This window comes from Mastacembelus armatus, chromosome 5 (genome assembly GCF_900324485.2).
Source record: "Mastacembelus armatus chromosome 5, fMasArm1.2, whole genome shotgun sequence".
Taxonomy (NCBI): Eukaryota; Metazoa; Chordata; class Actinopteri; order Synbranchiformes; family Mastacembelidae; genus Mastacembelus; species Mastacembelus armatus.
The window spans coordinates 4,370,809-4,649,063 of record NC_046637.1 but is presented as its reverse complement, the minus strand read 5'-3'; the positions used below and the strand labels follow the sequence as shown (position 1 = coordinate 4,649,063).

Genomic DNA, 278,255 nt, shown 5'->3' with positions numbered 1-278,255 from the left:
CCTAATCAAATTTAGCTGTAGGAGCAGGATTTGATTTTGGTGTATTCCATCTATGGCATGAAATCAGTTTTATTTATTTATAAACTGTAGTTTGTTTGTTTTTTACATATTTCGGTTTCATCTGTGCTGCATAACTGCATTTCTGCAGTGTCACAGCAGTAGAGACTTGTGCCAATTTGTTGATGAAGTCATTGCTTTCCTACCGACTCCTCCACAAGCCAAATACTCACAATTAAGTCGATCCTTTTGTAAAGCTCTTTGTGTCATTGTGAGCAGGTCTAAATGACTCAGGCATCCTTTGGACCTCTTTTAACCTTCTTTTAAAACTCTACCACAAAGAAAGAGGATGCAATACACATACACATTAGAAGAGTGTTTCATTTTAACCAACAAAAGAGACATGAAAAATGAGAAACTGTAAACATTGCTTGAGTACAAAACAAAAATAATGTTTCAGTAGAGGAAAAAGGGTTTCACCAACCAGAAACCAAATCCAAAACTGAACCAGCACTGAAGTAGTCTGTGCTTAAACCCTTTTTGAGTTGTAGATATTGTAAAGAAAAGTTGCAGTATTTTCCAACCTGCGTGTTTGTTGGTGACCCAGCAGGTGGCTCAGGAAGAAGCTCCCTGTGCAGTCAGCTACAATAGCTAATTCAGGATATTAACTTTCCATTAGATCCAGACAACAAGCAGCAGGGGTTTGTCCTAACTTGGCCAGTTCGGAGCTACTTTAAGTCTAAAGATGTTTCGTGAGCAGGGGCCTCTGATCCGTAATCTAAACCATCTACAACATTTATTTAGAAGCTGGAGGTGTTCCAGAGCCTGGAGGAAGGGTGTCCGGAGAGATTCAGGGCAAAAGAAATCCCTTATCTGTCTGTCCGTGGCTGGAGGAGATTACTATCTCTCTCTGTTTCGCTTTCTATTTCATTTTCTATCTCTTTCTTGCTCACACACGTTGGTCTCAATATATTCTCGACATTTTGACAGTCCAAAAAGCTGGAGCCAGTGTTCTTGCTAAGACAAAACACTGAGAGCATATGGCCTCTCATCACTGGCTGCAGCTGCAATTTAGAACCAGATATAAAATTGTAGGTATTATCTGTAAGGCCCTTGAGTATATATTTGAGTTGTTGTGTCCATACAGAAACCTGCAGTCTGCCAGGTCAGCTAACTGGTGCTTTCTGGAAGTTCCCATAGACTTGACTTAAAATGAAAGAGGAATATGCATTTGCTGTTCAAACACCTAACCTTTGGGAAGATTTGCCTTTCACTATTAGAATCATCCAACTTTAGGAAAAGACTAATGTTTCACAATACATTTACAGTGTAGTGTTTGTTTTGTGTCTTTTTGTTCTAATATTCTGTGTGTGTCAGAGGGAGCTATGGGAAGGTGGTGCTTTTTGTGTGTTTCGTTATGTTTTGTCACGCTGTTGCTTTGTACAGTTTGTAAGGTGCCATATAAATAAATATGTCCTTGTTGTTAGAAAACGTATTGACAAAAAGAATTCCTTAAACCCTTACCTCACATTAACCATCACAGCTAAATGTATAATGTCAGCCCTAACCCTAACCCTTACACCTAATTCCAACCTTACACCGTAAAACCAAGGGTTGGCCCCCAAACAGGGTCAAGTCCTGAGAAACAAAATCTGCTTAGAACCATAGAAAGTCATGCACAGACAAAGGAGTGTGGTAAATTTCCTAAAATGTCTTTCTAACAGCCAAAGCAGCCTTAACATCTCTGACTGTCAGGTTCAATATCAAATATATGTGTTCTAATCAACTGCAATGAAAACAGAGCCAGTAATGCATCTTCTGGTTCACCTAGTGCAGCTCATCAGTCCCACCAGTCTCATAAAAGTGACTGAGCTTGCTTCAATAAACCTATTCAGCTTTTCTCAGTTTACATTTGTTGCTGTCAGTGCCTTCCTTCAGTGCAAACGTACCTTTAACTTGACAAGTCGAGGGTCCAAGCACAGAGGGTGACATGTGCTGTACAGATTGTGAAGCCGCTTGAAAGAAATTGCAGAAATAAAATTTAGGTTAACTTGAACTCATTCTCCAAAATCGGCAGCATTAATACCAGGATACCATTGGACATGTATGAATAGTGTGATTAATGAAATTAGCAGTAGAAATCATTATATGCAAACAACAAAAAAAAAGCTTAGAGCAGCTGAAACTGAAGCAGGTTGCTGACTGATCTTGTTGTCTGCAGTGTAATAGCATCATATATCAGTGAGATGTGTTATTGGCGCTTCTGCCCTGCAGTTTCACAGATACGAAAGACTGATTCCACCTGCAGCTCAGAGTTATTGCAGCACTGAGCAGCTGTGGCTGAATTTCATGGAAACATGACTTTATATTTTTGGTTTTATTTTTAACTGTGTGTCTCTGAACAGTCTGGTTCTGAGTTAAAATGCAATGATAACTGTTAAAGAATTGGTATAAGATATTCTGGGTGCATGTGCATTGTTGGGCCAACAGTCCGTATTCAACTTGTCCATTAGATTTTCTAGACTGACTTCTAGCCTCAGCTGTCACCCACAGTACCACGGTGGGTTAAAGAGGCACCAAGAGGCAGCAGTGCCTTGTGTAATACCCTGTTAGTATTATATGTTAAAGCCTAGAGACAGACCTAGCCCCCCTTTGGTCAGACATCAGCTCCTCCTTCCTCAGTGACTATACTGTCTTTCTCTTCTCTGTGGCTGCTGGTTTTGATTGTGTTCAGTGAGTGGGAGAAAGCAGCAGCACATTCAGCTGACAGCAGCCAAGACCACTACTGTATATCACGTTTGTTTTTGTATTTGAGAAACTCATTGGCCCTAATCTACATGCACACTGGGAGGTGTTGCTGGCATCCACTGATTGGTAGGCCTTTATTTGTGGTTCTGTTTGTCTGTGGGAATGTTGCCTGGTGTAGATGTGAGGACTAACATGTCCTGTACAACTTTCATTAAGACATTGCTGAGCTGAGAAAATGTCAAAACTGAACTGAACAAATCAAATGAATATCATTATTTGTAATTTTAATCTCTGGCAGCTTCAGATGTACTTCAATTAACATATTGTAGGTTGTCTGTGTCATCACTCCCTGTCTACCCCCAGTTTACTTTGAATGTCTGACATCCAAGTAACGTGTGCACCACACAGTGCTATCAAAAATTCCCTCAACGGGAAAAAGTGCTGTCCCTGGTCTGTCCCTGATGATGAGTTATGAGGTTTTCTGCTCACTTGTTGTTGTGTAGGTGAGTGAGTGAATGCTGGGGTAATTTCAGACACAGCTGGGTAAATGTTTTCACGAATGATAAAAATAAAAGGACAAAACTTTACAAAATGTTGAGAAAGAAAAAAAAACAGAACTTTCTTTTGATATGTCCAACTTTCATGTTCACACATGATCTGGAGGCTTTTACAAGGTCTAATATGAGAGCAAGTGTCGGAACCAACCCAAGTCACTGATTTAATCATGAAATCATTGATAATATAGGAATGAGGAGAAGTTTTCCAGTGTTAATGTTAATTATGAAATGGAGGCTGTGATTCAAATCCATCACGCTTATGTAACGCTGTGACTTCCTGGGGTCAGGATCCACCTACACTGCAGCTATCTGACAACACACAGCATTTAGACAACTACTTGAGGTGGAAACATAAATCTCGCAATATATGCACTGACAAGGGTGACTGGATGTTGTATCCATGGCTACCTTCTCACATAATCTGTATTATTTTTGTCACAAAGGCTTTTCTGTTTTTTCTCCCAAGCCTCCTGCTAACATGATAGTGATGTAAACAGATTCAGTTCTATATATGAAGGAGCCAAAACCGAACAGGCTGAATAGCTCACAGAGAGGGTTTAATTATCAGTTTAAGTGAGTTTAACTGATGTGAATGTCAGCGATGAGGAGGAACAGAATAGGCGCTGGTACAGCTACAGATCTTTTCCACATAACGTAACTTCTGTTTACACTGTTGTTATTCCGCATTGGGGACTTGTCTTGGGACCAAGCTGCACAGGAGGTGATGCTGAATGCAAGTTCCAGGTATTTTAAGGGGGTGAGTTGCTGTTGATGGTGATTGGTCAGTCACTTTTTACTACTGCATCTATGGAACAGGACTGAAAGTCTCTGCAGCGGTGCTGACTGGTCTGTGAGGCTGTACCCTGGCACAGCAGGGTTTTGATGCTAACACGCTCAAAGTGACAATGCAAACCACATGATGGTGTTAAAAGTCAGCAAATCACTAAAGTCATTTAGGATTCAGCTCACTGGGAGCTATATATATATATATATATACGTACCAAATATCATGCCATCAATAGCTGTCAAGACATTTCACTAAAAGCCATAAATGTCAAACTTCTGGTGGTGCTGTTGGAAAAGTCAGAGGTTCACCAAAGTCAAGGGGATTCATCCTTCTTGGATCATGCATGTTTGTACAAAATGTCATGATAATCCATTGAATATTTGACATGGCCATCCACAGTTTCATACTGCTATTATCAGTTTTTGTTGAAAGAGTGAAAGTCAGTGGTTAGAAAGATTACACAGCAATACACCAAACATTTAATCAAAGCAGGAGAAATTAAAAACAAAATACAAGAAGGTTAGAGAAGAGCACAGAGCTGCAGCTGAGCAGGACAATAATAGGTTTAGTGATGTATGTTTGTGTTTCCACACTTGTCAAAGAAAAAATACAATCTTCAACGGTCAAGGTCAAAGGTCAGGGAAAAATCCATATGAGGCAATATTTTTCCAGATTGAACATCAATTCCTGTCACCTGCCTCCCATCATCCTGTCAGCTGATGGACACCCAGGCAGAGGAGTCCCCACCCTGACTCCCCCCTGGCCTGAAGCTCAGCTCGTGGCCCTTGAAATGGAGTCCAACCCTGTCATTAGTGCTGCCTGGGGGGTTGAAGCTGCTCAACGATAACATTAACTTTTCATCAGCAGCTCCAGCTTTCAACTCAGAGGAGATGATCAGTAGTGTATATTTTTATATATATATATATATATATAATATATAATCTATATATATATATATTAACAGTATATATATATATATATATATATAAATAAAGAGAGAGAGAGAATATAAATATATAGCCCTGTCATCGCAGTTTCATTCATTATTTGTAAAATGATTTTTCCTAACAAAACCCTGTTAAGTAATGTAAGCAGTCATGTATGCTGCCCCATCCAGAGCTAATAAAGCATTTAGTGGTTTTACCTGCTGGTGTAATTGAGCTCAGCCTGACACTACTGTAACCACCTAGTTCAGCAACTAGATGACTACTTGCATTGAATTGGGTGGAGAAATCATTGATGGGAGGTTGCACCAACTTCTGTGCTGTATTTTAGTGTCTGGACAGAAACAGATTATACAGCACATACTGATCGGCCTTATTGCAGCCAGCTCACACCCAGTTTTAGCTCCAATGCATGTAAACATAAAAACCTTAACAGTGACACTACAGGGGTAAAATACAGTCAATTTACTTTGTGTAGAAATTAATGTAATGTGCTTTTTGTGGCTACCGACATGATGTGTCTATGTGATGTTGGAAACTGTTGGTCAGTTTTTGTGCAGTTGTTCTTTGTAGAATTAGAGTGTGTCTGTCTGCACGCAGTAAAACTGATATGACAAAGACATAAACATGTCAGTTTATTAGGTACGCCTTAAACTAAAGCAGCCTCACGACACAAAAGTCCTGCTGTAAATCCTCCTTCATGAGCGCGACAATGTGTTGAGTTGGTGTTCAGACTGTTTCAGAGAAAACACAATTCAGCAGCACAAACCGCAGCTCTGAAACAACCAACTCCTCTCTCAAAGTCACTTTAAGTGTGACACATTGAGCACTAGTCTCATTTTTTGACACAGACTGAAGGAGGATTTGTTGCATGACTTTTTAGACTACATTAGTTTTAGTTGGTGGCTGGTGTCCTTAATGATCTGCCAAGTGAGTGTATGTACTGATCAGTCACACAGACTCAGGCATGGCGCACTACAAAACATCAAGGTACTTCTCCAGTTTAGCTCTGTAAAATGAACTACACAAGCTCAACACACTGCTCAGTGGAAAGAAGAAAATCACAGTGCCAGTACACTCATGCACAACTGCTGATAAACATTTACCTGCAACTTGCTTGTTCTTTATGAGCACTGAACAACTTATTTCAGGCATTTATCAGGTAAACTCACAAAATTACACAGCTGCCACAGAAGGTGCTCATTAGGGTTGCGCACCTCCAGTACTAAATATACAGTTTGGCAAGTGGAATCTCATACCACACTAACATCATACACACTTACATACACTGCTAGGATCACCTAGCTCAAATAATCATTCAACAGCCCTGTCCTTATGAAGGTTAGTGTTCACTCAGCAACACCTCAGCAAAAACAGAAGAACTTCATAGCAGGTTAGTTGTATTAGACTGCATTTGTTTCATCCAGCTCTACCTAATATGGTACTAACCAAGTGTGTACAGTATATAAAAGCCTTCTACACCTTCTAAAAATCAAGTGGTTTAATGCCTCACCTCACTACAGTAATGTACAGGTGGCTGTGGTCACAGGTGTAAAAACAACATACACCAATGAAATCCCAGGAGGGAGGTCTGCAGCAGTGACCTCAGGGGAGGCCATGTTTTCTGTGCATTGTCACCAATGCAGAACTCACGGTCGTGGCTGTTGTCTTCTTCTCTGGGCAGAGGTGGAAGTGGAGGACCTGCCCTGAGATTTACTGGTGCAATTGTTTTTCTGTTGATTGATGACCACATGATGTGTCATCTGTACAGAGAGAGTTCCCTGCTAAGATACGGGCTCTGTGGAAGGTTTCATGCTGAAATACATTGGCTATTCATCTTATTGATTATAAATAAACAAATCTGAAATGTTAATATATGAGGTAATCTGTTTAACAACAGAGTCCCTTTTTCCTGACTGTGTTCTTTAGAATATGAGTAATAATCTAATAATTTAATAAAATATATGTCTGTAAGATGAAGTCATGGGGCTGAGCCAACAACATGACTTTCTCATCATTTCTCCACTCCATTAAATCCAATTTAATGAATGATCTGAGTCATCAGCACAGGCTGAGGTCAACATAACAACAAACGCCTTCAGATGAAGGTGGATATACATATACAACAAAGATTTTGTGTCCCTGTAAACAAATAAAAACATTATGATCCCATCTGAGACACACTCCCACACTGCCGCTGCTCAAATGCTCCATCCTCTTATACAAGAAGCAAAATATCATCATCGCTGCTGCGGCTCGGACCTCAGCGCTGAGCTGAAATGAGAGAAGAAAACGAGACAGGACTTGAAGAAGTGCACTGTTGAGTCTTGAACTCTGTGCGCACTCTGTTCATGTGTTACATTTTCACACGGTATCCTTATTCATAGTTTAGCAGTACTTTAAACACACCCACAAACGGTTTTGAGCAATTCATGTCTGTGCTCACACTGACGAATACAGCTGCCTTTCCACCGAGGAATCACACGTGTTTTATGGAAAATTAAAGCAGAAGCACAAACTAATAATGAGAATAACATTTACTCACACTTGGGCTTCCTGTCTTCATCTCTTAAGCTAGACTGCCAGGCTTAATAGATTAAATTTTATTATGCTATGGTATTAATACGTATTCTAGTATTAATATGTTATGTCTTGAAATTGAACAGTGCTGTTGTTATTATTCTTATGAATAATATGCTGTTCTGTTGTTGCTTGCCTGGGGTGCCCGGGAGAAAAGTCTGTAGCTGAACTTGATTCAACCGAGACAGAAACACAGCAGAAACTTCATTTTCTGCTCCGCCGCAGACCCTCAGCATTGGGCCACGGCTGCTGGCAGTTTTGCTTCATTTAGTGTTGATGTGTTTGTGCATTTGATCGTCCTGATGCTCTGGAATGAGGCAGCAACACATCCAGTCTGTTCTCCACCAGGAGAAGTGTGAAATGGCAGGTTGTGTGTGTGTGTGTGTGTGCGTGTGTGGGCGGGCTCTGGCCTTTTCCCCTCCTCTCCCACGTCCTCCAGCTCTGCCGCAGCATTAGCATGCAAACAGCAGCTGCAGCGCTGCACCCCATCGCTCACTTCAAACACCAGCACAAGCTCAGCTCCCACACACACACACACACACATACACACACGCACACACACTGCGTCACACTATGACCATGTAGTAACGTTCATATATCACAACAACAGAAACTACACTTTATACATGTCAATGAGATGTATTCATTTGACATTCAACCCACGCAGTAAGTCACACATACATACACACACATTCAACAACCCACACAGTATGAACACTGCATCCACACACACACACACACACCTGAACACACAGAGACTCTGCTAACACACACTGAGTCTGTTTCTCTACAGAAGCAGTTCATCTGTTCAGGGTGTTTTCTTGCTCCTTCCTTCCAAAGTAGAAATTCAAACAGCTTCTGTCTGAGCCGGATTTATACGTGTGCACTAGGAGCTACAGAGCCCAGGAGCTTCTGAAGTTAGACCACAGCCTCTACCATTTTTCAAAAACATCACGACATGTTGAGACTATAGGGACTGGGGGAGCGATCTTTGGTATATTTAGGATCTGTACACATTATTTCCAGAAAATAGCCATGGCCTTGTAATTTCAATGTATCCTGGCTAGAAGCAGAACAGTTCTCTGTGGGTCTCACTTACTGTTTTCCACAACTCACTGTCATGTAGTCTGGAGTTCCCATGGTGTGAAATTTGAGGAACCCGTGAGGTTTTGATTCTATTCTGCTTGAATCACTTTCACATGCTATTTGATAGACAAGGGCTGTGCTATTGTGGGATAGAGAGCAATGGAAAAAATGCTACTAATATATAGTTCGTAGACTTTCTTTCATGTTACAGTGGCTTTTAAATGTCAGTGGGATTAAATTATAAGAACGGGCTGCACCTGCAGCAGGAGGTCAGCTGAGCGGTGAGGACACACACGCATTCTGCCGTTCTGCCCCATTACTATGTGAAAAAAACCACTGGAACATTACATGACGTTGGAAATAGTTAAAATAGCTGAATGTTACTGGAAAATATAGTTAAACAAATGTTGCACTCCCCTGTACTGAACACCATCTACTGTTCCCACAAACAAATAAATAACAAGGCGGCAAAACAAGACACTTTGGGCATTCTGAATCAGACTATCACCTGCATGGTGCTAAGCTAAACATGAGCTGCTTTAGTAATTGTTAAAAAAAACTGTTCCTTCACGGAGAGTTCCGTCTCCATGAGGGTACCTGGAAATTGACTTAGCATCACCTCCTGAGCAGCACCCAAAGGTGATATAGTACAATGGAAACAAAAGCAGAAAGCCCTGACAATGACTACACGCAAAGTTATGGGTCATTACGTTCCCGTGTGGAAAAAACACTAATAGTCTGTGAATACTATTCCTGTCAACTTTGGACAGACGCATTGCAAAATGCCAACAGTGTGTAAGCTCTACTGAAGCGTTCAGCCATTCAATCCAAGTTGACTCTGACCTCTTATTGTTGTCACGTCCAGCTGTCAGAGAGGACAGCACAAGGACAAAGTAAACACAAGCGGCCACCAGTGACCACAGGGGTCACCAGACCAACTGGGACACTGTCAAAACATTGTCATCTCTATAACAACATAATACCCACAACTAGCGATGTTAGCTGAGAGTAAACATGCTAGTTTGGCTACCTGCCGTCCATCATCTTGCATGTCATAGTAGTCCACTCCCAAGCTAATGGGACAGGACAGATAATAAGGGCACCAGGGTGGGAGCCATTCCAACACAGTCTGCAGTTTGTTGATTATCATGTAAAAGCCATGTATTGATGTGCAGGTGACCTCGAGACTGATCTTTGTTTCAGCACAGATGGTAGTTTCTAATTACACAGTCCCCACATATGTGAGGTTGGTGGGAACAGAGTGCATTAATTAGCAGACGTGTTTAGATCGAAGCTGCTCTTTTAAAGGAATAAGGTCCAGAGCTGGAGTTAAGGCAGGCTGCAGTAAACTGAGTGTTGAGTCTTACTGTGGTAACTCTGTTGTGCCTTTATGTTTCACTGTGTGTTACCAGTGTGCTTTCATATATTGCATAATAACCACATCAGCTCAGCAATGATATTTCAGCTGACTTCCCTCGCTGGTGTCAAAGAAACAATGATTTGGTCTTTTGTTCTTCCTGGTGTGTCTGCAGACAAAAGGATTCAAACCAGGAGGTGATTTTCTGCTGAAGCTGAAATTAGATGATGTTTGACTTGGTGACTGTAGCAGCAGAGTACAGACAGTGGATTTAGAGACAATGCTTCACCAGAAAAGACAAGAAAATTGTAGGTGCTTCACTGCTTCATTTTACAGCTGCTTTCACTGTTTATCATGATATATTGCTGAGACAAGATGAGGCTCTGTGAGGCCAGGACAGGGTCTGTATACTGTGTCAGATCTAGCTTCAGAGACGCCTTCGCTGACACCTCTCTGACATTTGACTGTAACTTTCCAAAATCGATGACCCTGCATTTTACACCCACTTAACACCACAATTGGCCAGGTGTGCCGAGGTAAGAGAGGAGCTAAGGTCTGAACTTCTTTCTCTACAGTGTTTTTAAATTCTGACAGCTAAACTATTTCTATCACTCTTCATGTGAAGAGGGTGTAATCAGTGAATGAATAATGTCTAAAACATTTCCTACATATTAAACCAAGTGTAACCGAGCTCATACATGCTAATAAGCTAATGAAACTGTAATGCATTTTGGTTTTAGTCTCATATTTATCATGAAAGTATGTCAACAAATATTTGCTTTAAAGAATTAACACTGTGCAACTAAACATTCCTCAGTTGCTCCAATGAACATCTGGGGGGTGGACACTGATGCTGGTCATAAAACCATTTAACAGGTGTGTGGACAAAACATGTGCTGTCTATGTTTTGCATCAATCCGTCATTATAATGGCATAAACTTAAAGAAACAAAACAGATCACCATGTGTTATATGTAACATGATCGACTTTTGACGATTAATCGTGTTGAACAAATCCAATTTAATTTGAGATGATCGTTTGGAAACGTGGTGTGGAGGATAATATGTTGTTGTTGTGAACAACTGGCAGGAGGTGAACCTGGACTTAAACTGTTTCCATAGCAACCCAATGCAATAAACCAGCATATCAGCATCTGCTTTTATGTGTGTCTGTCCTTTTGATAAAACACAACAGCTGTCCCTTCTTAAACGACCCCAGCACAACAACAACCTACAACATCAGTTCCTACTGCTGCACAAATGGATTCATTTTACATCCCGCCTGCTCACTAAGGCAGCAGATAAACATTTAAATTTCTATTCACTATTCAGCACACATTATAAGGCAACAATGAAAAAGTAGATCAATTCTTAAAATAGACAGAACGGGATAAAAACTGTAACAATAAAAAAGACAGAAATGTTTCCTCTTTTTCATGTGTGTATGTGGGCTTGTTTTCTATACTTACAGGGACCCAAAACCATGAGATAACACTAACACCTTGGGCACTCACCTTCCTCGTGCGGACAAGTAAACCATTAAGCTTTAGTGTGATGACTGCTTAAGGAAAGGGGTTAAGGGGGTTAGGGGTTAGTCAAGTAGTAGTTATGGTTAAGTTTTGGATAAGTCTCCAGAAAACGAATATAAGTCAGTGCAAATATCCCATGAGGAATGAAAACAAAGTTGTTTTTGTGCGTGGTTCAGTTGAGACTGTGCCACCTAAACCATGTAGGTGCCGCAGCACAGTGTCAGACAGCGATGCCATGGCAACAACACAAAGCCATGTGGTTAAATTAAGACGATCACAGTTTCAGAGTGAGAAGATAAATTGATCAAAACCAGGTGGAGGCTCACCTGAGGAGCTGCCACCCTCAGCTGATCTACACTGATCTGATGTGACCTTGTATTTTCAGCACATCAGATCACAACAACAGCTTAAATGGACCCACAAAAGGAACTGAGACTCAATACAGCCAGATGTTGAAAGACATACATCATCTTTGCAAGATGCATTTGTGACTGTGTATCAACATTAGATTGTAACATGTGGTAGTAGCCTCTGCATCAGGAGCCACCAACTCTGTAATCATCTTTTTGAGCTCCAAATTGTTTCCAAGTGACTTCACTTATATGGTAAAATATTGATTGTCCTGCTGCTTCCAACATCTGCTGTGTTACTGCTAATTTAAAGCAACCTCTTCCTGCTGTCACTGTTTCACATTAAAAGATTTGCATAGCTTTTCATTTTGAAACAATTACTATATTGTATTGTATGCAGGGCCTGCGTGTACAGCAGTTAACAGAAACTACTATTTTTCTGTTTCTGTTGTACACACAATGCACAAGGAGCAATCATACAAGCTGTAACAGCCACAGTGAACAGGTCTGCGAACTCCTAGAGAACCAGCACATCTTAAAGGCTTCATTTAGCCCTGTGTGAAAAAGTGCAGCTGCTTTATTCATTTGAATATTTCCCGTCTAGCGACACAGTTGGAGTGCCAAAAATATTGAACACACATTTGCTTTGGCAAGGTGCTACTGTATAAATTCAAACTAGAATTCTTCATAACAAGACCAAGATATTTCAATTTCAACGATGTGATCATCACAATAAAAGCTCAAATAATTGTCTCTGTGATACATTTCCACAGCTGTAAAATCCTGTGTCAGAGCATTAGAAACAGCAGCTCAGGGTTTTCATATCTGCTAAGCCTTAAAACTGTCAATGAAACTGGACTTTCTGAACTGTACCTTTACCTGAAACACTTCTCCTTCAACACAGTCCTTTTCAGGACCATTTCTGGTCTGAGCGCTCGCTAACACATCACCGAGGTAAACTTAACACCATCGTGCTGGATGGAGAACCACTTATTCCGTGCATGGATCACAGAATCTCACTGCAGAACAGAATATGATTAGCATATTACACAGGAAGGTTTAGAAATATCCAAGCAGAGAAAAAAGCTTGTGACAAATCAAAAGAGGATTTCTTCCTGCTTATATGCATATATTAAATGCATAGGGACTGATCATTGCTCAGCTGGTTTTTGTTTTTTGGTCAAAATGTCCCTCAATCACCCAAATTCCTTTCTATGTTTAGAACAGCACTGTTTGTCAGCCTCTCCTTCACAGATTAAATTTGGCCCTTTAGTGTAATGAGCCATACACATAAACAGTGATGGATTTAATCACTGCTGAAAATTTAATTAAATGTTAGGAAACAGCCAAAAATCTGACCCAGCGTGTAGAGTTTCTGGGCTGCGACCCAGGCAAAAACAACACACGCCTGGATTTTCCCCTGTAAATATCGACCTCTTCAACTGATTACTTAATCTATTAAATATCCAAATATCCAAATAACCAATATCCATTTTTGGATTCTACAACCATTTAAACTTTAAACCAAAAGTCAAGTACAAGCTCGTTATCAACTCAACTAAAGTAAATATTTTTTAAAAGAATAATGTATCAAATGTTAATGAGAAAATTATTCATAGTGATGAGCCTACAGGAATTCATGGAATTTGTAGCTCCCCTCAGTTTTACAGTCACAGCTCACTGTTTATCTGCCTGGCTGCAAATTTACTGTTGTTGTTCACACTCACTGTTTTCACAGCATCATTTTTGGCCGCAGCAGACGCAGTTGTTGTTTTATTTTATTATTTATTAAAGAGCCTCCAACTGAAATGGTCACTACCTGCTCAGCACCAACAGCCAAGGCTGGTGATTAACTGGTGAACATAGTGGAGCATTTAGCAGCTGAAGAGCCAGATATTTCCCTCAGGAGTGGGTAGAGACCAAAAGCAGAGCTAAAAGAGCATAAATACTGGACTCACATCCATCAAATGAATAATGCTGATTTGCAATCCACTGTCTGCCAATAATTTTGCTACATAAACTTAAATGTCAAGTCAAACTGATGTTAAAACTGATTTTGGCTCTCTATGTTCACTCTGGTTTTTGTTTCGACTATTTGCTCACGATTATAATTAACAGAGAAGAAGTTTCACGCCGCATCAGCACATCTGGAGACATGAAGAAGATACAGGTACCATTATTAGCTCCTGTTATTCCATAATACAAGAATGAACACAACACTGAGTGTTCTGTACCACTATTCCACACAAACTGTTTACAGGATATACTACGGATATTCTGGGTTAATCACAAGGATCGATCATGGATCAAGGATCAAGGAGCCCCTCAGCTACGTGCAACATCTGCACCACTTCACAGGGTGGAAAATATCAAGGTGACTCTGAACACAACCAATATAATATGAAATAATATGAAATTTGTTTATCACCTTGTTTACCCCAGATGGAGATATTTACTTTTACGAAGACACACATGCTTGGCTCGATCATGTCTATCTTAAATGTACATGTGAACATAAGCAAAAGGTTAATTAATAAATCAGAGTTGGCCCTGTGATGGACTGGTGACCTGTCCAGGCTCCAACAGATCCCCGTGACCCTAAATAGGACTAAGTGGGTATAGATAATGGATGGATAAATCAAAGTTTACTGCTGACACACATTTTTAGGAGTAAAACATGATGCTGAAAAAGGAGGGTCATTACATAGTTTGTGTGTCTTTATTGTGGTTTTGAGCTGACCTGCTGTATTTCCTCTTTTAAGAACAATAAGTCTTTATATTTAGTATTTTGCCATGTGTCAAGAGCGATCCACTTCTACTTTGTGTTTGAATCCTGTTTTTCCTCCAACTCACCTGCTTCCAAGAAAACACTCATGAATAGGGAGCTGGCCTGATTATGCTGTTTGCTTGTTTACGAACAACATTTTGCCTGGCAGTCTCTGCAGCCACTCACTTTTTACCATCTCCAGAGTCTGCAGCCTTCCGGATGATGCTGCTTCTTCATCCCCTGAAGGTGAAACAAAATGCGTCAGATTCGCTGCTGAAGGAGAATTTATCAAAGCTCTGCTCCAAAAATATATAAATAAAATGAAAAAAAAACATTCATTGTTTTGCCACTGGGATTTAGCTCCAGCTGTATAATAGAAGAGCATATGAAGAAACTGTCTTCCAATCTAAACATGCATGTGTTTTACCTTACAACCCGTCCTTTTTAACCGTAACAGCAGAGAAAAGGAAACTGTCAATGCTTTGAGACTATTCATGAGGTTTTGGTAAAGAGCTGAAGCCAACACAAGTCAGCTGAAAGTCAACTCTAAGGTTTACTCCAAACTAAAACCAGCCACTTCAGGCTCAGGAGGTCTGTAGGTTTTTATCATGACATAGACCTGCACTGTCATGGCTACAGTAATAAACATGTACATCATTAGGCACAAAGACAACATAGGTTAAAAAAGAACATTGTGGTTCCTCATAGTGTGAACTTTATCCCTCATTTGCTTCTGTCATAATTACTGCAGGCACCAGCGAGGTCACCCACTGTACTTATCATAGCGGCCAAATAACCAAACACAGGAGGCGTCTCATTCAACCATATTTGTGACAATAACTGATAAAAGCCATTCAATGCTGTGATAAGAGTTGAATCAACTGTCTAAAACACCCAGTCCACAGTTTCATAATCAGCTCTAAAAAGCAAGTTATTTAAGTTTTTGTAGTAAGGCCACGTCCAAGTCAAAGCATTTACAACATGTATGAGACAAAGTACCAACATGAGTGAAGCACATACAAATCAGAAACTAAATGCCCCTGAGACCAAAATCAACCCTAATGAAAACACCTATGAGGCCAGTAGAAACAAGTCTATGTCAAGTCAAAATACCAAAGTATCTGAGTCCAAGTCCAGGTCAACAAGAGACGGAGATGAGTCAAAAAAAGAAAACTGCCAAGGCTGCGACAAGTCGACTCAAAACACCCTGAAGCTTTACACAGGTCTGAGTCAAATCACCCACAAGACCAAAATGGAAACTTGGGGCCATAAAGGAGCATTTTACTTACATTTTTCATATTGAGATTAAAGATGAAATACAATTTTGAGAACAAAGTCAAACTCATTTGCTTCATCAAATCAAATCAGCAGAGCGACTGACAGCAGCTTCCTGCCAGTGTGTGGTCTATGGATCCTCACAGTGTGAAGCAGGGCTGGAGAGTCTGGAGAATATTACTTCTACCTCTTTGACTCCTGCCATACTATTCTCTGTTTAAGAAACTCCTAAGCCTCTTAAAAGTCCTCCTGCCTCTTAACAGTTTATCACCTCAGGAGGTCTCTTAAGGGCTAAGATACTTTGTGAATCATCATTTTTACGAGGATTAGGGAAATGTTTTGGAATACGTCAGAATCTGAAGAATTTTTTTAGAATTTCATTACTAGGACAAAGTCTTTGGACTAGGACGCTCTGGAGTCTTGTTAGCCTGTGTCAGCTATAGCGACACCTTCCAGCAGCTGATACTAGCTTCAAGCTAGCTAGTAGCTAGAGAATCAGCTGATTAAGTAGCTAGCCAGAATCACAGTCACACAGTAAGTGAAAGCTGTGAGCTCTCACCCTTGACTTTGGACTTAAGGAGTTCGCACTACAGCTGCCTGGGTCACAAAAACCCAGGCAGCATCACTTCACAATAACATGTTTTGGGGCATGTTTCAAGTAAAACCTATTAGACAAAAAGCTAAATTGTGTAGTTTTGATCTATAAATACTGTGTGACTGTGATGCTCCTGACAGTCCAGCAGAAGATTTTAGAACTTGAACGTAAACTGACCAGTGGAAACAGTGAGAGAAAAGAGGTGAAATCAATAAAAAGAGAATCTATTCAGGGTTCACAGCTGATACCGTGACCTTTCCTGACCTTTGGTGCACATGTTGCTGAATGTGGGTGATGACACTGCTCCGATCAATAACGCCCACCAGACACATCTCCAGCCTGAGGACCTGACAGCAGAGTGAAGCTTAGAGAAAGCATCTCTGCACTTGGCAGCAACAAGGAAGTTTGTCAAGACTCTGAGAGAATCTGCGTGTGTGTTTGTGTGAGTGAGCAATCTTTCTAGGCTGAACAGCATTCACTTTTCAAATTTTCATTCACACAAACATCTCCTCTAGGCTGTGAGTCAGGTGAAGCAACAACACTATCAGTCTGAAGTCCTACTAGTGTCTCCTAGAGGCAGCAGTGTTCATTGCAGCCACATTATGAAAGTTAAAACAGACTGAGCCTCTGTACTCTAAGTATTTAGTATTATTAAGACTGGTGCTCAAACATCAGCGCTATAAATAATGGGGTGCCACAGGGGTCAATACTTGGTCTGTTACTATTCACATTATACATACACAATGTTGTTACTCATAATTCATCATAATGTCATAATACATAATTTTTTCTGACAATGACACAATTATAAGTCACAGGTTCAACATTGATGCTCTAACTCCAACCTTGTCTTAGTGCAGTAGTACTTATGACTATCCTGTGTCTTTAAATGTTTGTCTGTTTGTTTTTATATATATTACCTATTTTATTTGTTTTAATGTTTAATTGTTTTAATCATTTGTATGCTGTTTAATCACCATTTTTAATGTTGCATTTCTGTGCATATTTAAGGCCCTTTCCTTTGCCTCTGCAGACAAGGCTGCTTCCCTTGACCAACTCTTACAGAGGACAAATACAGAGGTAGCCAGAGGTGCCATGATTAATGTAAATGATACCATGACAGCTAAGAAACCAGGCACTGTACAGCAAAGTTGATGGTAACAAAAGCTTCATGAAAGAACTAAAGTATCATATAATCAAGTGAAATAATAATGGTGATGGGCTGAGTATCTGTTGGAGTCACAGGTTGCAAAAGCCTCCACATCATCTAAACTGAGGACATGACCTCAGTAACAGCCACAGCCTGTTAGCAAACATTGTGTTAATAAGCAGCCAACCCTTTCTTCAAGGGCTGTGTGACATCAGGCCAAGTAAGAATTCAGCTTTGTCTTTGTCTTGTTGGAGGTGAACAGCCAAACAAAAGAAGGTTACAAACCCCAGTAATGATTTGTAGTTGCTTCCACAACAGCAAATCCTTGACTTCTAGTGGTCTAAATTGATTTTATACCACTAGATATTTGGAAGAACACCAGCAGCTATGTGACGGAGCTGTGAGTCGCTTCATCACACTTACTGAAATATGACAAAAGTGTTGACAGGTTGTATGTCAGACAGCCTTCGACCTCTATCAGGCTCTACATGCCCGAGCTACATACTGAAACACTAACAGGAGCCGACTCAGCATCTCTTTACATTCAGTATCTTAAAACAGCAGCACGTCATATGCAGTGAAGGATGACCCCGAGTCCATCCCTTCCTGCTTAGGGCTCTGAGGGGCAGCCGATCCACATCCTGCCACATCTGCCTGGTAACACACCTGTTAAATCTCGGTGCCACAACTAATCACACTCATGTCACTGCTGTCTTCAACTCAGAACTGTGTATTCCTGCTCTAAATCTTATCACGTTCAGCATGAATGTGCTGATTCCCTTTCAGGTTTGAGAGAGAAATACATATTAAACTGAATTATTAATTGAATCTAAACAAAGAACAGAAACCAAACCACAATGGAAACAAACATAAGACAATGAGGAAAAGGGCAGAACCTGCAGAAACAGCAGCAGGACTCTCTTTATTCAAATCACTAATGAATTTTAATTCTACAGCTGCTGCAGCTCTTTGAACATGCACAGCTACATGACTGCTGGCCTTTATAATGATGTAGGAAAAAAAGCACGGAACAGAAGAATATGACTTATATGAAATTACTGAGGGTTTCCTCTGCAAGGGAAACACTTTACTACTGAAGACTGCAGCCTTCAGACTACTGTTAGACTCTAATCTAATTTGTTAATAGCTAAATATAAAACATAAAAAACAGGTCACAGAGAAATCAGACCTTACTATGAAACCCATGTTCACTCACACTTTTCCTGTGTCAAGCCTTGTTTTGTAACTGTGGAAATAAACTTATTTAGAGAGCATGTAGAAAAAAATGCTCATCAGCATGATTTGAGGTCAGGCACAGATGTCAAATGCCAAAAAAATCTGGTTAAACATTTGCATGAAGAAGAAATGTACACATCAACTCATCAACACAGGAAAATGAAAGCTAGAAGTCCCCAAATTCATTCAACCTGCAAACCTCAAATTTCCTCCACCTTAAAAATGAATCTGAAAATGTGAGAGTGCTTTTATTAAATCATTTTTCACTCCTAAAGTGGCTTTTTAGAATATTCATAAATGTAATTAATTAGCAGTCTGATAAATCAGACACAGGTTTCCAGTTTAAATCACATAGTGACATTAAAACAATGACAATTAATGAAGTTCAGCTAAAACACACTAAATCATAATTCACACATTTATCATATTAAATGTCGAACTGGGACTTGACAATGAACAACTCTGCATTTTTTGTGTGTGTGTGTGTGTGTTGTCAGTAGGCCTAACAACACACTCAGAGTGGTACATTTTGTACTCTGGCACGCTCTGGTGCTACCCCCCTCCAACTCCCCATAACAGGGTCGACAGTCCCATTGGAAATCCATACAGCTGAAGCCTCTTCCCCCATGGCTGCCTGCTCATTGATTAGCTGTCAGAGAGAGAGGGGGGCGAGAGAGCAACCCTTGACAGGAGACAGAAAGAGAGAGAGAGCTGATGGGTGAAGCAGGAAGCAGAATGAAAATGAAGAAGAAGAGGAAGAGTTCTGCAAAGACCAAAAGCCAAACTGGGAGACGATGAGACTGAAGCCATGAGAGTAAGAAGCTGACAGTAAACATGAAGCTCAATAAGTCAAGTTTCCATCTAAGAACATATTTTAATTTTTCAGTTTCAATTTTGAATCAACATAAAGAAAAAGACATTGTGGATTAATGAATGTTTCCAGCCATTACTGTTGCAAGAACAGTAGAAGTTGGAGCTATTGGATAAACAGGTGGTGGTAATTCTCCATTCAGAGGCCATTAAACCTCAGCAGAAGAAGAGAACGAGAGCAGACATCATAATTAAAAGAACCAGTCAAACCTAGAAGTGTGTTAACTAAGATTTATCACATTATCACATGGTCTGAAGTAAAAATGGGACAGGGTGCGGTGTCTCTGCTGTGCAACCCCCCCCCCCAGCTAACTACAGTCCTTCTGTTGTTAGTCCAGCTCCTCCACCCTGTGTTGGCAAAGTGTGCTCTGGAAATTACTTTATAAGATGTGTTCACAACACAAAGAGTCATGTCTGACAGCAGCCATGGAGGAGCTCTCTGCAGCTACGAGTCACTTCATTTGAGTTTGAGTAACTTTTACTTAACTAACTGACACTAACTAGCTGGGACTAGTTAATCAGCTGACACTAATTTTGGACTGCAGGTTGTGTGTTGTATAGTTTAGCAACAAGGCATCCGTAGTTCATGTCTGAGGTCCAGGATAGAGGACAGGAGACAAAAATGCAGATTAAAAAAAAATTCACAGAGATGGAACATTGGTATTAAGATGCAACTATAACTGTGTAACACTGTGTAAGACAGAAATATGCTCATGCTTTCTTTCCACCACATATACAGTATGTGCATAAACCTGATTCTGGTTCATAAATCTCACTCATGGTGGAAGTGGAGCCTCATTTCCCACAGTTCACCATAAATGGATGCAGAAATTAGCTTAAATGTCTGTTTGCATATTGATACTTGTGCCTGCACCACATTTTAATTACACCAGTACAGTTGTAGTGATGTTATTGCACTGGTCAGGTTCTACTGCAGCACCAAACACCTAGAATTTATCAGTAAACCATCAGAGCTGTGATGTCCCAGTTAGCATAACTGTGATTCATTTATGCCATTCACACTGAAACAGTAGAATATTTCACAGCTGTGGACAAAATGAAAGCAGAGAAATTGTGGCTGAAATGTGAATAAAAAGAATATTAAAGTTTATATTTCTGAAAGAGATATTTAAAATGAAGCCTATGAATGAGCCTTAATCAGAATTTCACAAACTGCTATATCGAATTTAAAAATAACACTGTCAGAAAAACACCCACAACTATGAGGTTCATTTTTACTGAGGTTCATTTCTCACACAGCTCTAGAAAACTGTCTGTATTCTTTTATAAAAAACAGTTTATGAGTAACAGACTCTCTTATCTGTGACTCCACATCTCTTTATTTCATATTTCTACTATTTCTATATTCCAGTTTTAGCTGCATCAAACACGTTTGAAATGAAATTACAGCACTGCCAAATAAAGATGAATAGGTAAGTGGGTAAATGGGTAGATGGGCAGATAAATGGATAAATGCATTGATAGATTAATGATGCAATGAACTGATGCATAATGTGATGGATAGATGGACAGTTTAAGAATATCTTACCTTATGTAAATGTGTGTAATGAAATGTGAGTGTTAGGAAACGATGTACAGAATACTCTTGAATCCTGCATTTTGTAAAATAATCTAAAAATTTTATGGACTAATATACTTTATTCTCTACTGACCATTAAAATGAGCACAACATCCCTTTCATCATCTGGATGAAATTGAATGCAGTTAAAGGGATGATGCAGATAGAGAGCTGCCAGTGCTGGAGGATGAAAAAGGAATGTAAATATCAAATGTTAATGAGATTAGAAAAGGCAGAGGATGAGTTGAAAAGAGGAGGTGAAACAGCCCAACGTGGGGGTACAGCTTCCGTCTGATGTGTCCCAACTATCATATCTGAGCTTTAATGATTCTCTCTGGGTGAAGGAAAGAGACACTAAGGAGAGATCAAGGGAGCTGAGAGGCTGTGGAGGTAGTGAGGAGTGGAGGGTGACAGAACGAAAAAGCAGTAAGAAATGACACGTGTGCCCCTCCAGGCTCACTTAATATATGTATGTACAACATACATATATATATATATATATATGTGTGTGTGTGTATATATATATATATATATATATACACACACACTCTCATTTCTCTTCTGGCTGCAGATTCATTAAAGCTTAAATTTTTATGTAAATCTCCTCAGATTTTATTTCACATCATCCTGAATCATGAGGTTGCATCAGTGATGAGAATTTCATGGCCGCTAATGAACCCCAAAGTACAATTTTACTTATATATGTGAGGTTACATTAGACTCTCAGCCAAATTGAAACAGTTACTCTTTTCTTCATAAATACAGTAAAATCCTATTGACAGTACCTCAACCACAGAGAGAGCAAGGCCTTTATGTCTAATTCCCTGGCTTGATGAGAATATTTCATCATATTTTAGTGAGAAGTTTCCCTCTTTTGCCAAACTTTTGCTCTAAGCTCTTCCACACTTCAACTCTGCATAGCCTGATGTTAGCCTGATGGTGCTACGTGCTAACACTGTGGTGTGGCTTACTGGTGTGTTTTTAATGGTTTTTTTGCCAGTTGCTCCATCTGTCAATGGGGTTGAAACAAAAATATTAAGGGATTATTTGTTATTTATATTTGTGTCATTTAGAAATTTTAAACAGTGACTGTTTCAAACAAATAATCAGATTTTAGCTATTTTTGTTTTGCTGCAGCAGTAAGGACCCTGGACTCATCCCCCTGGACTCATCCCCCTAACACAATGTAAAAAACATAATACATGTTAACCCCTATTTTTCTTTTTGTTTTCACAATATAAAAATAATTCCCTCTCTCGCTCTGGATGGGTGGGCCCACGGTTTGACTGGCAGGAAAATGATGTTAACCAGTGGGGATATGCTGTGGGAGGGGGGATCATTAGCACTCTCAAAGGGACACAGTCATTTATAATTAAATGCTGAGGCTGTTCAATAATAGATCACCAACAATAAATGTTTTCGAGAGACAGAGGCAAAATATGAAGCGAAAGAGAAGCAGAGGGAAGAGCAGAGGACAGAAGCTGTGGCAGAACATACACAACCTTGAAACCACATATGAAATGTGCAGTTTTATCTCTGAGAAATCTATAAAGGTGAGTTAATGGCCATTAAGTCTGCTCAGTATCCCAACTAAATGTGTATATATTGACATAATGTGCTGACTGTTGTTGATGTTTACCCTAAAATAATAACACACTGAGAAGACCTTGTTGACATAATTCCTTCCCATTAGATGACACTACATAATAAGTTTTTGTAACCCTAACTCTATAATACACTCTCTTACCAGCACTTTCTCACCAAACAAGGAGATTTAGCTTCACCAGAAATTAAAACTCCCCTGCTCTTGTTCTTCATCGTCTTCCTCCTGCAGCTCTGGTGTCACAACTGATACAGAAAAATGTGTTTTGTTAGGTTGAACTCCATCATATAGGTCTCCATAAAACAGATCATTCAGCTGTGACAGCTGTAAATATCCCTGCTGCATAAAAAGTTATGCTGAAAACATATAGAGTAGTTCAACTAGACACCTCATACAATATAGCATTCATACTGGCATACATGCACAATATTATTATTAGCATAACATACCTAAAGTACCAGAAACTAAACTGTGCATTAAGTCTACATCACTTTATGTTGCAGCTGATGAATGTTGAGTATCTGTGAATTTTCCCCCTGGGGGAAATATTTATTTTAACCTATAAATAATATGGTGTTGATTATGTTTTGCATGATTAATCTGAATCTGCAAAACAACTAATTGGCTACTAGTACAGTCATATAAAAGTAATAAAAACTACTACTGTGCTTTCTAAAACTGTGGTAAATCATAAAAACATGATTGTCGTTTATGCAAACTGCTTTCTGATCTTACATTGTTATGATTAGTATTTAGTTAAGTTTAAACTACAAAAATCACATCAGGGTTAGAAAATCAGGGTTTGAGTTTAATGATGACTTTCAGGCCTGTCTGTCTCAAACTGTGAGGATCTCTCTGCTTTTCCTTCAGTGTCTTAGACATTATTAGTCTGCCGTAGTGAACAATAGTTCAGCGACATGGCTGGTGCAGCAGCGGTGACTTTTGTTGTCCCATTTGCAAAGTATCTGACAGTTGAGCAGTTGGTGGCATCAAACAAAACATGGAGAGAACTGGTGGCCAACATTGCACCAACAGGACAGGCAGAAGAAGAGAAAAGCTGCTGCAAAAATAGCTGCATGTATTGAAGCAGCTGCTGCTGGTGATGACGAGGGGAGCAGCAAAGAGGCAGGATCAACAGAGGAAGTAACACCTGCAGAGATCTGTGCACACTGATGGGGAATAAGACCTCAGAAAATGCAGTCTACCATCCTACACATTAGCCTAACACAAACTGTCCACAAATTAGCCGCTTCTGTTATGTTATTTAAGGATTCGTTGATCGATAAACTTGTTGTGACAGTTTAAATTTGACGTGTGAAGCTGAGGCCACTTGACAGCAAATTCCCAGGCTGCTTTTTGTTGCCAGCCCGCCTCTAACCACAGCCATGGCTAACAGAAACAGCATCGCCCGTTGGATGGACTCAGGGAACAAATGTCTGTCTCCTATGTCATAGTCAGACATTGTCCATCCATCAAACCTGACATCATCCCCCTGTGGACGCTGTGGCTGTAACGTAACGTTACTCTGCTCTTTCTTTTCTCCTAATACACAACAGTCAAAATCCAGTCTCTGGAGGCCTTCATCACGCGTACGGACTACACGTTGTTTTTTGGCAGTTGTTGAAACACCTGACACTCTTGTTTTTCTTGGCAGGACAGTTTCAAGATTTAGCATCAACCCAAAACACTAAGAAACTACCTGAGGTTTCCAGTTGACCAATCAAACTTTTTACCGCCATAAAACCAGCACAAACGCCTCATTAAAACAACAACCATTTTACAACTCAGAAGATTTTCTAAGATGTATTTCCTTGTCAGGTTATACCCTGGTTATCTTACGCCACAAACACCCTTTACATGTTTCCTCACTGATGATGCTGTTTAATATTTATCCCAGGAAAGTGATTAACACAGAGCTTAGCAGAAACAAACACAAAGAGGCTTCATATCTGAGCACAAAGTGGAGAAGAGGTCATTGCCTTCGTGTCTAATCCGACCACAGTGAGATGAATGAGCTGAATGAGCTTCTTTTACAACAGCCAGGGGAGGAATAATAAGGAACAGATGCAAGGTCAATGGCTAAAATGGTAACGCGCCGGTAGCTGTGATGATATTGGTACTGTCAGAAAGCTCAGGGGAGGCATAACGCAAACAAAGTATAATTCTGCAGAAACATTTCCACAGATTGTTGATGAAAAGACGATGCTCTGTGAAAATATTCTGCAGGAGGAATTCAGCTCCACGAGAGATACTTTCTTGTGAGTGTGAGTACAGTACACAGATGGGTTTTTCCCTCTGTGGCTGCAGCCTGCAATGAAATGCTGACTGGCGGCCGTAACTCTTCAGCAGCAGGACACATTTTATTCATCCCTCCTCCCCCATGTCATATCTCTCTGGTCCTATTCATCTCTCTCTCTCCACCACCCTCCTCCCTCCTTTTATCTTCCCATTCCTCTCTCTCTTCTCTCATATCTGCGTGTGTGGAAACATTGGGGGTTTGTTGTGGATGTTGAGAAGCAGGTGGTGGTGTTTCACATTAGTTTGCTGCTCCTTCTACTACAAACTACTGCTGGGTAATTGAGACGGCGAAACCACACAGGGCACGCTCCACCCTCTACAGGGGGCTCAGGGCAAAATCAGCTTAAAGCCCAAATTTAGTTTGTGATAATTTGATTGTAATTAAAGAGCAGTTTAGCACACTGTTTTAGCTTCAGCACAAAAGCTCAAAAATAAAAAACTGCATTCAAACCCAGACCCAGCTGTTTTAGAGCAGCTATTTTGGTAATGCATTAACTTTCAGGTCTGGAAAATCTAATTATCTCCAAATAATCTCCTAAAACGTTTCCTGGAAGACCCATATCACTTGGAGCTAATTACAGTTAAAACAGTGTCATCAGTTTCCAAATGTTGATCTGAGAGCTTTGTTCAGAGGAGTGCAGGTGATCTAAGTATGAAAAATATTAAATATGTCTTCAAACCAACATTCAATCCTCTATGTGGAGAACAACATTTCTGGTAAGAAATATTAAATTCAGTTTAAGACAGAAATTTAGAAAAGACACTTTTTGCTGATTAAAAAAGTAAGTTCAGCTCATTTACTGGCCAATAAAAATCCTATTATGCTTTCTGCAGCTACATAAGCAGTTAATGGTCACGTCCTTCCCCCCTTTACAGATCATTTGTTGCTGCCTCCTTTGTTTGTCTCAATGAACTTTCAGTTTGTGAGAATAAAAGCGTCAGCTGAAATCTGATGACTGCTGTTACATTAGATGCATGAGGGCAGAGCTTTCCCAGGGTTTCCTCTGTGTGTATGTATGAATGTGTGTGTGTGTGTGTGTGTGTGTGTGTGTGTGTGTTCATTAAGTCCATGCATAGGAATGTTTACAATATTGCCCCAAGGATCATTTCTCTGTTATCCATCACACCTGCAGTGAGCAGCAGCACAATGTGACCCTGACAGGACATGAGAGGACATGTTTGAGGAAGGTGAATGGATTAACATGGTAGATCATCTCTATGATCTCTAGCAATATGAAGAACGCATGTAAGCTGTATTCTGTCTGCTGTACGTTCTGGCAGGAATGACACACATTGAAAAATTGCAGGTTTTTTAATGGAATCTGGAGAGTGGGTCTGTGTGCGCTGGCTCTGCTCCACAGGATTGACACATCACTCTGCTGTTACATTTTATTCTCCTCTTCCAAAAGCAGTAAGAACATTTAATAGTTTCTGTCATTATTTTACGGAAGGAACACACCACCATGTTCTTTTTCCCCGCCCCTTCTCTCCTGACAGACGAAATCATGACTACGTGCAAATTAATGGTGCACACAAACGTATTAATTAGTGGGATTTAAAGGTGTTGGAAGGTTTCTGTCTCGCCTTGGACAGGGCCCTATAGGACAGGGTCCTATCAGACTAACTAGGTTAACCAAGTCTGAGCCCAAATACATATTTAAATGATATCTTCCCATCTCGCTGTAAAACAGGAAGAATCAACTAACAATTTACAGATAAAATCTGAACATAGATCAACGTAAGAACTAATTTAGACAAATATTGTGAACGAATGTTTTTTGTTTGAAAATGAGAAATGTTTCTATTTTATCAGTATTTGAGAGCGGAAATATGAAATTAACAGCATGTAAGAACCAACTTTTGTACTGCAGCAGCAGTAAAAGTCACTGTGACTGATGTCCTGTCAAACTAGGCTTTTATTGTTCTCTTCATAAACACAAAACTAGTTTGTCTTCCCATCACTGGTATGTTAGTGTTGAAAAATATAACTACAAAAGATATTGTTTTTTATTTATTTGTGAAATTCAGAGCACTGCATGTTCTGAGTATTGTTTCTTTGTTTTTTCTTTTGTTTTTCAGCTAAAGAACATGGATGTTAAAGCCTGTAACTTATGTTGTCTTTTGTTTTCGGTCAGGGAACTTTAGGATTTAATGTTTTTTATTTTTTAACTCCAGTTTGTACTGTCTGCATCTTGAAACCACTTGTTACTATGAAGTTCACAACTAATGTACGTATTTACCCTCAGCTGCTTCAGCATAGAGTGTGTTAAACCTATCCACTACAAAGTCCACAAAATACCCACAAATCAATTCACCATGTTTTACAAACATGCACTTTACTGACTCTGCAACTGTCAGTGAAAAGATGATGATTGATAAGTTTCTGAAATCTCAATTTACTGTGAACCACATGTTCAACCACCGTCTATTAGAAAAAGAGCAGTGAGTGAATAAATTAGAAAAGATTTCAGATAAAGCCAATGTTCCTCTAGGTTAGGCACATAATTTCCTGTGGTCCAGTCAGTAATCCAGACCAGTGTTACCCTCCTTATTAATGAATATGGAAATAATGAGAAGCGTTCTGGATGTAATGCCATCAGTCGTCATTGCTAATTTTTCCAAGGAACAAAACCACTTTTTTAATGAAAAACACACACACACACACACACACACACACAGTTTTGTGCTGTTCTGTCTGCAGTGTTTTTGGTTTTCAGCCCTGACTTTTCATTTTCCTCAGCACGTGTTGTTGAGTGTTGGTTTCCTTGTCTTCAGGTCAGTAAACTTTAGGAGCTCTCTCAGATGTACCAGAAAAGATACTTACAGTGCAGTAATACACTCTATAATTATACTTTAATTTTTTTTAAATCCTCCAGAAGCCTGACAAAAACTGGCAACCCTGCAGTCCCCTATGGTCCCGTGCACTGTGATATTGTGCATGTAGTGGAGCTGCTTTATGTATTCCAGGGATTATGTGTAGTGGCTGCATTATCATATAATTATTCGCTGCTGTGTGAGCTGTGGATTAAAGCCTGGTGAGACACGACACCTGTGAACGGTACAATGAAAAACACAGCCAAAAGTGGAAAAATGTGTGTATACAGGTATGAAATAGCATTACTGTGAAAACTAATCTGCAGTCACCTGTTAGCTAGCCACTCTGTGACTGAACGGAAATGAACAGTGGAAAACATCCACCGACAAAACACACAGAGCAGGTTGGATGTTCACAGACTGTACAGTCTTCACATCAGCAGCATGTAACACAGAGACCCCACATATCCGACCATCTCTTCATTCAACCGGCCCAGCTGTAGAGAACATATTGAACAGAGGGGATTCCTGCCTCTGTGTGTGTGTGTGTGTGTGTGTGTGTGTGTGTGTGTGTTACAAGCAGAATGGTGCAGTGCTTATTTATGTGTCCATTGCAGCATCTAGCTTCAGGAAAGTGCTGCAGTCACTTTTTTGCCCACCCTCCCCCAAACACACACGCCTGTTTTTCAGCTATCTTTGTGAGGACATTCATTGATATAGTGCATTTTCTCGCCGCTTCCCCTGAACATCATGACTAAACACATGCCACCAACTTAAACCTAATTCTAACGTTAACCATAAAACCAGGTCCTAATCGTCAAACAGCCCTGAAATGGTGGAAACCTCAAATTGGTCTTCACACACACACATACACACACACGGCGGCCCCTTGTTAGAGCACGCAGTCATGTGACCATCACTTCATGCAGCTGCATGTGTCAACACTCAGCTCCTCTAATCCACATTGATTCATGACGTGGAGAGGAACGAGCTCCCAGGACTGAAAGAGTCAGAGCCGTAGCATCTATGATCTCCTGTTTGGGCTTTAGCAATAAAGCAATAAAAGAAAAAACATTTTGTGATGGGAGGAGTTCAGTTTGGCTGAATGAATGATGTATGAATGGATGTATGAAGACATGGAGGAATCAGGGAAGAAGGGGAGATCTAAATGGATGGACAAATGGACCCATGCTAAAGGAATGGATGATGGATGGAGAGATTAATAAATAAGTGGGTGGGTGTTAAATGGATACATAAATGAATAGATACATTTAATGGGTGAATTAATGTATAAGTGAATGGGTGACTGGACAGAAGGACGGATGAATGAATGGAGGGACAGGATCCTGATAGAAGGATCAGGTTAGGTAAGTGGATGTATGGATGATTCAACATGGATGGAGATGTAAAAAACAAAATGTGCAGAAGGTTAAATGAGTAGATGGTGGATGAACATCTCTCCACATCTAGAGGAGCCAGCTGAGGTGGCTCGGGCATCTGTACCGGATGCCTCCTGGGCACCTCCCTGGGGAGGTGTTCCAAGCATGTCCCACCAGGAGCAGGCCCCGGGGAAGACCCAGGATACGCTGGAGGGACTATGTCACTTGGCTGGCCTGGGAACGCCTCGGTGTACACCTGGATGAGCTGGAGGAAGTGTCCAGGGAGAGGGAAGTCTGGGCGTCCCTGCTTAGGCTACTGCCCCCGCGACCCAGCCCCGGATAAGCGGAAAAAGATGGATGGATGTATGGTTGGATGGACAGAAAAATTAATCGGTGCATAGAAAAGCCAATGCATAGGTGAATGGAGAGAGATGTATGCATGATTTGCTGGTTGGTTGGATGAATAAATAAGTCGAGGGAGGGATGGATGAATATTTGATTAAATGGATGGAGGCTTGACAGGAAGCCCTGAGTGAAAAAAAGATAAAAACAGAAAGAAACAGATCTTTTCTTTCTTTTTCCAACACATGCTGTTGAAAATCAAGCTGAGCAGAGATTCTAAAGGCTGCTGTAAATATTCAACTAGCTCCTGACAGAGGAGAGTGGAGGAGGCTGTAAATCTGGACTTTATGGTCTGTCCATGGACCAGTAAAACACATCGAGCCGTAATATCAGTCAGCAGGCCAGAGAGAGAGAGCGAGGGAGAGGGAAGCAGGTCATCGGGGAGAGCCGGGGGACAAGAAAGATAGAGATGAAAGAGGTGAAGGAGGTCAACCAGATGAAGAAAAGGTGAGGAGGAGCTCTGGGGTAATATCCCTGTCTAATACCGTTTCTTTCAACTCCTCCTGTGTGGGAATCTCTTGTATAGAGCAGCTTCAGAGTGTGTTCAGATCCCTTCACCCTTTACACACCGTGTTGGAGATTTCATTTTAAATCAATAAAACCCCAATGGTTGCTCAGTAATTCTATACTCAATAACTAATCATGACATAAAAATATTTAAAAACTAAATCATTCATTTACAACAACATTCAAACCCTGTGTTTGCTTTTATTATCACTGAGATGTGTCTAGAACCTGACCTGGTGAAGGGAATCGACATAGATTAGAAAGACACACACCGGGATATAAATTTAAACTGCACGTCAGGATAAAAAAGGTGTTTAAAAAATCACCGCGAAGATCAATCTAAGTTTTACATTTTGGGAGTCATAATGTTTTTGCAAATGGCAGACGTTCCTCAAACTGGAGACCACTCTTCAGGCTGCTCAGGTGAACATGTTGACTGTAATAATCTATGCTCTTAGTGAAAAGGACGCATCTCTTATGAGTCTGTGAGCCCTTAAAAAAAAGAAACAAGCTCAGGATAAAGTCCACTGCCCAGTCCAGTTTTCTATTGTATGATGTGATTCAGGCACTGTACCCAGTTCTCGCTTGAGTCCATCCATCATCTACTGCCTATCCTGGAATCTAGGGTCACAGGGGCTGGATCCTATCCCAGCTGGCACTGGGTGAGAGGACAGATCACCAGCCTGTCACATAGAGGCAGAAACACTCATACTCATACATACATTCACACCAGGCAACATAACCTGCCTGTCTTTGGACTGTGGGAGGAAGCTGGAGCACCCAGAGAAAACCCACACCAATACACAGAGAACATGCAAACTCCATACAGAAAGAACGGGATTCAAACCTGGAACCTTTTTGGGACAATGCTATTCACTGTTCCACCGTGCCATCCATGATAGCAGGACTGAGGAAGGTCTTTTAAGAAGGTTGGATTTTCAGTAACTGCCAGAAGGTTACTGATAAAACTATGACATTCACCAACAGATCAGAGCAGTATATCCTTCACATAATGTTAAAATAAGTTAGAGACAGTATTCAGGTCTGTTACTTCTATTAGGAACAAGGTGACAATAACATGGATCACTACCCTCAGCTTTACATTCCTTTATAGTCACGCTAAATGCTCAGTGTTGGTGTCCGGCCACAACTTTATCGTTTTGCTTCACACTCACTACTCCCATAACCTTGTTTTCTGCCGCAGCAGGAAGCAGCTGTTTTCTGAGAAAGAGCTCAGAAATCCACAGTCCACAACCTGCTCAGCACCGACCACCAGGCAGACACAGTCAGAGACCAACTGGTGAGGACTGTGCAGCATTTAGCAGCTAAAGAGCCACATTTCTTTGTAAAGTTAGCAGGTGTCCAGAAACACAATGTCAGTTGGTCCTAACTGCTGGATGTTTACTATGAATATCATCACATCAGTGTAAAAGGTGATGATACAGTTTGTCATTCTGCTGTTTCCAATTCTTCAAAAATGATTTATGACTGAAGATTGTAGTAAAAGTACAACAAAAGCTACTGCAAAACAAGTAAAATCAAAGTAAAATGAAATGTAAGGAGTACAAGTACACATATCGCAGAATTCTACATGAATACAGCACGTTACATACCACCAGTGATTACATAGACTATTCGACAGTAATTGTTGGCTATGCTGTGCTGCAAAACATCTTTATCACATTAGCCAAGTTCTTCCATTTTGACCTCCCCTAGAAAAGCACTGGCTGCCCTCAGTGTTCCTCAGGATATGAAGACATTGTTTAGCTGTACTTTGTTTTCCACTGGACCTTTCAGCCTGCTGTCAGTTTGTGTAAAGTAAAAATGAAAACATGAAAGAAAAAGTAAAGAGCAAAAGCAGGTCTGTGCATCTTGGAAGAAGATGTGGATCTTTCTGCTGCTGTTCACAGTGAAGACAGGCTGCAGTTTGACACAGAGAGAGGACGGACATCTTCTCCGACATGTCTCCATATGAATATTGGATCAGTCATATAAGGTTTTGCTCTTATGGTTATACACATTTGAGCAAACCTGCTGTTTCAACACGCAGCATGAATGTTTATAGGAAGCTACTACCTCAACCCTTACAACACGTCTGATTGTTACTGTCATCAAATCCCATTAATAGGCTCAAACCAGCAATAAATGTGTCGCACTAACAAATATTTGTATGTGTACCTCTCATTCCTCTGTGCCACAGTGTCGTTGTCGAAAAATATTACAAACTCATCAGTGAGCCACTGCAGCACTGGGTGACATGTTCCTTCATTTCCATGAACACACACTGCTGGAAATACACACTACAGCACTAAATCTAATCTGCTTCTGACAATAGTCTCTACCAAAAGTACAATTTCCTCCAGATTGAGTAACTTAGCTAACTCTACACTGACCAGCTATTTTAGGAAATGACTGAGCCTTAAAAACACTATATCTTTTAAAGATGTAAAGCCACAGACATCAAGACACTGAGTCACATCATTATTTGGGGTTTTTGTCTCTGGATTTAGTCCTGGAGGTGCCCTGTGGAGCTTTCCTGTAAACAGAGATGGTGATCACATTCAGCATTACTCACCAAACTGCAGACATGTTGAAGGCCTGTTCCTTCCCCATAAAATATTGTTGGTAATTATAAAACCTACATCCATGTTAACTAGCAAACAGTTTTCTTCTTCCCTGCCCTTTGTTACTACCCACCTGTGTCTCCTGCTGCAGTGTTGCCACCTGTAGGTCAGTGGAATAACATGTGGATGCGGTTTATAAGATGTAGTCAAGGTACGACATGTTCAGTACAGGATGTGACAGTTTAGCCATCACAGTGGACTTGAGTCTGGAGGAACCACCTGACAGCTGCTTTGTACACAGAACAGACCGTCAACCTGTTTCTGCAGAAAAACTGTCTGTGGATTATTCTGAGTAACTGGGACATGCTTCCTAGAGAGATATTTCCATTCAAGCTCTTAAATGAAAATTTTCAACGCTTTGTGCTGAGATCAGTTTCCAACAGGCAGTACAGTATGGATGTGACTTGCATCCAGCCGGGCTGCTGCAGCAGAGGGATCCCCTGTTATAATGCTGCCTGTAATTATTGGATTATTGAATAGTGGTGTTGCTGATGGTCGACCTGAGGCCTTCACACTCATGATCACAATCGCAAGCATCAATACCCTCCTCCTTCCACGCTGCCATCCATTCTGCAGCCCCACCCCCCCTCCTCAGACTGCTGAGTGGAGGAGGCCGGGCTGCTGGGAATCCCACAGTCATTCATTATATAACCAGCTCTGTGCTGCAGCCATGGTGCTCAAGCTGTGACACTGATTAACTGGTGGCTGTTCTTCTAAACCTAGCAGATCAACCTCCACTTGGAAAAATGAATTATTCTTTTCAATCTACTTAAATGTACACTCTGATTTTGTTAACGCACCCAAATTTGCTAAAATAGAGAAATACATCAATCAATATTTGTAATTTTACTGAAAAAGACAATCCCACAGCCAAACACACTCGTAGCAGCAGGTACAGGTACTGTATGACAGCAGGCAGGTTTCATGTGCCTGTGCACAGCCAAGTGCAGCACCATACCAGTCTGAACATGTGCACTGTGTGTGGGATTGTTTAGGTTGTTCTACTCTGTGCTGTATGATGTCGGGGAGGACAGAAACGCTTTGGCTCGAGATGTGGCTGGATGTCATCTCATATGAGCCATGTCGCATCCTCAACGTGGACTCGGCCAGTGGTTCTCATACTTTTTCTCTTATGCTCCCCTGTGGAAGTTTAAAAATGTTGTCACCACTTAATGGCTTAGTATTACGTATTCATTTGCTTGAGTCTACATATACAAACATTTGTTGTGTTTGTAGTTAGAGACAGAGAGAGAGAGAAGAGGGGAGAAGATGGCATGTTCTGTGTTTTCATCCTGATTTACATATTTTTCTGTTTTGGTATGAGACAAGAAACTTAATTGGCTCTGATTCACTAAACTGTAACAGTTTTTATCATCTGACAAACATCTTTGGTTCTCAAGAAGGAACAGAAACACAATTTGGTAACTAGGCGGAAAAACAGCATTTCCCTACTGCTCATGTGGCTGAATAATGAAGAAGAACATTTGTTTAATTAAATCATGTGGTATCTCTACACAGCACTACTTACAGCCATCTGCAGAATCACTAATAGAACGTGTAAAAGAGCTACTCAAAGGCCAAGTTTTACTATAAAATCATCATCTGAGCAGATTGAGATGTCAACAGTCTAATGAAAGGCAGATGTTCCAGCTGTTGGGTAACTTCAGTTAGACAGATGATGTCACAGGAATGAGCTGTTTGTTAACCTGAACATTAACAAATCAACACCAGTGCTATTTCATTTATAAGGTCAGTGTTCATGTGAAACGCTGAAAAACACAACAAGTCCTCAGACCTAAACAACCACATCAGTGGTTTGTCCCTCGGACAGACCCACAGAAATGTTCCTGAAGTAACGCATAGACTAATACACTCTGTCTTCATTGTTGTGATTAAACTAACAAGCATGGTTAAGGTTATAAAATGATCATTGTGTTTAGAAGAAGCCTGACCCATCCATCCACACTGACTTTCTCCCACGTCACATGTTGTTATGGGGCATTTGTTGAAAAACACAACTTAACTATAGGTTTTAATTAGCTGCTGCCACAAACAGCCTATGGCGTGATTCTATATGATGGACAGTCTCAAGAAGCAACACTGAACGTGTTCTCTTCTTCGTCTGGAGCAGACGGACAGAACTACAGGTGTAAAAGAGACCTTGAAAGTGTAAATTTGGACAAAGCCAGGCTGTTTTCTCCTCAAGTCAACAACATTAAACACTCATTCTCGTTTTAACCAGGTACAGACTTTACAGTGCATAGTGAAACCTGGGGAACTACACAAGACTACACATATCTAATATTTCCTACATATTTCTAGGACTGAAGAGTTAATGCTAAGCTAAGTGACGCACACAGGCACAAGAAATGTATATCCATCTTCCCATCTCACCCTAGGACAGAAAATAAAAGTGTTTTTCCTCAGAAGCTACTGAGGAGAGAGATCAGCCCCGGTGCAGTCATAATTTTCAACCCTTTGCCACCGTTCCAGCTTGATCACCACCTTCAGTCATGATACCAACTATAGCACTGGCGAGCATCTAACAGCAGACAGGACAGAAACAGCATGAAAGCGTTAATGTATACGAGGATGAGTGGCGTGGGAGTGAGGTCACAGCTATAATCAATGTAAAACAGTTGGAGAAAGTTAGAAAGTAGAGACAGAGAGACATGGAGGGGGCAGGTAAAGAGGGGGTGGGAGACAGTAAAGCACAACTGATTTGAATTCTATTCATAATAGTCAGCTGGGAGGCTGGTTAGCTGAAGGCGGCGGATGATGAGAGATGGAATGAAAAAGAGGGAGAAGGTGTAGGAGGAAGAGAGAGAAACAAAAGGAAGGACAGGATGGGATGGAGTGTTGAGTCTCTGAGGGGGAGGGAGACTGGGAATTAAACAGAGCTCGGCTTCAAAAAGAAAGGTAGAGAGACAGACGGGATGAATGAACAACAGACAGAGAGAGAGAGTCTCAGCCGTGTGGAGGTTTTGGACACTGATTTACAGCAGCTGCTCAGTTTGATTCCTGCAAATCAAAAAACATGAACATGAATCATTATCCTCCACATACGCACACAAAGACACACGTACTTCTAACCTTAGCTGTGGGCAGCAGTGCATTTAAGTAATGTGATTACTGTTGTCAGCAACAAGTAGTGTAAGTAGTGTCAGTCGTGGCAGCTGCAGCACACACCACATGTCTCATGCAGACAGAAGTAGGAGTCAGGGTGCAGTAGTTTGGACTGGTGTTGATCCAGGGAGATCAGTGGTGCCGGGATCACTGCTTTTCAAACATACTTCGAGGCAGGCATGAATGTTTTTAACATCCATCCATCCATCACCTATACCTGTTTATTCATATTTAGGGTCACAGGGATCAGCTGGAGCCTATCCCAGCTCTCTTTGGGTGAAAGGCAGGGGTCCACCCTGGACAGGTCACCAGTCCATCACAGGGCCACATAGAGACAAACAACCTCACACACTCACACTCACTCCTATGGGCAATTTAGAGTCACCAATCAACCTGACATACATGTTTTTGGACTGTGGGAGGAAACCAGAGTACCTGGAGAAAACCCACACAAGCACAGGGAGAACATGCAAACTCCACACAGAAAGGTCAGTGCTGGGTTTCAAACCAGAAACCATCTTGCTGTGATGCAACAGTGCTAACCACTAACCACCATGCTTCCTGTTTTTAACGTATCCATTTTTATCTTACCCCACAGATGTGTTGATTTCACATTAATGTGCATTATATCCATGCAGAGTTTGTATCTGTAAGTGTTTCTCTCTTTGGTACTGGACATTTGCTGCAGGTAGTATTTGTCTTAGTTTTTTTGCATCTTCGTGCTACATCAGTTGTTGACCTAATAATTTTAGGAAAAGACAAATATACTGTATTTGTAAACCACTTTTCTCTCAAACTCATTGTGTTTAAAGAGAGACATCAAATTAGGAAATGCACTAACACATATACAAACACAAACACACTGTAGTTTCTTTGTGTTCAGTAGTGGAAATATGCTGCGTGTGTTTTGGGATATGCAGTTAGTTGTTAAAGTTACTTGTTTATAACTTACTTGTTTAGTAGTTTGTGACTGTGCTCTGTGGCAGAAGCCAGATTTGACTCTAGAGTAAACCTTGTTGAAGTGTATGCCATACTATCTCCTGTTTTTCTCTAATGGTGTTAGTACCAGTACAAAACCAGAGGTCTCCAGACTGCGAGGTATGCTTCCCCAAGGGAACATTGGAGTGTTGAAAGGGGGGCATGGAGGAAGGGATGTGTGGCAAAGACTCTGTGTGTTCTGAAAGGGACAGGTGCATGCTGCTGTTCGTAAAGTTAGTCATTGTAGTTTGACCCAGTGATTTGGCCTTTGCATATTATCATGGTCAGCAGATGAAGCAGCAGCAGTGGCTGTCACTCACAGCTCATAGAGGATATAAAGATCAAAGCCTTCAGTGCTAATTGTTGCAATTTCTGTCAAAATTCATACATGCTCACTTAGATTTCTCCTGACTTCATCATCATTATTTCAGATGTCCATCACAAGTAAAATCTGCTTTAATCATAGAAAAACTTTAGAGAACCAACATCCTTTTTTTCAGTGTTGAAGTAATCTGTGAGGACAGTCTCTACAGGCATGTGGACACTGCAAACAGCATTTGCTAGTAGCTAATTCTGCACATTTTAATGGTGCCAATTTGCCAAAATGCAAATATATACAGAATAAGAAGGGAGAAACTTTTAGTTCACAGTTAACTATGTATACATTATACTTTGTGATTGCCACCCCCTAACGCCACAAATCATGGGATCTCACCCCAAAGTCCCAAAATGTAGCAGATCATTATATCTATGATCCATTATCTATAGTGCTTATTCCTGCTATCCAAGGTTATGGGTGGGGGGCTGGAGCCAGGGCCAGCTGACTCTGGATGAGAGGCAGGGTCCACCATGGACAGATCATGGGGCTGACACACAGAAACAGACAGACACTCACACTCACACTCACATTAACACCTTACAGTCACCAATTAACCCTAAGTCGCATGTCTTTGGACTGTGGAAGAAGAAAACCCACACAGGCACAGGGAGAACATGCAGACTCCACTTAGAAAGGTCAGACAGGATTCAAGCCTGTTAACCTCTTGCTGTGTTAACTGCAGTCCACCATGCCACTCATAGTAGGAGTTATAAAAACTGTTACGGTCTTTCAACTAACACTGACATGTCTGTGTGTCAATGTTCACTGCCCTCATGAAATTTCCATTTTTCTTTTGCTTTATGTGCAATTCCACCACTAAAATTTGATGTGTATTCTGCACAAATAAAACCTTGTGCCACTTGTCAGGTCATTGTTTGAACCTACAGCTTATCACTGGAGACTTTACCAAAGCTGAACCTAAAACCTAAACTAAGAAACAGTTCACCTGCTTAGTCCCCAGAGTGAGGCTGCGTCAGTACATACACCCACGCCTACACACCCACCATATGCGGGTATGAAATACTGGGCTGTGTCTTGTGTCTCGCTGCCATAAACAAGTCAAGCTCCTGGACCTGCTAACAGTCTAAATATGGATGTTGCGAGCTGGTCTTTGTTAGGAAGCTGCAGGCCTCCTGTATAAACATCCAGCCTTCAGACCCAACACACACACAGCACACAGAGGAAAACTGCACAGTGTTTAGCACTGCCTGATGGAAAATCAGCCGTAATGTTGTGTAGCACAAACGTATTCTTGCCTCAGAACAAGAACCAGACAGACAGCATACTGCAGATGTTTTACAGTTTGTTGCTATGACAGAGTAGAGGAAGTCACAATAAAACATCTTTCAAATGGTTTGAATTAAAAGCTAAGACACGTTAATGTGCAACAGTGAAAAACACAGCGACGCCTCTGAGAGGAGGAACAGTCAGTCATTCTGGGGAAGAAGTTAATGATCGTTTTGAAGGATGCAGTTTGTGCTGCTGTTGTTTAGCTTAGCCTCCTTGATATAAATGAATGGATAGAAACACCAGTCAGTTCATCACAACAGTTCAACAGCAGCACAAACTACAGCCTCCAAAACAATCACACAGTTGAACTAGTACCTCTTTAAAACTGTTTCAGCATAAACTGAACTTTATCACCTCCAGGAGGGAGGATTTATTGCAGGACTGTTGAATCAGCCTGACTTAGTTTCAGCACAGTGCACTTAATAACCTGATATTTCACCAGAGGCTTCTCCATCTTTATTCATCTTGTCTGTCTTCAAATCCCATTTTCTTACAGCAGAAAGATGGATAAATAGATAAGATTAACAAGACAAAATAAGGAAGATCACTGTACAGAGTTTCTTTTTATTGGAAACATTATTGGAAAATGTATATATATATGATTGTTGGAAATATACACATATACTTTGCAAAACTTTTCATTGGAAAGTATATGTGTCTGCTTTATAAAGCAAAGCAACAACTGTGTACTTGTGAACCATATATGACCATCATCAATCCCACACACCCCGTCTGCTGCCAACAGTCACCAAAGGTCATCTGACGTAAAGCAACACTGTCCTCATGTGGCCAAGGAATGATATACAACACTTACATAGATGTTGACCGTGAACGTCTCATCATCACATCAAAATACGTCAGGATTCCTCAGGATCTCTGATATTTCACATGGTTCATATTAAACATTCACAGAAATAAAGTGGTAGTAAGTGTGAATATTTCTCCCCACATATTTACATAACATCTGTATCAAACCCTATATAACTTATTCTAATTTTGAACTGAGGTGGGCGGATCGATACCTTGACTATTGATGCTTCTGATAGTAATTACTGGCTTGTCATTTGTTGGGTTCAGTTTCAGTTTAATGATTCTAAACCTGCTTTTCAAAAACAAACCATGTTGTTTTAAGTATCAATGGATTTATTAGAAACATCTTCTGACCCTGCTGTATTTGCTATCAGATCAAAATTCTCTGATATTGTTCACTCCCATTTTAAACACACATACAAACACTCAATAAAAAAACAATCTGGATTAAACTGCCAAGTTAAAGTTAAAGTGAAAGCCTTGTTTGCTCAGAACTGAAAGGAACCCCGAGAGTTTATTTGTAGACTTCACTGATGTTTCCCATGTCCTCTCAGTGAAGAAGTGGCCCGGGTAGTCCACTCCCAGGCTGCTACTGGGGCTCCAGTCATCTTCCGCCACCTGCTGCCTCACATTGTCATGACCACAGAGCAAACTGGGCCACTGCTGTATTCAGGCGACAGAGGACATTGAAACATCCGGAGCCACTGGTCCTGATGGGAAACTTAGAGCCCAACAGTCTCTGCAGGACTCTGGCATCAAGCTCGCTGGACCAAGACTTCTGTGGCCCCTTTCAGATTGTTATTTCTCATACTATTTAATTATTTATATTAATGCATTAACATCACAGGCAGCATTTTAATGTTGTAGTTGGTTGAGGTGTAGTTCATTTTAAATACCTAATATACAGTTTAATCTACTATGCATCATATTTTATTTGGTCATAATATGTTTTGTATGTAGATGTATGAATCTGCAAAGCAACCAAACTGTGAAGTAAATGGAAGGAAGCAAAATGCACAATATTTTACCTGAAATGTAGTGAAGTAGACAGTTACAGCATCATTACACTAGAGTAAATTACTCTAAACATTTTGGACACAGAAGCTTTGGGCGACTTGTGGAACAGGCAGATAAGAGTCAAAAAGATGTTTACTTAGGTCAGGCAGGGTCTGGACCAGACAGGCGAGGAACAGGTAGACAGAAACAGGTACTGGCAGATGGCAGGTGACTTCAGGGCAAAGTGTGGAGTGGCAGGGCCTGCAATGACAAGAGACGGTAATGAAAAGCAACAACAGCAAGAAGAAGGTGAGGAAACAGCAAAATCATTTTTCATCTCATCATGATTTATTGAGATATATCCAACTTGAAACCAGAACCAAAATTAACCAAGCTCCTGGAATCAGGCCTAGTGTTCCCAAACCAAACTGTCATAAGATTTGGGTGCTAATAAATAGCACAATAAACACAGGCATATTTGAGGATTTAATGCCTCCGATATTAACAAAAAGGAGCCTCCTCGGTGTCTTAGGCAACCCCTCAGTTTGCTGATGCCTCGTGTTGGCGGCGCATTTAGACAACAGAGCGTTTCATTTGTGGACAGGACACTGTTAGCATTGCTGATTAGCACTGGGCTGTTGTCTGGGTAATGGTTGCTGGAAACAGATATTGTGCTGTGTATTTCCTGAGCCTGCTGAGACTGAACACACAGCGAGACAAGTGTCATAAAACACAGAGCCAAGCCTGGACACACAGAGGCCCAAACACATGAAAACCAGTACTTTTATTTTGAAATGCTGCATTTCATTTTACATTACGACTATTGAATGTTTCATCATTCAAAATTAGCTTTTTATATTTTTAACCTGTTGTTTATTATTGAATGTGCCATTAAAAGGTAAATAAATCAAAAACATTTTGACTTGATCATTTGTTATGTGAATGTCACATATAAAATGTGATGCATTGTGGGATTGTTAGGAGAAAATAGGTTCATGAATTATGACCATGGCGCTATAGAGGTTGGATATGAAACCACAGATGGTTTGCTCAGTAGGGCAGCATGGTGGATGAGTGGTTAGCACTGTTGCCTCACAGCAAGAAGGTTGTGGGTTTGCAACCCAGCCTTTCTGTGTGGCGTCTGCATGTTCTCCCTGTGCTTGTGTGGGTTTTCTCCAGGTACTCTGGTTTCCTCCCACAGTCCAAAAACATGTATGTCAGGTTGATTGGTGACTCTAAATTGCCCATAGGAGTGAGTGTGAGTGTGTGAGGTTGTTTGTCTCTATGTGGCCCTGTGATGGACTGGTGACCTGTCCAGGGTGGACCCCTGCCTTTCACCCAAAGAGAGCTGGGATAGGCTCCAGCAGATCCCTGGGACCCTAAATATGAAATATGAAAAATCTTTTTTAAAAGCTCTCATGTTTTTCACTTGATTTTTGACTTTTATGGATTTCTAAAAAACACTATTTCCGATAAGCCTTAAACCACGATTGATTAAATATCACAGCTTGCTAGTAGAAACTAATCCAGTGACAAGTTTAACAGTTTAAACACATTTTTAGATTTTTAGCAGAGATTACAGCAAAAACCTGCAGCCATGACTTTTTTATGTTGACACATCATCAACGCTTGAAGGAGCTGCTTGTTTAGGTTATGGACTAATATATGGACTGTAGACCCCAGGACCGAGCTGAATGAGAAATCTTACTGTGTTAATGAAGCTGGAACAGAGGTTTGGTGTTCAGACATCAGCAACGTATTCACAACGTTCATGTTCAGAAAATCATATATGAGAGACACAGGGTGATTCTAATTATGACACTGAGCAGTTTATTTTAACAGCCTTCCAAAGACTTCACTCTGGGCTGGATGAAACTGGTGGGAGACTTGAGGAGCCCACATAAACACAGCAGGAAAATGCAAAGTTCACATACAGGCCCCATTTAGGTTCAAGTCCAGGACCTTGTTGGTTTTAGACCATATTGGTAACGTGAGGCCTCTATGCCGCTTGTTGTCAAGGCAACCAAGAAGAGAGGAGAGTTTGGGCTTTGGCTTATCTGGGTGGACCACAGCAGTTTCTCCTCCTCTGCGTCTCAGCCCTCTTTCTTCTCTCTCCTCAGCGACTGGGGCAGCTGGTGGGAGGTGGTGGGTGTCATGTAGCTTAGCAACTCCCTTGGTAGATGGCGATTGATATGCAGCTTTGTTCAAGTGTCTCTCTCTCTCTCTCTGAGCCAGAGAGGGGGACGCCTGAACAAAGCAGGCCTTATTGAAGCTTCCCCTCCTCCTTCTCTTTGCCCAGGCACAGCGACGTGGGAGGACAAATATTTCAGCTCAAAGGAGATGAGGCTCCACTTACAGCAGCGGCCCTGAAAGTGCAACTCGGGGGCCACCGACATCTGTGAAGAGACTCCAGGTGTCCCCAGAGGAATAAATGCATTGTGCCCCAAATTTCTTTCTGATCCACTTGAAATAATCACCCGAGTGAAATCAACAGCTAGGCCTAGGACTTTGTGTCTTTTGAGCCTTTGTGTCTTTAAGTCTAATAGGAACATTTGGCGTCTGCGATACTGAAATAATTGATAGAACCTCCATCCCTTATCCATCTTCCTGCAGGGTTGTGTTACTGTGGTGATTCTTATTTGAGATGCAGCTTTTAAAGAATGAACTCTTTATGGAGCAAAACAATTAAAGAAACACCCAACACACAGTCAATAAGTCTTTTTCTTGTAAAGGCATAAAGGCATATTTAGTGCAATTTTTTTTTTCTGTCTTCTCCACGATGAGAGGAGGGTTGTCAGTTTAATCTCTGTGTTGTCAGTACAGAGGAGTTGTTTGCACTATGTTGGACAAATGTATTGAATCAAGTTCATTTTTGGAGCAAGAATAGCACATAAAATTGTGCTCCACACAAGTATGGATACAATATGCACAAGGCAATATATTGATGCAAGTCATAAACACACAAACTAATATAAGATATGAACCTTATGGGTTGATCCATAGCTTGATTCAAGTATTATCCTGTGTGCAGCATATTATTTTGTATAGAGAGTACATCATATGCATCCAGAAATGATTCTTGCAATAAAAGACATAGATGATATTAAATGGATAAAGCTTTGGGTCTTGATTTTATCTTTTAGGGCTGTTTTTTTTAGGTTCCATAGTACATTTTGTGTGATATATGTTCTGTATATATCTGTGTATCTTAGTTTTTTCATTTCTAAACATATATAAAGTGTCCCTCAATAGACTATATTGTATTCCCAAAGTTCATTCCCTGCTAGAAGATGAAATACAAGTCAAATTTAAAACGATATATTAAAAAGAAACAAGCTGTGAAAGATCTACTCAGCTGGAAAAAACTTAGGGACGCAATGAATTCCTGCCTGCTCCCCAGCAACTGGTCACAGAGTGACTGTGTCCATTATGTCTTCAGAAACTCAAAGGCCAACTGTTATTGTGATGCTGTGACCTTCAATAATTGAATAATTACAAAAAGGAGTGTCATAGTCAGGCATGAGCAGCTTTCTCCTTCCGTGGGTGTTGGAAGCACTGCTGCATGACATTCTTTCAGTGGAGTTCAGTTTACATGCGCCAGCTCCCTCTCCAAATTAAACAAGTTCTCATGAGGATCTCTGAAGGTGTTCATACGTTCTCTAAATAAATGATGGTTTAAGATCAAATTCAACTCACCATAAAGTTCCTCCTTGTCCTCTTCTGTCAGTTTTTCTTCTTCGTTTGAAAAAAACGAACATATTTTTGACCACCCACCCATTTGTCATTTTTTTAACCTATTGTTGACTCTTCGTGTTATATTTCATTCTGATCTTGATTAGTTCGGCTTTAATTATAATCCCTTAAAGTTTTAAGTTGAAATGCAGATACATTTTCGGTGCTGACAGTGAGCAAGAACTCATTACTTTCTGAGTTTTGTAACAACATGCATCAAATCTTCTTCTTCTTCTAACACTTTTCTTATTGTGAACAAATCCTGTGTGCAGACCAGTTTGTGAGCCTGATTCTTTCTGTGTGTTTCAGCCACTGGTCCCTCACAAAGACTGTGGTTTCAAATGTCTCTGCAATCTACTAATACTAGACACTGTCAAAGCAAACACTGGTGCAGTTGTTGGGGATACGATTCAGCAGACTTTGGCCACACAGATAATACTTGTTTGTAAAATCAGTTCATTTATGTTTTGATGTTTCCATGGTTTTTGCTGAAATATGCAAAATACGACCAAACATATCTTCAAATTTATGGTTCTGTGGCTAAAATACAACAACAACCATATAAACTCTTACAGCCATATTTTAAATGATCTGCTAAATGCAGCCAATTTCTGTTGCAGTTATGAGAATAAAAAGCAAAGACAGCAGAGTATCCATCAAACGTTCCAGGACTGAAGGATATACCAGACACTGAAAAACACAGTGACAAGGAATTACTCACAGGTGATGCAAAAGTTTTTTTGAACAAAATCTAAACTTTACTAAACCAAAACTTTAAAAAAGCCAGACTTTATACTGAAATGTTTACTGTACAAAATGTTTTCTAACATACAGGAATGTGTTTCAGCTGCATGTGTGTTTCACATGTGTAACGGCAACGTACTATTTACATCACACATTTAGAAAAACATGAGCAGAAAGAGCAAAATCACAGAAAAAAAACAGCAGTCTGCCAGTCTTCTGACAAGAGTCAGTATGTTTCCATTTTTAGTTTAACTGTTCCAAAATCCTCCAAACTCAAAGTTCCCAGTGTCTGTGTCTTATACAGTACTTACAGTAGGTAACACTATAATCCAAAAACATCAGGAAACTATTAACACGTGACATATAAAAAAAAACAAACTGAAAAACTGTTGAGTCCTACAATAACAGGATTAAATCCATCACAGGTGGACAACACTAAAATATTTACTGTGTACAAGTATCTAATTCTAGTCAAACAGGTTTCTGCTACAGTGACGCTACACTGTCAGACTGAGATTATAGGATCATTTATTACAACTTGGGTCTTATCAGCACATGTTTATCCACTATTTCAAACAGTAATAATAACTTTGTGTCCACTAAAGTAATTTTCACTTAATTAGTTGCAAAACATCCACCACAGACTCCAGGTTACTGCCTTACCTCCTACTTCAACTTTGATCCATTGTACTTACTGCTGTTGCAGTTTAAACTGCAATAATATGGTTTAGATACTCTACATGTCTAAAAGCATGTGAATGCCTTAACACTACCCCCATATGCTGCACGTAATAGCTGACCATGTCAATCCAATATCACTGGCTCAGTCATCTTCAGTTCATCATAAAGATGTTGGGTGAGGTTGAGGTCAGGGGCAGGCCAGCCAAGTTCTTCCACACCAAAATGGAAACAAAGGGTCAGCTGTCCTGGTGAGACAAGAAGGCATCCTCACCAAACTGGAAGTACATTGTACGCTGCAGCATAAATGTTTTCTCTTTATGTCTACAGAGCTGTCCACATACTTTTGGCCATCTAGTGCAATCTTAATAAATTGGTTTGCTTCTCAGGTATTAACTTGGTGAGCAAAATGTTTCTAATAGTAATAGAAATAATAGATAAAACTCTGAAGGTAAAACCCAAGTTGTAACAAACCTAAAGGATCCTTTTTAAAGTTACATGTGTGTCACTCAGCAGGGTGTCCCGATAGCTGCTGAAGAGTCTTTCGCCCTGTTGTAGACTGCTGCTTCTGTCGGTAACACGTTCTTCATTGTCTCCTCTTTGCTGGAAGGAGCCAGGGAGGATGGAGAGGGTGATGTGGGTGAGGAGAGGGTGGAGGTGGCAGCAGTCGAAGCAGACGAGGAAGATGAGGAGTTGCCATCAGGCAGACACTCTTCACAGCAGCAGCAGCAGCAGTCCATGAAGGCCTGGCCCAGGGTGCGACACAGGCACAGCAGCAGCACTGGGGTCGCAGAGCATCGCACAAACAACAGGAACTGTCCAATCAGACCCAGCACTGGCAGAGCCAGAGCCGGGAGCGCCGCAGGGACAGAGATGTATGCCAGGGTGATGTTACAAATGCTCTCTGGCAGGTTGCATGTGATGTATAAGATCGTGAGACCCAGAACAGTGGAGCGCAGCCTCTGTTCCCTCACATGCTGCTTTTTCTTTGTCGAGGAGGAAGACGAAGAGGAAGAAGAGCATCTGCTGGTTACCTTGGTATCCCCAGGTGTCTGTGGAAGACGATGGGCTAACACTTGCCTCGTCACCAAGTCGCAGGCTAGAGTGAAGAGCAGTGGCAAACAGATGTAGCACCCAAAGAACCACCACATGCGAGCCTCATGGTAAGTCAGCACCAGAGCATAGATGCTCTCTGGAAGCGCCACAGACGGCTCCCGGATACACATATCCACCTTAAAGGTCTCTGATCCGGCTCTTAAGGCAGCCATCAGTGAGCCTCCTGGGTGGCTCTGCTGCAGGTCACTGGAGAGCGTCGGAAGACTGACTGTTTCCTGCAGGAGCTGCCACAGAAGCAGCTCGGGGGTGGCCAGCACCATGGAGCCCAACCAGATGACGGAGAGCTTGGACAGGATGGACTGGCATGGCTCCACCTTTGGTGTCTGAAGGGTCCTGGGACCAGTGGCTGCATGGAAACGATCAATACTCAGAGCACAGAGACTGAACGTGGCTATACCCAGAGAGGTCACCTGGAAGCAATGACAGAGATGTGGATTTGAAAGTTAAGGACACGAGTTTCATGGTGTAGAAAATGACTTTGCACATCAGATACAAGCCTCTACAAGCCCCCTTGACTCCAGCTCCATTACCAACACACTGACAGGAGGTTGGTATCCAGCTTCTCCTCTGACTCTCAGAAAGAGTTATTGTTACACAGAGATGATAGAACAGTGATATATGTTTGTTATGGCCAAAAGTGTTAGAAATTTCAACTTCTTCAGTTTCTGAAAAATTGTATGATTTTTCACTAGTTTGGTGTGACGGATGGCTCTAAATACTACAGTACCCATCAGCCATCATTGCAATGGAGCGTGTTACTTTCCTGCTGCTGCTCAGATTCCAGTCAGATGTGACCTGTTTGGTTTAGACAAAACTAGACTCCATGCAGACGGTCTGAATCAAGCACAGGAGGGAGTTTTGCTGCTCAAAGACCAAGGTTGGGGCTTTCTCCTGCCTTGTTATGCTCAGCTACAGTCAGATTAGCCAAAACTACAGTAATAAGGCAAAGGTTGAAAAAAAAAAATAGGCTTCTGTTTAATCTTTAGAAACAGGAAATCAACAGGAGTCAGGGGGAATAGAGAGCTATTATGGTGTAACAACTCTTAGCCTACAGACTGGGAACAGTTATCGGTGCCTCGTGCACATTAAAGCCCGTGGTTTTGGCCAAAAACACAGACTATCATTACGGAGACTTGTCCTCCCTCTGTGAGTGCTTAATGACCTCAAACAGTTAAGACACAACTCCAGATAATTAACACAGGGCTCTAATTAGCATGAAAATAGTTGAACTAACAGAGCAGAGGGGCAGCTGGCAGCCTGACCTGCTTTAGACACTGCTCCATACAACTCTCAGGGTACAAACTGCTAAAGCGCATCTTGGAATATGTTAATTAACTAGCGAGAAATGAATTCATTAATTAGCATTAGAATAGGTAAAGCAACTAAGAATAGAAGGGTCGGCAGCCTGACCTTGTTGAAGACTGCTTCATACAAGCTGTTATTACAAATTAGTAAAACTCCACTTCAGCGATCTAAAGCTCTGAAGGCATTTGGAGCTGGTTTAGAGCCAAAAACAGGGACCTCACAGGCCAGCGATCCAACAGAAGCAACTAAGAGACTGTGAAGGCTTATTACCTTATTACTCTGTGGGCAACACCCCCTCTAAAATAAGACTCTAATTGGCTGAATATCTTTAACATAGTCATCTGGACTGTAAAACTGGATTATAAAAAAAATAAATAAATAAAAATCAAGATATAAAAAAATGTTCTGCTTTTCTCTTTTTTATATTATTGTGAGTTTATTGTTTGGGGCTTTTGAATGTTGGTTAGACAAAACTGAACATTTGAAATTGTCATGTTATGAGGATGAATATTTTTTCTCTCATTTATTGAATAAATTAATCAAAAAATAAACAACTGTTAAACATATATTGTTTTCACTATGACATTTGATTAGAGCTGAAACAATTAATTAGTTTCTGATGTTCACAGAATTTAGTAGGGGATACTAATACTATTATGATTTGATCTTCCCCAGACATATTGGACAGCAGGTGGTCAAAGCTAAAGAGTTTATGAAACTTGTGCTCATTTTCCATATAAATAGCATTGGATTACATTGTTCTACCCAGGAAATGCATGGACTCATTAATCACCATGAAGAGGTTAGATGATTGATGAAACAATTAGTTTTGTGAAAAAAGGCCAGTGTGGGTTTTTAAATGTGAAGGTGAGCCGTTTTTTTGTTTCTAACCACTGTAAACTGAACATGTTTGGGTTATGAGCCCAACTGATGAGTGGATTCAGTGAAAAAATAACTGGCAGATTAAGCAATAAAAAGATCAAAACTTCTATTAATTATTAAGTATGCTGCCAGGGGTTTACTATGAAAGTAGAAACACTGAGTCTCAAAAGAACCAAAAAGTGTAGAGTCTTCATCTCCAGGGCAAAAGTTCTTCCATGTCCAGCTGCTGAGCTGATGTTCTGTTCTAATAAACTACTTTGCTCTCTCTGCCTGTATCTCATCTGTCACTGGGGGGTGGTTCCATTATATAGTCTCATTAGAGGCATCAATAATGTTATTTATCTCATTATTAGGACTCACTGTTGGATTTCTGTACTGTGAACATGCAAATAAACAACTCAGTTCACTATAACTATGTCTCTGTGTTGATGTGTGAGCTGGAGAGAAGAGTCGATTCATGTGGGGCCCCCACTGAGGAGGCCAAACAACCCACAACAGCACGTTTATTGAAAGTAAAGACTGAAACTGAGGAGCAGCAAGACACAAACGGGCCTTTTATCACAGACCTGGACGTCTCTTCATTAAACTGTGAGACATTTAGTCCAACATCAGGGTGAAAAAGCAGCACCAACATCCACAAAAGCCGCGGATTAAAATTAGCTGTCATCACGTAAAGTTGATGACATATATCAACCACTGTCTTGTTACAGATTAGTATCAAGATGGCTGCTTTGAACTGAAACGCTCGAGTCTGCTGTTTGTTAGATATTTTACTTTTCTAGGTAATTAATCACCTGACTGTAAAACTTTTACTTGTTTACCTCAAAAACTTTTTTTATTATAGTTTTATTTGCTATAACTTTATCATCATCATCACCATCATCACATGTAGTAATAGTAACAGTAGTAATAATTGTAAGGGTTTTGTTATTTCTAATCTCTATGTGTTGTGAGTATTTTGTAGTACTTCAGAGTCTCTTTGTGGTTTTGCGTCTGTTTGCATTATGTTTTAAGGGTTTGTGGTCATTTCTAATACGTTTGTAACTCACTGTAGTTGTTTTGAGCTTTTTAAGGTCGTTTTGAGTTTTTGTAATTGATTTGTAAACATGTTGCATCTTTTTTTACATCTAACTAAATTAACATTCACCCAGTGGGTCCAGCTGTTCTGTCTCGTCCACCTGAGACAGTCAACACCTGACCCGCACGCTCATCTTCTCACCTCTAGGTAGGGCACGAGCCGACAGGACAGGTCTCCTAGCAACCTCTTCAAGGTGAGCTCGTGGAAGATGACCACGGGCAGACAGAAGAACAGCACGAGGAAATCCCAGAACGCCAGTCCCGCCAGGATGCAGTTCCACGCGCTCTTCAGGAAGAAATTGTGCCACACGATGCACATGAGCGCGAGGTTCCCCACGATGCCCGCGGCGAACAGCACGAGCGCCAGCAGCATGACGGCGTACGCCCAGTAGGACCCGTCGGTGACCGGGAACAGCGGGTTGAGGAGCCCCGACCCCCGGGGGAGCGACGAGTTCCCCGGGGGACCGGGGGTGTGCCGGTCGGCCCGTGGTGTGGTGAAGTAGCCGCTCGGGTCATCGTACTGACGCGGATGCGCGTAGCCGCTCGGAGAGTGCGGGTCCCTTTTCCTCCCATCCCTGGCTCCTCGGACGACTCGCTTCAGGTCCGGATCTCTGGAACCTTCAACCCGGTCTACAGAAGTCCTTTCAGGCGAGAAGGTCTCCTCTGTGTCCGTAGCCAGCGTGCCAGCATCCTCCGCCCGCTGGAGCTCCAAGTAAAAGTCCGGCTCTGTGGGGACATGACGGAGCTCCGCGGTCCGCAGAAAGAGAATCACAAGTAAGAAAACCGGGCTCATTTTACAGCTGAACTAACTGATTCGTGTTGTTTCTTTCACAGACATGTGCTGCAACAAATACTTGACTCCAGGAATAAAACTTTTCCATAAAGCGGTCTGACGGTCCCACCTCGCCCTGGTCCTGATGGAGAAGTTTTTGAGTCTGCGGCTCATTTCAACTCTTGTTATTCACCAGGGGTCAAGACAGGATGAGTCCAACACACAGCTTCCGGCTACAACTTTCACAATAAGGAAAAATTGAGCATGACATATAGTCAAGTTATGTCCCCGTGAACCTGCAGTTGCGAAATATGTATTTTGACCCGTCCACTGAGGCAGAAAAACAATCCATCAGTTTTAAATTTGTGTATCTATTCAGCCAGTGGATGATCACCAACAGGGCAAAACAAGCTCCATGTCCATTGTGCTCTAGTTTATTTATAGTAACTTATATGCAACAAGAACTCAAATATATAATACAATTTAAAGAGTTGCAATTTTACAGAAATTTCTATTCTCATCATGACAAAGTTTAAAGTTATTCAGTTCAGTTGACATAAAGTCCAGTATATGTGACAAAATGAACCCAAAGCCAAATAATTAAAAAACATATAACAGTGAGAGTAGGATTTGTTACATTACAAGTGTAACGTAAAAACACGTAAAAAAAAGTCTCTATTTTGTGACACTGAAATGATAGACATTTGACTGTTGGTCCATTTTTACTACCAAGATTCAGGTCCTGTCCCTGACTGTGATTCGCTGCTGCTGATTCTCCCAAAGTTCATTTCCAGCTTTCTAACGAGAGAGCCAGATGCATCAGCTTTGGACAGAAAATATCTCTGAGTATTTACAAAAATAGAAATCTTATTCTTATAAACACAGACTTCTTGAACTTTCACACAATGACTGTTTTTCAGCCACTTGGTCTCTCTCCTGCTGACTGCGTAAAATCTGGGATGCAAAACGGCACCAGAAGGGAGAAATAATTCAATTCATTTTTCTCCTGATATTGAAATCCAGAGCATGGAGTACAAACTGAAACACAAAGACTTCATGTCCCATAATCCTCAGGTCTTCTGGGAGGACTTCAGCTTCCTTCTTGCATCCCTATGTTTCTTGCGATACTCCTGTGCAAACACACAGGAAAGTATAAGCATTAAAACTTTCCAGTTTCAGTTGGTTAATATTAAGTTCAGTCCACAATAATGTCTATAAAGCTGCTGTTTTATAGAAGCATAGCCCTAAATAACTAATAACTAATGTGCAAAGAGAGTTAAGAAAGTTTATCAATCCTAAGACGTGTGTCGTAGTGATGCTCAGTTCTTCCTCATATACACCTCTAGCTCCGTCTTTGATTGTTTGATTGACTGTGTGCTACACCCTATTCTATTCGATTCAATTCAATTTATTGACTTTTACAGTCAAACCACAATAAAAATCTCAAAGCACTTTACAAGAGACAGGAGAGTGACTGGACATGGCTATAAATCTGCCTTGGCAACATCATAATTGCTATTTTCTGTAAAAACTGGCAAATATAACGTACTCAAAAACCTTTTACAACAAATTTTAATATTGCATGGAGATTTTCATCCAGTTTAGTTTAGACAACGTAAACATGGCAAGACTGTTTCTGACCATGTCGTGTGAAAAATGAATGTAAACCTGTCTGAGCGCGCTCCTCGTTTCCTCCCACTGATCCCTCTGCTCCTCCAGCTGGGACGGGCGACAGAACAACCTGGGACCCTCTGAAGGGACAAAGAAAACCCTGATATCACACACAACTTTAACAAAAAAATACAAGAATTCAAGGAATCCTCGTTCACTGTAACGGTGGTTTCACCACAGGTTAAAGGTGGGATCATAAAAATACATTTTTAACCTGCTGCTAATAATAAATGAGAAAATAAACTTTCCTTACCTGACAATCTGCTATCTTCAGGGTGGAAGAAGAAAAACTCAAACATCTTTGAAATCGTCTCCTCTCTGTGAACACAAACACACATACAGATCACAGTGGATTTGAGTTAACACGGATTGGAGAATAACTCAACACAGGGCTTTCTGTGTGGGGTTTGCATGTTCTCCTAGTGCCTGTGTGGGTTCCCTCAGTGTGCTCCAGCTTCCACCCACAGTCCAAACACAGGCAGGATGGGGTCAGGCTGATTGGTGCCTCTAAATTTCCCATAGGTGTGAATGTGAGTGTGAGGTTTGTCTGTCTCTATGTGCAGGATTTAATTTTCTCACTCAGTAGTTTTAGGGGCAGCACTGCTTGGCTCCACATCTTCCTCCTCCACCTCCTCATCATCATCTTCATCATCATCCTCATCTTCCTCTGAGCTGCTGTCATGGAAACGTGGGTCTTGTTGCCATGACACCTTTGGTGCCTGGATGCTCTCCACCTTGTACTCTGCTGGCAGAGAGGAACGTCAATGTGTGTGAAAAGAAATCAAACCCTCTGAGTCAGACTGAGATAAATATGTGGCATACATAACCCACCTGTCTCTCTACTTTCTGTCTCTGTCTCATCTCCAAAAAAGGAGAATTTAAATCCAGTTGATGCCTCTTTCTCTGCACTAGGATCAGCAGAGAAGATAGATGACAGCAGGGTCGGCTCTTCATCCTTCGTTTCACTCTCATCTTCCTCCTCTTGGTCCCAATTCGTCTTCTCTTTTTCTTTAGCAACGTCAACCTTCGTTGGACCAAATACTGCCTTCAGGTCACCAGACACGTCATAATAAATCTCTTTAGAAACCTCTGGAAGCTTCTGAGCCTCTTCCCTCTTCTTCTTCCTAGCAGACTTGCTGTGAAGACAAGAGGTCACAGTTGCTAACATAGACATGAGCAGTTTCTGTACATTTTCTTTGGATCTGTACTTGAGTGGTTTTTGTTTTTCGTTTTTTTTCTAACATAAAACAGAATTCTCAAATTGACATATGTATTCAAACTGTACTTTAGTTATTGAAGACTGTACTCCTCTAACACTGCTGGACCCATAGCACACATGAAGATTAATCCACCCCTAGAGATAGCCCCCAACAGATTCATCATTTCTTTCTGTTTTCCTTCTTTATGTGAAAAGACTTAGAACTTGAGTGGGGAGTGGGATTGGAGCTGAGTGCCACAAGCACAGAATATCACCTTGCTTTATGTGAACTGTCAAACCTGGTTGATATCATAGCTGGTTAATAAAATCAGTGTTGGTGCCGACAGGATCCAATAGATCTTATATTTTCTATATTCATACCTCTCTCTCTTGGTTTCCTCCGTTTTGGTCTCGAATGCAGCATGGTCCTCTTTGCTGGGGTCATAGTGCAGTGCTGAGATGTCTCTGCAAATACACATATATTTCATTTATTGATTTCCTTTTGAATATTACATGTTGAAATACAAAGTTCCACCTCAGAGGCAGCTATGGTCTGGGTGGCTGACCTGAATGTCTTGGCTTTGCCGGCCGTCTTGCTGCTGCAGGTCTGCTGGCTGCTGCCGAGGACACTCTGCAGAATGGACAGGTTCTTCTTCCTCTCCTCCTCCAGAGACTCATCTTCCTCTGTCACACTCCTCTTCCTCTCTACATCAACAACAGATGTTTGATTCATTAAGCTCATGCTTCAGTGCAAGAACGTACAAACACACAGCAGGACAAAAAGTGCAGAGCAAAAAGAGCATCCCACAGTAACTGGCAGAAGACTGCAGCAAATAAAATTAGATATAAGTTGGTATATTTCTCAGCAATAACCTAATATATACATCAAAAATATATATATTCACAAATGTTTGATAACTTTTTTTGTGGGCAATGACAACCTGATATGTTAAAAGATAATGACAAGTCAATCAGCAGCATCTCACATTTCAGGAACAGAAGTCTCTGTCAGTGATATTTACTGATGTCACTTTTCACAGAAGGGAAAAACTGATTTAAAGGGATTTATCAGCTAAATTTATCAACAATGTGGACCAGATTTCTGCACCATTGCCAAGGAAAACTCATCCTTTCTCCATTGTCTTAAAACACTTTTCAAAGACCATAACCAGAGTGAACCTCCACGCTCACCTGACTCCTCCTCCTTGTCCTCATCCTCCTCCAGGAAGCGGGAGTCCATCCGGAAACGCTCGTCTGTGCCAAAGCGTGACTGCAGCTCCATCAGCTGGACAACACAAATAAACAACCTTTGAGCCTGGGGTCCGACTTTAGTGCTGAGCTCCTCCATCAAGATACATTAATGCAGTGGTTGGAATTCCTTAAAATTGGTTTCAGGCAGCAAATTAAAGGATGAACCCTGATGATTCTGGTGATCCTCTGACTCCTCACCTCTTCTCTGAAGCTATTTCAGTTCTACAATCACAGGTGCATTAGCCCACTGTCTGTCCTCTTGACAGTGTGTCCAGATTACAAAGAGCAGACAGGTAAGAACATGGAGCAGCAATGTGTAAACTTGTTTTCTCACCTTCTGCCCTGCTCGACCTTCAAACTGAGGCCTGATGTCAAACCTGCCATCTTCCTCTTCATCATCCTCCTCATCCTCACTGCTGCCAAACAGCTGAGGGCCCGATGGTTTCAGATGCCCCTGAAGAAACAAAAACAATTATTTCACAAATGATTATTCAGTGAGAAAAAGAAATCTGTAGGTTTTGTTCATGATTTCTGTTATGTTGGTGAATCATAACGAATAAATATATATTGTGCTTATAAATTCACCTTGTTCTTTTTTGTGCTGTCCTGACTGGCTATGGCCTCCTCCTCTGATTGGCTGTCCTGGAGCAAGGTCTTCTTAGACATTGTGACCTCAGAGGTTATTAGCTGCTCATCTTCATCACTTCCATCATCATCATCATCATCAGAGCCAAAGATGATGTGTTTCCCTGCTCCTGCAGTGGGGGTGTCCTAATGGAGATTAACACTGTGTTTATCATGCATCATTTCAATGCAAAACTAATGACTCTGATTCAGCACAGTCAAAGTCAGTAATCAACAACAACTCTAAATGATTCTTCATCTTTAACCTAAACCTGACTCTAACTTGAAGCCCATTACACTAAATCTGAACCAGCTCAGTGAGACAGGACTACACCAGTGTGTTTCAGTCCTGGTCCTGGAGCCACATGTCCAACATGGTCTCTTTCTGTCTCAGCACACCTGCAGCAAATCAGTGCAACTCCTTATATTCCTAATGCACCTGGTTTAGTAAAGCTGGAGGGCATTAGCAGGTGGACTAGGACAGGGTGAGAGGGGAAATATATTATGTGGCTTCAAGACTAGACAAAATGCCCTCATGTTTTCTGACTTTCCAAAGCCCCAGGTCTAATGTGGTCTTCATTAAGCCTGGACACACACACACTGCACCCACCAGGTTGGCTAGAGCTCCCTGGATCAGCCTCTTGTGTTCTTCAGCCTCTTTCTGTCTCTGCTGGACGGCAGCAAGCCTCCTCAAGTTCGCTTTCCTCTGCCGTTCCTCTTCCTCCTCAGCTCCTAAAGGCACCCGAGGAGGAGCCTGTTCTTCTTCTTCTTCTTCATCATCACTGCTAGAGGAGGAACTGGTTTCAGACTTCTCAGGGCTTACAGGAACTTTATTTGGAACTGTTTTTAAAACCTTTGTAGCAGTCATGTTATACACAGCCTCTTCATTTTTCTCCTCTTCCTCATCATCACTGCTAGAGGACGAACTGATCTCAGATTTCTCCTCCTCCTCAGTGTTTTCTTCCTCCTCGATTTCTTCACCTTTAAGTGCACTCCTTCTCGTTTTGATGTGTGTTGCTCGATGGCTCAGCTGAGGAGCTTCAGAGTCCATACATCCTGTTCCCTCCTCCTCCGTTTGTCTCTTCAGACTCTCATTTGCTTCCGATCCCTTGTTCAAGGCTCTCGTGCCCTGGAAGGCAGGCAGCGGTGCTGATATAACACCTTTTCTTTTCTTCTTTTTCTTCTTTCTGTCGTCTTCACTGCTGTCCTCCTCCATGATGGCAGCAAGGATCTCTTCAGGTAAGGTGCCTTTCTTGGGAGCAGGTTGCTCTGTAGGGCTGGACTTAAGGTTAGTTTCTTGTTTGACCTTGGTGCTAATGATGCTGGGAGCTGTAGTTTGAGAGGTCAACTGAGATTCTTCAGCTAACCTCTGTAAATCAGACAGAGAGATCTCCAGATGAGTCACGTTAGAAAACATGGCTTCATAATCAGAATCTGAATAGGAGTCATCAGATTCCAATACCTCATCATCTTCATCATCCTCATCACTACCTGATTCTGGGAGTTTTACAACAGGGAGGGCTGACATATTACTTAGATTTTTAGAGGTGCTGCCTTGTTTTTGAGACCTTTGTTTTACAGAATCTGCTGAATCCTCCTCCTCCTCCTGCTCCATAGCTTTACTTTTGTTCTTTGTCTTTCTCCTCCTGTCCGTGTTCTTCCCTGAGAGTTGCCTTGCAGTGAATGGAGTCAGTCTGTCCTGCAGTGGAGGAGGTTTCCTGGATGACAAGAGCTCATCTGTGTCAGCTGAGTCATAATCATCCTGATCTTTGTCACCTGTTCTACCTGGAATCACAGACAAACTTGTTATTGTCATATCTTAAAGACTGTGACTGTGAGTTTCAGGCACAACACTCACAAACCTTCTCTGAACTGTGAAGTGATTCATTCTATAAGAAAAGTTATAGAAAGAAACTGGCTGATCAGCTGTGGGTGGAACAGCAAAGGCGGACAATAAATGGTGTCCAAGCACATAATTCTAACGTGAAACGTACTAGTACTCAAAATAAGTTAATTTAAAAAATAAAAAAAAATCCTCTGTCACCTTTCTGTTGCTGATGGGAACATCCCAAGAAGTCCAACCCGACGACTTCTAGGTTATCATCCTCCAGTTCCTGCTGCAGTGCACCATGAGAGATTGGCTGAGCTGCCACCAGCCTGCGGATTTCCTCATCTGAATCAACATCACAGTCAGCGAAATATGCCCCCCTCCTCTGAGTCAGTCTCTGGTTGGGGGGCTGTTTAAATCCGTTTGAGAACTGATGAGCCTTAGTGTGATTGACAGAGTGAACAGTCTGCTCCGATCTGAGAGAGAACAACAAGGAGGAGACAGAAGAAGAAGCTGGGTCAAGTCACCCGAATCTCATGTGTTTACAACTTAAACATACTTTGGGATGAGGCATCAAAAAAGCAAAGATCAGCAGGTTTGAGGAACGCAGAAAATCGTTAACTTACGACAACTGGAAAATTTGGAACTTGGATTGTAAATTTTGAATCCCTGAAACATGCAGAGATCACACAGGAGTGGAGAAACCAGCAAAAACTACAGAAATAATATCTTCCAAGAAAGAATTTACTGAATTTAACAGACCAGGTCGGGACTTTTAGAAGCCCAAAAACCACAGCAATGTTATGGGAATTCCATAATTAAATAGGATCTTAAAAATCTAGGAAACTGGTTAAAGGATATCTTTGTGACGTCTAGAGATTTTAAGAATCTTAGGACCCTGCAGGCATTCCTAAGAAATGTAGTTATCACTGGGAACATCTAAAAAATCTCAGACAATTGTAACAATCTTAGAGAATCCCAGAAAAAAAATAGGATCCATAAACTCTCAGACTCCCAAACAGACAAACCAACAGGAAGAAAAAGGAAGCAGGAAGCGTTTGGTATCACACAAACAAAATGTATCTTTTGGGACCTTCAGGAGTATAAAACATCACACACTTGCCTGCTTTTGCCTGCAGCATTATGGGAGATGACGGTTTCTGTCCGACTCTTCTTGGGTCTGGACAGCTCATATGGAGGGAACTCTCCTCGCCTCTTCCTACTGATGTCATCATCCCCTCCCTGTAACTCCCAGGTGAGCTGGCAGATGGGTGTGGCCTGCTCTGAGGTGGTCTGGGCCAGCTTGCGGATGTTGTGGCTGTATTTGGACGGGTTATACTTGAGGATCCGAGCTCTGTTGCCTTTCTGACACCTGAGCTGCAGGACGGGGAGGACTCGTCCGAATTTACTGACCACCCAGTCCTAAAATCAGAGAATCAAGGAGGCAGTCACCACCAACAACACATCACACGTGATGCTGAGCATCATATTCAGTGTACAGTTAATTATGCTCAACATTGACAGACCACTCTGTGCCTTACTGTACAGCCTTTTGCAAAATCTGTTTGGCTTACATTAATATACAGTGTATATCTAGTAGAGATTAGAGTTAATGTTATACTCCTATCTTCTCTCTGTGTATCTATCTGTGTCATACACTCATAAAATCACACACAGATGTCCTGGTAGAAATGGGAAGCATTCAATGACCTGACCTTGTGTCCTGGTACTTCGGTCCCAGGCACCGCAGCCTTCATGGTGAAGTTTTCCACACCGGCTTTGCTCAGGGAGTCCAGCAGCTTCTGCCTTTTGTTTTCAGCTGCAGTCAACTGGAGTTGCTGCTCTGCTGCCACCTGTCGCTCCTCAGCCAGTCTACAACACACACAGAACAAACTCACTACAAACTAAGATCAGGAAGATTCATATAGACATTAACAATGTGTAGTTCAGTGAAGTGGACACTATTCTCTGTCAGTTACTATGATAAACTAATTGAGAAATCTGTTGCAAAACAAATTCATATAAAACTGATTGCTTACTAATCACTAGCTTCACTTCAGGCAATATTCCACTTTCCAAAGACTATCCTGGTTAGGTAAGCATGTCTCTACCTGTGCAGGAAACTTTCCTTAGCTGTTTCAATCTGCAGAGTTCCTCCTTTCCATTTGGATTTGTTCAGCACCGTAAAACCTGCAGAGCAAACACTGATCTCAAACTGATGATACAACATCCACTCTGATGTCAGATTACAATAACATCAGGTAAACCAAACACACAAAGTTGCTGAGTTAATGCAGCAGCTCAGTTTGCTTACATTTCTTCAGGTCTGCATCTGAAATGTTGATGTTAATGTAGCCAAAGGTTTTGTAAGGAACACCTGCAGGAGAACAGCGATAGTCAGAACACATGCAGGAACCTCTGAACAACAAAAATATAAACAATACAATATAATTTACACATGATGGAACCACAACAGCTGATAATGCAAAAAGGTCTAAAAAGATTTCTGTTATACATATAAGCACAGTGATCAAATAAACATTTTCCTACTTTTACATCAGGTTTAGATTTTGATTAATTTTGTAAACTGTTCACTTGTATTGCTCACCATCCTCATCCCTCCTGGTCCGTATCTCCACGTCTTGCACATCTCCAAACTTTCCGAACCGATCTTTCAGATCCTTCTTGGTGATTGAATGGCTCAATCCGCCGACATACAGCCGCCTCATGGCTCGGTTCACAGGAAAACGCTGTCACTGCCTGGACAACAAACACAGTGTCAGCCATCCACTCATCCATCCATCAACAGACCATGGATGGTTTACTTTGATCAACCACAAGGTTTCAGTGTGAGTATGTGCACCTTAGCAGCACCAGATAGGACTGATTCAGTTCATTAAGACCTGTGGGTTGGCCTCTACTCAACATTTACTCAACATTTTATGTGTTGATCGAAGTTTGAACGTTACAGTTAGTGCTGCTGTTAAACGATACTGAAAAGTAAAGCACTGAGCAATATATCGAGCAATAGCATTATAACAACAACAACAACCCCAAATATACAACCAGGCATAATAAACCATCTTTAGAGATGAACATGGAATCCTGCAATACAGAATAAAACGGCGACACAAACAGCGTCTAAATAAAATGCTTTATCTGATAAAATTGACTCACCCGGCAGCACCTGACAGAGATATCTTGATCAAACAATCAATTTAATTTCTATCAACAGAAAATATAGCAAATATTTACCTCACATGTACATATATGGTGTTACAGTTAACTCTGTCCGTGGCTGCAGTCCCTCCGAATTTCTCTCCCACACTTGTTTCCGCAGAGCTGAAACGTTCTGATGTAGTTTAATTATAATCACCTACAAAAGAAGCATAATAAAAAAAAAACCACAAATAAAACCAAAATTGATACTAGTGAAAATAATTACTCGTGTCTGTTAATCAGTGAAGAAAAGGTTATTTTTTAACTTGCTTAGCTAAAACGGCCTTAGTGGTTTAGCCACATCTATAGGGATTTACAATACAAAGGAGGCTTTCAAAATTTCCACGTCGAGCCGCTTTTTATTGCGTACATATTAGCAATAATAAAACAATAACATGTTCTTTTACAGCACATTTGTATAACTTTCAGGGTATTTGTGTCAACATGGAGGTACACTATCTGATTATTGGTCAGAGAAACTGTGGGGTTCCCCCCTCCGGCTCGTTAAATGTGGTAGAGTCCAGAGGGCGCGAGGCTCCAAACTGTTTTGGCTGTCGAGGCTGAAGAAACTTGAACAGGTGAGTTAAAGTGTCCAATTCTTAGTAAAACGCAGTGTAACTGTTCAATATCTGTGGGTTTCATACTTTAAAGTCATTTTTGTTTAAATACGTCCACGGTGTAACCGAGACAGCCTGTCTAATGTCACCCAGTGTAAATAACACGTCGTCGTTTTAGCTAGGTAACAAACATTAGCTAACTGTGTTTAGTAACTTACTGCTGTGAGACCAGTGTACGTAGTTAAACACAGGTTTCTCGTTTTGTTCGCGTATTTGCTTTTCGTTTTGGACTTCTAGAGCCGCTTCGGGGGTGGGAAGGGCAGTTATGCTTTAGCACCATTGACAGATGATAGTAGACAGTCTTCAGTAGTTGACGTGAACGTTAGTTCAGGTTTAATATGAGGCTCAACCCCTTGAGATGCAGCATGTTTTCAAAGGGCCTCAGAAAAACAAAAAAATTAAAGTACATTTAAACAAAAATAGGAAACATGCTTTAATAAACCGTACAATCAAGGAAAACGTACAAGGGTCCATCTGTATAAAACTAACAAGACAGAAAATAAAGCATTATAGCCAAAAAGGTGAACTTTGAAAAATCAGTAATATTCTCTCCCCTCCCACACATATCATAAGCTTTGTGACAGTTGTCTTTTTAGCCTGTATATATTGTTTGTCTTCTCTTTATTGGTGTGACTGTATTTTTGTGCTGCCTTCTTCACATACAGAAACTTCAAAATATTTCTGGGTTTTCCTTCAGAAGATGAGCCAGGAGAACACTGAGGAGGTGAAAATGCTGGAGGCTCAGATCGAGTGTCTCCAGGCTGAAGTTGAAGCATTGCAGCGCAAACAGAAAGATCACCACAAGGACTTGGCATTTCACTTCAAAGGACAAATGCATGATGCCCTGTGAGTTTCATTGTAGTTGTGAATGTAGTTTTTACCTTAAATTTGCTTTTAATTACACAGGGTGGTGCAGTAAAATGTGGGTAACGGCAAATACGTATGCTGAGTTGTTTTGACAATAGTCTGTTACTCATTTCCACAGGTTGTATTTGTGTGGACAGAGACAAGGAGAAGGGACAAAGGTGCTATCCAAGCTGAAGGAGGAGGTGGAGAAGCTGGAGGAGGATCTGAAGCGGCAGACGGAGCTCAATCACATCAGTCTGGACTGCTGCACAAGAAAGACTCTGCAAAGCAGTATGAAGACCCATCTGTCTGAATAGAATAGATAGTGTTCACTGTTTTGTGATATTTTATAAATTAGCTATATTACATTATGTGCAGGTTAACAGACCAAAATTATATGGATATTCGTTTGTTGCAGCTCTAACTTTTCAGATGTATAGTGTATAGGAAATACGTTTTGTGATGCCAAATCGGCCTGTAGTGGTGTGATAATGTATTTATTATTGTCTGTGTTTCTGTACTAGGTGGCAGAAAGTTGGTCCAGCAGCTCTGTATGTCAGGTCACTGCTCTAAACTGTTCTTCCAAGTTGAGTTCCAGCTCTCTGAGGTCAGGGTGAGTCATTTTATTGTTCATCTGACAGAGGGTCACTCAACATTACAGGCACTATTGTTGGATTTAGACCTCTGTACATAAAGGCAAGGCAAATTTATTTGTATAGCACCATTCATACACTACGCAATTCAAAGTGCTTTAAAGTCATTAAAACAATCACACATTTGTTTTATTTTTGCAAAAGATTTTGTCTATGCTTTTCTTCAAACAAATGTTGATGGTGCAACTTAGATTAATTTACACTGTTGAAGATGGTTATAGTATATAACTGTATATATAACTGTTATCACAGTGCTGCCAGCAGAGGGTGACAGAGGGCCACACTCAGTGGTTCCCAGATGACGATTACACAGAATTTTGTAGCTGATCAGACCTCATCATCATCTGTCAGACACACTAAACACTACAAATAAAAATCAATCTCAGGTTTTAAGTGTCATCAAATCAGATCTAAGACCAAGCTGCCTCAGAGGAAACAATGACAATTGGTATTAAGCTAATTCATGCTGCTGGCAGCAATAACCTTTTTGCACAAATGTCATCATTTAAAAGTTTAAATGTGTTTTGTATTTTCTGATCAGTCTCATTAAGGGACAGCAGTTCATAGAGTGAGTTGTTGCCAGTTTTCATTTTTCATGCACAAGAAATATATCCACAACTCTTCTTCAGGAAGAGCTAGGGATTCTTGGATTTTTTTTTTTTTTTTTTATTCTAGTGCTGATGTGACGCTTGAATGTCAGTAATAATACTAAAATGATTGACCATCATCAATCCATAGCTTACTTCAAGAAATATATAAAAGTTTTATACAAACCCTGTATAAAACCCCTGTACTTAACCAGAAAATATTGAAGTTCAGTATACATGATTGTTCCACAAGGGTGGTGCTTTGACATCAGCCAACAATGTAAATGTAAAGTCAGCAGTGGTTGTAATTCTACTATAGAGAGGCTCTGCTTTATTGTAATCTGTAAACCTGCTTGATCCATCTGTTTTCTGGTTTTAATTCTAACTGGACTGATAACCAGACCAGAGGTTTCATTGAATCACTGCCCAGGCTGGCTCATGGAGTACAATTAAAAGCATAGTTTTTCTTCTGATGTTTTAGCTTGTATTGAAAAAGTCATTAAATATTTGGCTGAGTAATTTGGAACCAGGGACATTTTGTAAACACACACATCTAACACTTCAATAGGATTTGATCAACATTTAAATTTTGCATTGCAACATAATTTTGGCTAGTACACTACCTGCTAAAGGTTTGTATACACTTGACCATTGAATTGAATGTGTCCAAACCTTTGAGTGGTAGTGTATGTCTTACAAAAACCTTAAAAGCTTTAGTGTTAGTGTCAAAATCAATTGCAGATATGATTTTTGGTTCCCTAAATATGAATCACTTTTCTCTTTAACATGGAGATAGATGCTTATAAGATATCTATTAATATTCTGGGGAAACTTGTGTGTTTTATTTCTTCTTGAGAATACAATTTCAAAATGATATGAACATCAACTGTGTGTTAGCTTTGAATTAAGACATTAAAAAGGGGAGACCTGGTTCTGTGCACAGTTTAAATAATACATCTGTCAACCTTTCTTTGTAATGTGCATCTCTTTTGTATAATATGTAAACTAACAGAAAAGTAAAACCCACAGTTTGTTGCTTTAGTTGCAATTATGGTATGTCTTGGAAAAATTTCTTGTTGAACAGAAGTTGATGCAGCAGTTGTGTGCAGCTTCCTGAAATGTACTCATTCCTGATATTACCATGTTTGGTACTATTGTGCCTGTGCAGTGACTAAAACTAGAACCTGTACTGTATGTGGAGATGCTGCACCGACATGCTGGAACATGAAACAAGGTTGATATCGGACGTAAGACTGATACAGATGTTCTAGTTACTGAGCAGCTGTTTGAAGCTTGTCTCTTCCTGCTCAGTCACACTCTGTGGCCTTCTTTTCTCATTGGCAGATCATGCAGATAATCAGGGCTTGTTTTAAAGAAATGTAATTCAATAGAACCTTATTTTTAATCACAGCCCTCCTCCTCATTTATCATTTGGCTTTTCCCTATGTTTTAATCAAACTACAGAAAGCTGTTGAGTTTCTTTCTTTTTGTCTCATACACTATGTATGAGTGTACATACTGAACTAGTGCACCCCAGTAAATAATTGATGGCATAGATTTGTGATAAATAAAGAAATCCTGCTTGTTTTCATTTAGTCAAGTCAGCATGTGACTGGTTATGTTTGTTGGTATCATTAAAGTTTTGTGATGGCCATCACCTGTCATATAAGGCAGTGGTAAAATCTGACACCTCATTCATGACTGAAGTGACCTTTCTAACTGCTAAAGAGAAATTACAGAGCGACACAGAATTAAATTAAATTAATATCGTCACTGTAGATGAATCTGGATAACTGTAAAGTACCCTGAGTGACACAATGTTTTCTTACTAATTGATGGTGTGTTTGTCCTGCAGGAGGGTGACAGATCTGAGAGAAGCATCACTGATCTTAATGTGGTGCTGGATGCCACTGATCTGCAGAGGTTCAGCAGCTTCCTGTCAGGGTAAGAAGTAACATTGCAGATTTATGTTTAACTGACCTGAAAAAAAAATCGGTCTCCTTTGTAAACGTTGGAGTTGTCATGTATATCTAGAATGAAAGGAAACCTTTTCTGAGTAATCCAAACTTTAAAATGCAGATTTTGTTTGCTCAGGCTTAGAAAATGCTTTGATATACATTAATCAGTCAAATGACTGGTGTAAAAATGTATCTGTCAATCAAGAGTTGATCAGTGATGATGGTGGACTTCAAACAGGAAATGCATGTTTGCAATTGTCAGTTGTGATCTGTGGAAGCAACCACATTGAAATGAAAAGTAGTTTAGAGCTGGCGACATTATGTGTCTCAGGGAGATGCTGTGATGTGGTATTGTTTACATATGGAGAGAACGCTCCATGCTTTAGGGCTGTCTCCTGTGGCATTCATTTTGTTGTACAGCTCTAAAGACATGGAACACATGAAAAAAAGTAGAAACTCTTTATCATTTATTTATTATTACTCTTTATTCTCTCACCTCCACACCCATGGCCAATCACTGTGGTCCACCTGTCCTATATTTACACTGCTTAGTCCAACTCTAAACTTAAATATGAAATATTATTCCTGTCAGGATGAAGTGATCTGTTTAGTTTAACCCAAGTGTTTATTGAAGCAGTAGCACAGCTGAACCTCCTCACACATTGACTTTTCTTACTCTGTCCACTCACAAACAACGGGTCTTTCTCATAGCAGACTGTCAAATACTGGCGTAATTCATTACATTCATAGCTGTATTCCACTTAGGTGTGCTGCTCCATTGGCACACCTACCTGTGAATGGAGTGTTGCCATTAATATTAGTTACACCTGTTTTCCTGCTCTGAGTGTGGATGTGTGTGCGTCTGGTCTGTTGAGGTTTACTCTGACATCGGGAGCTTAGTTACTAATATTTTCTTACCAGGTGCTTATTACACTGCAGGACAAAATGTTAATTTTTGTAAGTTAGCCAGTAGCAGGTGATCTTTCATCAGAAAATTTAATTTCTGTTTAATCTAACAAAACATCAGACATCAAATCTTTTCACACCACACCCGCACAGTTCTGATCGAGAATTTACGCCTGGATTCCCTGACTGTTGCTGTTTTGTCTGGAATGTTCAGTCTTATGGAGAAATACTTACAATTAAATTTTGGCAAGACAGAACACTTTATATCTACGAAGTGCTAGGCTTTCCCACACCACTGCCACCTTCATCAGTTTAGGTTATTATTTTCAATCTTGAGGCAGTTGCCCTGAGCATTACAGCACTTGCTGCTACAAGATCTAAGTGATGCTTTCTCTCGGTTGTGGGATATAGTCTAAATGTGTTGTTTGTGTTTATGTTATTGCCTGTCCTTACAGTATAACTATAGTTTACCAGAAAGCATGTGCTCTGACTGTGAATCAGCACCACAGAACACAAGTCTGATTTGCTCTATATCTGTGGCCAGACCACATCTGGATTGTATGGTCCAGTCTACAGAATCTGGCAAACAACAGATGGAAAAATACTGGAGATAATGATTCTGACACACTGCTGCCTTCTCAGTCTGTGTATGTAAGAGAGATAGTTTTACAATTCAAATCAGACTGATAAAATTTGTTAAATCAAGCTAGTCTGTACTGGTAAATGCAGACGGTGGGTATTTTGTTGTTTATATTTAGCCAAGACATCGTTCCCACGTCTGTCCTCCTGTTTCACTGAAGAGGTTTTTTAAATTTCTCAGGCTGTGCAATGACAGCAGCATGTTAGTTTAGATTCAGTCCTCTGTCAGTGTCACAGCAGTTGTAATCAGTCACAGTTCTATGTGGACAGAGGATCTGGGTTCACAGTCAGCAAGAATCACTGTAGTTACAAGTCACGCCTGAAGAAGAAAAAAAAAAAAACCTAGAAGATTCTTCATATCTAAGTGATGTGCTTAATCTGTGAGCTGCTGCAAGACGTGTAGACAGCTAATGCAAACCAGTTTAATGGTGTACGTTTTCATGCTAAATTAACTCTTGGAGCCCAAAAGTCAGCAAGTGACTGTGATGTGGAAATACTGCTGAAGCAGTGCATTGTAGGGTGGACAAAGGAGTCTGGATGATGTCAAACTGTCCTTTTGAAATTTTGCCATGAAAACAGTGCTGCTCTTGTCATATGTGGATTCAAGCCAGCTGACCCATGAACCATTTTTACTCCCTTTCTGGAGTTGAACTAACACTGATCACACACACTGGGGGGGTTTCTAAAGTGCAGTTTGTGTTTCCAGATCCACACCAGACTGATAGTGTGAAACCGAAACTGCTTAAGTCAGGACAGCAGTGGGGAGATATGAGCAAAGCCTAAGACTTTCAAGGAGCCTTACTTTCAAGACAGCCATATACCCAGTATACAGCCTGTATTTTCTAATCCAGTTTTTTTTTTTTTTTGGGGTGAGAAAAAGAATGAGGTGGGGATCTTTCTGTGCCTGGGTAAGAAAGGTTGCAACAGAAAAATCACCACAAAAATGGTGAAAGGTATGGATGTGTTGGACACAGCTGTATAGATTTAGTCGACAAAGATAACCCTTAAACTTATTTATTCAATAAACATGACAGATGTTAAATTCTGTCAGCATGTACCACCACAGTTTCAGTGTTGACTAAAATGTTATTGCAACTATTTGATCCATAACCATCTGTCAGAATTCAAAAGACAAAGTTTGTGCATTGGACTGCAGCTGGGGTATTCCCAGAATGCACTGCTACTTTGATCTGTTTCTGCCTGTTATTACCATGAAGTTGAAGAAACTAGCAGGCTGAGATAAACAGGTAATCATGGTTCTAAACCAAAGGCAGTTAGGAACTGGGCATTTCAGTGGAACAGGATGTTTCGTGAATGAAATGATGGTTGTGTTCAGTGATATGTTTGTTCGAAAGGATTTTTTTTTTTTAATAAACAGGCATAATGTCTCTAGCACTTTGTTATAGATTGAATTTTATATTAATTTTTTACAGCCTACACTCAATAACTCAGAATGAAATGTTTGAAATTGTTTAAAAATATAAACGGTGTTTGTTTATATTTTGATCTTCTTTCCACTTTTTCCTGCAAACAGATTTTACAGTTTAATACACAATTATGTAATCAGGGATCAGTCTCTCTTTTTCTGTCTTCTTGGTAGCACTCCATTATATGGGAGGGTGCTGCCATGTTTCCATTAGCTGTGTGTGGAATAACAGTCATCTGGAAACTTCACCCAGCTGCCGTCTAGCCCTGGGCCCCCATGGAAAACTGTGGAAAGCCTTTAAGAGACTGTCCCAGCCTCACTTAGAGTGAACCAGACCAAAACAAAGACTTTGGGTGTTTTTTTGTTTTTGTTTTTTTTTGTTTGTTTTGGGGGTTTTTTTGCTATTTCCCTTGTGATATACAGCATTCCATGGATGTACCTTTTTGTAACCTATTCCATCCTTTCCTCTTGTGCCACCAGCTGGTTGTAAATTTGTCCAGTTTGCTAATGACTGAAACCATGTAAAACCAATGGCATTTGCATCTACTTCAGGTGTAGCTTGTTTTTATTGAAAATTAGGGAATGATGGCATGCTATAACACTAAACTATGAGCACCAGTCTGTTGCAACAACATTATACTTGCTAAATACCAGCGTCTTAGCATGTTCACAATGACGGTGTCAACATGCTGGTGTTTTTGTTTACCACAAGGTATAGCAGTATACCTTCTCAGACCCAGTTAGTGAAGTAGACTCTATTCACTCTGTACATTTATCAAAATTTTCTGGCCACAGCTGACACCTCTGGCTATTCATAGTGCTGATGCATTACATTTAATAGCACCCTCTGGTATTTCAGTCTTTTAAATCATCAACTTTGACAGGGCAGAACTAATAAATTGCCTGTTGTCATATCTTTACTTTTGACTTTAATTGGACAGCAGACAGTGAAGAGGTGATAGGGAAACGAGGAGAGAGACTGGGGTGTGACATCACAGATACTTGACTTGCACTGTAGCCATCCATCCATCTTCTTCTGCTTAATTCGGCTAATTTTAAAGATGTGTGCAATGCTATTTCAGAGTGGAGGAGAGCAGGGATCTTCTTCTGTTCTTCAGGACTCTAAGGACTTTCTCAGACAGATGTAATGACCGATGCAGAACCTTCCAACACTTTCAGGTAGGTGAAGACACAACCATACCAAAACAGACTTCAAAACCAAAACACCACCTGCTTTCCATGGTGTTTAACTGTTTGTGCTTATTGACACATGACGGATAACTAACTAGGTTCCAGTAAAAATGACTGACTGGATTTGGTGGGGTTTGACCTTTCCACCTACACAATGTAATGCCACTGTCACATTTTTCCCTTGGTTAATGTTTTGCCAAAATTACTATTGGCAAAACCTGATGCAAGATTGTATTTTCGCCTAAACAGATTTCCAGTTTCTGTTTATTGTTTGTAAGTCCAAACATGATCTATCCGAAATTCCTTCAGTGTGAGCTCAGACAGGCATAAAATAGCAGCTTCATGTTGTAATCAGTCTTTAACCTCGTGTTGAACCCTGCTGGGTTTCACCCTGATCCACCCATGAAGGAGCCTTGTTGTCTTGTCCAGCTGACGATCAGAAAGTCAGATCTGGAGGTCTGGGTTTGTCTTTGAAGCCCATGGAGGCTTCAGATTTTGCAACAGGTAAGATGTATGTACCCTCTGTACTGTATACTTCAGTTAGATTGATACATATGATCCAATAGCTAGCTTAGATAGGTGGGTGCCGATAGATATATAGATTAATCAATATGATAGATACAGATACTCTAGATATGTGTCATGGCAAAAAAAAAAAAATCAAACAAGTCCAGACATTGAGTCACATTGGAGGTGTGTGTTAGAAACCCTTGTAACACACTCATTTTATTTGCTATTTACTAGAAGCATCTGCCTGTTTAGTTAAAAGATGGTTGTCTCTTCTGTGTTGGCTATGAAGATTAAAAGATTCCTCCAAAATAAGGCCAATTTGAACACATAGCTAAGTTGATAAACTACATAGGTTCACAAGCAGTAAATTGTCAAATAGTAAAGCATGCTCCAGAAACAGTATGGAACCTATTCTCCCGTTTGCTTTGAGAATGTAAAGTTTTGCCAAGTTGGCTGTGCTCAAAGGGCATTAACCCACAGTTTCCATACTGATCTATGTGCTCTAAACTCTTATTTTGCTTTACTTGTGTTTTCTTCAGTGATATTGTGGAAAAATGTAATTCCCATTGTAACTGTTCTGCTGCAGAGTTGGCTGTGCCTGGTATACTGACATCCATGCTATAGTATAAAGACACAGGCATGAACATGTACTTAAAAGTAAACAAATGAAAACACAAAACAAAGAGTAGGCATACAGAATCTTAACATTTTTGTTCCTGGTCGATCATGACATTAGCCAGCCAGTTACTCTGGGACTTGGCTGTCTAACACTTACAAACCGCAGACATTTACTAGCATGTGCCCAATCACTGATTGGTGTTTCTTCATTCTGGACATATTAATGTTAACTCTCTAACTGTGCATACACACACACAAACTCTGCAGTGCGCCAAGGGGAGTGGTGTAATGCAATTGTTGTTGTTCAGGCAGTGTGGCTAGAGGATATAAATTAAACAAAGGTAAATTGGTAAATCCACACTTTGTGAAGACCAACATTTTAACTATATTAGCTAGAGCTTTGATCAGACACAGTTTCTGAATTACTCTATATGTTTGACATTTCTTAGTATTTGTTGGTTGATATACAGTGTACACTGATGTCAGCACTTGGGGTTGTGCCAGATTGCAGTGGTAATTAATGGACTTAATAGATTGTCTTAATCATCCTCTGCCATTATTAGTATCTTGTACTGTTTCTTTCAGTTGAAGTCTGTGGGGTGTTTAAGTTGTATGTGTGTGGGCTTGACTCTGATGACAGAAGTAACTGTCTGTTTGCGGTTGTGAACTACACTCAAAGGTGTAGTTCAGTGTTATCTGTGGTGGATATATTTGTAGGTGCCACTGTTACCTTGTCCATCAAAAATGTAATTAAACATGAGGGTTCCAGGGTTACCATGTAGATTGTCTGGCATGGGCTGTTGGTGTTTTCTCTTTTGGTGGAGTTTGTTTAATCAAAGATAAAATTGAGAAAGCTGAAAAAACAAATCTTCTGCTTCTCATAAACTGCAGATGCACACTGAACTACAATCACCCCTCTCCCTCAGTGAATGAAAGAATGTAAACACAGTTGCTACAAGGCAGTAGTCTTTTCTTCAGTACTGGGCCATGACAAACCTCCTTCTGTTATTGTTCATATCAGAAAATGAATAAATATAACCCCTGTGCAAAGTATATTGCTAGGGCCTGATCTGGTCTATCACTGTTCAGTCTCCCCTTGCCCCTTGGAGCAGGAACATTCTGTTAAAGCAAAGAATTTAATATGCGTTTTAATTAAAAAAAGGTTTAACTTTATTACAATATCTTATAAACATAGCCATGTTACATACACACCTTCCTGTACACCCCTATCCTATTCACATCAGTAATAATTTTTAAAGTAAGTTTTTGTTACTGGAAGGGAAGCTTCAGATACACAAGCAAGACATTTTAAAGGCAGACAGAGGATTGAGGGGTACTTTTCACATTACTATAGTTCATAGATACATTGTTCCCCAGGTCACTTCCACTGGAACATATAAATTAAAAAACAAAGTGAAGTGAAGTCACAAAACACTTAAGAAATCCTGCAGCTGGACAGGTCTGCATGGCCATTGTCCTTTATAGCGTGGCATTAGTAACAGAAAAACTAAAATTGAAATTAATTCACAAAATGGTTGAACAACAGTGTTGTGTTCATTATGAATATTTTTTTCTAGAAATAACAGTGAGAAAAGTATTTATAGACTATTATTTTAAGACAACCGTTTATCAGATGTCTGAGTCAGCTAGGATAATAGTCTGACTAGCAAGAAATCTCAAAACGTGATTAAACATCAACATGCAGGTATCAAGTATTTCTTTCGTATGACTGAGATAACTTCAATCCTGTTTGGAAGATACTGTAGCATCTTCCTGCCTTCTGTGAGCATTCAGTTATAATAGTATGTCAGACAAAACTTCAGTTGTAATTGTAAGAATTTTTGCAATGTTTTTGTTTCAGAGCTAGCCTAAAAACTCACGTTTTTTTTACACCATTAGCCTGAAAATTTGATTCTGCAACGCCATTAATGCACATGTAGACAGCACTTTTCACATGTTCTTCGAGCAATGACTATCCAGATAATGCCAGTTGACCCCCAGTGAGCAAGGTGAAAGACTAGAAAAATCATGTGCGTCCATTATAAGTTTCTTTTGGGCATTTGTGTATATTTTACTTGTGGTATTATGAAACATTTTGTTGTTAATGTAAAATCTTGTCATTATAGGTTTTACTGTCCAAGATACATGTTTAGGTCAGAAAAAGCAGCTGTCTATAAGGTTGCAGTAATACCTTAATTTAAAATCTTAACAAAAGGCTTCTGTTTTAAAATAAATTCCACAAAGTGTGATAACATTGACCTGTTTTAAACTAATAGTTACAGATAATTACTGGTAATTACTTTGCTTCAGATATCTGTTGGTCCAGTGTCACCAGCAGTTTGTGAAGTTTCTTTAATCTGGGCAATACAGCATCAGGTCAAAATGAAACAATAGATTGGACTGTCATTATAGAGGTGTTGATGCCTCTCTACTCATTCAAGGGATTACATCAGTTCTATGTCAAGTGTGGAAAAGACATTCGGAAAGCATCTCACCTATAGTATCTTTGGTTCAAGTCATGGTCAGAGAGACTAGTTTGTCTGAAGCATATTTAGCACTGCATACACATTCTTTAGTGGTTTTGCACCAATGCATGTGACGGACTCTCAGCAACTCTTACAAGCACCTTCCTATAAATGTTGGTACTCCATCAGACAGTAGAGCTGATGAAGGCCAGAGTAGAGAAACTTCAATTCTACACCTTCAGTACAGTGCATAGTTTATTTTGACCTGACAGTGACACAAGCTGTTTGTAGGTTTGCTGAAATAAAAACATTGACCCCTCACCCCCACTATGGGACCAGTGCCCCCAAGATCCAGATCATCATGGTAATCCCCCCAGGACTGTGTTGTGTGAAAACTGCTCCGTCAGCAACAAAGGGGCTACAGTAAATCTTCTGCCTCTTCAGCGGTACTTTCCAACAGGCAGTATCTTCATACAGGTGAAGATATCAGGGTACTTGGACAACACCACAGGGTTTCCATCCATCCGGACCTCACTAAGGTTTAGTCGTAGGTAGTAGGTGTCATTGGACCTGCAGAAGGTGTCTTTGTTGACCTCAGTGATGTTGTTGTTCTGCAGAAAATGCAAATAATTCAAGATTATAAAGAGTGAACAGAATTTTAGTTGTGTAGCAGTAGAAGATACAGACCTGTAGATGTAAGATCCGAACACTCTCTGGGATGTGTGGAATGGCTTCAAGCTCATTGTCGGCCAGGAATAAGTTGACCAGCTTGGTCAGTTTCTGTTGGGGGAAATGAATTCACATCATAGAGACTGGGAATAGCAAATAAGTTATCAGTTATGTGAATTGTATTAGAAATTATGCTTTTTGTGATTTCTTTCTGAGAGCAAAATGACAATACAACAACCTGAAGTGCTGCCATAGTATACTGTTATAGATAGTTCTGGTCATTTTAATAAATGCTTTGAATCTTTAGATCAATACAATATAAATGTTTAGGAATGGCAATGATGTGTACCTTGAAGGCATTTGCTTTGATGCCCTTAGTTTTGAGGAGGTTGTGGTTGGCATTGAAGGATGTGAGTTTGGCAGGAAGCATAGGAAGTTTGACCAGTCTGTTATCAGCCAGAGACAATTCTTCCAGCAAGGTTAACTTAGAGAATGCCCCATCTTCAATCTCTGAGATCAGGTTCCCTGTGAGGTCAATCCTCTTCAGAGTCACTGTTGACAGAGAGAAAAAAATTATCAAAGTTTTGGATGTCTGTTTCTTTTGTTTTGCCACGTTACTAATGTTGCACCATAAATTTCGCCTTCTTTTGTCCCTCGAATATTACTGTCCTTCTGCAGATAAATGCAGTCCACTACAATTATTTCCTTCAATATGCTGGTTGTTAAATGCCAAACATAGACCAGAAATTCAGCTAAACTGAGCTGAATCAGACAAATGACTTGGACAGCGTGGCCAACGACAAACATGCGATCAACAGGTTGTAATAATAAAAGCTTTCTGACTTACCAATGTCAGAAAAGTCTTTGGTACTGATCTTTTTAATTTTGTTGAAGCGTGCATAAAGGTAGGCTGTCTCTTTAGGCAGCGTGGGAACCATGGTCATGTCTGGACTGACCTCCTCACAGTACACTGAGCCAGTCAGACACACGCACAGTAGACAGGTGGGCAGGTCTGCAACACAGTCCCCATGCAAAAATAAGACTTTATTGCAACAGATTTTATGAACCACGTAACAGTTGTATGGCTTAAGTCCATGCCCCAAGTCCACCGCTACCCTGATTGACTTGTTTTTTAACAATTAGAGTTTGTCTTTCAGTGTCTTTCCCACACTTACAAACCATGAACATAACATAAGTACCAGTGTGGCCAATGGTTTTAAACCTTCAGATAGATTTTCTTGTGTATGTGGCCAGGTGCTGATGAGGTAACCTCATGCTTCTCTTACCAGTGGCATCTCCTTCCACTGGGATTGGACTGTCATCAGGTTCATCAGCAGGAGGCAGCGCCCTCTGCAGGAGAAAACACGGCCTGTTCATATACCGGCCAGCTCATTGGTTAGAGTGAAACATTGACATGGCCAGGGTTAGGTCAATTTTGGAAAAAATTTTACACGTTGTACTGTACATTCTTAGTAGAAATAACGATGTATAAATATCTTAACTGCACTGTGCCCAACTCGGACAGCAGGCTTGTTAGCACGTAAGTGGTAAATACAAAGTTAACTGCTCTTCAGCCACTATATTTAGACAAATAGCTTAACTTTTTTTGCTGCATTGCTTTGGCCACAACCTTTGCATATTTTTCCTCATGATGCCAACACAGTGGTCAGCCTGAAATAAATAAGGGCACTGCAATTTGTGACACAGTTTTGTTGTCTGTTTGAAAAGAGACTTTGTTTAGCACCTTTATTATCAACCATCTGACATAGATTTCTAAGATACACTGTCTGTAATAAATTCTGTACTTGACTACTTGCCTCAACCTTAACTGGGACAGTGTGTACAATTTTAATTACTTGTCAGCTGGAGTTTTGGAAATAAAGCTGTAGTGCTGTCATAAAATTTTTGTGTAGCTATGGATTATTTTAGTCTTTCATAAGTTTTAGTTATTGCATATTCTATCTATTCTATCATTCCTTCGCTTAATCAAGTAATTGAATAAGAAATTATTTTTCTTTATTGAAGAGCAATAAATATACTAAAGTAAAAAGGGGCCAGATATCCACAGCAACTTTCTTCCTATCCACAACTGTCTTATCAGCATCATCCTTGCCAAACTTGTGTACTGGGCTTTCAGTTTCAGATATCCAACATGTCTGCCATCCAATAATATTTATTTTCTAATAACTTTATTTTACTCCTTTACTTTTATTGTTTATGCATATACTCACTGCACATTTGTAGAAATCACATCATTAAGGATATCTGAATTTTTGTCTTTGACTATGAATTCTTTGACTACCATTGTAATATGAATGAAGCTCATGGTTTCACAAATTGACTGCAGTATTTTGATTTCTGTAATTATATTGTTTATATAATTTATATAATAAGTTATAAGTTTATATAATTATAGTTTATATAAATATTGTTTATATTCCAATTTTGTTTAAAAGAATTTGCATCACCAATTTTTACTTTGAGTTTCTTGAGGAATCAAATACAGCCCAAGTTTTGTGCATTCTCATTTCCTGACCACAGACGCCTGTAGACTTTCAGAGGTTGTCGTAAATTTCATCCTTCAGTCTGAACAGAGTCTGTGTTTGCCTCCTGGCAAGTCCAGATCTTTAAACTGTGGTGCCTAGGTGAGTTCGATCTTCTGTAATCCATTAGACTCCGATACTCATAAATCTGACATTAGTGTGCAGGCTTAGCACTGCAAAGCATCTTTGCAAACATTCAACCAGAGAGAATGAGACTGTTTTACCAGCAAACTACCTGCTGGTGAAAACTGGATGTCTGAGGAGTGTATTTACACCTGTGGCTTGTTTACTTTGTTCCAAATCAGGGTGCTAAAAAGATCCATTGTTGCATTTTTATTTTGGGTTGTTTGTGTTTACAGGGTAACAGTCCCACGCGGCCCAAAGTTGTAAACAAATATCATGCACGAACAAACTGTTCCCATATTGGTCAGAAATTTTATTCAAAAGATGGCGGTAATGCACCACACGTTGTTTGCCAAGCGCCATATAAAGAATAAGAAGTTGTTTACCTGGGAAAAACTAACTTGTAGCATCAGGAGTGTGTCTGGCTAGTTTGTTTGGTTGTTTCCCTGGCTAATGTACCAGTGTTCACTAAATGAACAAAGCAAAAAAAAAAAAAAACAACTTTCTTCTATTTCTTCTTCTTTTGTTTTGGTTGATGATTGGCAATCTGGAATCCATTACTGCCCCCTCTGTTGGAGTGTGAACCACAGTTATAAGTCTGTTGTCCTAGTTGCTGTGTTGATTATGGTCACACTGCAAATAAACTGCTACAGGGCTTGAATGGAAGCATGCCGAGACCACCCTTTCTTGGCGATCTTGGCCCGCTTGTTTTATTCTGAATCCAAGCACAATTGCTGTGTTCACATATGCCCAAACGAACCGATCTTTGGGGTTAAACGCTCCCTGTTTCGGAACAACTGCCCAGGTGTGAATACATCCTGAATCACCAGTGGTCTGATGCTTGTTTAGTTTATCCTTCATCTCTGAAGTCTGGATTAAGTTCCCTCCAGTGGCTGTAACCAATCAAAGTATCCCTGAGTAAAATCCAAACTCAACCCACTCTAACTGAATGGACCTCAAACCAATTCCACATTGTGAATTATCAAAAAGTCATCATTATTGACCTGGCATAAATGGCTTATGTTAATAGCAGGAGGGCATTAGGGCTGTCTCTGTAGGCTTTTACACAGGAGGATGAAAAACAGCTGCTCCCAAATTAGGTTTTTACCCATTAAACTGAAGTAAATTTTATAGCCATATTCTCTCTCATGTCTTTCTTCCCCTCTCATTTTCTGAGATGTTTGTGGGTTTTTCACATCCTGTAAGTGTTTCCCAAAGGATGAACCAAACCAGAATTCGGTTTTGGGTTGGTTTTCAAAATATTTCATAAAGGGTTTAATGTGGTTAGTTGAGGGTTACGTGGTCAATTCATGGTTTGGTTTGTCTAGAGTGTGAACAGGTTAGACACAGCAAAGTGTTTGTGCATGTGTGTGTTTACATTTTATATATATATATATATATATATATATATATATATTATATGGCAGTGAGGACATTAAGTGAAAGTGAGGACAGACATCAAAGTGCTGTGTGGGGGGGTTAAGACTTGGTTTAAGGATTAAGATTCAAACTAGTCTTAGGTTAGCTCAGGGTAAAGGTTGGAGCTGGGCATTGTCATGGTTAATGGTTATGGTCTAGGGAATAGATTAAGTCATTGATTGTCCTCACAGCCATAGCTGTAGACATGTTTGTGTTAAACTGAACTAAATTAATTATCTTACAGAAATGCAGTTAAAAAATAAAACAAATTTAACTGAATAAACCATGAAGTAGATTAAGTTTTAAAATACTGTGGCTGCTTTATTGCTCAAATATTGCCAACAACGAAGCACGACCTCAGTCTTCCTTTGGGAATAGTAAAGTGTTGTCTTACCTCATATAATATTTTCTCAGCCACCCTGTTGGCATAAATATCTTATAAGAGAACATCTGTCACATTTGTTTCGATTTACTGTAATACAAAGACCACATTGTCTTTTTCAACCCAATTTAAAGTTCAGGGTTGCATATCTGACCACCTCAATAAATGACTTTGAGTTACAGTGATAATTACTTAATCTGACAATTGACATAAATCTGTCTTCTGAAGCCCGGCTGCAGGTGAACTGCATTAACAAATTACTGATCAGAAATATTTACTTACTGACATTGGACTGCTTGTAGGAAAAAAAATGATTTAAGCTTAAACAAACTTTAATTATTAATTTTACTGCACTTAGTATATTTTAAATAAATATCAATTATTGAAGAAAACATTTTTGGCAGACATGCATGATGTAAATAAAGTTCTTACCCTAGCCCTTCTTAATTTCAAATGGTCACTGAAGTATCCGTTCAGCTGTTTGCCAGGTACAGATCCCGGTATCAGATGTGACCCCTGGTCAAACCTCCAGGCTGATGCTGCCATCAGCCACGGCACCAGCACGCAGGTGAATAACAGAGCCTTCATGCCTCTCCAAAGCAGTGTAATGGTGACACACTAACTTGCCTTAAAGCCTGAGTTTGGGTCAGCAGCTGCTCTCAGCTACAAGCCCCTGTTGGGTTGTGTCAGATGACTGTATTTAAAGGCTGAACCAGTAGCTTCCAGCAGACTCTTAAAGCAGAATTTATAGAGTAGAGCACTTAACTCTTCCCTGACCACCCACCACACATCTGCTCTGAGAGGAAAAGACAGACACAGACAGAATGTACAGATACAAAAAAGTCACATATGGAAAAAGACTAAAATGTTTTTTTCTGTTAAATGCCCCTTAAATGTGTGCAGAAAAAAATATGCACAGCAAAACTGCAGAGAAAGCAGAAAACTGAATGTTGACAACCACAGTATGAGTGTTTTTTTGTCAGAAGGGAACATATGTGGTCTCTGCCTGACCACTCAGTAATGACTGTTAATAACCAACCTTTCTTTCATTAGGCTCAGTGAGTGTTTTTTGTTCTACACTGGCTCTGTTTTTCTCTCATCCATTGGTCAGACAACACATTTAGCAGCACTGGACTGATTATAGGCTGCACTTTCTGTAATTACTTTGGACTGACCAGTAGTTAAATCTGTTCTGTACGACTCCCCCTTAGAGTGACTGGTGATTCAGGTAAGGGTTGATGTTGCTCACTGCCTCCATTTCTTGTAAAATATCAACCAGTGAAGCTTGTTTGGGGAAAAAAATGAGGAAAAAATGAGGACAGTGCATCTGAATTTAACATCCATTCATACAGATATAGATAAAACAAAAATACAGAGACTGTGTGTTACTGGACAAGTTTTATGCCAGTAATCTAATTTGCATGGGTCCCATGGGTCTGCATAAAGTCTGGAGCAACGTGTTGGGCAATACTAACCATATATATAATTAATATGCTAGAATATTTTGTGATGCCTGGATTTTTTAAATACATAAACACCATATCATGAATTGAATCACCTCAAAAAAAAGAAGCATCGTTCAGTCCCTAGTGGACACCTTTCTAATGGGTCCAACATGCAATGTACAGCAATCCTATTCTGAGGTCTGCTTGCCTTTATAGTATTTGTCACCCTTCTGTCAGCAGTCAACAGTTCTTTACTGTGGTTGTGAAGTAATATGAACAGGTACTATATATCTTGTAGTTTTCTTGACTAGATGTTTTTCAGTGACTGGCCATTAGAAGCTTTCAGGATTGCCTGTGTGGACTGACTCATGTTTTTATTATTCATAAAGCTTTGTTTGTATGGTTGAATGAATGTGAGTTTCTGCCATGAGATGATCTAAACCAACACAGGACTCTTTGTGAGTTGTGACACTGGAGACAGGACAGTGCCCCGAGCAGGAGTTTCTGGTTTCCTTACAACCTCCTTCCTGAGGTTGAGGTGTCTTGAATGAGAATGTTGTTCAGAAAATCACATGCTTCTTATCTTTGTGCTTTTCAAAATCCTATTTTCTCTTCTGCTTTGTGATATGTCAGATTGATTAAGTTGTCTTGTAGTACAACTTCACAGGTAGAGCAACACACCTGCAGTGTCAAGATTTGACTATGCAGTCTTCTACCATGCCAGGTACAGAATGACACAATCTGTGTAGAGATTTGTCATTTGCAGTGTTTTAGCGCCATTTATGTCACATACACTTGGGCCTTTAGTTCTTGTAAACAGCCATGTACAAAGACTGATGTTTCATCAACTTAACTTCCCGAGAGTTTAAAATTTCCATGGCTGGACACTGCATATTTGCTCAATAATAAGGCGAATTCTCATCCATGTCAATAGGATGCCGGTAGGCAGGAATTGTCGGTGGGGTGGGTGAATAGCCAGCGCTCTCCACCTTCAATACCACGACTGAGGTGAGACCCTTGAGCAAGGTACCGAACCCCCAACTGCTCCCCGGGCGCCGCAGCAATGACTGCCCACTGCTCCGTGTGTGGGTTAAATGCAGAGCACAAATTCCGAGTATGGGTCACCATACTTGGCCACAAAGTCGCTTTCACTTCACTTCACTTCACTTCACTTCGGTTTCTTGATTTCTTGTAGGTTTTTTCTCACAGTACTTTTTATAGCCATTAATTGTATTTTAATATGAGCATTTTATATGAAACTCATACAAATTTGCCTGAAAATATGGCTGGGCAATATGGAAAAAAAAAAATCTAATCACAATGTTTTTCAATCAATATCGATATATATCACAATATAAGCCAAAGCACTATTTCAGTCAAGCTTTTAAAAATTGAAAATGGCAAACATAGTACATTGTACAACTATATTTCTGTATTCTTTGGTCCCTTCCAAATAAATGAATTAGTGCAGCAGTTGTCACATATTTTAAGGGACCATCAACATTTTGCTCAAGGCCTGGAAATGCAAAATCTTGCATTTTAATATGCTCCAGAGGATGGCACTGCTTTAGGTGGTAAAAAAGGTTAGTATTACCTGTTTTTAGTGGAACATTTGTATATTCTTGTCAAATATCTGTGTTTTGCAGTGCATTCTGTGCTTCTTGTTGGACTAAATATCTAAATTACCTCTAGGCTACCGGACTGTGTCTGTTTGGGTGTTTTCATTGTTAACGCTGATACTTGAGTTGTCGTAAACATTTTCTATTCTTTTCAACTTCTCTTTAATCTGGCTCCCACTCCTGACATATTTGCTTACGCAGCGACAGCAGCCCAAACATTTGCATATGAGCTTGCTGCTGGCTGCTCCTCCACGCTCTATGCTATGTGCATCAACCCAACTGACAGCAACGTTACTGACATGTTCTAACTCACTTCCAGCCATATCACAACAACAATGTCACAATGGCGGAATGAGTTGTTAGATCAAAGTTATTTCAAGTCTGTGATAACTAAAGTCTGTCTTATAGTCCTGCTGCATGATTGACTGGAAGACCTCTCCATTTCGAATAAAATATGGCCGACTCTTATCATCGAGATTGACCTTAATCTTGCCGCGATGCAACATGAAATTCGATATTTGGCACAGCCCTACCTGAAAATGGCTAAATATTATGGGGATGCGAAGTCTGATGGGACCTTCTTTGAAACATTTACCAGTGATGGTAAAGATTCATAACAACTATTCATTTATTTTAAAGCAACTCAAATGGTACTTCCACACCTTTCCACCGTCAGGATGGTCATGTTCTTTGTCTAACCATATCTGTACCCATGCTGTGATTGGTCTCCTTCAGAGAGAGACCAATCGCAAGTTTTTCAAGATTGAGAGTGGGCTACACTATTACTGCCTTTCAGGAGAGACTGTCTGTCCCCTCTCACTTTCACTGTGCTGTGTAACAGGTGTAAACACTTTGGATTTCCAACATGATCAAACAGCAGAATGTATAAACTTGTCTTCGAGTATAAGCAAACAAAATGGTGGCCCCAGATGTCATATCTTTTAGGGTTTCATGGGGCATTGCGAGTGTGTTAGTGTGTGAAAAATGCTTCTCTCATCTTGGCTCTGATGATGAGTGCTGCTATTAAACAGTGAATTGGCCTCCTTCAGGTTAAGAGTAAGTTGCTGATCCAAGTCTAGGAATTCAAGTGACTATATAAGTCATCTTAAATATATAGTAATTAACTTCATTAGAAAATACTCCCAATGATTGTAGAAAAGGTGAACAGGTTCTCAGAGGTCTCAGTGAACTCTAACAAGAACAATGATCCCTGCAAGATGTTGAGAACAATTTTGGACAAGCCATATGTCATCTGTTTATCGATTTAATCACTGCATGTTTATGGTTTAATTTGTATCAGACATTGGTTGTTGGAAGAGTTATGAAGTGCTGTGCAAACAATAAGTAATCAATAAATAACTGCTAATATGATAAACGCACAATTACTGGAAAATGGCAAAAAAAAAAAAAAAACAACCAAAAAAACAAAACAAAACAAAGAAAGTATGGCAAAAGTTTCCAAAGCAGAAAGGTCAAGAGATTCTCAGTAATAAAATAAAATACACTCAGTATTTAGCAGCTGTTGAGGACCAGCTGTTCTTGGCTTGATTTCAGCATTGGTTGTCAAGTCAGAAAGATGTTGGTCTTCCCCAGAGCACTTCTTAAGAATTGCTTTTTTTTTTTGAAGGGGGAAGTTGTCCCTAGACGTGGTGAAAAACGACAGTACTTTTCTATAACCAAGCAGAGAAAGAGCAGAGACTGAAGTTTAACAGCAAAACAGCTAAATAGAAAACATGTGACTATTTCAGCCTTCAAGTGGAGAGGCAAAAAGGGGGCCCAGATATAAACATTCAAGGAACATGAGCCCACACTGTTACAGGTGTGTTAGCAATTATGTACACCTTTAAACTTTTATGACTCTGGGAAGAGAGCCAGCAACTGGAGAATGTTTTTACTGTCCCTAATTTCCTATACCGGAGTTTGGGCTATCATGGTGGTTTTCACTGTATTCCATATATGGGAAAAGCCACCCACAACACCACACTAAACACACATTACTCCTGTCATGTTGACTCACCTGACTCACCTTTTTGAAGGTTGGCACTTGAGAACCCTCCTCGTTTGTAATCTGTATCTTAATACAGTTCTGACACAGTACTAACATGAACAGAAAACACTATGGCCAATATCAGTGATAAAATTACTCTTGATACCAGGATGTAAATACACCAAGCGAGAGCTGTTAAAATAACCATAAACGATATCAAAAATGAATCTAATTTCATGAAATCTTAAGGATTATAATGTAATTTTTTTCAAGTACTTGAAGGTCCACTGAGACTTAAAACTATAACTGTAAAATTAAATTGCTCCTCACCAGCCTTTGCTGCTCACAAACCATTTTGTTACTGATTCCTAGTAGTGACAAACCTCCAATCACGTTAAGTAAATTTGGCAATCCAGTGATGCTCTGCTTACTGCTACACAAAGCTCAGATTCCTACGAAATTAAAATCATAGTAATGCAATACAAAGATAAAATCATAATGTCACAAAAACACATTCTTCCTTCTGGATTTTGCCCCATTTTCTGTGTCCTACTCTCTGCTAAAGCCCACTGTCTATTCAGTCTGGCAGCTGCTGTTCTGGACTTTCAGCTGCCGAGATGTCCCCTATGGATGGGTGGCTGAAATCAATACAAGTGGTTTGAAAAATGCTTCTTTTAGCTCTGACTTGGTGGCAAAAATCATTCAAATATGTGGGATAACCAACTCACAAGTATCCACATTGCACTGTGAAGAGCAGCGAGATTCACTGCATATAATTTTCAGACTTTACTCACATAACAGTTTTCAATATATCAGATGTGTGAGTACTGTATAATTCACATTAGTTTCAACAACCAGTGACATCTAGCATGACATACCACAAACCACTCAGCCCACAGTCCAGTCCAGAAATCCAGACTCTAAGTGCTCACACTGTAATTAACTGACATTTTTCTCTTGGATCACTTTATTATGCACTACATATGCATTCTTGTAGTAGAAAGTAAGAGATTAGGAAAGCGTGTGTGCAACATTAACTGCTGGATTATATCAGTGTTTGTGTTTCATTTAGACACTTTTCTGCTTTAGCCAATTTTTATTTACAAGTATATGTTAGAGGGCTTTGCAGTTTGTATATAAATACAGTATACTCTCAATAACTTCCACACAAAAATCATGCCATAAAAAATATTTTTGTGTAGGTCTGAAGGTTTCGGTGCTAAAAGGCTATTTTTCAGCAAACTAGCAAAACAATTTAACTTGTTCCAGACTGCTGTAATTCTTGAGGTTGCCTGCTCCAAACCTACTACACATTCAAACACAGTCATTAAAATGGTAAACTATTTTCTGACTTATTTTTAGTGACAGCTGGTGTTTTCAGTGACAGGTGTACGCAAGTGATATGTAAGGGCAGACTGAAGCCAGCCTAGACCAAACAACATACATCAATGAGTTTACTCCACACCCAGACCATCCATCTGACTGCCAGTTTTGACACAGTGGACCACCTGGCTAAGCACTAAACTGACTTGGTCTGCATGGGTCTGGCTGCCAACTGACATGATGTATTAACCCACCACTGAGAATGTGTGTTTTGGTCGTGACATAGCAACTTGCCAGGCCTAGGCTGCTGCCAGGAGCTGCAGACCTGACAGTGAGGGTTTTATTTTTGCTCAGCGACTTATGTAATGAGAGTTGCATGTTTTTCGAATTAAACTATTGCTTGTATTAGGCTTCATATAAAACTAAAATAAGAATTAGATCTACAGCAAATAATCAACCAACTCTTTCTTTCCTAACCTCTTATAGCTTTACAAAACTACATGGGTTTCCAACCATGGTTTTTAATTATTCTCACTTTAAATTTGTGCATACAAGCCTGAGTGAAAAAGGAAGATCTTAAAATACAGAGAACATACAAATCTTAACATAAATTGTCACATAATATCATATTTGATGTTATGTAGCAGAATTCACCTCATTTGTTAATCCAACCTCAAACACATAACCTGACTGACAACAGAGGTATAACAATATGATGCATGTAGGGCTGTGTGGGGCAATTTTTGCACCAATTTTTTTAGTTTTCTCTTGTTGACAAAATCGACACTGGCAACACTATGACTTTCACCCAGAAACAGATGTGGGTCTTTGACATCTGTTTTCAGTACAATGTCTAAGCCCCAATTTCTACCAATATACAGACAACTAACTTTGCATTATGTTATCTGAACCTCCCACCTGTTCGCCTCCTATTTCTGCTCTGCACTGGCCATCAAACTAAATCACACACATGCAAAGTGAATTTTAATGTCAGGAAAATGACAAATTGTTGTAGAGCTAAATAACATGTCCATATGATGTTTGTGGCAGCAAATTATTATGGCCAACAATTACATGTATGGGACCATAGTAATTATGACAAGAGCAAAGGAAGACTCGTCATATATCACATAGAATGACAAAAGTTAATTTTAGGAGAAAGTTTGGGTGGGCCAGAAAACACAAAGCATTAAGAAGAAGAAACCAATGCTTAATTTCTGTTTTATTCATTGTCTGTTCAACAATTTAACATGTTTATTATTGTAATAATTATAATGAAAGTGAATTTAACCCAAATCCGTCTTTCTAAAACTAACCAAGTAGTTTTACCTCCTAAACCTAACTGACGTGTTGCATTTATGGTTGTTTGCGTGATGAAGTCTGCTATAGTGAGTGGTTGTATGCAGTGTATGATCATAAAGGTCTGGTAAGCATGCCAGTGGAAGGGTCATATAGGTCTGTTTTAAGGTTAGGTATAAGGACGAAAGATGTACAATATTTTGCCATTTAGTTTGCAGGATGTAGACCTTTTAAGCTTTGAGCCAATGACCCAATGTCTCAGAACAGGATTTGGCTGGAGATCATTGAAAACTGTGCTGGACATATCTGTGACTTCCAGAAGTGAGTCTAGACAGATTGATGTGGAATATATGTACTCTGTACATTCAGCATGTGCTGGCTGGATATAAACCTCCGTGCAGGCTAACTATTCTGTCTTTTTATTTACTGTAGAAGCAAGCCTTTTTCCTTATGCCAAACCTTGGTCAAAATACTGGCATTGGGCCTTGGAATTTAGTCCCAGGGGAACTGAGGATAACCTGATAGTTAAAACAGAACATCTGCAGCCTCCACAGGGAGACCACCACTTTGGATTTGGAAACAACAGGTTAGTTTTAATTTCTGTAACTTTGTCATTTTTTCCTAGAGCTCAGGAGTTAAAGGGGAGACTTTTTTTTGTATACTTAAATAGCCTCTTCCAAATCATAGCTACATTGAATTTTTACAGTTTGCTGTGTTGATGTACTTTGTATCACTGTGAAGCCGTTCAAGATTATTGTAGAGCTTCTGCTGTAATCGCTTGCATGTCTGACTATTTTTCCTGTTGTCAGAGCCGGATACAGAGCAGATGTGCCACTGTCTGATGACTGATAAATTGCTCTTAGTAATCTAGGTGCAGGAATTGATGTTCTCCTGAATGGAGCATGCTTTCAAGTTTGATGTAACAGCGATCCCATCCAAGAGTGATGCCCTTTAAGTTTCAAAAAACATACACAAGCGAAACTAAATGTGAATGTGTGCTCTTTCCTGTTTTGTTTTTAGTACATGCTCAGTCCAAGATACTCATTTGTCTTCAGGAATATTAGACTCTGTCCAAGTCAAAAGGAGGCCCAGCAGTCTCAGGGTAGAGATTAAGTTCTGTTCTCCTCTGGTTTGTTATGGGTTTATTTCCATCAGACCTCACCAAGAGCCATTGACTTCAGCTGTTGTGAATTAAACAGGCTCTTTGGTTCATGTCATGTTGTTGACATCTCAGGGTCTGCCATCTGTGCATAGCTGCTTACTGTTTATTGTAAAGAGCCATTTTTAGTTCTATAAGCCAGGAAGCTCATTCATCAGCATGAGGTTTATTGTCAGCTATATACTCCAAAACACCTCTGCACCCAGGTGGAGGGTCTTCCAATACGTTTAAAGCAATGATGGGAAGCGTTCTGTTTATTAGACCCTAAAAGACCTTGGGTTTTTAGATATTTTAGTCCAAATTCTATGTGAATGCAACATTTAGAAAATTATAGTGTAAAGTGATAAACTCCAATTGCTCATTGGCATTTATCAAATGTGATAATGTTTTTATGGAGAGTTTAGATCAATGAAGATGGCTGCATCTCTCTTGTACGTCTGGATTGTTTTTTTTGTTTGTTTGTTTTGTTTCTGGAATTGTGGCATATTTATGTGAGCAGAGGTACTAATGATCACTTACTTATAAGCATATATGTTGTGGACTATTGCATACAATATACGCTAGAGCTCTATTATAATATAGTGCTAAAATTTATATTTTATTTTTGGATTGCTCTAGTGGTTTCACAGTAGTTCAAAGTATTCATATGTATTAGTGTTGTTTTAGAGGTTTTACTAAGTCCAAAATGTAGTACACTCAAATTTCATGTCTACTAATATTTAGATTTCCCAACTCAGTAGGGGTGCTGTAGCATCCATCCCAAAATGCCTGTTATATTAGAAAAAATTGTTCACAGGAATTCTGGGTAGATGTGTGCTTACTACTGTAAAGGCCATTTCAAGAAAATATGAGAAGCATCTTAAGAAATTTGGACATGGTGGAGCTGTACCAAAAAATGCACCAATTAAGACCTGAAACAATAAATGTTTACGGCCTGATTCTTATAAATAAAGCAAGTACTTTCTTCCAAATATTTTCACTGTGTTAGCAGTGTTCTATCTAGTGTTTATGGCCTCTGTCTGTTGGTACTGGACAAGAGACCAGCTCTGATTAAACTGTCAACTGAGACATAATAGTTTGAACTAAACCAGTATAAGACATATGGAGAGTATTACTGGCTGTCTGGGTTCCAGTGTGTGGTGGTACTGGATAGTTGTTCTCTGTTCTCTCATGACTACTGGATTTGTTATCCCAGCATTCCTGGCATTTTCCTTCTCCCAGACAAAAACTAAGGGACAGGTTAGTGTTGGCTCAAATGTGATTCATGCTGACTTTGAATCAGTTTACTATATAGCAGTAGTTCACAATGAAGCCCATTATTATAGACCCCCGGGTTTGTCAAGTTTTTAAACTGATTTATTTGTCTGCAAGTCATCTGTCCCTGCTGAGCCTTAGCGTCTACCATCTTTATCAGTATGATAAAGATGCAGGATGTGACTTAGAGCTAAAAGACAGTTTGCACGACTGGGATAAAACAGACAGCACTCACTCATGTTGGACCTGATGTTGCTACATATAAATCTGGATTTTTTGGCAGAGTTAAAGGGTTTATGTTAAAATTAATAAAAAAGGTTATTGCTCAATCATGTGAAATAATTAGGTGTAACATCAGCAGCACTTTTCATGTATAAGTAATAATTTTAAGACGAATATCAATTATTGACTACCTGATATTGAATTTGACACCAGTTACTTTCCCCTACAGGTGAAAATGTTTCTTAGCCTCGTAAACATAGCAAACATGTTGCCATTTGTCTTCGTTCTGTCCCACAATGGTTAGTCAAAATCAATTAGTTCTTAATCGCCTGAAATAAAGCTGAATGAAAGTTCTTCTGTCTCCTGAGTTCCCCACAATGGGAAGCTGGTTGATATTGTCAGGGTCCCTCATTAAAATTAACAACATTATTGGCTAGCTTTCAGTCTTTACTGACACGTGCAGTATGATGGGACCTATTGAAAATATGTGATCTACAAGAGTGTTGCCAAACCAACATGGGACAAATGGAGAGTGGTACTTATTGATTAGGCTCCAGTTGGGTGATATTGGGTCGTTTTCTGTTCTCTGACTACTGAATTTGTTGTCTAGACAGATGGAGCAGACTTTGGTATTTGGGGGAAAAAAGTGTTATACTGGTTCTAACGACTTTTCACCAGAGCGCTCACTATCACCTCATTATAAAGATGATCATTTTCCACTCTGAACTGAGATCACATCTTTCTCCCTTGATGCCCAAGAAACAGGTGGTCATACTTATCAGTAACCTCTTAATAATATCATATTACACATTGTTGAGGTTGTAAACTGTCATTTCTTTTAGGTCTTGCCTGAACATTAAGGTCAGGTAGGGATTTGTATTGGCTGAAGAGACAGGAAAGCAGCAAAAATCACATATATTTAATCAGTCATCAGAAATTTTGTTGATTGGAGAATTGACTTTTAACCAATCTACTCAGCAGTTTGTAAATAAAGATTAAGGTTCTTCAGTTTTAAACCAATTTCTTTAAATGATTGTACTTTTGCTCTAACTTTGAGGTTTTTGTGGGAAACTGATGTGAAGTACAGCATAGCCAGCTAAAAATGGTATGTGCTCTTTTTTCAGCTGATGAATCATACTCGTCCAGTGCTACAGTAACCTACTGTCTTACTCCTATTCTAGTTACAGTTCATCTATATTATTGTTTGTGGTTAAAGTCGATGTGTTTTTCATGTGTGGAGGCAGGGGAATTCTGGGAAGTTCCCATGTTAATGTAATTATGTCTCTTTAATAGGACAGTGTGGTCTTGAATGTTTCCCTCTGTGTTAATTGTGATGAGGAGAACACGGCTGTCTCCTCAGCAGTAGACTCCATCTGGATAAAATCTTTTTTACTGGACCGCTCTTCAAAAGTTCTGGAATTGCCATTGCCACTGGCTAAAATAACACTGTCTGTGATTTTGGCTATGGCTGCCTGTCTGTCTCCTTATTTCTATCCCCCTCTCTCATTTCTGCTCTGCTTTAATTTGCTTCTACCTTATAATAGTGAGTGTGCATCCATTTATAAGATAAATCTCTCAGAATTTTTCTCTTAGGTCCAACAAGTTTAAATGTTTCACCGTTGACTTCTATCTTTTTGTGTTGATTTTACATGCGGCACCTTGAAATAATGTTTAAATCACTATAGGGAAATGTTTTTTAAGCTTGTTTACTCAAATTAGTCTAAAACAGCAGTGAAAAGTGTTAGAGTTTGAATTCAGATTGTACAGGAGAGCTGTGGTTCTGACATTGGCAGGATTGATTTATTGATTGAATAAACTCACATTTACAAACAAACTAATGGTCTATATGTGACCTATTGTGAGTCTCAGAATTTCTGTCACTAGTCTGCAGTTTAATACCACTTTACCTGAATGATGTACCAGAAGCAGTGTCACACTTTATGGCACTCTTTTGATTAGTCACTTTACTTCAGTTATAGTGTAAGTAAAGATAGTACAGCTAAGCTAACTGGTATTACCACCACCTCACATACATCTAATGTGAGAGTTTTTTTTATTTATTTTTTTTCTTTTTGCTTACTTTTTCACACTTTAGATTTAGCACATCATATCACTGTATGATGCAACAGTATTGACTAGTTAGTTTAAAATCACAGGACACAAATGACTGGGCTGGCAGAGACTCAAGTTTGAAATGAACTTGTGAAGCTGCTGAGTTTTTGTTTAACAGATATGGTTTTGCTACTTTTGCTTATATACTTTTATTAGCACTTACTGTTAAGCCTCTCTTTTCTCTTTTACTCTCACACATACACACCATTTCTCACATACATTCATCAGAGGCCAGGTTTTTCCATTCCAGAGCCAGACAGCAATTGGCTCGTTGTCCCTGTTGCTCATTTTTCATGTCAGTCTTTTCCCCGCAGAAAGCATCACTGCTGGGATTCTCTCACATGAACAAACAGACCTTTCAGTCTTTGCCTTTAAACATTTTAATTTCACTGGCTTCATTTAGTCTTGGCTCTTCTTTGGAGTTGGTGGTGTATTTTTTTTGTAGGTTTTTGCATGGGTGTCTGTATGTTTTGGACAGTGAATGTGTGTTGAGAGAGCGCCAACAGACTAAATGTCTAATTTTCTCCAAATTTGAGAGTTTTTGCAGTGATATTGGCATCCTGACGTGTTTGATTCTGCTTTGAAAGTGTACACAGCCGTCTGGGAAGGCTTGGTGCCTCATTAGTTGTTTGGATTTTTTGGCAATAACCATGGTTGATTTGCTGTGTGCCGAAAAACGTGATGATGTGGTAGTTGACAAAATATTGATGATCTGTAATAATTGTGTTTTATGGTTTGTTGGGATGCTTGAACTTGTATCTGTTAACATTGCACAAACATGCAAAGCAGCTTGTTATGCTACTAATGCAAAAATGTCCTGTTGTTTTCCTTCCCCATGCATTTATAAACATAACCTGAGAGCTAAAATGCAGGACTATTTCCACACTAATCCATGGTGACATTGTGAATTTGTGTTTTCAGGTTGTTTACATTGAAATACAACAATAATGCATATATATGGGCATTGACAGGAATTCTAATATACATTCTTCCTCAGAACCAAGTCTATACAGATGCTGTTATTAAAGGTAATTCTGTGAGGTAAAAAAGCATGAACAGCCAGATGATCAGAGGAGAAAATCTTTGGGGTTAGACAAACAGATCTGGAAAAGAAAATATGCTGTGTTCAACTGGCATATTGAAGCAGCCCTTGGACTTCACTTTTTCTCTGCATAGCACAGACTCATTTGTAGCTCTTTAAGGGGAAACTTAAGAAAGTAGAAAGAAGATGCTGGGGTGACCTTCCAACTTATTGTGATCTCAGTAGAAAGTCTATTAAAATGTGGAACCCCAGCATTGAAAAGAAACACTGACATTCTTCTTACTGGAAAGTTAATGACCTTTAGAAGGCAATGTGATATTTCAGTGGTCTTGTATTCATCAGTGAGTTGTGAAGGGATTAATGAGGTTTCCTCCAATATGAGGACTGGCTGAGAGCAGTGGCCCACTCCTGATTAATGACTCTAACATTGCCCACTTTGTCCTGAGGTTTGTACCCTGGAAACCTAAGCTTCCTCTGTGCCTCCTCTGCGTCCTCTGTTGGTCTCTATCCAGCTTTTTCCAGACTCATAGCATAATCAAAGTCATCCACTTCATCCTCTGTAGACAAACATGTCAAATACAATATTAAAAACGACAAATCATAAAATCCCAGTGTTTCTCCCAACATTTTTTTTTTTGATGCAAAGTATTTATGACACTCCAGGCATCAAATACCTAATCATCATTGATTTCATGTTCAACAGGTTTGAGTCTCATTTTGCTGCACCTGAAATGTCAGCATAACGCCAAATTATTAAGTCAGGTTGGATTCACAAGTGGCACATCTGACACTAATCTAGTTTTAAAGAGCAATAAATGGGTCACATTTTTAGACAAAAATCTGTCATTCGGTGGAATTTTAAAAGCCATAAAATTCTAAAATTAATCTTCGCTGGTGGAGTCAAGTCGCAGAGCTGCTGGAGCTTACACTCCATCTACAGCTCATCATCTGAGGCTGTGACATAATTATACAGTCTTATATGGTGTGCCCTGCTTTATGACTTATGAAAAGGTCCTTGATAAGAAAAATATTAACAATAGTTTGAAAGGATGGCCAAAGAGGAGGACATATAGAAGCTTTGGAAATGCAATCTGTAGTTGGTTGGTTTTGGACTTAAAATATTGGATGTGCAAATAGGGACAGCTGATTAATCTTCCCATGCAGTTAATGTAGACAGGTTCCTAAGAAGAGACAATAAATCCAGCAAACATTTTCAGTATTACAAAAGTGTCTAGCAGCTTTTCACCAGAAAGAACTTACTGAGGCCTGGAGATGAGGAGGAGTCGACTAAAAGAGAAAAACGAGGTAAAGATTAAGACTGATGAGAATGGATGATACTTCGGGGATCTTTGTGGGAATATTGCATCATTGCAGCAACAAAGATCAAATAAAGAAATATGGTAAGATCTAATGAAGAGTAGAAACCAAGGGACTGGAAAAGGAAAGTGCAGATGATTTTCTTATGTCTCCCAAATATAATTAAAATTATAATCAAAATCTTTTTTTTAATGTTATTGCAACATGACAATTGCTAAAAGTACTTGTCAGTCTGTTCACAGCATATATAGGATATTGATTATAATTGTCAGCAATAGTTGATTGTACCAAGTAGAGATACTATATCACCCAATGAAAAAAAAAATGTTACCGAGGTTACACGATGTTTCCAAGAAAATCACCTCACTTGTTTATTACATGGTTTCACTGTATTGCTTAGTTTTCCCTTGTTCTTAATAAACCTTATATTACATTTTAAAAATATTTATTTAGTAATGTTAGCGAAAGTGCTCCTTATTTGAGTTTAAATGATGGGCCCCCACTATAAAATACTGTTCAAGCACCTGAATAACTCGTGACAAGTTTGAGTGAATGCCCCTCTGGATTGTTGGATACTGATCCAACAGAGAGTGGACAGACCTTGTTAACATGCTATAAGTCTGTTTGTTCAGGGATGTGGCAGCTGCTATTTGAACAGGTAGAGCATCCTCAGACCACTGAACAATTTATTTTTCTGACTGTGTAAGAGAGCAGACTATAGAGAGAAGTCATGGATGGAGTATGAAGTGGAAGACATGAGAGGAGATGACAATAGTAAAGTTGAAGATAGGAGTAAAAGCACAGGGTGGATAGAGGTAAAAGCTCCAAAGTTAGAACCATTTTCTGTGTGTGGCTGTGAGACGTGGCAGAAAGAGGCCTGGCCAAGCAGCAGATCTGTTCCATATGTTTCCTGAAGAAAAAGAGAGGGAGGCAGCTCTCCTCTACCCCACCCACAGCACAATTTAAAAAGACAAAACAGTTGAGAAGCAAACCATCCACTGCACAGTACATTACAGTACTATACTGCAAGTCAGCCTCATTTTCCATAGATATCAGTTTCAAGATGGATGTGATGAAGGCTGGTGCTGGGCTTTTGGGAGTCTGCAGGGAGCTGGCTGCTGTTTGACTGGGGCCTCCCACAGACTTCCAGAGATGGCAAAGAAAACACACTCAGCCTGTCACATTTTCACATTGGTTTCATCACATGTATCCTTCCTACTGGTGTGTTTCACCATTTTAATTGTTTTTCTCAGTAAGGCAGGAGTGAGGATCTTCTGTGCCCAGCATCATCAACTATCACCTCCATTTTTAAAAAACAAAAAAAAAAACAACTATCTAATGGACATTTGAATATGCTGGAAAATGGTTAACCCCTTTCTCTTCATAACCGACAACCCACTGTTTTACATGTAATGGATTCCTAACCAGGTTATCCCCCACATGATCATCCTGTTACAGCAGGATCATGACATTCAACGCATTAAGGACATGTAGCTTGCAGCTCTAATCAGCTCTACAAAGTGTTTTACTATCTCTGCTCTCATTGTTTTGGTCTTGTAGCTTTACTATGTTGGTTTACTCTTAGCTCTTTAATCAGCATTGTTTGCAGCAGCAGTTGTTTTCAGGAAACATGCTTTGTTAAACAGACTGTACACTTCATTGTCAGCAGGAAGTGGTTGACAGATAAAAGTAGAATAGCTAATGATGAAAGTGAAACTTCTGGAGGATAAAGACCCAGACAGTTTTCTCAGAAGTTAAAAAGAGATGGATTTCTGTGCTTAGATTTGTCAACAAATAAATGCACGGTGTAACTAAACTATTGTTTAGCAAACATTAAGCAATATTTTCTTTATCAAATTTAGCTGATATAGAAAATTTGCTTCATATTAACTGTACATAAATAATAGTATAGAAAAGCAAGAAAGTAAATATACCTGTGAAATGAACCCTTTGGAATTACCTGCATGTGTTTATACATTGTATATTTTCTAATATTGCACAATACACCTTAATTAAATACTTCATTCAAACATTCACAGTGTAAGTTGACAAAACTATGTGAGCTGTTCTGCTAATAACAAAAGCTAATTGGAATCAGGAGTTTGCAAACCTGGAATGAAACAAGACTGGAGGTGTGGGTTAGGGCTGCTCTGAATTTGAAAAAATACTTAGCTGCTCACAAGGGCCATCTTTTGATGTAAACCATATTCCCCCCCCACACACACACACAAAAAAAGAGGGATCTCAAAAGACTTATAAGCCTAAATTGTTGATTTGTGTAAACCTGGAAATAGTTTGAAAGTAATCTCAAAGAGTTTAAATACTACAGTTAGACAAATAATGGAAACCATTTAGTTCTCTAGTTACTCTCTTTGAAGGTAGTTACTCAGCCAAGATGCAGACATGCAGGAAGGTAAAAACGTAGCAGCTAAAAATCTAAAAGAATAACGGGAGCTGATTCACATATGTGTCATGAGTCGAACTTAATCTTGGTGCATGGAGTACTGTCATTTGGTGTTCTCCAAAATAAAAACATTACTGTGTGCCTGAAGTTCGCCAAAGATCACCTTGATAGTCCACACCTATTGGGAACATGTTTGTAGATTGATTGTGTTGCATGGGAGACTGTGTATGGTGTAAAAAGGACATGGCATACTGAAATGAAGGCATCATACCAGTATTTGTTAAAATATTCATTGTGATGCTTGTTATTAAGATGATTTTGATCACATTTTATAACCAGTTAATGCAAAACACCAGAGAATTCTGAAGTTTTGCATATTTATTTATATTTATTTGTTTTTTATTTTCTTGTTTTCTATTATTCAAACATAATTTATTGTAAATTTGAGTCAAGAACATCACAAACTGAGATATCTGAGATACCTGCAATCCTGAATTCAGGGGAGATGTGAATAAAATGATGCACTGGGTAGTTGATATTTGTGTGAGATGGTATGATGCTGCTATTATGTAAGAGAAAAGTCTTCAGCATGAGTCATCACTGTAGTGTAGCATGTCATTCAATATTATTTTAATTAATGTAGAAAGGAGGCTGGAAAGACCTGTCAGTATTTTCCAAGTATGGCTACTAGAGATGCTTATTTTAGAAGAAGGATACTTAAAACAATATCAAAGTTGAAGAATAGAGGGAGAATCTCTCAAAAAGACACATCAGCAACTTTGATTAAAAATATGTGCTGGTTGTTTTCAGTTTTGTGGATCTATCTCCAGATCTCCCCTGACACCAAGTGCCTGTAACATGTTGGTGTGTAGTGACATCTGCCGGTCGATAATGAAATAGCTTAACTGCTCTCTGCAGCTTCTCCAAAGTGTGGATTTGTTGTTTTTCTCTCTCTTTTCCATCAATGTAAACTGAATCTTTACAGCTGTGGGTCATATAAAACAATATGTCAGCTTCAACTCAGCGAACCTTTGATGGAAAATTTTACAGGCTAATCTATGTCAGTTAATAAAAAGTAAAAGGTTATTTGCAGCCTTTCTAAGAATGCACTCCACACATCACTTTGTTTGGTGTGAGATTTCATTTTAATTTGAACAAAAATTTGCCATTACAAAATCAATTCATGCAGTGTTTTTGAAAACAAAATCATTTATAATGAATCTCTTCGTGGATTAATCAAGTCAAATTAATCAAATGTGGCTAATATTACAAATTTGTGAGAATGTGTAAAGACAAAATGATAAAATCAAATGTTAATCCAACTTAAACCCACTTTCAATTTGACAAAAAGTAACAATAAACTAAATAAATATAGCACCATTTCAGAGGAAAGAGGGGTCAGGATGTACATTATTTGCTGATCATTTCAAACTGTAGTTCACTTAGTTGTTATAGTTAATTGAAACAAAGTGACTTATTGAGTACATTTTAGATTAATTACTGAGAATCAATCTATCCCCAACCCTGCAGAGGACATTTGTGTCAAAGACAATGTAGCTTTTATCTTCTAAATAAAGACAATTCAGACACCAACATACAGGCAGAAATTGGACTTGAGTGACTTATTGCACTAAATAATGCCAGCATCATTCATTGACTGTACAGACTTCTGCTGGAAGGAAACTGTTGTAGTTTAACTAGTTTTTTTTTTTTTTTTTTTTTTTTTTTTGGCTTTTCTTTTTTTGAAGCTACATTTGAAAAAAAAAAAAAAAAGCATCAGTATATATATATAATATACGTAAATGACAAAAGAGGATAAATGTCTCTTGTTTATGGTACAAAACTTTTACACTAAACTGTATAATTAAAAGATATTAAAATTAGAAAGGGACGTACTAAAGTCAAGTCAAGTCGCTCAATGTATTTGCTGGATGGTTTTGCTCAAAAAGTCACCAGTGAGAGGCGCTTTAGTCCTGCAAAGGCCTTCACAGCAAAAGTTGAGGGATAAAAGGTAGCGCATCACTTTACAGATTGTACCTTGTGAAGATAGGCAGTGCTGTTGTTATATTATATTTTACAGCTGTTCATGTAATTATATCATCCCTCTACTGTGCACTGTCTGCAGCTGATGAACATATTAATATTCTTCATCAGCACCGACATCCAGACAAATTTTTTTCTTTTTCTTTTTCTTTTTCCTGACTTTCACCTGACTCAGAACTTTTGTGTAAATTGTACCAACATTCAAAATTCTACTGGTTCTAATATATATCAATGTAACGATTTTTTTCTCATTTCCTGAACAGTTAACACTTCAGGAATATGTCATTTTTTTATTTATCTGGATTATTTCCAGTTCCTTATATTTTAATTAGGATGTCGGCAGTCGGCAGTCATTGTCAGAGCTGTTGGGAATCCGTCATTTTGACTCGCTACTTCTTTCTGAAGTTTCCAAACTGAACGCCTCGCCGTCCACTCACACAGCGAAAGGTGGCGGGCGGGATGTTCCAGTAATTCACAGGGTTGGCAAACAGACTGATGCCTATGTACAGGTTCTTCTTTACACTGGGTACGATGGGACAGAAGTCGTTGATTCCCACACCGCTGATTTTGTTTTCATGGAGGAAAATCACCTGAACAGAAAAAAAAGAATTTATTTTTTAATCAAACTAACCATGATTGGGATTACTGCTGACTTAGAAACCACAAATCACAATCTTTATACTGAGACAAAAGCTGGAACAGTCATATTGGAAAGTTGGACATCATTTATAGCTCTAGGTTGCTGAATTGACGGAAACTGATGAATTCGAGATGGTTTAACAACTTAACAACTTCACTGTTCCCTTTAATAAGTTGCACCTCAGGGATTGTAAGACTTCATCTTTGTCTGCCTTTTCTTTAACTTCTGCTCAAACTACACTATAAGTCTTTGAACAATCATAACTCTACAGTCAACACTGTATAAATTTGTGACATGCAACTTAGTCTGCTGATACTGATTAAAGTGCTAGATTTGCTGCAGTGTCGAACTCACCTGGAGATAGCGCAGCGAACTCAGACCCGGTGGGACTTTTTTCAGACGGTTGTTGTCCAGGTGGATCTCACGGATGCTTGGGGTACTGACAAAGCTGCCATTTTCAACGAACTTGATCTGGTTAAAACCTAGTCCAAGCCTGTGAAGTGACATGTATCACTGCTTGTGAACTGCAGAAATAAAGAAATGATAAAGCTACACTACATGCCACTAAGAGCTAGGATTAAAAACTTCTGTCTTAAAACTTTTGTTTTAAAATAGAGTTAAAGTAATTTGGAAAAGGTGCACAAAAATTTGGCATACTGGAGATTATATTTGGAGGTCACTTTATAAGATAATAAGGTCTTCACCTCTCTAGATTTTTATATCTTTTGAAGTCTTCTACTTCCACCTTAGAGATTTTGTTGTAGTCGAGGCTCAGGTATATGATCGAGGATGGTAGGTCTGGATGATACAAAAAAAGCAAAATTACCAATTTATAGTAGTAGTTCATAAGTATGGTTTTAGTAATTATCGAGAAACAAACCTATTAAAGCCTCATATTAACAAGCATTAGTGGTGTTTGTGCCACATTTAGTTGTACAGTTGAGGTCCAGTGTAGTAAGACTGGTGGAGAAAAGAAAGTAAAGTTTACCATAGTTAATTTAGCATGAGACGAGTGGTTTTCTACCTTTTGGCACAGAGGTCAGTTTGGCCTCTGCTACACCAATATACAACGTTGACAAGCCGTTAAAAGCTCCCAGCTCGATCCCGCTGTTGGCCAGAGGGTTGGCACCCAGCTCTGTTTGTACAAGCACAAAATAACTGATTTGATTATTAATGATCCATGATATCTATGCGTTAGTCATTATATATTACCTGAACTTCCCTTTGGGGATTAGTAATGTTTATCTTATCTCCTGATTACAATATATGTTACAGTGATTTGTGATGCTTTTCATTTGCTCTTAGAGATCTTTTAAATTTTGCTTACATATAATATTCTTCTATAAAAACTAATCAGGGAGCTCTGTTGAAAAAACTTGACGCTAGTCATCTTATTCCTTTTGTCAATATAGGTCCCAACACTGTTGCATTTTAGCTAAACTATATTTTAAAAGTTTCTATTTTAATATCTTAAAGGACCAGAATTTTACTTACTACACTTTAGAAGGCCTTTGAGGGGCAGTGTAAACATGACCATTTAGAACTTCTGTCATGCAACCCCTCACAGATGTACAGATACAGAAAGTAGAATTTGGACCTCTCATGGTTGGCTGTCGTCTTATAGAAGTAATGTTTTTTTTTTTGGACCTCAATATTTCTTTACTATGACCACCTTAGGTAGTTCCATAATTCTAAGAACGTTTTAATTAATAGTGTTTTATTGTCATGTTGACACTCAAAACAAGGCACTTCGTTTCCTAACATTGAGTGTTGTTTAACTGTTACCACCATCTTTACCCAACTTTCACCAAGTCGATTGAGTTACACCAACTTAAGCCAAAACCCAGCCATAGAAGTCACTGGTCACAGAATGCGAATTACTAAATAAATGGTCATATTGGTCATTTTGCAATGTAGTGAGAACTTTTTTTTGAAGACTTAATAGCACTAGTACTGCATTGTAGCAGTATATTTATCACTTTTCTCTAATCAAAGCCTGGCTAAATCGCTGAATAAACTGCTACAGTGTTTGAGTTGAATGAAGACCTGCAATCTTGTCTTTGACAAAGGACTCGTAGCACCTGGTCTTAAAGAAGAATGATTGCATCTAATCTGATACAGGAAGCTGAAATTACCCAGCACATGGAGTTTCCTTAGGCCTTTGAATGCATCCTTCTGGATTCTGTTTATCTTGTTTTCATGGAAACGGAGCTCAATGACATTGCGAGGCAGGTTTGCTGGGATCTCAGTCAGCAAGTTGTATGAGAGGTACAGCAGTCTGAGATGGTCCATGTTTCGGAAGGCTCTGGGGTGAATCTTTGAGATCTTGTTGTTGATCAGAAACAGGCCCTGTTGTGGAAAAAAATAATAAATTAAGACGTAGTTGAGTTATGGCAGGTTTTGTGAAACCATTGTTTCTAAGGTCAATGGCACTTTCATGGTCAATATTGATAACTTTGACAAGAAAGAGAATATTTACACTTTTATTTGACAATTTTAACAAAAGGAATTACAGAATACCTTCACTGCTGAAATTTTTTGGTTGGTACATATTTTGATTTCTTTTTTGTTCTCAAATATCAAGACTTAAATCAGAGCAAAGATCTGAGTAACGCTGGAATTCGGGAAAAGAGTCACATAAATCAACTAAACCCTGTTCTGGTCAGCAATAAAGCTGAGCAAATTGTGCTCAGTAATACAAAGCTGTGGATGCAGATAGCTTTCATCGTTTGCTCTGATACAGTACAGAGTGTTATGCCTTGATGTGGTTTATACCCAGCTGGGTAAACAGCAACTAGATTAAAGACAAATTCATCCATACTCATCAGCTGTGATCTTTATACAGAGGAACTGTCATTTCATAAGGCTGCAGGCTACATCTGGACTAAAATTAGTGGGCTGTTTCTTCTTACGCTTAAAGAATCTTAAAAGCTACAAGATGGTATTGTCATTCAGTTGCATCTTAAGTCTGGGCTCATCTCGACATGTTATTGCTATAGTATGAAGTCACTGGTGCTGAAATTGTTAACATTTGTTCAGTAGAGCAAATGGTGACATTTTTGCTTCTGAGACACTTTTGGTGTTGTTTAGTGCTAAATACATGTATATTTAATGACCAGGTTTTTAGTGGTGTGACTCTAGTGATGCCACTGTTGGGTATGGGATTGTGAGGGGGAAATCGATTTACATTGTGATTTTCACAACAGCACTGAGTTGAATTTGTTCCCCTAAGCAGCAGGGGGAAAGATTGGCACTCTTAATTATTCAGTACATTAGTAGATTCCATAGATTTGCCTGCCACTACATGTACAGAGTGATACAATACAGCTTTATGCTTGAGAAATTTCACATTTATGTCTGGTTCAAGAGATGTGACTGGAAATGATTTGCTCATGTAGTCTGTTTTCATGCAATGGATTTATGTAATTCTTCACTTCTCTAACTTCAGACAGGCCTAATGTTTACTGTAGGTCTGACCAATGTTAACAAGAAGAGGTTATGGTGTTCATTATTATCTACAGTGCAAACCAGTTCTCAAGGTATGTCTTACATAAAGCTTTTGAAGACCTTTAAAATCATCCTCCTTGATCTCAGTAATATCATTGTTTTGGAGGTCTATCATTACAGTGTCTTCCGGAATCTTCTCAGGAATAGAAATCAGACCTGTTGGCAGAAGACAAATAGAAATTAAGAACTGTGAAGAGACTTGGTCTCCAATAATTTGATTCTTTGATACATGAGAACATACATGATCCTACTGCAGAACATACTGTAGAAGACGATTCAGAAACAGTTTTCTATACATCAGAGTTTAAGAAAGTTCGATTTAAAGATCTTTGTGGCAATGGGCCCTAGCAGGTTTTGTTGCAGTAAAGAAAGTTGACGCGAGAGGGGCTGCTTTACTCTGATTGCACCACTCATCAGCTACATCATGTACTGTTCAGTCATTTGTTATGTACAGAGGAGATTGTCATGGTAGGTTAGCTGAGTTATGCAATAAAGGAAGTGATAGTGATGATGTTGATTTTAACTGTAAAATAGGTCATTGTAACCCATAAGTATAACCTGATGCATTCATGTGCTGATATGTTTTCCTGTTTACACCAAATACTTTTAGAAAAACACGTAAAATTGAGTTTTAAAGAAGAGTTAACTTGAACAACAAATGGATTGTGTGAGGTAGTACACCAAAATAACAAAACATCAGATTAGGATGCTGGAAAATGCCTCAAAATGTTGTTAGCTTTCTGACCTCATATTACTGTCCTGAACACTACCAGTCTGCCTCCCTCCCTAACCTCTGCCTCCCATTAAGATTGAATTCTGATGTGATTGGACACACATTTTAGAGGTCCACATATTCCAGTTCAAAATTTAGTTGAGCTGAACATTGACCTTGAAATCTGGCAAAAATCTTGATTTGGAAATGTTGAACATGATGCCGCAAAGCAAGTCTCTTTGCATTGCTGTCAAGTTTGGTGTGTAAACACTGCTAAGCTGCATTGCTTCTATGAATCATAAGTCAGCGTGGACCTGGAGAAATCATGATTTCTAATTCTGGCCATTGCTAATGCTCATATTGTCAGTTTCTGATTACAGCAGTTAGTGTCAGATAGTTTTCATGGGTTCATGGGTTGGTCACTGGTTGCTAAATGATGTGTCAGGATTTGTAATTAAATGTCCCCAAAACGTCTGTGTATTCAAAGACTGATATGTTTAATCTGTCTCCTAAAAACTATTAATCATTAGTGAGTCAAACTGTTGCACTGGTTAACATGTTGCACAAACTGCACTTTATTTAACCTAATCACACATACACTGTCCTGCTGCTAAAAATACTTAGACCACAAAATGTGGATTGTTCTGCCACTGAAAATAGACTCCAACTATTTCTTCTCATTTGGTTAATATTTGTTACAAAAATTCTGAACTTTGTTTCAGAGCGATTTAAATCTTCTTTATAGAGCTGAAAGACACAGACTCTAAAGACTATTACTAGCCAGACTAACACCTTGTTGGTCATTTTGTTCTGTGATTTGTTGTCTAAAAGAAAAGTATAGCAAAATGCCAGTCTACTCTTGAGAGCAGTTAAAGAATAAGATGCTTTGTGACATTCACCATTGTATCCTACACAGTAATTGCATAAGAACTAGCTAATTTTGAACCACTGTGGGATGTGTTCTGACCCTGGTCAGAGCACTGCACCACCCTGGGAGAGCAATGGCAACCAGATGGACAGTTTTCATCCTCATAATCATCATCGTCCTCATCATCATCCAAATCGGACATCATGATGTCATAGTTTTTCATGAAGTCCATGACGTTGATTGGCTGGTATGGTTTGGCATTGCCCAGTGCCAGTAGGCAAAGCAGGAGGAAGACCCTCATGGTTTAATTAGATGACTGCTCAGTGAAACAGCAACTAGGGACAGCTGTAGGAAAAGACAGAGAATAGGTTAGTGCTCAAACCAATAAGCCGGACTAGACGCTGATGTAATGGCACCTAAGCATTGGAAATTCACCTAAGCATTGGAAGATTTTTCAGTATTTTTGTTTTTTGTGGTAACTCTGTCCACAAAAATGCTGGAATGGACAGTGGTATATTTTAGACATGGCAAGTTCTGTGAAAGTTTTTTGATATGGTATCTATTGATCTCAGCATGGCTTTGAAATGCACAAACCACTGCCACCTACAGAATGACTGAAAAGTGAACAAGGAAGAGTTTCACTGCGTCTGTTTTTCATCACTTTTAACAGGTTCAGGTCTTCACAGTTCCACACTTGCAGCAATACAGCTGAAACCAACACTTTATCAGACAGAATATATTTTTTGCCCAGCTAATCCTGTCTCGTTCTCTATTAGTCTGAGCCAAGAGGACCTGAGAAGTGCTTTTTTTTTAAATATCATGTAGTTCTCTCATGGCTCTCCAAAACACAAGCCCAACCAAGTTGTGGTGGAACACATGGCTTGGTGTAACATGGGGGGAGTGGTTTGCTGGTTTTTAAAGTTAATTTTAATTTAAAAAAAAAAAAAAAGTAACACAGCAGCACTTTGCTGTGATCTCTGCATAAAAATGCTTTTAGTGACACCTACTATTGCTATTGCTCCTGGCACTGGCCCCTGGCCACAGTGCACTGCAGAGGTAGATTTGCACGTCATGGTTAACAGTAATATTATACGACCATTCAGTCAAGAGGTATTTACTCCTGTTGCTGGTTTTCCTGTTGTAGTCTTTCTAACAACCGCTAGTCTGGAGTGCTAGAGCCACTGAAGCTGTAGTAACCATTATGCTCAACTGTGCATGAGTTCAGTTTCACTTTCGCAGCCTGGTGTGGGAACGCTTTGCTGCTAAAACGGTATATGGGGAAAGGGTCTGCAGAGTTCTTTGAGTAATTGGTTTCAGTAACTGCTGCACTTTTTTCTACCAATGTTTCCATGAGACTCTGAAAAAAATCTTCTGGAAATGAGTTCTCGAGGCCAACATAAATATTTCTCCAGCTCTCACCTATTCTCCATCTGCGGTGATTCACAATATGATTTATACATCTTCCTGTATTACATATTCACACAGTCAGAACCGAGGGGCCAACATCATCTTGTTGCGTGCCTCTGCGAATCTTGATGGATTCTGAGCCCTTCTGATGATCATTCAATCCACCCACAAATATTTGTAGTGGTCGAGTGTCCTGCTGCAGTAGCACATACCACTATCCCTTCTTCTTAACCCAGGCTTTATTCCACATGTAGAACAAAAGTCTGTTTTCTTAATATGTGCTTTTGCAACTTGACAGTAAGTTGGAGATACCTCTCCTGTTATTGTGTTTTTCTGTCACTTGATGAAACGAGCCTTGAAAATGGATCCAGTATTACCTCACTTAACTCCGGTCAGACTGGTGCAGGTAAAGTGTTTTTGTTCAGTCAGAATACATTCAGCTCTCAAGAGGATTGCATTTCATAAAACATCTAAACCAGATGGACATTCCCAGCCTTTTTTCCTCTGTGATCCCTGCCTCCATCAGGACTCTCATACACTAACTCACTCTTGCTTATGGCTGCAACTTTTAATAATTTTCATCACCAAAAAACTTGGTCATTTTCCCAAATATTGGTTCAGTTTAGTCTATATGTAAGAAAATAACGAAACCTTTTCATCTATAATCAGCTCAAGATAAATCTTCAGTCCAGAAACCAAATATAATCAATTTAGTTATATGAAGTAAAGAACTGTAGTTCTGCAGTAGACAATTAATTTTAATAACCAACATTTATCAGATTTATTGCTAGATCATTTTCTCTTAATCAGCCTATCAATTAATTGTTGCAGTACTTACTCCCCTGAAAGCTATTGTCTGGCTGACAATTTACCTCATGTGTTTGCATTTACAACATGTAATTACTGTACTCCATGGAAAACTTTGCATTTTTGTGAAATGAGATCACATTAAATCAACTACAAGCAAGTAACACATAAATGACTACAGTATTCAATATAAAACCCAACCATCAAACATTACTTTTCTTTCAGATTGTTTCCTATTTACTTCATTTAAAATATGAGCTTTTGAAATTTGTACAAACATTAAACTCACCCAGAAATAAGAGCACTGAAAATAGAAAACAGTTTCTACTAGAGAAGAGAACAAGATCGGATGGTGAAAAAGATTAAGGTGTTCAGCAGAGGTCTTGTAAACCGACCTACACACCTCACAGATGTTTCCTTCTCTGAAAGTAAAATGTATCTGATTGACTTATTAAAGACTTTAAAATGATTAGGTGTTAAGAATTAAATCCAGGGTGTGTCCTACCTCAGCTGTCAGGTGTGTTTGTGTCCCACACAATGAGCAGAGCAGCAGCAGCAGAGTCCAGCTGGAAGGCTGAGAGTTGGATCTTCAGTCAATACATTCCCAGTGAACGGACAACAGCATCACCCTCTCTCTCCAGAAAAAAAAAAGAGAGAGAGAGAACACCCCCACTGATGGAAAACCTCTACTGTTAGGGTGAGAGGTTCAGTTTCAGTAAAGAGCTCTTGACTCTCTCAGTGATCACACCATCTGTACGTCTCAGGGACTTATTTGAAAAAGCATTGTTGAAACTTTAGTCATGTGCTTTTCATCGGGAGCTTTGAAGTGATGCCAAGACAGTTAACTTCTGACTCCTAAATGCTCAAACCTTTATATAGAACATACAGTACTGCTGGGTCTGTGACCTCCCCTCCTTTCACGAGACTGCCCTATTCAATATTTTGCACTAACATGAATGGGTCTTTCACTGAGGCCTGTTGGCACTGGATTAAACAATAATAGTTGGCCTGCACAGCTGTTTTCTCAGTGAGACATCAACAGTATTTGTTCATAGTAACCATCTTCTATGCTGAGCACTGGTATATTTAAATAAACATCAATGAAATAATGAGCAGGAGGAGGCTGAATGAATCTTGTCTTCAGGTACTAGTAGATATTTGTGGTCAATATAAGATGAATATAAACTGTTACTTAGCCTCTTTGACAGTATTACCTGTGCTAAAATATACTGCATGAGATAAGTTGAAATGGCAAGAGACTTTTCAAGACTTTTTTTCCAGTGTTTTTGATGGATCTTTTTCACTGTTTTGTAACTTTTCTTTAATGCTAAACAATTTTAATTGTCAAAAAACAGGACATAACAGTATATATTCAAAGTGCTTCTGAACTCTTTTAAATATATGGTTATAAATAACCAAAAGAATATACGATGAGGAAGTAAATCAGTTAATTCTCTATGAGAATTGAGCATCAAGACAGCAGCAGCGAAATAAGTTTTAAAATTTACCATTATCAGTTCATGAGAGACCTGAGAACACTCTTTCAAGCTATTATTAGTAAATTATTACGAAACACATCACTGTAGCACATAGATGTAAGATTTAAGCTCTGTAGTGTTTCATGATATCGACACGCATTTTAAAAAATATGAAGAATCCCATTAGGGAATAACTTATCTTACCCATGCACGAATTTGTTAAATGACTTGTTCTGACTTACCTTGGTACAAGCCATCAGTCATCTGGTTGCTTTGTGTTATTATAGAAAGAGAGGGAGACAAGGAACACGAGACACTTTACAGCAACAAATCAACCTTATTTATTTTTTGTTGGATTCTGCATGATGTGTATAATAACAAGACACAATAGGAAAGCCTTAAGTGTTATGCCTGAAGCAGAAATGAGAATTACCTCCCAAGAATGGAAAAGCTAACAGGAACTTGCTCTCTCAGGGGTTCATGTGTTATACTATTACTTTTTCCATTTAGTGCTGGCATTTTCTGCTGAGCTGAGCTGGAACAGCACTGTAAGGCAACTTATGGCAGAGGCAGACCATCCAAATATGCCCTGGTTTGGCAGTCAGACCCACCGAGATGGGAGCGGGTCTGTGTTCTGGTTTAGTGCATCTTCTCAGAGAGGAAGTCATATTTTCCACACCATTTTAGATCTGGTTAAATAATCATCTTATCAACAAGAAGCCTGTTTATTACTGTTATTTCTCTAATACAGTGGTTTTTTTTTCAAGGTTGAATTGCATTTATAAACTTCAGTTTACTCAATAAATGTAAAAACCTAATGTCCCATGCCACAGCAGAGCTATGGATTGTGCCGCCTCTACAAATATTTTGGGATCATTTTCAGCTGACTCTTTTATTTAAGCTTCTTATTCAACAGCGTGTGAAACAACTTAGTATATTGAAATTCCATTTGTATTTTCAACTGCAGTGCTGTCCTCTTTATGCATGTACCTTCTCAATGCATGCATGACAGTCCGTTGATGACAGACAGTCTGATTTTCCATGGGCTCTCATCAGGTCAGATGTTCCTCTATGTCCTCACCCAGGTTTAAGGAAAGGGCATGTGTGTTTTAATGGGAACCTGTGAGACCTTTTTAAAAAAAAAAAAAAAATGCAAACCACTTGTTTTTGTTCCAAAATTCATTTGTATAGTTCCTGAAGTTTGCACTTGAATTACATTTTTAATAGTCTAATGTTACTTCTGTCTGGAATATTTTGCCACTCTATGCCAAAATAAAATAGTTTCTCCAGTGTTTTAAATTAGTTTACATTCTGGATTTGTCTTATTTTATTAAATAAAATGAAAGGCAACAATAGTTCATTATTAAAACATCAACTTCCAATAGTGAGGGAGCTGCCTAATCACCATTAAAAGGGTTAAAACCTCCAGTTCTGTTTCCAGACCTCTTTACAGTCACAGCTTCATAGCTGTGTGCTGAAACAATACCCTGCTATGAGCCAGATTTTATGATTAAACAATGCCATTTTCCAAAACATTATCCTGATGTAAACCTGTCTTTGCTTTCCTTATACTGTGAGAGGATAGAGGCTTTGCTGTGCTCTGCAAAGACCTTTAGTCAAACAGGGGAAAAACAACCTTCAATATGTTGATTTTTTTTTTTAGTTTTTTGTTTTTTTTTCCTTCCTTTGAGCTGTATGTCTATCATGCTGTCATCTTCTGTTTAGGGTGATCTTGTGCGTGAAAACCTCTGGTTTGCCACAGAAATATTTCATTCAGTAGCTTTAATAGTCCAAAGAGGGAAATTGGTCTGTGGTAGTAAAAAAATCAGTGGCGTAATTGTTGGAATTACAGTATTCAAGCTGCAAATTAAATGTTAGAAATGATTTCCTGACGGGAGATGGTCTGCGTTCCTGATGGGAGGTGGTCAGTATGTGTCTTCTCTCTCTGAATCTCATACTTTCCAACCCATCAGACGTCTGTGGTGGTGTTGGATTGGCTGGGGCTTGTTGAGCTGTTGTATTGGGAAGAATTTCCTTCATCTGAGTCTATAAAGCTGTGAGTCACCAGGAGTAGCATGCATGGAAATGATGCCAAGGAGTTGCCTCAGTGCTGTTGTTGCTTTGGTGCCACAGGAACATCTTGTTGCCAGGAAACATTTTCATAGTGACCCGGCAACTTCATGCGTTACCTGCTCCTGTGAGTTTTACTCCGCCAGGCTGCACAGCAGACCGGTGTTCACCATTCTCAGACTTCACCATGACCTCACATTTTCATTAATCCAACAGGACACTTTTTCTAAGTTTGCGACATAGGCCAGGTTTTTAAAGGTTAAAATTCAGAAGTGGCCTTAGAGTATCGGTAGGTTTACAACATTACCTACATCAGGGGTGGCCAACCCTGGTCTTCGAGAGCCATTGTGCCCTGCTTGTTTTCCAACCAACACTCCCCTGAACACACCTGGTCCAGATTATCAGCAGTGGGTAGGGCAGGGATAGTTGGAAAACAAGTAGGGTAGTGGCTCCTGAGGACCAGGGTTGGCCACCCCTCATCTACATAAACAAAAGAAGGCAAAGATTGGCCAAAAAACTAAGGCTTAATTATGAACTACAACTGTGTCTATTCTAATATTCATCAGCAGGTTGTTGAAGTGTAAAGTGTCACTTGCATCACTTTTGTGCTCGATATCTAACCTTTGAATAGGCAAGAAACTGGTGATACGATGATATGATATAGAGATGATGATGTAATAATTACAATATATTGCGATACTGTACATTAAAATATTATAATTTTTATTTATCTAATTTTACAAAACCGATCTTAGTATTAAAAAACAGCAGCATGCAGAAGCTCTAATGACTATTAGATCATTCCTTCATGTCTGATTTGTGAGGATGATGAATGCAGCAGCTGTTCTTATTGGCAGAGCAGCAAAATTCTTTTTTCTAATAAGATTTTTGGTCATTGAGCTTCAGCTCATTGGATGAAAGTTGTCCAACTAAATTACAGAGCTGATGACTGCCAGCATCAGGAAACTGACCAGACATTTCTTATTGTTGTTCTTATTGCTTTACTTTTAAATGCGTTTTTGTCTGCATATAATTGTCAGAGGGAGATGAGGTTTTTGTCCTCTTCATGTTTAAGCTTTTCTGTTCCACTCATCTTTTAGATCTGTCTGCTACTGAAGTAAATGATCCTAAACCTCAAGTTTCAGAGGAAAATATTACAATAAATCTGGCTTTTTCAGCTCTGATAATTATAGATTTCTCTTAATGTGTATTGCATGAGGGTAGAAAACATGCAATCCAAAGAACCCTACAATTTATTATGATTCATTTTTTAATAGTTGTCATGGCTCCACCTCCTCTTGACCTGAGGCGTTAATTTGATAAAAAGTAAGTAAATGCATATACTTCTTCATGTGTTGAGCATGAAGGGTTTAGCCAATCTATAGGAATATAATTTTTTGACGCATGACTCATGCACCACACAGATTGAGTATTTACATTATGTCAACATTTGTTAAATTGTTAAACATCAAGTTTTCTACAGTGTTTCAAATGGGAACATAAGGTTTATATAGCGTGCTTCCAGATCTTTGAGGTCAGATTGGTCAGTTGTTGTACATTTCTGAACATGACTGTCAGTGCTGCTGTTATCACAATCCTCAATCCTCTTTTTTTTTTTTTTTCTTAGAAATGTGCCGAGCAGAACATGTGATGTGATTATATCACATGAAGGCGTGAATGTAGTCATGAATCAGGCAGTGATGGCAACATATTGAAGTTTATTTGAAGTGTGCGTCATAACATTGTAAAAAGTAATATATGATTGTTGACATGTCAAATAGATTCGTACACAAATTCAGACATGTTGGCTAGTCAAGAGTAAATTGAAACATTTCTGCAATTTTTAATAAAAATTTTTAGCTTTAAATATCAAATTGTTGGGCACTTTGTATGGGACAGTGAATGTTACTTAAAGCAAAGCTACAATCTCTTTATTAGCATTTAATCCATATTTTGCCTGTTCATGCATAAAAGCTGCAAAGCCTTGACTTATTACAGCTTTATAGTTGAAGCATTAGTGTAAACCTGTATTATTAAGTTACTCATTATTATTAGTTTTTGTGTTCACGAACACTGAGATCATTGAAAGAATCTTTGAAATGGGAATTAACAGTGGGGGGGAAATACTGCCAGAACCAATGGTTCCTCCCACATCTCACCTCTGTTGTTGACACTTAAGGGCTAAAGACATTTTTTTTTTAAGTTTTGTTTCCTCAGACTATATGTTTCACATCAATACAGAACAATACAGTACATATCTACTCTAAATTTATAGCAAACATGCTGCTCACTGTGATCCCTGCTCAACAGTGAATGACACCACATAATCACGACAACTGCAGAGGTAATCTCCTATTTGGTAAAGAGATGAGGCAAAATTATGTAATTAGTATTTATGTGGCTCACCATCACTCTAAAGCACAAACTCAAGTGAAACGGTTACGTTTGGGAGTGTAATTAAACCACAGTACAGCCTAATCACATATAATGCATTCATCTGTAGCTGTGGGGGTGCCATCAGTCAGTGAAATCTGATCCTGAACTACAAGTCAAGTCAAATCATGCCTTTGAATCAGGATTAAATCTAGTTTCACCAGGTAAAGCTCCTGTCCTGTTTGTGTCCACTTAAACGCAGATTTTTTTTAAAAAAATGTAAGATATGGACAAAATAAGCAGACATGTCCGTGCATCTCTCAGCGCTAAGTTGAATTAATTCTTCATAATCTTTATCACGAAGAGCGTTAATGTGGTTTCCCACATCAAATTTTACTACTTGCACCCCTTTCTGTGTCAGAGTTTTTATGAAAGAAGGCACTGGAAGAAAAAGTTGAGAAATGGAACATGAAGGTGCTGAGGTTGTTAAAAATAATATGTTGGGCTTGTGGTCTCACTTCATAGAATTCTTTCCATTTCTTAGCATGTTCGTTTTACTGTGTATGGCGCAGGAATTCTTTCCATTTTAGAAACTTTTAACGTTTTACTAAAGGACACAGATGTGTTTGATTTTGAAGTCTGAACTTGTTCCTTCATTCTCTTACCCGTTATTTATGGTCAAAAAGGCCAGGTGATCCCACCAGACCCAAAATGGTGTTCTGAGCCAGAGAATTAAAGCTCAGTTTTATGCAGCTTGTAATGGCTTGGTCAAAGGATATAACAGGAAAATACATTTCCATAAGGCAAACTAAATCAGCAATTACGGTTTAGACTCTTAAAATGTATTTTTCTGTGTTCATCCTATATGTCAGATATTGTTCTATATTGGATTATTTTGAGTGAAATTCATCTAACTTCTCTTGGCACATTAAAAACCAATATTTTACTTTGGTGTTCAAAAGGGATTAAACAAGCGTCTTTTAGTTTATAGTTTTGTGTGGTTTCTGGTCACTTGGTTTTCTGGGGTTTTAAGACCACACTGGAGGAGGAGCGTACACAGGAGAAGGCTGATGGTGAGATCTTCTGGGGGTCTATGTAGTTGTTTTCCAGCCTCAGTGTCACCAGAGTTGAGTCTCCACTGTGGTTGGGGTCACAGATACCTTCATCAGTGATGCTCCTGCAAGATGTGACACCAGAATGCAGTTAGCTTCACTTTTCATTATATCCACATCCAGAGCTGCAACTAAGAATTCATTCTGCTAATTTGGCAGCTTCCTAAAGCCCAAATTGCCTGCAACCAAAATTTTTGTTTATTCATTCTAGACCCTTTTCTGTTCACCAGTCAAAAACCGCCCCTATGCAGATGCTAAACAATTTTATATCTTAATTCCATTCCACATCCACAGTTGCTTTACTAACATAAAATCTGTTTGGTTGTTTTGTTTTGTTTTGTTTTGTTGTTTTTTTTTACAAAAGCTGCACTTGCGGCTTGCAGTTTAAGATCCCAATGTGATTCTTACTCAGAATTTGTGATCGTTTGCTTGCCAAAGTAAGACCCTTTCTAATTTAGGATGGTAATCAACTGCTGATTAATGTTTTGTTACAAGTTACTCAGATAACTGCAGATGTTGCTTTCCAGTTTGAGTTCCAACATGAAGTCTCTTGCCTCTTTCATTTAGATGTTACTATTCTTCTCCACAAATTGCTTAGCATTTATAAGTAGTTCAAGATCAATCTTTAATCTTTTTAACCATGCTTTGCTAACTTTTTTCCCCATTTGTGTTGTTTTTGCTTGTGGTGAGCCATATGTTACAATAAGTGGCAGTATTGCTGAGTTTCCCACCTGCATTGGGAGTGGTGATGGAGCCTGATACAATTTAAATTGTATTGTTACTTTTACGTAAAACCTGGACTGTGTAAATGCTCCGACCCGTGAGTGAGTAATGAGATGGTTGAGGGTGACTCCCAGGTGGAAATATGAATCAACTTGTTTTGTTTCCTGTCGTCAAGACGACTCTCTGTCCAGTCAACTTTCAGTTTTCAGTTTCAGTGGTGTCTGGCGGGTTGTTGACGTATGAGTCAGTCGTCTGGTCAGGACCTTGTTTTAATTGTCGGTCTTAAAAAATTGTAGTGACATTTGAGATACACATCAGAACAGACAAAAGTGATGGACAAAACCATGAAAATAAGCTTCAGATTATAGCAAACTGGATCTTTGCGTTATGTACTGGTGACCTTCACAGGAGCTACATTGTTTATATTTTGGGATGGACTTCAATCCCTAAGACCCTGAGAAGGGTATACTGGTTGGAAAATGGATGAATGAAAGAAAAACATTTGGAACCAGGATCCTGGTATTTCCCAGGAATTCTCACCAAAAGTAAAAACACCTGCAGGAATCTTCCTGATCTATTGTTTATATTTAAAGAAAATTGTAGCGATCCGGGCAGCATCCAGCACAGACATCACGTACAAATGATCCCCACATGTTACAAATAAACATCCAACAACAGTTCTCCTGTCACTCAAAGCTCAGAAACAACATGGTAAAATGGCTACATGTGCTGGCTTTCTCTCCTTTACCACACAGTTTGACAGTGGGTCAGCACAAAGACAGTGTAGCTTTTCTAGCTCAAAAACTGTGTATATTTAAGAGGAATTGTTAAATTCTAAAATATTACCAAGTAATCAAAGTATGTAAGAGAAGCATTATATAAACAACATTTATGATTAATTATTTGCAGTTCTGTTGTAAAACCAGGCTTCATTTATGGAGTCCTGGAAACAAGTGATGTTTTCTAATAGAAAGATTATAAATGGTGGCTTCATACTGTACCTGATCAGGTTGTTATTGAGTCTGAGAAAGTGTAAGTTGGTCATCTCATTGATGCCAGATGGCACCGTGACCAGCTGATTGTGATCCAGACACAGTTCCACCATAGAGTGATACGAGCCAAAGAATGACTCAGGTTCAATCCCCTCCCCATCCAGTTTGTTGTAGGAGAGGTAGAGGTACTCTAAACCAGGGGTCATGTGAGCAAAGACATAACCTGTGGAGTTGGAGACGAAGGAAACAGTTTAAGCAGGAGATACTGACCATATTTTTTACTAGTCTCATAGGACCGCATCTAATGATTATTTCAATCAGCAGAAGTGGCTATAATAATCTGTCTTTGCTTGCTCCCATAAATTTAGTGGTATGCCTTTCATTGATGCCCCTATCCCCAAATCCTCATCTGATGTTGTAGGTATCATATTTATTAGGCCACCACTTTGTGCCTACCAGGTATCCTCTCAATCTTGTTTCCCACAAGCACTAGGTGGACCAGAGATCTGGGCAGGTAGGACGGAACCAGGTAAAGCTCATTATGTGAAAGGTCAAGGGACTCCAGAGTTCTGCAGAGGAGGATAGGATGGGTTTGTGTTGACAAGTAAAAGGTACAGCTAATTGTCACTGGATTAAAATAAACAGAACACAAGAGAGATACTATGCACTCTGCCTCTGTTAATGTAGTCCCGAAACAAGTGTTCCTTTATAGGTTGAAAGTACTCAGTAATATACTAGGATAGATACACATTAATCAGAGGTAAACTGCATTCCTGTATCACAGGAAATAAAAAATATATGTCTTGACAATAGTTAGAATTACTACTGAAATACAATGCTGGTCAATTCATGTGACCCCAGAGCATTGATGGTGATTGTGGCGTCTTTGTCTGACCTGTGGTTGATCCAGGCCATCGGGGCGATCCTGGTCTCATCCAGCCTGTTGTGTCTTAGAGAAACCACATTCAGACTGCTGGTCTGATTGAAAACTGTCTCTGAGATTTCCTCAATCTGGTTGTTCTCTAAGTACAGCTCCTGAACAACAAACAGACACAAAGAAACTAAATGTTTGTCATCCTTGGGGCCAGAAAGAAGTGTGGTGGACTGATGGAAAAGAAATTTAGTGTCAGAGTCACGGCAGGATAGGATTTCATGTCATACGTTTTTTTATTTAATTTCTAATGAAGGCAACATGAACATTAATGGGGTGTTATCAGCTTGTCATTAAACAGTGGTTTTTACTAAGTGCCTTTTGTTCAGAGATCTTGGTAGACAAGTCTGTGGGTTGTTGTGACTGTTTCAGGTTACAAATGTGTATTCCACCCCAAAACAGAATTTATATTTGTTCTACCTAGTCTTGGTCTGTTCTGCCAAGTCTTTGTTAAAATTGACAACCTAAGAACAAGACCAGATGATATTAAACATAGTCTCCCTGAGTGTATAAAGGCAAAGTGTGTGATATGCCTGGACCCCACATATAATTAGAATGATCTTCATCAGGAGAAAATGTGTGGGGTTTTGTATTTATAGTGAATGTGTGGAAACTCTCCAGTCTCATAACATAAAGTTACAGTATAGTTTAAGGTGGATTTATAGCAGCAGCATGTTACTGGTGTTCTGAAGTGTTTGTGGTTAACCCTAGGCCATAATTACAAGTTGGGTGGAGTGGTTTCCCACAGGTAGAGCAGCAGAGTTTACTCAGTGGAGGAGTACATCTGAGATCTGAGCCAAGAAAATATTGATGCACCAACAAAATTCAGAATGCAGCCAGTTGCTCTGAGGTTACTAAATGTCTGATAGATTTCAGTTAAATAAATATGTTGCTTGTGGGTTTGTTGATTAATGTAAGTTTTCTTGAAGTGCCAGTTGTTGTCCATTTAGCTGCTCACAGCTCCAGATTCCTAAGGCCTCACTTTATTGGCTGTTAAAATGATTTGTGGCCTTTTGGTTTTTATCAGCTCACCAGGAGACAAACTTGTTATGACAGAGTTGAAGCAGCAAGAAACTTTCCCTTCTGGAATTTATAGTCTGTGAATACTTTGTTTTTTTTTTTTGTTTTGTTTTGTTTTGTTTTGTTTTTTGGAGGGGTTCACAATAGGTCGTTTGACTTTGTTGGAATATTAAGGCTTGAGCCATGATGGCTAGTTTCACCTAGGTCAATGTTTCTGTGACAGAAAAGCAGCACTCTATGGTTGATCATGGCTTTTAACCTAGTAGAGAGCACTCACTGTGACCTGGACTTTTATAAAGGTAGTCACAATGTGAGGGGTCCCATTGTGAGGGATGAGGCAGTAAGAGCTAGAGACATTTGCATGTAAACAGATATTATTTCATACAAGCAGTGAAATGGGAAGGCCCTGTGGTATTGTGCGGAAGTGATTTCTCCCCAGTCTGAGGTAGGAGAGCTGCATCAGGGGTGTGAAGGCCAGAGGATCTACATTACTCTCACTCAACAGATTTCCTTCTAACTCCAGAATCACCAGGCTGCTCAAACCTTAAAGATAAAAAAAAAAAAAGACGTTAGTATTTCACAGCGCAAAACAGGTTTGAACAATTAAGACCTATGAGTTGTAATCAGGGGTGTCTGTTTCCACCACTACAGTCCCAAATAGCAGGAAAGTCCCTGAAAATGATCTTAATGACACAACATATCTTGAAAAGACTGTCAATTTCATAGAATGGAAAAATTATTCACCAGAGAACAAGAGGTTAGCGTTAAACTTAAAATCAGCAGCTTTCCAAAAGAGTCTCAACACAAGGTCGAACCTGCTCTTTGTTTCCAAAGCCTTCAGCCAAAAGATGACATTGACTGAACTCTGCAAAAATTTGAAGTATACAATCAGCACAAACGCATGTTGAACATGTGTAGTACTCGTGATTTCATATTGAATTAAATATTTAAGTAAACACAATTTTCAATTCTCGAGAAACATGACCATCAATCATTTCGCATCAGCAGTGATTACTCTGGATGAAATTACCCCATCACTGCCAACTTTAATCCACTGTTGCTAATTAGCTTCATGTTGATGAGACTTGCCAAACTACAAAATGAATTTTCCTGTTGCTGTCAAATAGTCTGTATTGTAATGGGACTACTAGGGTTTCCTGGAGAAAGATGCTCAAACATTTTGATGTTTGCAGAATTAAACAGTAATTTAGTAGCTCAGTATAAACAACAGAATAATGAGTTAAAACAGTCTTAAGCTGTCGCAACCTTTTGTTTTTAGACAGGTATAGCGATTAGCAGCCTGATGGTGAGTTGTTGAGTGTAGATGACTGATAATGGGTAGAGCACTTTGATGTCAATACTGTATCAGTACCTTGCAAGCTGTTTTTGCCAATACCCCTCAGCCTGTTCTCACTGATCTTCAGCTCTTGTAGGGTGGGTGGGAGGTCAGGTGGCACGGTTTCTAAAAGGTTCCCATCCAAGTACAGACGCCTCAGCATCTTCAGACCCTGACAGAAGCACACAGGTACTGGTGATACTGGGAGGTATTTGATGGTCACATGCAAAGTTTGACGGCCCTGTTTTGTAACAAAAGTTAATTCAAAATACTCCTCTTTATCTTCCATTTTCACTGCCATTTTGTACCTGCACAGTTTTCAGTTGAGGCCTGTTCTGAAATAAAATACCTGTTCATCTTTTATTTAATTTAATTTGTTAAATTCAAATCTGACTCCTGCAGATTTTATCTTGTTAGTCCTTGACACCTGAAGGTTTTTGAAGACATTTGCACAATTATATGACAGAAATTCTAACATTTTATTGGTTATTGCATCAGTTGTGAAGTCAGTATATTTCACACGCTTTGGTTGTTAGTGAAACTTTGAAACTTATTTCAAGCAGCAACACACCAAGCCGACATAGAACAATCTCCCACTGCTGTTTTGCTAAAAAGCCAAAGTGTGGCACTTGAACACACCACGCATTAGCTCACTAGCACATATGACCTAGGCCTAGGTGAGAGGAGTTAACTCTCCATACGAGCAGGTAACCTTAGTCTGTGTTGGTCAATCAAGATGTACAAACTAAACAATACAGCATTCGCTGACCATTTTCACATCTCTCGCTCACCACAGACAGTTTCTAGCTGCTTCTAAGACAGAAAATGCTAAGAAGTCGCAAATGTGTCGTCAACTGTCAGCTTTTTGGTAAAGGAAGAAGAACAATACGGAGGGAGGGAAGAAAAAATAAGAAGCATAAACATGAATGACATACTGATCCACTAAATTAAACAGCCAATTAGGGTAATCTTTTTTAACTGATGAATTCATTGTGATTTCAACATCTTCAGTTGGCCAAAAAGTGGCCAACAATGGTCAGACTAGTGTCAGTGGGGCAGGACATACTAGCATGACAGACTTGACCATCAGCTTTGTGTGTCACAGGCCTGAGATCATCATCATCGTCATCATCATAATTTCTCTAGAGAAACACTAGAAAAGAGAATCAGTTTTGGCTTTTATTCTGAAAGACTGCCCTGGTATAATGTGTCAGTTTGTCTTACTTTGAAGGCTTTAATATCAATTCCAGCAGAGGTGAGTTTGTTCTTCTTGAGGTTAATCCATTCCAGGTTGGGAATACCATTGAAGGCTTCTGCTGGGATGGTGCTGATATTGTTGCCTGTAGGTCAGAGAAGTTTTAGTTGATTAACACTGACAGCATGAAATTTGGCTGTACCTAAGAGGTTTCTCGATGTTTTTGTGTCTGTTTCCCTGCTTGCTTGTTTTATTTATTAGCATCATTTGTTTCTAAATTCAGGCTGCAGTGTGTTGACTTACCCTCCAGACTGAGAGATTTCAGCTCAGAGATGGCCAGAGGAGGGAAGTGGATGAGTTTGGCATTCTCACATGTCACAGTGACATCAGAAATGTCACAGCCTGGAGGGAGACCTCCTCTGTTCGCTACCACCACCTCCTCCCTTTCCTCCTCTGCCTCCTCCCCCTCTGCCTTCAGCTTCTTCTCTGTTGCAGAAGGAGGTCTTGGGATCGGAGCTGGGAGGAGGTCTGGTTCTTCAGGTTCTTCCACTTCTTCCAGTTCTTTTGGGGGCATCTTAAAAACATCTCCCCTCAGCCACACCTCTTCCTCCTCTTCTTCTACCTCCTTCCTCTGCTCATCTTCCTCCTCCACCAGAGCCAGTAGTTCTTCCCTCAGGATCTCCTCCTGCCTCCTCCTTTCCTCCTCTAGCTTTCGTTCCCTCTCCCTTGCTTCTCTCTCTGCTTCCTCCTTCCTTCTTCTGTCTTCCTCCTCCTGTCTTCTCCTTTCTTCCTCCTCTTGTTTCCTCCTCTCCTCCTCCTTCTTGATTTGTCTCCTATAATCCTCCTCCTCTTTCTCCACCTGCAGCCTCAGTGCCTCCTCCTCCTCCCTCCTCCGCTCCTCAACTATCTTCCTCTGTCTCTCTGCTTTCTCCTTTCTCTGCTTCCTCTTCTTCTTCCTCGCGTCATCCTTCTTCCTGAGACGCTCCTCCTCCTCACGGTGTTCCTCTTCCTCCCGCCAGAGGATTCGCTGGATCTCCTCCTGGGTCAGCGGACTCACGGGCTCACTGGGGTCACTGGGAACTGGGGAGTCACCAGAAAGGTCAAGGCTGATTTCAGGGTCTAGCGTGGGTGTAGGGTGGTGCGGAGGAGCCAATCAGAGGGCAGGAAGTGGATGAGTGGAAACAAAAAGTTGACAGAAGAGAGAGGAGAAAGGGAGAAAGGAACAAACAAAAAGAAGAGGAGGGAAAAGTAGGGAAAACAAAGAAAACTAAGAGAATGATAGAGGACGGAGGTAGAAGTTGGTAAGGACAGAAAGACAGGAGGTGGACAGACAAGCGGCTATGTGTTAGTGTATTTTTCTGGACAGACCGGTTCAAGTCCCACTTGTTGTAGCTACAGAGCAGACTGCTGCTGTAGACCAGTCTGGAACAGATCCCATCACTACTGCACACTGTACTTGTATGACCACAGTCAGATAAAGCTGTTTCTTCTGGAGGTTTGTGTCAAGCCAACTCACAGTTTCATTAAACTAAATTTATTGTGAATTACTCTTATGTCACAGTGAGATTGATTCAGTTGAATGTATGAGCTGTAGTTTGCATGTCAGGCTTTGCCTGTTCTAGATAACAGAATTTGATCATTTGAATAAAATCAATAAATCAGCTGATACATTGTATTGGAGCATGTGCTGGACAATAAGATGATATATTACTATATTTTACATCTCTGAATTGTTCCACTCAACACATAAGGTGGTCATGTCTCTTTATATCAAGATTTATCAGATTTCTAGCAGGAATGTTTGCATGTGTTGTATGGCCCTCTGCAGGATAAACAGTGCAGGTGTCAGGTGATGAGCTGTGTCAGCTCATCCTACTGTTTGTGATCAGGGTTTCCTGACCGCTAACTAATACAGACGACCAGAGATGCTACAGCATAACCTGCTGATTCTTTATGTTTCTGTGCCTCCAGTTTTGCTCTTTTTGCTCTGCAAAATTTTGACCCACCAGTCAAACGGCATTAAGCCTGTTACTCCCCTCCTTCAGGTTTTCTTCTGCTAAGTGGGTTTGTGTAGGTTTGACTGTTTCTGAATCGTAGTGTGAAAAATTTAGTCTGATCTTAACACACATGTCCAACACTTGATGTTTTATAGTCATACAACAGTGGCAACAGTTATACACAGTTTGTGTAAACAGATGCATGTTTCTGTGGTTAGCTGTCAGGTTAATGCTTTATTCCTCTGCATACTGTACAATGATAAGTCATAGATAAAATGACTTTTAAGGTGGTTTCTCCTGCTTCACCCCATACATGCACATATTGACAGTGCAGCGTATGTCTGTGAGTATAGTTTTTTACTGTCAATTCAACTTCTGCACTTTTTCTCAATATTGCACACAGTATGTACGGAGGATGTTTGTATGGCAGGTAGGTAGAATGCTCACTGTACTCAATTTGTTGGCTCGAGCCAACAGCAACAACCTTGACACCTGGATCTCTAGGGAGAAACAGTGGCAGAGGTAAAACTAAGGCTGGCTGCACTCTGGATGATTTTCAGATGTTCGATTTTAAAATTGTGGGAGACCACAGACATAAGTAGTTGACGTTAAACCTCACCAATTCCAATTTGTTTCCTGCCTTGAGCCACTTTATGTATCTCATAATCATTTATACACTTTTTGTGTTTGTTATAGCTATAGTAATGGCTGAGGCACAGGGTGGTTTATTCCCCAGCTTCTTTAGTTCACTTCAAAACATTCTTGGGCAAGACCCTGAACCCCTATTACCCCCAGGGACTGTTCCATTCGTGTATGAGTGATTGTGTGCTCAAAGGGGCAAATTGTATGAAAACACTTTGAGTGTAGAAAGCCACTATACAAGTATAGGACCATTTACCATCCAGTCTTCATTTTGATGAGATTGAATTGACAGTAAGTGAAACTAAACCTGGAGATGTTGAAAGCTTTATCTCTAAACCACATCCATGTTAAAGCTTCCACAACATGTGTGCTGACAAAACCCAAAATGTGCTAATCACATTTTTAAAGCCATGATAGGAATATGAAGCAACATACTGCAACCTCAGAGATGGAAACTGTGTAGTTGAACATCCTCCCAGAAGCAGGTGAAAAGTAAATTTAACTTAGTTACAAAAATTAGACAATTACTGTTTAATGATTTTTAACTCTGACTCACAAAATACGGTCTTTTCTAAATCTGCCAGAGGGAGTGAATTAGTCTCATGTCTGCATTCCTGAATTTCCTTTCAGGGATTAATAAAGTTCATCTTATCCTATGTGAATTTAACATATGAATATATATTGTGATGGAACTGGATTTTTTTTTTTTTTTTTTTACATGAGACAAAAAAACAATTAATCCTCCAGTGTGTTCATTACATTAAAGCCTAATAATTTAAATATTTTAGACATTACAAAAATCATGATGTCCAAGATTTGATTTCCTTTAAAAGTTAAAAAAAAAATTTATGATGTAAAATGTTCAATGAATAAAACCCTACAAATGTTGGTCCTGATAGTCAGAAATGTTGTTCATCTCTGTTGCGTCTGGATGTTGCTCCATGGCATTGCATGTTGTGTTTCTACCTGGCTCCATGCAGACAGGGCAGCACTCCCCAGCAGGGGTGAAGGGGAAGTGGCAGGAAACTTTGGGACAGGTGATCTCGTCACAAACCACCCGCCCCCCGGTACACAGACAAGTCACACAGGCCTTTGGAGACCAGACGGCCTGGTTGAACATAGTCAGACCCTGGTACACACACTGGCCCTGCTTACCTAAAACAGCAGACACATTACAGCCAGTTCAGTTGTTCATTATATAGCATAATCTTTTAACACTGAACACATTTGGCAGATGGTAAGCCAGTTACTGGTTTTCAAGATAAAGATATTTATGATCTTAAAATGTAAAATCATTAAACATCAGCAATATGGCAGTGGAGGCCAACATCATGGGGAAAAAATCTGAAACATAATTCCCTTTAAAGACCCTGATGTACTCCCAAACTGACACAGACGGTTGTTTTAGTTTTTATGCTTTGGGTGTCTGGGTAGGCGGATATGTTCATGTGCCGTTGGTGCATAGAGTCTGCGTGGTCATAACATTTGGGCTGTAAGTGTGTGAGACATCTGCACAGAACCCTCATCATTGTAGGGGATGTGGCAAAATTTGTTTTTCTGCAACTCAAGATGTACAGATGCCAAAAGTATAATTTAGGCTTAAGTAAACAAAACAACAAAATAACAAAGTTTTCACAGTCACATAAGACAGTCAGCCATTTGTGGGCGACAGTGAAGCCAAATGTGGTGCTTCTTTTCAACATTTTGCCTGGTAGATTTAAGCCTTGGTAATAAAAGGGCAGATAGTAGTGGAGAAACACCAGAAACAGCAATTTGAAAAGCAGATTCCTGGAATTCTTTTGTTTTGTTTTAAAAATCTTCAGTCAGCTGGAAGCATAGACCTGCTGTAGTTTGTATGTAGTTTAGGGGATATTTAACCCTAACTAATCAGTAACAATTGACCTATCTTCCAACATAAGTTTTTTGTGAGCTCAAAATTGTTTGAGTCAGAAGTAATTAACTTTGTGTTTTGTGTCAGCAATAATTATTTTTTTTTAACAACCTGTACAGTCATTTTGACAAATGTCCTGTTTATGCAATCAAAGCTTTCCAACTGAGGAAACAGCTATCACTGAGCACAAGCCCATATCTGTTTGAATCACTGTGGAAAGGTGACATGTGGACAGTGATTCACACATCCAGAACAGGGAAATATCAAACCAGCAACTTGTAGGTCACAGATTTAGCCCAACATATGTCAACCATTGTCATCCTCCTCAGCAGCAGCAGCCCCAGCTGCAGTAATTGTTGTGTGGGTCTAGTCAAATCTAAAGCCTATACTTTACCATCAGAATCAGGCAAAGCAGTGATTTGTATTGTTTCCACTCCTCCCTCTGCATTAACTTCACCTTTTGACGTTATAAATGGGACAGGACGAGGCTATGACTAGCAGTGAGTCAGTAGAATAGACTAAACCACTATGATATAGCAGGAAGAGGTTCTTTGTGTCTGTTTCAGGTCTGTTCTGTCTGTCATCTACCCTTTCTAATGGTATGCTGTTTGCCTAGTCTATAGGAACACAGGTAGTTAAGAGGCTCATGTTATTTCTCTAAATTGTCTCTGTCCTTTTTTACTGTGAGCAGTGAGACTGTCACCCTGTCATCTCTCTTGGAGCACACCTACTTTAGAGCTTTTCTTTTCTCTTTAAAATATTGTCTTGCTGTCATAGTTGTTGCTCTTTATTGTCTGGTAAATTGCAGTGCTTGGTTTAAATAATACAGCTGCCATCAGATTCTACTGTGGCACCGTTTTTCTACAGGGTTTCATACATTTTTTCACATTTTTACTGGCTGTGAAACAATTAGACTTGATTGACAGTAAATGGGCAGCAGTTTTGATAATGAAGTCATTATTATTAAAACAAAAACACAATAATTTTTAGTTTCCCATATTTCTAAAGGGATGATGAGCAGCCTGTCTTTGTTGCGTCATTGTTAACTCACTATCTTTTGGTCCTGGACTGTCGATCAAACAAAACTATACATTTGAAAACAAAATTACAAAGCTCACAAGTTATGTTATTTTTAATGTTGTAATAAGTAGCAAGGGAATGCCATTATTAGAAGGAAAAAACAATGTTTAAAGTTGTCTTTATAAAGAGAAGATGCAGGATAGGGCTGAGTCCTATCTGAGTCCATTTGCAGATATGAGATCAGTTTGAAACCTCAATCATGTTGGTGTTTGTCAAACTGGTACTACAGCACAAGAATGAATTTTCAGACCATGCTGACTGTTTGCTCTGGTATCTGGACAGGCATTTGGCTTTATACACAGTTAAGCAGCAGAATTTCTTTCAGTCAGTCATGTTGTTTTGACATCTGTAGCTTTGAGTTTCTGAAAACAGTCTGATCTGTTTGGTTGGTACATTAGTCACGTTGTGTCTGCTCCTCTGAATACATACCAAATACAGTCTCTTGTTTCAAACAAGAGCAGAATCAGAACCAAATTGTTTTAAATTTATGTGAAAAAAAATTCCCCTGTGGTTCCCAACAATAGGCTGCTGCCACCACCGTCACCACCTTCCCCTCTAATTACAAAATGCTGATTTACTGTTTAAAACTGAAGGGCTTTCACGTGGCTTTGGGGTCTCTGTCTTCATCTCTGTGTGGGATTTTTTAGGACTTACTTTATGACAAGCTCTTTTCCCACAGATGGTTTTCCCTTCTGTTCATGTCGGAATGTGATGATTTGTCATTAAGTTACTGAGCTGTAATAACAAGCAGCTTCCTCATGAGAACAGGACAGCTGAGCTCAGAGTCACAAATCCATTCTGTTAAAATGTTTTTATTCACTTCAAGGTTTTATTTTAGTGTATTAAGATTTTATTGACTACAACTGTTATGTAATGTACCACTTAAAAATTCAAAATGAAAAAACACACCCTGCCTGTTCCCTTGTTGGTTAACATGCGATCACTGATACCAGGTAATTCATTTAATAATTTTTGGTCAAATTTGCTGCGCAGTGACAGTGTCTGTTAAAGTTTGAACCTACTTTTTTTTTTTTTTTTTTTTCAAATAAAAGCAGATATTATATCAGGATTTTTTGGGGGGGGGGGGTAAAGATGTATTCTTTTCCAGCAAACTCAAACTGCACTCATTACTTTCCTATGGTTTGAGTATAAGGTAATGGGACCACTTCACTTCTTGTGTTCCACTTCAAACCTGCCTCCTGACAGTAAGTTGAATCAAGCAGTTTGTTCGACAGGGAGCGCTGCACAGCAAATTGTGACATTTGAGAGCTACAACAGCCAAAATCAGCCGTAAATAATCTGCAACATAAGTTTGCTTTTCAAGCAACAATACCAAATGTTTGCTGGTTTCAACTTCTCCTCTCTGAGGACTCTATGCTGTTCTTTGTCACAGTAGATTAAAGATTTAAGCCTTGGACTCTCACTATACTGGGTTGAAGCTAAGTTACTAGTCTCACTGACCTGGGATAACATTGTAGCTGGAGTGTTGTTCTTGACGATTCTTATAGGACTGTGGGAACACAGTGTTTCCTTGGTTTATTCCGGACTGCAATGGGACACTGGGACCAGGAACCAGTCTGATCTTCAGGGGTCTAGAACGCCCGGCTCTAGTTCGCCCATGACCTGCAAACACATGGTCGTATCAGTACCCATGTACATCTATCTTGAAACCTCTAAAAAACCTACAGACAGACTGTGGTCTCCAGGGGCCCCTGGAATCTAGAGAAAGTCTGTTTATCATTCTATAGATATGGTTTTGGCTGATTTGTCCCAGATTTGAGCTAAGCTTTTTAGACATGGTTTGAGCCAAAGAAAATAAATTATGCTTTAGCCATATGATGAGACAAGCCATTTTCTACATGCCCGTTTTTGATCTTACTGAATTCCTCACTTGAGAAGACAAATGTGGTCTCATCGATGTCAAAGCCAAAGCAGATTATGGACAAAACAGACTTCAAGTATTACCAAGGGGCTAGGGGGGTAAAAAACACTCCCCTGTAGGATTCCACATTTAATAAGATCTGGTGTTTTTTTATAGTGTCTTCAGAGGTTTTTACATCAGAATACACAAGTGTACTTTAAATTATGACCAGAGAAGCATAGTAATATATTAGGATAGAGCGGTTGCCAGGTTTGAGCTCCATCAGTTTAAGACTGTAGAGATGCTGTGTGCCGGCACTGCTCCCAGCGGTTGTTGGTTACTACTAAATGATGCTAAAGCTATAATGTCTTAATTATACATTTCCATTTTCACACCTGTTCAACAAGATACAGCATGTAAATCACTTTTAGTCCTTTAATGAAAATGTACATTAGTTCTTGTCAAATTTTAGTTTGATCGTTGTTAGTCTCAGTTTTGTTCAACAGACATTAAGGATACTTTAGTCTGTTTGTCCTGTATTTGTAATGTTTATATCTTGCTGAGCTGTTGGCATTTTTTGTTGTATACATTAACCATGGTTATAGGTGTTTGTCTTGTTTATCTAGTACTTAGTGGAAAAGGCTGTTAATTTAAATTTAAAACATTTTGAAGTTCTAGTCTCCTTTCCACCATGACCACGGACCACACTTTACATTAATGATGGATTAGAGCAGGAGCCTATCTCTCTGGAAACTGATATCATTTCTCATCTGATAGCATGATGGCTAACAACATATTTCATACTACTTCATAGAAAATTTTTTCTATGAAGTACAGTCTTACCCTGTTCGTCCCTCTTCCTCTTCCCTTGGCGGGTCTCTCCGTCCTGGTTGTGAGGTCTGTTCCTGGCCTGGGTGTCTGAGATGGTCAGGACCACCAGCAGCCACAGACTGGCAACCACCAGCCACCACCTCATCCCTGCAAAGCACAGGGTCAGGGTCATGTTATTGTTTGTTTGTTTTGTTTTGTTTCCCAACATCTAAACATATTTCTCTACAGAGCCTTTTTTTCATACAACAGAACAAGCCAAAGTTCTCAAATGTTAGTCTAAACACAAGCAGCCATACAGTTTATGATGCTTGATGCTATAAACACATTTTGGTCTGCCCCTGAAAAGCCATGGCTGGAAATCAAAAGTTCAGAAACCCTGCATACCCCACAGGCCTGCGGTTTAAGGCGCCATAAACTGCAGTGTCCAGGGTGCCTTTGTTTGATGTCAAGCCCCATGTCTCTCCCCTTACCCTAAATTTATTGTGGAAACCGGCAGCTAAAAACCTGGAACCAATAAGTCAGATCCATGTTCCCTCTCCACCCGCAGAAGAATAGACAGCACAAAGTCAGAGGCTTTTACCTGTTGCAGCGTCTCAGACAAAAAGATCTGTCAGTGCTGCTACTGGTCCTCATATAGTTCTCTGCTGAGGTGCTAATGGCCGGTTCCCTGTGTGTGAGTGTGTGTGTAATGACTGGTCTATACACAGCAGTCCTGTCATTATTAAAGCTGAGATCTGACACTAACACACACCTTCACACACCTGATAGTTTGACTTCTGTCTGATTCCCTCTCTGAATGGAGCAGATTGAACCTGTCTCTATTAGCTTCAATAACTGTAATAAGTGTGCTCTATCTGTGCACCAATGCACCATGGGAGTTGTTGGTTATGTTAAATAATAGGAGTCTTAGATTTGTTGGGATGGCGCCCAGACAAGCCTGAGTGAACAGAGATGGTTTTTTTTTATTGTGAAGGACTGAAAACTTTAACTGAACTCTTTATTTACTGGAGAGATTTTGGTACTCAACCCTCAGAACACCAACCTTTTCATTACATTCATCAGGTTGCAGGATGCTCCATTTTTCTTTTCCAATATAAAGTTAAAACTTGATTTTAAGAGTTATTTCTGAATGTCGAACAAAAACAGTGGTAAACATCTCATGCGTAGTTATTTTCCTTTCTGAAGCAGTGTTTTCCGTGCATTGCTTTTTATTTTTCATCCTGATCTGAAGAACTCCTGCAGGCTAACTGACAGATGAAAAGACACACTCAGTTATACGACAGTGTTTCAGCCCAACGTTATCATATGTGTTAAAATAATCTGCAGCATGACTCCGCATGTAGCTGCTCTGTTACAGTCTGAATAAGCACTCCAGAAATATTCACACTGTAGTATCACAGAGCATGTTTCAATGTGATTGTGGAGCATGAAGAATAATCAGCTTCAAGCTGTAATAACAGGATTCAGATCAGATTATGGCGCTAATACCTGCCTTTTAATAAACACTCACTCCAGTCTCAGTCCTAATAATAACTAACACCAAACATCTACAATATTACTGTATGTCTCGTTTTATACTGTTAGAATCATCTGAAGACTTTTACTGACTTATTACCTGTTTTGTTTTCATTAACACATGAAACCTGCATGGAAAATATTACAAAAACAGTAAAGTGTGGGTGAAGGAGCAGCATGAATAAGATCTTTAAATTGTTCTGAAGTTGAAGGTGAGGGGAAATAATTGATTATGATGGACTGTTATTTTTGTAATTAAACTGCCAGACAAAAGTTCAGACATTATTCTTCCTCTGTGGTGTTTAGTGGAAGCCAAACAGCCTCAGCACCACCACACTCTGCACTGGAGCAGAGGGGATGCCAGTTTCCATGTAGCCCAGTAAAGCAGAGACAAACTGTTTTCAGATCAGTCAGACCAGATGGACTGTCACAGGACTCTTTGTTGTTCTTGTCTCTGAGGATAAAGCTGTTTATGACTCTGACTGAATGTTTGGACTCAGTCATGCTGCAGAACTAATCTCACCAGATGTGCGATTGAATGAAGTTAGAATATGTGACTTCACTGACAGCTGTAGTAGTTGTAGGGCCTGTTTCAGACACACAGATAAAATGAAACACCGAGGGCCATAATAGTCCTCTATATTGTAGTGATTTTGGACACAGCCCAAGTGTAAACGTAAGTGTTTTAGGTCTGGACTCGATCTGGATATGTTTACATGGGTAACATGGGTAAAGATGAGTTCATACAGTTGTGCAAATAAATTTACATACCACTGGCACAATTAGAGAATTGCCATTCTTAAAAGATATAAATAATCAGGTAGAAAACTTTTCTTCATAAAGAAAGTCGTGAGCTAGTATCCTTAGTAATCACAGTTGTCATTTTAAAACGTCAGACACATATTCCGCATGTTCAGTTATATTTTCCAAAAAATGCTTAATAATTGTGCTAAGGGGTGTGATGTTATAAGCACAACTGTATCTACAGCAGCCCTTTATATTAAAATCTAAATCCTTGGATTTTATGTAATAATGAATTACTAGATTTCAACTACAGCTCCAATTAAGTTTTTCCTCGTGCACATTAGACATCATGGTTTAGTAAGTGGGTCTCCCATATCCAGGATCACACTCTTTTAGTCATAATCATTCACATACTTTGTTGCATGAAACAAAAGGTTTGCGGCTTCACAGACTTGGAGGTCTGAACATACGGCTGAGCTCCCGCCTCACGTCAGCACCGACCAATAGGAAGCCACAATTCGGTGCTGACCAGAGAGAGGGGGGGGGGAACAGGAGGGAGCAGAGAGAAATGGAAAATATTCAGTAGTTCAGTTCCTGGATGAGCAGGCTCAGACGGAGAGACTTCCAGCTAAACAACAAAGGATAAAAATAACCTGGAGGCTGTGTGTACTTTAATGAAGCCCAGACACTGTTTAAAGCCCAAGTTTTCCTCAGCTGCTGCTTCTGCTGTAGTTTGATTACTTCAGTAATTCACCAAAGTGGACTTGAAACAGTTAAGATTTTTTCAGACGTGTTTTTAATTTCCTGCCCTGTCGTGTGCAGATTGCTTCTCAGTGACAAAAACTCCCAGCACTTCCATTTTTTAGCCAATAAATACGGTTGTTTTCACACTAAAGATATGAGTCAAGTTTGACTGCAGTTTTGCAAATTGTGTTATTACTTTAAACTGGTCTAAAATTGCTTTAAAAATGCCCAGTAGTCATTCGCCCTCCACAGCTCGAAATGTTTTTTCCTGTAAAAGGTCTTGTCCAGGTTTCTCAGGCACAGTGTGACGTTTTTCTGTCTGACAAAGAGTCCAAAACCAAACATTTCCAGTTGATGGTATTAAATATGGAAGAGAAGAAAGTGCAATCACAGAATGCTTGAAGCAATTCAAGTAATTAGTTGTTAAATAGTTTTGAACTGACTGCGTTGATCTGTCATTTTAGCACCACAAATGTCCATACACTTTTCACTGCAGTTCTGACGATTCCAAAGCGTGGTACAGCATATATGAGGTGACCAATTTAAAAATGAATATTGTTACACTTTGTCTACAGAAATTAATATTTATCCAGCAGATCAAACCAGTGTTTACCAGTTTTCTCTGCTGCAGCATTGTGTGCTTTAGTTTTCTATAATCTTGTTTAATCTTTGTAAAGTCTCCTGTTCTGCTTGGCTGGAAACAATCTTCTGTTTGACCTTTTGTTTTCAAACTGCTGACTCCAGCTTCCTCTAAGTGTTGATGAGCAAATACTAATGACTTCCTGGACACACGTGTTTATCCAACAACATTCTATTCTTTTTTGTAGGATTTTGTCATCCTGCTCTGTACAGATGTGTGTTTAGTATTGTAGTACCTTGTTGTAACATATTACACTCTCACTGTCGCCAACCCCTAAAGATTGCATTATTTGCAGTTAGCACCTCTTACTGAGTAGCATCCAAACATACTTCCATGAACCCATCCTTAAAGCAAGTATTGGAAACTGAGGAGGAACAAGAAACACTGAATAGCCTACTGTTTAAGTTTCTGTGGTGGAAAAGGACTAAAAGACTCTTGCAGACTAAGCCGACCTCCAAGAGTCCGATGACCAGTCTGTTCTCCACCACTGAGAGAGGAAATAAATAGTCAGTGGATCAAACTGTGTTCCTGATCTAAAATGCAAACAAACCTTTCTGCTGTTTTCACATATCTGTTGAGTTTTCCTACTCACACCGTTTTGTTACGCAATGCTTCAGGTCTTGGAGGTATGACTCAGATTTGGCAGTGGCAGTCAGTTCAAGTTCGGTCAGGTCTTAAGAGACCAAGTTCTGGTCCGAGTATCTGATTCAACAGTTTCATTATGTTCTTTAAGTTTAAGATGCAATGCAACAGAACCTGTATGGTATGAAAGTTTTTTGGGTGTAGTCATGATACTGAAACTCATGATTTTCAGTTTTTATGTTTCTTTAATCCTGAATACTTCCTGTATTCATTTTCATAATTAAAGAGAAAAGATCCTGTACCAGTGAAACGAGGGGATGGTCCCCAAATGTGCTCTCAGCTCATTGAAGATGTGTGAAACAAAACATAACTAACATCATAAGCTGAAGGCGCACACATTTAGGCAGCGCTAAATCAAAAGCAGGAGTTTTACAGATTTGCATCTTGGAAGTTAAAGTATCTGGTTCAGGTCCTCAGGCTGCATTTACATGAATCTGGTTTTGTTAAATTCACAGTTCCAAACTTTTCTTTGCTCTGGGACCTGTGAAGAAGATTATTTACAGCAAAACGTTCTGCAGCAATTACTGATGCGAAAATTTACAAATCACAGAATGACAGACAGACAAAGAGAGGGGAGGAGCTGAGAATGGACAGACAGACAGACATTAACTCTACATTACCAGCAGTTCGAAGGTGGCTGCAGGACTTAAAGCCAAATTCTTCCACCCTCTTTTCTCCTCCTCTGGTTCTGCAGGAGCTCCAGGAGAGGTGTGTGTTTGTGTGTGTGTGTTGCTGTGTGCTGATACGTTAGATGTGTGTGTCTGTTTCTCAGCGTGTCTCGGAGTGTGGAGCAGTTGTGTAGAGCAGAGCGAAGGAAAGCCAGGATTTGTACTGCAGCTGAAACAGAGAGTGAGACAGACAGGTCTGACATCTGTCTCCCTGTCTGCGTGAGGACACTGCCAACAGGCTGGAGGATATCAAAGAAAGAGCAGGACGAGCAGACTGACCGAAGTTAAACATCCATATGTATATGTGCAGCGTGAGGAGGCAGATTTATTAGGGCGAGCTGAGACATGGTGGCAGATGCATTTCTTAGGTGAAAATAAAAGTCTGAGAATGAGGTGAAGAGGTTATAGCAGTGTGTAGGTCAGAGGTCACACAAAACCAAACATCCCACTTCAGTGTTGCCTGGAAAAACAGCTCTCTGTTCAGCAACATGTGTTAAAAAAAAAAAACCCAGAAAACAGATGGAGAAACAGTCTGAGAGGAACTCAAACCCCAGATGAAATGACCTTGAAAACCAGTTTAATCATGAGTAAATATGAGAAGAAAGAGTCAGTATGAAGTAATTACAGAGGAAGCTCTAAATAATAATATCCAGACACAAGTTAGTTTACATGACCACAACACAACAATGGGAGTCATTAAGAATAAAGAAGAGTTTCAGTAAATTTTCCCGCACAGGACTTAATTCTAAACACGTTGTTCACTGAAACTGAGTGGACTTTAACGAGACAATTTAGAAAGAAAACTCCTCCTTTAAGAGTCAGTTCCATTAAAGGAGCGGGGCACGTATCACGTGGTTTCCACCACTGCCCTGCCCCTTTAGGGGAACTGACTCTTAAAGGAGGCGTCTTCTTTCTGAACCATTGCATAAAGTCCACTCAGACTCAACTGCAGACTAGTGGCAGGTCCAGAGTCTGTTGACTGCAGAAAGTACTGACAGATCTGTGACATAAATGTCAATAGATTCATGCACTTAGTTTGTGGCTTTTCGCTGCTTATGTTTTTTCCAGTATGACCATGTGTAATATTTAGAGCAATATATTAGCAGAAATAGAGTATGGTATTCAGAAACATGTTGTCATTAGTGTGTAACCACCAGAACTTACCAACTGTTGCATTGCCTTGATCTTAAAATTAGTCTTTTAAATCAACATAGGGAGTGGGTCTTCTTTCATGAAGGCAGCCATATTGCCCTACCATGTTTCCAAAGTAGCCCAGAATGGACAAACCTAACACTGGCTCTTGATAGGGAATCATGTTGTGTTTTAAAGGTGATGGCTACCGGGCGCTCCCTCACGCCATGGCAACTGGGGGGTGGGGTGGAGGTGCTCAGAAGGTTTTATTCTGCAGTCTCACCACTAGATGCTCCTAAGTCTTTCTCATTTTACACACTGCACCTTTAAATAGAATTTTTTGTGGTATTAAAAAACCCAGACTAGTCTCTGAATAAGTACATTTGTTCATTTGAGACTTTTTGTTGTTTGTTATAATAAATGGACATGAACTGTGGTCACAAACACCATTTACTGTGACATCTGACTCTTCACAGTAAAAACAGAGGAAAGTAGATACTGATCTGGACCCGTTTAGGGAGTAGAGATCTGGTTTTGATTACAGACACCACACGGCTGCAGATTCCTCTCAGTTGAGTCACCTGGACACACCCCTCACCTGCTGGACACACGTCTGAATGAAGAAAACAGGAGGACACTGCCTGAGGCTGTGGGAGTGTGTCAGTGTGTGCTCAATCAGTGAAATAAGTCAGATTTACAGTCTGAGCTGATCATCAAAGTCATGTGCGTAAACTCAATGTCCCTGACCACGAATGAAGCATCTCCTTCAGATGGTTGTTGTGGGTCAAAACAAGACATGTCACTGGAACCGAAGCAGCTTTTCATTAGTCAGTGTTTCATCTGTGAAACAACAAAGTGACCTCACACTCAAAATATTGACTTCTCTGGTTTCCAAATGACTCTATTTATTTATTTTAATTATTGAGATTTAATGTGTCTCTACAAAGCTCTCCTTGTACAAACTTGTGTATTTTGTTTTATGAATGAGGCCCAGTGTCCAGGTCATGAAACAAATGTTGTAGCGCCCCCTGCAGGCCAGCTGATACAGCTTGGAAAATTCTCTTAAATCACATTTTTTCCACAGATTTCTTCTGACTAAAGACTCCATATCCCAGACCCACTCTGAATGAGGAACATTTCTGAACTCTTGTTTGTTTGTGTTTCTGCAGGAGAAGTATCCAGCTGTCGTCTCTCTACCTGGAGGCTGCAAGTCAGAGATCATGACCCTCAATCACCCCAAGCTTCCTGGGTAAATAACCTGTTGTGTTTATGTAATGTGACTCAATTACACTTTAATTCAAGGGGAGGGGGGGGGGATTCAGGATCTGTTTATTCCTTTCATCAAAAAAATAAAATAACTGTGCTGGGACGTAATATAGAACCAGGTTAGGGGGAAGATGAGACCATATAACCCCCATGCAGAAAACCTCCCCAGTTGTTAATCACTGAGGTTTTATCCATAGTTATAGTCCTATCTCCAATCTGTAGTTGTTTTTTATTCTACTTTATTCATTCATAGTGTCTTAAGTTTTAATTGACCTTTTTTCATTTGATTTTTGTGATTTGTGTAAAGTAGCTGCTGTATCACTGCAGTTTCACACCAAAAGGATCTTGTTGTCCCATCTGTTTTTGTCTGTAGCTGCAGCCTGTTTGTTCATTGGTCAGTTGAGGTTTCCAAAGAAGGTGTAGTCACACCCAACATCGACCTGCTGACAAAGATCCCTGAAAGAGGTGAGATGTTCACCTGATTCTAAAACACAGTAACACTGCAGACTGCTACACAAACACTGTTTACTTGACCTGCAGGTTTGGACACTGGAGAAAAAAACAAATATTAATATTTAATAATAAATATTTAAATATACATTTTAAAGACTTTCAAGAATAATTATGTAATAGAAGACTAAAAGGCTATACATTTCAATGTATTTCATCCAATAATCTACATCTAAAGTTCCATTTAGTTTTGCTAGAGAGCCAATACAATTATATTAATAAAGTTAATATATAACAGTAGTACAACTATAACAGAGACACAATTGATCCAGACAGAAACCAGCAGGTGAAAGGTCTGAAGTGTTGAGTTGAAACAGAGACGGAACCTTTAAATCAGACTGAGCTCTGAATTTCTACTGAGAAAAAGGAAAAACATGAGCTTTATTTAATGGGACTGTCATTTACTGATTTACTCCAGAAGAAACAATGATCTGACTTTGGTTTGTCTCTCATCTCTGCAGCACAGCAACTGTTTCCCTTCCAGGCTGTAGGAGGCACTGCTGAGTCCTTTCACAGCCTGCTAAGGATTCTGGGACCTGAAGCTGCTTTGGAGTCTGTCATCAGGGCGGTCAGCCTCACATAAGACACACAGCCTGCGCCTTAACTACCGGACGGTTGGTGCAAAAACACAAATTACCAGATTATGAGGATAAGGACTTTTATTTTAGGATCTTTTTAGATATGTGGAAATCAAACAAGACACACAGATCAGCGAGCAGACGACAACAGTTTAGTCCTAGAAATCTTTATTCAGTAGAAAGAGCATGACTGACGGTTGTAACAGCAGAGCTCATGGGTCCAAATCTACAAAAATAAATAATTTAAATACAAAATGCCAGACAGCAGTCGCCTCTGTATTTTCAAATAGTTTCCTTCTCTCACGCAGTTATTAGAAGTCTGTAGGTACTACAGTGCTGTGCCGACGCTCAGGCAGCTGGTGGAGGCAACTGACCAATCAGACGCCAGCACACCTGTCAGAGCTTTGTCTCCATGTGACGACTGAGGTCTGAATAAAGTTTGTTTTCTCCTGATTACAGAAAAGTTGCTCTGTAATCTTCAACATAAACAAAAGATAATTAGTTTGCAGTTTGTCAGCTTCACTTTTCTCTGGCCCGTTTGTGCCCGTTCTGCTTCTTAGTGTCGTCATTACATTAAATCCCTGATGATCTTTCTGAATTAACAAAACTTATTAAACTCAGCTGCTTCTTCCAGCTGCTGTCACTCATACACATCTGCCATGTTGGCTTCACCGTTCCTCTGTGGCTGTAGCCTTGGTGACTTCACTATGGTGATACTTCAGAAGACAACCTGGACAGACTGGCTGACCCCACCAGAGGCTCCACCTACATTTAGGCAACAGTCCAGCAACCTGTTTTTCTCTCAATCACATCTATCACCCCCCCCCCCATCAGCAGCGTTGCCATGGACAACAAGAAGGGTTAGACAGTTACTGCAACAACCACATCAGGTCAGTGAGGAGGTTAACAACTTATAGCAACAGTCCATCATCCATGTGAACACTGCAAAAGGTTTTTCTGCTGTAATCAACCCTCCATTCCATACTGGCCACACAGATCTGTTCCTAAAGTCAGAGTAATGAGTTTATATGGAGTGAATGTGAAGCTGCAGCTGTGTGTTCAGATGAAGTGGATATTTTCCAGTTTCACACCCACTACTGTGTTACTGCACCTGCACCACAGCAAGGAAGCGAGAAAATGTTTTTAGTAAAAAGGACATAACTCCAGCAGACATCCACTCGATTTTTCTAACTGCTGTAGCCTCATCAACTTCAGGACCACTGTGGCTTTTCTCCCACGGTATTTAAAGTGCATAATGAAGGGACTTCTGGATGGCCAGAATGAACAGGTGATTACAGCAAGAAGAACCTGTTGCAGTCACACACATGGACACCTGACTTTTTAATCCTAACTTCACCACAGAAAAGACCCTGTGAGGAAGTTTTCTAATAAGAATTGGGATACAGAGCGGTGATGCTGGGGTTCACCTCCTGACTACAGTGAGAAATTGAGCCATGACAATGACACAAAAGCTCTAGAATCAGTAACAGAAATGACTGAAGTTTTTTTTAAAAGTCTGCTGATTGGTGATTTTCGCGAGAGCTCATGCTTGCTGAGCGACAGCAGCTAACACCTGTCAACATGAGCTGAGAAAGTGCTGCAGTGGAGTCTCACTGGAGTGATTCTAGACGTCTGCATCAACCTGGCGTCTGTCTGAGGCATCAGTCGGCCCTTATTCTCAGGGATCAGGGCTGCTCGGCTCTGACGGGGTGTTCACACAGGGTGGAAGAGCAGCGTGCGGTCATCTCTCTCTGCAGGTGTGAAGATGCCTGAGAGTGGTGACAGAGAGCCCTTTGGCAAAGTACCACCAGTCCTCAGGTAGCAGGAGACAATCTTCTGATCCAGGCGCAGCTGCCGGGGGATACTGTCAAACGGCTTTGGGTCCAGATCCAAGATGGAGACTGAGTACGACAAAGCAGGAGTTCTGGAGATGAAGTCCCTCAGCCGCCTCTGACTGGAAAGACTGAAGGAGAGAAGAGGACGGTGATTAATCAACAGGATGAAGAGGGTCTCACTGTAAACATGCTTAGTTGAAGTCTACCTCCACCTGCTGGACTCCATCAGGTACTACACACTGAATCGTGAACCCTGTACATACTCTCACCACCTTCAGTTACCTACAATTACATATTTTTAGCTTCTCACATGTAAGATTTACTTTGTCTGATGTGATTGTAGTAAACTTACAAGTGGTTAACGGACAAAAATAATCCGATAAACAATTAATAGAGAAAATCTTCAACCAGAATGATCCTTGGTTGCAGCCCAAATCCAAATTCCTTGACCCAAAAAGCTGTGTTCTTCACAGGACTTAGGACCAGACTAAGACCACCCTTCCTCCTTAAAAAAAAAATATATTAACAATTAAGGAATCCCCCCATAAACGTAGGAGTTGACCCACACAAACAATTATTCATTCACTTTTTATTTAACAGTAATTCATGATATAATTACACATATTCCCTTTGAAATCTCTGGTTTATGTTTGGTAATCCTAAATAATTGACAGTTACAAGAACCAAGTGTGTGAATGTGTGAGTTAATGTTATTACTGTGTTATGAATAAATACAAACACTTCATTTCAACTGATAGAGCAGCTTCAAAGGTACCTATGGAGATTTAGACCCCTATCAGAACTATAGAGCAGTGTTTTTAAGCAGGTGTTTGTCTCTTGTATGCACAGGTAACATGTACCAACAAAGAAAAGAAAGAAAGAAATGGTGTGAACAATGTAGGTGTCAAATTCTACCAAAAATGTCTTTGCAAATGTTTTTCACTGAGGGTTTGTCAGGCCTTGAGGGAGAAACTCAATCAGGTCACCTGAGTAAACATCTCTTACACAAGTTAATCGGGTTAATTTGATGTTCTGCCGCAAACAAACTCTTACCCTTCATCATCTTCCTCTTCCTCACTGCTGGGCACCAGTGCGACCATGATGGAGCAGTCCTTTGCCGTCATGGCGACACGGTACTGATGCACCTGAAGTCAAAACACACCACAGTTAGATGAGTATGAACACCTGGGCATTGACAGCATAGTCATCACATACATTCAGCTGTCAGTTTATTAGGTACCCTAAGCTAAAACTAACCCAGCAGGCCTGTGATCATACTCCCTCATGATGTTCGGTTCATGTTCAAACTGCTTCAGAGCTGTTGATCTGACTGGATGATCATGTTGGAGGATGTAGTTTGTGCTGCTGTTCAATTGCATTTTACACAGAGGTGTTTCTCCTATTTAGCTTAGTCTCATTGTTCCAGAACTGCAGGGCACATTCATTTTAGCTGGGTGTACCTAATCAACTGGCAACTCGATGTATTTCACTTCACCACACTCTTCCCCATTTAGTGTTTAAATGCTGACAGAGGAGCAGTAGATACTGGGAGAAAGGGGAAGTTCTGAGACCAGTCTAACCTTGGCAACAGCGTACTCCACAGAGCCGTCGTCCTCAGCTGGACACTTCTGCAGCTTCCCCAGGAAGACCTCGTTGTAAGGACCGTCTATCTGAAGACGAGTTCTGACACAGACAGGAAGAACCCTTGTCAAGTGACCAATAAATGGGATTAATCCCAGTTTTCCTCTGGTACTTAGTAACTGTATTACCTCTCCTTGGGGAAGTCCTGCAGGTGTTGCTCCACTCTGCGGTACAGTGGGTACAGTCCTTCGATGTCCAGTGTGTCCAGCATTTGAGTCTGAAGGATCCTGAACAAAACACTGTCGCTGGGTAAACCCTGAGAGCCTGCGCACACAGTAACAGGTGTTCAGAGAAGCTGTGTTTTCTGTTCGCATCAATCTCAGTTTCAGCGCAGAAATGTTTCACTTTGCACCAAAACCAAGCCCAAACATTATTGTTTTGTGTGGTTTACAGTTGTGAGCTCCAGACAAAACAAGGCATCATGTGCTGACCGTGGTGAATCCTCTCCCTGTGAAACACACTCGCTTCACAGAAGCTCCGTCCTTCTCCTTGTCTCTCTGTCACCACCCCTCCATCTCCTCCGCTCAGCAGGGCATTCACCAGGACCTACACGCGCACACACACAGGTTTCTTTGTGAAGCTTGGCCTCACTGTGTCTTGTTCATGCACTGAAGTCTGTGAATGTGTTCTCTGCAGCCAGTGTATGTTTCTTAATGTCAGTGACATGACTTTCAGGGGTAGAGCCCATTCAGTTTGATTCTTCAGGGTTAATTTCCAGTCAGTGCTGCATAAAGTACATCTTAGAATTTATATGTTCTTAGAACTTATATTTCTTTCAACAAGTAAGCAGCACTCAAACTCTAATGTAACAGGCACATTATCGTCTGATTAGTTTGAGCACAGACAGGACAGAAACTGAATCCCGAAGTGCTGTCAGATCACAACTCTTTCACATCACATCTGTAAAGTTTCTTCAAACTGAAACTAGAGTTCGGTCTATTTTTGGTGTTTGGATTTAGTTTACTGCCAAACTCTATATACTGTCACACTAATACATGTTGGTGTGTATATACACTGTGTGTTTCTGTGTGTTGGGTGGTTATACCTGGATGAAGTCGTTCAGGGCAGCTTTGCTGGTCATGTGACCGTTGATTCTGTTGTTTCCATATAGAAAGTACGGTCTGAGATGATGCAGCAGAGAGTTCAGGTCCAACGAGTCGTCACCACCCTCCTTACTGCTGTAAATACACTGACCGCCCTGAGAACGAACGAACACACACACACACGAACACACACGAACACGAACACACACACACACACAGAGAGAGTATAGCCGCTCAATGTCAGTATCTTAAAACCATTTTTGGGGCAATTTGAAACATCTGATTGCAACTTGAGTTTACGTTTGTCCTGGTCTCAGGTCCAACTCCCCACCTGTAGCTGTGTATGCTGAGCTCAGTCATTCATATAAACACTTCTCATACATTTTCCATATGACATCTCAGAAACTTCATCAGCAACATGTGAGCGGACTGGAGTGCCAAATCATTCTATTATTCTATTTATTTATTATTTCTGAAGCAAAAATCACCAATTACTACACTGATTATCAGTATTTAAAAACTACTGCTGAACTATTTAGAGCTCCTAATGTGTTCATGTGCATTCAAGGTAAATGATGGGGACAAAATCCAGACATCATTTTGTGCAAAAATGTGTTACGTTGATTTGATTGCAACTAATCGTATCTTTGTTAAAGCCTTTTAGTTCCACTTAAATCCTTCCACATTAACCTGCAGCAAACAGTAACACAAAGAGGGGGTTTTGCACTGAGGTAAAAATAAGTTTCTTGTTTTGACAAACTAAGATAGGTAGAGCTTTGTAATCATATTTGCACAAAACAAAGTGGATTTTCTTCCCCATCACTTTTACAGTCAGTATAGACAGGAGGAAACACTGGAGTAAACAACCTTTAATGCTGTATTCAGATTACATCAAGTTAAATCTCAGTTTCAGTGTATAGGTGAGCACCTGATTATTATTTTAAGACTAGAAAGGTGTAACTGTGGCTGCGTCTCACCTTGAAGATTTTGAAGTTGTTCTGAGGTTCTTCTATCAGGTGCCTGATGGCAAAGTGCATTCTCTGTCTGTTCCTGAACAACAGGAGAGAAACCACAGATCATGTTGTGTTTTATTATCAAGAAAGTGCACTGTTGATGTATTTGACTGCAATAAACTGAAACCATGCTGACAAATTAGCACTGATGACCTCATTTCTGCTCTTTATGTAATTTAACCTCGCATGTCTGAGGAGTCATCCTCTGTAATGTGAGTTACTGTGGTACTTCTTAAGGAATGTACCAGTGAATCAGGAGCAGCTACAACTTAGGTTTGCAAATATTTGCATGTTTATAAGCTGGATAATATCTGCAATATCAACCAAGGAAATGTCAATCTAATGTGATATGTCATTGTGGTGTGTATGTGACAAGCAGTATTTGTTTCTAACTTGAAAATGTATGGTTAAACATTGAACAGGCTGACCTTATAAACAATGCTTATTAAATATTATATAAACACAATACTATGGATTATTGTGTTTCTAATGATGCATTCAAAGGACAAACCCCAGTGAAAACAGCCACGTGCACTTTAGCCCACTGATCCTAATTACCAGGTAAGAAGACTAGTGGAATCACCTAGTTTGTTGCTTTGTTTTTTCACATTTTGTCTGAATGTTTATGTAAAAACACTGTAAATGTTCATGTGTGTTCACTTGTAGCTGCAGATATGTTGGTGGTAACAGCAGAGTAGTGATCTCACCCTGAGAACAGGTCTAGAGGACAGTACAGGCTGCGTCTCTTCCACTTCCCATTGGCCACCTGGGAAAAAGACAAAAGACTGAAAGAACAGCAGAAACTGGAAAAATACACTTTTGTTCTGTGTTTGCATTGAGGTTTGGTGTTGTCTTGTAGTTGTAATCTTCTGTGGTTGTTCTGTTCTTCAGTTATTCTGTGGTGGTGATCATGGTTTTTTTTTTTACCTCATCCTAATGTGTTTTAATACTTTTATTAAGTATTTATATTTGATTTATTTGAATACTGTGTCTCTAACACATCTATACATGTGAACATGCCATACTTGATCCAAATACTCAAGGTTATGGTCAGAAACCTTGAAATTAGAAAGCTTAAATTCTTGATATGACATGAATGATTGTTTAACTGGGAGACTCCTGAACTTTGAGTTGAGATGATCAGTTAAAGAGAATTTGATTATTGATTAAGATGATAAACATGGTTGGCAATTCGCTCCAGAGGAATTTGTTACATTTCTTCCATTTCTCTTTTCATCCTTATCAAAGTGAATGAATTCATTTTATTCAACACAAAGCAAACCACCGATAGCCAACCTGCCTGTCGACCCACTTCCTGCTTGTGCGCACACTGCCCTTGCATTCATTGCTTGAGCCAGAAGTCTCCCTTAAGGCTTTGCAGGCAGATGTGATACTCCTGTTTTTATAGCTACAGCTAGTGAGCTGTGGCAGAGAAGGTTCAAGCAGCTTTTGTTCACAAACAGAAGACTGTATTGAAGAAAGCTCCAACTAAAAAGAAGCCAGAGGCTGCAAAAACTAAAAACAGGAGTAATAATAGTCAGGCAGAGCGTGTTGCTTTGTTCTGGACGGGTAGAGAGAAGTCAGAATGAAAGAGTGGAATTTCTTCAGTGTCTATTTTCAAAACTTCCTCTTACTGTTTTTTTTTTTTCAGGTTCACCTACCGTACCTTTAGTCAGAGACAGCTGATGTCTGTTAGCACCGGCTAAAAAAAGCAGCTGCTATTTGAGTGGTTTGGAAACTGCTCTTTGCAAATGAGAAAGAGGAAGGGGAGATAACAGCTGTAGAATCTGAGCTAAAGGAGACAACACTAACAAGATCCAGGAAAAAAAAAAAAAGTTATAGTTATGATCAATCAAAAGATGCCTTGATCAGCTCCACCACCTACACTCAGGATAGTTTGAGTATTTCTGTAGTGCACTGTAGTTAAGTTCTGTAGTTTTACTGTAGTATTTGCTCTGCAGCTCTACTATTGTTGTACTGAAGTCACACTGTAGTTAGACTACTCATCTGTATTTGTACTGTACTCTGATTTGTGATGTAGTTACGCTCCTGTACAGCAGCTGGTCTAAACATTTCATTAATATTGTAGTCATTGTAGTCATAGGTGTATATATTCTATATAGCACTGGTTTTGTGTTTGGCTGGAGCTGTAATAGCTGTACTCTGTATTTGCTCTGCAATGTACTGTAGTCATGCTATAGTTGTGCTGTGTCTTCATACTGTAGTTTGGTTGCTGTGGCTGTAGTTACCTTGTAGTGTTGGTGCATGCAGAAGCGGCACACTTTGGTCTTGATGTCTTTGCTGACATGTTTGGGTGACGGCAGGAAGCCACATTTTGGCTGAAACGACAACATGCACAAACACCAGCTGAGTAAGACACAGTCACACTTGTGATTTCTGGTTTTAGCTCAGTATTTCTGTGGGACAGTGATGCCATTCAAAGGCAGAGATTTCTGCAGCTGCTTCTCAGAGGTCATTTAGAAACAGAGCCATGAGTGTGTACCTTGATCTCAACGCATAGTGGAGGAGTGTGTGTCGGCTGGTGGATGGCCGGAGACGTCAGGTTGGGCAGACAGAGAGCACATCCACTGTAGATGTCCATCACCTTATCACAGCGCCATGCTGATACACAAATACAGGCAGACACAGGTGGTCAGGTCACTCCTCGTACCATAACCAACTCTTTTGGATGGATGTTTTCTGAGCTGCTGCAAATTGACTACTGAAGTTAAATAAAAATCGCCACTGACGCCTCCACATCTATTTAAGATTTCACATAATAAGAATAGTTTGGTGATTATCAGCTATAGGCTGATTTTGTGACCTTCAGACAAACCTCTGTCCTGTGTTTGCTAAGTAAGCTGAAGTCTCATATTTACTGCACAGATATAAGAGGTTATCAGTGTTCTCTGAAACAAACACAAGACTAAATGTTGAAGAGATTTGAGTCCCTTAGAAACGATTAACAAACACTTCAGTTTTACCTGGTCTGTGATGTTGAACTTTGATCGACAGCTGTCGTACAAACTCTAGCGGCAGTTTGACCACTTCCTGCAGTGAAAATAAAGTCACTTTAGTTTGTTAAGAGAGCATGTTCATACATCTCTGAAGCTGCAGAGCCTTTGATTCTGTTCTCTGTTGTATACTAAGCACTGAAACACTGAAGGTCATATAAATCTGCATATTGTACAGTCATTAACCTCAGGCTAAATGAAATGACTGCTTTAAAATAATGAAACTATTGTCAAGTCTACACTGATCAGAGCACATGTTGGGACCCTGGGAGGGTTTTGTTAGTGACCTACATTTTGACACATAAATTCAGAGTTTGGATCTCCGTGTAAAATTAGACACCGTGTGACCAGTACAGTGTCGTTCACGTGCCAAAACCCTCCAGACTTCAACACTGCTAATCACGGTTTCTGCTAGAAAACCATCTGATTTAACATCCAGCACTGAAGGGAGTTTGTTTCCTCTTTGGACCGTTGCTAATGTAGAAATGTGACAACCAGCCACTCCACATTTTTTAACAGTGGGGGTGAGTTCAGCCCACAGTTTCACTAATAGAAGCCAAATGTCACCAGCACATTTACTCAGGTACTGTACTTGAGTCCAAATTTGAGGTATTGGTATTTACATGAGCATTTCTATTGTCTGCTACTTCACTACACTTAAGAAGTAAATCTGTACTTTTTACTGAGCTACATTCATCTGATAACTTGTTTCTTGTCAAAATCAGAGTAATAAAAGAGAATACAGTATAATAAGAAATGCACAAACTACCCAGCAGTATATAAAGTACTTCACATAAGTACATACGGTAGTTATCTGAAATACTTTACATACAGTAGTTAACATTAGTTCCACCTTTACCAGGTGTGACATTAGAGTGATGAACACATTAATGCATAATTATGAGAACTTTTGGTACTTCAGTTGGATGCTAATCATGTATGTAAAAATTCAGATGTAATAAAGGCATTTTTACATTATTTCTATTTTTACTTAAGTAAAGGACCTCAGTACTTTGCCCACCGGCTGTCATACAGATGTTCATCCTGATCAAAGCTCAGTTAAAAACTGTCAAGGATGGTGAGTCCTAATGAGTTGACCTACATCAGATTGGTGCTTGTGTATATGTCAGTTGTAAAAAGATGAGGCCTTCTGTTCGGTTTTCTTGAGCAGTATTAGGAAATAATTTTAGATTTAGTTTTAGATTTTGACCTGGTCACACTAGATTGAATTTGTAATGACATTTTTGTTCTGGCATCTGTGTGTTTATTACTTCTTGTTTTTTTTGTTTTTATTTTTTTCTTGCTTAAAGGGGAAGTCCACTGATTTTACACAAAGTCTGGTTACAGCTGAAAGGGAGAAACCAGTGCAGGTGTGAAACACTGAAAAAGGCATTTGTAATTCAAATGATGAGCTGAGGAGTTAGAAGAAGTGGTGAACACAGCAGACCTCTGTAACCTGCTCCTTATCTCTGAGACTAGCAGATTCAGGCTACATTAGCAGCTACTAGCATTGGAGTGGAGACAAGAGCGTTTACCCCGCTGTGGATGAACTTCTCTCCCAGAAGGCTGCTCATCACGTTGGAGCTGAAGTCAACAATGTTCTGAATCTGCCTGAAGGCCTGCTCTGCTGTCTGGGGGTCAAACAAACACAGGCAGCCAGGTAAACACACAAGTACTGCAGGTTACATCTTGTTCTAAGACTTGACATCAGTGCTGACTGAGCAGCAGATTTATTTGTCCTGTCTAAGCTCACAAAGGCACTATGTCAATTTCCAGTAAAGGAGAACCAGTTTCACAAAATCAGTCCCCATCAACCGTCGTCTCCCACTGTGGAAAAAGAACGGTGACATGACTGTACAGGGTGTTCTAAATAAAATAGAACATGAACATACAGGAAAATGTAACGAAAATCTGAATTTCAAGCTGGTTCATAGTGTTGGGTTCTGTTTTTGATATGGCCCCTAGTTGACAAGGATGTTTTAAACTCTGATGTCTTTATCTCTCCTTACTTTTTTTTTTACTGCCAAACTGTGATTTCAAACTGCACTCTGGGACCAGTGCTAATAAAATACACTTGCTGCCAGTATCCACATTAAACTTAAACCCATATATTCTGTCCACTGTGGATCCTGTGGAAACGGTTTCCTCAGCTGTTTCTTTCAAGCTTCAATCTGTCAGCCTGAACAAAAACCAGGAATTACCATAGCAACCAGACTCAGTTGCCAGTTTATTAGGTACACAAAGCTAAAACTAAATCCCACCTTCCTTGTAATAATGTTCAGTTTTAGAGATGTGCTGAACACAAACACCTGTGTGTTTAATGTAGTACCACAGACTGCAGCCCCCTAAATGATGATACAGATGAATACAGTGAACTCTGACATTTCTATTGAAATGACTGAGGGTTTAGATATAAGCCATGACAGATAGAAAAACATAGTGAAGTGTTGCGTGTGTCCAACTGTGAACATTTGTCAAATGTTTTTAACTGTTATCTTTGGGATGAGACAATGTTTCTGACCTGGATTTGTTGAAATGCGAAAAAAAAAAAATTTCTCTCAGCCATAGATTAACGATGGTTGTCTTCACTCAGATGTGTCTCACTGGGTGTAGCGAAGAGAAAACCAGTTTAACAGTATCACCTGAGAAAACACCATGTGCAACCTAGTGGCTGTTATTTACAGGTTCTCTTTGGTGGTTAAGTGTTGGTATTTTATTGCATAAACTCACAAATAAATCCCTGTGTGAATGTTACATGACGACAAAGCCACAGTTATCTCTTTATTGTGAATGTAGCCTGAGCTCTGTGGCTGCTGTAAGCTGCTGGCACACAGTAGTATCACCACCTGCCTTTAGTCAATCATTTTAAATCAGAATCAGACTGGAACTGTCTGTCAAATCTTTACCTTTAAACTCAGGACATAATATATGTTAAAAGATTCCTACAACTTAAAATAAAAACAAAAAAACAATTGCCATCAAAATGTTTTTATAGAGAATAAATTTTGAACCAGGCACATCCAAACAACCAAACACATCTGAGACACACAGAGACTCGTCTTTACCTGCGGTGGGTTTTCAGAGTCCTCCGCTGGATACTTGAGCAGGCGAAGAACTCTGGAAAGCTGCAAGGACAGACAAGAAGGAAGGACAGGACAGAGTTGGCTAATGGGCAGCCTCCATACATTTGCATCAGACAGAACATGCAAACACAATGGATACAATGACAACCATGTCGTTGCAAAGCATGTCAGACGAGATCTTGTATCTAGCACCTAAAGGTGTACGTGTCTGGTGTATCTCAACTTTTAAATACTTCAGACATCATTTAACACTTACTCTGTTCCTCTCATTTGAACTCTCTACAAAGACATGGAACAACATGATTATTCCATTTATAAATCAACACCAAGCCATCACTAGCAATTATTTACATTATTGATCACTCGGCCAGTTCTTTTCTCTTGTAACTAAATGTAATACAGTGGATTAATATCTAATATATTCATTTTCAGTCAAACAGGACAAAGAAAAAAAGCCTCTGTCATTCCAGAAAAAGTTTGGAAAATTGACTAAAATCACTAACAAATAAAATAATGCAGATTCATTTACTTTTAACTACTGAGTCAATTAATTGATTGAGGCTTTTGAGCACACCAATTAGTAGTGCCCAATCCTAGAAAACAAATGGCATGACAGTGGAAACAATGAATATTCCAAGAAAGTCCGGCAGTTCCTGCTCTGATGACGACTCTGCCGATATGATGTCACGACCTCTTAACTCAGTAATTGCTCAATAACAACAGGAGGAGACCAGTCCTGTGAAGGACACTTGGTCATTCATACACTGAGGGGAGTGGGTGCGTGAACGCACCACCCTGCCGGCTAAAGTAACACCACTAAGGGCTAAATTAGCTCTGAACAGCCCGTTAGGGTTTCACATTTTATGCTTCAACACAGCGCAGTCAGACTCTAACTGCCTGTACACATATTTAGATGTGATTTCTAATCACTTGTGGGGTTTTTTCCGTCGTTGTTTCTGTCTAACAACGTTTTTTTTCAGTGGACTAGCGTTAGCAAGCCGGCTAAGCTAGCCCGCACTAGCTAATAGTAACGGTTGTTGATATTTCACGTTTCAACACAATTTTCGGAGATTTACTGCAAAGTTTCCACCGACAGCAGCACAGAGCTGAAGCTCATTTAACGTCAGAAAGGTGTGAAGGGTTGGCGGGTGTCCTCCTGAAGCCGAAGCTGAATTTACACTCCTTAAAAACTGCGTTAGCTTCGCGTTTAGCCGACTCACCAGGACGTGTGAGACCACCAGACTCTTGTTTCCTTCTCCATGATACTTCCAGTCGTTTTCGTCCATTTTGTCCAGTTCCATCACACCACCGACGACAAACCGGGCTCCTGTTAACGGCCTCACGGTAACAGACAACACGGCAACGCTGCCTGCTCCCAGTTTTTCTGTAGTACAAGAACTGATTCTACTGCTGCCCGGCCCCGGAAGACCGCGTTCTACCAAAATATTTTCAAAATTTCAAAACAATGTAACAAGTAAAGTCGTAATTTAACAAAAGATATTGATATATGAATAATACTGATTTAGAAAGTAGTGTAACTATTAAGAAAATATATCAATTATATTTTACAGGGAAAGTATTAATGATTGTAATAAGGTAATACGTATTACAAAGCTTAAAATTAACTGTGTAATATTTGTTTCTCTTCTTTTTTTTTCCAGTGATTGATCGGCATCAAGTTAACCGAGTCACCACTTATATCTGGTAAGGACACCAATATTTTATGTCTACTTATTGTTCAAAGCAGCAGTTGTAGGTTTGTCGCTTTTATTTTGTAATATTTTCCGGTTGACATTCCGGTTTGGCTGGTTCTGATTAATAGGTTGATGAGCCAATCATGTCATCGCTGTCCATCGTAGTCCCGCCTACTATGTTGTGATTGGTCAGAACAGTCGCTCATGTGAGTGATGACCAATAATTCCACGTATGAGAAAACCCCAGAAACGTCGTGACACAGGTACAATATTTAGTGTTCAAATAGTAGTGGAAAAATACGTATAATTACTGAAGTAATGTGAGTTACTTTACCTGAATACTTCATTTTGTTGTGCTACCACTGATTATATTTCAATACATTTATTTAACAGCTAACTGGTTCCTTTAAAAATTAGGATTTTAGTTATAAAAATATGATCTTATAAAACCTGACCATGTAACCACCAAACAGTATATAAAATGCTTCAAAATGGTTCTACCATGGACAGTACTACCATACTACCTTTATTACTGTATCAGAACTGATAATCTGACATAAGTAATGACATAAACTCAAAGAGGTGACATCTGATTATATGCACATTTACTTTTACTTTATAACTACGTTTTGTTGATAATATTTGTAAACTCTTATTTAGGGGTGCATTATAAATGTAGGGTCTATACATGAGTATTTTTATACTGCAGTATTGTTACTTTTACTTCAGTGTCTGAACAATTCCTTCTTTCAAGAGAAGGCTCTTTATAGAAACTATGTTGTACTTGTTTTACTCTGCATAGTACACCCTTCACTAATCAAGCTAAGAAAATAGATGATAAAAATCAGTAAGTTTGTTACAAACTATGATAAAGGGCTAGAAATATTTAGCCCTAATGCATACAACTTCAATTTATGCTAATCATTTAGCAAAAAGCTACATTTATCTTTCAGGAATCTGGCTCTGAAATTCCTTGTCTGGCAGGACTTACAACTGAGCTCAGGCATGAAAACAAAAACACGTTAGCTTGTTATTTATAATCAAAATGTTTTAATACGTATAAAAACGAGAAAAATGACAGCACGCACGCACGCACGCACGCACGCACGCACGCGCGCGCGCGCGCGCGCACACACACACACACACACACACACACACACACACAAAATCGGGGCATGGGCGTTCTATACATGACGAATCCTAGAGACAGAGGACGTGTGATCTCTACTGTGATGACCTGGCTGCTTCACGCTGTTTGTCAGTTCCTGTCAATGATCCGGGTCGAGGAGTTGCCCCGTGAAAACATGCAGGAAACAGTGCACAAAACCAGGCTGCTCTCTCAGTCTGTACATGACATCAGGATTTGTGTCTCCTTGTTTGAGCCTGTAGGTGCTTCTCCACGACTGTACACGATCAGTCCATCCCTCCAATGTCGTGTTGTTTGTACGACTGCGTTAACATACTCCCTGTGTAAACACACACATTAATGTCAGCCAGACACATGACCTAGAACACTTGTCTTTACGTAATATTTCCTTAAACTAATGCAATAAAACGGTGATACTACTGTAGTAAAGACTACTGTAATAAAACTCAAATATTTGCTAATGACATCCAGGTAAAAACACTGGCGGAGCGGTGTAATTATTTGTACTGTGATTATTTCAGTGTAATGTACAATTCCACAGCATTACTTCCCTCAGTTTAACAAGAATCACAACCTCAATATGGCTTCCATTCACTAATGAATTGTTGCTGTTAAGCTATTAATAAAACATCTGGTTCAAGCAGCTGGAGGGCTTTTAATGTGAAACATCTATTGCACTGATGTTAATTACAGCAGAGCTGTGGAAATGTACATTATACTGAAGTATAACACAGAAAGTGTTCTTATGAACAATATGCTCAAACATACTTGTATCAAAGAAAATGATAAATGTCTCATTCTTTCCACAGTTGAAAATTCACAGTATGGTATTTTGATTTATGAAATTTTCCCCAGAGCTATACATATATAAATATATAGTTATATATTTTAATTATTTCTCGCTGGAGAGATGTAAAGTTTCTTCAGGAAAAAGGAATAGCTTAATAGCTTGTTGAGAAATTATTCTTTCTTTGTGTGGGTGAGCTGTTCAGAAGATCAGTGTGTAAGAAAAGAGTTGGAGTCAAGACGCAGTTAGCCTAGCTAACCTGGTTCTGTTCAAAAACCTACCAACACCTGTTAGCTAATGAACATTTGATCTCATGATTTTAAATTGTACACAAACAGAAATGTAAAAATAGGACAGTGCCTGTCTGCAGCTTCCTGAAGTCTTGATGTGCCTGCGAGGTTGCCAACTTTGGTACAACTGTTCCTGTACAGAGAAAAACACAACAAAAAACAATCTGTGCTCATCGACTGCATCTGGCAACTCAAGCTGTAAGCTGGAGAGGCTGCACACAAGCACCAGGTGGATACTTGTTTGTCAAGAAATACCAGCTCATTACACCCCTTAAAACCACAAACTTAACTTTTACATTTGTGTTTGTGTATTGGAGTTGTTTGCCTAGATTTCTTCAGTTTTCACAGGTGGTTTGGCTTCACTCAGACTGTTGTTAGCCTAGAAAACATCTGGAATCTGGGAGTTAATTTAACATTGTTTGATGCTGAGAAAGGCCAATGTGCTCTTGGTATGCACTGGTTTTGTTTTTAATCATGTAGTCATGAATATACTGGCTTATTTTTTTCCTTGACAAAGCAGCATTTTTTATTTTATTTTTTTTTAAATCTGCTTGGCAACAGCGCTTTTGGTGGAAGTGCAAAGTAGGACAATTTCAGACACTGACTTCATTAATGTACACTGTCACGCCACACATCTCTGACGCACACACCGAAACAGGAAAGACAGGACCTGAGCAGCACCTCTGCAGACAAATGTTCATGTCACACAGCAAGCCCAAGGAGCGAGGTGGGAGTGGGAGCAGGAGGGTCAAAGGCCAAGCAGGAAGTAGATGTAGACTAGCCAGCTAGCCTGCAGGGAAACAAGCTGCACCATCCCACTGTTAGCCACGTGAACACCCATCTGCCAACCACAGTCCAGCTTCGCCAAAGTTTAAATGACAGCAAATTGGTCAGTAAGGCTGAAGTTAGCAGAGGTTATACAGGTGTAAAGCCGCAGTCAGAGAGAGATAAAACTCTGCAGGTACAACAGGAAAGACAGTTCATGTCCCATTCATATGAATAATTAATCATAAAATTATGTTTCTATCACTTTTCTGGTGTTTCTGATTTTCTGTTAATTACATTATTAACACTTAACTACACTTTTCTCAATAAATCCTGAACACCTGCAGAACACTGCTCTGCTCTCTGATTTGAAATGGCCTGAAGGATTCAGCTTGCAGGAGTCAGCTTAGTCTTGCTGGAGAAAGATGAACGGATGAAGTGACGGATTGTTGCTAGGAGCAATTTGAGAAAATTGTATATTTGTTGTTAATCTTGTCAACTCCCCACTCAAGAGGGGGACAGAATGTTCTGGATTGAGCAGCATCTGCACTGCACTAAACTGATTCATATTTATTCACTGATCATTTTTCTCTGCCTGATTCTCTTTGTCTCTTTGGACATTGTAAATTAATGGCTGCCTGTCGCTCTCATGTTTTAAAATGCCCCCTTACACATCGCTCTACAAAACCTGGTCTGACAGACAGAGCGTGTGCTGTGTTCAGACCTCCAGACTGTGGCTTTACAACAGGGGGTCTCTGTCAGTGAGCTGTGTGGTTGGGTGGTGGGGGCTGAGGGTGGAAGCAGTAAGGGGGGTGGGGGTGCTTTGGAGACAGACTGGGCTGGTGAGGTGTCAGTCAGACTAGCAGGGCGGCAGGACTAGCAGAGCTCCCACACTCAGCAGCAGTGCATTGGCATGCTTACCTGTGGCCAGGACCCCCTCTGCCCTGCCCTTCATCCCTCCTCCTCCTCCTGGGCCAGAGCTGCCCAGAGCCTCCACCGGGAAGGAGGGCCGGTCGCCCTTGTAGGGCTTGGGCCTGAAGGGGAAGTCTTTGTCTTTACCTTTGGAGCCTTTGGGTCGACCCGCTGTCTTCTTCTTTGACTTGCCATCACCTTTCACACCCAGCAGGGGGTGCACCTCTGAGGAGACAGGGGATCAACTCAAATTTAAAGGTCAGCTTTGTCGTATTAAAAGCTTAAGTTAGCAAATGTTCATGTGATAATACACACATGACGACACCATGTCCTTCGACGTTTAACACAAATGTAAATTTATTGTTGTGTTAACGTCTCTCACCATCACTGGGCACCCCCTGCAGCTCAATGGTAGTGGTGCGGGCCTTCTTTTTGGCCGGGCCCCCTTCAGAAGAAGGCTGCCGCTGCTTCTTGTCACTCCCAGCCAACGCATCCTCTGAGCTGGCAGTCTGGGCTGAGGCATCGGGCAGTGGGCCAAAGGGGTTTTCCTCTGGATCTTCAACCTCTGGGGCAATGGGCAGGTACAGCAGGGCCTTGCAGTCCTCCAGTTCCTCGTCACTAAAGGACAGTCATTGTAAGAGGCTGTTAAAATACAATTATTTCCAATAATCTGAACTGTTATCTTTAACTGGCTCAAAAATAAGGTTTACAATAATAAAGAGAGTAAAATGAATCCTGATAAATAGACACAGTATTGAATCTATGTATTAACAGAATTAGCCACTAACTGAAAGTCAGCTGTCAGAAAAGAGTTCACCACAGCTAAGAAGCCATGGTGACTGCCTCAGGGTTGTGAAAGGATGGATCTAATTTTTGCAATATTTCTGAGCTGAAGGTTGGAAGCATGAGTGTTTGACGTAGTTCATGTCAAAACAGTTTCCAACAGTTAAATCCAGCTAAAAAGGAATGTAACTGTTTTGACAACAGAAGGAATGATTTATATCTCAGCTTTGACAATTACAGAGATTTGACTGGTCCATCCATCACTCACAATCATGAAGATATTCAGAAATGTGAGCCTATCAAAAAAAGGTACAACTAGTTGCCACTGTTAATTTGGATTTATTTTACCCTTATTCAGAGGGCAAATCACCACACCACAGCTACTTAGATTAGAGATGGTGTTTTCTACTTTAAGATTTTTTTGAAAGGTCTCGATCCATTGTGGATTTACTTTTACCACAGTATTTGTGAAGAGTGCTGAATCATTGCCAAGCTAGTTTAAGAATGATAGTGTTCAAAGGTAAAATGATTTGCTGATTCAATGGTTGTTTGCAATTGTCTTGTTAATTCTCACCTGCTGCAAAAAGCAACTATGGGGTCAACAGTGGTCACATCCACCTCTTCATCCTCGGCAGCATCTGCGCCTGTAACATCAGAGACATTCAGAACGAATGAAACTAGGACGACCAGCCCAACCCTTAGTTAGCAGCCTCACATTAGTCTCATTAGATTAATTCAAATGTATGCAGTTGACATAAAAAAAAACTCATGTCTGCAATCTTAGCAAACAGTATAATAATAAAAATATTTAAGGAGGGAGTACACAAGACATTAACTGACCTTACATTTTTGGACAACAGTCAGAAACTTTGCATTGCTGCTGCAAAATTATGTTAATGAGGACAAAGCAAAACTTAAACTAAATTAAATTAAAGGCAAAGCAGGGGTTTGCATAATGCTGTCTCAGTGGGTATATCCTGGATATGACAAGCTGGAGGGGAATTAACAGTCTTCATATTTTAACCTCGTCCCAGTGGTGTATGAGCCATGCTATACAAGACTCGTAATTGTTAAGTATTGTTCTAGTATTTTGGTTTCTTTCTCTTTTAATAATGCTGTGAATGGTGTATTGTGGAAATTACCAGATTGTGTGTGATGTAAGGAATTCTACACTCTACTACCCTAAAAACCTCCATTTAGTCCAGTCCTTCTGTGAGCAGAACAAGCCCTCTCACACTGTAGTTACCTACCTGTCTGTTCAGGTTCACTCTTGTCTTCATCCTCAATGTCAAATTCAGACTCTCGTTCTTCATATTCGACGTTCTCGTCCAGTTCTTTGAAGTCTGGAGCAAAAGCACTCCAATTTTCCTGTGAACAAACCGTCACACATCAGTTACATTAACTCTGCTGGTAGCTGTGCCTCATTAAGGCCAAAGCCCCAAATTTATGGCTACATACTTGAAGCTTAAGTTTTGATCCAGGTAGAAATATGAGATATTCAACACAGACAATCTAAATCCAGCCTTTACTATCACTGTCTACTTACCACTTGGTTCTGAGCCCAGATGGACACCACTCCACTGGAGATAGAGGCAATGATGGGACGAACAGGATGCCACTGGACAGAGGTCAAAGGTGGGTTTGGTAAAGAATCTCATTATAAACAACACAGTCTCAATATAATTATTTTAAATCTCTATGTGTACTACTGAACCAGAGTTCCAGTTCTGAAGTCCTTACAGCAACATCCAACAGCAACTCTCCTCTGGTGCCATGCAGGATCTTCACCAGGTTGCCGATGCTCTTCTCCCAGATGTAGAGGGCGTGCTGCCGGGCTGAACCAGCCACAATGTACTCCCCATCCCCAGAAAAACAGCAGCGTTTCCATGGAGTCCTGAACACAGTAACACGGGTGGAGGACATGAGCAAACAGAGCTCAGAGAAAGAGACAGATGCAGTGAAACATGAGACTTTGTCAGTGAGTGTTATTCTTGGAAACTCAGGCACTAAAGTTCAGTAAATCCCTGTAATATTTACAAGAGGTTTAAATTTTATCTCTAATCAAGTTTTAGATAGAAACCTTTTAATAATTTGAATAATGCTTGTCACTTCTATCAATATCCCGCATAAAAAAAATCTAATTTTCCTTTACCGTTACAAGTCAAATTTCAAACAGCAGCATAATGATTATCCCCAACAACACATTCTGTGTACTGGAATACCATTCTGAGTCAACGTACCTGTTTACCAGATCCTGTAGTTTCTGCATGGGTTCAGGCTCACCATCTCGACCACAGGTCAGTATCTCCCTGCCATCGTACACCCTGATGATCCGGTCGGCTGTGTTTATGAGGAAGCAGCTAAACAGAAAACAGAACAGGTGAACAGATAATTCTCAGTACTGTATATCTCAGTTTGCATGTTCCTGAATACCTACTGTAACTGTATCTAACCGATACCAGTTAGACAGAAGGACAATCTAAAATAGACTACAAACTATTGTAAAAGGTTTAGATTGTGTAGTCCAGATTGTTTGTCCATCCTGGTCTAGATAGAGAAAGCCCTCCCATTGCACTCACCTGCCTTTGCGCGCAAATTCAATTGATTTGATGGCGGTGGTGTTGCTGGTGCCAGTGGTCACTCTGAAGGATGCCACCAGCTCCTGTGTGTTTGTGTTCAGCACCAGGATCTGCAACAACACAGAGGGAGATATGAAGAAACTGGTTTAAGTGTAAAATGTGAGTGGAACGAGATTTACAAATGTTTGGATGTAGACCTTCAACCATTAGGACATGATAAAGTCACAAATGTTTTAAATTCTACACATAGAAACTTGCACTGAAACTTTCAGATTTCAAAATTTTATTTACTTGTGCATTCTTGAAATGTGAGGAAGGGTGTACTGTGAATACAGTCTGATTGAGAAACCAACCTTTCCTTTAGCATTGCCAGTGTAGATGTACTCGCCCCGCCTGTCAAAAGCTGCCACCACATTCAGGTCTGAGTCGTCATCCACGGGCAGGACAACATGTTTGGAGTCTGACAGAGTCAACAGGACCGGAGCTGACTTCATGGGACACACTAGCACCTTGTCCCTTAAATAAAATTTTAATTTGTTAGTATGAAAGTATACTAGTTTTTAACTGATGAAAACTGAATAACATGCAAAAACCTGTGGATGTCACGGTTGTTTAAAGTGTATCTGATCAACAGATAACCTCCAAACACCTCCTATGTAACATGCCCAGGTCACTCACATGTCTCTGGGGTGGTACTGTAGTTTCAGGATGGGTGAAGGGAAACGGAACCTCTGGTCACAGTCCCCAGTCAGGACATCCCACTGTGAAACAATGTTGTCTGTGGAGGCACTCACCAGCTTATGGCCGTCTCGACTCCAGCTGCACACACACACACACAAATATATCTGTAAGTCCAAAGTTAATTGATGTGGTTTGTGGTATAAACCTATGATCACTCTTTTTAGATGTCAGTAAAGCCAATAACACTGTTTTCCATCTGATAAGAGGCTCAAACCAAAGATGTTTTCATATTTTCCCAGTGTTCAAATGTTTCCATATAGAGATCTGTTGAAAACAATCTGGAAACACATGCACATAGTTTTCACACAAAACTGTGCTTTACAAACAAAGCTTACTTTGAAAGTAATCTAAGAAAGAGCTGGCAAAGCAGTGGCAACACATCACAAAGTGATGGCTACCCACACCGTATGATGTGTCTCACCATAAAGAGCAGACTGGGTGGATGTGTGCACTGATGATTTTGGCAATGCCTCGTGTGAGGAAGTCCCAGATGACGATGCGGCCATCGTTGCAGCCCACCGCCAGCAGGGTGCCCCAGCGGTTGAAGGTGCAGGTGAGAGCCATGCTGATACAGTCCAGAGTGCCATCTGCCTCCTAATAACATATGAGCACACAATGACACAAAGCAGTGAAAGAGCAATCCTTCACACATCACCCAATACATCTATGTTTATAGTAAGAGCTGGTGGCTTACCTCTGGATAGTTCTGCCCGAACGATTCTGAAGAGGAATAACAAAGAGACATGAATTGGGATGAGAAACACTTTGTGGTCTAGAGTATTTTCACATTAAAATTAATGTGTCACTGGAAAGAAGTATAAATAGTTCAAGCTTAAAGAGAAAAACTTATTTCTGCCTAATATTTATCTAAAAAACTAAAAGTGTGAAGCTTACATTGATATTTAAAACTTGAACTTGGCATTTATTTGGTTCATTTCTTATAAAAACAAAACTAGAGGTAAGATAATTGTATTGCTTCACTTAGTGGAGACATGTACAACCTGGATGAATAAACAAGCAGGACTGTTTAAACCCAATATTTAGATATAAAAACGTTTCTAATAACAACACACAAGAATATAAATCTTCTCTTTGGACTGTTTAAAAACTCTTTAGGTCTACAAACTGCTATTTTACTTGAGGGACAGTGCGATTTCAATTGTCTTGATTTGTAAATGTGTTTTAGTTCAACTCTGTCACCAGCTGTGTTCCCGTTTTTAATTTTACATTGGTTCTAATTGCGGTAAAAGGCAGCAGTGAACAGACTTGATGGACTATATATAGATGACGCTATTACAGATTAAATGGTTATTGAGTACTATTTTTTTATCATTCAAATCAAATAAAACACGTTAATACATCGTGGCTAACGTTAGCTAACGTTAACTATCACATCGTCTGCTGCAATTCGAAACAAACAAACTACATATAATTATTAATCAATCCCAAACCTTGGAAGGTAATTTAAGGCGAAACATTTAATAGATATTAGTAAATGAATATTTTTAATGATTTTATTCAAACTCGTTTGTGTCGCGGTTAGCATGCTAGGCTAACTTAGCTACGACGCTAACCATAACAAGCTGCTGATGTCTGAACAGTCGGGAGTTTAGAAAACAAAGAAAGAGCTTTTCTTAGTTACCGAGCAGTTCTAGATTCATTGCTGAACGACGAGGATCAAACACTCCTTAACAAGTGGAGTATTTCAATGAGTATTTCAGTGAATTATACTCGTATTTACTTCTGTTGCTACTGCCGGGAGACTGGCGCCGAGTGTCCTATGAGGACCCCAAACAATGCGACCCTGGAAAGTGCCTGAACAAAATCCAGTCGCCATTGTTTCAGTACTAAAACCACTTGCCCAACTAAAGCTACTAATAGTAGTTGCAGTTGTACTAGTAATTTCATGTATTTTCTGACTACATACATTAATTGGTTGTTTCTTTGTTTTTTGTTAGATTAGTAACAAAAAACAAGGTACTTGTCTTTTTCTGGCTTTTGTTGATATTAACAGAAAGGTAGAATACTACATTAAGCTTATTCTATTCAATAAACATGTAGCATTTTATAAATAATCTTATAAGCCTATATAGCTCTGTATGGCCACAGTGAAAACAAATCCATCAATATAGATGTAGTGTGACATTTGGTGAAATTAAACAACAGGTTCTTTATAAACATTATGTAACAAACAAACAAAAGAGTCAGAGTGACGTCGTTAACAAGACATTATTATAAGGCACTTATCATTGTTATTATTATTATTAGTAGTAGTAGTATATATTAGTAGTTTAATTAATTAACTGTAATTGTATGTCAAGGCTGATTATCACAGTCTTTAAAAGGAAACCACTATTTTTATTATCTTAGTACTACGTAGTTGTATTTATTTATTTTTGCCAGGTTTTTCTTTTCCCTGACCTCAGACTGCTTTTCAAATAGTGTCATAAGGTTTATGTGTGATTTATTGCTGAGTTCTGATTTTATGCAAGTGTATATTAGTCATAGATGGATTACTAACTAGAAAAAGCAGGGTCTGCCCCAGCAGCTGCAATTAATTAGTAATAATTAATTGTGTGTTGTATTTTAGAGAAATTTGAAAGAGTAATTCATTTGACTCTTGTTATTATTACATAAACAAAGGCTCAATTGGGCCTAACAGCATATTTTACCTTGTGGCTTCCTAACTGGTTAATCCAGCCCTACATTTCTGTGGCTTTTGTGTCAGGATAATAAAGTCTATTCTGTTCTTTTCTGTTACGAGTGGATGAATTTGCTGCCCACATAATCCTGCAGGTCTTGACCACTGACTTTTTACATTTTCCTTAACTCTGTGGTTCCAGACTACTACAGACTGCATATGAATCCATATGTGACCTGCAGGTCTTAGTTTTATATCAGAAACACTGGCGGTAATATCACATAGAGATTGTACACTCAGCCCTTTACACCAGAACAACCAGTTGCAGCTGATGATGATGCAGGATCCGGGGATGGATCCGGAGCTGGAGCTGCATGCTCACAAGAGACTTCCTGTCTTCACAGTAAAGGCCCAAAATAACTTTGCCTGAGCCATGTTACTAAATAACACTCAGTGTAGTATATTTTACGGAACAATCTAAGAATTAATAAAATCATTACATATGTAAGCATGTATAAAATATTTTTTAAAAATTCAAAATCTGTATACAACAAATATTGTTTTGCCCTATAATTATACATCCTTTTTAATTTGTCTATTAATACATCTACAATGTATTGTACTTCATAACTCAACCTGTTAGATAAATATAGTGGAATAAGTAGTACAATATTTGCCTTTGAAGAAGTCGAATTATATAACATGGAAATACTCAACTACAAGTACCTCAACCTTGTACTTAAGTACAGTAAAGGCTTTTACTGTACCACTAGCACCACTAGCTGCTTGAATTGAATCACAACATGGGAAATAAGTTTTTTTTTGTTGGTTTTTTAGACCTTTCTTCTTTTTTTTTTTTTTTTTGAGCCTGATGCATTTGAAGCAGTCCAGGAATAGAACAGGAAGACGTGGTTTAAAGAAACACAGCAGGTTAATTATCTTTTAAAGAAATCAGTGGAAGCTGAAACACTAGGACATACTTAAATAGAAGCAGAAATACCACAGACTATAATTATTGATGCATTATTGTGTTTACTTTAATTATACAGCTGGTAAAAGGAAGTTAATCTAAACTACATGCTTATAATTTGAAGTACTTTACATGCTGGGTAGTATGTGAATTTCCCTCTGGGATCAGTAGAGTTTTATATTTATTCTGTATTTTGTTTTATTCTTCTGATTTTGAAGATTCACAACAGTTATCAGATACCTAAATGTAGAGTAAAACTTTTGCCTCTGAAATGTAGTGAAGTCAATGTATAAAGTAACAGAAAATGAGAATATTCAAGCAAAGTACAAATGCCTCACTAAAGTATACAGTAAATGTGCTTAGTTACCTCTGTGTACCTCTGACTGTGTGCTAATCCATGAAAATATGAAAATACAAGCACCTGCTAAGGCAGAGGCTATGACAAGACAGACCCACTTTCTCTCTTCCTCTTCTTTATTCTTATTTTTTTCCTAATTTCTGGTTCAGCACAAAACATTCACTACTATTCTCACTTTGCCACCTCCAGAAACCTGAAGTTGTCCACCTCTTCACCGGCGAGGGTTTTAATTTGAAGCCGCAGAGCGGAAGTCCAGCGTGTTGCAGTGTGTATTTGTGAATGTGTGCGTACGTGCGGTTGTGTATTTGTGCAACTGTACTTGTGTATTCGTGTATGAGTGTGTGTTGAAGGCGCCACGTCGGCAGAACCGTCAGGCTGAAAGGAGACCTGCGTTCAGACTGGCTGTAACTGTGCGTGAGGAGAAGTTAGAAAGCTGCACATTGACGCAGCACAGGCGTCAGAAACGAAGCGGGAACAGTTTCACGTAGAAACAAAGACATTAAATTAGACAAGAGTTTGCCTGGGAGGCTGAAAGAGAAGCTGCTCCAGACTTAAGTTTCTCTGCCAGGTGTGTTTGTAGGAGAGACACGGGGAACAATGGTGAAGGTAAGGACGCATCAGTTTTTCAGCCCCAGGCTCTGTGAGTGATGATGTGGATCTTATATATGAAAACAGGTTATTTTATCACTAGTGTTCCCTCTTTGGTCATATATCCTAAGAAAAATGTCATTTTCTGTCCAGCAGCATGAGAGGAAGGCGTCACAGCTTCCTGCAAATAGTCTTTAAACTCTGATCGAGCTGCGCCAGACGTTAATTTAAAAACCCTAAATTATGGCTTCCAGGCAAAACTGCTGCAACATTTCGTGGAAATACGTATATCCTGCATTTGTGACTCTCAACTTTGGGATCGGGGCCTCTTTCATGGGTCAGGAGGGAAAAACTGAGGGGTGAGGTTTATATAAAAGGAAATAACGTTACTGTGTTTGCTGTTTAGACTAAGTGCAGTTTAATGATCAGGATTTAGGATCACTCTGCAGCTCCAATCACCTGTGATAGCAGGGGAGCATCTCTCAGCTGGAAGGTCACAAGTCAAAAAGGTTTTCTGACCCATAATAACCATGGATCATGTTCAGTGTGGCAGCCACCGATTAAGCCTTTCTAATTCTTATACAGTTATATAATCAGACATGAGCAAAAAGCCACGTTGCCATTTACTGTAGTTTAGAAAAGTCAGTAGCTCAGGTGACACATTCAAAAAATGAAAAACTAAATTTAGACACTGAAAAATGACACAAAACAAAAACGTGCTAAAGAAATAACCTCATCAACACTGACCTAAAGCTCAGAATTTCAAAATTTACATACCAGATAATTACATATTCAGAAATGACTCCAGACCCAGCTGGTGAGACAGTGATTTGTGTCTGTAATTTAGCTGAAAACGAATAAATGCTTTTGCACATAATAACAGGGTTTGAAAGAATTGTCTCTTTCATTTTTGTCATGTATATAATTTGACATGCAACCTAACAGGACATATTTAACAAGTAGAAACAATGCGGTATATTCAGTCTGTACATGTGAATTTATTATTTAGGCAGTGAAAGAGTAATGGCAGATTGATGCTTATTGAATGTGAGAAGAAATACAATCTAAAATTTACAACATTTTGATAGAAATCTGGAACTGGCAGAGGAGTATGACGTGTACGAGCAGATATTTGATGCCAAATTTAAATACCCCTGTGTTTCGATGGTCACTGCTACAGACACACGTTAGTCACACCTTTAAGTATTTTAATTTTACATCCAGCCATGTAAGTATCAGAGGTAGAGAAGTGCTGCTGGTGTATTCTGAGTAAAGAAATCTGGCCTTTTCCGGTGTTTTCCAGAATGTGAACAGCGTTAACATGGAGCCCCAGCCTGGGACCAGCATGGCCTCGGACGAAGCTGAACCCGCCTACAGCACGCAGTCCTCAGAGGGTATGTAGCCAGTGCCCACCCCTGGGATGCGCCTAGATGCTGGAACATCAGCAGGGAACATGGTGCAATCAGTGCTCATATGTTGCCGCTGCTATTTCTGAAACCGTTAGTTTGTCAGGGGACTATGTGTGTTTGTGCAACAGCGGCTGCAGCCACAATCTGCTATTTGTGTCCCAACACTTTACACCATTGCAGAGTCCCGCTGCTCCCTCTCAGTCAACATCACTGTTGTTATTGGATCAACCATAGCTCTGTTTTCATGTCTGATGAACGTTTACACGCCAGGTGGATTGTGGAGGTCACACCATGAGGGGAGTTGTGTAGAAATCCCAAATGTAACGATACACTCCTGCTTCTGTAACACTGATGTGTACCAGTGTTTAATCTGACCTCAGTTTTTTTAGCCACACTAGCAGCATTACTCTAAGGATGGCGAGGTCAAACGGAGTACCAGTGAAATATTTCAACCAATACCAGGCAGATTGCTGTGAAAACAGACCCTCATGATTCCCAGAGGATCATCCTAGTGAGTTTGCTGGTTACTTGACCTTTTGTCTACTTTCACCAGCAGCTCAAAGTTTCCACTTTAACCCATGAAGTATTCTGACATCTTCTGGCAAAATGTTTTCACATCCAGACCATGTAACCTGAAATGTCAGCCTCAGCTATACTTGGTGTTCACTGCTAATTAGTAAACAAATATCAGAAAATCAATGCATTAGTCTGGTGATTATCTGCATTCTTCTTCTTGTCAACAAATAACATGTGCAGACCCAAACAAACAATGAACTGATCCTGTTACCAATGAATATGGTTTCCTCCTGTAACCAGAAACCAATGATGAGGTTGAGTGTCCCAAACAGGACAGGATAGTACAAACAGAAAGTACAGACAGAATAACATCTTGTTGGTTTTTGTCTTTTTCTGGTTTTTGTTGATATTAACAGAAAGGTAGAATACTACATTAAGCTTATTCTATTCAATAAACATGTAGCATTTTATAAATAATCTTATAAGCCTATATAGCTCTGTATGGCCACACTGAAAACAAATCCATCAATATAGATGTAGTGTGACATTTGGTGAAATTAAACAACAGGTTCTTTATAAACATTATGTTTTTACACTGTGTTTTCAGGAACAAGACTTTGTCTGCCAGGGCAGGATACCTACATATGTCAATAGAGGCAATTAGTTAATAAGTAATTAATTTTCAGAAAACTAAGCAGCTTTTTTGGTAATCAGTTATTGAGGTTCTTTTGTAGCTTGTTATATGAGAGGATCTGATACGTCTCTATTATATGTTGGCAAACAGAAAATGATAATGGACAGTTTTCAGTATTTTAGGACAGATAAGGAATTGATCAACAGGTTAAAAAGTGATGACAATGTATGTGTTGATGTGTGTGTGTGTGTTTGATTTGTTTTCAGACCCTGGTAAAGACCATGTGGCGGCTCCACCTGGCATGATGTGGCGGGTGACGGGCGGCCTCTTCAATGTCACCAAGGGTGTCGTTGGTGCTGCTGTGGGTGGAGTGGCCTGGGTGGGCGGCAAAAGCCTGGAGATCACCAAGTCGGCCGTGACCACAGTGCCCTCCATGGGGGTGGGGCTGGTGAAGGGCGGGGTCTCAGCCGTGGCTGGTGGAGTATCCACAGTGGGCTCGACGGTGGCAAATAAAGTCCCTTTCACAGCCAAGAGAAAAGACAAGGCCGAGTGAAGAGGAAGACAAGGAGGATGGTGAAGATGACGATAACGATGATGGACTTGCCCCACCCTGAGCCAACAGAGGAATGCTGCCAGCTGATCTCTGTCTGCAATCAGACTCCACAGTGCCTTCTGATACCTTTCTCGGTTATGAACATAATAATCTTGTCACCGTACCGAGATCTAGATTGATGCAAATACTACATTCAGTACCTAAAACTTCAGTAGTACTATGATGCCATGGCAACTCTCCACAACCAGCAAGAAACGTTGGTCATTGATATGCTTCATACCCGGACGGGGGTTTGTATGACTGGAACAGGCAGATTCCGTGGACAGGGATCCACTTTAGCTTGTGGTGGTGACTTCCTGAAGCTGTTAAATATTTTTTATCTGTTTACAATCCAGACTGAGGCTGCTCCAGTCCTCTGTCTTCTCTTCACTCTTTCCAGTCTACACACATTTGGTGAAATGTTTTTGAATTGACATGTTGTTCTTTTGTCTTGTGATGGTATTGAAGTGATATTGAAATTTTTGTGTGTTGAGAAAAATGCGTTGGAATTGAGGGATGAGCAGCGTTCTTCAGAATACAGCCTTCACTGTCTGAAGAGTCTGGCGTGGTGTCTTACCCAGCAGCCCTGGATCTGCATGTAGGAACACTCCTCTGAAATGCATGTCTGAAGACTCTAGACAAACAGAAGCACACCAACGTTCAGGTGTTTCAGCTTTATTACTGTAGAAATGTGTTGTTTATAGTGTGTTTGAAATGTTAAAATGCTACATCAAATGCTGACCAGGTGACCGTTTCTTAAGAGTTCAGAAGAAAACATCCAGCAGCATTTTGTTCACTGATTGATGCGTGAGAGGAAAAGTGCCCAATGTTGACTGAGCTGGTTGAACTAACTATATGTTTTAATCTGAAAGTGAGCACTGTACTGTAGTGCAGTCCATGTTCCTAAGAGGTTATACACAATATAAGCATTTCAATTGGAGTGAGTGGGAGCAGTTGCTATTGGATCTGAATGTCTCGTATGTTTTTTTTTCCCCTTTTTTTTCAATATATATCAATAAAGTAGTTTGAATGTTAAATATATTCGACTGGAATCTGTCTTGCTCTGTCATTTTCTGTGTGTTATTGTTCATTTCATCTTCGGAGGTTTCTTTCAAACAGGTTTTGTTCGCATCGTTCGTTTCCGTGAAGTCTAAATAACCTAGTAAATGCGTTCCTTCCTCACAACATCTGCAAAACCAGTTTTATTAGACAAGTGGTGGTACTGAAAGGATGATATTGTCAGTCAGTCCACTTTCAGCCCAGACTGTGTATGTTTTTTTGTTGTTTTTTTTTTACAGACAAGGCCTCAGCAACACAGAGTTGTTAGCATGGCTGAAGTCCATAAGATTTTATTAAATATTTTTGTTACTGTTTTTTTTCTCTAAGTTAATAACCTAGTTTTACTGTGCATTGTTTACATCGATGTTTGCCTGCTAGCAGCCATCAGTTTCTCTGCCTCTGCCATGTTTTTGTGGCTTGTTACCAACTTTTGACGTTAAAACGTGGCAGTAAAATGTGTTTTGTGTTGCCTGTCTGCTCAGTCGCTTGCAAAAACTCCAATAAAAACACGTCTCCATAGTGTGACCAGCTGTCAACTCCACAGGGTGCCATTAGTAACATCTCCAAAATAAGCTGCACAGTCTGATGAGTTTATTTGTGATCCATGTCACTTCCCCATGAGTTTGGTAAAAACTAAGCTGCAGCCAGGCAGCTTATCACCAGGCCCACAGAAACTGTGACCTTCATTCTAACCTGCCTCTGTTCAGACTGAAATAATTTGTTCTTATTAGTTTTAGTAATAAATAAGCAGAGACATCACATGGTTGCCCTCAGTCTCCATCTTAACCTAATGTTTTAGACTATTTTGTATGAGAAATAATTCTGTGCTGTGGTGCTCTGCTGACCTGGCAGACACATGCAACAGCATTATTTACATGTTTAGATTGCATGGACATAAAACCTTTAAAAATCAGCTATTAGTGTGTGTTTATATGTTTTAATTTATGTGTGGGCAGCATGGTGGATGAGTGGTTAGCACTGTTGCCTCACAGAAATAAGGTTCCTGGTTTGAAACCCATCAGGGGCCTTTCTGTGTGGAGTTATCATGTTCTCCCTGTGCTTGTGTGGGTTTTCTCCAGGTACTCTGGTTTCCTCCCACAGTCCAAAAACATGTATGTCAGGTTGATTGGTGACTCTAAATTGCCCATAGGAGTGAGTGTGAGTGTGTGAGGTTGTTTGTCTCTATGTGGCCCTGTGATGGACTGGTGACCTGTCCAGGGTGGACCCCTGCCTTTCACCCAAAGAGAGCTGGGATAGGCTCCAGCTGATCCCTGGGACCCTGGTTAAGGAATAAGCAGATATATAGATAATAAATGGATGGATGGATTTATGTAAAAACAAAGATTGGAGGACTCGTACCATAACTATTTGCATCAGCAGATGTGGTTTGAGTTTATCCAGATTACAGATGTTCTTCAGCTTTAACGATCTCCAGCTGTGAGACCAGAGACCACAGCTGGAGGGCAGTAACACCTCGGGAGTGTGTCAACTGCAGAAAGCTGCAGTATATTGTGGTAATCTTACAGAATAACGACAGTAGACACTCCCGGCCAGTAGGTGGCGGTATGAAATCAACGAAGAAGAAGCTAACCCGGAAGAAAGGAGGTGTAGTTTCCACATGGGCGATATTAGATGAATACAGAGGAGGTACAGTAGCGGGATGTTATCTGAACACTTCTCATAGCTAAAGGTAAGCGTGTGTGTTACAGCGGTTTCATTAAATTGACAGAAATGTTTGTTTTATGGAAACTTGGGCTGATGTTTGCAAAGCAGCTGAGAGATTTTCAGTGACGGTAGTTTCTTGCAGTAACTTAACAGAATATAACGTTAATGATTGATCTAGTCTCTTTATTCTTCCTTTATTAGTGTTATTTTGAAGATTTGTAGTGTTGAGATAACAGCAGAGAAACCAGTTTTATGATACACTACCTGTTTACATTAAACAACAAAATCAACATAAACATGGTGTAAATCAACATTGATGGCATTGTTTGTTTATTTGTTTACGTCCTTGCTGTAATTGTGACAATATCCACTTTTCTTGGGGTCAAAATATGTTTTACTGTCAAAGTTACACATAAAATTTAACACTTAACATCCATGTTCACACTAAGACTCCACAGTACAGATTAGACCAAACTAACATGCCAATCCAAACCTACTACATATGTCATTATGAAAAAATACATCAAAAGTAAAAAGATTATAATCTACATGATTATTAGATGGTCTAGTGTAAACAGATACAGGCTACACTGTATTTAAATATAGTGTATTACTTTATGATGTTATTTCTGTTCAGATGTTTTATGAAGTGCAGTTTTTGTGCCTGTACGTTGTATTTATTGTGTTTGTGATTTTCCTGCTGTTTGTCAGACACAGGTAGAAAATGCTGAGTGAGTCTGAGGCTGCAGAGCTGCTTTCCTTCCTGAGCCCCAGTACACGGCCTGATGTCAAAGCCGGGGCCACAGAGTTCATCCTGGGACTGTCTGGGCACAGGTAGGACGACGCTTAATTACGCAGCTTTTCACTGTGTCCCCTTGTCTCTCTGCTCCAGTACAGGTGCTTCACTAGTCCTGAACCAGACCAAACTCCTGCTTCATGTACTGTTGTTCAATGCTGATGGTGCTTTGGGTGGACGAGTGGTGCTTCACTGTATTAAGATTTAATTTGATTACTGAACTATGAATAGGACGAACGTTATATATATCAAAACATGACTTTTATACAGGTATTTCTATTGTAGTAGTGTTCTGTATATATAACTGTGTGTATAAAATTTCAATAAATGGCCCGTGACAAACTATAATGTCAGCAGCTCAAATTGTGTATTAATGTATTCTTTAACAACTGAAGGAGACTGTATCAAAAATTACATCAGTAACTTAAACAGACCCACAGTAACTTTCTGAAACAGTTTGATTTGAAAAAAGCAAAATAGTTTTGTTTAACTCCTTTGCCGTGTGAATGCTAAAATGAATCAAGACTATTCTTATTGTGTGTTTGTCTCAGGGATGGTTGTCGCTACCTCCACTCCAAACCAGAGCTACTTGTTGCGACGTTTGTGTTGACCTCCGACCCCTCTGTTGCCATAGTGAAGGACTGTTACCACATCTTCATTAACCTGTCAGCTGATGAGACCCTGCACCAGGTGAGCAGTCTTGGTTGATCAGCAGAGTCAGGTCTAAGGGGATTCTTCTTGAGGAATTATTAATAAGTAAAAACTCTCCTTAAAACAAAAGTAACTGTACAGTCCACTGAGATGTTGTCCAGTCTGTTGGTCCTTCCTGTGAAGACAGTCACATTACAGGTGTGTGTTCTCACATATGTCTCATCCAGGTTTTGCTGACAGATGTCAAAGTTCTTCCAGTGTTGTTAAAGAACCTTGTGGATCCAGAATACCTGTTCTCTGATCAGATTTGCACCATCCTGTCCAACCTGACCCGCCATGAGAAGACCTGCAAGATGGTGTTCAAGGTGGGTCCCTGAGCTGGATCAAGAAAATGTTACCAGGGATGGAAAAAGGCTTTGTCTGGATTGATTAATTGAAATAAAATCTGGATTCAGGGCTTGAGGCAGTCACTTTTTATTTGACTAGACTAGTTCAGACTTGTGGCGATGGCTCCAAGTGTTTGTGACAGAAAAGGTATGTATGTATGCAAACCTCATTTTCTCTTCATTATGCCAAAAGTTGACTAGAAAAAAAGTTTGTGCCTCTGTATGTTTAGTGCAGTATATCTTACTCAGTCTAACATTTTGGTTGTGAAACCAGGGATAAAAATTTAATTAAGACGATAGAGGATGGTAATGTGTTCATTTTTTAAAGGGGTTAACTTGACTATGTATCAGTGATTGGTGATCTCATACAGGTCCACAAAACCACTCAGGTGATCAGAATAAGAATTTATGCTTGTGTCCTGTTTAAAGTGGTGGATATCAACAGGTAAAAAGTTTCTTTGCTGTTTCAGGTCCTTCAGGAGGAGGTTGGTCTGGCTCAGCTGGTGGAGATCTTCTGCACTGACGGTTACAACAAGTCAGCAAAGCTCCACTACCTGGGTCCTCTGCTGTCCAACCTGACACAGCTTCCCGAGGCCAGAAACTACATGATGGACAAAGAGAGGTGAATAATTACAATAAAGGGCAAGAGCTGATGGTTGGACAGGAAGTGGGGAGCTATGTCTCCCAGTTTTTGTAACCATGTGAACCATATGTCACTGGGCGTGTTCCAGTCAAGGTTTTCTCATCAATCCTAATCTGTCTACAGATGCTGATAATGATGTAATCATAGGAAATTCAGTTGAAATTTAGATACTAACATCATTTGGCTGTGGACCCACTGCAGCATGTTGTGACTCTGTGTGTGTGTGTGTGTGTGTGTGTGTGTGTGTGTGTGTGTGTGTGTGTGTGTGTGTGTGTGTGTGTGTGTGTGTGTGTGTGTGTGTGTGTGTGTGTGTGTGTGTGTGTGTGTGTGTTTGTTTTACAGGTGTGTAGTCCAGAGGTTGTTGCCCTTCACTCAGTACCAAGCTTCAGCTGTGAGGAGGGGCGGAGTCATAGGCACTCTGCGCAACTGTTGCTTTGACTATGGTGAGAGAGACACGTGTGCACTTCCTTTACGCCTAAGCTGAAAATATACAGGACATGAGTCCCACCACAGTGTCGGGTTTGATTTATGGCTCAGCATCAGATTTAACCAGGTGAAACCACCACTGCACTGCTAGACAGACGTGTCATATGAGATCAGACCTGCGACTGTTTACTTTCATTCACTTCGGGATGTCAGTGACAGTGGGAAGGTCTGCCATGTCTCAGTAAGTTGTTCTATTCCCTGTAATTGAGAGTGGGGGCCTGCAGTGAGCAGTTCACTGTGGCGGTGGCTTTCCTAGATGTTTGTTGGTAAAGAGTAGAAGAGCCCTTTTTTAAAATCAGTGTCATGATGTATTTAATATGATTGTTCTCTACCAGGCAACACAGTGGATTAGTGGTTACCACTGTTGCCTCACAGCAAGAAGGGCCCGGGTTCGCAACCCGTCAGGGGCCTTTCTGTGTTTCTCCAGGTACTCTGGTTTCCTCCCACAGTCCAAAAACATGTATGTCAGGTTGATTGGTGACTCTAAATTGCCCATAGGAGTGATTGTAACTTTGACGAGGTAAGTCAGCTGCAGGGTTTTCTACTTCTCTCAGTGTGTCTTGGGAGGGTTGGGTGGCTCAGATGGATCTGAAATCACAGTTAAGTGTAAATGCATTCAAGAAGGATTTGAGACAAACTGCAATCCAGTCACATTCTAGCTAGATGTTGAAAAGGTGTAAATGCTCCTGGTTCTCTAGGATGATTACCCAGGTTTTGTCAAAGTTTGAGTCAGACCTCTTCTCACTCTGTCCAGTCCATCACGAGTGGCTGCTGAGTGACACTGTGGACATCCTGCCCTTCCTCCTGCTGCCACTGGCCGGTCCAGAGGAGCTGTCAGAGGAAGAAAATGAAGGTGAGTGTGTGTGTTTGTGTTACTAGTAAACTATGTTAGTTAATTACATCAAAGAAGGTAAAGAGTCTGTGTGAATCTCATTACAAACCTGCTCAGATTCTTGTCTAAACTAAATGCTTTTAGTTTGTCCTGTCCCTAACAAGCAGACAGATACAGAGCTAACAGAGCTAACAGAGCTAACAGAGCTAACAGAGCTAACAGGGCTAACAGGGTGAGAGAGTTAACAGAGTTAACAGAGCTAACAGAGCTAACAGGGCTAACAGAGTTAACAGGGCTAACAGGGTGAGAGAGTTAACAGAGTTAACAGAGCTAACAGGGCTAACAGGGTGAGAGAGCTAACAGAGCTAACAGAGGCTGATGTGGTGTTCAGGTCTACCTGTGGACCTACAGTACCTCCCAGAGGACAAGACGAGAGAAGACGACCCCGACATCAGAAAGATGCTGCTAGAAACACTTTTACTGGTACAGCAAACACACACACAACATGATATGCATATAGACGAGTGTTTTACTGTTTGTCTCTGATGTAGCTGACAGCGACCAAAGCTGGTCGCCAGACACTAAGAGAGAAGAATGTTTATCCGATCATGAGAGAGTTTCACCGCTGGGAGAAAGACGTCCACGTTACAGCAGCATGTGAGAAACTGGTCCAGGTGAGAAAGATCTAATCAGTGCACACATCTACAATATATATATATATTAACTACAGGACTAAACACTAAATGGTTAATAATCCCTTTAAATGTGATGCTTTCTGCTGATGGTTGGGCTTCAAAGCCAGAAGCTTTATCTCCTCATTTCAGTTGTTCAAATCACAAAAACACAGTGAGATGTTTCCTTTCACTTAGTAAAATAAAATGCAGACATTTCAGTTACACCTTCATCATCTCACACTGACAAAAATAATAAAAATGGGTGACAAGTCAGAACCTCTGTGAAAAACACCACAGCATCTATCTATCAATCTGAGAGATGAACAGATTCACAAAGGACCATTTATTACACATATCCTGGATTAGACTGACATTTTGAAGTGTACCTAATAAACTGGCACAGATATGCTGACACTTCTCTCTTTGCCTCCATCAACTCCCTGTAGGTGCTGATAGGAGATGAGCCGGAGCAGGGGATGGAGAACCTGATGGAGGTGGAGATTCCTAAGGACGTGGAGGAGAAACTGAAGGAGGCCGAGGCCAGAGAACAGCAGGAGCTGGAGCAGGAGAAGAAGAGACGGGAGGAAGAGGAGGAACCGTGATGCCAAATAGACAGAACAGGAAATTGGACTGATACAATAAAACCCGTTTCAGGCCTGGAGTCTGTGGACGTGGCGTTTTGTCATTCACACACAGGTGTGAGGTAAATGTTCCTAAACTGTATTCGGACATGACAGGACATTTACAGGAGACACAATGCTCAGTGATCTGTCAGTAGTTTTAAAACATATTGTACGTTTGAAGCCTTAATGACCATTTTATAATGTCAGTGACTGTGAAGTGCAACATGTTAGTTTGGAAGTTTTTTTCTCTTTCTCACAGCACGAGTGGAAAAATTCACTCATTTATATAGTTTTGAGTTTTTAATCAGATTCTATTTTTCTTTGTGCCTTTAAATCTGACACATTTATCACAGTGTTCCTTGGTGAGAATAACTGGAGTTCTAAATCCATTTCTTCTCCCTTTTTCTACACCATCCATCCATCCATTTTCTATACCCGCTTTTCTTGGATCAGGGTCACAGGGCCTTTTTCTACACATGCAGGGGAAATGAAAGTTTTTTTTCCTGATTTCTGGTTCAATATTTACCAGGTCTCCAATTTGCTGCACCTGACTGACCACAAGGGGGTATCAGAGTTTCTGTCATCTCTTCACACTGACACGTAAAACCAGTCAGGAACTGAATCACCACTTGCCTCCCTGTCGAAGTTCCTCTGTAACTTGAAAATAAACATGGATGTAATGTCACATTTAAAACTCACAGCACGAATGGGAAGTGGTTCTGGTCCCTATGACAGAATATAAAGCTGAGCTCCTTATGTGATAATAGACTTGAAAATCACACTTTAAAAAGTGAGGAGGTCTTTAAAAATATAAATAAACATATATGTTTAATATGAAAAATAGGATTATATTATATTATTATTATATTGTCATGACATTCACAAAAAGTGAGCAAAGGGTATTTTTGAGAGTTCATGTCTGGTCCTCACGTCTGTCTCAGAAATATATTTACTGTTGGTTAAACCAAGCACTAAGGCCTTGTCTGTATGTCGATAAGTGTCCAGATATTTCAACATTTTCATGTTGTAGATCAGCATTAGCAGCCAGTGAGGTTCAAAGGCCATTATTTTAGGAGCCTTACACTTACGGTGTGTGTTCGTGTGCTGACCAGGTGTGTTTTTTTTTTTTTTTATCACCACCAATGTTAGTTTTTCCACCTCAGCACAAGGTCAGATCCAAACACACAGATCTGGCTCTTTTCACCCTCAGACAGGGACAGTATGTTGTCACAGCAGGATAAAAAGGCCAAGCAGCTCTGAGCTGTTTGCTTTGTCTCACCGTCACAGATGTTTGAATCTTTGTGCTTTTTATAAAAGAAACAGCTTCTCCTTGTTTAAACTGCTGAACTATGGCAGTGGTTTTACTAAGCTCATGTCTTTGGGGGCAGATGGGGCTACGTCCTACGTGTCTGTCCAGAGCTGTACGCAGAGAAACATTCATTCAGACTTTTTAACACGTTGCATATTCTGTCATGGATCCAAAACGTTTTACAAACCGGCCTCTCTACAGAACCCTTCAAACCAAAACAACTCTGGACGCGACCTGGACCCACACCTTAAATAGTCCAACATGCTGCATGTAGGAGAGACTAAATAAATGTTTTGTTTAATAAAACTAAAAAGTAGCCTAAATAAATAAAACACATGCAGAAACACTACACGACTGATTGTTTCACTTGTGTGTTCGAATCCCGTTAAAGACACAGTCACACTTATCCAACCCCGTGCGTAATATGGCACTGTGCGTGTTTCTGCTCTGTTTACTGGGATTTAACTTTATGTTTTTTAAACCTGAGAGGTGTTTGGAGACAAATCGCACGTAAACCGAAAAGGAAGAAGGGGCGATGGGAGTATTATTTCACCCGTGTTGTCTGTTTGCACAATGACAGTCCAGCACCGATGGCTGCGTCTACATTGTCGATAACGACAGTGCAATATAGATAAATAGACAATAATTACTCTAACCAGCCCGTTAGCTTTAGCTAATTTGTCTCATCTGAAAAACGTCCCATGAATAAACGGATTTCTTTAGTTTAAGTATCGGAGCTGAGACTGAACACGCTGCTGCATTTTTGTTCCCTGGAAGGAGAAGAAAGATGACCTGTGTGTGTGTGTGTGTGTGTGTGTGTGTGTGTGTCAGCAGCAAATCAGACGCCGGGGTTTCTTCCTGTGTGTAGCTTCAGAGCGCACACATGCGATACGTGTAGGACGTGTCCTGCACGCCAACTGTGTTGTTTATGTTCTGAACATCTGACACACTTTCTGCACAGCTGGATACTGCAGGGCTGCTACTGCATGTGCATCTGACTTTATTATAAGCCTCCAAGCAAAACACATGAGATATAATGTCAATTTGACTATATTTCATTGTTCAGTTAGTCTTGCAGCTAAACTTTGATTTTAACACCAGTCACTTCACCGGGACCTGAGCTTCTTTTAAACTGGAACTCTGTGCCAGGAACACGCCAGAACACACCTGATGGATCTGCTACTAAATAATATGAAGTTATTTAAATGTGATAACATTTCATTTTCTACATTTTAGGCTGTTCAGTAAATTTACTAAACCTTTGTTGAAGAACACATGATTACGTCAGGGCTTAAGACTAAGTCTAAGGATTGAGAATCCACTTGGGACTTCTGGATGCTGAATTTGGACGTGTTGTTATTCAATTGGGAGCAGAGTTGGAACTTGATGTTCTTGATGCTTTGGTCTTTCCCTGGGAGTTGACTCAGGTCTTAAGAGCACCAACTTGAGCCATGTGATCTGAAAAACAATCACATATGAGCATCTACTTTTATTTAGTATTTTAGGGTTTTAGTCTGTTCTCTCTTTTAGGTTTTCCCTTTTACTGATGTGCCGCTTTTATTTAAACAGGCTGACAGACGATTCTTCCAGTCATTACTTTCTGTGTTACAGCACATTTTAGTGTTAACATTTGTGTACTATTTAACTTTATTTTGCACCTGAATACTGCTTGTTCTTTAATGTTCTTAAAAACTAATTTGTTGATTTATACAGAACATTGTTTTTATCCTTCATGAAGGAGGGTTTGTTGCTGGAGGCTACATTAGTTTTATCTCGGTGCAGCTGATAACCTGTAAACTGCACTAACCCTTCTGTGAAAATTGTAAAGGTAATGCTTCAGCAGATGCTTTCACACACCAGGGTTCATTTGGAAAATGAATGAAACACTAAACAACCAATCCATGTTGAATATTGTCTCTGTGCAGTAGACAGATACAGTAGACCTCCTCCCTCGAGAACAGTCGAACAGACTGTACTACTGGGACAGAGGAGAGGTGTGCACCTTTAGGGGATTGTTGGTCATGTAAAACATTCAGCACACAGCTGAAAGAGCGAGAGCTCATACTACCAGAATAACAACTCCCTCCTCCTCTCCTTGAACTCAGCTCCTCTACGTGTGTGTGCGTGTGTGCGCGCGCGCGTGTGTGTGCACGAGCTGGTAGGTCAATGGAGCAGCAAGAAACAGATCACACACTTATACTCAGGGTGCTCATAAAACCTGGCATATGCATTGATATCTGGAGGCTGCTTTATCAAAATGTGCAGCAAACACATCTGTGAGTGTGTGTGTTTTCCTGTTGTGCGAAGGCTGATACCATGTCTGACTGTTAAGTGTGAAGCTGTAATCAGGGTGTGGTTAGCTTAGCTTAGCTTAAAGACTGGAAGCAGAGGGAAACTACTAGTCTGGATGTGTTAAACAAGAAATAGTCCCCCCATGGATACGACACTGTTTCCATCGGCTCTTTGCTCGTCAGTGGTATTGTATCAAAATGACAACAAGACTCCAGCAAGTTCGGTCCAATTCTATTCTATTCTATTACAGATTCAGGAGGCCATGTTTGGCTTCTCTTAGTGTTTTATTGTTAATTTTTGTTAAACTTCTGAACTGAACATTCAACTAACAGAGTGGAAAGATGGATTGAGCAAAAAAGTACATGTGTTAACATAAGAATATATATGAGACTTAGAAGTATGAAAAATAGAAGTATGGTGTTCCACTTCAACAAAAAGCAGCTGAAGAACTTTGCCTAAATAAACTAGATTTCCTCTGACCTTTGTATCACAAAAGCTCTATTATATTAGAGATGTTGAAACAACTTGTATAACTTGTTTGATAGAACCAGCTGGCATCTGACTTCTGGCAGCAAAATGTAAACTAAGACATCAACTGAAGTGGATCTTAGTAAAAGCATTTTAATACTTGCTTACATATCCAAAGACATGTGACTGTATTTTAAAGAAACCTTTGTCAGGTTTTCTTCTCCACAGCTGCAGGTCACAATCATAATGGTGGCAGATTTACTATTGCTGTCTCTTGCAGACTGCATCAGCTATAATTAGCTATCTGCACACTATAATGGTTTCGTAGCCTTGTATTTGATGGCTACGTTATCTGACAGCATACTAGCTCAGCACCATTTAATACATGAAAAACTGGGGATAAAACCAATTCAACATCTTCACCAGCTGTTGATCCAATTGGAAAACCAAAATATTAAACTGTAGGAGAAAACATACAATTACTTCCTATAAAAACACACAGACTGTTGCATAAACAAGTGGATTTTGTTTCCATCCAGGATTAACTGCTGAGTTTAGCCAATGTTTGTCAAGTAAACATCCCCAAATGTCAGGACAGAGACAGTTATCTTAGCCTAAAGGCTTATTTGGTGTCATCCAGGACCAGGAGACATTTTTCTAACTTAACCTGTAACACACAACATAATAAAACAGCTAATCATGTGCTACCTCTTGGCCTTGGGAGTATAGTTGGATGTTTTTTGGCTCAGACAAACACACTGTTTAATTCATTCCTTACACTTTTGTCCTTAAAAAAATATTCCTTCAAAAACCCATCCCCCTACACTTTCAGCATCTACAGCCTGACAAAGAAAATACTGTATTAAACTTTGTTTCAGCATTTCAACAACTCAGCAGACTGGTCCCAGAAGTTTAAATATTTATCACTTCAGAGTGGAGACATTGAGACTTCCCATCAAAAACTCAAAATTTAAATGATCATGAAAACAGGGCTTCACTGCAGGTTTGTCATGGCTAAGCACTGCTGTCACTCAGCGTGTTTTTCTGCCTTCGGATTGGCTGGTTTCTGTAATCAAGCGACAAATCTCCGCCTTTGGAATGGACCCTTGTACTTTTCCACTCCAAAGTGAGTTTACTATCCAACTCCATCCACTCCGCCTCCTTTTTTCACTTCATCTATTGGTAACATACACTCCCTGCCCCCTCTGCAGTCACTCACACACACCGTGAGGTAATGGAGGTTTCTTTCAGGGTTTTTGGTTGTATGCAGAACCATAATGACTGAGGGCACTGTGATTGGTTTAGAGTTCTGGTAGGAAACCAAAAACAGCTCTGTTTCAGTGTATTTTCACTGCAGATGTTTTGAAACGTGACAATAAATTCAACATTTGCTTTTCTTTTCAGTTTTCTGGAGTTTATAAAATCACATGAGCTGCAAAGTGCAATCATGACTTGTGAGGCATCGAAAATTTTCATAAAGCTCATGACTTCCATCCTGATGCAGGAGTAGTTCATATATTCCCAAAGGGTTTAAGGCAACATTAGATTATTAGATGTAACAAGTACATTTACTTAAGTACTGTACTGTACTTTATTATTTCCCATTTTCTGCTGCTTCATGCATTTGACATAAAATAAAATCTGGGGGAAAGAACTGCCAGACAAGTGCCAGACAAGTGCCAGAATCTGGGCCCCATGCCCCCAAAACTGTTGGATAATTATTCACGTCTAAAAGTTTATCTAAACTGACAACATGGAGTCTCACAGATGTCAACATTGCAGCATTAAAGTGTGTGTGTGCGTGGGTGGGTGTTGGTGTTTCAGCGATCTTTCTAACCGTCCTTCATGCTATAACTCTGTCTGAACTTGTTGGACAGTTGCCCTTTCACCAACAATTCACCTGTGTGTGTGTGTGTGTGTGTGTGTGTGTGTATTCTCTTGTACATCTCTAAGAGGACTCGATTATAGATTTTATAGCTTGACATTGAGCACTGTTACAAAGTGAGGGCGTTTTTAGAACGTGATGCTGTTTTCTGAGAACACTTCATCTGGTCATGACTTCAAGGCTGTTTGAGTTTGGTTTTTAGCATTGATATTATAATTAGGTTTATATAAAGGTTTGGATTAGGGAATGGATAGTGACAGTGAAGGTCCCCACAAGTATAGACATATGCAAATAGTGTTTGTGTGTGTCAGCAGATTAGCATTAGCACAGCTAGCAGGGGAGGTGTTTGCAGGGTACTGATCTACTTTCTGTCATCTGCCAAACACACTTCCTCACTGCCAAGATCTCTGTGTGTGCGTGTGTGTGTGTGTTTGGCAAACAGTGTGACGGCTAGTTTGAATTTTACGTCATGGGAATGAAGACATTCTGGGAAAGTGAGGATATTAGGATATTAAGGGGGCTCCTGACTTTCTGACATACCTTTAAAAGGCTGTTTGAAGGTTCAGACTTTTAGTTGTGATTGCTGCCATAAGAAAACATGAGTGAAAAGTACCTAAAGTACTTATACTTTTTTAAGTATTTACAGTTTATGTTATGCATCTAATCCAGTTACAGTTATGGGTAAATGTTGTACTTTTTCTGTCACTATATTTAGGCCATATGTTCGGTAGTTTACTGATACAGATTCATAATACAAACTAAAATGAATAGTTTAAAATGTATAGTATCATTAATCCATCCTGCAGTACATTAGGTTGTTAGAATTAGTTGCTGGTGTTTACACAATAATGCATCAAAAATTGCAAGCCAGTATGACATATTGTTCTGAAATGGGCCATTTTGTAACAGTAAGTAATATCCGAGCGCTTTCACCGCTGCTGGGGAGTTGTTTAGGTTTGGGTTAGGGTAATGGCTGCTTTCTGTGTTGTTGTGATGGCTGAGTTTAGAGTAAGGGGCTAAAGAATGCATTATGTCAGTGAATGTCCTCAGAAAAATAGAAGTACAAGTGTGTGTATGTGTCAGTCAACTAGCATATCAGATGCAGCATTGCGAAACAAGAGCTCAAACATAGAAGCTGTGACAACACCAGCGAAATATAGAAACAGTAGCTGCACTTTTTTTTGGTGAGGGCAGGAGATACAAACCAGCAACTGCAGTGTCCCTGAGCAAGGCATTGAACTCTGGGTGTGTGATAAGAAACCAGGCAAACACACTCTGGTGTCAGCGTGACTGTGTGTGTTCTTAGCTAACACGGCGTCACTGTGGATTTCACTAACTGAGCTGCTCAGCTGATCTACAAGTCAAAGGTTATAGCTGCTGCTGGCATGAAGTCACTTCTTACTTCATATACTATGTTCACATTACCGGCCTTAATGCTTAACAATCAGATCAGACAAGCTGTACTATGTACTATAACTGCAAAATAAAATATTAATAATAATGATCTTGATAATTCAGTTTGTGGTCCCATTGTACTGTGAGGCAGCAGTCATCATAGAGAAAACTGAACTAATCCTGCTGCTGAGATGCAGAGTAGCTGTAACTGCCATTACAGCCTCTAAAGCAAATTATGTGACAGGACCTAATCCCAATATAATTCAAATTTATTGCATCTAAGACAAAATGCCAGAAAGAGATGAAAAAACACATTATGTTTGGCTGCTGCCTGACATGAAGAGTCAACGTGATGGGAAAATGCTTATTCTGCTTTGAAGACCTGTATGTTTTTCACCCTGTGCCTAGTTGCCATTATTACTTTATGACATAGAAACACTAAGAGGCTTACATGTCCCGAGCAGGTGTAACCAGCTGTATAATCCAATTCACTGCTCTCTAGAGGAACACAGTGACTCTCACTTCTCCCTGCTTTAATGCTTTTTAAAAAGTCTTTAAATATTAACATGAAATGCTAACAATAGTTGTTAAATAAGCTAAACAAAATATCACAATCATAAAATTACTAGACTAATGTCACTTTTATTACCACAGACTTTCCAAGCGGCAACACACTACTTGTACAAAATGATACCTTAAACTTTAAATTACAATTAAAAAAACCTGTTGAAGTTTTGAGAACATTAAATGGTTAAATATTGCTAATGAGTAATTAGTGGCAGAGGGCGTATGTATGAATGACGTGTATCAGGATATGTACCAGGAGAGATGTTTGACTGCAATGAATGACTAATAAGTAATACTCCTGATTTGCATCCCATGTTCTTATAGAGCCACTGCTCAGCTTGTTTTCACACTATCCCTGCCCTACCCACTGCTGATTACATGCCTCAGGTGTATGCAGTCAGTCCGAAGCTGGAAGATACCATCTCGCATGAGGGTGGAGTAGGACAAGACAAAGCAAACTGGTATCTTCCACCTTCAAGCAGGGCAGTGGACCTAGAGTGATATGGGTTAAGACCATTATTGAAAAAAGCTATGAACTGTTCTTCTCTTCTCTCATGTTTCATTTTTGTCTTTATTTTACTCTTCTTTTTTGCACATTTTATGAATATCTGGACAAGTGTGTTGTGTGTATGTTGTTTTATATCAGAGTTAAGTTACATCGTTATCTGATCAGGTATAAAAAACCCCCAAAAAGGTGTAATCTTTTATTATTTCATCTAAATACTAAATGTTATATTTGTTGAATGTCTGTTTTCTTTTCTGCTCCTCTCATATATTGAAATGTGACCTGTTATTACAATGCATGTGAGCAGCACAGCATTTACTTTTAACTGTGCATTGTCCACCCTGAGTTGCCCTGACTCAGTGACACACTGGCCCTGCTAACAATGTATAAAAACTGCTTTACATTTGTTTATATCCACAGAAACAATCAATCAGCCCATTCAACACCAAACAAATATTTATTTGTTGCTTTCTTTTTATTATGTACAGTAAAAGGCTTATTTGTTAATGGCAGTCTGCATCGGCCAATCGTTTGCAAGTTTATGCAGTCAGCTTTATGCCGATTGGCTGTTTGGGCTCACTCCCACCGCCCAGCCCATTTCCCTTTGTGTGTAACAACAGAAAGGCAGCACTATACAACACACACTGTACATGAACCAGACATCTGTAAAAAAACATCAGTCTTAATGTCATTTAATCTTGTAATCAGTTGAAGCTATTTCTTTTAATTGCCAACAGGGTGAGATAATTTCACTTTTTCTCATTGTAACTTCTCTTCTTCTCTAAACATCAGTGCCAAAGTAAGACAAATCCCTGAAGGAATATAAAAATGCACTTACAAATATTTTAAAAAGTTTATTCTTGTAGACTGAATCTTAAATCTTTGCTGCTAAATTATTTGTTTTCTTTGAACATGAAGAAAACAAACCTGGCCCCGTTCAGTCTGAGGTTTGAGGTTCACACTGCTGAGAACAAAATGGCTTCCTGAAAGTTTGCCTTCAGGATGTTAGAATGTCACAGAACTCAATAAAGTCCCTCTGCATGAAATTCTGGGTCTGCATTAGGTCATCTTCAGAGGGGAAATACTGCATGCTGTCCTCCTGCAGACGCAGGCTGTCTTCGTGCAGATGCAAACTGTCCTTGTGCAGTACAAAGATCTGTCCAAGTGGCGTTGTTGAGCTGTGTGGGTTGGGACTGTCCAGAAGGGCTCCTCTGGCATTCTCCAGGACACCCAGGTATGAGTCCATGTCGGTGAGCTCCACATCACTGTCAGAGCTGTTGCCGCTGTCGCTCCCTACTGAGTCGGAGCGCATGTGCAGCATCTGGTACTTCTCATGCATCAGAAACTGATTGGTGTTTTTGGGGGCCCGCATTCCCCTCACCCTGTTTCCCTTCATGTTAATGGGTCGTAAGGACTTCACGGGCACCTGAAGGTGTCGTGGATGATGGTACTGAGGATGATGACGTTTATGGTGTTGGTGGTGGCTGCGCCCTCTCAGCCACCCTCCCCCTTTTGTCCTACGCCCCTGCAGGCGTCCGCTGCAGCTCTTGAACCAGCCGTGCTTCCTACGGCTGGCATCATCTCTCTGCGTAGCCTCTTTTCCATCCTGGTGCTGCTGCTGATGGCAGCTCCTCCTGAACATCATCTCTGAGAGCATTTTCGTATCTTTCTTGCAGATGCCACCCTTTCTCTCTGCTGCTCTCCTTCACATCCTCCTCCTTGCACGGTGTCCCACGCAACAAAGAGAGGCTGGTTTCTGTATTTCTGGCTCAGATCACAAATGATCTTCTCTCACTTTGAGTCTACCTTTTCACTACTCTTTCACTTTTTTTCTTGACCTCTGGCTTTGGCTGGTGCATAGCCTGCTCTTCCTCCCCTTGCAGCAGCAGCTTGCCTGCTCGGCTGGCTCTCTGTCACGCCCTCCTCTGTCTCTCTAATCTCTCTTCTTCACTGCTCTGAAAGTCAAATTAGCTCCTTACAGCCCTAATTAGTGAACTGAAGTGAGCTATTGAGGGTTTTAAAGCTTCCTTTGGCTGATTTGAAGCCGTTTTTCTCAGTTTTAGGCCAACAGCTACAGTATACTCAGCTCTGACCAGCACTGACTGTAGCTCTGCCTTCTCTTCACTGCCTACATAAAGACTTGGAACAGTCCATTCACGTGCTGGCCTGGGGGAGGGAGTACAGTGTTTCTCGGTTTTCTATTGCTATAAATATTAATATACTGTAATAGTTCTCCATAAGATTTTTTTCTACATCTCACTATAAGATATTTTAACATTCTTGTTAGCATGAAGGTGCCTGAAGTTGCATGCTGTGGTTTTATAAACAGAAATATGCGCCCTTGAATAGGATGGTTCCCTCTGCTTCGGTTTTAGCAGCTGAAATCCGACCCACAGCTGCTGCTGTTACTGACAACAGGCCCAGCAAAGGCCTGCAGCCCTGATCAGGACACAGTACTACTTACAGGAGCTGGACATTTATTGTGTCATGCACGTACTCATAATCACCCAGCCCATGCGAATTCAAAATACCATTGCACCAGTGAAACATTTGTTTGAATAAGGAAAAAAAAAAAAATTTCTCACACAAAACATCACATTGCACTGCAGTTGTCTTCTAACTCTAACACTGCAAGCAAAATAAAACAGTTTTCTTTACTAAAACAGGTTTTTTATCCATGCTACCTATTCTCTGAATGGCCATGTCAGTCGTACCTCCACCACAACACATGTGAGATGGATCCCCCTGCGACTGTGAGGTTTAGATTTGTGATTTTAGTGACATTTCTAACAACTATTCGATGGATTGTCACAAACTCTGGTTCTGTGACACACACATTCACCTCAGCATAAATTCTAACGGCTTTGATGAACACAGGACTTAGTGTCTAGTGCCATCATCAGGTCATAAACCAAATTACATATGTTTGCCTATGGATATAAATGTTAAATGTTTTAAGTTCATTTCTTGTTGACTACAAAGCATACTGAGAGCCAATTCCTTGTGTGCCCAACATAAATGGCCAATAAATCTGATTCTAATTCTGATCAGGTCATATTAACATGATGATGTTTTAGCTCCAAGCATTGATGTGCCTAAGTACAGTTGCTTAGGTTAATAATCATCCAAACAGCATAACTCATACAAAACTTATTACACAGTTCTGACTGTTATGCTGATGTTGGACTCATTCTGCAACTGTTGATGATTGCACAACATACAGCATTAGCATACAGCTTCTTTGGAAAACAACACAGGATAATAATTATGCATATATGGCTAAAAATATACATTCACCCTCTTTGATTATTATTTTCAGTGAAAGGTCAAAATTTATTTCTTTTATACACAACACATGAAACATTATTGACAAACAAAATTGTTCATAGCGTGAATAGACAGAGCAGTAAAACACATGCATATGAAAGGGAGAAGTGTCACCACACCCCCTGCATGTCTGTTTACCACTATCATAAATAAATAAATAAATATTTGAAAAATGGTGGACTGAATCTGTTGTTTCCTTCAGTCTTATTTGGCCTATATTGTATGATTAGTCTGTACGTCTAAGACCATATTCATATTTGATAATAAAAAATAATCTGTAGTAAGATAATTGTCAGGGGGCAGCTGTTTAATAAAGTTTTTTTTTTCCGTCGGAATCATAACAAACATGGCGTCTGGAGGCGGCTAACTGAGCCGAGACGCTGGGATCCTTTACAGCCGTTTTAATTAAAGCCTTAATAACAGATAAAATAACGAATAACAGATAAAAAAAATACGCCTGTTCCGATTTGAAGATGGAGAACGACCCTTTCCCAGAGGAGGTTTCGGAGAGAAAAGTGTGTGTTGTCGGGTCGGAGCTGGTGGAAAACTACACAGTAAGCTACGTCCGTGTTTCTGTAGCTTAGCACGGTTAGCTTAGCTTGTAGCTAGAGCGAGTGCAGGTCCAAATTTGTCCAAGTGACAGTGAGATAATGTTGATAAACCAGCCTCAAATTTAATACACACATTGTTCAGGTCTTAACATTGGTTTTATGTATGTGTCGTCTTGAGGCTGCACTAAAAACGACGAGCTAGCTACCTGCTAGCGCTAGCTAGCTGTGGATGCTAACCGAGCAATTTATTGGGCACTAAAAATAAACTGAGGATCCTTTCAAAAATGGCATTAATGGTTTTTGTCAGTTAACTTCCTGCAGTGTCCAGTGCAGTGAAGAAAAGAAAAGCACAAATCAAATCAATATTTGCTGGTTAGTGTATATTTGCATTAGTCTTCCTCAGTACATTTACTTTTGTAGGGTGGTCCAGCCTCTTTGAGAGCCTACCAAAATGGGTCTGTGGATTCAGGCTGTCTCTCCATGTGACCCCAAACTGACGTAATGATGGTGAAATCAGGAATCTGTGAGGCCTAAACCATTTGCTGCAGGGCTCATTGTTCTGAAGAAAGTTCTTCATGACTATGGCTGTGTGTATGGGCTCATAGTCGTGCTGTAGAATCAGATGGTTCCTCTGGAGATACTGTATGACAGATAAGAACCTAAACATCTGAAGTGCTTAAAATGGGACCCCAGTAATGTAACTGTATGAGATAAATTCTTAGCACAAGTTGCACTTAAATGTTATGGAGCTTTAACCTGCAGCTCTGAGTAGATTGAAATGTCATAGAGGTGCTTCAGGTGTTGTCAGATCATAAGTGGGAACTTAATTCACCTGATAAGCAGTAACTTATGTGTTTTAAAGGGGTCCTTGGTGTTTCATGAACTTTTTTTAAATTATTAAAGCATCTATGAAGCTCAGGACCAGTATGGTCTCACCAGTTTAATGTGGTTGCATTGTGTCCTGCTGTGGTGTTTCAGGTCTACATCATTGAGGTGACAGATGGAGAACACAGATGGACTGTGAAGCACCGCTATAGTGACTTCTATGACCTCCACGAGAAGGTAAGACACTGGAACAGATTTCCCACATCAGTAACTGTAGCTGCTTAGTGCCAAAGTATTGTGTACTTTTACCAAACGTTTATTTTTTACTTTGTCCAGTAAACAACGTTTGTCTTCTGTTGATGTCAGTTTGGTTCTGTGATGCATAAACCAGTGTTTTGTACTACTGATTCAGCTGCAGAGCACTAAAGCATATTAGTCAACTTACACATTCTCTAAAAAGCTATATTCAATACAAATGATTAGAGATGATATGACTAAATAACTAAATAATAAATCATGCACTGTTGTAAAAATCAACATTGTTTTATGACCAACAGCCCAAAAACCAAAGATATTTAATTTTCAGTGATAGCCCTAACATAAATCTATATTTTTTCCTGATGTGTGTTTTCTCCAGTTGACAGTGGAGAAGAAGGTAGACAAACGACTGCTTCCTCCAAAGAAGATTTTGGGGAAAAACTCAAAGAGTCTGGTGGAGCGGCGGCAGAAGGAGCTGGAGCTCTACCTGCAGACGTTGCTACTGCAGTTTCCACAGGCCACACCCACTCCCCTCGCCAACTTCCTGCACTTTCACCTCTATGTGAGTACACCTGAGGCTACTACAACCTCTGTATGTGGATTGAAACCTGTTTAAATGTTCTTTCCTTTTAGTACTTCACCTAATAGTTTGTAGTTTTTTTTCTGCAGTAAAAAATAAATGTTTGCTTGAGAGATGAGGTGTGGAGACACATGTTTGACCAATCACAAGCAGCACCCACCCTCAGCCGCCTGCAGAGTAAACAGCTGATAGAAAAACCTTCTCATGTGACACAGAAGACTTAGGTCTGAATGATCATAGTTTAGTTGTGTTTTTTTTCCCCAGCTGCATTAATACTGTATTACCATAGCATTTGTGACCATATCACATAGCAGTGAAGAACACAAGTTATTGTTTGCTGTTTAAAGTGATGCTCTGTTCCCTGTTCTTTAAATGTGGTTTAACAAGTTCAGGCTAACATCATGCTATCTAGCTGTATTTTCCTGTTAATTCTCAACCACCTGACTTTTTCTAAACACAGTTAAATGTTTGATTTGTTAATCTTGAATGGAGTGAAAAGAGTGTTGAAAAACAGTTAACAGTCGGTAGATGAAGAGTTGAAACCACAGTAAGTTGTTTGTTTGTAAGAAATAAGATAAATCTATTTAGTCTACATGATAAGCTGTTTGTTAAGAAGTAAATCTATGTTTAAACAGGTTATTTATCTATTTCAGGAGATAAATGGCATCACAGCTGCACTGGCTGAGGAGTTGTTCCATAAAGGTTAGCTCCATTTATGACCTTTGGCCTGTTTCCTGTTTACAAAGCTGTTAACAATTAATGACACTTGTTCCGTAATGATTTGTGTACTCTGTGCCTCTGTTACTGATAACTGTTACAAAACAATAAGTGCTGCCCGGTTAGGAGATAAAATGCAGTGGTCAGAAAGCTCTAACACTCGTAGGCTATGATAATTGATTTATTTATCACAGACAAAACAAATCAATTGAGATAATTAAAGAGTAAAAGTAGACACAGTAAAATGGCTGGTTTTCATTGAAAAATTATTTAAATTCAGCTGCCTGATCGCAGCAGGTTTAATATATTTGTTTTCTCTTTTGTTACATTAATACCACCAAATATAACTTTACTACTATAAATGTATATGAAAACATAACAGAGAGTTGTAGATATTTTCAGGACCTGGTTTGTAGCTTTTAACTGACTGGCCTACTAAATAGTCAGCAATATATCAGTGTGTTTGTTTGTGGGCTGTAGGTGAACAGTTGCTGCAGGCTGGCGAGGTGTTTTCTCTCCGTCCTCTTCAGCTGTACTCCATCTCGCAACAGCTCCGTCTGGCCAAACCGACCTGCTGTAATGGAGATGCCAAAACTGACCTGGGTCACATCCTTGATTTCACCTGCCGGTTGCGATACCTGAAGGTAACACAATTCTTTATTTAGCTCAAAGCCACATTGTGCCGTTTTCTGTTTTGTCATGTATTTTCTTGCTGTTTTTTTTCTCTGTTGGTCAGATCTCTGGTACCAGAGGTCCAGTAGGAACCAGTAACATTCAGGAAAGCAGTCTCCCCTTCGATTTGTCTGTTTTTAAATCACTGCTGCAAATAGAGGTAACCGCCCTTCAGCTGTCATAATATTCTTATGTGTATATAGGTTGGATTATTACATTAACAAACCTCATGCCTGGTGTGGGGTAAAGAACATAACACATATTTTATCCATGTATTCCAGACTGTTGTGCCAGTTAGTGTTGGGGGCTCAATGCTGGAAACTTGGTGATGTAGTGAATATATGTGAATCCAACTGCTCTGGCCTTGCTTTTCATTACACAAGCCAATGTTACGTAAAATTGGATGCTGCAATGTAATTTGGGCTCCCAGATAAACATTTGGTAGTTGAAACAAACTATTAATGAACAGTTGTTTGATTTGTTTTGTAATATTCATGCTTGTCTTCACTTCACTCTGTGTGTGTTAGATGTTAAACCACAGAGTTAACAAACTTGGACTTGTTTGTATGCTGAACACTCCTGTAGACCCTCATTGGATGTAGTCATAGTGTTTTACTATGCATTTTATTATTGTGATAAAACCTTGTGTATTTTCTTTATACCCTGGCATCAGAATAATAGAGTTTTATTGAGTGGAAACTATTTATTGTTTTTAGATAGCAATACAGCTTCTTACATTTTCATTGCCGTAAAGCAGGATGATCTGCTTCCACAATTATCACGTAACTCTGACTGTTTTACCAAATTTGAGGATTAAAAAACAGGATCGGAAGCAGCAGGAATTTCAAAAGCAATCAGAAACATTGCATGGAATTGTTCTCACCTTGGCTAATGTGGAGAAATTGGTGATTTGAAGGAATAAAGAATAATAAAGGAGGTTTGTCATTTAACTAATCTTGGACTGGTCTTGGTTCAGCTGTAACCGTTGTTGCATATTCTTCCCCTTTGTAATTTAAGAACATTGTCAGATGAGACAAGTACAAATTCATTTATTTATCTTAGCTGATCAGCAGCAATTGAATGCCATGATACATCTGAAATACTGGTGCTCAATTAATTATGTAATCATGACATGTTCTTTTGAGATTTTCTTTACCTGAAATCTACTTGTAACCAAAATGTGATTAGTGTTATATGGTCTTTCTGTCTGTCTTTAGGTCAGTGATTGCAGCTCTCAGCAGATTCAAGGTTTGTCGTCTCTGAGGTCAAGTCTAGCGACTTTGTGTGTCCACCGTTCCACGGAAACTATGATGGTAAGGTTTAGATTAAATTGTTAATGCAGGATGTTGTGTGTTGTATACTGATGTGTGTAGTGTTATGTTTACGATGTCCTCCAGTCAATCTTGGTCCCAGAGGCTAGTGAGTTCTCACAGTGGGAGCCTGAGGGGGCGGAGTCTGGTTGTCCTGTCACCGCTGTTATCCCTGTGTGGAGAAACCTGACCACACTGGACATGAGCCACAACTGCATCAGTACCATTGACAGCTCAGTGGTGAGACATGCACCCAGCAAACCTAAACACAGACAGACTGTTGCAGCTTTACCCAGCATCCTGTAATGATGTTGAAATGTTCATTTTTCCTCACAGTGACAGCAGGTGGAGAAATACAGAGTGACCTTCAATATATCAGAGATCTTTTATCAGTTTTTAGATAATACATCTTTGGTCTGGCCTTTTACCACTGTATGTTATTATGACAATATGAAAAAAGAAGAAATGGAGTCCCACAAATTTCAAACTGTGTAGACAGACAAAAAATAAAAGTTACCAAATAAGGAAAAGGGACAAAAATGTAGCTGATTTCTGGAATAATTTGATTTGTGTTGACACTGAATTTTCTTTCTGTTGTAGAAACTGATTCGTAAGGTGGAGTTTCTGGATCTGAGCTATAACCAGCTGTCCTCAGTGGAAAACCTCCAGGTTTGTGGCAGCATCAGCTCCCTCAAGACATCATCACATGTTAAACCAGCAGTTTTAATCTTGATTTATACAGCATGATGATTATTTGCTACATGATTCAGTTTAATATGATTAAAAGCCACAACAGTGTTGTCAGTGTCAGTACAATATAGTAATAATCTGGTTGCTATGTGGTTTCAGCACTTGTACAACTTGGTCCACGTGGACCTGTCCTATAACGGTCTGCGGGTCCTGGAAGCTGCTCACACCCGTCTAGGCAACATCAAAACGCTGAGCTTGGCTGGCAACCAGCTGGACCGACTGACCGGCCTCACCAAGCTCTACTCTCTGGTCAACCTGGACCTCAGCCACAACCAGCTGGCCCAGGTAAACAAACCGAGGCCGTCCTGATGGTCCTGTTGTCCGTGACATGGATGCATATGCAAAATCTTTTTATGATAGTTTATGAAACTGCAAAAGAAACACATCCTGTGCAGTTTTGACATTGTTGCAATTCTATATATATATATATACATTTGTGTTAAAAGGAAAATAGGTAAAATAATTGTCACTTGCAAACAGTTTTGATTGTGCAAAGAAAGTAACTGTACCTAAATTATAAAATCAGTCAATTTAATATATCATCTATATTATTTACACCAAAGTTTGTTTTTTTTATTTGCAATGTATATTTTTCTAGTTGGAGGAAATCAGGAACATTGGCTCTCTGCCCTGTTTGGAGAAGCTCAACCTGTCCAGCAACCCGATGTGCATTATCCCAGACTACAGAACCAAGGTCCTGGCCCAGTTTGGAGACCGTGCAGCAGAGGTACACCATTTAAACCAATGCTACTTTTACTAATGTAATAATCTTACTTCAGCATAGTTACACAGCTTCTAATGCTTTTCTGTCTGTGCTGTGGGTAAAACTTGTACTTCTAATAAGACAACTTTACCAATGAACAATCACAACACCACTTCTTTCTCCAGTCTGTAATCCTGCTAATGCTGATATTACCACTACTAAACTGCTTATATCTCTACTAGAAGTACTGCCTCTTCATTACTAGTCTCTCTCTCCTACTAAAACTGTTGCCCCTAATAATGTTAATTCTACTAAAAAAAAAACACACACACAGCTGTGCTCTTGTGTGTTTGTGCGCTTGTGTGTCTGTGAGTGGGTACATCACTAACCCTCTGTTACTGCGTCAGGTTTGTCTTGACGGTACCGTGACGACAGAGAAGGAGCTGGACACAGTGGAAGTGTTAAAAGCCATTCAGAAAGCCAAAGAGGTCAAAGACAGGATGAGCAGCGGCGACAAGAAGGTACAGTCTGTCACCTGTAGAGATGCAGCATGAGACCAGGTTATATGATGAAGGTTTCATTGTTTTTCTAGCATACACTGACATTCAGTTTTCACATAGAAAATTAGAAATGTTTTACTTCTTGCATCTTACGTAAGAGGATTTTACCAGACTGAATGTTATATTTTAATATTGTCATTATCAGATGAAACAATCTCAGTAGTCTTGAACTCAAACCACTGTTGAGTTTATGTCAAATCCTTGATAGTAGTACTATGTTATTGTAGTAGATTATAAAGAGGTTTTATAACCAGACCAACCAGAACTCATCAAAGGTAAATTATTGACAGGTCTTTGAAACCTGAGGATGGGGATTTACCTGTTACAATACTAATATACTACAGCCTGTTTTATTAACTACCTGTGTAGTGTACTGAGCTGTTGGAGAACAGTCGATAAGATTATTTGTGCACATCAGCAGCAGAGTTAAAATGTAATGAAGATCTAACCAATAAATCAAACAAGTGTGGGCATCCAATCTGGTTTGGTTAGGTGTCGTAGTCTCATATTGAAATTTTATCAGTAAACTACAAACTGATCTGTGAAATTCATTGGCTACAGTTTAAACATTCTGCATCTATGTACACCAGTGATGAGTATGTTTTTAAATCAGTCAAATATTTTGAGACCTGAGTATTTTATTATTATTGTTGTACATTTATTTTGACTGCCATGCACAAAATGACCAGAATCAAAATATTCAAGCCTCATGTGACCCCCCCATCTATTAAGCAGAAGGTGTGTTTGTTTTGAAGGCAAACAGGAAATGGTTTTAGTCATTTTGGACAGTTGAAGGTGTCTCCTAAACACAAACCTTTACAAGGTCTATCTGCAGGGAGAAACATTTTCCAAACATTTTCAGTAGTTCACAACAGAAATATTTTGTTTGCAGCTTATTCACATATTTCTGCACATTTATAAGTTTAAATAAAGCTAAACAATCTTTGAGGAGTTGATGAGTTGTGTTCAAACTTGCAGCATGTATATTTAGGTCTTTACACATTTTACCACAACTTCACATTCATAGTTGTGCAGCCTGATTGACTGTTGCTCTGGTGCTGATGTGGGTGATTGCAGCTGTCTGAAGGCTTCCTTCTTTCTGTCCTCTCGTCAGATCAGTGAGGAGACCAGGCTGTCTGCTGCTGCACCTCCTCACCTCTCCTCCTCCTCTCCCCCCTCCTCTTCCTCCTGCTGCTCCTCTGCTGTTGCTCCTACTGCTGTCACCTCCTCCTCCTCCTCCTCTTCCTCTTCCTCCTCTTCCTGTCCGACCCAGCAGGCTGCCTGCGCCAGCCAAGGTAATCATGTATGTATCAGGCTGTGCAGAGCTGGGGGGAGGTAGAGGTAGAGGTAGAGGTAGAGGTAGAGGTAGAGGTAGAGGTAGAGGTAGAGGTAGAGGGTTTTAGTTCTAGTGTAGGGCAGCAGCCTGACAGAAAAATGTGACTGTGGTTTAGAATGTCAAACAGGTAGCTTACTGCACTTTCAAGGGCTGAAACAAGTGTTTTTCATCATCAATTTATCTGAGCCCACTGTGGCATCTTGAGATATCTTGCATCATTTGCATGAATTTTTTGATGTAAATATTGTCGCTAAAGTAATTGATTCCCACATTCATATCAGCTCTAGCACTTTCTGTTTAGACCACAACATGAGGATGTAGTTTTACCAAATTATCTGAATGTGTGTGTCTTGTACAGTGTGCAGACAGCTACCACCACAGTGAGAGTCAGAATACAGCTGAATCAGTTAAACTCTGGTTTTAAAAACATACCGTACATAATATTTATGTTGTTTACAGTTAATCTTATGCACATACTGAATCAACAAGCTAATGGTGGATGAAGTATTTGAAAATGTAAACAAATATTTGTTTTGAAACTAAAAAACTTGGACCATCAAGACATTTGCACTTCCTCACTCCAGTGCTGGTTCCTAATTAAATAGTCACGACCTATGCAGATAAATTACAATACACCTGGCATTTGTGCTTCTAGCTGTGTGTCTGTGCCACAACCCGTAAAGACTGAGGACGACTTTAATTATCTGTAAATTACAGCTGCAGCTGACAGTTTCTCTCTATATATGTTAATCTGCCAACTGTTCTTGAGTTAACTAATACATTCATTAAACATTACTGATACATGTTATTGCACAATGAATAAAGTGTGTCAGAGATGTGAAAGCATGGAAGTTTAAAATCTGTCTGATTGCTGTCTTTGGTGAAGATCAGGTTTGGGTTGATCCTCATTATTTTTTTTCTAAATTTACAGAAGTGGCATTTTTTTCCCCTCAGAGCTGTACCAGGAACTGTTAACATAGCAAAAGCAAAATGTCACTCTGCTGAAGGGGAAAAACATCACCAAATATATCTGAGGCGACCCTGGTGAAGTTGAGCTGCTGCTTTCACTCCTGATAGACCTAAACCACGTCTCCTCGGCTTCATGTTGTTTTGTAGAGGATTTGCTTCCTGCTCAGACTTTTTTTTACTGTCATTGATTTAAAAATGATAATCAGTGATCTGTTGCTTTGGCTGTTCGCACATTTTGCCTTACAACATAAATATGCATTTATTTGATGTTTATTCATTACAGAGGTTTCAGCAGCGTCATTGCTTCTTACATACAGCTGTAACTGCATTTACACCAAACAGTAATTAGAGTAGTCTGGTTAGACCCCTGCTTCCCTGCTTGTGAAAACAGCTGAGCCTTTCAGAGCTTTGTGGGCTGGTTTTAAAAAAAAAAAAAAAAAAAAAAAAAAAAAAAGGGATGTCATCTTTGTGGTGTGCCAGAGTACAAAATATGGCAACAATAAACAAAGAGAGCCTGAACAGTGTCAGTCAACTTTCTGCAGTGTCTGTCAATGTTTTTGTCAACATCAGCATCACTGATCTGTTTGGTTTCCTGTTCCAGAAGTGATGAGCAGAGAAGAAACCGCAGTTTCCCCCAAAGTTTTTCCCCCTGTGGACACTGCACCTTCCCCTGCAAGCTTTAACACCAACACACACCACCTGTCTGCCGACCCTCCCCAGGTGTGAGACACACCAGGCTTAGCCAACAGTCTTTAAATGTTCTTCTGAAACTAAAATCAAAATGTTTTTCATTATAATGCTTATATAGATGAGAATTAGTTTTCAATAGAGCCTTTTTTAGTCATACCAGCTCTGTTGGTGCATCAGAGTAAAATTACTGATGGATTTTGGAGTGATTATAATGGACAGGCAGTCAAGATCTCTCAAGGATGATCTGCAGTTATTGACAATTCATTCAGCTTCAACAGCACTTTGACTTTTCTTTTTCTGCTGATGTGTTTCAACTGTTAGCATGTAAACATACTGATGTAATGTGGTAAAAAAAACATGACAATGTATGATCATATGGATATAAGGAAGTTGATTTTTTTTTTTTTTTTTTTTGGTGTTTGTTTAGACTCAGCTGGTTCTAATGTTGATCTGTTTCTCTGCAGGTGCAACAACCTACTGTCACTTTGTCTGAACGAACACATTGTGGAGCTCCCACTACTGTCATTACTACAACTACTACTACAGCTGCTCTTTGGTCAGTATCAGTAACAATGCTTCTTCCATAATATTTGGAGAAATTTACTTCTTAAAATAAAAGTCTGTCTCTAAAATAAACCTGTAAAATTGTGCTGCATTTGAGGTTAATAAAGACCCTGGCAACTACTGGAACATTTACTTTATCAAAGTAATAGAACCAGTAATGCTACCTGGTGACCACTGCACATAACACCAAATCCCTGTTCCACTGAAGACAGTGACCATTTCTGCATTATGTACCACTCACTCTCCATCTGGTGTGTGTCAGTCCTTATGCTGTCCACTGTTTATTAAAAGCGAAGAATGCATAAAAGCTTATATACAAGCTGGGAAATGCCTAATAACACTTCTACAAACTGGTCCAAACAGCAGTCATATGTCTACAACAACTCCTACCACTGCAGCTCCTCTGTAGTTTTACTACTACACAAGAAACCTATACAGATTCTGCTGGTACTGTAGCATGACCTCTACAGCTGCTTTAGTCTCTTTATTAAGGTCACTTAAGCATCACTGTGTTGTCGTCATCTGTTAACAGAAGCTCCTGGAAGTCAAGCTGAGAGTAAGTGTAGTTCATTGTGTCCAGGATGTGTTGCAGCTGCTCTTTCCTCCTCCACTGGAGAACAACATCAGGACATATCAGTGCTGTTGACATAGTTTTACAGTCACTCCCAAATCTCTCATCTGTTTCTGTTTTTCTCTTCCAGTTCCCTCTGCTCCACACCCTCTTCCCAACCAGCAGAGACCATTTGTTCCTCCTGCAGCACTGCCTGGTGTCCTCTACTCTCTAATCACTTGCTCTCCCTATCCTCCTCGAACAAAGAATTCATTACCCAGCTTTCCCAACGTCTCACCTCTACCCTGACAGAACAGAAGAGGAAGAAGAAGGAGGAAGAGAAGAGGTCTGATTCCAGAGAGGTTCAGGTTCATGTAGAAGGCACTGAACTGGGCAGTCCCAGGTAATCTGACCAGCAACCTTTCCTCACTGGTTTCTGGGATTTCCAGAGGTTCCCAAACAGTGGTTTCTCATGTCCCCTAATGCTCTCACTAGACTCTTGGATGGATTCCCAGTTATGTCTGAGTTCCTTTAAAATTCCTGATTACATCTGGGATAAGTTAGCCACAGGTTTTGGGGATTTCCAGTGGTTTCCATGCAGATTCCAAATCTTCCCAAAATTCTTGGGATTCCTAGTAATTTGTAGCTGGTTTTAGGGGTTCATAAAGTTTTCTGATCAATCCTAAATTCTCACTGTTTTCTGTGATTCTGTTATATCCCTGCTCATTTATGGAATGGTTGAAATTTGTGGGAAATGTTTATGGTTTTGGGATCTTCTAAGGTTTCCACTGCTTTCTGTGACACCAGACATTCTTAGTAGTTTGTAGTTCTGATTATCCTGCAGTTTTCTGGGATAAGCTGGGTTCCCAAGATTCCCTGAAAGTCAGGTTTTTCTGGTATCTGGGATTTTGTTTGATCTGCAAAAACTTGTGACTACAGTACATGCACCCATAGGTGTTGCAACCAGAGAGGGACTGTGTAAGTGAGTGTTTATAATCAATGACAGTGGAGGTCATGTTTAATTTCATGTATGCCTGCATCTATTCCCAAAAGAAATGAGACATTTGAAGACTGAGTTTGGATTCAGCTGCTGTTTTATGTGCATTATTCCAGCCCAGGCTCCAGGGATGGATACTTTGAGATGGGTCTGGATGACTCTCTGGAGGAGATGGTCTGCTCCTCCCCTGCGTCGCTTGCGGCTCCTCCTGCTGAGGAGCCTGGTAGTCACCAGGGAGACCTGTGTGAGGAGGAGGAGAAGGAGGTTCAGGTCAACAGGGTTCTTTGGTGCTACTGTCTTCAAATGAAGGAGGAGGTGGAGCAGAAGGAGGCGTGTCTAGTGCTGACAGACCGACTGTTGGGCCTGCTATACCTAACGGATGATTTTACATGGACAAATCTGGATGCAGGTATGCACATAGGCAGCCCCTGTCAAACTAAACTGGTTTATGCAAACTAAGCAGTGGTTTTAGCTATTTTTCATATTTGTTTGCATGAATAGTGTTTCAAATCTCATCATTATTTGGGTTCATGTGAATTGATTTTTTTTTTTTTTTTTTTTTTTGAAGCAGTAATAATGATATGTGATTGGTCTGTTTTGCAGTGTCGATTGTGTAAATGTGGGTGGAAATGTTAAAGTTTGGTCCGTCTCTTGTTCACAGACCAGGAGCAGAGTCCGTCTGTGGAACAGGTGCTGGCAGGCTTACAGGTGGACCACCTGCTGCCTTACTCCCAGCTCATGCTCTCTTCCCACGCTGAGCTCCCTGACTCGTGTCTCTCCTTCGGGCTCCAGTCTGGTCCAACTCGCTGGTACATCTTCTCCAAGGCTGAGGATCTCCAGCATACCCGGAATGAGCTGACAGCACTGATCCAGGTCAGTAAGCAGCATGAGACATTTGAAATTCTTTGTTCCATTTTTTTTATCATTGTAGATGTTTTTTCAGCTTTGATTACATTTATGAGCATCTGTTATATTTTCTTAATTTCAGGTTTTTGCTATTTAGAAATTTAGGACACAGTTTAGTCTGTAACTGGTTTAAACCAAACTTTAATTTATGTAGAAACATATGTAAGTGTGCACAGTTAAAATAATGAAAGAAGAGTGATGTGCTTAAACATCAAACAACAAACAGCTATCCCCTGTAGATGAACATGAAGCACAAATCAAGCTGGAGTCTGTCTCTGTGTGAGCACCTGCCAAACAAAAACCTACTCATTGTTTTTCCAGGTGGCAGAGTCTCAGAGTGACCTGGAGGCCCCCACCACTCCTCAGCTCCTCCCCCACTCACTCATCAAATCCTGGGAACTGGAGGAGAGTCAAGGAGCCAAGGGAGGCTACCTTGCTCACCTCCTCCCCTTCTCCTCCTCCTCCTGTGCCCCAGACACACACCCTTACTTGTCGGACATCTTATCTGTGAACGAAAAACCCAGCCTACCTTCCCTCCTCTTCCTCACCCATCGACACCTCTGGGTGTTGCAGATGGACTTCACAGAGCTGGCAGAAAAGGAGAGGACTAATGCTGACCTTCGTCATTCCTCCTGGTGCAGGCTAGTTCGTGTGCCCCTCGGCTCTGTGGTGCTTCACCCCCAAGAGCGAGCTTCTCAGGTCAAGGATGAAACCAGAAACACCTCCTGCCTCAACCCAAATCACCACCACAGGTACCACAGCTGAGACTGGATGACTGGAGGGTTTTCATTTGGTTTACTGGAGTTTGTTTTGCCAGGCTCACACTGGCATTTCAGTAGTTGTCTTTCTGTTCCAGGCCTGAAAAATGAAAACTGTATGAAGTATAGGTGAAGTGATTTATTATGTTATTTTTTTCTACATGATAGGATATTGTTCATGTTTTATCCAGAAATAAATTAAGCAAAATGGACACTGATTTTATCACTTAACTGTTTTAGTTAATGTGGTTTCCTGAAAACATGGTTTTACTGCTTATCAGTGTTTTAACCATCATGTTGTGTCCAGGAGGAGTCACACTGTGGAGCTGCTGCTAGGGGGTCAGAGTCTGCTGCTGCTCTTCCCACTAGCCCAGCACAAGACCTCCTTCCTGGTGGAGCTGAGCCAGCGAAGAGCCTCTCTGGAGGGGCTGAAGATGCTGGCCCTGCCCCGACCAGCCAGGCCCTGTCCACACCAAGGACAACATACACACGGTGAAGACCACCTACCTGTTTATACACTAAGGATTTGCTAGTGTCAGCTGTCATTTAATCTGACCCCTTGTGATTTCTTCTGCCTGTATTATGACTGAGTTTGACACTTTCTTCTTATTGTCTTGTCAGGCCATTATAGATCCAACGACCAGTGCTGTTGTACAAGTACCAGGAATTCAAACAGCTCCAGCAGGTAGACCTCAAAAGCACTTCTGTTCAACATGGTTGAAATTTGTGGAAATGTTTGTTACGGTTTTGGGATCTTCTAAGGTTTCCACTGCTTTCTGGGACTCCAGACATTCTTACTAGTTTATAGTTCTGATTATCCTGCAGTTTTCTGGGATATGCTGGGTTCCCAAGATTCCCTGAAAGTTGTTTCAACAATAGCTGCAGAATTCTTCTTCTTGTGAGCTGCATACTAATATCATGGTTGTACTTTAAGGCCATACAGCATGTTCCATTTTCACACTGTACAATTACTGTGGACACTTTGTAACTAATGATATCAGGCCACTCATGTATAAGAGTATGTACAATAATCAGGTTGTCATTCTTACCATCAGGTTTAATCCCATTCGAGATACAGCATTATCAACTATCTGAGTTGTATGCAAAATGAAAGGTCACATTTTTATATTTTCATCACTTCTCTCTTCTGCTCTCTCATCCTCAGCTGGGACTCCCACCATCTGCAGATGGAGGAGAACCAGCCATCCCCCCACCTCATCCCGACTCTCTCCCCAGGACTGAAGCTTCTTGCTGGGCTTGGAGGACCAGAGTTGTTGGCCTACTTCCACAGATATATAGCACTGGTAAAATATGTTAAGCAAAAATTTGATGGGTCTATGTTGAAAGATTGATTAGTCCAGCAAGATCTCACAACACAGACGACATTTAGAGTTGAGGGTTCAGGTTGTGACACAATAGTCACAGAAAAGTCAAAAAATGTTACCAAGCTCACCATGAGAGAAATCCAATCACTTTTAATATTTAGAAATGTCTTACGGAAATATTCAAGTCCTTTTTTAAAAATCCTACTCAACCACATTTTTACACTCCAGTCTGAGGCGGAGGAGGTGAGACAGGTCTTGTGGCTGTCTGTGGTTCTCTACAAATCTCCAGAGGCTGAACTCACCTGCTGTCTGCTGCTCTCCACTGATACAATCTACTTCCTGTTGGAAGACTCCGCCTCCACACTTGGTCATCACTCAGGTAGAATGACCTGACCTGACTGATCAAATCACACTGAGTAATAAAAGTCACAGCTATTTCCCTACTGCTGCTGCCATTGCTGCGTTCCTAATAGTAGTCGAGTTTACTCACACTCTGCATTGTGCTCAATTTTGATTTTCACTGCATGTCGTTTTTGTAATATAAACAAATTTATATTTTAGCCACCAGGTATGTAGACTTTGAGTGTTGTTACGTCTCTCCTCACTTTCATCGCTCTACCTCTGTCTTTATCTGTCTCAGTGTTGGACATTACAGACTCTGGAGATCCAGACCTCTACCTGTGCTGCTGTCTGTCCATCAGACTGTCTGAGCTACTCTCTGTAAACGTAGGACTGTTCGACCAGTACTTCAGAGTTGTGGGTCTGTGTATTTACACTCATTGCCGCTTCACTGCACAGGTCATACAAGTTTAAATAGCGAACTACAGTTTAATCTGTCTCTCTCTGTCTTGCAGGTCGCTCAGCTGATCATATCGTGTGCTGTCTCAGCAGAGACAGTTATGGGACAGGTGTCTTTCTCCAGGAGCTGATGGAGGCTCTCAGTCTGCAGCAGCACCTTCCTCCCCCAGAGCCGTCAGACCAGGACTTCTACTCTCAGTTCACCAACACAAACACAGGTAACCAAACTGGAATGTTGTCACTCAAGGAAATTGAATGTCCCCTCCAGTCAAAATGTTCTTTGACTTATTGTTATTCCAGTTACATGTTTAATCTTCACTCTGCAGAATGATGTATGTGTTAAGTGTGATGCTAGAAGGCAGTTTTTTTTTTTTTTTTTAGCTGAACAGACTGTCCCCTCTGTTACATATATGAACTATAAAAGGTGGTCAGACATGTATTTAAATTGTCGATGTACTATTTCGTATCCCTAATGATATCTATCTGTGATCTGTCAGATTCTTTTTGACTTATCAGAATGAAATAGACTAATACACTAAGTTGACTGAAAAATGGATTCAAATACACATCGTTTAAAGCTGTTGATTGGAATTTGTCTCCTCCTGCAGGTAAAATGCAGAACTACGAGCTGGTTCATAGCAGCAGAGTGAAGTTTATTTATCCCAGTGAGGAGGAGATGGGAGACCTAACTTTCATTGTGGCAGAGAGGAAGACTCTGGCCATCACAGCGCCCTTGTCCTCTTGCTCCTTCAACATTCTGCTGTACCTGCTGGTCTTCCAAGTGAGAACCTCCTCCCTGTAATTTGTGATTTTACGGGGAGTTCCTGTAGTGGCAGTGTTTCTACATCAAATGTAATACTGTGTAGCACATGATTTGCTTCTGGTCTCTATGCAGCCATGATGATGATAAATTGTAAAGTCACTGTAACAATAAGACTTCAGGAAACTGCACCCAGTAACTGTTTTAAATGTAATCCCTCCAGAAACCATGAATGGTATATTACATAATTCTGACTGCATGTAGTTTTAGAGATGCAGTTAGGGAGCTTTTAAAAATGTTGAACAAATTATTTACAAACCTGCACTCAAAGATTTTTATTCTTTGCACCTATACAACTGAATGCAGTCCAACAGCCCATCTATCATTAAGAAGCCTATAGTGTTTCAGTTGTTGGTAATATTTTTGGCAATGTTTAAATCTGTTTATTATTGAGGTTGTAGTTAAAGGTGCTCTGTGTTCTCAGAAGATGGGCTTAGATTTGTCAGAGCAACAGAAACTCCAATTAAATGTTGCTGTGTATCTGTTGAATGTGTAATGGCCAAAACTTTGCCAACAGGTCTGCCATGTTAGTTTAAATTGTTATAATAATGTCTGTGTTGAGTTCACAGTTTGGTTTTACTGGACCAAGTGGACAAAATGTCAGTTATTAAAGACCCTGTCGTTGACTTGATATGTGGTGATGATGGTTTGGATAGTTTTTCTTTTATATCACCAGACTTTGAATTAGCTTCTGTTAATTTAAGTATTTTACATTTACGTCTAAAATAGTTCTAACTCTTTTTACCTGCTTTTCATTTCTTTTCTCCAGGTCCAGATCCCCAGCAGTCTGCCCAGCCAAGGCTCTGGCCTACCAGCCCCCGCTTCATCTCCTGTACTCCAGCCCAGGACTCTGATCTTGACCAGCACCGACGTGTTCCTATTGGACGAGGACTACGTCAGCTATCCGCTGCCCGATTTTGCCAAAGAACCTCCCTCCAGGTGAGTGCAGAGGAAGCCCCGCCCTACTGCATCACCACACTTTATAACATTTACCTAACTAGGTGAGTTAGTTGAGGTCAGATTGGTTTCCAGTGATGCTCTTTGAATGTGGAGGCAGGTCGACAAACAGTAAAACAAATGAAACATGTTGTGTCTCTTAAGGGACAGATTAAAAAAAAAACTAAAAGAAACAGTTCCCCCGTTTTTGTGCCTGTCGGCTACAGAAAAAGAGGAAGAAGAGGAGACACCGAATGGCTGATGAGAGACTGTGATGGGTAGACAGTTCAGTCACATGGAGTTTGGAGCAAACAGCTGAAGTCAGTATTTACTGATGTGTGTAAACAGGGAGGTCCAGCTGAATATCTTTATTAAAAGTAACTCAGACATCTTATAATTCATTAGTGTTTTTTGTTGGAGGTAAAATTTTAATGAACATTAAAACTAAATTGTGATAATTAGGCTGAACTGACATTTCATTATGTTCATGTTTAACTTAAAATGAAAGTGGTTTAATTTTTCTCTAGCCAGTCATTAATTTTTGATGTGTCAGTGTTATTCTCATTTTTTCTAATAGTATCTGTCTTTTCCATCAAAAAATGCTTTTATAATTTGCTATTTATCAGTCAACAACCTATTCAGCTGCTAACATCTGTATCTGTTTACTGGTTCAGGCACAGGATGACAATATAAATCTTAGTGACAAATCTCTGATTTGTGCCCATTAATGAGCACAAAACCTGCCCAAACACAGATGTGAGGTACAGTGACTGATAAGTCTGATACTTTGTAATGCAGTTGTATATTTGTCATTATGGAATAATAATTTTATCAAAATATGAATCTGGTTAAAAAAAAAAAAGCTTCTATTTATCTCCCCATAAGCAAAACATTTGAATATTGAATTTCATTTTGAGCCAACAGCAGCAGTTCAGAGATTCACCTGGAAGAAAGATGAAACAGAAGCAGCGACAGTTTTATCAGCCCAGAGGAAGATGGCAGATCTCATCTGCTGTATCATTTAGTACATCATCTGAGACTGTGCAGTGGAACTTGTTTGCTCATGAAGAGACTGTTCCAGTGTTTCAGCAGAGTTTTGTATTGAATTTGGAATTGATTTTACATCTTTTAAAGTAACCTTCAATAAGAAAAACAGTAGTGTACAACAATTCAATCAGATTTTTGTGAAATGCAGGTTTAAATGAGTAAATGAAGAAAATGACAGTTTACTGTTATGGTTATTTACAGTATTGTGGTAGTCAACCTTCTCATCTTTCTCCTCTTGTCCTCCTACAGGGAGCGGTATCAGCTGCGTGAAGCTCGGAGGATCCGGGACCTGGACCGGGTCCTGCTGGGCTACCAGACGTACCCTCAGGCTCTGACCCTGGTGTTCGATGATTTGCCTGGCCCCGACCTGCTCTGCCACCTCACCATGGATCACTTTGCTGCTGGAGGGGAGGAAGCCTCACGCAGAGGGGGTGGCGTCAGCGGGGGCGCAGAGGGAGAGGTTCAGTGGTGTGTATTTGTCCCAGGGGCCGATAGCAGAGAAAGGCTGATTTCACTCCTCGCTCGCCAGTGGGAGGCACTGTGCAGCCGTGAGCTTCCTGTAGAGCTCACTGGCTGATTGGCTCATGGGCGGTGGCGGTTTGGGAGCTGATTGGCAGCGATATTTTACGCACAGATTCGTTGCTTGAGTGGCCTCAAAATGCTTCAGACAAGGTAGTTTGTACAAAGTGTTGCTACATAGGAAGGTAAAACGGGAAGGCTGTTTGAAAAGTCTGCTTTCATACAGAGGGCGGGACGTGGAAATAACAGCACACACTTTGAAACAGTATCTCCCTGGAGGAATGTAGTAATACACTCGATCTATCATGTGACAGAAGTAGTGGTGTAATAAGTGAAAAAACAGTATTTGAAAGAAAAGTTAAAAATTCCACACCCCCGTCCACTAACTGTGGACAGTGGGTGTTAACTGTCGTTTTCTGAGTATTACAAAAATGTGGATGCAGTCTTCTCTTCTGCTTTTGGTAAAATCTGACCAGATCTGACAAGCACTTTTTTTTTTTTTTTTTTAAAGCAAACTAATGTCTTTAGTTTTGCTTTTTACAGACTGTAAGGGACACATGGTTTGGTGCCCACCACTGAGAAAAAACTGAGGGTTAGTGGGACCCAGCAGAGACAAGATTGCCACAAGGACAGTAGGCGGGACCTCTGGCCTCACACTCAGCAGAATTAGTGGTATTTTCTAACACATCTAGAGTTTTATGAAGTATCTCACATGGATCAAAATTACTGATCCGTTGGGTGACTTGAAGACAGACAGAAAGACTAGTGTAGACAGCAGGGGTTGCTGTAGACAGTCCACAGGTGTTCTATTGAATTTTAGTTAGCATTTCCTTAGAAGAGCAGTTTTTCATTTCTGGTAAATCCTCTTGTTCTCTGTCTTCAGTCAGATACGGAGATGGACACTGTTTCATCTCTGAGTCCAGTTCAGGGAGCAGCCTTGGACGTGTTTAGCTTAGCCCAAAGACTGAAAGCAGGGGGAAACTGCTGACCTGCAAGCATTATTTAAAACAAAAAAACAAAAAACAGAACATTTACAAACAGCTTTTTGTTTCTCATGTATTTGAAGTTGCACATAAAACCAAAAATGACTTTTATATATTTCCATTTTTACATGTGCAGTCTGATGAAGAGATAAGGGGATTTTCAAACTTTGTTGCAGTTTTGTTTTACATTGCACACACACACACAAAGCTGCTTGGCACAATCTTTTCTCTCTGAACATTTTATTCTTTGCACATTGTAATTAATCAAGCAGTATTACTGAGCTATATATTAAAGCTTTTTATTAATCTAATATTAATATAATTGTTGCTTTGGGATAGGTGGATATTTTCTATCCTGAAGCTCATTTTTGTACTAATGATAAAGGTCCTGATGGTATTTTCAACAAGAACTCTGCATTATCATACTTATATGATGAATATTGTTTTTTATATATTTGTTTTATTTTATTGTATGTCATGTTTTTCAAACATTATTATTGACAAGAGGGAAGCCTGCCACTGTTGATTCCCAAACCATTTTCAACAAGGTTGTCCACATGTTTTCTTGTTAAAGGGGAATGTCACTGAATTAAAACAAAAATGAAATCTCCCAACAAAACACCAGTTTCTGTTTGGTTTAGCGATGGTGGTTTATTTCTTCGAAAATCAGCAGGATTTAACCACAGTCTGTGCACTTTTCAGCTGATGAAGCAGTCACACCAGAAAACCAATGTGAACTAAAACTGACTCTTAATGATGGACACAGTCACTGCAAAGGTTTTAACATCCTGAGACTTGTGGACCTGGTAGATGGCGTTTAGACTGATAACAGGCCCAACACATCCCCACCAACACAAAACTGTTGATTCAATTCAGGTGAAAAGACCTAAATAAAAATGAGACATCATTTTTGTGAAGGGTTTTTGAGGACACTGAGTCACGACCCTCAGTATATCTGATTTCCAGAGGAGACAAAAACATCTAAAAAGAAAGAATTCACCAAACGCTCTCGTCAGCATTTTATTGGTCTCGCCTCTCAGTGAGCTTTTGATGACTTCGCAATTCAACAGCACGAAACGTACCGCCACCTTTCAACTCCTTCAACTTCCTCTATTTCCTGTCTGTCGGAGCTGCTGGTCATGAACTTCAGCTGATTTCCTTTTTATGGACATTTAGCAGGCTGAGGACAGAGATACTGTACTGAGAAGTGTATGATCAGCAAATCTGGCTCTCTGACCCCTAAACTGTGTTTTTTGGGTGCCAATAGGTCATATAGGCAAGAAGAAAGAATTCCAGTTACAGGCAAAGGAAAAACGGTATTCAAGAAATTCATCGTATTTCACCTTTCTGGTTGGGTCCGAACAGGATTTTACATAGTGACGGTGTGACAAAGTGACAAGATACTGCTTTATGAAAATCGAACAAAAATAACAAACTGCTCTTTTTGTTTGTTTTTACCTCTAACGATCGTTTAACAGAATATCTGTCAGACTTATCAGCATGTTTCAGTGGAATAACCAGCCACTGGCCAGAGAACAAATTATTCCGTTTTAATGAAATACCGCACTTACTGAAAACAGTATGGTTGTTTGTCACTAAGTGTTATTCAGTGCATATACTGGGGATTGAAAAACTAGTTTAGAGGTGCTGCTTAGGTGGCATTATGGGCTTCTGAGTGCTTTTTATGTATATAATGGTCTTACCGTGAGTGCACCATATAAAGTATAGCAGTAACTAGTGGTCTTAAGATTTTAAGATTTTAGCCAATGTAAAAATTACCTGTTATTTCCCAGTTTTCTCCAGGTTAGCTTAACTGTTAAGTTTAGTTGTAAATGAATCTGGTCCAGATTAGCCACCAGTCTGGTTTATTAGATAGCGTTAAACCTTTGGGTCCGTGGGTTTAGGTTGGTTAATCATCAGATTTAGTAACAAACCTTTGATGCAGTTAGCTAACAGTTTGGTCCAGGTTAACCACCAGTCCAGTTAAACCTTTAACTTTCTTCTAAGCAGCAGTTTAGCTAATAGTCCAGTGTATGAGGTTATCCTTTGGGCTAGGGTTAACTAAAGGTCCAGTTTATTTTTCATTCAGTTTAATTCAGATTTAGCTGTTAACAGTTTGGTCCAGCTTAGCTTCTTAGTTAGCAAAGTTTAGATTGAGGTTGAAACTCAAGACAGTCTGTAATCATTAGGTTCAGATTAGGTAGTCCAGTTTAGCAGCATAAATATTTGTTTGGGTCAATTCATAGAACAGGAACAAATTTTTGAATTTGGTTATCTAACACTTTCGGTCACCAACTAACTAAAACAGTCACCTGACCAGTTTAGTAACTGAAGTGGTTGAGGTTCAGATTGTCTAACATCAGATTTTCACTTAGCTAATGTTTAGTTCAGGTAAACCAGCAGTTAATTAGGTTAATTAGTAGTTCAGCTTATTAAATGGTTGGTCCAGTTCACTTAACAGTTAATTTACAGTAGTAGCATTTTTTTTAAAATTCAGATTAGATAACAGTTCGGTTCAGTACCTAATAGGTTGATCAGGGTAGTAAACAGATTAGCACCTACACTCTATGTTTTAGTGAACAGTCAAGTTTAGCAGAAAATCTGGTTCGAGTTAGCCTGCAGCTCAGACAGATAACTAAATTTGTTAGGTAGAGGTTAGTAAACAGGGCAGTTCAACAGCAAAAACATTATTACAGGCGAGTTAAGAGTTCAGTTTCAGAGCAAATTTAAATCAGGTTGTTGATCAGTTAGGTCAACCAAAATAATTTAAATTCAGTTCAAGTCTCATCTGATAAACATTCAGAGCAGAAAAACACCAGGGGTATGTGGCACTAATAGTAAATCTTTTCTCACTTCCTCTTTAACAGTTATTCTTGTCTGCTCAGTTATTTTCCAGCTCAGAGTGCTGATCAGTCATTTGTGCAGGTTGAGACTGTCACCAGGACGGGGGCCGTGAGACATCCCCAACCTCTGGCTCAGGCCTCTCGCTCTCTTTACGCCTTGATTCATGTTTTTGTCGCTTTTTCCGGAGTCAGCAGTGAGTGTCAGTGTTGGTGCATGTGTCATTATGCAGTACTGGCGATTCACAATTATCATAGTGTCATTTACCGAGTCATTCTTTTGTTTGGTTTATCTTGTATTTAATCAGACAGTGTCACACAAGTCAAAGTAAATATATCCAGTGTCAATAAGCAACAAAGGGATCTCAAACTACTGATAACTATTGCCACTGTACAAACAAATATGACTCTACATATTTGTTTATTTATATATATATATAATCTCTACAAGTAATAAAGGGGTTTACTGTGAAATTAGCTTCCTGCTGATGAATCCAAATGACTTCAATGATCTCCCAGAATTTTCTTTAGTACCACTGTGAGTTTGACATTGGTACTGATCAAAATGTGGATAGACTACCATTGAATTGGGTTCTTTTGATCCCTTAACATTTCTTCTAGCATTGTTATTAGGATAAATTGTTTGCAAACATGGGCACGAGTCATTCAAATTTCAATGATTCAACAGCAGAATCTGATAAACAGGGATCTCATGCTGAAAACAATGCTACCTTTGTAGCACCTTCAGAAATCAGTAATGGTGCTACAACTGCCAAAACCTTAGATCACTCATTCACCCAGACTTCTACCTGAAGTAAGTTAAGATCTCCAGTCTGGAGTAGGGTAACATCTATAACAATGCTGCCTAAGTTTGATCTAATTGCACTGTTGTGTATTTCAGCAGTTCTAAAGTGTGTATCGATGCTTTTTCCATGGCAGCAACATTTCTGCCATTGTGAAAAGTCAGCTGATTTGCATCGCCTTTAAGTTTTTCCAGGTTAAAACAGATATTTGTGAAGGTGTAACGTAACGTTTCAAAAGTTATGTGTGGAATCTGCTACTGAGGAGCTCATGAGCAAGGCAGTAAACTTTTGCAGGCGTTTGCTATCATTCCCTGTGTCTGCTGGCTTCCTGCTATTGTTCTGTCTGCGCTGTCTGGTCAGTCTCACCTCGCCGTTTGTCGCCTGTTAATCAAGTCAAACTACATTAAAACAGGAAAGAAACTCAGCTTTCACATTTGTTCGTTTTTATTCTGAGAAGCAGGCAAGGCGTTGTGTCAGCTGACAAGGAAATCTGTCCAAATTGCTCCGATCCACTGGGACAACCAGGAGGGGAAATCCGCCCTAAACTTCCTGTTAGGAAAAGATTTCTCTTTCTTTTTTCCCAGAGACACACCGTAGTTAGATTCCAGATTACTCTAATGCTTTAACCTGCTTTGCAATTATTTAGTAGTACTAGTAGTCTTAATTAACAAATTTTCTTTTCTGTCTACAAAGACAGCAAACACTAATAAAAACACACAAGAATTCCCAGTGAGAGATCTGAGGTGATCTGGCTCTGAGGGACAAAAACCATAATACAAACAGAAAATGTGTAATTTATAGTAAAATTATATGATAAGGAATAATCCAACAATCATTACTTTAATCCAGGTTTATAATAAATTAGGAACTTTGTGATGAATCCAGGGCTGAAGCTGATTAGTTGTAATTTAATAGTTTATTATATGATGATTTGTAGTAATGTTAATATTGATTTTCTTTTTAATTTTCTTGGATCATTCACAATCTTCAGTATGCTGTAACCCTGGTCTTACTCCCTGGTGCATTTACAACGGTCTGTTAATGTGCATTTTCTCTCTTAAATCAACTATGTAAGAATGAATCGATTAGTCAGTTAACGGACAATTGATGGAAGTGATTTTCATGCAAAAATACCGAACACTCAAGTTCCAAATTCTTAATTTTAGGACTTAGTGTTTCCTTTTATTAATGTGAGAGTAAATCAGTAAAAAACTGAGACATCAGCTTTAGGAAAGTATAAAATTCACTTTTACATTTTATAGACCAAAGGAATCACTGATTAATGGAGAAATAATTGGCAGGTTGTTAGTTGCAGCCTAAAATAAATCAAATAAAATACTTGTAGAATGAACCAAAGAAACACGGTGAACAGTTTATAACTTAGAAAAATACTTACCTTAATATTTATGTTGTCGTTTGCTAAATATTTTGTGATAAAGCAGAGTGCTAAAGGCTAGAGGTCGGTGTGTTATCTATAACTGTTCCTTTGGCAGCTGACCGCCAAGAACAGTTTCTCTCCTGGTGAGTAAAACAATATATCTATATATATATTTTGTTACTGTTAAATACATTTTCAGTTTAGTATGTTTGATATTAGCTGAAATGCTAGGAAAGCTAAAGCAGCAGTAGTATCATGCTCTATATTCCCACCCTGAATCTTTATGAGATAAACAGTGATTAAAGGAACTGATTTAATACAGCTGCCCTGTGATAAACCATATAGATCTCCTTTGTCTGTTTTTGTCACTTCATTGCCTTATGTTCTTCCTTCATATGGTTTATAATGTTCACTTTCTGTTGACCTTGAAAGAAATGTCTAAATGAATGTAATTATTACTGATGTCATACTGTTGTACTAGACAACATTATGCCTTCACTCCTTCTCAGTTATTTACATCATAGAGGCGGGTTGAATTTGTTTGTACAGGTGTCCCTAATAAAGTGACCACTGAGTGAATTACACAAAAAGGTGTTTCTGTTACTGAACCTAGTCTCGCTGATATAACTGGGGTGGACAAAATAATAGAAACACCTGTGGGTATGACACATTACAATTCAACAGGAGCACAAATACAGCTTTCCAAACCACAGTACCTTTCAACTTATTGTGACCAAACATCTTCTCATTACATATCACAGGTCTGATAATTATGAGAAGTTCAGAGTTCCTTTCCTAGTGTTTCATAGTTTTCTAAAGTCCAAAACAAATGAAATGTTCCATGATTTCACGAGCAAAAGCAAATGTTTTATCACAAGTCAGAAAAATCTGTAATTTTCTGTAACTGCAGTTTCCTTCCTCTTTCCTTGTTAATTATCTTGTGAGCTGCTGTTATTTTTCCTACTATGACTAAAACTGAAGTGTTACTGCTGCTACTTCACTAGTAATAATCTGCCATTAGAAGTGGTGCTGCTGTTTGGGAGTAGTAGGAGGAGATGACCTCTGCTGGGAGGTCCTAGGAGGTGCCAGTTTCTGTTGTTCGTTTTTCCTTCGCTTCCTACATTAAAGAGGAAAAGACGTGAGTCGCTGCAGCCTCTCTAGCGGCTGTCTGCCTTGCTGGACACCGAGCTGAGACTTAATTTGTTTGTTCTAATATGTTTGTTAGTTCCCACATAACAGGGACTGTTGCTTCATGCTGAAAATGGGAGAAGAGCACTGCTGATAATTCCAGCGCTGGCTGGTACCACCCTGTGTTTTTCATTTTGTTGTATTTTAAATTGTTATCTTAGTCTTTCTTTCTAAAGGCAGGTTGCTTTCTGGTTTTCACATTTATTTCTGCCTGATTCCGTGCCTATTGTTTTTAACAGGCACATAAGACTGGATGTGAGACTAGAAAACTTAGGGTCTAACTCTCTGGGTGCAATCTGTAATTTTTCTACTGATTTGATTCTACTAAGTGAGGAGGACGCTGGCTTGGATTTACTTTCCCCCTGGATGTGACACTTTGAACCATGCTGCTGCTGCTGCTGCTGCTGCTCTGTCTGCAAACTTCACTGCAACAACAGGTAACACACCAACTGCTTAACACGGAGATAATGAGTCGTGTCTTTCTTCTCTTTAGATTTAACATTTTAAATGGATAGTTTTGCTCTTTGATAAATGTAATTTCACTATTTGTTGTTTTCCTTCTGGAGCCTGGTCTCCCAGGATATTTTTCTTTGTCAGACTTGAATGAATCAAAACTTGTAGATTAAAAGGGCTGACCTGTACCTGCTGCTAAAATTGTAAATTTAAGAGGCCTGACAAATACCCACTGGAAGATTCAACTGTACTACAGTGCAACATCAATTTACTTCCAGAAAGTTTGGAGACTAACATGAGATCTAGACCAGATATCCTGACTTTGACCCTTAGAATAGCTCGGAGTCTGCAGCCACGTTAGCGGCTGTATAGGCTCAGAGGGCCTTAAGCAAAGTGTTCATACCAGCATGCTCATTATTAGAGTGCTGACATGTTGATGTCAAGCAGGTACAATGTCCTTCATGTCCACAATCTTAATTTAATGTGCTGGCATCTTCTACAGTACATAGCACTAAACACAGAGTACAGCTGAGGCTGGTGGGAATGTAGTTTTGCGAGTATTTTGCAAAATGAAGTTTGATGATTGCCAAAGTGAATGCATGTACCAAATTTTATGCCACTTCATCAAGCAGCATTCAGGTAAAGTGACTTGCTACTGCTGTTGGTCTCAGATTTTTCTGTAAATTTCTTCCAGATTCTGTAAATATAACAAAAAATGATGAGATCCATTTAAAGAAATTGGTATCAGACAGATTTCTTCCACTTCCTCAGACTTCTCCTCCGGGTCGATGTGATATCTCAGAGAGGCTGGAAGTGTACACCTCCTGCACTTCCTGTGCCGCCATGGCCACTGGGATCTGCCCCCAGGCCTTCAGCAGCGTGGGCACCACCAACTGCAGGTACATCCTGGTGCAGTTGTGTCATGTCTTCTTTCTCGTTCCCTTCTCTGTTTTTGTTTGGTTCTTCTCAATTTACAGTTAAATAAAAACAAAGCTTGAGTTACAGGTTTGACATATTACCTCGAGTATATCCATCTTAAAGTATTTTATACTTGTACATAAAGATGGACTGTGATCACAGAACTGAAATCATCATAAGTTGATCGCCCCCTGGTGGCTGGTTGCAGTTGCAGGTCATAAACTCCGCCCCCTTCACGTTAGCAGATGCCACATGGGCTAAACTAAAACTTCAAAGAACAAATCAAATGATTTTTTCCAAATTTGATTCATGTCATTTTACTGAGACATTATCACACTGATTTGTACGGAGATTTTCCTGATAAGTTTGTTTTCGGCCTCATTGTTACTCCAACCCTGGTCCGTCCTGCATAAAGTCTGGTTGCAAAATATATCACAGGTGCAAGAGGGCAGCCATGTATTCATGATATTTTGGCTTTACTTTTGCATAAAGACCGGAGGGAGTGATGCATCGTCCCTCGAGTTATAGAGTCTGTGGTTTGTAGTGGTTTCATCAAAGAACCACATGGTTTGATATTTATCACAAAAAAATCTCTCAGATTTATTTTGTGACCCATTTGGACAGGCCTGACCCTTAGGTTGGGAACCACTGGATTTTTCTAGATAACTGTATAAAAGGTCTCATCTCTTCTTGATGGTACAAACAAATTGAACTAATGTTTTGACATAACTGTGTGAAACAAGCTCCTCTTCAAGCAGCTACTACAGTGAAATCCTAGTTACACACTAATGCATTGCTATTAACAATCTAATGTCTTACAGCACATAAGTGTTTCATAGAGACAAGATTAGTCCTTTCACTTTGATGTTTGAAGCATATTTTACTGCTGTATTCATCTGTATTCATATCCTTTAACATGCAGGGCCTTTACTTGTAAGGGGAAATGTTTATATTGCTGTGTAGTAATAATAGTAGTAGTAGTAATAGTAGTAGTAATCTGTGACTTAAGCAGCTTTTTCACCTCGTACGTTTTGTGTGGTGCAGTTATGTGGTGCAGATCGGCAGCAGGGAGCTGCAGCTGGAGGGATGCCGGCACATCTGTGTGAGGAGGGTCTTGCAGCCACAGTGCTGCCCACAGCACTGGGGACCGCTGTGTCTCTGTAAGACACACACACATACTCACACATAATCAGAGTACACCCACACTCTACCTACCGCCTCACAATATTGCAGCTATGTCCTACAACAATAGTCACATGCCCAGGATGATCTATGAAAGTGGTTTAGTTTGTTATTCATTCATTCAGCTTATTCATACTGACCACTTACATTTCCAGTGTAGCCAAATTTGGGAGGGGAGGGGGGTCAAACTCTAGTATATTATTGAATATACTATAAGAGTGTAGTGAAGCTGAGGTGTGTTGTGCAAGCAGCTACAGTACTACTGCACAAATCAGACAGAACCTCTTTACATTTCAGGTTTAAAATCTTTTTAATGTTCTGAATAGGCTCACAACAAAATTCAACTATCCTGCAGACGTGGACATATCGATTCCTCCGCCACTGAAACAACCAATACCAAGTCTTAAGTATTGATTTGATACTCGCAACTTAATTCAGACTGACACAAAAAAAAGGTTTTTGGAAGAGGGCCCCCTGATATTTACTATAAAACTGCTTTTGTGTTAAGTTTGGATGTGATTAGGTGATAAATAGGAAATTTAAAAAAAAGCCTAATGTTCGTTAAATAATTTGTTGGTAACTAAAATCTGTCCAGTCGTGGATCATAAATGATGCTTTTTACTGAAGGGCCACCTAAAAATAATCCTCAGGCTGCTCTGCACTCGACACAAGAAGGCGGGACTGTCTGCATTTCTGATTGGTTGTTTCATTGATCGTCGTTTCTTGACGCTAGTCATGTGACCCCGCGGTCCCGGTGGCTTAAGAAAAAAAGAAGTTAGTTAAAACATTTGATTGTGTTGTTTATTTTTGTTTGTTGTTTTGCTGCGGGAGCCACAAGAGGTAAGTGAAAACCTGTTTGTGTTAGCGCAGTGTAACTTTAACGGGGTCGATAACTTTAGCTGCGTAATTTGCAGTTGTTGAGCTAATTAGTGTGCAGGTGTTTCCAATTAAGAGAAATAACTGCCACAGTGCTGTGATGTCGACAGTCACGACCTAGCGCTACTGTTATTATGTTATATAATGATTTATAATAGTTGAAGTGAAGTGTTCATTGTATTGTAGTAGTCTGGTTTTCATTACTTTTTGTTTTCATTCATTTCAGCCGGTGATAAATAAATACTCGTCCAATAAAGTTTATTTTTTAAATTCTAATTTTGTAGAGTCCTAGAAGCAAAAAGCAATAAATAATCACTTCTCCTCACATGTCTTATGCTCCTCTGCAGCCTGTCCCAGCTGGTCAGGGAAGACCTGTAACTTCCATGGCGTCTGCATGGATGGGGATCTTGGCAATGGGACCTGTGTCTGTGATGTCAGTGTCCCACCTGTCTGTGCTGTTTGGGAAGCACTTGGAAAACCTGTGTTGTCTGTGCATGTGGTCTCATTTAGACTGTTAGTGTTTTGACCATATTACACAATAAAAGCTTGGAAATCTTTAAAAAGTCTCTCTCTCTCTCTTCAGGAAGGCTTCTCTGGCTTTGCCTGTCAGGAGTGTAAGAATCCAAATGCTTTTGGAGAAAAGTGTGATGAAGGTAAGTGTTTTCACTTTCTGACTAACTTCTAAAAAAGGGCAGTCATGTATGTATCTAAAGCCAAATTAAAAAAAATAAACCACAGAATTTAGAAAAACAATGTTTAAGAGTTGCAGGAATGTCCCAGGATATATTGTGTCCTGTGTTTATGTGTCTGTGCAGTGTGTGACTGTGTGCACGGAGTGTGTAATAAAGGTCCAGAGGGTGATGGACAGTGTTGGTGTCAGCCACCGTACACTGGGAAGCGCTGTGATCAAGGTAAAACCGTGACACACTCCATCTTTCTTCATATATTTTGTGTTGGATTTGTATCTTGCCTAAAAACACCTCGTCTTCATTGCATCATCTTTGATTGATTTTCAGTGTTGGCACTTACTGTATTGTAAGTGACATGAATATAAACATGATTTATATGGTTCTATTCCTGGAACCATGAAGAGGGGACTGTAGTATTTTTCAGCCCTGAGTAGTTTCTGCAGATCCATTGGGGCTGTATATGGTCTAGACCTTGAGTTAGAGCAGTCTGTATGACCTCTGAGAGGAAAACCAGTGAATAAAATGTTTATTTCTGTTAACGAGGTTCATTGTTCTGTTGCTCGCAGTAACAACATAGATAAAAGTATCAATGTATTTATCATCTCCCCTAATCTGGGTTGAGGCAGCTGGAGTTTAGTGAGGGAAAAAACTGATAGGGTGAGACATGATGTTGGAAAATATGGATGAAAAGAGGAAACATTCTACATAAGCTGTTTTCTTTTAAAACAAGGAGCAAGTTTTATGAATCATTCAAAAGTGGCTAAAAAAGATTTGATCATTTGAATCAGGAACCATCTGGTGGAAAAATGAGTAGACATTTATTTGTGTTTGTTGCTGCAGTAAATGTTTGACTTGTAGGGTTTTGAATGGTTTCCTCCAGTGAGCTGCTGTTGTGTCTGTGTTGTTGGCAGTGAGTACCACATGCAGTAACTGCAACCCCTACTCGTACTGTAAAGGACAGGGAGACGCCGCCACCTGTGAATGTTTGCCCGGATACAGGAAGACGTCACAGGGCAAATGCGCAAGTAAACACAAACTTGATTTCTTCATTTCAGGCTGTATCCACATTACTGAAGTTCCCCAGACCTGATCTTTTCATGAAGTGTTAACAAACTCAATCTGATTTTTTTCTGGTCAGATCAATCAGATTCCATATGTGGTCCCAAATCTGATTCATATGGGATCTGTCAGAACGATCAGAACAGAATTCAGGTTTACTTAAAATGTCTCGCCCCTCTACATGTATCACCTGTTGTCATAGTTCTGTGTCGGCTTCTCACAGACCAGTAAAAAGCGATAGGGGGTCAGTGGACAGACCAGGACATTTGTAGAGAAGCTTATGATCAAGCCAAACTGGAAGGAAAATATTGGAACCAAGCTGCTTCTGAGGAAATTGTGTGGTTCAACTGTTGCACAGATTTTTCTGACTGTGTATCTAGAACAAGAGGAGAGTCTCTTTCTGTGTAGGATGAGAACTAAAAACAGGCCTAATAAGAGATTAGACTAGAGCCACATACAGACCAGTATTTGTTTCTTATTGTGGTCTTACTAGAACCTTGTCTACAACTAGACCTGGACTGAGAACCATTGTTAGAACTAGAACAGTCCTAAGCAGGACTAGTACAAGTCTTGTATTTATTATAGTGTATGAATGCCGATCAATGTCTGTATTTTGCTGAATGTAGTTTTAATTAGTTTTGAGGATGACATCCTTTGAGTCTCATCTGGAATCAGGTCTTTGTGTTCCTGTCCAGGTGTTTGCTCACAGAGGGACTGCGACATCAATGCCCAGTGCTCCTCACAGGGTTCAAAGGTCAGCTGCATCTGTAAACCCGACTACGAGGGTGACGGCAGGATCTGTGTGCCTAGAAACCCTTGTTCTGTGTACAATGGAGGGTGTCCCAGCAATACCACCATCTGTGTGTTTAAAGGCCCCAATAAGGTGAGCAGGCCAGGGTCACCATCAGAACCCCATTGAAAACTGGAACTAAAGCCTAAAACTGTGTTTAACCACTCTCTGTCTGTCTCTCAGTCCAGCTGCGAGTGTATGTTCGGCATGTCCCCTATAGGTGGCAGCCCCGAGTTTGGTTGTCAGCTAGTCTCCGCCTGCTCAGCGGACACCTGTGACCCCTCAGCTGTCTGTCAGACAGAACTGGATGGACAGCCCAGGTTGGACACACAAGTAGTTTGTCTGTTGTTTGCTTTTAGCTAGATCCAGGTCTAGACACAAGACGTCCACTAGAAAGGGCCTTCTATCCTCCTGAGAACCGAGGAAAATAAGTGTCTTCCAATTTCTTCTTTTTTGTAATTTCCTACCTATTTTTGGTTTAAAAAAAACATGTTGCAATTTAGACTTTTTAAAATTTATTTTTATTTTTAATTTTATAGCATGTCCACTGTAGTGGACCATAGGACCGTTTTTGTGTGAACAAACTGTCCACTACAAGGGACACAAGTCAGTGGACTGGGTCTCAGGAGGCTATGGGAGTTTAATAGTTAAAACCATGTAAACATTTATAAGTAGGGATGGGCACTGAAGCCCATTACTACAAGAGACTACTGAAGTATTAAAGACCACAGTATCAATAATTCCTGACTTTAACAGTTGGCACTGAAGAAAATTTCTATTTATTGTTGCTACTTCAAAGTTGTTTTGCACATTTAATCCTGACAGCTCAGTTTCTTATTAAAAAATTACTCTGATGCATTTCTATGATTCCCAAGAAGAAATCTCCCTTTGAGCAATACACAGACCCAGCTCTTAGTGGCAGCGGAGGAGAAAACTAAATGTTGTAATGTGTGATTAATTTCTCTAGAGGCATGTTGATTCTTCTCCAGAAACTTGGCTAAGAAATGTGACGCCTTCTGGGAATAAGACGTCCTTTTTCACTCTTTTCTTCCATCATTGGACATGAATCATTTTTTTTCCATTTGACCACATAAAAATAATCATCCATGTAGCAATGAATTGTTGCTTGAATTTTCTCTTAAAAAACAAAAGAAGAACCAATAGCAATTAATGCACTGGATCAATAAGCAGTATTGGTAGTGTAGTAGCACTGTTGAATTCTTAACGATACCCATTTCTAGTTATAAGTTATCCTGAAGTTTAGCTCTTTAGGCTTCATATAAATCAGTCTTTATTTTTATTTCTGATCACCTCTCCCCACCTGCCTCAGGTGCGTGTGTGAGGCGGGTCAGATCGGCGATGGTCGGCGTTGCTATGGTAACCTGATGGAAAGGCTTATAGAGCTGGACAGAAGTGGAAGCCAGAGAGAAAATCTGACCGGAGCTGTCGCCCTGTTTGGTAAAAGAAGTTCAAATTCACTGTACAAAAACAATATCTGTTAGAATTTACTGTTTCATATGTTTAATTCATTTCAGTTCCAGCACAATGAGAACTGTACTTTACAGGACCATAGTAGCTGCTTTGCTTTCTAAATATCATAGATGCTTTACATAGACTTTTTGCAGGCACTGATATTAGTCCGTTTCAACTTGCAGAGACATTTTCTGTTAGTATCTAAATCATCTATTTGTTTATTCATTTCTCTAGTTATGTTTTCATTCAAATCTACAGTGTTTATATTTCAGCAAAGTAAAATGTGCTTTATTGTGAAGTGGCTCTGTCACCGACTGATGTTCACCACTATTTGCTATCATTGTGGATTTGTTAAGCCTGGCTGTGTTGGCTGTGATCTTTGACCTTGGTGTGTGTGTGTGTGTGTGTGTGTGTGTGTGTGTGTGTGTGTGTGTGTGTGTGTGTGTGTGTGTGTGTGTGTGTGTGTGTTTCAGAGAAAGGCTGCTCACTGCTGCTGAATCACAATGGACCCTTCACTGCTTTCATTCCACTGCTGAAAACTCCTCTCACTGTAGGTCACATCTCTCGCTTTCAATCACAGCAACTAATGGTCAGAACAAACCAGTGTACAATTTTACTACTAAACTATTACGTGCAACTCCTAGTCATCATTTTACTAAAGTCAACTGCACACCGTAAAGTCTGAGTGACAGGTGCATCAAAAACTCATGTTTGGATGCACATTGTGCATTTTTCAAGATGGAAAAGGCCAACTGACATATAAGTAAAGTGTTTACTGACATGTTTGTTTAGTTTTCTGCCTAAAGGTTCAGTCTTGTTACGGTGTTTGTTTGCAGGGACTTAAATCATGAGACAGGGTATGTTTGGGTCTATAGATGAGACTCAGAATGTGATCCCCAACCTATGGAAGTAAAGTCTGGTGCTTTGTACTATGGTTGTATTTATGAGTGCTGCACCCTGGATGACACCCATTCTTCTCACTGAAAGTTGGCTGCCTGGCACATGCACCAATTATATTAAATTTTTTTTTTCCTTCCATGTTTTTATGTCTCAATGCATATAAGTATCGGTGTTTCCCCCAAAAGTTTTTGCTTTTACACTTCCATGAATTAAAATGTAATCATTAAAAGATCAATAATTGACCTGGTGTTCAGTTCAACACTTGTACAGTGTATTTTATTGTGATCTATGGAAAAAGCGTATAGGTTGGGTCTAGAGGGACTTAAAAACTGGGTGGCAGTTTTGAGTGGCATCTCTCAAAATACACCCATGCTTTGTATGCCCCTCCACGCACTCAGACCAAATCCAGTGATTACACCTGCCACCACAATGTAAATGTGAAGGAGACAAGTCTGTTCTTTCACTGTTGTTAGTGAAACACAGATTGTTGCATCAGTTGGACATTTGTTGGCATCCTGTTTTTCACTCTGGGCAGCTTCCTTTCCTCACACAGTCTGTCATTGTCACCTTTCTACAACTAGTAGGAAGAAAATCATCAGTAAATAAATTCAGGATTATTAATAAACATAAACACTGTTTCTGTAGGGTGTCAGTGAGGAGCTGATGTGTAAAAACCACCTGATCCTGGGTCAGCACCTCTACAAGGACCTTGAGGGACGAGACTTCAACCTGTATGGGGGAGCCAAACTAAGGGGCAAAGACAACAAGGTAACAAGGGTTCTCTTAACTCCACGGTCCCTGTGACATCTGTTTAAACTGAATGTTAAACTGAAACATAATGTCTTAGGCTAACATCTTAGGAAATTAAAATAATACTATAAATATCTAGCTGTCAGAATGCCACAATAGTAAAAAGGATCAAACTGATGTTTAGTGATAACTATAAAACATACAGTCAACGTAAACTGTTCTTTTTTACTTTCAATCAGAATAATCCAAAATGTGAGAGAAACCACAAGTTACGGATTTTTAGTTACGTTGTAGTTTTTGTTCATTTTCATTTCCTCAGTTTTCATATTGCGTTCATATGGTTAACATGTGTTAAAACAAATTAAAAAGTAAAACTGCCAGTTAAATCCAACCAAAACAGCCTTTTCTCCTGAGCTGATACTGCACTGAGCTCTCACTGCGTTTTATCCTGGCTCAACTCTCCTGTTTGGCATGTTGCTCCAGATGTTCTAAAGTGAACAGCACACCTGCTAGATGTAACATTGGCAGGATAGTACTCACGACGAACAGCAAGTCCTTTGGTAGATATTGTCTAACAGCTGTTTTCCACTGTCACAGAGACCTTCCCTGGTAAAATCCTCAGTGGGAGATGATTCTCAGTGTAAATGTACGGAAACAGGGTGTCAGTGAAGGTGTGTGTGAAGGTGTGTATGTTTTTGTTGGTATCAAGATCAGTGAACGACAGGTTTCCTTTGTCAAAGTCCAGATGAACTCTGATCCTCTGGAGTCTCTTCTTCAGTGGGAGATCTTCCTCTGAGCCTGATGTGGAAAACACTGTATATTTACTGTTGGAGAACCAAATTCTCCACACTCCGGACTGTAGGTGTCCGTTTATCTGGATGTACTCTCCCAACACGCCCAGTTCCCAGTCCTTGTTGTTACCAATCTCGATGTCCCAACTGTGAGACCCTGTGTTAAAACCTTCAGAGCCGAGAATAGAGCAAGAGAATTTGGTCCTCTCTGTGTTTTTTGGAAGCTGCTGGATTTCTCCAGATCTCACACTGGTCAGATCACTGGACACCAGAAGCTCTGGGTCGGCAGTGTTTGGATCCAGAATCACAGGAGTGTAGGAGACCACCTCCTTCATCTTGTTCCAGATGTTGAAGGTCAGGTTGCCCAGGTGTTTGGCCACATCTATCAGAGCTCCTGAGACCAGCTGTGGATCATCCAGCAGGAGGCGCTGCTGGACTCTTTTTACTGCAGCCTTGTAGTTCTGCAGGAATGAGACGTCTTCAGCTCTCAGCTCCTCCTCTGTGGCTCTGACTGTGTCTGAAAGAGCTGTTATCTCTGTGCTCAGAGCCTCAATCTTGTCCTTCATCATCTGACTCTTCTGTTCCTCTTCCTCCCTCAGAGCAGTGATCCTGGCCTCCTCTTCCTCTTGTAGAAACTGGTGAAGCTCCTTAAACTGCTCCTTAATCTGTTTCTCTGTGTCTCGAGCCTGGACCGTAATGTGTCCTGCTGTTTGATCACAGTTTCCTTTAGCTTGTTCAAAGAGCTTCAGTTTCTCCTGTAAGTGCTTCAGAGACTTCAGGATCTCCTCTCTGTGATCCTGTGCAGCTTCATCGATGGGTCTGAATCTGTGGTTGTTGTGAGTTTTTGAATCTCTACAGACAACACACACTGGCTGCTGATGGTCCAGACAGAAGAGTCTGAGTTTCTCAGAGTGCAGACTGCAGAGATCTTCAGACCCTGATGAAGCTGGCTGGTCTCTCTCCAGTAAAAAGACCTCACACAGGTTCTTTAAAGCCAGGTTACAAGGAGGGTTTTCCCTGCCAGTCACAAACTTACATACTGGACACTCCCGTGTTTGTTTATGTCTCCACCATCTCTGCACACAGTTTTTACAGAAGCTGTGGCTGCATGACAAAAGAACAGGATCTTTGAAGATGTCGTGGCAGACTGGACAGGAGAGATCCTCCTTTGATCGGGAAGACATTTTGTCTCTGAGTGAAGCTGAAAACACAGCAAACAGACAAAGAAGTCAGTTAATCTTGACTGTGTCTTAGAAGTTACTTTCACTTTAAGTTGTGGCTCTTCCAGTTCGTTATGCAGAGTCTGCAGCAGGTTGAACTTCAAGTACTCCAGTAATCCCAGTGTTCCCACTGTTCCCTTCAGCAGCTGTTCTTTCAGTGAATGTGGTGGTTTTGGTTTGAAGGTGGATCTGATCGTCTCTGCGTACAAATCCTCTTTCAGCACCAGAGAATAAAGACTTGTTTCCTGCTACTGTGTTACATCAGTGTGGGTGGAGCTTTGTTCACTCATTTCCTGCCCGGTTTCCTTGGTGTGTTATCATAGCAGACACCTTATTGCATGTTAAAGAAGAGCTTCAGGCCTATCTTACTGCAAAGGCCACATGTCCTATGTATGTACTCCTGCTAGTCTATGGCTCACTGTGAAGTGATTTTTTTTTTTATACTTACATTTTACGGAATATAATATATGGGTCATTCCAGAATTGGAGGACATTTGGGCTTCAAATTTCTTGAAAAATTAACCTTCACTTTTCAGATTTTCTGCTACATTTTCATCAATAATAGATAATAAACTATCAAAGGCTTGATTAGCTCAGCTTACAAATCAATTTTACAATTTTTTTTATAATTTTTTGAATGATTTATCTGGTGTTTACAATACTTGGTGCAACAGGGTTGCAGGTAACACGGTTGCAAATCCTTACTAATGTTAGCTTTCTCTCAGGAGTAGAAGCTAGCTGTTTATCTAGCTGTTACTCCTGACCAAGAGGACAAATTTACTTATGTAAATAAGTGAAGAAAAAATACAAAAATAATCCTCTTATTCTGATAATATGCATAACAGGGTAGCATGAGGTAGACTGAGACATTCAGTCAAGGCGAAATATATTATGAAAATATGAAAAATAGAAGAGAGGACATACCTTTGCTCTATCCATTCTTTTGGAAAACTGTTTGATAATGTCATGTCCAGCATGTTGTGTCATTCACTGCTTTCTTCTTCTTCTACCATGCTAAAAAGGTTATGGTAACAGGGTTGCGTGCATGTTGTGGGACACACGTTCCATGAATAATTATTAATATTTGAAATATTATGTTTATTAAAACAAATGATTCCACAGTTACAAGAGACAGGCATGAAACAAATAATACCAAAAAAATGAAATTAAAATTTGATTTAAACAGTTTTATTTGAGATTAAATTTGGTCATTAAGGGGGTGGGACAAGAGAAAAATTGCATTTTAGGGGGTACTCCAACATATTTATTTTTAAAACTATTTTCAAGCATTCTTTTATCTTAGATTTTTTAGATTTGATCTCAGGACAAGTAAATTTACCCAGAAACTACATTTTTTTAGTATTTTGAATGTGGATTATTTAAAATTTGATGGGTGCGATGTAAAATGTCCTCCAATTCTGGAATGACCCATATATCTACTGACCTCTCTCTCTTTCTCAGAAGTTTATCAGAGCACCAGTCAAACAAACAAAATATTAAAATATTTTAGTAACTTGTCCAAAACTTGTTGCAAGTGAATAACTGTATTGGCCATTTGAATAGAAAAATAGTGTGGGTTAAAACTGTTTTTCTTTTCTTGTAAAATAGTAAATTTGAAAATTGATGGATAACAACAATAATTCTATTTTAGTATTCAAAATACTATTGTGACTAAAGAGTTTGCACATATAAGTGTATTAACCATTACAGTCACTCACAGGTGTGGGGATGATTGTATGGGGCAAGATGCAGAGATTGTTTGATACAGTAGTAGTGCCATCACAGGACCCCACTGCTTTATGTATTTGGGCTTTTGCTGTCTCCGTGCACGTTATTTATCCAGGTTACACCAATTGAGCAGGGGTCCTCCACAGTTACTGTCATTTTACTACAAATTTGCTGTTGGTTTACACATTTGATGCATCAACAATTATTTATAGTGTGTTTCACAGCAATGCCTCAACACACTAATCATAGTAAAATGACTCATTGAACTATAAAATGTCACAGTAACACAACAATAGTGCAGCTAAATAAATTGTAAGCAGCATTAATCGAAGGGGGAGATTAGAGGGATAGTGGGAGACAATATCAGAGAGATAGGAGGAACAATGGCCTGGAAACCTTTGTAGGAGAACTTTAAACTTGACTCTGAAGGCGACAGGGCTGCTCCCTTCAGGGGTCGCCACAGCGAATCATCTGCCTCCATTTAACCCTATCCTCTGTATCCTCCTCACCCACACCAACTATCCCCATGTCCTCCTTCACTACATCCAAGAACCTCCTCTTTGGTCTTCCTCTAGGCCTCCTTCCTGGCAGCTCTAACCTCAGCATCCTTTTACCAATGTATTCACTGTCCCTCCTCTGAACATGTCCAAACCATCTCAATCTGGCTTCCCTGGCTTTTTCTCCAAAACACCTAACATGAGCTGTCCCTCTGATGTCCTCATTCCTGATCCTATCCATCCTCGTCACTCCCAGAGAACCTCAACATCTTCAGCTCTGCTACCTCCAGCTCTGCCTCCTGTCTTTGTCTCAGTGCCACTGTCTCTAAACCAGACAACATTGCTGGTCTCACCACTGTCTTGTCCACCTTTCCTTTCATTCTTGCTGACACTCTTTTGTCACACATCACACCTTCTTCACCTCTACTCCCCTGTATCCTCACCGTTCTAGGCAAGGCAAGTTTATTTATATAGCACAATTCATACACAGAGTATTTCAAAGTGCTTTACAGAAATAAAAGACAAGTTAAAAATACATTAGCAAGAAATAATAATAAAAAGTTAAAAATTAATATTAAAAGAAACTGAGTGCAGATAAATCACTTTGGATAAAACACTGTCAGTTGTCATATGTTATATGCCACACTAAAAAGAAAGGTTTTTAGCTTGGACTTAAAAATTGCCAGAGATGAGGCTTGTTCTACTTGAGTCCCTCTCATTTACACACATGTACCGTTTTAAATTCCCAATAACCAGGTTATTTAACACACAGTCTCTCGTTGTTGTAGAGGTTCATCCTGATGGACAATCCCAGCAAACTGTACAACATCCTCCAGGAAGACCTTCCAGCCGCCAATGGGATCATCCACATCATCGACCGGCCAATCACAAACACGCTTTCTGAGAAGCCTCTTCGTGACGAGCGGGTGAGTTAAAGGGTCAGGTCACCAAATACAGAACCCTCCATGAAACCACAAAATACAATATCTACACTGAGGTGAACTATAAACACAATAGGTTAAAAAACAAAAACATCTCTCACAAAAATGCTTCAATAAATAGTGTGGGGGCATTTTTGAGCAAATGTTCTCTGTATACAGTTTTACTTGAATTTTACCTGTTGTTTAACCAAACTTACTGTTTTTTTTACAGCAGTCTGTGAATGACACTCATTTGATTTTCTTCTTCTTACTCTCTCCAGTTTGCTGATAAGACGATTGGAGAGATTCTGACTAAGGATGGGAAATATAACCGCTTCCTGTCTCTGGTTGATGTGAGTATTTTGATACTGAGTGTGTCAGTTTTAAATATAACGAAGCTGTGTGCATCAGGCTGCAGTAACAGAGAACGTCAGCACTGGAGGAGTTTGGAGGGTCATTTTTTTTAAACCATAAACACAAGAGCTGAACAGTCATGAAATGGATTTGGATTGAACTGTGTGTTTGTCTGCTCGGGTGTCAGACTCAGTCCCAGTTCAGGGGCAGCATCCTTTGAAGGCTGATTGTGTCGGTGTCACAACAATGCTGGTCTATTTCAAAGGCTTCTTCAAATGCAGCCCTTTTGCCTGGGAAACGAAGGCTTCATCTGTTGTATCGTGGCCCACCATATCCCAACATTCTTTGTGCATCTGTGATGAAATGCGAACATACCAGACACAAGGCCAGTCGATGAAATAATGATACAAATATTTAAAAACATGAGCTCTTAATAATCTCAAGGTGCCACTGAGGCATCTCATTTTCCTCAGAAAACAAAGAATATACTCAACATTTCGGGCTCAATCATTAGTGATAATGGATTTTCCCAGTACCCTTGTCCAGTCTGGCCCAACTGCAGCTGTAAGGGTTGCTAGGCAACAGGAGTGCCACTTTGTAACTTAACAGTAGGGCTGGGAACATCTGGTGGCATAAACAGAAAGTCCTCTGTAGACGAGGCCGTCTCATTTCAGTCCATCGCTTAGCTCAGCCTATGTGGTCTACTGTGGTCTACAGTGGCCACAAAGCCTGTGCCTTTGTAGACCATGTCCTTTGAAGGATTTATATACCCGCCTAATTAGATGACTTCAGTACCTGCAGTAGTAACAAGGTGTTATTTTTAAGGTCACTGCATCTTTTCATTTTGATAGAACTAGGGTTTCAGACTTTAGGCTAGTTCCTCCCTGGTTACTGTGTTATGGATAAAAATCTAAACATCTAAAATGCTTAAGACTGTAATGTACATTAGTCAGCCACCTGGGCTTCTTTAAACAAGTCACCTGGAGACACTTAGGTTTCAGGTAACTTATGGAGCCGCAGTGGGATTAGAGTAATTATCTACCTAGCTTCTGCTAATAATGTTCATTCATAGTTTCTGCCAAATCAGAGGTTGTTGTCTCAAAAATACAAGCTGCCTTTGTTTACTTTACTGTTACATTAAATCACATATGTGTAAACAGTAATCGATGCTTTACTCAGATGTATGTTTATGTGTGTTTGTAGAACTGTGGGTCACCCCCTCCTCTCCGGGGCCCTGGACCCCTAACTGTGTTTATCCCCACCAACCAGGCTGTGGACCGAGCCAGAGACGGCAGCATCCTGTACATGCTGAATGATGTAAGAACGCAGTGAGGGCAGCCAGGTGTCATTTCTGCTGAAGTGCTCAGTTATTCACTGTATTTGGGATTAATGCAGAAAACAGAGATAAGTTTAAAAGATGAAGCTGCTAAAACACGACCAAAACCTACACTGTGTCAAATTGAATCTTAGTTTGTTTATTAGCCTCACCCCCAAACCTCTTGGTTCTTATTAGAGCTGTAAATCTCTAAAAACTGCCACAAATGTTTAGTGTCATTTGAGGAATAAAAGTGTTTGTAATTGTACGTAATGTGGTGGCAATAGTAGCCCTCATTATGTTACCTGAAGATCATCAGATTTTTTAAAATAATATTCTGCTCTTTTCAAGGCCAAACATAAACTTCAGGAACTCCTCAGGCACCATGTTTTCTCCCAGGCTGTGGTAAGACACCTCTCATCCCACAATTCTGCAATCAATCCATCTATCAGTCCTTTTCTCAGTTTACTTCTACTTTTCTTCTTTCTCCTTTCTTCTTTTCTCCATGTGCTGTTTTTTTTTTTTGCTTAATGAAGCAGAAACGTACCAATTCTGCATCAATGGCACTGAAATAAGTTTTCTGCTTTGACTAGAACAGACCTAAACATGAACTACAAAGCCTGAAATGTCCCACAGACGTTGTCTTTTAAAGGGTTAACTTCAGATATTCTAAATATGTGGATGTGGATTTTGCCGCCCATAACTTGCGTGGGATGCGCCTCAGCAAGAGACGTTATGAACAGTGTTGCAGTGTCACCAGGGCCTCCTAATGATTGTTTAAAGGCAAACAGCTCCACTAATGTTAAAGCACTAAGAGCAGCTGAGGCTTTGAGCTGTTCTGTCCAACATGTTGTTTGAAAAGTTGATGATATTGTTTCTGTCTGTAGCTGACAGTTGACGAGTTGGCTGCTCTTCCTCAAATTCAGACGATGGCCAATCAGATCGTCACCATTACTTTGTCTGATGATGTAAGTAAGATCTGTGATTGGTTATTCAGGGTGTTTGTCATAGTTTGTGTGTTTGGTAAACATTATCAGGTTCTATTATCACCCCCTGCCCCCTGCTTGCTCCCCTGCAGGGTGAGATCCAATTGGGTAAGAAAGGCGTCCGTCTGGCGAGCACCAACATCATGGCGTCAAACGGGATCATACACATGATTGACGGGCTGCTGTACCCGCCCTCCATCCTCCCCATCCTGCCTCACCGCTGTGATATCACTGAGAACAGGATCACTGTGGGTCCATGTGTTCACTGCAGTTACCTTTCTGTGACTGCGTGTCCAGATGGCAGTACTGAAATGGTAAAATACACCTTTACTGCAACTTTTTGTTCTACCATGCGACCCCAACAAGAGATCATTTTGAGACATAACTTGTGCCATAATGATTAGAAAGAAGTTGTACAGTAGCTAACTAATTTTTTTCACGACATGGGATATTTTATTTTCTGACATCAGTTACAAATCTGATCCATATTCAGGACTTCAAATGTTGCCTAAATCACGTTTTGTTTTCCACCCTAATATTTTTCTGGTGGGACACATGGATGAGAACAGAAATCCAGCAAATATATGTGTTTCTGTCTCTTCAGGACAGTCATCAGATCGGCTGTGAATATGTCACATCTCCTCTCAAACCTACACTCAGTAAAGGCTGTGCCAAATACTGCAACGTCACCAAACAGGTGAGACAGAAAACTGAAAACTGCATCAGGAGTGTACGTTTTACCCTAATAGTAATCAGCTATGTTGATGGCTTGTTTTTCTAGTAAAGAAAATCTAAAAGTGTGTGTGTGTGGTGCGTGCAACAGGTAGCAGAGTGTTGTGAAGGTTTCTATGGCCCAGACTGTAAACCATGTATTGGAGGATTTCAGCATCCCTGCTACGACAAAGGAACAGTGAGCAACATACAAACAACTCTGTCACTTAGTTCTATCAAATGATGTTTTTTTTTTTTTAAGTTTCAGTTGTTTATCTTTTTTTAAATTTTACCGGATGCAGTGCTTCGATGGTATCCAAGGCAACGGCTCATGCAGCTGTCAGTCGAGATTCAAGGGCGTCGCCTGCCACATCTGCTCAGATCCAAACAAGCACGGAGACAACTGTGACGAAGGTAACGGCTCCTCCTCGATAACGCAGAAAGAACACCTGGAAAACGCTGCTGCAACACTCAGACCAGGCCGTGGCCCCATTCACTGCTCATTTTAAATGTCCTTTACTCTGAGGTAGTTTGTGTTGTGTTCATTTGCTATTAGTCACATATGCACTTAGCTGGCAGTTAATTAGGTACATCTAGCTAAAACTAAAAATTATGCCTTTGAACCTTTATTGCATTACAGTGGCAGGTGTTTTCTATTATTAGAACCATTTATTTATTTCAACATAGCTAAATAATAGAAACGCACAAACTACAGCCCCAAAAGTGGCTGCACAATTACATCAACACCTCTGTAAAGCAGTTTGAACAAAACCTGAAGGTTATTACCTTCATGAAGGAGGGTTTGTTGCAGGACTGTTGGATTAGACTGACTTAACCTCCAGCTGACTGTTTTCTTTATGGCCAGATCGCAAATCTAACTTCAACTATGTGTGTCATCCTGGGCTTCATGCAAATCAGAGTTGGCTCCACTTCAGTCCCCATGAGCTGTTAATGCACCTGAAGCTGTTTGGCAACTAACAGAAAAACCACACAAAGACTAACCTCTGCTGTTTGGCAATTACAACAACAACACAGGGAACAATAGCAAATTGTAGTGTAATTTAAGTCCTAACTTTAGCTGTTATCATGGGGCCAGAAGAAACAAACCACTGGTGTAATCACAAATAATCAGATAGTGAGTGGTTATCTATGTTAGCACTTGTGTGAAGCTGTAACTAATGGAGGTACAGCAGTGCTTTGAGCAAAATGCTAATTGTTTTTTGTCCTTTAAAGACCATGATTGTCATTTCTGCTGTCACCAGATGAGTATCTGCAAACAGTCCTACATCCTGAAGTCTGACTGGATGATGATACTATTGCTGCCAATCAATTTAAACATTTAATTATGATTAAGTGCATGATGTCCATAGTTAACTTGCAGTTCATTGCAAATTACTACTCTTATCAACATGGAAGTGGACAAATATGCTTGATTTATGCAAATGTATGTTTATTTTTGCACAAATCAAAACGATAAGAAATAGCATCTTAAATATTCTCCAGAATAACCTTGAGGGTACTGCATCCTTAAAAAATATGCTAAAAGCACAACATTGCAAATTCAAGCCTAATAGGCAACAACAGGCGGGTGTGTCAAGTGTCGAGAAGGAGAGGGAGAAAGGGGAGTAATGTCACAGCAGCAGATTTTGCAGAAGTTAGTATTGTGGACAGAAGATATACAGTGTTCATCTAGTAAATTCTACAGCTCCTTAACACCCATGACAACTGTCCTAAATGCTAATCACAAGCTGCTGCATAGTGGAAAAGGGGGGGGGGTTCACTCTGAAGTGAAGACAACTTCAGCCCTACAAAAGTGCTGGTGATGTGTTTGACACTGTATTATCGCTGACTAACCTGAACTTATCATGTGGTGTGGTGTGTGTGTGTGTCTTCAGAGTGTCGCTGTGTCCATGGTGTGTGTGATAACCGTCCAGGCAGCAATGGAGTGTGTCGAAGAGGATCTTGTTTGGAGGGATACTCTGGAGAGAACTGTGACAGGATGGCCACGCCCTGCAACTCTGACGGACTGCAGGAACACTGTCACATCCACGCTTACTGTACACACACAGGACTGAACACCATGTAAGATACTACTGCTTCCACTCCTACTATAGCTGATTGGTATATTAGGGTTAGTAATATCTTATTTAATTAGTATGACACAACAAAAACATGTTTGGGTTGTTTCCCAGCCATGTATTACGTCTGATTTTAGACTTGACAGCCTTCGAAGCACAATTAACACAAACCAGGTTAGTCCTGAAGTTACTAAACTGGTTTTCTGCTGGAAAGTTAGAGCAACTCCAGGACTAACCTGAGGTGTAAGTTAAATCTACCAGAGGCAGGTTTAACTTGAGATTGTTGTTTGTTATTGAAGATACATGAATTATATGTACTGTGTTAATGAAGATCATTATTTAGGACCGCAGGTACCAGTTTGTTTCTTTGTTGCTTTGTGGTTTTCTGACTGAATGTCAGTTTTATTCAGATTTTCTTCTCCAATCCATAAATTTTAGGCTTTTCCAGGTCCATTAAATGTTTTGAGCTCAACCAAAATCTTTGGTTTTAAATTCATCTTGTTTACTGGGAGTTCAGGACTCCTTTTTAGGAGAAAATAAACTATACTGGACTAAGACCTACTCCATTACCTCAGCAGCTGCTGAGTTTAACTTGTATTTTGTGTGTTGCACAGGTGTGTGTGTAGGGATGGATATGAGGGCGACGGTCACTCCTGTTCTGCCATAAACCCCTGCCTGAAGAACAACAGGGGAAGCTGCCACACCAATGTAAGACTGACTGTTCATGCATAGAAAGGTTTATATGTATATTAATATTTTAAATGCGTCCTCTCACTCGACAGGAATAATCTGCAACATCCTTAAAATAATAAAAGCAGTTGGCACATCTTTTCATTCTTAACAGCTGATGACAAAACAGAGTTTAAAATTTTATGATCCCATTTCCTTCTGACTTCCTTTCATGATGAATCTCACAGTCGTGTCTGGGTTCAGCTGTATTGATAAATAGTCAGTGTTTATGCTCTGAGTCCTTGTAAATTTTTTAACATTTAAAGTTTGAAAATCATAAATCTGAAAATGCTCATATTCCAAAGCTTTTTAAATCTTACACCTTTAATATATTTAATTATATTTATCTTTGTCATCAGTGTGCCTGCCTGTGTTAATGCCTGCATATCACACTTCCTCTGGTAGAAATAAAATTGAATGTTTTTCTTGTTTCTCTATAGGCAGAGTGTGTATATGTGGGTCCAGGTAACGCGTCGTGCGTGTGTGTTGAGGGTTGGACAGGTGACGGCAGAGTGTGTGTGGAGATTAATAACTGTCAGCTGGAGAGTCGAGGAGGCTGCAGCCCCAATGCCGACTGTAACCACATTGGACCTGGACAGGTCTGTACAGTTTTTTCCTTGTCTCCTGCAATACAGCAGCAAGAAAAAGTATGTGAACTCACAGGAATTATCCAGTTTTCTTTATGAAATGATGACATAATGTGATTTGATCTTCTGTCACTAGAGGTTCAACCAGTTAAGTCCAAGGGTTCACTTTTTCCACCAGCAGTGGGAATGTTTAATGGGTATGTTCAATTAAGACATGGAAGATTAGAATTGTGTGGGATATTAAAGACATGGTGTTTTTCTACATCTGTGACTTAGAAGAAGATGTTTTACAATCAGATCATATAGAAAACCAGCTCATTCCAATGTGTTCACATGCTTTTTCTCACCACTGTGTTTATTCTGTGATTATTTTATTATCTGCCTGAATAAACATATTGAAGAAAATTGTTGAGAACTGTCTGTCTATCTGTCTGTGTGTCTGCAGAGTGAGTGTATATGTAAAAAAGGGTATATGGGGAACGGGATCGTGTGTGACCTCATCAACCCCTGCCTCAAAAAGAATGGAGGCTGCCATGACCTGGTACACACACACACACACACACACACACACACACGCACGCACACACGCACACACACACAGGATGTGGTGCATAGTAGAAATTCAAGCAAAACATATGAGACAAACCACAGAAACACTTTCCATATAACCTCCAGTGTTACATAAATTACTTTAAATCACTTTGAAATCTCCAGACCTGACGATTAAAGTTAAGATTTTTCTTCATCTGAAAACTTGATTTGTAGCATGTTTATCTTATCTTATCAGTGACAACTCATCCACAGAAATAGTCAGGGAATTGGCAAAAAGTCACAGCTCTGTTGAGCAGAGTGTTCCCTTAGCTCTCAAGAGTGATGGCTTTGAGTTTCTTTACAATTAAAATCACAACTATTAGATGCTTCCTGCAATTAATGAATCTTCTACTACAGTAGCTCTTGAATCATCTGTAAGACCTCAGTTATGTTTAGACTGCTTCTCTCCCATAGAGCTCTCTGAATTTACATCAGTAGTTGCTTCATCTAAATCATCGTGTCTCTTAGACCCCATCCCGACTAGACTGCTTAAAGACACCCTGCCATTATTAACTCATCTCTATTCGACTTAGTAAATTTATCTCTAGTATCAAGCTACATATCACAGGTCTTTAAGACTGCAGTAATCAAACCCTTATTCAAAAAGCCGAGTCTTGATCCAGGAGTCTTGGCTAATTATAGACCAATAGCCAACCCACCATTTATTTCTAAAATCCTTGAAAAAGCTGTTGCTAAGCAGCTATCAGACCACTTACACAGAACTTATTGTATTTGGGCCTAAAAACCTCAGAAATAGCTTGTCTAAAATTATAGCTACTCTAGATGGCATAACCCTGGCCTCCAGCACTACTGTGAAAAACCTTGGAGTTATTTTTGACCAGGACATGTCCTTTAACTCACACATAAAACAAATCTCTAGAACTTACTTTTTTCACTTGCGCAACATTGCCGAAATTAGGAACATCCTGTCTCAAAATGATACAGAAGAACTAGTCCATGCATTTGTTACCTCAAGGCTAGATTACTGTAACTCATTACTATCTGAATGTCCCAGTATCTCCATAAAAAGCCTCCAGGTTATCCAGAATGCTGCAGGAACTAGCAAGAGAGATCATATTTCTCCTATATTTGCTTCTCTTCATTGGCTCCCTGTAAAATATAGAATAGAATTTAAAATCCTTCTCTTCACATACAAATCGCTTCGTAATCAAGCTCCTTCATACCTTAAAGACCTCATAGTATCCCAATAGACCACTTCACTCTGAGTGCAGGTCTACTTGTGGTTCCCAGAGTTTCCAAAAGTAGAATGGGAGGCAGAGAGCCTTTAGCTATCAAGCTCCTTTCCTGTGGAACCAGCTCCCAGTCTGGGTTCAGGAAGCAGACACTTTCTGTACTTTTAAGGCTAGACTTAAAACCTTCCTTTTTGACAAAGCGTATAGTCTGTCAAGTGCTTACTCATAAGGGATTTGGAAAGTGTCTTGAGATGATTTGTATTGTGATTTGGCGCTATACAAATAAATTGAATTGAATTAATTGTGAATCATTGTGTTGTGCACTCTGTTAGGCAACGTGTGAGCAGAAGGAGAGTGGCACTCACACCTGCACCTGTCCTGATGGCTACGCTGGAGATGGGCTCATCTGCTACGGATCCTTACTAGATGTAAATAATCACACCAATATAAAATAAAGATGTTTGAGTATGTTTTCCCCCTAGACCCTTTACTACTGGGCATCTGCAGTTCAATCTGCATGCATATGCAGACCCCTTGACTTCTGCGCAGTGTTATAGATGTTTTTAAATACATACCATATGTTTTGCTCCTCAATCTACACTTAACAATTAATGAGAGTAAAAGTGATGTTGTATGATGCTGCTTCATCAGCAGTGCACAGTTTAACAAAACACCATAATAACTGTGTTTTGTGCTTTTGTAGGAGCTGGACATGAACCCAAAGTTCTACAGTTTCTATCAGCTGACACAGGTGTGTAAGAACTACTCTGTAATTACTGCTTCTTCGATTTCCTATTTTAAAATTAACCTCAGAGGTGCAGCCTGTTGTTGTACTTTGCTGTATAGTGTAACTGTCAAAGCACATTTATCCTGAGCTTTATTTAAATTTAACTGGGCAAACAAACAAGTGAAGATTAATAGGTTCTTAGCAGTGAGGATGCTGAGGCGGTTTTATAGTAGACTTATTTGCTGTAGCTGTAGTAATATGTCTGTTTTATTTTTGTGTGTGTGTGTTAGAAGTACAGTCATTTCTCTGAGGACCTGAGCGGGAACCTCACAGTATTGGTTCCATCCAAAGATGCTTTGAGGAACATAAGTTCAGCTCAGAACTCATTTTGGACCAGCAGACACCACCTGCCTCACTTCCTGCGGTCAGTCACCTCCTCACTCTGGTCACACCACTGTAACTCTCTCTCTCACACACACACACACACACACACACACACACTGTTCAGGTCTACAGCAATGGACTTGATGGATCACAGATCCTTCAGGGTTGACATGACAACCAGACTGTAAGTTTGTGTGGAGTGAAATGACCTGTAACTGTTTCCTTGTGCTCTTCCTGGTTGCAGGGCCCACTACCTGCTCGGGATCTACTCCATTGAAGATCTGGAGAGACTAGTGGGCAGCAGGCTACCCACTCTGAACCCCCCCACACAGTGGGAGATCAGCAACAGCAGTGGGGTAAGAAATGGGGTGTTTATGACTGACTATACATTCAGGTAAGTTTTGCTAACACTTGTGTAGTTTGTCGAGATTAGTTTCATGGCTCTAGCAGGGATATTTTTGTTTTTCTTTGAAGAGGAGTTCATATATTCCATGTTGGCATCAACATTTAAATCTTCTTTTGGATATTCACTAAAGAACTCCACCTGTATCTGTGTCATCCACCTATGCAGCTTCTCCCACTAAACACAGTGGACAGGATTTTAGTCACAATGAGAATAAGTCCAACTGTAGAATCACTGTGACACTTTGTCACAACCAGGTAACTGGTTACAACAACAAAAATGGCGACAGTTGTATCCTAAAAATGCTTGTTTAAATTTGAACTAAAAACCCATATATATAATTTATTAAAGACTAAATCTAAATCAACATCAGGTGCCAAAATAATGCTGGGAATGCCTGGGAGCAAGAATCTCCCAGGATCTTGTGGTCACGTATTACTGTAATAATACAGGGGAACAAGGTAGCATATTGTGTAGCATGGAGGGGAAAGTATGCTGATCCATATGACTACTCATCTGTCTGCAGATGTCATTAGAAAATGTGACAGGACTAGACTGATGTGCTAAAAAGAAGATTTCCAGACCATCTTTGCAAAGTTAGTGTTAAAATGTAAATGTATAGTCTATATGCTTTGGATTTTAGTATTTTTTTATAATTGTGTATTTTTATTCATTGTTTTGGCATCCAAATTATTTATGAAATTCTATTAAAGCAGCTATTTTACAGTGTTTAACAGGTCTCAGATGAGACTGTGGAGGAGACAGTAGATCTGCAGTCTCCGTAAATGTTTTATGATGTTGTTACTTCATTACAGAATTTGTCTATGCAGCATCACCTATTATTATTTTCACACACAAATATCACTTTCCTCCTGCTGCTTCACGTAATGGTGACGATGGTGTAAGGAACTACCGTCTCATTACATTCAGTCACGCAGTTACATTCATTTTGCAAGTGTCTAGTCCAAACAATGGCAGTGTTATGACACCTGATATTTCCACCCCTGGTTGAGTGTAAGACACCTGCATAGTTAAGTCTTGTTTTGTTCCAGGTGATCCGGATTGGAAATGCCTCCATCCTCACCCCCAACCTTCCAGCAATCAATGGCTACCTACACATCATAGACCAGGTAAGAGTCAGCCCCCTAACATCCAGGAGGTAGAGTAGAGTAAACTGCAATGTGGTTATTTAGTTATTGATGGGTTGTTAGGAACCATACGAAGTGCTTCTTCATCCGTGTAACGAGCCATCATCCAAACGTGCAGGAAAAGTGAATAAATTCTATGATGAAGCTTGATGTATTATCTCATTATCTGGCTCACCTCAGATTATTTCCATATGAACAGTGTGCTCAGTGCAAGGTGGGATCACAATAGCTATAATGAGGTCACAATGAGAATAAGTCCAACTGTAGAATCACTGTGACACTTTGTCACAACCAGGTAACTGGTTACAACAACAAAAATGGCGACAGTTGTCGTACTTTCATACGGATTAAATAAAAAGAGATGATTTGTTCTGAACCACATCTGATTGTTGTTGTTGTTGTTGTCTTTTTTTTGGTGTGTTCAGATTCTGGCACCACCCAACTCAGACCTTCCCCCTGAACCCCCCGACCTGATGACTTTCCTCAACACGTCCTCCAACTTCACTCTGTTCAGGCATTATGCTCTGGTGAGATATCTGTTCATCTGACATGATGTAGTGTGTGTGTTTAGGTCTAATGTAAAACTATTTTGTGTTTGTGTTTGTGTTGTCGCATTTAAGTCAACAAACTATAACTGGGTGTCTTCTCACAGATGTACAACTTGTCAGAGAATCTGGGTGTGGTGGATTTCACCCTCCTGCTGCCGACAGATAATGCCATCAGTCAGTACCTCAGCAGAACTAACTCCTCCCTCCTGGTAGGTCCTGGTGATATGAGCCAATCCTGCAGTGCTGTTGACCCACAAACCCTCCACTGTGATGAAATAACACAGCAGTGGATGCTTTCACACTCACTATAAGCATGTGTCATTATCCAGGTCTGTATATTGGATATGACTTTTATGGATGATGCTTAAAAGACCCAGGCACATGAAATACAACTTAAAAACAAAATAATAAAATCCAGAAATCGTACATTATATCAACACATAGTAAATAAGAAATACCCACATTAAAACACACTTATATTCAATATTCCTGATCTTCATCTTGTCTTTGGCATTTTAGCTCAAATTGGTAAATTACACTTTTCTGACTTCAGACCTTATACACCTTTGTTTTAATCTGTTCTCTACTCAGGCTTCTTCACTGTAGCTGAGGTTATTTAGGTTCTTTCTTCAAGTCCTCTTTCCTCTTCCTGCTGTCTGATTTTGACTTCCAAATCCAAGCCAACCCATTTAAATAACATTTGCATCATTCTCACTAGGAAAACATTTGTTTTTTTCAGTTGGTGGTGGTAAAAAAACATCACAACTTTACCTCCTAGCTTCTGAGCAGCAGCTTGATATTTACCCTCACGGATACTTTGATGTATGACGGCAAACAAACACCTGCATCATAGCTACAAACCATATAAAGATACATTTTAATCAGTGAACAAATCAGAGATGTTGATGATTATCAGTACAAATTATGTTGAAATCCCCTTTATAATGTCTGTTTCTGTGTATATGTACCTGTCCAGGACTCTGATGTGTTTAGGTACCATGTAATTCTCAATGAGCTGCTCTTCCCTGACCACCTGGTTGACGGCACGTTGAAAAGCACTCTGCTAGGCAGTGACTACCAGGTCCAGTTCCACTTAAACAACAACCAGGTAACAAAGACTGATCCAACACAGGCGTCACAGTCCTGAGACAAACCTTTCAAAAACCTTTTCACACCAGAACATTTGTTTGCTTGTTTTAAGGACCATGATGCTGCTTTTGCATTTCTATGAGTTTCCTTCTTTGACTTTCTTTTAGTTAAAGTTTAATCTATTCCATTTATTTTAAGTTATTTCTCCAGTGGTGTATTCAAGGACATTTTCACATCTGAGCAAAATAAAGAATTAAATAAACCTACATAAGTTGTATTTCACAGTGTATATACTGTATCTATCATCTGTCCTCTGTGTTTGATACAATGACAGTGCTTGTCTGAAATAAATAAAACTGTTGAACGCTCAACAGGGGAGATTTGATTTAATTCAGTTGGCACCAGAACTTTGACAGAAAATTAAAGCCTCTGAAATTTTGACTGCTGCAGCATCTCTATGCAGCAGGTTTCAAGCAAATTCATTTAATAGAAATGCTAATGTCAGTAAACTAAAGTGTGGAATGAAGGAAATCTGAAAACTGATGGGAGGATTTCTAGGATGATACATTCACATGTTTTGTGAAGTAGCAACACACTGGTAGGGTCTTGTGATAATGTGGAATTGTAAATCTTTCCCAGACATGGAGTGATTTGTTTCTCTCATTCTCCAGACGGCTGTGAACGACATTCCACTTGACGGCAGTTTTATTGAGACACAGTATGGGGTCATCATAGTCCTCCATCAGGTCCTCAAAGTCCGTCGCAACCGCTGCAGCAAACAGGTCACCCTGCAGGTCAATGTAAGGAAGGATGAATGAAAGACTGCATGAATCAATGAATAAATCGAAACCTGAATAGATGGACCAGTTGATGCAATGTTGAATAGACAGATAGATATACAGATCAGTGAAAGGATAATTGGACCAATGGAAAGGTGGGCTGATAGTACTAGGAACTGGCTCTGAATTGGGCTGACTGGTGGATGGTTGCACAGATGAATGGAAGGATGAGCCTGTTCATGTATGTGCAGCAGCACAAAGCAGAGTCAGGAAGGTTGAATATAGATCAGAGGATGTGATAATTAATAGATACACTCTCAGCCTGTCAGATGAAGCATAACATTAGTTCAGGCTACTTCAATACATACTGTAAATGTATTTAAACATTATTCCACTACTGCAAGTATAAACCTGCTCCTGTGTTTCAAAATAACCAGTGGAGTGAAGAGTAATTTTCTGCCAAAATTCAAACTGTTGGATCTTCTTTCTTCTTCAGTTACAACTGGATAATATACTGTATATGTAAGAAAAAGAAAATAAACTGAAATAAGGGCCAAAATCTAATGCAATAAGTAAATACATAAATTTAGACATATGGACAGGTGGATAGACTGGTGGTTGTCTACCTGACTCCTTTGTTCTTCTCCAGGGAAGGTGTACAGAGTGTGATGGCCCACCACGATGCCTCTTCAGCTACAAACCAGTAAGAAGGCTGTTTGACACCATAACATAAACACCTATGCTGCTTTGTCCAAAACAACAAACTTCAAAAATACCTAATAGTTGAAGTGTTGGTCACAAAGATTTTCAAAGTAAAAGTTGAGAGGATTTAATACTCTCTGTGTTGTACCGGTGTTGATGCTTTACCTGCACAGCACACACACCACAATGAGAAAAGTCTATTTGAGTCATGTGTCGGGTTTGAATGACTAAAGGGAGGTCGGATATTTATGGGTGTGTCTCACTCGTCACTGTAGCTCCCTGTATTCTTACAGCTCTGTTTGTGGTTCCACTGTGGTTCTAATGTGTTCTACCGCAGATCAGAAAACAGTTTCCAGCAAACATGCGGCCCAACTGTAAATACCGGAAGCGTGTCGGAGGCAGGAGGAAGTCGGTGCCCGGCTGCGTCATGCGGTGTCTTCGACCTACTACGGTGTGATGATTATGTTGTTAATGAGTTAATAAGTTCTAGTGGACCATTATAAACAATATCACTACTTTTCAGTGCTGCACTTTCAGTTCAGGTGTTCAGACCTGACTTTGAACTGGAATAATTACTATTCAAAACTTTACTGTGAGTGACTTCATGTTTTGTTTTTTTTTTTTTTCCTGTTTCATCAGTTGACTTTAAAAAATGGAAAGAAATGAAAAGAGCAGCTGTTCATTAGACGTATTTATCATTAGAGCTATACTACAGTACTAGGACTAAAACAAGTTGTAATATTATTACTGTAATGCCTTTAAATATTACTGCTAAGCAGGTGTTAGTGTTATTGCTACTACTGGTAATGGCTGTGGTTGCTTCTACTACTACCACCACTACTAATACTAATTGCTGCTAATACTGCATAAACTGCTGTTAATACTGCACAAACTGCTGCTAATACTGCATAAACTGCTGTTAATACTGCATTAACTTTCAGACAAATCCAGGGACAGAAATAAAGCCCTTAATCTTCTTTATGTAAATCAGAATTCTCTAATTAAAGATGAAACAGGTGAGAGGATGTTTTGTTAGTGACCAAATGACCTATTAGTTCGTTTAATCATCTTTAAAACAAATACATCAACTTAAAGATGTTATTTCACTTTTACAAATACATGCAAATAGCTAAAGAAACTAAAAAAATGTAACTTGATTTTATATGTAAACATTAATGCAGACTCTTTGTTGGTATGTTACTTATCTCATTCTTGTGCAGCGACAAACTTGTGATCCAGCTGACAATCACCAGCACTGAGACTGAAGACAAAATAAACACACCTATGTCTGTCACTTTAACAAACAGGTGTTAGAGATGTGCTGTCTGAGAAGAGATTGATGATTACAAACTGACACGTCTGCCCTGCAGGATCACGCCTGTTGCCCTGGTTACTACGGCCACGAGTGCTTCAAATGCCCCGGAGACGTCGGCAACTGGTGCTCCAATCACGGGGAGTGTCAGGATGGTAACCACGGCAATGGTGACTGCCGTTGCTATGAGGGTTTCCATGGCACCGCCTGTGAGGACTGTGAGCCGGGACGATACGGAGTCAACTGCTCCTCCAGTGAGCAACACACACAGAGATAGATGTTTTTTGTCTGCCATCATGTATTTCTGCCACAAGGGGGCGTTTTTAGCCGAATGTGTTCGCAAAAGCTCGTGGAAGGTTTAGGTGTACAATACTAATAAAATAATCTTTTTTTATTTATTGCCTACTACACCTGTAACCACAAAACCTTGTCAACATTTTTCCGCTTCTCAGAAAGTCTCACTGCAGACACTAAAGCTATTTGTTCGAAGTCCCAGGAAATGCAGAAACTTTATGGACTAAAATAAACTAAATCACAAATTTGTAACATGGTTTGAAACAGATCCACTGGTCTTAGTCTGTCGCTAATTCCAGGGCTGCTTATAAAAAAGCAGTTCGCCCCTGGAATTTGCTCTGCCTGAAAAAGCATATGAAAAACTGAGAAAAGGACTAATATAACTATGAAAACAAGCCATTCAAACAAGCCTAATTGGCTGAGAAAATGAGCAACACTACCAAATCTATGATTCTTACGCTAAAAATCTCATAAGGCTAACAAACCTGAGAGACCAACAAACCCAAGCAGTAATGAAAACTAGAATAATTGCTGACTCTATAACTGTAACCAGCAACTCTGGCAAACTGTTGACGCCAAACCCTGGTGAGGCTAAAAATCTTAGGAGGCTAATGAACTACAGCACTAACAAACCTGTGACTCCTACAAACTTGTGATACTAACAAACCTCCAAGGTTAACACACCTGAGAGCCTACCTACAACTTTTAACAAAACCATGCAGATAATAATCAACGCACCCTGTGACCCTTACGGCTGATGCCTCGATGCCTGTGCATTATTTTTAGCATAACAAACCACTGTTTAACTTGTGTATTGCAGAGTGTGCATGTGACCATGGGAAATGTGAGGACGGTCTGGCAGGAAGCGGCCGGTGTGTGTGTTACAAAGGTTGGAAAGGAGCTTCCTGCTCTATAGGTAAGACACACCGACACACACACACACACACAGTGGAATCAGTGAAATCTTAACCACATCCAATATTTTTTCTGAAACATGTTATAACTCGAAATCTTTATCTTAGAGATCAAGGACGACGCCTGTGGTGGTGTGTGTGATGACAATGCCAAGTAAGTCCTTCTGAACCAGTGGGGCTGTAAATTTATCCAGAATATACGACATCACCACAGCATATTGACTATTTGATAATATACCTAATTTTACGTATAGTTTAAGTATTCTGCTACAATCCAGTATTAGCTTAGCCACAAATTTTCTGAATTCATAATCTCCTTTAATTTCCTATAATATTATTATAATTCATAACCATTGAATTCATAGTTTTTCTTTGGGTATTATTTGGATATTATTAATGTTTAACTTATATATATATATGTGTGTGTGTGTGACCCTGTCAGAGAAGTGAAGATCTTTATTTATGAGGGTGTACTGGGTGGTTCTGCACAAAATAATAAAAACACTCTTGTAAATGCAAGTAAATAGGTTTTAAATGCTAAAAACACCTCAGGTCACCAAATGTAGCAGGTTGGTCTGTGTAGTGTCTAAAAATGTTATAGAATACAATGTTTATATATTGTCGTTTTTAATTATGTGGCTTTGTGCACTGCATTCTGAGTCTGACTTGTGTTTTATTACAGGTGTTGACTGAGGTCACATTTAAGCTCATTCATTTATATTATCTCTATTAAATGTGCCTATGCAGTTGTTGCACTGAGATAATGTAGCAGAAGTATTACCATTGGGAGATTTTCAAAAAATCTTCATGCAGTATACGGTGCTGACAAGTCCTAGGGGGAGGCATTCTGTTTAATTCTAGCGTCTTCTAAAATGCAGTGGGGTGATTTCTTTCTGGACAACAATGAAACTTTATGGCGCAGACATATGATATATATTAGACTTTGGATCCATAGTTAGTGTGATCACTAACAAGAAGAAGAATGTAGAACTTGACCAGACCCATCCTGTAACCCAGTCACAGATGGTCACAGCTTCAGGACAAATGTGACATAAATATTGAACAGTTTGTCCTTTGCTGCAGCTGTGTAACGGGGCCGAAGGGATCAGCTGCAGCCTGTGTGTGTGTGGCTGGTTATGAAGGCAACGGTACCTACTGCAAAGGTAACACACACACACACACACACACACACACACTAGATATTTACTCTGACTCACATTCATTAGACTTAGATTGGACGTGATAATAATTTAATGATCCCCTGGCAGGGGAATTCAGGTGTTACAGTAGTATGCAAAAAATGACAATACAAGTTGTAAAATAGAATATGGAGAAACACAACAACAACAAAAAATATGTACAACTACATGAGAATAAACCATGAATGCAGGGCTAAACAAAGACAAATTAGTGACAGCTGTGGAGTCTAATGGCAGCAGGGATAAAGGACCTGCAGTCCTGCTCCTTCACACACTGCGGGTGTAGCAGCCTGTCACTGCAGGTGCTGCTCAGAGCACCCACAGAGTCCTGTAGGGGTGGGAGGAGTTGTTCATGATGGCTGCCAGTTTGTTCCTCATTCTCTTATCCCAACCTCCTTCTCTGAGTCTAGAGAGCAGCCTAGGACTGAGCTAGCCTTCTTCGGTATCAGTTTGTCTAATCTGTCCGTCGGCAGCTGTGATACTAATGCCCCATGACCACTGCATAAAAAATGGCTGATGGCACCAGTTATAAAAAAGTTTGAATGTACTGCACACTCCAAAGGATCTCAGTGTCCTCAGCAGGTATAGTAGACTCTGGTCCTTTTTTTTATACAGGGCAGTGACGTTTTCTGTCCAGTCCAATTTATTATTTATATGTCTGCACAGTCACTGGATTGTCTGGAACCACCAAGTCAGTGGTCTGACTCTTACTGAGCTGGAGGCCATTCCACTGAGCAAAGTCCTGGGTCACGGATGTGTATTCATCCTCATTTCCATCAGTGATGCAGCAACAAAAGCTAAGTCATCGGAAATTTTCTGCAGGTGACAGTGTCCTGAGATGTAGGTGAAGTACAGTGTGAGAACAGGATCGGAGCAAGGACAGTCCCCTGTGGGGCCCCTGTGTTACGTGTTACACAATAGTCTGACGCACAAGCCTTCGGTCGGACTCTTACTCTCAGCCTTACTCTAACCTTAACCCACTGGAATCTGAGGGGGTTTTGGGGGCCTGGACAAATTTTGACATGTCCTGACATTTGTGCTCGTTTCAGTGTTTTTTAAACATATTAATGTCTAAAGTCTGATAACACTGTAATCAGCACAAAATTGGCTACAATAATATGTGAGCAGCAAGTTTATACATTATTGTGTTTTTGAGAAAAAAGTGGTTATGCATGGTTAGTGAAAAACTACAATTTTTTACTCACTGAAATAAGACCATAAAACACAAACAGAACATTGGTTCACAAGACTTTGGAGACCTGCATGTTCTAGGCTAAAGTGTTTACTTCTGAATGCTGTGAATGTCATCTTGTTCACACATTCACAGTAAACAATACACTGATTTAAATTTTCTAAGACACTTTTTGTCCAGAAAGGCCATATGCAAGAGGGTGTGTCTGAGGATGAATAGTCATGTGATTTACCTGAGAACACAAAAGACGCACTGAACGTCCAGACAAAGACGCGCATAATGAGCCTTTCAGTCAATGTAGATGGGACGGATTAGTGCAGCACAATACAAAACAATGAGGAGCCAAACGATCCTCATTTGAGTTAAAATCAGTGTTTTTACTCTGAGGACAAGCTAAACTATTTGTCTCTGTGTGGAATGTAAGGAGAAGTTTGATATTTTGTGTCATTTCTCGGGGGTGTGCACATATTTACCTGGTTCACCTGAGATTATTTACATATGAACAGTGGACAGTGTACAAGGCGGGACACTGTTACCTGTAATGAGGTGAGACAGGAAAAAACGGACTTCTCCTTACGTTCATACGGATTAAATAAAAAGTGATGATTTGTTTTTGACTTGAATGTTTTTTAAAAGAAAACATTTCAAGCTTTCTAGCCATATAATTCTTATTTTTATGAGGCAAGTATTTGCTGAGATTCTGGTTGTTTTATTTACGCGCCTGTGAAGAGAAATGGCAGAGACAGAAAAGTCCGAGAGCGCACCGTCGGCTTTCTTTATTTAAAAAAAGCACAACGTTTTGTTGTTATTACGATGGTATACCACTAAAACTAGACCCTTTACAGATTTGAATGATATACTTCTTTTATCTGTACGATCACAATTGACGGAGGAATTTAAGTTTGTTTCGGCCTTATCAGGAAAAGATGCGTCAAAACGCGCCGGCGCGTGCGTCGACCCCAGAGGGTTAAACATATCTAGAACCAGTCTAACCTAACTACGTCATCACACTGAAATTGATTGGCAGCAAATTGATACCATGACTCCACCTTTGGTCGATACTGTGCAGAATCTGGTTGTAAAGTGCATCACACAAGCAACATTGCAGCCCCTAACCAGCCCTGAAGCCAAACTGAACGCTCAAACAGCCTTTTGATGCTCTGTCAGAAATGAGGACTGGCCAAAATGACATCAGGCCATGAACAAAGCTCAAACACACATCCTGTTCCATAGTCTCACGTGGTTTCTCTCTTTCTGCCAGAGCTGGATTTGTGCAGCAGGTTCAATGGTGGATGTTCAGAGTTTGCCTTCTGTATGAAGGTCTCAGCAGGAGAAAGGACCTGTACGTGTAGAAGTGGGTACACTGGAGATGGAGTCATCTGCCTCGGTTCGTACTCCTTTATATTTTCTTTCTTTTTCTTATTCATTCTCTCTGATACTGTAACACCAGAATTTCACATTTTACATTTGTATTTGTCATAAAAATTAATTTCCAACCTGGTATGTGTTCCCAGAGATCGATGGCTGTCTGGTCAACAATGGAGGCTGCCACCAATCAGCAGACTGCATCAGAACAGGCCCCAACACTGTAAGAGAAAATTGTACTGCAGTAAAATGTCAGGTTTCATTAGTGCATAATGTTAAATGTGACCCAACCCTGAGCCATCACTGTACCTGGGGCTGGGTCAGTTTGTCCAAGATTCAGGGGGGTCTCATTTTAGTGGGGGCTAAATAGGATCTTGAGCTTTATTGGAACTACCTCCAGTCTTTTACAATCTTATTATTTTTGCTATAGTTTTTACCACCATCCCTGCTACTATTTAAGTTATCAAGTGCATCCACACTCAGCAAATTAAAATCTCATTTTTTTCCCTCCCTTTTAGTCTTAATCCGTCTAAAATAACATTTACCCCCCCAAAAGGTGAGCTTTTACAAAACTGCCTGTGATGTTTATTTTAATAGTAACGTAGCCAAACACAGCAGGGCTGTTGTCATTAACCTGGATTTGTATTCAAATTGGGATTTTTGTCAGTTTTGAAGTTGAGGTTTATAACAAAGATCTTTTATCACTGCAGAGCAGCAGCTGGCTAACATTTAGTGTTTATGAGCTACAATAAAATTTCTATTTCATACTCATTCTGCTGACAACAGAAACGTGTAAACTGTAAAAAACAGAGGTTGTCAATCTCCAAACTCACTGAGTGATGCTTCCCAGCCCTTTTTGGCTTGAACAGTTAGAATGATGTGATTTGATAAATAACCAATTCTGTGATAAAGCAGGTTGTGCCAACTCCTAATCAGTGTTGGCAATAATGTGTGGTTGTGTTGTAGCATGTGTCAAATCTATTTTTAGTTGTGCTTCCATAGGGTTTATTGCAGCTTCACATTACTTTGGTTTGACTGGCAGTAGAATACATGGGTCAGCAGCAATGCAGTCCAACTGAATTTGCTTGTAGTCTTCTGCTTTCACCCCACAGTGAACCAGAATGTTTCAGTTCCATGTCTAAACTGTAAGAATTTCCTGGGGCAGCGCCTGTGACCTTATATACAATATGACATCCTCAATGAGACCTTTTGTTGTCATTCTTCATCTCTCTCTGCACTAATTTCCTGTCATCTTTTGACTCTCACTGTATAATAATTCCCCCCTCAACCCCACCCCTCCACACACACAAACACAGACACACACAGACCTGGGTTTATGAACTGTCATCTTCATACTTCATACTGTTTCATGACCCAAAGGAAAGATGGTCAGAGCACTGAAAACAGCAACTAAACAAAATTTTATGCCCCAGAACAAGAGTGCAGTGTTTACAGCCAAGTGAATTTGGTGATGATTCACTGCAGGAGTGAAGGATTGATTATCTGATTTGTTGACTGGCTGATCATGGGGAGAGGAAACAGATGGATGAAGTGATTGACTGACTGTCTGTCATTTCCAGACGGCCTGCAGATGTCGGCAGGGCTTCCAAGGATCGGGAAGGTTCTGTTACCCTGTGAACCCCTGCAGAACTGTATGTATCTGTCATCTGTTTCTGTTCTGCTACAAAACACTCGTGCTTGTTTTTTTTAAAACAAACTAAGGGAAACTGATGTGGGAGAAACTGCAATGATTTGGCAGTATAGGCAAATGCAAATGACACATCTACTACTACTGCTAACTGTGTCTGTGTCATGTTGAGTTTTTTTTTTTTTTTTTTTAACAAAAATAATGTATTTAAAATTGCAGCAGTTGGCATTCTGAAGCAGAAACATATTTTCAAACCAAAACAATTTTGCAGGCGCAACTAGGTATTTTCATTCATAATTTAAATCTTCGAACTGTTTAACATACACTGAGTTTATACAGTGAGATCATCTGGAGTATATCAGCAGTAATCTTCTCTGTTACTTGATCTACACTTTTTAACTTAAATCTCAAATCCCCATATTCTCTGGATAATCAAAATAACTTGCGTGAGCCACCACAGAATCTATTTTGTGCTGGATTATTGCAGAGAGCTCTGTGTTTGCAGCTTGTCCCCTCCATCCATATTGTTGGCATGTTTTGTAAATAGCTGCCCATTTAATGTATTACCTAAAAAAAGAAATGGCTTTATATGCCGTACTGCGAAGGTCACTAAAAATAAAGTGAGAATCTTTGCAAATATGATGCCTTAAGTAGAGTTATCATAGAGTTGTCTATCATACACACACTGACAGTGATTTGGGGTCTCCTAAATTCAACTTAACAGCACTTGATAACATATTTGTGGCAAAATATTTAGAGGTTTCTCTCTGGAGAAAAACTGTTTGCCCTGGAGAAGCCTTTTGTTTTTGGAGGGAATCTCATCTTCAGATTTGGCCTCTGGCACCAGCTATGCTAAATAGATGGCAATTAAATAGAGCTTTTCTACCTGTGTGTGTTCAAACACTTTACTCTGTTTGCACATTCAGCCAATTGTGCGCACACACACCCACCCCAATGCCCAAGGACACTCAACCTGTGACTGTGACCAGTTATCCTAAGAAGTTTTATTTGCAGGCTACAAGCTGATGGATGAAACCAGTTATCAGTGATTTATCAGTAATGAACTGGCTGTAGGGCTGATATCTGGGTCAGCGATAACAGTATATTTGTGTGGCCTTGTGTGCAGAACAATGGCGGCTGCAGTATTTATGCTCGCTGTGAATACATGGGTCAAGGCCAGAGAAACTGCTCCTGCTACAGAGGTCATGTGGGCGATGGCTTCAATTGCCGGGGAAACACCCACGCTGTGAGTCACACGACCTCCAATCTGACACCTGCCTTTGACCTTGCACTGCCACACACATCCGCCCACTCACAGGAAGCTGTGTTTGTCTTACAGGAGCTGGTCCGACAGAGGGACAACAGCTTCTTCCATCAGATGATATCTGTGAGTTGCTGTCAGTCACACTGAAATCCACCTAGTAAATAAAACTCTACTTCCAGTTATTCATTTGGTGTTGCTTAGTGAATACAACTGGATGGTTCATTAAAAACTGAAGTGTGACCCCACAGTTACTGCTTACAGTAATTAACACTCTCTTAAAATGGAAGCTGCAGAGATTAAGGTCCATTTGAAACCAACATTAGATTTTGCTAAGGAATCAGTATATAAGACAGAACGTTGTTGTCCTGCTTGTTTTAACATCTGTCCTCATTTGGTTAAATTAGATATATCAAATATACATCATGCATCTTTGTAGTAATTCTTTTCTTTCCTTTGCTGCAGATCAATAGGTTGCATGTTTTGTTAAGACAGCAAGTTACCCTGGGAGGAAGTCTTGATGCAGTTAGTTAATAGCTGATGTGAAACCAGGTGACCTTACAAGGGCTGTACTGTGACCGAGACCCTTTTGGTTCTGTAGTTCTTGAAACTGTTCGGATAAAAACAGGCAGATTCATCTTCAGATTCACTTTCTTTACTTTGTGCATCTCAGTTAACAGATGTTCGTAGTCTTCATGGTGGTGGACCCTTCACTGTCTTCGTCCCTGTTATGGAATCCAGCAACATCTCCTCTGTGAGTACACTCCAGTACTTCAGTGATTTCATATTTTACATAGAAAACCAGATCAACTAATCAAATCTGATCATTAACAAGCTGAATCACTATATTATTTAATATTCCTGAATCAGGATAATTGCTGATACGTTTGTCATTAAGCTGTGCTTGTGTGTGCACATGTAGATGAATGAATGGAAGTCATTTGGCCGTCTTCCTGACCTGACACGCTACCACATTGTTTCCTGTGAGACTCTGACCTTGAGTGACCTCAAAACCACAGAGCGTGTTGTCTCAACATCGGGACACATTCTGCACTTCAGCCTGCGGCAGGTAAAAGACACACACCTGCCAGAACGCTGCAGAGTGAACAAACAGTTGGTAGACTGAAAAATGCTGAATACTAATTATCCTTTTGGTTGGAAAACAAAATCTGTACGGTTTGACTGTATGAATGTTAATCTTTGACTGCTACTCACTGGAATGGGCCTCTGGAAAGTTTGTGTTTTATCCATTTTCTGAGGACAACAGCTGTACTCAGCTTTTTCAAGTCATACCAGCATTTAAGATGAAACTGAAGATCCAAATATATCAGCCCACCTCCTTGAACGAGACACTGAAACCCAAGTTGTTCCAGATGACACACATGACAAAATAAGCTGTCAGGACTGAAACTGGACCTCAAATCAGTAAACATCTGTCTCCCCTGTAGGGTTCAGTCTGGATCAACAACAGATCGAGGATCGTGAAGAGTGATTACACCACAGCGAATGGGATCATTCACCACATCGACACTCTGCTGACGCCTTACAGTCTGCAGGACAGACCACGGCTCAATTCTACTAACATGGTGCATTGAGTTTGATTGAAATGAGTAACTGATGATCAATCTGATTTAACAGACAGTGACTTCTTTGTCTCTGTTTAGATGAACTTCACTTCAGCAGTAACGTTTTATGGCTACAGCCGCTTCTACAAACTGGTGGAGGTAAAAAAATAAAACGCTGCACCTCCTGGTTTGATTTCTCCCGTACCTTCTGCCATCACCTCATCTGCTCCTACAGCTGCCTCCTCCACTTTTTAATCTACACTTTGTCCTTGTACATTGACTCCTCATTACTCCTTCACCTCCTTCTGTCCCTACCCATTCTCTTACAACTCCCTTCCATCATGGTAACTCCTGCTCCTACAACAAATTAACAGGTTCAGTGTCCACGGTCTTTATTATATTTCTCTGTCTTATTAAATGTCCGTCTTGGTTCAGCTGGTGCGTTCTCTGTCATCCAGCTGTCTGATCTGTGGCTCACACTCATGCTGCTCGATCCAGTGGTCTCCCATCTTGCCACTGCCCCCGACTAAATGAGCACAAGATAATGAGCAGATTGGACCCAGCTGTGCCACACACACCCATACTCACTGTGCACAGTCACACACACACTCACCTGACGTTGCCCCACCACCGTTTCCTGCTCTCACAGCTTTAGGAACCAGTGTCATCACTCATATAAAAAACAGCTTGACATTGAGCAGAGGTATAGGGACTTATATATAATACATGTTTAACTTTTACTGTGTCAAATGACCTTTTGTTGGATGAAGAAAGCAGCAAAGTTATTAGAACTCATCCTGAGAGTGGAGGAAAGCAGGCACTTAAGTGTCTGGACTAAAATGAATGGCTTTTAACAGCTGTCAAGACATTTCACCCTGGACCGAAGTGATGAACTGAACAACACTGACAGTTGGTTTTCTGTCCAATCAATATTGTCCAGGTGTTTTTAAATTTAGACTTACATGAAACGAATAGAAATTGACAGGGAAGATTTGGGCTGGGACAAAACAAAAAAGTATTTTTACTGCTAACATGAACACTAATAGTAATCTGTACTGTCAACACTTTGTCCAGGATGCAGGATTGCTCCCTGTGCTACAGATGTCCATCCACCATCCGTTCACCATGTTCTGGCCCACTGACGAGGCCCTCAGGTCCCTGCCAGAGGAAAGACAGCGTTGGCTCTCCAGCCCCGACCACCAAGAACAGCTGGCTGCTATTGTGAAGGCTCATATTATACGCAACTCTAAGGTAGGAGAGGAAAAGGATCAATAACAAAACTATCAGTACTGTGATGCTGAAACATAACTGCTTAAATATGGCCCCTTAAGGATGAAGAGATCTTAGTAGTCCAAGAATTATTATTTTGACATTTATTTGTGAATTATTTGCCTATAAAATGTCACAAAATAGTAAAGCAAGAAAAAGAACAGAAGTGAATGTTTCAAAAAAGAACCACAGGGACAAGTATTTGCTGGTTAATTGTCGTTTAGTCACCTAGTTACCTAGTAGCCTTATCTCTTTGTTAGCTGGTTAGCATGGCACAGGAAGAACTGCACAGAAAGAGAAAAGAGTGAGTCCTATATGCAGACGCTCTGGAGTCAAACATGCTAAAACTGAAAAGAGGATGGTTTCTACAACAGGACAGTGATCCAAAGCAGACTTCAAAATCCACCCTCAACTACTTCAAGAAACACAAGCTGAGCCTTTTGGAACAGTCCTCACAGTCCCCTGACCTGAACATTGGGGGGCATTAAACATGGTTCATGTGCAAAACAGCCTAAAATATCTCCAAAGCTGAAGCTATTACCAGAAGCATGGGTGAAAAATCCTAAATCAGAAATAGAAAGTCTCTTAACTCACTCACAAACTGGCATTTGCATGTTGTGATATCTCCCAGGGGAAGTTAGTGCCACAAACAGTTCTTCCACTTTAGTATAACTGTACCTGTAACAAACTTATTGCACAACTTATTTGTGATAAGTTGGCCCCTGCCTGTAGCAACAGAAACAGTTCAATATGATTTTTCTGTGTGTGTGTAGTTGATGGCCGTCAGTCAGCCGGAGAAATTTTCATCGTTTCGGACAATGCACGGATCCATCCTCAAGTTCAGCTGTGACAAGACCCTGGTGGTAAGAAAACACCCTCTCCTGCAAACCTAACAGGCGGCCATGATGTAGTCCCCACCTGGCAACTGGCTGTTGCTATAGTTACTGTTATTTCATGTTACCATGGGGATGTTGGACAAAAAATGGTTTCATATTTATAGCAACAACATCCTTGAGCCTAAGTCTGTCAAATCCTGTCGCTTTCACAGCTAAAGACCAAAAGAAAAAAATTCATCTATCTAAAATCACCATTATTTACTTTTTTAGTGCCAGAGAAAAACCCAACAAATCCCTTGGCAACTCCCATTCTTAGTGCTCTGCTCTGTTTTGACAGGTGGAAATGATTTCATAAGTCACTGTTTGTGTGTGCGTGTGTGTGTGTGTGTGTGTGTGTGGATTTTCAGGGGGCTGTACTGATTAATGACAACAGTGCCAGGTTAGTGGAGCGCTACCTGACCTTCAAAGAAGGCGTGGCCTATGGCATTGACCAGTTACTGGAGCCACCTGGTCTGGGAGCGCACTGTGACAGCCTGGAGAACAAAACAATTTATGTTAGTAGAGCTGATACTATTATTTTAACTATTATTTTAACAGCTTGAATGCTCCCAGTTATTAATGCGTGTACAAGCTCTTAAAATGACTGTTGAGATGCAGTGCTGACTAAATTAGTTTTTACATTGTAGATGGCAGTGGTGTCTCCTTGTTATAGTTTTTCTGTGACATAGTCAGATAATCAGTCATCTGAGACGCTATGACTCTTTTTTTGTTTTTTTTTTTTTTTTGGCACCACGGTGACAGTGAAAGTTGTGAGGATTCAAAGAGTCTATTAGCTTATCCTGCTGCTAAGTTGTCACCCACAGGCCACCGGAAAATATCCTGGTGCACCCTGGTGTCTGCCACTGGCTCCCACAATGACAAGAGAGCTCTTAGCAGCAAAGTCTGACTCACTTTTGATTTAAGTGTGAAAATTTAGTAAACAAGTGTGTTTTTAATGTAATAATGTTATAAAATCTGTTCAAATATTGGATTTATTTTTTTTATTAAATGTAGCATCTTAATTTGACAATAAGATGCTGAAAACAGACTAAACTATATTCACTATATTGTAAAAATCAGATTCGATTAATCAAAAACATTTAATAGATTATTAAAATCATTGTTTGTTGCAGCCCTACTTGTTTTATTTGACCCACCAAAACTTTAGTTTACTATCATACATAAGAAAAACATTAAATCTTCATCTTTGCAGGTAAGCAGTGATTTTCTCATTGCACTAAGCTCTAGAATTGGCACTACATCACTAAGCTTCCAGACAGAATACAACTACAATTATTGTCACACCTTCAGCAACTACTGCACAAACCAACACCTCACTGTTGTAATCTGTGATCTGAGCCTTTGTCCTTGTATTTGAAGCTGGACTGAATCTTTGTCTTTATACCTCTCAGGGACGCTGCGGACACTGCCTCTTCCCTCCATCCTGCCCTCTCAGACACAGTGACACAGTAAGACCTGCCTGTCTCCTAAAAATCTGACCTTTAGCAGCTTGTAGTTACAGAAATTACATCAAGTTAATGTTGCTGCTGGTTTCTTCCAGGGAAAAACAACCCCTTGTTTGAACAACCAACGCTACAGGTACGGGATCGGCTACCCACGTTGGTACGGTGACCTGGACAATCATTTCAGCCGGATGGGCTGTAAGAGAGTTTGTCAGTTTCCTTCATGGGTCCAAAAATGCTGCAAAAACCACTATAGCCGAGACTGCCAAGGTAAGGAAGGAAGGCACATTATAGTCACGCTCATCGAACCCACAGCTTTGTTCACTCTTAGACCATGTGCTAAAAATCTTTAAAGTTAAAAATTAAATAATCAAAATTTTGGGCCTTAAATAATAACTTGATAGGTCTTATAGGTCTTGAAATGTATTGATCACGTTTTGGTTGATTATTTTAACAAGTTTAATGAGACCTGGACTGGCTCAGCTGAAGCCTGTTGAACAATTTCAAAGCCCACTGTACCATGAGCAAGAAAATGCTAAACTGGTCAAGATAGGAAGTCAGAACCACACAAAACTTCTGTCGACTTGGTGAAAATCAATCCAACCAGTCTTTGAACTTAATGTGTTGAAACATAGATTTCAACACATAGATTTCAAAAAAAAAAAAAAAAAGGTACACAATTTTTGCCTGCAATGGGATTTCAGGCAGTTGGCCACTCAAAATTAGGTCCGATGTCAAGACTCTTCTCTTTTTCCAACCTCTGATTCAGTTTGTCCAGGGGGAGTGGAGGCCCCTTGTGGAAACCATGGGGACTGTGACGATGGTCTGCGTGGTTTAGGAACCTGCAAGTGCTACAAAGGTTTTAAAGGAAAAGCCTGTGAACTGTGTAACGTCGGTCACTATGGCCCCAACTGCACAGGTACAGCAGAGAATAACATGCAGTCAGGTTTGAGTTCAGCCCCAAACTAGAACTTTATTTTGAAAGAAAAATCTTCCATCCCTGACTGAAAGTGACACCATTTGTGATTTGTTTTTTACTATTGTTTTGAGTTGCTTCATGTTGGTTTTGAGTCATTTTGCATTGGCTTTGCAGGTCATTGTAGTCTTAATGGAGCACACTGACTCTCCTTCAGGGCAGATTCATTTGAACTTGGACCTGGTTGGGCCTCATAAATGCCATTTTGTCTTTTGTAGTGAAATACTCTGGTTTCTTGTCCAGTCCTACTCTGTGTTCATTGGTTCATGTTATTTGGAATGAGGCAGAAAATTTCTTAGCATGGTGGAAATTGCAGATAAAATCATAAACAATTATGAATATTATTTGTCCTTCCAATCCAATGCATTCTACACCCTTGTTTAAAACTGCAGAAACAATGTGGGGGACATGTCTCTTCCATCTTCCAGCGTAAATTATGGTCTTGCACGTATCCGCCATAGCTACACTGCAACCCCTTAATGCACAACTGTAATTACAGCTGTCGTCTCTGCAGGACCTCAGATGACAAGAGAACTTTCTTTATCCCAGATGAAGCTTTTTACTCCCACATCCCCACCCAAAAAAAACAAAAAACATGATGAGACAGTGTAACCCCCATCAGCTCTCCAGCAGTCTGTCGCCATAGCAACGCTCCACACTCACCATCACACAGCTGGGTTGCGTTTCCAGCTCTGGTTGAACCTGCCAGCTGTCTTCACTCAGACCCTCAAATATTAAACAGCTGTTGAGGATCTTCTGTTTAGGTTTCAGGGCTTTAGTTTGATGTTCTCCTCAGTTTCTCTGAGCATAGACACCCAGGTGTCTCCTGCTGATGTGGAGGGTCTGATTCAATTCAAAAAGGTTTACATTGTTATAATTTTGTGAAACCCATTCAAAACCTTCCCAAAGACAATATGCATACTTTTTTTTATTGTCAATTTTTCTAAAGACAATTCAGCCCAACCCCAAACACAAGCAACAGTAAAATCCGTTTGAGAACATTTGATCAATTAAAAAGCAGCCACAATGGGGGAAAAAGCATCAAAATAATAATACAAATAAGGCCTAAAAACAGATATATCATAGAAACTAAAATGATTTGTTTATAAAATTTCCAAATCCAGGTCTTTTCCAAATTTATAATTAAAAGTCCTTTTGTCTTCTGCACCAGATAAATAAATTCTTCTGCAACCGACAAGGTTTAAGGAGACTGATCTCTCTAAAAGCAAAGGTTCAGAGCAAATCTTTAGCTCCAGCTCACAGATCACCAGGCAGAATTTGAAGTTCTGAGATTGAATATTTCTTATTGAAATGCACCTTGAGAGCTGTAGATGACTTCCCCCACTCCACATTTCATGAAACTTTCTAACACAATTGTTCATCTTTTGTAATTATGATCAAACCAAAAGGGTTTTTTGTTGATTGAAGTCTGGAAGCACTCCAAGTGTCAGTCATCTAACAGGAACCACAGACACCTGAAAAAACTCCATCTTCACATCTTTGCTGTCAGATTATTTGAACTCAGTCAGGGAGGTTGAGTCATGTGTTTTGTGTCTCTCTCAGTCTGCAGCTGTAGTAAGCAGGGAAAGTGTGATGAGGGCATTGAAGGCTCTGGACAGTGTGTCTGTGACCCGGGCTGGGAGGGCGATCGCTGCCAGAATGAAATGGGTAAGTTTTCCTCTAAGAACCGGGACAGTGTACCTGACACACTTCAATGTAACTGTACATTAATACTGAAGATATCAAAACAATGAAGTAACACATATGGAGCATGTGGTAGAATTTTCTTTAGTTTGAGAGATTTGCTAATTCTCAGAAAACAACCACAAGTGTGATGAATCATCTCAGGTTTAATCACGGGCCCGGAGAGGACGTCCTTGCAGAAGTCCTCTGACGTCTGTGTTACAACACCAGTTTATATACACTTTGACAAGAAAGGGGTGGACTAATCTTGAACAGACTCCACATGTTTGTTCAGGTACTATCTTCAGTCTTCTTACCATCAAAGAAACAAATTGTTGACAGTTATTTGCAACCTTCTACCCTAAAACACTAAACCAATAAACAGACGGAACCACATACCATGAAAGGGTCAAGCAAACATTCAACCCCCACATTGGTTTAAGTCAGTGACCATTTGCTCTGTTGTAAAAATCTCACAAGCATCAAAGCAAAAAGTCTCATAATTTAGATTCTTTGCATAGATACTGTTTCTTTGATTTGACTGGTACTGTAAACCATTAAATGAGTTGCTGCAAAAAACAAAAATGTAGCAAGTCGCTTCTTAAATCCTCTGGACAAACTCTCTTTTTGGATAATGCTCCTTTGTATCTGCCTGCTCTTAACTGTGGCAATTGTTGGACTGGTCTGTAAACACAGCAAGCTTCAGCATTTGATTGGTCTGAGCTCAGCTGACCACGACAAAGCATTTTGATTGGATTTCAAATTCATGCTTTGCAATGAACATGAAGCTCTCTTTGTTTGAAGCAGACTAGACCTTCCTGCTTGGTAGCTCACAATGTGAATCAGATGAAGGTCCCACCATGAGCTGCATGAGGCTGCAGCAAAACTACAGCTAAGGGAGAAGAAGAAGAGAACTGACTGGGCTAGAGAACAATTAGGCCAGGGGACCTGTGGTACCTTGGTCTCATGAGAATCTTTGGTTCCAGCTGTCATGTCTGTACTTGTGCGTGTGGTTGCCATAGCTAAGTTTGGTGGTGACCACAAACACATCTCCAGGGTGTGTAAATCTGTTAGGTCAAAGATAAGATGCTGTGCTGTGTCACATGACTTGGCCTCCACAATCACCTACTTAAACCCAGTTAAGATGGTTTGGGATGAGTTGGACCACACAGCGAAGGAAAAGCAGCCAAAAAGTGCTGTGTATGTGGAAACTCCTTCCAGCTGGGTCCCTCATGAAACTGGTGCAAAATCGCAAATCTGCCATCTAAGCAAAAATATGGCTACTTAGAAGAATCGAAAGTTTAAAACATATTCTGCTTGGTTTGCTCGTTAAATAAGTCCCTGTCATTTTATAGTTTTTATCAACAATGTAGAAAATGACAGACCCTGAATGTGAAGTACAGTGTTTTCGTGCCAGTGAAGGAACAAATTGGCCAGTGCAGCACTGTGGCTCATTATTGTGTTTTCAGCGCATTGAGCTCTGTGGCACAGAGAGGACGAACATTCATCAGGATGTGAATAAACACACACAAAATAACTTGTTACACACTCTGTTTTCTTCTGCTCACGGGATTTGCTGACAATATGAAAAATACCAGTAAACCTGAACTTTCACCAACACCAAGATTATCTTTGTATTTGTCATTTAGGAGAATCTGTTTTGCTGGTGTTCAGTGAATGGATCATGATCACTGGCATCACTGTGCAAACATTTAAACATCACTTTTAGAGGAATCCTAGGAGAATACTTTTTGTTACTTGTTGTGCAGACATGTTGCTAATATGAGCTCTTGAACTTAATCTTACTCTTTTAGCTTTTTTTTTGATGAATCACCCATCTGTCTGTCTTTCCAGGCTCGATCCCAGAGGAATGTCGGCAGTGCCACGCGCAGGCTGACTGTGTCTCAGGTGTTGGTTGTCAGTGTAAATCTGGATTTCAGGGCAACGGCACCTTTTGCAGTCCAGAGCCACGTGAGTGTTCTGCAGCTTTTTGGCAGAATGATGATTGCCTTTCTTTTTGGAGCTAAAGTAACATATCAAACTAAACAGAGCATGAATACAATAAAAATAATAACTTTGAGAGATTAAATGCTTTGCAGCCACAAACGATAGAGAGGCTGTGTACAGTATAACAGGTGGAGTTCTGTTTGCTGCCCTGAAATCTGAGGTTCAAACACACATGGGTGAAAAAACTTATGATGCCGCAGAGAATCAATCATGGTACACCCTGTAAATGTGGTGCTAAACCAGAACCCTCTGGTCTCAAAGCAGCCAGAGCTACAGCAACCTTTCAGTGACCAGGAGTAGGAACCAAAATCTTTTAGGATCTAATCTTCACATGATTAATTTATTATTTACTGTTATTTTATTAGACACGTTGTTAGAGTATTGTGTTTGGCTCCCTTTTAGTCGGCTAACTGAATGCTAGCACTTTTGTGGGATTTTTGTCTTTGCCTGGTCTTCAGCAATGAAACACATTCAGGTGGTTTGAGTGCAGTGAAGGTAACTGGTTGTAAAAGTTATTTCAGGTTTTATGTTTTTATTTCTCTCTTCAGCCATAAAAAGTACTGCTCAGGACCAGTGCATAAAAACAGAGAAAACATAAAAACATCTAGAGGATAATGGGCATAAAACCTGAGTAAAAAGGATCTAAACCCGTTAAAAGCCAGAAGAGATGTTTGTTTACTCACATGTGCAAAGTAGCAGTGAAATGATGCAGGGTGACTTTGTGTTTGGTGTTACCTGTGCTTTACCTACTGCAGCTTTAACATGTTGACACCCGAAGGGAACAGGCTGATGTTAGTGGTCAGACAGTGTGACGCAGGTGGGAAGAGTCTTTGATGGCCGCCCTGCATTAGACTGCTGCAGGATTCTCGGGCTCTTTGCTATAACATAAGGCGGTGAGGATTGGGACTTATTTAAGGTGTCTGTGTGATTTGGTATTGTTGTCCTAGCAAAGAGAGCTCTACAAAAGACTGTTCACTAATCATCACTCGAGAAACCAAACTCCTAGAAATCAGGCCTTTAATGACATACTCACCATTAAAAGTCCAAGGTGACAAAGTCTGAACACCAAAACCTCAGAGAACACAATTGTCTTAGATTTACTTTAAATTATTGAAGATTTTTACTGCAGTAACTGATTTTTTTTTTTTTTTTTTGGTCTCTTGGGGGCAGCAGGCTTATCAGTTTTAGTCGATTGCACTGATGAATGTACATCAGTACTGACTCTCTTTCAGCTCTGTTTTTCGTCGCCACCATCTCTGCCAGCGGGAAATAGCTTCCTTCTCCAGCTAGTCTCTACCTGTGTTTGGTGCTGGGCTGCCAGTCTTCACTGGGTCTTTACAGCCTTTTCTCTGAACAGTTTCCTGCTAATTTGTTATAAAGCTCTGTAAAGCTGAGATGTGCTGCAGATTCAGGTCATACCTCTCACATTGGTTTCACATGATTACTTGTTATATTGTTAGCATCAATGTATTAAATATTGTGACATCAGAGAAATATCCATTATATGTGGTATAAACATTGAGTTTGTTTCTGGAATCCCAGTTTACTGCATAGTGATGGCAGATGTCTAAAAATGATGATGATCCAGTTTGACTGAGCAGATTCTAATATTTGGATTTGTTCACCATGTGAGCAGATCAGATGATCAACTGTCTTATTAAACACTGCAGCTCCAGACCTCTGCTCTGAGTACAACGGTGGCTGTCACCAGAACGCAGACTGTAACCAAAAGGGACTCACTGTCAACTGCACCTGTCGCAGTGGTTACCAGGGAGACGGCTACTCCTGCGAGCCCATCAACAGGTGGGCGTGCACTGCCATTTTCTCTGAAGTAAATTGCTGTTTCAGCTCTGTGGTTTCCTCCTCTTTGTCAAAGTGGATTTGATATGTCAGATGTTCACAGTTAGAGATGTGAGCTCAGGCTGGTTTTCTGTCTGGTCTAGGTGTGTTGAAGAGCCCAATGGTGGCTGCAGTGACTTTGCCTCCTGCAAATTCACTGGTCCAGTAAGTAAAAACCTTCACAACCTGGTTACCATTTTTCTTTAATAACCTTTTGCAGTGACATATCTTCCTTAGAAGACTTCAGAGAATACACGTCATGCACAAATACAGAGGTTCACATCAAATATACTATTAGCATGTTCAGAAAACTAATGGGACGGAGGGGGAGAGAAGAGAAATGGGAGAAGTTACCAAAAGCATGTAAACATATTCTGATTTTCCTGTTTAAACTGTTCACTGCTTCCTCCAGGATGAGCGGGAGTGTGAGTGCCTGCCGGGTTATGTGGGTAATGGCATCCAGTGTCTGGAGAAGGTGGTGCCCCCTGTTGATCGCTGCCTGGAAGACAACGGAGGCTGCGACCCCGTAGCTTCTTGCAATGACCTACATTACCACAGTAACCCATCAACAACTACTTGTATTGTTATTGTTGCATGTTTGTCAATACTTCCATTACAGAATACCAGACGGGTAATGACCTCTGTTACCAAGGTAACACGTCAGAAATGCCTTAAATTACCAAAGTAAAGCAACACTGATTACTGTGGGCAAGAGATCTGTATTGACTTTTGTCATCATGGTAACACATCCATATGGATTACTGCTACCAAGATAACACATAACAGTAGTCTTGAATTGTGATGGGAACACACTTGTAACATCTGTCTCCACGGTAACCCATCTATAATAATTGTGAGTCAACACATAAGCAACAGGCTGATTGTGTGACACATCAGAAATCCATCCTGCAACACCTGTTTTCTGGTGTTACCATGGTAACGCATCTGAAATGAGCATGCGGCTGTGGTGTGTACTGCCTCTGTTGATGCCATAGTCCAACTCCCCAGATGTTGCTATGGTAACTCTCAATTCTACAGCAGCCAACCTTTATATTGTTGTTACTGCTGTGGTGTTATTGAAGGACTTTGTTAGTTTGATACCAGTGGCAGTTTTTTTTATGTGGGATTTTTCAGACTCAAATCTCAGTTTACGCCATTTAGTTTTCACTGATAGACATTAAATTGTTGTGCTGAGTAGTACAGGACAACAGTCGTTTGAGGTTAGCGTAAAGGTAACATTGTTCATTGTGTTTCAGCCAAAACAGCTGGAGTTTTCCATCTGCGCTCTCCAGAAGGGAAGTACAAAATGAACTTCAGCCAGGCAGATGCCGCCTGCCAGGCCGAGGGCGCCACGCTGGCCAACTTTAAACAGCTGGGAGATGCACAGCAGGTAAGCCTCCTACAGAAGGCAGGTCAGTACACATTGCTCACAAATAGACATAACTTATTTATGGAAAAACTGTTGAGCAAGCAAAGACCATTGTTTTTTAGCTGAGGAATACAGCTCCAGTTTCCTGAACAATTGTGTGAGTGTAAGCAGTGCCCACCTCTTTCATTAATGGGTGGGGTTTCTGCTACACCACTTTGATTAAGGCATTGCCAGCATAATTCTGGCAGTGAGGAGGAGGTATTTGAATGGTGCCAAATTTGACTAAAAAGAAAAAAGATCATGAAAAACACAAGAATCTAACTGAATAGCAAATATCAATATAAATCAATACAACTATGCCATTTCTGGACGTATATGTCTTGTAATCTTTATTTTTTCAACATACAAATGAATGTACTAGCAAGTCCCGTGGATGCAAATATAGAACTGTATTGTCATCTAAAAATTATTAAACATGCATCAGTGAGTCACACTGGGTTCCTTCATTACAATGAACACACACTAGTTTATTTTGACTCACATATATGTCCTGCTGCTGGAAATACAATAGCACCCCTGAAAATATTAGACAAACATCACCTGTATTTATTTATTTTTTTTTCTGTTTGGGTAACATTTGTTAAAAGGTACTTACCTGTGTAGCTTTTGAATGACAGGTCGCCCATTAGTACAACCAGCACAATGCCAGGCACCTGTATTATTCACAGTAATTTCATTTTTTTATTTACTTTGTGGTACAAGCAGCTTCACTCCTGCATATCAAACTAGTCCCTGCAGTCTCCATGTTTTTGTTCTATTGTTCACTGTAGTAGAGAGCATTAATCAGAGTGGTGTTAACAGTGGCGATATCTTTGTCGGCACAGACATATAAATCAAACTTCTCGTTAAATTTACCAGACTGGACTGGAACCTCTGATTCCAGCTGATTTGTTAATTGTGAAGTATTGTTTTAATCTTTCACATGTAATGACCACAGCAGTGCATGCTGGGACTTGGAATCAGTGATTTATTCTGCTGCTGCTGTTCTCTTTTGGTCAGTTGGGGATGCATCTGTGTGTGGCTGGCTGGATGGAGGGTGGGAAGGTGGGATACCCAACCCGCTTCCCCTCGGTCAATTGTGGAGACAACCATGTGGGCCTGGTTTTTTACAAAGACCCTGTGGACCAGAGCAGCACGTATGACGCCTACTGCTACAGGATCAGAGGTACTACAACAGCACAGTGTCTGTTCAGAGGCAGTTCTGAACTTAAAAAGGGACATCCAGTACCCCTCCTCTTAAACATAGGTGATGGTTTTACTGTTTTCAGTCCACATCACCCAGAGGGTTAACAGAATTACACAGAATATAACATAAATTTCAGCTTCTGGCTTGGATAAAAGTGATTATATTAGAATTTATCTTGCTGTCTTCGTAGACCTACATGCGGCATCACATCTCTGAGCCAGAGTTCTTGTGTACAGCAGCTTCTGTGCTGTTTTTTTTTAACTGAGCAAAATTAATCTTCATGCCTGCAAACTGCCAAAAGCATTAGCTCTGAACTCGTTTTACCTATTTCAGGATCTATAACATCAAGAACTGTTGAATGTAGGTCAACAGTTCTGCCCAATTCCTTGGAGTTTAAAAAATACCTCTCCAGCAATTTGACAAGCCAGGCCAACTCTAAAACATATATACTTTTAATGAGAGATGAATATTTGGGAGTATTTTATGAAACTCTTGGTTAGGCCGCTTCACTATGTAATGTAAACACGGCCTTAGTTTGGGCTTTAATAAGAAGCTCAGGTTGAGCCTGGCTCCACACTCCAGAGGTAGTTGAAAGAATAAAACAGCTCTTCATGAAGCACATTTACAGTGATGTAATGTCCTGACCTGGGCCAGTACTGGTCTCAACACTTCAGGCAAATAACTTCTCTAAACTGACTCTTGATTCAAACGTCTTTTCAAGACAAAGATTATTGTATTACTATATATACGCCCTTCATCTTTGTTTTTGGAAAATTGCTAACTTGCCAAAAGTAACCGTGCCAAATTCCACCCCCTAGTGGTGGGCTATAAATTTGGCCCAGTTTCCTCCAACACTGTGCCAACCTCTCATTAGTGATCTACCTGTGGATCATTCATATTCGCCTAGTGACATCTTCCCTAATGAGGGATCATAAATTCAGCTTATTATTTGTGGCTCCAAGTTGCCTTCACCTACTCTCTTCTGCAGTGGGTTATGCTGAGCTACACAGACTATACCAGGCATTGAATCACACTTCCTGGGTTATACATGAATATCTCTAAAGTTAAATGTGAGTACATCAATTCATGGTAGGTCACTAACTCAAACATTACTAACCTTGTTCTGCTATATAATACAGCATTGTTTATATGTTTTTTTTTCTCCCACACTAGACTGTTTATTCCACACAGAGCAAAACAAGCTTCCAGCTACAGACATACTTGAGGATTGAGTCAGGATTTAGATCACATTATAGTACAGCTCTTCCAAGTGTCACCAACGAACTTCTCTTAGCCTGGTACAGTTAGAGAGATGAAGCTTCCACGCCCACAAAAGTTAGTCATGGAGTTCCACAAGGCTCTGTGCAAGGACCGATTCTCTTCAGCTTATACATGCTTTCTTTAGACAATGTTATTTGGAAACACTGCATTAATTGCCATTGCTATGCAGATAATATTCAACTGTATCTATCTGTGAAACCTGATGACACAAACCAGTTAGCCAGATTTCAAGCATGTCTAAAGGACATAAAGGCCTGGATGACGAGTAACTCTCTACTTTTAAATTCATAGTAAACAGAAGTTATTGTATTTGGGCCTAGAAACCTCATAGTACCATATAATACACAAAGGGCAGGTTGCTCTCAGGTTGCAGGTCTACTCTACTTGTGTTTCCCAGAGTTTCCAAAAGTAGAATGGGAGGCAGAGCTTTGATATGCAGTTATTGGCCCCATCAACCTGCACATTGTTTATTTGTTGTTGTTCTTTTCTCTCTCTTTTCTATCCACTCACACCAACTGGTGGACGCAGATGTGTTGTTTTATAAATGGCTAAAAGTATTAATCAATTGTCAGAATTATTGACTGAGTTTACGTCCAGCAGCTTATCAGCTGATGATTCATGAATGATTCATCACCAATAATTAATAGATGGGCAGTGATGCCCACCATTATGCTAAATATTCCTAGTCATGCTAATGTGTCTGTGTGTACAGATGTTTCCTGTGCGTGTCCTGCTGATTATGTTGGAAATGGTGACTTTTGTAACGGCGTCCTGACCAGCGTTCTTGCAACCTACAGTAACTTCTCCGTTTTTTACAAGGTGAGTGTGACAGTTGAATCATTCAGTTTCAGGGTTTCTCCAGTTTATCCAAACTTCAGATTCTGATGAATTGACAGACTATAAGGCAATTTATTATTGTAGATGTTTCAGATTTTTTTTCTAATTCTTACACTGATCCAATAAAAGTAATGGTGCTTTAAAATCCTTCCTTTCTTTCAGCTGGTTACATTACTAATAAAACTGATCAGTGTGTTGGTATTTGTGTCTGTAACTCTGATATTATGACAAAATTTTAAACACAGCCAGTCACAGTAAAGCCTTGTTTGCTTTAGCTACATGACTGAACTTCAGTTTTAGTTCACTGCACTGATGTGCAGAAAAATCTACTACTACACAAGGTAAACTGGTTTAACTAAGTTAGTTACCACAGAACAAAACTTTGCATCAAAGAATATTTTTTTTAATCTCTTTAATCAATGTGGATGTTTCCGATCTTGAGAAGAGTTTTTTTTACTTGTGAGTTCTTGTAGCCAGGACCTGGACTGTAAATCTAAATAACTTTGCTGTCCTCTCTGTCTTTGTAGTTGTTGTTGGATTATAGTGGTTCATCCTTGAAGGGGAAACAGCTTGTTGAATTTCTGTCTCATAGGAAGTCAGAGGTCACGCTGTTTGTTCCTCATAACTCTGGCTTCACCCAAAACCAGGTGATGTACCTCCCTATTACTTTAGTAATTGTTTATATATAATTGTATATTATAAACTATCAACACGAATTAACATTTTATACTATTTCAAATTTAGTTTAATGATTTAATATTGTCACCTTCTTAAAGTAATGGCCTAAATAATTTTTTTAGTGATATAGTAAGTAAATGTACCAAATATAACTTTAAATTCAATTGTACTATTTATTGCAGGTAATTAAGAAAGAGCACCGTATTAGCTAATTTTCAAACATCAATTAAAACATATATTTCGACTTAAAACCCTCGATTATGTTAATCAACTTATCTCAAAACCAAGAATGCATGAAGGTCTTATAAAAAATAAAATTAAGAAAAGATAAGAGCATCCTACCTGGTCAAAGTAGCTCAAATGCTGTCAGAGCTCTCCCCCAGCGATCTGTTTTTTCTGTTTTATACTGCAGCCTTAACTCTCACCTTCCATCCAGGTATGTGTCCCAGACGATGTAAATCACATACACCCCCCCCCCCCCACAGTCATAAGTTGTAGCACTTCATGTGGTTGCAGTATTCTCTATTTCCCTCCTTTGGCCTTTGCTGCTGGTGAATTCTTCAACTGGAATGAACCACAACATTCATGTAACCTGTACAATGGGATCCACTGTGTGTGTGTGGCACATTGATTAACAATACTCCTCATTCACAATGTTTAGTACTATATTTCCATTAGATCAGAACTGGTGCATCTTCAAGCCACATCTTCAAAAGTTCTAAATTACATGGAAAAAAAAAAAGTCCTCAGTTTATTTTATATTAATTATAGTGCTCTGGTCTTATTAATAGTCCAGCTCTGCCCCCTGTAGCAGCCAGTTTCATGGGCTCTCAATCCTACTTGACAGGTCAAATCTAAATTTTTTAATTCTGTTTTCTATTGTGTGAATTTAGACTCTGTCTGATAGAGATCTTGAGTATCACATCTCAGTCAATCAAAGCAGACGACTATTTAAGGACCTGAAACACAAGGAGGTCATCATATCGAGGCTCGGTTTCAACCTGACTGTTACCCATGGCAACAACGAGGTCAGAAACACACACACGCACAGTCATTTGTACAGCTATTTTTGTGATGACAAACATTAACCTAATGTGTCATCTAGCCTGTTAACCTAACCTTAACCATCTAACTAAACATACCTCAACTAGGGCTGAATCTAACAATTAAGATTTTTCTTGATTAATCTATTGATTGTTTTTTGATTGAATAATCTAGCAATTATTTGTCCAATTATTTATTTTTTAATTACTTAATATAGCTATGAATTTAGCAAAAGTAAATCGAGTATTTTATTTTGTCATATTGTTTTAAGAGAATATGATTAAGTATGCACTGTGACAAAAAATATGTTCTAAGTGCAAATCTGTTTTTTACAGTCTGTTATTCTTATAAGAATTGATCGCATTACTGCTGCCGATGCCCCGATCAGTCTGTCAATCTCGCATTCCGTCCTTCCCTAACTTGTGAACAAGATCGCAAGATACTTAACCTCCTCCACCTGAGGCAGGATCTCTCCCCTGGCGTGGAGATGGCAAGCCACCTTTTTCCGATTGAGAACCATGGCCTCGGACTTGGAGGTGCTGATTCTCATCCCAACCACTTCACACTCGGTTTCAAACCGCCCCAACGCACGCTGGAGGTCCTGGCTCGATGGAGCCAACAGGACATCTGCAAAAAGCAGAGATGAGATCCTGTGGTCCCCAAACTGGTCTCCCTCCAGCCCCTGGATGCGCCTAGAAATTGTGTCCATAAAAATAATGAACAGAACCGGTGACAAAGGGTCTGCCAGAGTCCAACATGCACTGGGAACAGGTCTGACTTACTGCCAGCAACACGAACCAAGCTCCTGCTCCATTTGTACAGAGACCGAATAGCCCTTAGCAAAGGGCCCGCCTTCTCCAAGTCCACAAAGCACGTGAACTGGTTGGGCAAACTCCCATGAACCCTCGAGAGGGTATAAAGTTGGTCCAGTGTTCCACGACAAAGACGAAAACCACATTGTTCCTCCTGGATCCGAGGTTCGACCACCGGCCGGATCTTCCACTCCAGCACCCTGGCATAGACCTTCCCAGGGAGGCTGAGGAGTGTGATCCCTTTGTAGTTGGAACACACACTCTGGTCCCCCTTCTTAAAAAGAGGGACCACCACCCCGGTCTGCCAATCCAGTGGTACTGTCCCCGATTGCCACACAATGTTGTACAGGCGTGTCAGCTATGACACCCCATCAACATCCAGAAACTTGAGATACTCAGGGGGGTCTCATCCAGATCCTCGAAGTATTCCCTCCACCGTCCGACAATATCCCCAGTCGAGGTCAGCAGCTCTCCACCTCCACTATAAACAGTGAGGCGCTAGACGGTTTGCCAGAATCTCTTCGGGGCCAACCGGTAGTCCTTCTCCATGGCCTCACCGAACACCTCCCATACCCGAGTTTTAGCCTCCATCAGCAAGCCAACCAGGCTCAGTAGGATTCCTTCTTCAGCTTGATGGCATGCCTTACCTCCGGTGTCCACCACCGGGTTCGGGGATTGCTGCCACGACAGGCACCCGAGACCTTATGGTCACAACTCCAAGCCGCTACGTTGACAGTGGAGGTGGAAAACATAGTCCATTCGGACTCAATGTCCCCAGCCTCCCTCGGGATATGGTTGAAGCTCTCTCGGAGGTGGGAGTTAACGACGTCTCTGACAGAGGATTCGGCCAGACTTTCCCAGCAGACCCTCACAGTACCTTTGGGCCTGCCAAGTCTGTCCCACTGGCTCCTCTGCCAGCGGATCCAACTCACCACCAGGTGGTGAATCAGTTGACAGCTCTGCCCCTCTCTTCACCCGCGTGTCCAAGACATACGGCCGAATGTCAGATGACATGACTACAAAGTCGATCATCGACCTCCGGCCTAGAGTGTCCTGGTGCTGTGTGCACTGATGGACACCCTTATGCCGTTCCTCTCAATCACGCCCCTCCAGGTTCTACTGTCGCTGCCGATGTGAGCATTGAAGTCCCCTAACAGAATGATGGAGTCCCCAGTAGGAGCACCTTTCAGCACCCGTCGAGGTCCCCTTCTACCACTGCCCGATCCACATAGCACTGGCCCCTTATGGATCCTCCTGCGGGTGGTGGGCCAACCGAAGGGCGGCCCCACGTCACTCTTTCAGGCTTTGCCCGGCTGGGCCCCATGGGGGAGACCCTGCCAGGGGCTTATAGTCCCGGACAACATAGCTCCTAGGCTCATTCGGGCACTCAAACCCCCCCAGCGTTTCAGGGAGGTACAAACTGCTTATAAATAATAAATAGGAGAAATTAAAAGTTCATTTTTGATTTTGTCTTTAAATCCACAGAGTTGTAAACTGGTAAACGAGAGGCAGCTGGTGGAGTGGGACATTCCCGCTGTAAATGGGATCATCCACGTCATCGAGGCTCCGCTAATGGCGCCTCCACCTGAGGTGAGTTTAATCCCAGGCTGCTGACAATCAGGGCTACTCACTACTAGTAGACTAGTATTAGATTTTGGTAACAACTTCTTTTCTTCAGAAATAAATGTTATAGGGCAATACCAAATAATAAACAGTGAGGACACATTTAACCCTGTTAACTGAAACCCACTTCAGAACTCCTTATGTTTACAGAAGAAGGGACAAGTAATTACATCATTTGAGAGCTAAATTTAATCAACAGCTATTGCTATTTAAAAATCTCATCGGGCATCAAAATATCTCATACGAAAGTGCCCACAGATTTTTGGAAAGGTCAGGATAAAAGGATAAACTGCAGATAGAAATAAACTTCTCATGAGATTTTCAAATATTTCTCTTTATCAAAGATGATTTTTTTTATTTTGGTAGACATTGTGGAGCCTTGAGGAAAGTCACCAAGTTCTCCCTAAAACCAGAAACTACCAGGCAAAAACAATAACGTCAAAATACTCAAATATAACATGCTCTGAAACTTTTCTTTTTATCCTTCATAAACCAAAATGTTTTGTTTTTTTTTTCGTAAGTTTATCTTGGCTCCTTCAAGAAAAGAACTAAACTACAGTCTGGGACTGCCACAGAGTCTGTGATTGTTATTAGTGCTATAATATCCTGAGCCAGGGTATCTGCAGGTTTCTAAGAGCTAGATTTAAGACCTTTTAAAGAACTTTTTAATACCACGCTGAATGAAATTTAAGACCAATTTTGTAGAAATAAAATAAAACATCCCACAATACAACCAATTACCATAACACACTGTTTATTGATATAAACTGTTTACACACTGTTTGATTTATTGAGTAAAACAAAAATAAAATGCCAGGTGTTTTCCGACAGGTTTCCGCAGCCGCTTTGTCTTACCCATTGTTCCGAGTTTTAAATTTTTTTGCACAGCCTGCACCGGACCTCGAACACGTTGCCACTAACTGGACTTAACCACAGCGCAAAATTAGGGTTTTGTAACCAATTGTCATTAAATTTACATTTACCCATGGCAAAAGACTAATGCTGAAACTTTCCTGCAGTTCACGCAGCTGCCGGAAAGCATGTGTTAAATAAACTCCCCTCAAACGCGTATTTTAGTTGGTTCCGCCTATTTCGTTTCGTTTAGATTTCATTTTAAGATCTTTGAAACGCAAATTTAAGACATTTTAATGCTAATTAAGGCCTTAGTTTTATAATATGGAATTTAAGACTTTTTAAGGATCCGCGGACACCCTGGGAGCCTGAAAAGGACAAAGGCTTACTGTACCTGTGGTCTATCACAAACTAGAGTATAAATTTTATTGAATACTATTTAATACTTCTTATTTTTGTTACTCTTATTCTATGATGTTCTGATACCACAGATTTCTGCATAAGCAAGAAGCAGTTAACTAATGCTTTGCTGTTTCATATTTGACACGAGCAGTTGCTGTCTCTTCAAAAATAATGTTTGTGGCAGTAAAAATGGCCATTTTGGTGAAAACTCCTCTGTTCTCATGTCACTGCCTCACATCTGCCAATGTGCAGAGCTAAGACGAGGAAGTGCGTGATGATGTAAACAAGGAGCCATGTTAGCCAAAGAAAATTGCCGCAAAGGTCCTTTCATGGACATGTGACCAGGATCTGCCCTGTCTGTCAATTAATCGAATCATTATTTGTTTTAATTGGCTGAATTTTTGTCCTCTAAGGAAATAAAATGGTGGCGCTGACCCAGCACAGTCCTGTGTCCATGGTGAAAATGTAGCTGTTGCCATGGCAATTAGAGCTGGACAGTGAAGTTAGAAGCAGGCTCTTTAGATGGTTGTGAGGAGCCAGTACACCTATGAACTGAACTTATCTAAACAGAGAGCCCTTACTGGCGCGTTTCTTAAAGGAAGGATGTGGACACAGCACAAGGGCCAGGACTCCAAAATCTAGCAGACAAAGGCTGCAGTGGCTCAGAGGACAGAGATCCAACCAATGGAACAAAATGTATTTGTTTTACCTCAGCAGGGCCAGATGATAGTGCTGAACTTATTGAAGGTTAATGTAAATCCAATATCAAGTCTCCTGCCACAATGTTAACTTCTATTTTAACAAGAAAATGTTACTAAATTAATATTAAATATTAATTAGGGCTGTCAACGTTAATGCGTTAACGCATGCGATTAATCTAAAAATTTTAACACGTTAATATTTTTTAATCACAAATTAATCATTTGATAAGGTTTAACCCTAACCTCTATTAACCTTTAACCTCTATCATTGTGTGATAAGGGTAAGTTACAGAAAACGCTACGCTTCTTATGAAGAGACAACGCCAGGTCTGCTGAACAGCAGGTTTCCTAATAAAAAGCTTCCAGATGGAAATTTGGATCTGTTTACTTAAACTAGTTTGCCATGCATTTCTTTATTTCAACACATTTACAGGTAAATCCTACTAATTTGCAATTAATCATGATTAATGCGATTACATTTTTTTTTTTTTAAATCGATTGACAGCACTAATATTAATATATAGGATAACAAAGCATATGAAAACTATATGAAATATACAATAGCATCAGAATTGTTGAAAAAAAAAAGAGAAATCCTTGACTTACATAGAAGTCCTGCTGCTTCAGTTCAGCACCTGACACCACAGTCTTCAGGCAGGGGGTTCATATACTGTTCGTGAGCAAAAGGTAGAGCAGTCCTTATATGGTATCTCCTCATCAACTACAGCTCACTCAAAATGGTCCGGGGACCTGTGGTTTCAGATACAAAACAGTTCATCCAGGGTCTTTATTGTTGAGCACAGATTTCATTCCTTGTATGGTGTTTCCAACTCCTGTCCATGCTGCAGCCAACAACTGCTGCTGCACACCTACTACACACCTGCTATGCCCTGACCACACTGTCCTGTTCAAATTGACCTTGTTTTTGTGTGTGTGTGTTAAGGTAGGGTTAGAGGGTGGTTGGGTGTGTGTGTGTGAGTGACAGCCATAAATGGAGGCCGTCTTGTGCAGAGGCTTGGCACTGATGAATGCATTCTCTTTTTAGCAGGTAGGGCAATAGTGTAGGTTTGGTGTCTATAGAAGTGGTAATCCTTCTGTTTGTGTTTGTCATACCTGTTGTCTCTCCAGAGCTCCCATAATGCGTCCCAAAGCCACTCCCACTCCAGCAGTTCAGTGGCAGCCATCTTTGTGTCATTGTTGCTGTTGGTTGTATTGGCTGCACTCGGCTACTATGTCTTCAAACACAAGACCGACGCTTTTCGCTTCCACTACTTCAAAGTGAGACACACACACGCACACACACACACACGATTATGGTTAGACATTACATTGACCCACATTCAGTTCCTGGAGAATTAACATTACTTGCTTAAGCCTAAACTTAAACCACGGCTTCATCCTGAATTTCAGTGATAGTCTTCATCAGTGATGACTTTTACTTATTTAAATGAAACACAAACACACCACAGAAGTAACACCATGTACTCAGTCACAAGCCTTCAGTCTCGTGAGGTTATACTGTGTTAACAAAACATTTTTTGACTGATTACCTTTCGTCTTCCCTCATTTCCATTTAAATCATATTAAATAGAAAGTTCTGCTGGCCAGATTCAGCAGGGGGAATTCCTGTGTGAAGTAAGAAGGTGACACTGCACTTTTGGCTTTCCACTGGGGTTTATTCATAAAATATGGTTCACAGAAGCTCATATGTTTTGTGATGTGACATCTGATGTTAGTGATTCAGCTGCTGCCATGGTAACAGTCATTTCTGTTGTTTCCTCTGACAGAATGAGGATGAGGCTGGTGCAGCAGGCAGCAGGCCCAAACCCACACTGGTCTCCATCCCCAACCCTCTGTACAGTGGCTCCAGGGCATTTGCTGAACCATTTGGGGTGAGTTAACCAGAGTCTGAGCTCCTCTGGCAGTCTAAGCGAGTATTCATACTGAAAACAGCCCTGTGGTAAAACCAAACAAGGAGATAAGGTGGTGGGGTAATAGTGAGAAATTAAACAGAATGACGAAAGTTCCGTTTGAGTAATAAATCACAGAAGGCTTCCCCTCAAATGCAGAATATTTCATTGAGATCTTGGTCATAGGAATGTTAGTCCACTAAGGGGCTTAGAGGAGATGCAGGCAAGAAATACAATTTTTAAAAGAAAACAGTGAACAGTAGTGAACTAAAGATGGCAATGATTTTGGGTTGGATTCTGCTCCTGTCCACTCACCAGACAGATCTCTATTCTCTAGCCAACACAAAGGTAAACTACTATTTGCCGAAAGGACGAATTGACTTTTCATGCCTTGCTCAAACCTCAGCCATATACTGCCAAAATACACACACCACCTTAACCCTCCCACCAGGAAGAAAAACACACTGGACCTCTGCTGTACCATATTAAAAAGCACCTATCACACTGTTCCTCATAAAGTTCTGGGTCTGGTTCTTCTTCTGACAGAAGAAGAGACACACCAGCCTGAAGTTGTATAGCTGTTGTATAACTGTATAGCCTTAATTCTCCTTCGTCCAAGCCAAAGAGTGACACCTGAATACACCACACAGACTGCTATGTGCATTCTGCACTTGTTAGAGAAAATAGCTCTCCAGACCAGCAGGTAGTGTTAGTCTGTATGTGGCATTCTAAATTTGTTAATTACTACTAATAATTCATTTCAATATATTTATTTCAGTGCAGATATATAATTTGCAGAACCAGTGTAAACCAGGCAGGCTGTTTCAAAAACAGATCTTGTATGTAAAAGTGAAACACTGCTGCTCTCACTATTTTCAGTTTGCCCATTCCTTCTCCATCAGAGAATAAACTGTCTTCACTTTGTGTGACCTCACTTGCAGGATCACAATTTATTACAGTTATTACTCAGCTTTTTCAGGCTGGGACAAAAGGCAGTTTTCTACGTACATGTTACACATACTTTAACCTCCTCTCCTTTAGGCACTTTCCAAACTTTCAAACTATCCAAGTCTGCAGTTTTTAAACTGTACTTTATCTGAGCAAAACTACTCTTCTAGAGGTCAAAGCTGCACAGACTCACAAAACCCAGACAACGTTCTACACTTTAACAGGAGATGTGTGGACAGCCATCCACATTTCTGCAACTCATTCATTTTCTCTCCTTTCTACAGGAGCCTGGTCAGGAGATGGAGCCTGCAGAACCCGAAGAACCTCCTAAGATCCTCGACCTGGACCAGAAAACAACTTGAACAAACCACAAGCCACAATAATATGTTTATGACCATCATGGTTCAGCATTTTGCAGTTTGTCTATATTCAAATAAAGACAAGTTGTCAGTTTACTTAACACAGACTATCTGGGAGCAAAATCAAATCTATTTTTATCAGCAATCAATCAAATAATTCTGTAATTGTGAAAATATTTCTGGGAGCTGTGAACCAACCAAGCAGCTCTAAATATCTCACTGTACACTACCTGTCCAGTACCACACAGACAAAGTTGTGGACTAACTGATTAAACAAAATTGAACATTACCAAGTGAAGAGCCTGATATTTTTGTCAGGAGTTGGACACCATATCGGAGCTAAAAGGAGAGCGAATTTTGGACTTCATTCATCGTGCACACAAATATATATATCTACATATATATACTATTTTCATATCACCATTGCTCTGTGCTGAATGAGGAAGTAGGCAGCTATTTGTGTGTGTGCCACTTTATGATTTTATTGTAAAAATTACTTTCCAATATTATGGACATAAGGACAACTAGCTTGGCACACAGTATTAAGGGGTTTTGACTACTAATATTAGCAAACAACTGCTTACTTCCATGTCCAGTACACAGAGAGCAACACTATCAACACACTGGAGTTATGATTATTGTTCCTGGGAAACAAACAATACTTTAGCTCTGGTTAGTCCTGTCCAACTCTGGAGAAAGATACATTTTTCTCTAGCAGCCAGATGTTCCACTTTCTTGGTGCTGAGCAAATATACAGCACGTTTTAACTTCTGAGCTAAGAACAGAGTTTTATACAGGCCTGATTTAGTCAATTCAGGGAACCAAAAAACTCCACAGCCAAAGCCAAAACCTGAGCTTGTTCTTCTGTACCAAAACCTGCGTTGTTGTTTACAATCTATTAAAAACACCACTGACTTAGTATCAAACAGTGATATGTTCCTTCATTTCCATGAACACAATACCACAAACACACCATCCTGCTGCTGGAAATACAAAAGCACCACATGTATTAATCGGCCACTGCAAGTAGTCCTCAACAAATGCACTATTTCATATATTTCTAAGTAACATTTGATTAAAGACTAGTGTCCAGCTGTTCTAGATCATTACGAGTCTTTTGTTTTTAATGACAGTATATATTTGTGAGACTTTTTTTCTTAGAGATTTACATCTTCAGAAATAAACTGAATAAGAACCAGCCTTAGTCTTTAACTCATACAAAGGAACTGCTTCAACCTTCAATCATTTACAATCCCACAGCCATCCATCTGCCAGTCATCATTCACTGATATATCACCAACAAGGCTCTATGAATGTGCAAGTTCTGCAGTCAGGCTTAAATTTATCTTGAAATATGATGAAATCCTATGAGCTGCTATTATGAGCAAACAAATCAATTTACTAAAATAACACAAATCATGTATTGTTCATCATTCCAACACACAATACAGGATAGAAAAAGTATGAGAACCAGTTGGTTAATGATAAAAGCTGGCAAACCTGGAGTCAAACCAGTTAAACTAGATCAGAGCTGTGGGTTAGAACTACTCTGGAACACAACCATTTACTGTTTGTAAGAACACTGATCACTGATGTGAACCATAACTTGAAAAAAAAAAAAAAAAAGGGGGATCTCAGAAGACTTAAAATCAACAATTATTGATTTACATAAGGCTGGAAAGAAAGGCAGTCTTAAGATATTCACGAGTCTACAATTATTCTGCGTAAAAATGGGCCCCCAGCTTAGATGACTCAATGATACAACTCAGAACGCTCAGTGAGGAATTATTACAGTTCAGCATCTCAACATCACTGTGCGTCAGACCTTTGCAGAATATCACTCTACAACACTAATCGGAAGATGTCTAGTGGACTACTAAAACTCAAGGTGGGTTGTCCAATAAGAAAATGCAGATACTGCACACCAACATGTAAATATCCCAATAGTGAAAGAGGCTGGAGGGACCATCATGATTCAGGGCTGTTTTTCTGCCTTTGGTCTTGGACAGCTGGTCATCATCGAAAGGAAAATGAATCCCACAGTTTATGAAGCTATCTTACAGGATAATGTGAGGGCAGGTGTCCTCCAGCTGAAGCTCAGTAAAAGTTGGAAGATGCAGCTACACATCAAAGTAAATCCACTAGGCAATGAAACAAAAAAACTCTGCCTTTTGGGGCAGCCCAGTCTATACTTGTGAGTTCAGAGACCAGCCATGTAAATACAAACACAGGTTTGTTGTGCACTTGGCTAGATGGCATACAGCTAACATCTGTACATTTGGTATTTGGGGCGGAACAACAGTTCACAAATGGTCAAGCAGTCAAATAATGCACAGGACAATGCAAAAATCTGCTTCACCTTCTAGTCTACAGTCACACTGGCAGGACTGAGCGTTTTAAGCTAAATGCTAACATTAGGCTAACATTTACACAGTGACAATGCTAACAAGTTGACCTTTAGCTGGCAAGGTAGTTAGCTCATATCCTAACATTTACTAATTAAATTCAAAGCAATTCAATTCAGTTTATTTGTAGCACCATATTACAACACAATCATCAAGACACTAACCCTAAAAACCCAATAGGGAGGAGAGGAGAGAATGATAGAGAGTGAAATACCTCTGCCTTAAACCCTAATCCATTCATTTCAATGGGGAAAAAAATCGGAGTACCCGGGGTAAACTCACGCAAACATGGGGGGAACATGCAAACTCCACACAGAAACGTCCCTGCCAGGTTGTGAACCCAGGCCCTTCTTGCTGTGAGGCAACAGTGCTAACCACTCATCCACCATGCTTTCCCAAAAATTAAACATTATCACTGAAAAAGTTATTAATACTGAAAAAATTACAATCACCACATTAATGCAGATTTTTTTTGTGGTTTTTTTGCAATGTCAGTCCTCTGATTTTCAGTCAATGTTTTCAATGCCAAAGATTGTTTTTCAGTTTCACTTCACTGTCACTGTTTTGGCATAATAAATAAATGTAATGTAAATGTGCCTTTAAACCCAATTACATGTTCTAATCTCTGTAATAAGATACTGTGGTCAATAGTATAAAATGCAGCATTAAGATCAAAAAGGCCAAGTACAGAGGTGAGTCCATTGCCTGAAGCTAAGAGAAGATCATTGGTGACTTTTATTAGTGCCATTTCTGTACTATGATACAGTTGTGGTCAAAAATCCTGATTGAAAATCTTCAAATAGTTCATTCCCGCGTAAGTAGTTTCATAGCTGCTTAGCAACAGCTTTTTCAAGGATTTTAGAAATAAAGGGTAGGTTGGATATTGGTCTATAATTACCCAAGACTCCTGGATCAAGACTAGGCTTTTTGAGTAACGATTTGATTACTGCAATCTTAAAAGACTGAGGCTGTTACTTGGGTCACAGACACAGACCCACCTCTGTGGGTTTGACTGCTAAGATGTACTGCTGCTCACCAAAGGACATTCGTCACTCTGTTACTAGAGATAAACTTACAGTCTAATAAAGATGAATCATTTAATGGCAGGACACCTTTGAGCAGTCTAGTTGGGATGGGATCTAACAGACATGATGATTTAGATGAAGCAACTGTTGATGTTAGTTCAGAGAGATCTATGAGAATGAAGCAATCTAAACTCATAAAATCACCATTTCTGAGAACTAAGGGACCACTGGGCTCAACAGAGCCGTGATTTTCTCTCGGCCTACAGTGCTGAAAAGAAACATGAGATTGTTCTTATTTCCCCCCCGTTAGTGATTAATATAATAATAAGCTCTCTGTAAAGCTCTGGCTTTTTTATGTTTTTAGACTGATTTTCCAGGCTAGGTAAAATTCTTCTAAGTTTGTGGCACACTTCCTTTTCAGCAATTGCGATGTCTGCTTTAAGGTAAGGATGTGTGAACTTCACCATGGAGCTAATCTCCTCTGATTCACTACCTTCTTTTTCAAAGGGGCTGTCAACGATAATTAACTTGGTAGGGAGTAAGATTGGGGTGACTGCCCTCCACTGTGTTGGCTCATGGCAAAGGAGTAAATAAAGATGAAATCATTGTCTTAAATCTATTAAGAACATAGTCAGACAAACATTTGCTGTGATTGAATTTTCTCTCAAATGCTGCATAATCCATTATTTTAAATTCAAAAGATATTAAACAATGGTCAGACAAAAGAGGATTTTGGGGAAATACTATTAAATGTTCAATTTCAATGCCATATGTCAGAACCAGATAAAGGGTATGATTACAACATGGGTTGGGTTTATTTAAATTTTGGCAGAAACCAATAGAATCTAATAGAAAACTAAAACGCAGTGCTGATACTATTATTTTCAACATCTACATGAGAGTTAAAATCTCCCACTAAAATGACTTTATCTGAACATTAAATTAGATGGGAAGCCTGGAAATTCAGTGAAAAACTAAGTGAGTAAAGGGACAGGTGGACTG

General features: G+C 40.0%; 14 protein-coding genes and 2 long non-coding RNA genes across 33 annotated transcripts; 5 read left to right on the top strand and 11 right to left on the bottom strand.

Annotated features, from left to right (window-relative positions):
- Positions 1-45,207: 45,207 nt before the first annotated feature.
- Positions 45,208-51,225, bottom strand: gpr37l1a (G protein-coupled receptor 37 like 1a). The gene is made up of 3 exons (XM_026306601.1): positions 50,289-51,225; positions 46,241-47,292; positions 45,208-46,014 (listed from the first exon to the last, which is right to left on the bottom strand). The coding sequence occupies exons 1-2, from the start codon at positions 50,937-50,939 to the stop codon at positions 46,276-46,278; spliced, it is 1,668 nt and encodes a 555-aa protein (XP_026162386.1). The 5' UTR covers positions 50,940-51,225; the 3' UTR covers positions 45,208-46,014; positions 46,241-46,275.
- Positions 51,226-51,348: 123 nt separating this feature from the next.
- nol8 (nucleolar protein 8) lies at positions 51,349-60,839 on the bottom strand. Of its 4 annotated transcripts, none has more exons than XM_026306595.1 (18): positions 60,746-60,839; positions 60,099-60,250; positions 59,805-59,867; positions 59,602-59,680; positions 59,206-59,362; positions 58,614-58,912; positions 57,707-57,966; positions 56,273-57,447; positions 55,624-55,809; positions 55,373-55,492; positions 54,979-55,072; positions 54,354-54,492; positions 54,169-54,252; positions 53,421-53,725; positions 53,169-53,334; positions 52,843-52,907; positions 52,587-52,669; positions 51,349-52,048 (listed from the first exon to the last, which is right to left on the bottom strand). In XM_026306595.1, exons 2-18 carry the CDS (start codon positions 60,217-60,219, stop codon positions 51,989-51,991), a joined length of 3,456 nt encoding a protein of 1,151 aa, XP_026162380.1. In that variant the 5' UTR covers positions 60,220-60,250; positions 60,746-60,839; the 3' UTR covers positions 51,349-51,988. The 4 variants fall into 4 exon arrangements, with proteins under 4 accessions (XP_026162380.1, XP_026162382.1, XP_026162381.1 ...); XM_026306597.1 differs by having other exon boundaries at positions 53,169-53,331; XM_026306596.1 differs by having other exon boundaries at positions 60,668-60,770.
- On the top strand, positions 60,102-135,430 carry cenpp (centromere protein P). Of its 4 annotated transcripts, none has more exons than XM_026306604.2 (9): positions 60,102-60,339; positions 62,024-62,172; positions 62,312-62,463; positions 62,697-62,785; positions 65,268-65,356; positions 69,424-69,520; positions 134,214-134,293; positions 134,684-134,775; positions 135,282-135,430. In XM_026306604.2, exons 1-9 carry the CDS (start codon positions 60,187-60,189, stop codon positions 135,401-135,403), a joined length of 1,023 nt encoding a protein of 340 aa, XP_026162389.1. In that variant the 5' UTR covers positions 60,102-60,186; the 3' UTR covers positions 135,404-135,430. The 4 variants fall into 4 exon arrangements, with proteins under 4 accessions (XP_026162389.1, XP_026162392.1, XP_026162390.1 ...); XM_026306607.1 differs by lacking the exon at positions 60,102-60,339 and adding an exon at positions 61,144-61,287; XM_026306605.1 differs by lacking the exon at positions 60,102-60,339 and adding an exon at positions 61,228-61,287 and having other exon boundaries at positions 61,992-62,172.
- On the bottom strand, positions 71,813-78,961 carry ogna (osteoglycin, paralog a). Its single transcript, XM_026306609.2, has 6 exons — positions 78,694-78,961; positions 75,081-75,144; positions 74,642-74,806; positions 74,144-74,346; positions 73,813-73,905; positions 71,813-73,736 (listed from the first exon to the last, which is right to left on the bottom strand). The coding sequence occupies exons 1-6, from the start codon at positions 78,847-78,849 to the stop codon at positions 73,566-73,568; spliced, it is 852 nt and encodes a 283-aa protein (XP_026162394.1). The 5' UTR covers positions 78,850-78,961; the 3' UTR covers positions 71,813-73,565.
- aspn (asporin (LRR class 1)) lies at positions 97,637-106,127 on the bottom strand. Its single transcript, XM_026306603.2, has 8 exons — positions 105,934-106,127; positions 103,314-103,559; positions 101,678-101,790; positions 100,263-100,476; positions 99,152-99,262; positions 98,832-98,925; positions 98,482-98,620; positions 97,637-98,077 (listed from the first exon to the last, which is right to left on the bottom strand). Exons 2-8 carry the CDS (start codon positions 103,513-103,515, stop codon positions 97,877-97,879), a joined length of 1,074 nt encoding a protein of 357 aa, XP_026162388.1. The 5' UTR covers positions 103,516-103,559; positions 105,934-106,127; the 3' UTR covers positions 97,637-97,876.
- On the bottom strand, positions 110,678-132,094 carry ecm2 (extracellular matrix protein 2, female organ and adipocyte specific). 2 transcript variants are annotated; one of them, XM_026306599.2, is made up of 12 exons: positions 131,866-132,093; positions 126,973-127,107; positions 125,730-125,891; positions 122,264-122,452; positions 118,962-119,777; positions 118,688-118,803; positions 117,500-117,635; positions 116,513-116,670; positions 115,072-115,211; positions 114,633-114,745; positions 114,186-114,399; positions 110,678-112,526 (listed from the first exon to the last, which is right to left on the bottom strand). In XM_026306599.2, exons 2-12 carry the CDS (start codon positions 127,103-127,105, stop codon positions 112,358-112,360), a joined length of 2,346 nt encoding a protein of 781 aa, XP_026162384.1. In that variant the 5' UTR covers positions 127,106-127,107; positions 131,866-132,093; the 3' UTR covers positions 110,678-112,357. The 2 variants fall into 2 exon arrangements, with proteins under 2 accessions (XP_026162384.1, XP_026162385.1); XM_026306600.2 differs by lacking the exon at positions 122,264-122,452 and having other exon boundaries at positions 118,962-119,738; positions 131,866-132,094.
- Positions 135,431-135,549: 119 nt separating the features above from the next.
- Positions 135,550-148,436, bottom strand: ippk (inositol 1,3,4,5,6-pentakisphosphate 2-kinase). Its single transcript, XM_026306602.1, has 14 exons — positions 148,248-148,436; positions 147,010-147,069; positions 145,480-145,575; positions 143,915-143,981; positions 143,434-143,552; positions 143,180-143,269; positions 141,638-141,696; positions 140,895-140,967; positions 139,920-140,072; positions 139,306-139,420; positions 139,003-139,138; positions 138,814-138,916; positions 138,287-138,378; positions 135,550-137,361 (listed from the first exon to the last, which is right to left on the bottom strand). Exons 1-14 carry the CDS (start codon positions 148,326-148,328, stop codon positions 137,112-137,114), a joined length of 1,494 nt encoding a protein of 497 aa, XP_026162387.1. The 5' UTR covers positions 148,329-148,436; the 3' UTR covers positions 135,550-137,111.
- Positions 148,437-149,751: 1,315 nt separating this feature from the next.
- rbbp5 (retinoblastoma binding protein 5) lies at positions 149,752-158,508 on the bottom strand. Its single transcript, XM_026307693.1, has 15 exons — positions 158,368-158,508; positions 157,420-157,445; positions 157,147-157,319; positions 156,663-156,803; positions 156,338-156,500; positions 155,985-156,094; positions 155,646-155,765; positions 155,146-155,299; positions 154,952-155,023; positions 154,656-154,773; positions 153,980-154,049; positions 153,005-153,240; positions 152,632-152,847; positions 151,016-151,078; positions 149,752-150,187 (listed from the first exon to the last, which is right to left on the bottom strand). Exons 1-15 carry the CDS (start codon positions 158,384-158,386, stop codon positions 150,135-150,137), a joined length of 1,734 nt encoding a protein of 577 aa, XP_026163478.1. The 5' UTR covers positions 158,387-158,508; the 3' UTR covers positions 149,752-150,134.
- A 2,511-nt stretch (positions 158,509-161,019) lies between these two features.
- Positions 161,020-165,474, top strand: LOC113131067 (transmembrane protein 263). Its single transcript, XM_026308121.1, has 3 exons — positions 161,020-161,300; positions 162,586-162,676; positions 164,108-165,474. The coding sequence occupies exons 1-3, from the start codon at positions 161,292-161,294 to the stop codon at positions 164,392-164,394; spliced, it is 387 nt and encodes a 128-aa protein (XP_026163906.1). The 5' UTR covers positions 161,020-161,291; the 3' UTR covers positions 164,395-165,474.
- Positions 165,475-167,082: 1,608 nt separating this feature from the next.
- hgh1 (HGH1 homolog (S. cerevisiae)) lies at positions 167,083-173,532 on the top strand. 2 transcript variants are annotated; one of them, XM_026308098.1, is made up of 10 exons: positions 167,083-167,182; positions 167,869-167,991; positions 168,505-168,643; positions 168,832-168,969; positions 169,461-169,612; positions 169,976-170,076; positions 170,874-170,972; positions 171,343-171,434; positions 171,503-171,625; positions 172,072-173,532. In XM_026308098.1, the coding sequence occupies exons 2-10, from the start codon at positions 167,882-167,884 to the stop codon at positions 172,225-172,227; spliced, it is 1,110 nt and encodes a 369-aa protein (XP_026163883.1). In that variant the 5' UTR covers positions 167,083-167,182; positions 167,869-167,881; the 3' UTR covers positions 172,228-173,532. The 2 variants fall into 2 exon arrangements, with proteins under 2 accessions (XP_026163883.1, XP_026163884.1); XM_026308099.1 differs by having other exon boundaries at positions 167,131-167,182; positions 167,875-167,991.
- A 7,575-nt stretch (positions 173,533-181,107) lies between these two features.
- Positions 181,108-182,787, bottom strand: LOC113129736 (uncharacterized). The gene has a single exon (XM_026305800.1). It carries the CDS (start codon positions 182,324-182,326, stop codon positions 181,667-181,669), a length of 660 nt encoding a protein of 219 aa, XP_026161585.1. The 5' UTR covers positions 182,327-182,787; the 3' UTR covers positions 181,108-181,666.
- A 1,552-nt stretch (positions 182,788-184,339) lies between these two features.
- On the top strand, positions 184,340-204,739 carry nisch (nischarin). Of its 4 annotated transcripts, XM_026306464.1 has the most exons (29): positions 184,340-184,550; positions 185,526-185,609; positions 186,010-186,192; positions 186,864-186,912; positions 187,408-187,571; positions 187,664-187,759; positions 188,817-188,912; positions 188,997-189,149; positions 189,510-189,578; positions 189,759-189,944; positions 190,258-190,386; positions 190,770-190,883; positions 192,037-192,217; positions 193,829-193,947; positions 194,382-194,473; positions 195,183-195,434; positions 196,145-196,437; positions 196,690-196,901; positions 197,256-197,686; positions 198,000-198,184; positions 198,314-198,377; positions 198,858-198,996; positions 199,246-199,396; positions 199,658-199,777; positions 199,872-200,033; positions 200,424-200,596; positions 201,405-201,574; positions 201,799-201,891; positions 202,868-203,004. In XM_026306464.1, the coding sequence occupies exons 1-28, from the start codon at positions 184,470-184,472 to the stop codon at positions 201,851-201,853; spliced, it is 4,203 nt and encodes a 1,400-aa protein (XP_026162249.1). In that variant the 5' UTR covers positions 184,340-184,469; the 3' UTR covers positions 201,854-201,891; positions 202,868-203,004. The 4 variants fall into 4 exon arrangements, with proteins under 4 accessions (XP_026162249.1, XP_026162247.1, XP_026162246.1 ...); XM_026306462.1 differs by lacking the exon at positions 201,799-201,891 and having other exon boundaries at positions 193,832-193,947; positions 202,868-204,739; XM_026306461.1 differs by lacking the exon at positions 201,799-201,891 and having other exon boundaries at positions 202,868-204,739.
- LOC113130125 (uncharacterized) lies at positions 196,170-202,965 on the bottom strand. The gene is made up of 4 exons (XR_003295664.2): positions 202,836-202,965; positions 201,381-201,512; positions 197,464-197,792; positions 196,170-196,268 (listed from the first exon to the last, which is right to left on the bottom strand). It is a non-coding gene; the product is annotated as an uncharacterized LOC113130125 (long non-coding RNA).
- Positions 204,740-210,211: 5,472 nt separating the features above from the next.
- Positions 210,212-274,749, top strand: stab1 (stabilin 1). Of its 6 annotated transcripts, none has more exons than XM_026306551.2 (70): positions 210,219-210,441; positions 210,666-210,766; positions 211,554-211,681; positions 212,745-212,860; positions 214,106-214,191; positions 214,342-214,411; positions 214,574-214,669; positions 215,359-215,472; positions 216,202-216,389; positions 216,480-216,616; positions 217,627-217,754; positions 218,243-218,319; positions 219,315-219,437; positions 224,444-224,581; positions 224,857-224,928; positions 226,133-226,246; positions 226,596-226,649; positions 227,132-227,212; positions 227,323-227,544; positions 227,835-227,927; positions 228,054-228,140; positions 228,244-228,355; positions 229,837-230,023; positions 230,634-230,727; positions 231,189-231,347; positions 231,781-231,876; positions 233,452-233,547; positions 233,823-233,870; positions 234,137-234,270; positions 234,475-234,586; positions 235,686-235,763; positions 236,207-236,308; positions 236,434-236,538; positions 237,306-237,437; positions 238,090-238,218; positions 238,847-238,900; positions 239,237-239,350; positions 240,270-240,465; positions 241,326-241,421; positions 241,528-241,573; positions 242,503-242,582; positions 245,072-245,197; positions 245,325-245,398; positions 246,756-246,827; positions 247,950-248,069; positions 248,163-248,210; positions 248,758-248,838; positions 249,007-249,153; positions 249,533-249,670; positions 249,749-249,808; positions 250,724-250,900; positions 251,692-251,781; positions 252,162-252,308; positions 253,206-253,262; positions 253,355-253,526; positions 254,026-254,175; positions 255,796-255,900; positions 257,770-257,886; positions 259,593-259,725; positions 259,866-259,926; positions 260,174-260,318; positions 261,018-261,151; positions 262,190-262,355; positions 264,370-264,476; positions 265,022-265,141; positions 266,066-266,200; positions 268,514-268,618; positions 271,735-271,884; positions 272,394-272,498; positions 273,749-274,749. In XM_026306551.2, the coding sequence occupies exons 2-70, from the start codon at positions 210,713-210,715 to the stop codon at positions 273,824-273,826; spliced, it is 7,668 nt and encodes a 2,555-aa protein (XP_026162336.1). In that variant the 5' UTR covers positions 210,219-210,441; positions 210,666-210,712; the 3' UTR covers positions 273,827-274,749. The 6 variants fall into 6 exon arrangements, 5 of the variants coding, with proteins under 5 accessions (XP_026162336.1, XP_026162335.1, XP_026162333.1 ...); XM_026306550.2 differs by having other exon boundaries at positions 210,663-210,766; XM_026306548.2 differs by having other exon boundaries at positions 210,659-210,766.
- On the bottom strand, positions 218,178-221,695 carry LOC113130177 (zinc-binding protein A33-like). Of its 2 annotated transcripts, none has more exons than XM_026306552.2 (3): positions 219,960-221,695; positions 219,348-219,416; positions 218,178-219,246 (listed from the first exon to the last, which is right to left on the bottom strand). In XM_026306552.2, the coding sequence occupies exon 1, from the start codon at positions 221,392-221,394 to the stop codon at positions 219,991-219,993; it is 1,404 nt and encodes a 467-aa protein (XP_026162337.1). In that variant the 5' UTR covers positions 221,395-221,695; the 3' UTR covers positions 218,178-219,246; positions 219,348-219,416; positions 219,960-219,990. The 2 variants fall into 2 exon arrangements, with proteins under 2 accessions (XP_026162337.1, XP_026162338.1); XM_026306553.1 differs by having other exon boundaries at positions 218,178-218,352.
- On the bottom strand, positions 265,654-271,854 carry LOC113130178 (uncharacterized). Its single transcript, XR_003295668.1, has 3 exons — positions 271,720-271,854; positions 271,213-271,356; positions 265,654-265,736 (listed from the first exon to the last, which is right to left on the bottom strand). It is a non-coding gene; the product is annotated as an uncharacterized LOC113130178 (long non-coding RNA).
- Positions 274,750-278,255: the final 3,506 nt, after the last annotated feature.

What these genes read in the sequence shown, in the direction of transcription:
- gpr37l1a (XM_026306601.1), bottom strand. Translation starts at nt 50,939, where the DNA reads ATGAGCCCGGTTTTCTTACTTGTGATTCTCTTTCTGCGGACCGCGGAG. An exon ending in GGCTCGTGCCCTACCTAGAG is followed by an intron (nt 47,293 to 50,288) that starts GTGAGAAGATGA and finishes CATTGCTTCCAG; the next exon opens with GTGACCTCTCTGGGTATAGC.
- cenpp (XM_026306604.2), top strand. Translation starts at nt 60,187, where the DNA reads ATGGCTCAATCCGCCGACATACAGCCGCCTCATGGCTCGGTTCACAGG. An exon ending in GGACAAATGCATGATGCCCT is followed by an intron (nt 62,173 to 62,311) that starts GTGAGTTTCATT and finishes TCATTTCCACAG; the next exon opens with GTTGTATTTGTGTGGACAGA. An exon ending in TTCAGCAGCTTCCTGTCAGG is followed by an intron (nt 65,357 to 69,423) that starts GTAAGAAGTAAC and finishes ATGCTATTTCAG; the next exon opens with AGTGGAGGAGAGCAGGGATC.
- nol8 (XM_026306595.1), bottom strand. Translation starts at nt 60,219, where the DNA reads ATGAGGCGGCTGTATGTCGGCGGATTGAGCCATTCAATCACCAAGAAG. An exon ending in ACAGCACAAAAAAGAACAAG is followed by an intron (nt 55,493 to 55,623) that starts GTGAATTTATAA and finishes TTGTTTCTTCAG; the next exon opens with GGGCATCTGAAACCATCGGG. An exon ending in GACAGAAAGTAGAGAGACAG is followed by an intron (nt 53,335 to 53,420) that starts GTGGGTTATGTA and finishes CCTCTCTGCCAG; the next exon opens with CAGAGTACAAGGTGGAGAGC.
- ogna (XM_026306609.2), bottom strand. Translation starts at nt 78,849, where the DNA reads ATGAAGGCTCTGTTATTCACCTGCGTGCTGGTGCCGTGGCTGATGGCA. An exon ending in TGAAATTAAGAAGGGCTAGG is followed by an intron (nt 75,145 to 78,693) that starts GTAAGAACTTTA and finishes TTTCTCCTGCAG; the next exon opens with AGGGCGCTGCCTCCTGCTGA. An exon ending in TTCGGATCTTACATCTACAG is followed by an intron (nt 73,737 to 73,812) that starts GTCTGTATCTTC and finishes CATTTTCTGCAG; the next exon opens with AACAACAACATCACTGAGGT.
- aspn (XM_026306603.2), bottom strand. Translation starts at nt 103,515, where the DNA reads ATGAGGGTCTTCCTCCTGCTTTGCCTACTGGCACTGGGCAATGCCAAA. An exon ending in GGTGCAGTGCTCTGACCAGG is followed by an intron (nt 101,791 to 103,313) that starts GTCAGAACACAT and finishes TTCTGCCAACAG; the next exon opens with GTCTGATTTCTATTCCTGAG. An exon ending in AGATATAAAAATCTAGAGAG is followed by an intron (nt 98,621 to 98,831) that starts GTGAAGACCTTA and finishes GTCACTTCACAG; the next exon opens with GCTTGGACTAGGTTTTAACC.
- ecm2 (XM_026306599.2), bottom strand. Translation starts at nt 127,105, where the DNA reads ATGAGGTGGTGGCTGGTGGTTGCCAGTCTGTGGCTGCTGGTGGTCCTG. An exon ending in CCCTGTCTGCATGGAGCCAG is followed by an intron (nt 119,778 to 122,263) that starts GTAGAAACACAA and finishes CACCCACGCTAG; the next exon opens with ACCCTGAAATCAGCCTTGAC. An exon ending in CAAGATTGAGAGGATACCTG is followed by an intron (nt 114,400 to 114,632) that starts GTAGGCACAAAG and finishes CCAACTCCACAG; the next exon opens with GTTATGTCTTTGCTCACATG.
- ippk (XM_026306602.1), bottom strand. Translation starts at nt 148,328, where the DNA reads ATGGAACTGGACAAAATGGACGAAAACGACTGGAAGTATCATGGAGAA. An exon ending in ACAACTTCAAAATCTTCAAG is followed by an intron (nt 140,073 to 140,894) that starts GTGAGACGCAGC and finishes GTTCGTTCTCAG; the next exon opens with GGCGGTCAGTGTATTTACAG. An exon ending in TGGAGTACGCTGTTGCCAAG is followed by an intron (nt 138,379 to 138,813) that starts GTTAGACTGGTC and finishes TTTTGACTTCAG; the next exon opens with GTGCATCAGTACCGTGTCGC.
- rbbp5 (XM_026307693.1), bottom strand. An exon ending in TCGGGCAGAACTATCCAGAG is followed by an intron (nt 157,320 to 157,419) that starts GTAAGCCACCAG and finishes ATATGTTATTAG; the next exon opens with GAGGCAGATGGCACTCTGGA. An exon ending in GAATTTGCGCGCAAAGGCAG is followed by an intron (nt 155,766 to 155,984) that starts GTGAGTGCAATG and finishes TTTTCTGTTTAG; the next exon opens with CTGCTTCCTCATAAACACAG.
- LOC113131067 (XM_026308121.1), top strand. An exon ending in CAGCACGCAGTCCTCAGAGG is followed by an intron (nt 162,677 to 164,107) that starts GTATGTAGCCAG and finishes ATTTGTTTTCAG; the next exon opens with ACCCTGGTAAAGACCATGTG.
- hgh1 (XM_026308098.1), top strand. Translation starts at nt 167,882, where the DNA reads ATGCTGAGTGAGTCTGAGGCTGCAGAGCTGCTTTCCTTCCTGAGCCCC. An exon ending in GTCAGAGGAAGAAAATGAAG is followed by an intron (nt 170,973 to 171,342) that starts GTGAGTGTGTGT and finishes TGTGGTGTTCAG; the next exon opens with GTCTACCTGTGGACCTACAG. An exon ending in CATGTGAGAAACTGGTCCAG is followed by an intron (nt 171,626 to 172,071) that starts GTGAGAAAGATC and finishes AACTCCCTGTAG; the next exon opens with GTGCTGATAGGAGATGAGCC.
- LOC113129736 (XM_026305800.1), bottom strand. Translation starts at nt 182,326, where the DNA reads ATGCTCTCAGAGATGATGTTCAGGAGGAGCTGCCATCAGCAGCAGCAC.
- nisch (XM_026306461.1), top strand. Translation starts at nt 184,470, where the DNA reads ATGGAGAACGACCCTTTCCCAGAGGAGGTTTCGGAGAGAAAAGTGTGT. An exon ending in TCCTGCACTTTCACCTCTAT is followed by an intron (nt 186,193 to 186,863) that starts GTGAGTACACCT and finishes TATCTATTTCAG; the next exon opens with GAGATAAATGGCATCACAGC. An exon ending in GCCACAACCAGCTGGCCCAG is followed by an intron (nt 189,945 to 190,257) that starts GTAAACAAACCG and finishes ATATTTTTCTAG; the next exon opens with TTGGAGGAAATCAGGAACAT.
- stab1 (XM_026306551.2), top strand. Translation starts at nt 210,713, where the DNA reads ATGCTGCTGCTGCTGCTGCTGCTGCTCTGTCTGCAAACTTCACTGCAA. An exon ending in CGGAGACAACTGTGACGAAG is followed by an intron (nt 228,356 to 229,836) that starts GTAACGGCTCCT and finishes GTGTGTCTTCAG; the next exon opens with AGTGTCGCTGTGTCCATGGT. An exon ending in CTTTTGCAGTCCAGAGCCAC is followed by an intron (nt 257,887 to 259,592) that starts GTGAGTGTTCTG and finishes TAAACACTGCAG; the next exon opens with CTCCAGACCTCTGCTCTGAG.
- LOC113130177 (XM_026306552.2), bottom strand. Translation starts at nt 221,394, where the DNA reads ATGTCTTCCCGATCAAAGGAGGATCTCTCCTGTCCAGTCTGCCACGAC.